Source organism: Globicephala melas, chromosome 18 (assembly GCF_963455315.2).
Source record: "Globicephala melas chromosome 18, mGloMel1.2, whole genome shotgun sequence".
In the NCBI taxonomy this organism is placed as follows: Eukaryota; Metazoa; Chordata; class Mammalia; order Artiodactyla; family Delphinidae; genus Globicephala; species Globicephala melas.
In genome coordinates, this window is record NC_083331.1 from 12,980,900 (window position 1) to 13,200,157 (window position 219,258).

General features: G+C 37.2%; 1 protein-coding gene across 2 annotated transcripts; it reads right to left on the reverse strand.

Moving 5' to 3' along the window:
• Positions 1–918: 918 nt before the first annotated feature.
• On the reverse strand, positions 919–162,283 carry TRPC4 (transient receptor potential cation channel subfamily C member 4). Of its 2 annotated transcripts, none has more exons than XM_060288122.1 (11): positions 162,051–162,283; positions 118,283–118,687; positions 87,719–88,237; positions 52,439–52,775; positions 34,926–35,065; positions 24,924–25,237; positions 17,983–18,178; positions 14,164–14,358; positions 3,579–3,620; positions 3,364–3,453; positions 919–1,889 (listed from the first exon to the last, which is right to left on the reverse strand). In XM_060288122.1, the coding sequence occupies exons 2-11, from the start codon at positions 118,658–118,660 to the stop codon at positions 1,167–1,169; spliced, it is 2,934 nt and encodes a 977-aa protein (XP_060144105.1). In that variant the 5' UTR covers positions 118,661–118,687; positions 162,051–162,283; the 3' UTR covers positions 919–1,166. The 2 variants fall into 2 exon arrangements, with proteins under 2 accessions (XP_060144105.1, XP_030738315.1); XM_030882455.3 differs by lacking the exon at positions 162,051–162,283 and adding an exon at positions 160,776–160,935.
• Between the last annotated feature and the right edge of the window lie 56,975 nt (positions 162,284–219,258).

Here is a 219,258-nt window from a genome sequence, read left to right on the forward strand (position 1 = left end):
TTATTTTCTTCCAATTTATTGTTATTTTCTAGAAATTTTGCCACATTTTTGAAATTCGCTTATTCACAAAGCCTCATATTTATACTGATTGGCAGGTGAATCTGAAAAAGGTCATAAAAAAACATTAAAATAAAAATTATTTTCTGACAAAATGCCATTAAAAATCATCAGTGGGCTTCTCTGGTGGCGCAGTGGTTGAGAATCTGCCTGCCAGTGCAGGGAGCACGGGTTCGAGCCCTGGTCCAGGAAGATCCCACATGCCGCAGAGCAACTGGGCCCGTGAGCCACAACTACTGAGCCTGCGCGTCTGGAGCCTGTGCTCCGCAACAAGAGAGGCCGCAATAGTGAAAGGCCCGCGCACCGCGATGAAGAGTGGCCCCCGCTTGCCGCAACTAGAGAAAGCCCTTGCACAGAAACGAAGACCCAACACAGCCAAAAAAATTAAAATGAATAAATTAATTTTAAAAATCATCAGTCATCAACATTTATTAAGACGAACATTTCCTTTACTTACTGAAAGGAAAAACTGGGCAACCTAAAACTCTAGAAATTATACCTGACTTTCATTTTAAAAGTCTGAGCTTGACTCTGAGAAGGAGGCTTGTTTGCTTAAACTGTGTATGATAATGTTTTACATGTTCTTAAAAAAAATTGGATAATATTTGTGTTTTAAAGCCAAATTGTAGGGCTAAGTGAAAAGTCCTTGCTGAGTAACCATCTCTAGAGACCCTAAAAAATTGTGAAAAGCGCTAATATTTCAGCTACATTTTTTTTGCATATAAAAATATCTATTATAGGAGTCAACTAGCACATATATTGAGTCACATTTGTTTTAATTGAAAAAGAGAGCTAAAAATTTCCTGTAAGTTATTGCAACAGTACAAGAATACAAGGTGCATTTATTTATTAACAAGAATACAAGGTGCATTTATTTATTAACAGCAACAACAACAAATTGTAAAACAAATTGTGAAAGCAAAAGCGGGCTACAAAACAAGGGTGTTTGATAGCCTTTGCCTTATTTAAACATGACATGTCAATAGGCCCCAGTTGATAAATGCTATAAAGTGTACGTTAGCATTGGCTCATTCACCTTTAAACATCCCCCACCCAGTGCACTATGGAAGATGTGTGTTATGGATGAGAAATGCTTCCTCTGTCAAGTATCACAATCTTGTGGTCACGTAATCTTCATGGGTGACCATGTCTGTGAGGTTTGCATCGTAGTCTACACTGCAGTCCTCTTCCTTTGCGTGTTTCTCCTTTGGTATGATTGGAACCGTGTCCTCTACCACCACCTTCTCCGACTTGAATGAACACACTCTCTTGCCAACCTGTAAACCCAGGGAATCCGTATTTCTTTCTCGATGATCTACTAATATACACTGTTCGCTGAGACCTGGGATGTTCAAGTCACCCCGGGAAGCTAACCCTCGAGATTCCAGTTGGATGTTTGTCTCTAGTGGTGCTTCAGCTTGTTGACGAGCCACCTCTTCTGAAACGGAGAAGATTTGGTTTGCATTTTGCTCGGCAGCGTGTTGTTTTGATCGTCTATGAAATAACCCGAAGTTTTTGATATCGGTCACAAAATTCACTTTTCTCTGCTTCTCCCTCGGTGGCTCCTGCACCACCAGGGCGGAGCCGTTGCTGATGGTGTGTCTTTCGGAGGCGATCGCTGCTGATCGTGGGTGAATCAGGGTGGTTAAGTCGAAGAGGCTAAAGTTCTTTTTCTTGTCCTTGCTACTACCTTCGTTATCACTCTTTTCATCCGAGTCTGCGGAGTTAGAAGAATCCTTCGTGCCCTGAGCAGATTGGACCGTAGAGAGTTTGCTTCCTCTTAGTAACCCCAGGACTTCAAAGCGGAAGCTAGAAATGTCTTGCTTCAGTTCCTAAGTGAAATGGAAAACGACGGAATTAGTCTGTGACCTAAACAAATAAACGTTAAGAATCATTATCTGCTCGTTTCATATATGGATCTGACACGTCTTCATTCATTTTTGAGAGCTAGGCGTCCACTCTGCTGTGGTTCTGTTTAGAATTGTCAGTTCTCTCAGGGGCACTTGTATCTATTTGTTATCTCCTAATTTCCCTATCAGAGTTCAGTAGTAATAGGAGACTTCCTACGGTTGATGTAAAAAGAAACAGGAAGAGTTTTCTTTCCCATCACTCTGGTGGAGTATGTTGGGTTTCTTTGGAACTACAGTTTCAAATTCTTTCTCTGCAAAATATTCATCTGCTTTCAAGTCATCTTACATTCTCTCAGGGACATTTTGCTGTCCAAGGGGATATCTAAAACAAAATAATTAAAGTGGAGTCTACCCTTCCAAGAGTTGGCAGTTAGTTTCAATTGTTTATTACCTTGGAGTTGATTTTATCCCAACCTCTGGGGATAAAAAAATCAGCCACTAAATCCTGGGAATTGATTCAGAGCACACAGCACTTCCTAGATTCATCCCTTTATCTTTTGGGGCAGCTGAATTCTCAGTCCTAACCTGCTGGTTGCCTTGTGGTGGCCTCCTGCCACCAGTGCATCTCCCAAAGCATCAGGAATCGTTTAACTCCAAAATTCAGAGGTGTGGCAGCAAAGAACGTTTTGGATCCTAGCCAACTTTCAATCTGTGCTTTAAGTTTTGCAGTTTATCTCTCTTCTTACCTAATGCTGCTTATATTTATTCTCTGTTAAGCCTGCTGTTTTTCTTTGTCAAAGGTCTCCTGTAGGGTTTTTTATTTGTTTGTTTTTGCCTATGAGATCTTATTGACTTTAGTCTTCCAAAATCTCTAGCAACTCATGCAGGCTAACAAAGGCATTTTTTATACACATGATTTGAGCAAATATATACTTCGTGTATTCTACCTTTCTTCTGTGATAGAATTGAAAAAACCAAAAACAACTCAGGGAGAAAAACTACTTTTATAAGCTACAGTTAAGCTCAGACCTTAAATTTTCTTTTACCAAAGCCGTGCCGAACACAAAGAAGGTTTTTGTTGTTGTTTTCAGAATGTTGGTTACTAAGTGTTTCAGGTTTAGAAATCAGACCGACATTTCCAAAAGTAAAGCTCACTCAGTAGAGTGTGGCTGGGATGAGCAATCAGAATGCCACAAGGCACTAGGATTTTCTTTGCCTCCAAATAAGTCCCCTCGATCTTTCAGATTGTCTGTTTGAAAGCAATGTACTTTGAAAAGAAATTTTACCGCTTTTTTTTTTAATATATAAATCAATAGGGCTTGAATTTAAAAATCAGAAGACAGACAGGCTTGCTCAGAACACGTGGCCCAGTTTCCAGCTCTGGTGTTAAACGTGCTGCACCTGGTTCCACGCTCTGCAGAATCTGCCTTTTGGCGACAAAGATGAAAGTGGTTACCTTAAAGTTCTCCTCAGTCAGACCTTCTTCAGTTTTGGCATCTCTAATCATTGCAGCCACGTATCGCTTTACCAGGTTCCTCATAACTTCCTGAGGCATTTGAACACAAGAGAATTGATATTCAGTGCATAAATGTGATTTTTCTTTTGAGTCAGTTCCAAAGAGGAGATTGTGCTTTATTTTAATGTAAGTGTCAAGATATAAGAATAACTTACTTGATATTGGTGATGTCTTCTTAAATTATCAGCAGCTCGCCTCTGAAAAGGGAAGGAACATTTACGTTTTTGGTTATAGTGATATTGTACCATTCTGTAAAATAATGCCTGGTTCTTTTAATCAAGAATATTATTTCCCTCATTTCTGCAAAGTGGGAATTTTACTGGACAACAGACAATAAATAGCTAGAGAGAGTGCTTCATATGAATCAAAAGAATGAATGAACCAAAACAACAAAGGGCAAGGTTATAATTCCTATGGCATTTAACATATAGAATAAGTTAATGATGATGGCAAGATTGTTCATTTAATATAAGTGATGAAGAATTAAGTAATCATACTTAGTATGTATCCCAAATCATTTTAAATGATCCTAAGAGACGCAGATGGGACATATCAAATACAAAATAAATGTCAAATAAAAATAATGATTTGATGGGTAAAAATCTAGCATTATAACAATATGAAGATCTTCATCAATAGCAAAATTAAGAATTTAACCATGATATAAAACATGTAATCAGAAACACTGTTAGTGAACTCCCCAACACTTATTTTCAAGCAGATGTACATTAAGAGGAGATTGCTGTTTTAATTAGATGGTTGAATTTAACAAAATAAAATAAAAGGTTCTGATCAAAGATAGGGTTCATTAGATTTTTTAAAAAATAAATGTGACTCTGAGCTATCATTTTGAAGAGATCAGAACGGTTTGGGAGCAGAGCTGGTGTTAGCAGAGAGCAATGATTATGGAGTGTAAAATGGAGAAAGATGTTTAAGGACTAGAAAATGTCCATTATAAATTGAGTTAAATAATAAATGACAAATGATATATTTGCAGATTTCACTAGTATTCTAAAGATACTAGAAAAAAAGCTATCATAATCCCAATTTTATGCATGTCGAATAAATATCAATATTGATTCTTAAGGAAGAAAACTAGCCAAAGTAATGTAAAATAAAAATACTTCTGTTACAAGGGAATGAATTTGGTAAATTGTGAGAAAGCAGAAGAGATAACATATCGGGCTTCCCTGGTGGCGCAGTGGTTGAGAGTCTGCCTGCCGATGCAGGGGACACGGGTTCTTGCCCCGGTCCGGAAGGATCCCACATGCCGCGGAGCGGCTGGGCCCGTGAGCCATGGGCGCTGAGCCTGTGCGTCCGGAGCCTGTGCTCCGCAACGGGAGAGGCCACAACAGTGAGAGGCCCGCGTACAGCAAAAAAAAAAAAAAAAAAAAAAAAAGAGATAACATATCTTGGGTTTAATTAAGTCTTTTGATCTTGTTCTTTACTAAATAATCATAAGCTGTTAAAATGGAATTTTGAAAAGGGCTGTGCATACATCACTGTGAAATGATATTAGACAAAAAAATCAAACAATTCAAAAGAAACTCTTTTTTTCTCTTTAGGGCAATAGGGGAAATTGGCCTTTTCACTGGCCATGAGAATGGATTTGTGTTTCATGACTATTAGTGACTTTTAGAAACAGATGAGACCATGCTTAACTTTCTAAAGGCCACTAATGATTGGAATACCATTCAGTATTACATGAATCTTAAGAAACAAATTTTCAAATGATTATGGTATTAATTAAAAGACTGGGAAATTTGAAACTTCATACAAAACTAGAACATCTTGAAAGAAATAGAGCATGGGAATTTTATGACTGGGCCACAAGATGGAGGTATGTGACTCCTGTTTAGACACAGATCAGCTGAAACCCGAGACAAAAGCACTTCTGGAAGGAAACAAGCCTTCCAGGTCTCCTTCCCTTTTTTTTAAGTGAACACAAATACAAAAGCAATCTGTACGCTAACTTCTTCAGCACTCTCAGTGTAAGTATTGTACAGGAGATCGTATTCCATGGTTTAAGTAAATAGAAACTCTGAATTTAATATAGAATTTAGTCGACTCAATTTTTATTATCTTGGGGTTCTATAGCATTTTGCTAGTTTAATCTGTAAAAAGCCAATAAAAACTAGTCAGCAGAGAGCAGTTTGAAATCATGAGTTAACTTTAAATTTCCTTAATGCAAAACTAAAACTAGGGATGACAAAATCAGAAAATTATGAGTAATAAGTGAAAATTATCATGATGCATTTTAGTATTAAAATGAGCACAAACTGTCTTCCCTTCAGTAGAACCTTACTCATACATGAACTTTAAAATTGTAATGCAAATATAAAAAGATCAAAGATCACACTTTAAAAACTAATTCCAGGTTTATTTTTCTAGGAAAAAAAATTTTTTAAGCAAAATAGTCTGCCAGAAGGAAAGAACATAGAAAAAGTTTACTATGATAACAGTAAAAGTTTATTCAATATCCATAGCCCAGGTTTAAGGCTAAGTTAATATAGTTAATTGTTTTTGACAACCAATTTGTTTACACAACTAGATGGTCATACTACAAAACGGTTTTCAGTATTGCGAGATTATATCAGCCAACCGAACTTCGCTATCCTAGGAAGAAAATAAGAATGGATGCAGTTAACCATCTTCTGAGTACTGAAAGCAAAAATGAATGCAATGAATTCACCAATGCTTATTGACCATTACTATCAGGGCTAACTGTGGCTTTTTTCTTACTTTCAGGGAGGTAATGTGGTGTGATGTTAAGAACACCTGGGATTGAAGGTGACTAAGCCTGAATGAGGAATTTATCTCTGAGACCCTCTCCCTTCCACATTTTTTATTTTGCAAGGTAAAGATAAACTCACTGAATGATTTTGAAGATTAAATGAGATAAGAGATTTAAGGCTTCTATTACTAACTGTTAGTTCCTGTCCTTTCTCCATTTTTTCCCTTTGTGATTAATATTATGATTTAACATACCTAAAAATATGTTTTAAAAAAATATTCTTGAATCACAAAACCTGTGGATAGTTTAACACATATTGGGATTGCCTCTGGAAAATAAAAGAATGTACTTAGGGGTAATTATCTTTGAGTGATTTGCATGGCATTTTATGCTTGAGAAGAACATTTTCTTTAGCTAGAGAGTTGGACGCGTTAGCCTAGGCAATAGAGATTTGTAAATAAGAAATTCATATTTAAGTGATAGGGTGAAGGGATGGTCCTGGTAAATATGGATAGATATAACACAAATTCTGTAGGCAGTTATTTTTGTTTTATTAAGACTTTATTATTTTTTAGAGCAATGCAAGATTCACAGCGAATTGTAGGGGATGGTACAGAAATTTCCCTTAAACCCCTGTCGCCACACACTCTTAGCTTCCCCCACTATCGACATCCCCAACCAGAGTGATGCATTTGTTACAACTGATGAACCTACAATGACACATCACTATCACCCAAAGTCCATAGTTACATTATGTTCACTCTTTGTGTTGTACATTTTATGGGTTCTGAATGGAAAGGAGGGGACAGTAAGAGTCCCAGGGGGACAGGGAATGTTGAGGGGAAACAGAGCTGGAGGCCTGCTGCTGGGGTGGGAGCATGACTAAGATTTCTAGCCTGGCTGCTGAGATGTTGGTGCTATTAGAAAAATAATAAAGAATTCAATTTGGGACATGCTGACAAAGGACGTTAAGGTGGAGATGCCACTGTTTATTTTATATTTGGGGGGAAGGTTAGGACTAAAGAAAAAGATTTGAGGATTATATGCATAGGTACAAGAGTGGATACAATCACAAATCCACATTTCTTGGCATTGCTAAAGGGAAACCATCATGAACAATAAAATCTTCAATAAATTGTGAATATATCTATTAGGAATGCATAAAATATTCCTTTCATTTTAAATTAGCTTTCTTAGGCTAATACTAAAATTAATTTAATTATCTAAATTCTCAGAATCTACCAAAGGTCAAGGAACACAAGATCGGGTTTCAAATATCAATACATGACGACTGACGTGTAGGCATTAAGAACAGACATGTTACTTATTAGAACAGAAGAGCTGGTCCAGTCTCATTGCCTCATTTATAAGCAAGGAAACCAAGGTCCCCACAGTTGAGTGAGTAACAAAAATACTACAATGTTCTAAAGGCAATGCCAGTCCTAGAATTCCAGGCTAGAATTTACTCTTTACTCCTTCTTTTTTGATCAAGTAGACACTAAGAGACATATAAGAACATCTGTTTTGCATCCTATGACTTTGCCTCTTTCTCCCAACACATCTTAGTTTGTGGGTCAGCATCCTTTCCAGACTGGATCCTCATTTATTTGAATAAAAATTAACCACAAAATGCATGGCATATGTTGTACTAGTTTCCTAGGGCTACCATGCAAAGTACCACAAAGTGCGTGGCTTAAAACAACAGAAATTTATTATCTCACACTTCTGGAGGCAGAAGTCTCGAATCAAGATGTTGGCAGTTCCATGTTCCCTCCGAGACTCACAGTAGAATCCTGCCTTTCCTCTTCCTAGCTTCTAGTGGTATCTTAATCTCTGATGCTCCTTGGTTTATGCCTGCACAATTCCAATATCTACTCCATCACCACATGACGTGCTTCCTGTGTTTCCAGGTCTTCAAATGTTCATGTCCTTATGAGGTCTCTCCTCCAGTAGGAGCTCATCTTAACAAATCACATCTGCAAAGACCCTGTTTCCAAATAAGGTCATATTCTGAGGTGCTGGGGATTTTGAGTTCAAAGTATCTTTATGGGGGAGACACAATTCAATCCGTAATATATGCACTCTTTGCCATAAACATAATGATCATTTTTGGCAACCGGTGACATCGTTAAATATTTATCATAGAGCTGCCACCAACAACACCTCTTTGTTGGGTAAAGATCAGCTGCACTTCAAAAGGATTTACTCTCATAAGGGAAAGCATTACATCTTATAACTCTCACTGGAAGTGACTAAGAACAGAATGGACCAATGTGTGTTTATAAAAGTAATATAATGACGGACAGTTCTTTAAAAAATACCTAAGTGGGTAAGAGGTATTTAATTTTTTCAAGCCATTCACATGTTAAACTTCAATTGATAAGTGATCTGCAATGACTAGGGGTTCTCTGTTTTTACTAAACAGTAACGAACGAGGTAGAATTATAGCATGATAGGCCTGGGTTAGGAATAAGGACTTTCCTGTGGATGAGTTCATGTTTACAGCGTTACTGAGAAATTTGTGGAATTGCGTTTGGCAGCTTTTTCTGAAATAACTTGGGTTGATTTTCTGTTATGTTTAAGAAAAATGAGCCACGTGACTGATCAGGGACCTTCCTTCCCTAACTTGATGTCTAGGAAAAATATTTTGGAGGAAGATGTGCACTTTAAGATGGCAGTTTTCTCCACGAATTACATCGGAAGTCTGGCTCGGTTCTTTGGCAGGGTGGCTTTGAACGCAGGTGCCCAGGGCACACCTGCCCACCACATTAGCAGATCTCTCTCTTTGCAGGTTCCTCCTGCTTTGTTAGGACAAGACAATGGCAGTATTTGGATCACAGAACTAATGATAAAGGAAATGACCAACTAGTGAGAAGCCTTGCTGCCCAGAGGTAACCTCTCATTTCAATAGAAGTGTCAGGTTGCTTTAGAGCAGGAAGGGTTTTGCAGCTATGAAAGAAAGGGCTCTGGGGAATCCATGGTGACATTTTGTCACTCTTTATCTCTCATTTTCCCGGGGTCCAATATGCGGAATGTCAGGCTTACTCCATGTAGCTCGTTCCCTGCAGTCAATTGTCAGTGCCGTTTTCTCTCATTTCCACTCTGGTTTTGGTCTATCACTGATTTTAAGCCCATGAATTATGCCTTTTATTCTCTGCTTTGCTCAGTGAATCCTTGAAAGGGGGCAGCTTGCTGTGCTCTTCTTTTAAAAAAAACAAGTAAAAAGGCAAGGGGCCATTTCAGGATGTGATCCCTCTGTAAAGATTGTAGTTTGGCTCATTTATAGATGAATCTATACATATTGTTCTCTATAAACATACTTTCTAAGCATATAAAAATAAATGATATAAGAAGCTGAAGGTTGCCTTGTCAAAGCAAGTATTCAGGATCTCACTCTGGAAATAGCAAGAAGAAATTTGTTCCTCTAGATTCCCACTTAGGAAAGAAAATTTAATTGAAAGTTCCATCAGCAAATCTTACAGCAATAAATTAGGGATTGAGAGGTACCCATGGATGGACACAGTCATATCTGTAAGATTTGTTGGTAGGCCTATGAAAAGACACATTTTGATAATTATAAAACATGAAGTCTGAAAGGCAAGTACTCTTAGCATTTTTTCTTTAGTATTGATAGGTGATGTTAATCCATTCACTGCTCCTAGTTCTCTTGCAGTGACTTAACTGAATGTATTTCTGTGGCAACTGGTCAGGCATGAGTATCCCATCTGTGACCCCAGGGTTGAGTGATGCTAAGGGGCCCTAATAGAGATGGTGTTTCGTGTTCCCCTCACTGTGTGCTCCAGAGAAAACAAGAAAGTGGAAAACATAAAACTAGAGGTTAAAACCATTTTTTTATGATTTTGTTAAAAGACCTAGTAGTTTTTTGGTTCAGTATATTGCCCATTAACTTTAGCATTCTATTTGGAAACCTGGTCTATGGCATTAAAAATGATTCATATTAATTAAACACTGGCAGGATCTTATTGCATTAACATCTTTTTACTTTAAATTATCTAGACCTCTTGGACAACAAGTACAAACATTGGCTTTTAGTTTAAAAAGCTGAGCTAGATACCAATGCTTTTTTTTAACAGGAATTTCTAATTAAAGTTACAGGCTGGAAGTGCTTGTTAAAATGGAAATTCCTGATGATTGTAAGACACACTAAAGTTTGAGAACGACTGTTTTAATACTGAGAAGAGTATTTGCTGATAACATGTGTTTAAATTCTACAAGTAATATAAAAAACCAGAAGGCTATAAAATGTTGCTTATTTTATGATTGTACTTTCAATATGCTGCCTCTTTGGTGGGATTTTCATGATTTCGCAGAAACAAGGCATCTCTCCATCATGGGCTTGCTCCGGCAATAAAAATATTGTTCAATAAAGCATTTCTGCTTCATTTCTGCCTTCTCCCATAAAGCATTCCAAAGGAAAACTTAATTTACCTGGAATTCCCAGTCACCCATAAAAGGAAGTCCAAAGTTTAAAAAAAAAAAAGTTAATGAGTTTTCAGAGCTAGTTGTATCAGTTATTATCCATAAATCACAAGATAAGATCACCAATGTTGGGCTCCCAGACTGTGGCCAATCAGTAACCCTGAGAGCACTGGCTTCAGCTTTGCAGGGAGGGATCAACAGGGTAACATTCAGGCAGGTGCTGGTGACAAGAGTATGTGAAGCACAAGTGGGAAGGTTTAGAGAAAATGCCTCCAAGAAGGTATAAACTCTACCTCCAGGTCAGCTTTAATTTTCTTCTTCACAAATGTGAAGCAAGTTGGAATGAGAGCAGAAGGTAGGCCAGCCCGTTAAATAAACAAGGGCTTTGGGATACAGGAATCTAAGAGGCAGCGGAAAACAGTGGTGGAATCTGCAAAAGCTGTTGAGAAAAATCAAAAGGTGGACACACAACATGGAGGGTATCGTTGCAAGGTCATCAGAGTTTTCAGGGAAACAAGAGAGGGCAATGAAACGCACATGGGATGGGGAAACAAAAGACCCGAGTTTTTCCCCAGCTCTGTCACCTAAAACACTGCACAAGTTAAACAAGCTCTTTTTTAAAGGAAATAGTTGAGCTAAATGATTTCTAAGGTGCCTTTGAAGTGTCATGGCGTCTTCTAAGCCGTGCCTTCGTTATACAAAGTGACTGCCAGTGGTACTTCAAAGTCACCTTTCAGTTAATGGATGTGTGTCTATCTCCTTGTCTTCATCTGTCTACACGATGAACTATCAGGTCGATTCACCAAATTGAAATGAATTCACAGCACTCACTTTTGGAATGATTTTCTCATTTAACTCCTCCATTAATATTACAAACTTCTTCTTAATTTACTTTTTATTTATCTTACATTTTTCTTTGCAAATAATACATACTATTTATTTCCATCTAAAACCTAAATGTATAAAACTCAAGTAAGGGTATGCATACCACAATATGTCCTTCTCATTCTGGAAATGCAGTCTAGGTAAAAGGTAAATGTACAGTGCTGAGTTTGATTAGGTTGGTGCTTTACCCAAGCCTCCACTTGGCAGAGAAGAGGCAGGATTGAGAGTAGGAAGAGAATGGAGAAGAGAGAGGTGACTCACAGTATTGATTTCGTTTGTCATAAATTCCCAAAGCATAAAAATATCCATTACCAAAGGTTAGTAAAATTTATATGGCTAGGGAAGAAGGAGTGATTTGAGGTCACAATTAATTGTGAATTACCTTTCTGTGCACCAGCTTGGATCAAAATATTCAAATTTAGAGACAGAGACATTAAAAAGAAACTTGTTTTTCTGACCAGGAATGTATAGAAAAGAAAGCTCTTTAAGTTATACCATTTACCCTTTGAATTACTGTTTTCATAGGAAAGCCCAAGTCAATGTTAAGCTCCTCTTTGCATGTAAGAAATGATGGTAATATACTCCTAAAAATATGTCAACAGTGGGAGGATTCTGGGGGACGGGAGAGAGAGTTGGAAGTCAAATTCTTAGAGTGGTCCTCCATTATTTTAGTGGCAGCACAGATGGCGCTCTTAAAATATTAGAGCAGGGCCCTATATTTTTTTTACAAGTTCCATGGCATCTTAAAACCCAAGATTCCTTCTGCTATTGCCTAAAATTAAAATATTAAAGACAAATTTCTTTTGCGCGTGGCTTTTATCTGGGTGCCCAGAAACTCTTTTTCAATTGAAATACTCCTATGAGAGAAAGCATAATAAGATAGTGCTAATAATTAGTATCTCTTCAAGGATTGACAAAATAAATTTCTTATGAATTTAAGAATAAGATGAGAGAAAGGAGAAGTATATTGTGATATGGAAGGGAGTAAGCCAGAGTTCAGCATCTCTGCATCTTTTCCCGTTTATCTCAAGGAAAACATGAATTAATTCTCACACCGTTCTCATGGCCTCTTGCCTATAACTATACGGTAATGTTAAATATGTCATGTAACATGTATTATAGTAAGATGTTCTCATATCTGTGTCCCCCACGTTAAAAACAATACCCTCAAGGATGGAAACCATGCCTTCGTATATCTCCTCCCACCTCTAATTCCTAGCTCAGCTCCTGGCATGTGGAAAATGTACAGTAATTGCTTATTAAACCCAAATCATTATATTTATTTTATGAACATATTTTTTTAATAAATTGAACTTATTTTTTAAGAGGAAAATAAGACACTTGGAGTACAATAATTTTTCTGTAAGGTCAGTGATAAACTCTATAAATTAGTATGAGGATTGCAAGGTAAGGCTTCACCATAATCTGACTTCCATTTCTAAGATCGGATAGACACCCAATTTCCAAGTTCATGGAGTGACGGTTTCTAGGAAAGAATATAACTGCCTCTCCTAACCACACTGTTTGCTATACTCCCTTGCCAGTCAATTTCTCTTTAGAATTAGAATTGTTACAGAGATGACAGGACAATCAATGCCACTTTCAGGAGAGAAAGCCCCATCTGATGCTGATAACAGTGCCTGGTGGGCAATGAAATTAATGAAAAAGAAGAATCACTAAGGGCATAACTAACAGTCATAAACTAAGTTAAATAAAACTAAAAATAATTAATTTTAATTAAATAACTGATATTACTTGATTCTAATATAAAGGCATATTAGAATACTTCCAAAGCAATTTCTCTGAGAAGGTCCAAGTGACTAATGAATGTTAGGGTATTAATTTCTAAAACATGAGAACTTTGAAAATTAGGAAATTGAGTGAGAAAGAAATGAAGAATGACAGGTCAGTGGTTTGGCTGGAGCAAAGCCTTAAATCCATGCCTTTTCTGTTGGAGTTGTTTGAACTCTTGCTTTCCAATATGAAAGAAATGTCCCAGGGAAGTATAATCTTCCAGTATAACAGGGGCATGGCTCTGAACAGTCCTAATAGTTTTTACAAACACAACTTCTTGGCATTTAGTATAACTGGGAGTTAGAAGCAAAATGTTGAACAATTGAACATATTCTGAAATCACTGCACTTGAATGTGGCACAGCATTTTCAAGTTATAATATTTGTTCAATCACTGAATTGAGAAATTTTTATCAAGCATTCTCCACTCTGTGCGGGGGCCTAGGTTAGGCGCTAAGAATGTGAGGTATCTGAAACAGATCCTTTCCCTTACAATCCAGAGACAGAAACAGACGATGAGTCAGTCATGCCACAGGTAACCTGAGGTTATAATTCTGAATAGAGCTAGAAATTAAGGTTCTAAGAGAGAATGTACTAGTTCTCCAAGCCTTGACTAGTGGGTTTGGAGAGGCGTATGTACAGTGTGGTTCCTATTAAAATAACAGTGACCGCCCTCAGTGGAGGAAATGGGTTTGTGAAACCATAGTTAACCATGGTTAAGCAGGCAGTTTCTTAGACACAGTAGCTGTGCAATAAATGTGCACCGGATGCACCCAGTGAGAACAAAAAGAATAAAATGCAAATGTATTCAATAAGGAATACAAACATACTCAAGCACACATTTTAAAAAACCAAACAAACAGTAATACCAACATGCTGTGTCCTTACCCCTATTGTTCCAAAACTTTCTGGCTTTCTTCTCATCTTTTTCTTGCACAGGTGTGTCCATATCCATTTGATCAGGTACCAGAGAGACTTGGGGCTTGGGATGACATTGAAGGGAGTAGGCAGGGTACCTCCTTCTTCAAAATAACTCATCCAAAGCTTGGTCCGAGCAAATTTCCATTCTATATCTGCATGGTCCTGAACAGGAAAACACGACAAGTGCTGACAGGTTTCTTAATTAATAAGGTGAGATAAACCTCACAGAGAGCCTGTAACCTGACTCTGAGTGGCTCTTGGAACGTTAATTAAATTGCCTGTAAAAACAACACTGACTCCCAGAGATGGTCACCTAAACTCAGACAGTGGCTTAGCCTGGAAAGGAGTCACAACTCTCTTGTCAGTTTTCATCCTTCCCACTTGCAGGAAACAGACATTTACAATAAATCCATGTTAAAGAGACTGCAGAGGTTAGTTATGACTTGAAGATGAATCTTCATTTACTGCACTGTAGGCTTACATCAGCTCAGTTTCATTAGATTCTGGCCACAAGCAGGGCTTTAGGTCTTACCAAAGGCCTTGAAACCCTGCCTAGGTAGGTGCTCATGGCTCATACTTCGGGCATTTCCAGTAAAAGTCTTACTTGATATGTTTCCATTTGAATAAACCTTGTCCACCTTTAGGCAACAGGCATAAACTCAGAGAGAAGTTCCTCTAAGAAATGTACAGTAGGGTATCTGACACAGCACTGAACCCTCACGTAACCTTGGCCAAATGGTACCAGGTGAGAGTATGGCTAGGGGTTGCCCTCTAATTATTTATTAATAATTCTGTGTTGTTTTAATCTCCTGGAAAAACTAAGGAACATTTGTGGCAATTAGATATGGGGCAGCCAGTCTCTTCTTAAATTAGCCACAAATCTTATTTAAGCAGAAAATCTGGGAAGTAGGAGGTGGTAGAAACCAGGCGTACATACAAATTCAAAATAGTTCATTTTAACCCATTAATATTATAAAAAAAACTCGAGTTTTAGAGTAGGAGAAATCAGAGTATACTTCATTCTAATCTTCCTAAATTGCTGTGTGCTGATGAGTGCATATGTTGTTTATACATTCTACTCTGAATAATCTGGATTTTAGTCTAGACGCTGGACAGCTCGTGCTTTCAACAGAAGTCACTGTATCTAGAAAATGCATGGTCTTCATTTTTGCTTAGCAAACGATCGATAGATGGACGTACAGAAGCTACAGCTTCCCCTTGTCTCTCCTCTCCCATTTCTACTTCCTTCCCTATCTTTCTTCCTAAACAAGCTTATAGATTCTGCATTAATGAAGGAAAGCAGATGTTTGCTGCCGCCACGGAGAATGGGACTGAGTAGAATTGGCTTCAGGTAATAAAAAGGCAGCCCCGCAGGTGAAGTGTTGGCCTGTGAGTAGCTTCTGCTCTTTCTCATTCTCAGGGAGTCACAAGTTGAGGATTATCCTGACCTCAGTATGTTCTCTTACTGCTGTCACAAAGCAGACTCTTCCTTTGGGATTCTGAAAGGGTCTATAACAACATCTACAGTGGTTAGAAAAAATGAAGGTGAAAAGTTCCCGGCTGGGGCTTCCCTGGTGGCGCAGTGGTTGAGAGTCCGCCTGCCGATGTAGGGGACACGGGTTCGTGCCCCGGTCCGGGAAGATCCCACATGCCGCAGAGCAGCTGGGCCCGTGAGCCATGGCCACTGAGCCTGCGCGTCCGGAGCCTGTGCTCCGCAGCGGGAGAGGCCACAGCAGTGAGAGGCCTGCGTACTGCAAAAAAAAAAAAAGGTTCCAGGCTGGTGATAACTATAATCACCTCTGCTACCCATCTTCTAACTCTTAGTTAATGTTTAAAGCTTAGCTTAGGTATTTCCTCTCTTAGGAGCCAGCCCCGACTCTCATCTATCTCAACTGTTTCCTCTCCCCAGCCCATGTTACAGTCTTTTCTGTGCTTTTATCACATTCTCCAATTCCTTTTCTCAATATTGAAATTATTTATTGAATTTTTGTCCATCCTATATTATTTTTTCTCGAGGGCAGGGACTTCGTTATTCTGGGTATCCCTAAAATCAAGCGTATGTCTGGCATATACTAGGTGCACAATAAATATTTGATCTATGAACAAAAGAGTGAGTGAGAAGAAGGCTTTGAACATGATCTGCATGATCGCTTTTGCCTTTCAACGGTTACATTTTCTTCTTCTTTCATGCTTTATCCTAGAGCTCTGAATTAAGGGTAGCAGGACAAAAAGAGAGGGACCTCAGGGCAAATTTTGCTATTGTGGCACAGGTGAAAATCAAATACTTGGCATGTTCATGCTCCAAGGAGGCATCACATGCAGGATGTTGGGGGAACACCTGTCTCAGGTGCTCAGTGCCTGCTCTCCTCTCAAGTAGCTTTAGAGTTTGGGCTAAACAAGAATAGAAATTTGAAGATCGTTCTCATTTCTACAAGTCACCTAGAAAGACACACCCCGCACAGGAGCAAAAAGAAAATATTACATGGTTCCTGACTAACGTTCTCTTCTTGATGAAATTGATACATTTAATGTTTTATAGGATCCAAATTGTATATACAATTTCTCTGTATATAGCTTGATAATTAGAGGCTTTCTAATATTTTTGGAAGGGTGGTCTGGAAAATAGAATCCACATTTAGCAAATGTGTTGACTAGAGGAACACAGAACTTCTGAAACAAATATACAATATATATTTATGGACTATCTAAAAAGTTTAAGATTTGTGAGATGCTTAAGTGAAGTTCCACAAATTCAGATATTCACCCGCAACTCCTAGGACCTAAGTATATTTAGTGGGAATACTCTAGTCTTGGAATCAGTAAATAAAAATCATTTCTTCTTATGTTTCATGCAGCTTTTCATCTGTGACAGGTGTCTTGCGTCCATAAAGACAGTATAATTAAAATTAGGAGTGCCGCTTCTCAAAATAACAATAATAACACCCCAGAGGATTAGCAATAGATCCAAAGATGCAATATAATTGCAGTTATTTATGGAGTAAATGGGCAGCCTGTAATTATTCTTATAAAAACTACTTGTCTAAAGTATACATAAGAAAGACTTAAGAAATGTATTTCATTCCAGTATGGGTTTGCTTTGTCACTGTTGCTAATGGCCATAGACACAGATCACTAGTAAGCAAGTTGAAGGGGATAAAGGACTTCGCCGTTCTTGTTCATTGCCATACTTCTAGTTCTTAGAACAGTACCTGGCAACAGAGTAAGCGCTTAATAAGAATTTATTGAACGAATGAATAAATAAGCTAAGTTGTTTGGATTCTAGAGTTTCAAATAAACACATATGGTACTGCATATTCTGCTACAGCATTCAGGATTACTCCTCTCTGACTTTTGTCTGGGCTTTAAGAAACTGAAAATCCTGTGCTTTTTCACTGTGACTCCTCTCTGGGCTAGCTCTTGTATCTTGCCAAGCTAGCATGAGTTTGCTTATATCAAGATTGTAGATTAGATGGTCAGAGACAATGTAAAACCCAAAGGGCACTGCATAGAGATGAGTTGCCTGTTCATAATCCATACCTCACCTACTGTCTGACATAGCCAATGACTGCCTGGTAGGATAGATTTAGTATAATCATCTGTAATATGAAAAAACTAAAATAGTATGTAGCCAAGTAGGGTAACAGTGCTTAGAAATACCAAATTAACCATTTATATTATAATTCTGATTCGTCTCATCAATAGCAATTATAGATTGTATTTCCTATGGTAATAGGATGGAGTATAGCTAGGAACGACACATTCTAGGGGGCAAGTTATTCAACTTACAGCAATAAGTTGGTAAGAATTATTCATCATAGCTATTAACATGTTAAGTAGGACAACCAGAGAGATGATGTTGTATGTCCCAAACATGGTGGCACCAACAAACTCGGTGAATTCATGCTGCGCTTTGACATTGGTCACGTATAAGTTGATGAGCCCAAATATTGACCAAAACAGGGACTGGAGTGTCTCAAATAACCTAGAATAAAGATAAAATGACATTAATGGCTACATTAATAGAACCATTATACAATAAGATAGAATGATAGAACATGATTACTATGAGGTTATAGTTGATTATTTAAAAATAAACTTAATTAAAAAAATTAAAGAAAATTGTTTCCTTATACTAGCACAAATGTGTACTTAATTTTCTCAAGAGCTTTGAAAACTATTTAGTTTCCTGGCCAGCGATGACAAATCGGACCCACAGCATGTTTTCGTATAGTCATTGAGTTAAGAATGGTTTTTACTTTTTCAAAGGGTCGGAAAAGTAAATCAAAAGAAGAGTGATATTTTGTGACATGTGAAAATTATATACATTCATATTTCAATGCACATAAAGTTTTATTGAAATACAACCATGCCAATTCATTTATACACTGTCTATGGTTTCTTTTGTGTTACAATGGCAGCAGTGAGTAGTTGCAACACAGAACATATGGCCCACAAAGCCTAAAATATTTACTACCTGTCCTTTTCATAACAAGTTTGCAAACCTGTGTCCCAGGGCACCGAGTGACAGTTAATAAATAATAAATCTGCAGGCTTAGTCTTTAAAAAATGTAAGTTCTTTTACCTGATTTTCCTTTTTGATTATAGAAGGATTAAAAATAATGTTATCTTTATGGATTTCCACATTTACAATTAAAATTGCACAGAGTGAATCCTGTATGATGACAAAATGTCTCAGAATGCTCAGATAATAAGATTTGCTATTTTTTATATATCAGGGAACATTTTCTTCATTACTTAACTTACTCCAAAAATGGAATAAGATGAAGAGTGTCTGAACCCAAATGAAGAATTGTTTCAGTAGGACCATTATAACACCTTAATGTAGTAAAAAGACAATGGAACTCTTATATTCTTTGAGAAATGGTTTAAAAAATACTGTATTTAGGGCTTCCCTGGTGGCGCAGTGGTTGAGAGTCCGCCTGCCGATGCAGGGGACGCGGGTTCGTGCCCCGGTCCGGGAAGATCCCACATGCCGCGGAGCGGCTGGGCCAGTGAGCCATGGCCTCTGAGCCTGCGCATCGAAAGCCTCTGCTCCGCAACGGGAGAGGCCACAACAGTGAGAAGCCCGCGTACCGCAAAAAAAAAAAAAAAAAAAAAAAAATACTGTATTTAAATTACGTTGTGAAAACAAAAGCAAAAAGTATCTTATACGTGGCATGACGACTAAGGAGGTGGGATTTCAGTGGTCAAGTGCCCCAAGGAGAGCAAATTCATATGAGGCCAGTGGACAGTGGTATGACCTGATGTGAAAAGATGAGCTTAAACTATCAGATTTCCTCTCTGTGAAAGTTTACCTTAGAAATATCAAGAGAATGAGGTAGTTGTTAAAAAGTACTGAAATGACAGGAGTTATGATGTAGAATTAGGATCACTGGAATTATGAGAAGCCAAAGGTTTGAGACAGCACAAGCTAAGAAACACAAGCTAAGAATAAATAAGCCAGATAATAAGTAAACCTTGAAGAGAATACACGTGGAGTAGCAAAGTCATGTTAATATCGGTTCTCAGAGGAGAAAAGTCCCAAGGTCCAGCTCTACATCAACTGCTGCTCTTCTCAAAGCCAGGTCTTGCTCTAGGCTCTGTCCTTGCTAAGATCAACCCTTGCTCAGAGAATCAAAGGGCTGGATTCTTGTACCAAACTCCTGTTACTTGAAACAATCCATGAATTTCTGATCAGTATGACAAGGAGAATCTAACTAAGGATGCCTTAATTGGTGTTCAGGATTTCTTTTCTTAAATTAATTGGTTTTTTTTAAGTAAGCCATTTCATATTTTTAATTGTATAATAAAATTTTGATTATAGAATATGAAATGTAATGGTTTTTTACTGAATTATTTTGCTAGGGCTGTTCAACTCTCAATGGGGCAAATTATCATAAAGGTTTCAACGTGATCAACCTCAATCAGACCTTGACTTGCCAGCAGGGATGTAGTTTGTGAAGAGTTCACCATATATTCTTAAAGGACAACCAGATGTCAGATTCTAACAATATCAGGGAAAGTTTAATATAATTCATTGGCCTCAGACAAAGGTCACTAGAAGGTATTCTTTGAAAACTTTCTCAGAAAAAAAGTAAATTTGACCCAAGGCCATGAGTTCTTTATTTTCAGTAGCTTTAGGGAGGAATTTCTAAGATTAATGACAGTGTCATTGGATTCAATGTGAAATGATTTTGTTCTTCCTTTCTAAATAGTGTATATTCTCACTGTGAATATACAAATATAATTCAACTGGTTTTTCCCTGACCTCAATAGCAGTTCAGAGAGAGAGTAGAAGTTACATGAGTGATATAATAAATTATATAAAATGTTGCCACATAAATCCCATAACAGTTACTTTTCTAAATGTTCAAATAAAAAAGTGATGTAGAGTAAATGGATTGTTATGGTTGAATAATTCTGATTTTCTTCTACCTAAATAAGAAATACTCATCATTAGGATATTAGCAGACCCTTTGGCAAAACATTTATTTGCATATTTAATTAAAATTTGAAAATAAGAAAATTCAAAACAAGATGACATTTTATGATTAACTCTGAATTTCATTCTTATTTTTATTTTCTTTTCATTTTTTCAGTTGAATGAATCAGAAGTAAGATTTTCAGAATAGTTCCACTTAACCAAAATATATTTACTTTTAGATGAATCAAGACCCTGTTATCAAGACACTGGTGTTTCTTAGCTAATTATTCTTTTATTACATGGCTTAAAAAATCAGTATGTTAATATTTCAAAGCCATTGTTTCTAAAACTGTTTTCATAATTATTGGTAACAACATTGCCCATAGATTAAAGGGCCGTTAGCATTAGCTGCATCACATTGTAGATTAACGTTATGTGGCAACTATTTTCCTAATTCTGTGGAAAGATAAGGACAGAGAGCTTTCCAGGATAATGGCACCCTTAATTAAATCACACTTTGCATAGAATCTTGGTTAAAGACTAAGACCTGGCAACTTCTACAGAGTTGCCATCCTAAAGATGTCTCTTGTTTCTTGAGGCTATTTTTCAATTTCTACTTTTAAAAATGAGCTTATTCCCCAGTTAAATACTTACAACTAGAGATAGAGAACAGGTAAAAAGGACTATTTCACAGTTGTGTTTTCCTCTATCCTTTGAGATGAAATCGATGAGGAAACATAAGTTAATACAAGAGATCTGACTGTTTTATTCTGAGTTTATAAGGAATTAAGAATATTAAAACAAAGTACGACTTCAGCTGGCCAGTTTCAATTATCAGAAATACAGCTCCAATCAACATAAAAGGCATTTTCTTAATGAGAAAATATCTATCACAAGGTCCATGCCTCTGTATTCATAAGAGAGCCCCTTACCCAGAGACTATTGGTTTAAAATTCTATGCAGAATAATTTCAGTGATTAAATATTTGGTTTCTTTTAGTAACATGTAGTTCTTTCCATGTCAAAGAGAAAACAACCTGGAAGCATTAAAGGGGCAGGAAGAAGTGTCCACTTGCTGGTGGGAAAATGCACAGAGAGACATAGAAGACAGATCACAGTCTGTTCCCACTGGGAGCTCACAGTCAGGAAGGGATCAGGAAGGCATCTTGGAAAAGGTACTTATCTGAGATAAGTTTTGGGACACAAAATCGAACTTTTCCAAGTGAGAGGGCAGAACAAGAGCATTCTGGGATGAGAGAAGAATAGGACATATTTAGGGATTGATAACCTATTAGAAAATGTTGAAGAAAAGTGTTATTGAGGAATGGAGAAAGATGAAGCTAAAAAAGCAAGCAAGGGGGGGATCATTGAAGGACCTGGTATGTCAAGCTAAGAAATTTGACTGTATCCAATAAGGAACGAGAAACCATTTAGGTATTTTAAATAGAGGAGTGTCAAGATTTTGGCTTAGAAAGATCATTCAGGCAACAGGATGGAAGACATCAAGGAAGGCAGGGACCAGGGGCAGAGGCCCTTAGATTTAGGCAGGGTCAGCGAGCAAGGGAGGATGGCCCCGAGACCATAAAGAGCCGTAGTAGACATTTATTGACTGACTGCATGTGGAGGGGGTGGCGGGAAAGAGGGATCTCGTATAAAACACAAGTTTTTGATTTAAGTATCTGAATGGGTTGTGGCAGCATTGACTAAGAAAGGGATTGGAGGAGGAGGAATTTAAAAAGTTGTGAAAGAGACTCTGATGAGCTTTCTCTGATTGGGTTTAAATGTTTAGGAGATTTGCATGGAGAGGCATTCGAAAGACAGTTGGACTTACAGATCTTGGGGAGAGAGGCCGATGCTAGTGATATAAATTGAATATAGGAGTCATCTCTTAGACATCTTGGATAGGGCCAAATCCATCAGGTGAGTTTTCACAGAGATATTGGAACAGGGTCAGAGGATAGTTACTAAGGCAGATCACTATTTAAAAGCAATCACTGAAATATAATTATTAGAGAACCATGAGAAAGATTAGAAAAGTAAGAGATAAAGTATTAAAACATAGTAATATTAAAAGTAAAGGAGGGCAAGATTTTAAAAATGAAGGTGTCAAACAGGGTCAAATTATACAGTTTAAATAGGATACAAAGAGATAAATGTCCATTGATAGTAGTGATATGGAGCCTCCAGCTATTTTCTAGAGCAACAACAAGGTATCTTGTTTAGGCTTCTTTTCAGGGTTGCTTGGATGAGAGGAAGGAGAGAGACAGGAGTAGCAGCCAATGAGAAACAGAGTTCAGAGTTTCAGCATACATTTGTGCCCAAACTGGAAGGAGTTATAGGGAGGAGCCATGTGAATACAGGTAAGGAAACACTAGATACTACTACTAATAAAAAGAAGTGCAGTGGATAACATTTTTTATCACACTATATGACAAGCACTGTATTAGGTTCTTTACATTAATTTTTTTTTAATTTTCATAGGGAAGACATGAGATGGGGTAATAAAAAGAAAAGGTTGAAATTTGTGGAAGTTACAGAGTTATAAAAAGAAGAAGATATAGTTATAACTGCAAGCAACAAGTCGTACTAGCAGTTACTCTTTGTGAGTAACTTTGAACAAAAATAATTTGTTGCTTGCAGGTTTACATTCCATTATCTGGAAGAGAATTCAAGTAGAACACCTGGTTTATTTGCACTGAATGATTTGGACCCATAATATTGGAGTGATATGCAGTTATCTGTTGCTTTTCATGGTAATAGAGAAAACCATTGGTAAGGATACACTAAAAGAATACATAATCCAAGCAATTCAACGTGTTTGCTTTTAGAATAAAATTTATATTAAATATTTTGCATCAGATTCTCTAGCCATATTCTTTTGAGACAGATGTTAAAATTAGCTCACAATATGTCAGCATTTACCACAAAACCAGTAACAGGACAAGGGGATTCCTGAGAATCTCACGCATCATAAATTAGGATGGGGTTAGATAGAACCTTGTTAACTACAGATGAATCATATGTCTGAGAAGGGGTTGGGGCTTCTGATATCAGAAGGCAAGTTCTGATATCAAAACTGAGACACAATCCAAGGCTATTCCTCATCAGGCTATTGCTGCAAGGGATTTCACTGAATCCCTCCTGAACTAGGTGAGAAAAGAGCATGAGGAAGATGACAAGGCTGGGTGAACTGGTCGGGCTGGAGAACTGCTCAAGTCCAGGAGAATAAAGGGGCTGGAGCAAGGGATAAAGTGGCAAGGAGAAGCTGGGATGACTTTTTGTTTTCTTTATGATTCACGGTTTGTATCAAATCGATTTCTGAATGGATTTGAGGCAGCTAAGGTTCCGATGAAAACTTACGTGCAAATAATCAGATGTTAAAGAAGTTAAATGGGGTTTTAAATACTGGGATCAAAGGGAAAACAGATACAGAATTGAGCCAACAAGATTATTTTAACCAAAAGTGATTTAGTTTACAGGACGTTATTGATTTCCTCCCTCTGGAGGAACAACTGTACTCTCTCAGATTTCATAAAGTTCTAGAAGGGCTGATGAATGGCCAGCTGACTTTCAGAGTCATCTACAGAATCACTATGTGTTCACATGTGGTTACTGTGGAGAGGAAAATCACCTCACTTCTTAATTCACCTGCCAATTCACTGTTTATCATAGTGGGAAGGAAATGGACACAGGCAAGTAGAGGGGTTTTCTATCAGAACTGTGTGAGCATGAAACACCGTGGCCATGAACCTGGGCTGTCGGCATGCCCGACTGTGAGAATTACCAGAGCTTGACACCGAACAAGACCTGATCCTCCTCAGCTGTAAGGGCACAGAGGGTTATATGTGCATCATAATCATGGCTTAGGTTAGCCTGAGGTCTCTATTTTGGACTATTTCTCCATGCTTAGATTTTTGCGTAGGGAACCCGAGAATAAAAGAGACATGTGAAGGAACTTTAGTATCTGGAAAACACCTAAGCAAAGATTGAAAAGCATTTGGATTTTCTTCCATGATTGGTTTTCCATATATTCTATCTCTTACTGTGCTTGTAAGCTATCACTAGGCACAAATTTCTTTCTATTCCACATTTTAAAACAGTATACATAAACTGTCTTTTATAGGAGGTCATTTAAAAAGAAAAGACCATTTTACTAAAACTTAAAATAAATGTACTGTATATTTCTGTTTTCCACACTAAGCACAATTTTTCTTTGCAACCACTTGTCGCAGTTCAAATTCAAAGTGTAATACCCTCTATATTCTGCCCAACGTTCCCAATAGAAAAAAAAGTCTGAGACTTACGTTGAAAATGCATTATTCTGCTTTTCACATCGTATGCCTTTGCAGCTTAACCCTTTCGTTTCTTCGTAATAGAAGTACAATTGATTTAGGCCGTTGGCAAATGCTAGCAACACAAGGCAGTAGATGAATAGAAACTTCAAAATGTCCAGGAGCATTCTTCCCAGAGATATTTGCAGAGGCCCCAGGTGAGAATTTGCAGTAAACAGTGAGATCAGTCGCAGGGAACTGAATATATTTGCAATAGCAAATAAAGCTTCAGCCACCAGCGTGGGATGCCACATGTCCCAAGACTCTCGTGGATTAAGAGCACTGTACTGGAGAGAAGAGAGACAAAGGGGAATAAAATATGAAACAAACACATACATATAAATATGTCAGTCTCGGGACAGGATGATTTTTCAGACAGCTTTGGCACCACGGCAGCCTACTGGCAGGAAGCTGATGTTCTCCATGATGGTGGCAGCAATTCTAATCTACAGAAAAATAAGAATTTCCTAAAGGAATTTATAATTGTTGAGCTTCAATCAAAGTGACCTCCCGGATCTGTCCTTGTCATTTGTAGTATTTGCTAACCTGTGAATTACATCTGTCCTTGATCTTTCCAATGGGACTTTTAAAAAAGAAAAGGAAAATGTTACATAGGAAAAGATAGACTGTTTTATCTTGGGAAAAAATGGTGATTTCATAATTAGAACAAAGAAAACTACATTTTAAAGGAAAACTGCTACATTTTGAACAAAATCAATGGCTTTGCTTACTATGTTCGACACACTTGCCTATTCTAGAGGAATGCATGCTGGATACAAATTACATATAAATGAATGGAAGTAGTGGTCTGTTGCCTTGGATATAGTAATGACTAACGTGGGTATGACAATTAATATTTTGTATCTGTTATATCCTAAATGTACATAAAACCTAAACTGGAAATCATCCTAGCAGTCAATGAATTGCTAATTTTTAATATTTCATGTGTAGAAAGTGTGATATTTGTCTGAACATTCCCTAATTAGATAAAATATGTGATTTGAGAAAAATATTTGCTACATTAAACTTTGACCAGCAATTATTTTAAAAGTATGATTTAATTAAAATGTCAACTTTGAACTATCTTGATACTGGGCTATATAAAGAGCACAGTGAAATTTATCCCTTGTAGTCTTGAGGTAAATCTGTACCCCTACAAGAAAAAAGGTCAAATACACTCTTTGAAATATTACATTGTGAACATCTATTATTACACCTGTATAAGAACTGAGCAAGTTAAATTCTCTTCTTCATATACATCACTAAAAATACATCTAGACAATTGCACTTTTTTCCTAATGATCATGTAGGGAAAAGAAATTTACTTCTGTATGAGTCTCTCAGAATATTTCCATTCTTTTTATATTGCATTTTATACCAAAGACCTTTACAAATGTTAATTAATTCTCTTGAAGCTAATAGATGGTATTTTTAAAATCTTCTTGGGGAGAAAATACATCACAAGCTCTTGATTTTGTTCAACACTCAGACTCCTGCTTGAGTGACAATTTAAAACAATCAAGTTTGAACTAGAAGGAAATTATTTTCTATTTTTGAATCCTCATAACCGTTCTTGAACATTCCCATGCGTAGCTTCAGCATAAAATAGCTAATGATTGAAGATACAGGAAAAATTTTTAATTTAAGATTTTTATTCATTATAATGAGTATCGGAGTGACAGGTTGTGGTATCAAACACCACCTAAATCTCTCCACTCCCCTCCCCCGGTATATTATGCCACCTTTTCCTTCAAAGATTACGATAACATTCACCTTCCTTTTTTCACTTCTCTTGAAAGACACACATATTTTAGTAGAGAGTATTTACCCTTCTGTTGATGGCTAATTACATATTTCTCCTCTCTGTCTGTCTCTTTCTCTCTTACTTAATATGGCTTAGGACCATAACTCAAAATGTACAAAACACTAAACAGTAAGCATTCTTAAGGATGTAATCGTTTTCTTGGAATTTCTCACCACATTTAACACAATGTCCTGCGTGTAACAGGTGCTCAAGAGACATTTTATCCCATCAAGTATTCATGCATAGTCCAGTGAGGATGACAGGGACAGCTAATTATAATAAAAATGCTCTAAGAGATTAACACAAACTGCTGTGGGAATAGAGAAGAGAAAGTGATACAGTCTGTCTGGGGCTGCTGGGGCCGGCAATGAATAGAGATTACATGTTGTTCAAGCTCTAAGGGTCCCTCGATGTTATTGAAGCTGGTGGAGATGCTGTTCCTTGTTCTACTTCTCATAGCCAGTTTGCGGCAGTTGGATGTAGAATCCATCGTCACGTGGTCACTGACCCCAGCTCTACTTTTGACTTACTAAACTTTAGAACCCTTCTTAGCACCTGCTCTCAGCTGGAACTTGCAAAATCGTAAGAGGAACATTTCCCATTTTACAAATCAGAGATGCTAGTTTCTGCCCCAGTATAATTACCCAAGACCGTTTCAGAGTCCAGCACATCTGGTAATTGTTGGGAAACAATGCTATGTGAATATGTTCACATCTATGCATGGCCGGGGCTTGCTGAGAAATATATTGTATTGGGGTTAAAGGATGTTTGAATGGCAAATGAGTCTTGGAAATTAAAGATAGAGACCTCCTGAGAGATTTAGAAATATCTCCCCTGGACCCACCTGCTTACAGTCTAAGGATAATAATTCTAAGGGGCCTTTGCCTCCCCAGAGAGAATTTGTTTTCTTTAGAAAGTTAAGGTCTTTCTCTTTTCTTCTCCAGGGGGAAGATGGGCAGCGGGCACAGCTGCACTATATAAGCTCTGAGATGCATCATTTCCCAGTTCCTCTCCTGTGGTACAAACTCATGGATGTGAAGGGCACATCTGGCTCTCATCGGTCGCCCTCTGGAGGCTTGGAGCACAGGGATCCAATGCCAAGATTCTCATGTAAGTAAATAATTTGTCTGTTCTCTGACCCAGAAACCTTGTTTCCTGTTAATCAATGGAGATATGAACCTTTAGAAATTATCTCTTGATTACACTCTTTTAACTTTACTTTTTAAATTTTCTTCTACCATTCACATCTATGTATATTTAGCTTAGGTTTTTAAATATAGGCATTATTTTACAAAAGGAATTCTAAAAATTCTTACATACCATACTGTTCTGTGAATTTGTAGAGAAAAATGGTAATTCTTCAGTGATTAAATGTATTTCCCACAGCTATCGTTAGAACTGAAAAGATTAACTCTAATTTTAAAGTTTTCTTTGGCTCTATTTTCTAAAAACTATTCGCAAAATCTATATTCATGTTTCATCTTTGCATGTTTGCCTCAAGCCATAGTGATGGTTCTTCTCAGTATCCTTTGCAGGCCCTTCTTCCTCACTTTCCCCTTAAACGTTGACTTTGCTTTTCAAACTCCTTCTCTTCTCATTCTGTCTATTCTCCCTGGATGTTGCCTGTGATTTCAACTGTCATTTACATGCTGGTGACTCCCGATTCCACATCTCCAGCCCAGAAATCGCACCTTTACAATCATAGTTTATATTCTCCTGCCTCTTGACTTCTCCTCTTAGAAATCTCACAGGTGTCTCCAACTCACAGGCCAGAATTGAAACGCATCATGTTTTCATCCTCAAGCTCCTTCTCAGTTTCTGCTTTCTCGTCTCAGTGAATGGCAGCCAATCACCCAAGGCAGCATTTGATTTGATCTGATAGTCTTCCAAACTTGCAGCCTCTAAAACTGAAATCTTAGATATGCTGCTCACTGCTCTACATTGGTATTCTCATTGTTAAAAAAGTTCCTCTATTTCCCACAGAAATTATTTTAATAGCCTCCCAACTCTTCTCCCTGCCTTGAACCTTGTCCCTACTTTCCTCTAGAATCATCTTTTAAAAGGGTCAATCAGATCATCTCACATATTGCTTAATGTTCTTCGATGACTGCAATGTCCTCGGGATGAAATTCCGATTTCCCAGCCTGTCACATGAAGCCTCGGGAATCTAGGTCTTGACTTTCTTTTGCAATTGACCTGCCACTTATACCCAATTAGGTACTTACTACTCTGGCTCAGACCTTTAGTGCTGGCAATTCCCCAGATTACCCTCACGTTCTCATCAAAATGCCTTTCTATGAATACTGGACCCTTCGTTTAGAATGGATTTAAATTCCAATCATTTTGATTCTTTGGCTATTATTCAGTTATGAAATATGTGTTGAGTGCCTACTCTGTATCAGGAGCTAACTTCAGGGCTCACAGTGGTAGTCAAACAAGACATAATTCATGCCATGCAGGTTTACAATATAGTGAAGAAGACAGACATTAAATAAGTAATGCCACTCTTTCCCTTGAGAAGTACTCTCAGACCACAGATGTGTAGACACCAGGATCCTGCTGACCAAAGCTGGTAGTTCCATGTTAGACAGAGGTCAAGAGCTATGTACACACCTATAGCCCTTCGAGGACCAGCAGTTCCTGCCCTCTTATTTCTCTCAAAAATCTGCTTTCTAGTATAAACCTACCATAGTTTGGCTTTGTCTTAAGCCTTCATTTCTATTTAGATTCTTTTTAAGAGACTTGGTCCTGTGCAGACCTATGAAATAGAATATTTACCATTGAATTACTTGTCAGATTTCCATGCAGGGAGCTTTGTCTAATGCATTTTTGGTACTGAACATCTAGTATAGTGTTTTATATATGATAGAAGCTCAAAAAGCATTCTAGGGTGAAGAATCATAGCCACATTCCAAAGCATGGTTGTTAGAAAACATGGATGATTTGCGGAAATGTGAGTATCTTAATATAGTTGGAATACGGAGGGTTTGGGAATAGTGATAACTCTAAAAGAAAGATGAAACCAGGTCATGAACCCCTTAGCAGGAGTGTTAGGAGAGGAAAATGGATTGCAGCGTAATATTGGATCATAAGCTCCTTGAATATAGGAAAAGTTCATCTTTGTATTCTCTGTAGTCCAATACACACTTATAAAAGTCAAGTAATCAATCAAAATGGGTAATAATTAATTTAATGCAAAATGAAAACATTTGTCATGCAGAATTAAATAGAAAATGTATGCTGGTTTTAATGTCTGATTTATAAGGTGAAAACCTTTCCCTTTCTATAAGTTGGTTAGATAATTAAGTAGTGAAAGACAATAGGAAGGCGTATGATTTTCTCCTGTGGTGGATGATACTAGATTAAATAACTTGGATTTAAATATCTACAGCTCTCTGTCATAAAACTAAAGAATGTTTAGAAAAGTTAAAAAAAAAAAAGAAAAGTTCATAATTTGGAGAGTTCACTACAGTTATAGCATCTGTGAAACGGAAACATTTGCCTTCTTTCTAACTGATAAGAAGAGGGATCAGTGAGATAAATACTTAGCACTATTTAGATGAATGGTGCTATGAAAAACTCCAGCAAGACTGTTAAAATAAACGATCTTATTCCTAATCATTGTGATTTTTGAAAATATTATTTATATTACACAGTGGTCGAGGCATAGGAATTTAATCATTTCTGCCAAATGGCTGAAGATAAATATGAAACAAGTTGTACATAGGGACAGGGACTGGGTAAATTTAGGAGAAAACCAGTCCTAATGAAGATAAGGTAACATTTTCTAAGTGTGCCCAGGCATCAAAAAGCTCTGAATTAACTAACATTTTATACATGGTGAGAAGAGGAAATGACTGACAAACCTTCCCCTTCAAAAAATTCACAGCAAATTAAAAAAAAAAAAAAGCTACAATCTCTGCGCTGTGAAATGCTAATGAATTGAGGCATTTAAGGCAGCGCCACAAAGCCTTGCACAGAAGGAGGACAGTACTGAAATCTCATGAACTTCTGTGCTGTCTTTGTACAATATAATGCTGTTGCATTTTAGTAAAAATTAAAAACTGAGTGCTTATATTAAGCTCTATTCTATGTGTTTATTAATGTAATCTTCACAAACATTCTCTGGGACTTGATTATTCCTGTCATTTTACAGGTAAGAAAGTTGAGGCATCAATTAAGTAACTTATCCCACATCACACTGGTGGGAAGTGGTATAGGCAGCAGTCATATGGATCATAGCCCAGACCATGGTTTTGGCTAGAACGACCCTTTTGTATGTTAAAAAAAAAAAAAAATCTCCTCCAGGTGGATGAATTGCAAAAGGATAAACCAAATAAGGAAGAATTGCCCTTCTGCCAGACCTATTCTAAGAGGTTTTCCCCCTGAAGACCAATTATGGAAGGGTTTCCCTCTTTGTGGGCTGACAGTTCTTTTGGTCTGGATCCATGGCTTGGCCAAAATCACCGAGGGTTAGATTTTTGCTACCATTTATGCACCTGCAGGCAGAGGATAGAACCTGGGCAATTGCAGTCGAGATCCCAGTTATAACTCCTTGGTCATCTTGCCTGATCCATGAGAAGTGAGCTATTTGCCGGGGAGAAGCATCGAGATGATTCCATCTACCTCATCCTTCATAATAACAAATCAACTACCTTGTGGATCTTACCTCCTAATTAAAATCTAAAGCTTCTCCTATATCCACTGCTCTACTTCAGACATTCATCATCATTTGACTCATCCTCTGCTTTTTAAACCTCATTAATCGTTCCTCTTTATTTATAGGGTCCAAATTCTGTAGCACGATTTGAAAAGTTCTTCCCATGCTCTTTCCGCCCCCATTTCCCTGGCTCATCCCTCTGAGATCTGACCTCCTTTACCCTCTCAGACTTTTGCACGTTTTGTCTCTTCTCCCTAGAATGCTCATGGACACGATAGGTGCCTACTCACTCTGTCCTCTGAATAGTTTCAGGACACTGCCAGCAAAATTTAGTTCCTTCCTTGATGCCAGCGTGGCCCCTGTTGTAGACTTTATCACACTGTACGGTCTTCATGTGCATTTCTCTTTCCTTTCTGAACTGCTTGGAGGCAGGGGCTATATCTCAGGCATCTTTGCATTCTCAGCAAACAGATGGAAAGCTGATTTCTTAGTGTGACCCCATAAATTCTTATTGCTTGATTCACATAATGACTGTTTGCCTTGTTTATAGCAGTCTATTTTTGTTCACAAATAAAGCACCTTTTCCTGAAATAGCAAGTTGTAAGTTATTAAAAATTAGCATAAAAATTGAATGATAGAACAAAAGAAGATGAAGATGGGTGAATCGGCAAATCAGCATATCACAGACTCCCAAAGTAGGTGCTCTTTTGACTATTATCATCATTTAACAGATGATACAGTTGAGGCCCACATTAAATAACTTGCCCCAAATCAGACAGATTGCAAGTGGTAAAGGCAGTCCTAATCCAGAGCTCAGACTCCTTTTCAACTAAAAAAAAAAAGCAAATGAAAAGACACAATAAAGACATTACAAAAGGCAAGTCCAGTGGACCAATAATATATGAAGAAGGAGGAAACAGCAGTAGAAGGGAAAGGAGAAAAACTAATCATGCACGCTTACTCTGTAACCAGCACTTTAAATGTATGCACTCATTTACTTCTCATACTAACCACATAAGGCAGAAATTGTTATTCTCCTTATTTTATAGGTGAGGCACAGAGAGTTGAAGAAACAGACCCAAGTTCACATAACTAGTAAGTGATAAAAGAAAACTGAGCCCAGGAAACCCAAGTTTAAAGTGCAGCCATTCAGGACTTCCCTGGTGACGCAGTGGTTACGAATCCGCCTGCCAATGCAGGGGACATGGGTTCAAGCCCTGGTCCGGGAAGATCCCACATGCACCAGAGCAGCTAAGCCCGTGCGCCACAACTACTGAGCCTGTGCTCTAGAGCCTGCGAGCCACAACTACTGAAGTCCATGTGCCTAGAGCCTGTGCTCCACAACAAGAGAGGCCACCACAACTAGAGAAAGCCCACACACCGCAAGGAAGACCCAACACAGCCAAAAATAATAAATAAATACATAAATAAATAACTTTATTTTAAAAAAAAAGTACAGCCATTCAAACACTACCCACGCAACTCAAGTTTTGGTCACACAAACTAATCATTCAGAAAGAACATTTCATCATCTATATTTACAATCCTAACTGAACGCCTATGGCCAAAGCACATAAACAAACTATGTATTTCCCGAACAGTCCATGCTATTTACATATTGTCATCAGAGGTAATTTCTGTCTACTTTTCTATCTCCCTTTTTCCCCGCTCTTTCTTTTCTTCTTCATCACTTGGGGTGGGTGAGTTGAATTTTTAACATAAATTTTCCCTTTGTGTAGTATAAAGAAAAATACAGGTGAAAAACTTACAACATTTTAAGAAAATTCAAATTCAGTATCTAAAACCATTAGGCCAAAAATCCACAAGTATCCATTAATTCATGTAACTGTACCCAGTATATACCAGAGGTTTTATATATATATATATATATATATAAAAAATATGTTTTATAAGTAAACACCATATAAATAAGACCTGTAAAAATATTATGTTTCTTAGTATAAATATTGTATGAGAGAGGATCCTTTTGGCATCAATCCCATGCTTCTCTGAGCTGCTGAATAGAATTTTACAGTCCAGGGCTATTCAAAGTGTCTTCCTTAGACCAGTTACATCAATATCACCTGATGAATTTGCAAGAAATGCAAATTTAGGCCCCTCCTTAATACTCCTGATTCCTGGGAATGGAGAAAAGGAATCTGTTTTAACAAGCTTTCCAAGTGATTCTTAGCACCTGAAAGTTTGAGAAGAACTGCTATAGTCATGTAATATTAGAATTTTATAAGTGCACAGGACCATAAAAAACAGATGTATTACTTTTTAGTAGAGAGATGTCCAAACCAACTTTATAGATATACTTAAAGATCATTACAGAAGAAAGAAGAATTGGAAGGATATGCATTTCAAAACAGATGTCCATCTCCTACACAGATGCAAAACCTCCTTGGTTAACACAAAACCTTCTGTCATCTTCAGAAGGTCTCAAGGCCATTCACCTTAATGCAGATAGGAAAAATTATCAAATCATGTTTCCATTCTTAAAACACGGCTTGCTTTCCATGAAAGTGGTAGAAAATGCTTTTTCTTAATGTTTATATGAGTGCTGGAGACATTTTAGTTGAACAATTCAGGAAACAACTTTGGGCAATTTTGACCCTGTTATAGCTGAAAATTGCAGGAGTCGACTTAGGACAAGACTACATGAATAAGAATTCACTTACATGTTAGCATTTCCTAGCTCAGCTCATTAGATGGCATGAATTATTCATGTACAATTCAATTAAACACTGTTTATTTTTTACTAATTCACTCATCATTTTGACACAAATTTTTTTAAAAAGGAAGAGAAAAGGAAAGAGGGGAAAAGAAAGGCAGGAAGGAGGAGGCAATAATATAATACTTTGGTTTGAAAAACATCCCCCAAAGTACAAAATAATCCCAATTGTCATTGCAGAACAAAAACATTTTATGTAAATTATGTGGTTTGGGATAAGATTGATGTTGTAAGAAATGCGGGGGAGTATGGGTGTGTGAGATTTCAGCACTGTCATATTGAATGGGGTGAGAAGAAAAAAATTATATTCTGTTCTAATTATATCAAACTATATTAGTTTAAACTGAAATAATAATTTCAGTGCTTTGAAAGAGTAATATTTTGATCTGTCTATGTAATTTTATCGGTTAGTTGTAACTGATAAAAATAGATTTTGGTTGCTGAAATTTGAACAGTGTTTGAGGTAGAATTTCATTAGAAATGGAAAGGATTAGAAACGAGAGCAGCTATTGTGAATCATTTCGAGGCATCATTCAATTTAGATGCAAGAAAATTGGGTGACAACTTCTATTTGGAAATCTATTAAAATTTGTTTTATGACTATAAACTGTGTATTATCTATGTCTTTTATTCCTATCTCTCAATAAAGTCATGAGATGATGAATTTCACATACAGATAATGCTCTAGGTAACATTATTAATAAAAATAATAGCAGTGAAAGGTATATCGATACTTGTCAGAACTTATGCTTTACCAATAACATAAACAATAGTTACCTTTACAAATGCAACGATTTTCAAGGAGATTGTTGCTAGATATAAGGAGTTCATCACAAAATCCATTAGATTCCACCAATCGTGGATGTAATCTTGAAGTCCACCATCCCACATTTGTTTAATTTCTCCCCATATAAAACCTGCAATTATAGAAAGATTCACATAAGTGTGATTTTTCAATGAAATCACTAAAAACAGAGGTCTATAATTAGGAATTAGAGAATCTTGGAGCTTCCAGAGACTACATAGTTACTCTAAATGCAACACCTATTTTTATAGGTAGTAATAATTGAGTCCCAGTCAGATTTGAAAACTTTCAGGACATTTAGCTAATTTGTAGAGAATTCTCTTGGGGCAGCTTCACTTTCTTTTATCCATTTGATAAATTGATAAGGTTGTGCAGTTTTGAATCAAACTATAATTCCTCTATACCTATATATCTTTCTCTGAAAAATATCATAACGTTTATTTGTAAACAGATACTTGAAGATATTTTTCCTCCCAAATCAAAATGACTCAAAGATTTATGAAAGAACAGTGTATCTAGTGAACATAACTGGCTTAATGCCTTTAAGCAGGGTACTTTGTGGTGTTTTTGTAAGCAATTAATACCTTCAGAGATCTGATTTCAGTTCTGGACAGAAGACGATTATAACATTCATACTTCAATAAAAGACCTTATATCTAGCAGTAGCTTTAAAGCTATATCCAGAGAAAATAAAAATCACTTTCCTTTATTATGGTCATGTTTTTAATAGGAAAGATTTTATTTTCAAATATTAGAAAGCACTTAAAAATATCACTGTATATCATTATTCTACTTCCATAATCGTATTAAATTTTTATAAATCTATTTTTACAGCCTAATGATGAGAAAGAAAGATATCAAAATATCTAGAATCAGGAAATATTAAAAGGATAAATATGATTTTAAAGCTATATTAAAGCAAGAAAACAACATGACTTTTAAGGTAATGATAGTTTGAAACATTGAATGTGGGTAGCACAGAGTTTCATATCTGTCCTACACTAAAAGCAAGAAAAAGTCATATAACTATAGAATTATGACTTTTCATGAATCCGTCAGAGAGGTGAGAAACCAAGGAGCCTATACTTCAAAGAAAAACAGGTTCCTGTAAAGAGAGTGACGAGGTGAGCATTAGCTCCCCTGTGGCAGAGTGCAGGGTAAGAAACACTGGCATCGGGCTTCCCTGGTGGCGCAGTGGTTGAGAGCCCACCTGCCGATGCAGGGGACACGGGTTCGCGCCCCGGTCCGGGAAGATCCCACATGCCGCAGAGCGGCTGGGCCCGTGAGCCATGGCCGCTGAGCCTGCGCGTCCGGAGCCTGTGCTCCGCAACGGGAGAGACCACAACAGTGAGAGGCCTGCGTACCGCAAAAAAAAAAAAAAAAAAGAAAAGAAAAGAAACACTGGCATCATACAAGAGAGAAGGACAATTTCAGAAAACCTTCTTAAACAAAATTCTAAAGGCTAAGTGTGAGCTAGTGTGAGAGGACAGAAGCCCTGGGAGACACAGGGGGGCATCCACTCACTAGTAAGCTCATCTCCATAGACCTCACCACTGCTCAAGAGGCTGATTCTGGGGGGAAGGCACAAAGCCCTACCCAAGCTCCTCACCCCTATGAAGCAGAACATGTTAGCCCTGTGGGAGAAGCAGAAAACAGTCCAGGGCCTAGAGTTTATACTAATATCCTTAGAGGCTTCCTACCACAGGAGGAAGGGCAGGAAACTCTCTTCGGCACATGACCTGCACAGTTTTACTGCCTTGAGAAGGAAGATTTGGATCACTGAGAAGCTCCACTCGTGATACCCAGGTGTAGTTTTACCTAAGTTTGACCCTAGACCTAGACAACAGACAAGCTTCCTGCCTCACATCACCAGGCTGACAAACACCGAGTAAGAAGCAGAAGCTGACAACTGGAGGAGTGGCAAACATATGGCTCAGAGGCAGAGGTGCTCAAGGAAGGCCAAAAGCTGTGGGTGGAGCAGGAATTCTGATAATAATCCTCTTCCCCACTTGTCTTAGTCTTAGTCTGTTCAGGCTGCTATAACAAAGCATCATAGATGAGTTGTTTTATAAACAACAGAAATTTACTTTTCATAGATCCGGAGGCTATAAGTCTAAGATCAGGGTATCAGGGTCAGGCTCTGGTGAGGGCCCTCTTTCATGTTGCAGACTGCTGACCTCTCTGTGGATCCTCACTTGGCAGAAAGAAAGCGAGCTAGCTCTCTGGTCTGTTCTTATAAGGGCACTAATCCCATTCTTGAGGGCTCCACACTCATGACCCAATTGCCTCCCAAAGGCTCCACCTCCAAAAACCATCACATTGTGAGTCAGGATTTCAGTGTGTGACTTTTGCGGGGGGGCAAAGACTTGTAGCCCATAACACCACTCTAAGCAGAAGTGTATGGTAGGCTGAAACTGATTGTAGCAACAATGAAACCCAAACCCAGCTCAGCTCCTGATTATATTGTGTCAAATTCCTGCACTAATGTTCTAGCAGAAGAGGTATGTCCATTTTCAAGCATAAATGCTATACACTTCTGTCTAGCCTTCTGCATAGGCAGAATAAATACCCTCACAAAATACACACATATGAGCACATGAACACCATGTTACATCATACTCAAACTGTTCAAAAAAAGATAAAGAAAAATTATTGAAGACATCACAGGGAGGGGGTGGGTGGAAATAAAAGACACGTTGCATACAAAGGAAGAAATATAGGACTGATATCAAACTGATTATCTGAAACCACGCAGGACAGACTGACATCATTAAAGTGCTGAAAAGAAAAAAAAGTCAATCCAGAATTCTATACACAGCACAAATATCTCTAATAAATGAAGGGTAGTGAAAAACTTTTTTCAGACAATCAAAAATTCAGACAGAGACCCATGCTACAAGAAATGCTAAAGGGATATTTTTTAGGCAGAACGTATATGATATTAAACAGAAATTTAGGTTTATAAAAAGAAATAAAAATCTCTATGCAGGAACTGTTAAAATGAAAATAAATATAAAATAGTTTTTCTTATTTCAAATTGCTCTAACAGATCATTGACTGCATAAAGCAAAAATAGCATATAGCAAAAATGTATTGTGGTTTATAACATGTATAACATATGTAAAGGTAAAACATATGACAACATTAGCACAGAAGGTGAGGAAGAGGAATTAGAAACATACTATCATAAGGTTCTTATACTACATGTAAAGCAAAATATTATTTGAAGTTTGACTGTGATAAATTAAATTTTACATTGTAAATCCTAGGGCTTTCTCTCAAAATATTTTTAAATGCATAAATAGCCACAAATGTAAATAAACACGGAGTTATAATAAATGATCCAAGAACAGGCAGAAAAAAAAGGGAAAAATACAGCAATAGATGGGGCAAATAGGAGAAACAATAGGGTAGATTTTAATTCTGTCAATATCAAAAATTACGTTGAATGAAAGGTAGGGTCTAAACACACTACTTAAAAGACAGAGATGTTCACATAGAATAAAGATGCAAAACATAACTATATGACGATTCATCGATAGGTTAAACATAAATGAATAACAACGTTACCATGAAATACTAATTCAAAAAAACTTAGATGGTTATATTAATGTAAGACTAGATATATTTCAGAAGAAGTGTTACTGGGTGTGTACAGGGATATAACATAGGATAAAAAGGTCAAATCACTCTGAAGACAGAACAGTCCTAAATATGAATGCAGCTAACAGAATAACCTGATAATGCAAGATGCCATAGAATTTAAATACAAATAGAGAAAGGTACAATTATAGTCTTTACTTTTCCTCTCTATAAGTAAATGAATCAGTAGGCAGAAGTTTAGTAAGAATATAGAAGTTCTGAACAACACTACCAACAGTCTGAAAATAGTAGAAGATGACACATATATATGGAATCTAAGAAAAAAAAAAAGGTCATGAAGAACCTAGGGGTAAGATGGGAATAAAGACACAGACCTACTAGAGAATGGACTTGAGGATGTGGGGAGGGGGAAGGGTAAGCTGAGACAAAGTGAGAGAGTGGCGTGGACATATATACATTACCAAAGGTAAAACAGATAGCTAGTGGGAAGCAGCCGCATAGCACAGGGAGATCAGCTCGGTCCTTTGTGACCACATAGAGGGGTGGGATAGGGAGGGTGAGAGGGAGAGAGACGCAAGAGGGAAGAGATATGGGAACATATGTATATGTGTGACTGATTCACTTTGTTATAAAGCAGAAACTAACACACCATTGTAAAGCAATTATACTCCAATAAAGATGTTAAAAAAAAAAAAAGAAAATAGCAGAAGACATTTTTTTGAAGTGCACATGGAACATTCACTAAGATAGACTATATAACTTCAACATATTTATACATGTTGAAATGTTTAAATGTTTACCATGACAACATAGCAAACAAAAAAATCAGTTATAAAAGGTACCTCAAAATCCCCAAATATTTTGCAATTAAATAATATGCTTCTGATAACCTTTGGTTAAAGAGAAATTAACAGAATAATTAGATAATATTTTGAAATGATTACAAATGAAAATACAACTGAAAGTTCTGTGATGCAGTTAACACAGTACTTAGAGTAGAATGCTTAATTAGAAAACAATAAGGGTCTCAAATCAGTGATCTCAGCTTCAACTGTGACATTGAAAAGAAGAGCAAATTAAACCCAAAACAAACAGAAGAAAGAAAATTTTAAAGCAGAAATCAATAAATTTTAAAATATAAAACTTGAGAAAAGTCAATGAAAACAGAATCTAATTCTCTGAAATGGTCACTAAAATTGATAAAAGTCTAGCTAGAATGGTCAAGAAAAAAAAAAAGAAGATATAAATGATCCATATCAGAAATGAAAGAAGGGACATAAATACAGATCTTACAGACTTCATAAGGATAAGTGATAAAATGAACTTGATACTCATAAATTTCACAACTTAAATAAATTGGACATTTTCCCGGAAAGACATAACCTTCCTAACTCACATAAGAGGAAATAGAATAACTTGAATTGTCCTATATTCATTAAAGAAAATGAATTCATAGTTAAAAACCTTCCAGCAAAGAAAAATTCAGGTCCAGTTCCTTCATGGTGATTCTACCAAACATTTAAGGAAAAAATAATGCCAGTGCTAATCAAACACTTACAAAATTACAAGAAAAAATGTTTAAAAAGTATGTATTTTTCTGATAAAAAGTCATACAAAAATAATACAAAGAAAACTACACGCTAATAACCCTTTGAATATGCATAAAATCCTCAACAGATATTAGTAAATTAAATACAGTAATATATAAACTTAATAATAAGTCATGACCAAATGCTGTTTTTCCCAGAAATGCAAGATTGTTTGAAAATTTAAGAATCAATCAATGTAATTTGTCACATCAACAGATATTTTGGGAAAAAAATCTTTTCATTAAATGCAATAAATCTTTTCAATAGATACAATAAATTCATTTGACCAAATTCAACATCCATTCATGACAAAAACTTTCAGCAAAGTAAGACTAGAAGGAAAATGTCTTGATTTGATAAAGGACATCTATAAAAATCTAAACTACCATCATACTTATTTTGTAAAGGGCCAGAAAATAAATAATTTAGGCTTTGCAATTAATGAATGAGTGTGGCTTTGTTATAATGAAACTATTTATAAAAACTGTCAAAGGGCCAGATTTGGCCTACTGGGCCACAGTTTGTCCTATATCTTGATTGTGGTGGTGCTATATGATTGTATGTGTTTGTCAACATTTTATATACCTGTGCCCTAGAAAAAAAAATTTAAAAGTAGTGGCAGCAAAAGTATAAAATAGTAAAAAATTTAAAAGTAGTGGCAGCAAAAATTATGAGAGATTTATGCTGGACAATGGAAATAGGGTTAGATTTAAAATAAAGAAATATAATAAAGTATCAATTGTAATATATTGCTGATAGATGTGCTTGAAAATTTGCACAATAGAACTCTGGAAGAAATAAAAGTATATTAGTCCATAATTATTTAGTGAAAACTAGCAATAGTTATTTAATATTATTAATAAAGTTTTATTTTAAAATTTTGTCACACTTAAATTAAGAACCCAGATGAGGACTGATTTCAGTTGAATTAAATATAGAGTGCATTTTAAAGTCTGCTGTAGACCACAGCTTTATTCTAGATTTGTTGTTATATCCAGCTTCCCCTTTGAAGTTTCTTTCATAAATAAATCTCTCTTGAGAACTCAGATAAAATTGGGCATATTTGGGGAGGTGATAATGATCACTGACTCCTTATTGAAGAAAGGAATATATAAGATCTGAATAAGATGTGATACACGCACTGATTTTATAGCTTGTGGGAAACTTACAATTTATATTATGCAATGAGGAAAAATGTTCGGTACTCATGGAAATACTCTCCTCTCACACATTCGTGGTGCTTTTTCCTACTGAGCCTGGGTACAGTCTCAGAATCCAGCACGCAACCACAACCTACATAAGAAATCTAAGGCCCCAAAAGGCCGTGTGACTAAAGCCAGTTAGTGGAGAAACCAGAACAGGATACCAGTCTCCTTAGGCAGTGCTCTTAGACAATATTTTCTTACTCCTGAGATCTCACAATGGAGCTTGTTTTGTTTTGCTTGAAACTTTGCCAATTCCCAGAGATGAGGCGATGTGAGCATTGCAATCGTTGATTGAACAAATGCATTCAAGTTCACTTTCATCAGAAGGCATAGTGATAATGTCAGGTGAGTGAATTGCCAGGCTCAGCTCAACTAGTAATCAGCTTTGTAATCTTAGCCAGTAGTCTCGTCCTTCTAGGTTTCAGTTATCTCACTTCAAAAAAAGAAAGGTTTGGATTATCACAGAATTCTATAGATAGAATCATACAAGAAGTATAATTCTACCTTAATGGTATAAATAAGCCAGACACTGATTCTTCCTGTTTGAATTATCAATATTCTATGAAACTCAGTCATCACAATAGCTGACATGAGAGATTAAAAACTTTTCTGTACCAGAGGGCACACACCAGCTTTGGTCTGCCCCAGAAAGCAGAAATTGGATCTATGATATGGAAGTTATAGAACGGAACCTTCTTGCCCAATGTAAGGGGGATTCTCTGGCAGAGTTGTCCCCGAACTGGAATGGATCACCGTTTGAGGTTACGATTCCAATGCAGAGCCTCGAATGTCTTTGATCAGTCATACTCCAGAGAAATTCTAGCAATGAGTGGAGACTTGTTCCACTGGACCTCTAAAGGTCATTCCAACTTTATGAATTTGTGATTCTGGTGTTTTCAAATTTTGTATGTATTTTAAAATGAAATATATTTAAAAATACCTATTAACCAACAAGAGGGTTTATATTTTATTTCCCTTTATAGATAAATTGTATCTCTTTTTTTGCTTCTACCCAACTGGAAAGCCAAATGGGATTATTAACAGTCACCAAAATACGGAACTTCAAATATTTTGTGGGTAATTATGTAAAAGAGTAAAGACACCAAAACTAACTGCTTTAGAGGGGAAGGAGGTATGAAGAAGCAGTTAGGAGCTCAGTAGAAAGCAGCATTTTAACCTGGAGCCCCTTAATATCTGAACAGACTCTGTTCCTATTAGACAGATTCAAGGACATGACACTTCAGTAGATGACCTCTAAGGTTTCTGAAGAAGAGTCAAAACAAAAACTCACAATTCGGATATATTACAGTTCCTTTGGAGTTCAAAGAATAGACATAAAATCTAACCTTCTGAATTATACAAAAATTATATTACTCCTGACTTTGGAAAGGCACAACTGTATGGAAAAAACAGAGATCCTGATGAAATTGAGGACTTAGCCCACTGTTTTTTCAACCTGAACTGTAAATGAGACTGGCAGTCAGTGCTGGTTGGCTAATGGGGTTTGGGATCTTTTGTTTTCAAAGCACCAGACTGTAGGATCACTTCCTACAGCTGTTTGGATCACTTCCTGTATCACCACATCCTTGTTTGATGACATTGATTTCTATTTGTTATGAGCACGTTAGTGAAATACCAAGTTTCCTCTATTCTGGCAATATTCACCGAAATTTTAGAAGAAACAAGCCTTTAGAAAAACTGGAAGGTGCTATTAACTGGCTGAAAAATGCATCCAGATAGTAAACTATTCGTGGTAACCAAAAAACGACTAAAGCAAACAAAGCTTGAGGGAGCTTCTGTCAGAAAATGTTTGTGCTGGTCCCACAATGGGAACATTTCAAAGTTATTCTCTGCTGTTTATAAACAGGTGACATGATTTCTCAGCGTGGTGGTGGAAGTCTAATTACAAGCATTGATCTAAGACTGCAGGGACCAACCACGGAAAGATCGCAGTACCAGTGAGTCAGAGAACTTCCTTTAAAACTATTTGTGGATGCCTGGAAGTCTGGGCTATTGTTTTCTACCTTTCCCGTAACAGTTTTCCCCAGGGCTATTCTGTTGCATCCCATCACGTGAAGCTGGCTGTGGGGGGCGGATGGAGCAGGCCGACCTCCGATGCTGCACTTAGCAGCCTCGATTTCACGTGAGAAACGTGTAGCTCTGCACACAGACCTCTCGCCTCTCCCTTCTTGCTGTCAGTATTTACACGAAGAGTAAATAACCCCAAGCAAAGAGCAAGTCAGCTTTTCACCTGCGACACCTCTAGGGCTTTTTACAGCAGCCCCAGAGCTAGTGGAGGGATCTGGCCTTGGAAGTCCCTTGACAGAACACTGAAATCCAGGCTGTGGCACCAATCAATGAAGATAAAGGCAACAAAAAAGAATTCTTCTTCGCTGGAGGGTTTTATTCCCTCCCCAAGTCAGGAAACAAAAAGGTAGTTTCTTGTCAAAATTCTGCTTTTGTACAAAAAGAAATCTAAATGCAGCTATTTTACTCAGTAGAGACTCACATGATGCCAGACCTATAAGAGGCACTAAGTTAAGGGGCGGCTGCTACGGTCTCAGCGTTATTCTTAAAACCCAAACAATAAAGAGCCTCGAGTATCCAGCTTCTGAAAAGAGCGTCCAGAAAACTGCAGCCCTTCCCGCTGGGGAGTCCTGAGGGGTGAGGACCATATCTGCTACCAGCCTCCTGCCACACTCTAACCCATGGGTTATACAGAGAGAACGCTGGGAAGAGGGGCCCAGAGAGCTGTGAGCTCAGGGCACTGCAGTTCGGGGCTAGCGACCTCACCAGCACCGCCACCTCCCTAGGTCAAGTGTAGGAGACTCCACGAAAATGCCTCACAAAGATGGGGGGTTTCTGCCAGGAGAAGCTGGCTCTTAACGCCTGCTGGGGCATCTTCCCGAGCACTTGGGCTGCTCGTCTCTCACTTGGCTTGCACTTCAGGGAAAACAAACCAACAGTGGGTCTTCCCCAGGCAGCTGGGGAGCTGGCAGCAGCCTGGCCCCTTGCCACCTGAGGTAGTAAGGTTTTGTGATCTCTTGGGGGAGCTAGTGCTTATCACGGGAAGAAGCCGGGCTTTAGCCGTCTCGTTCTCCTGCCCTTGCTAGGGTCACAGGACCCATAAAGGGGCCAACTGCTGGTTATGAGTTCCCAGGCTGGAAGATGTCAGGCAGAGCTGAAACTCGGATTCAGAGAACTATGTCGTGTGCAGGTACACAGGACCCTCTAAAGAACACTCGTGGACCCATCAGGAGAGTCAGAGGGTCAAGACCTGTCACATAGGCCACTCAGTATAAGCCAGAGATGCAGACAACCAACAAGGGAAGAGCTGTGACCAGGGTACCAAGGAGGTAAAGAAGACTTCTAACTTTTCCTGACATCCTTCTTGCCTGCAGAAACCAAGCAATGGGGAGAACAGAAAAAGTCTATGTCCCTCCTTCCATTCCAGTGTTGGGGTCGAAGGATGAGCAAAAAATGAATATTTCCGGGTCCTTTGATACACGTGTCAGGCCTTTGTGGGGAAGAGGAGAGCTTTCAACTGATGGTAAACTTCCTGTTTTAAACTGAACTGGGACTACTTTTTAATAACTCAAAATTTCAGGAAATTGATGATATCTACTAGACAGATAGTGAAGGGAAAGGGTATTTGGTGCAGGGTGGTTGGGAAGAGTGATTGGAAAAGGTTAAACCATTTCATGTTTAGATTCTAATGAGTCTCAATTCCTCAATAAAGCTGAAATCGGAACTAAATACGAAACCTGCATAAAATTTGGTTTCTAGAATTGTTTCTTAATCTTTAGTGTTTAAAGACCTCTGAACTTTCTGAATCAGTCAACCAAGGGGAGAATTCAAAATCTAAATTTTTCATAAAAAATTCACAGTGATTATGATTATAGTCAGCACACCACGTTTCAAGAAACGCTGACTTAAAGGGACAGTGAATAGTCAAATATGCTTAGTTTGAAGACATCTAAAAACCCTTAAATTACTACAGTTTTGATAGCATCAATTTAACATTTAGAGGAAAAAAATTAGGAATATACAATTAAGGAAGTACATGTTTTGAAACTGTGCCAAGGAACAATACGATGCTAGTTTTCGATTATGATGTAAAAAATGTAGAACTTTAGAATTCTAGCTCATCTGATTGCTTACGACATAAATGTAGTAACTTAAAAATCAAGTAAAATGTTTCTGTCAATGCAGTATTAGACTTTTTATAGGATTTCTGTTTAATTTAAAATTTTCCATGAGAACTAAGGCATTATATATTTATGTAGGTGGAGAAACAATGAATAAATATTCCTCAGGTCTTTTCTCAAGTCACCTTTTCAATGAGTGGCAGTAGTTGCTTAATAGATATTTTTGAATGAGTGATTATTAATTTTTCACTATGAAGATTACCACTTTCCACCTACTGTAAGCTTCTATTTTTGAAACAGTTATGTGCAAAAGAAATATAATTATCTCTTTACATTTCCTGAAGCCCTACTACACACACACATACATATACACACCAATGAAAGATTAAAAAATTAATGATATCCCTGGAAGCAAGGAAATTTACCTTTATGTCTTAGCAAGTGAACATGGAAACTAAAAGGGAAGCATCTCAAGGTCATGGCAAAGGACTTTATTCTTTCTTTCTTAGAATAGAAATTGCTTCTGTGAGTATTAGGGAACCATTTATAATGCATGTGTTTTAGAACAGAGACGGGTGGTGGAGATGAAGATGGAGGGTCCTGCTGATGTGATGCTGATGGCAACGCTAAGTTCGCTATATTAACAAGCATCACCTTCAATAGGAAATTATATCAAGTGTGTATCTCAAAGAGCGTTGCATCTTTAATAAATTAGAAACGTGGTCCACTCAAATTTGACCTTTGTAAAGACTTAAGTTGGTAAACAGAGGCAGAGAAAACAGGAAAGAAGTCTGTGGATGGAAACTTGAGTTCTTGGGCTGTTTTTGCCCCTTTAAATTCCATTTCTCACACTCCGAGGGCAGTATTTATGGAGGATAAAGGCTCTAGCTCTGGAGTTAGACTAACTGGAGTTTGAATCTAGTATCTACCATTTGTTAGCTCCTTGAACCTAGGAAAGTGATCTCACTTTTCTAAGCCTATTTCCTCTCTATTAAATGAGATACTAACATCATTTATTATAAGTAAAGTGGAGTTGACTATGAAGTTCAAATAAAAACACACATTTGAATCACTTAGCACAGTGCCAAATTTCTTAGTTTCTATTGTTATTACCACCATCACTACTATTACCATTATTGTTATTCTGAACTAACAGAAACCACTTCCAGCTTACCGCCAATCTTTTACTCTGACCCTCCCTCATTTCCTATGTACTCCTCTTTTCCTATCTTTTCTCCTCTTCCCTTGAACCATCAGAACCACGGTCGTCAAACATTCTCCCAAGGCCTGTAGATTTCACTTGTTGGTGCACCAAATTTGTATTGCATATATGACCTAAAAGACTTAATTTTCTCTCCACTAAAGAAGTCAATACTCTGTAATGGCTTATATGGGGAAAGAATCTAAAAAAGAGTGGGTATATGTATACGTATAACTGATTCACTTTTCTGTACATCTGAAACTAACACAACACTGTAAATCAACTGTACACCAATAAAAAGTATTAAAAAATAGAAAAGGAAGTCATTTGGTCAGCAATGGTATGTGCACACTGAACACTTTACAACTATATGAATACTTTGTTGTTTGAGATTTTACTGTGTTAGTCTTGATAAATCTTGGTAAAGATGACTTTAAAATTTCTTCCTCACAAATAAACAGGAAAATGAGAATTCTATGTCATGCTGCAATGATTATCTGGTTTTCTGGAAAATTAAAATATCCCTTTAAATTAATAAACGGATGTTCTGCAGCTGTGTTTCAGTTGTCTATATGTGTCTGCAGCTAGTTTGCTGAGGTGGTTAGAATACCTAGTCAAGGGAGAGAGTGGGGAAATCTATAGACTTGTTTCTTATAATTCTTAATTTGGGGGAAGACGGATAATTGAAGGGTGAGGCTGAAAGTACGAGTACCTGAAGCCATGTGATCTTAATGCCTTTTAGACAAAAGATGAAGAAATGGTAATAGGAAAGAAAGAATATATACAGGATTGTTTGTCCCTGAGTCTTTATCTAGATGTGAACGTGATCACCATTTTTTATTTTCCATTTGGCAGGCCTTGTTGAAATTTTCAGATTTGCTAATATCAACCCTTTAAAAGATAAAAATATAAAATAAATTATGAAAATGAGAGGCCAGTTTTGTTGCAGAAAAATTGTTAAATAAGTATGTATTATAGGCAAGACAGAATCTGGATCTTATGAGCAATTCTTAATTTATGCCTAGAAATTCACTGGAAGCTTTTTTTTTTTTTTTTTTTTTTTTTTTTTTGCGGTACTCGGGCCTCTCACTGTTGTGGCCTCTCCCATTGCGGAGCACAGGCTCCGGACGCGCAGGCTCAGCGGCCATGGCTCACGGGCCTAGCTGCTCCGGGGCATGTGGGATCTTCCCGTTCCGGGGCACGAACCCGCGTCCCCTGCATTGGCAGGCGGATTTCCAACCACTGCACCACCAGGGAAGCCCTAGAAGCTATTTTTAACAGATCTCATATCTCTTCCTCTGATATATCTTTTCCTCAGTTCACCATTCTCAGCATGCACAGATTTATATGCTATATAATTATGACATATTCTTAAGCACACACATAATATCAAGTCACTTCAGCAGCCATTCGGCAGTATTCTCATTGGGAACAAGGTATTTCCTGCTTTATTAATATGATAGCTTTCATTAACATTCTACTTCTTTTGTGGAAAATGTTATCAATTTCATATTCTTTTTGGTAAGTGATAACTTAAGTCTAATCTGGATGTTTCATATATATGCACACTTTTTTTTTTTTTGCAGGAGAAGAAGCTATGACACAAATTTAATTGTTACAGTTGAGTTATAATGGATTCTGTGGAAAAATCCAATCTAGTTTTGGGAAGGCTTTAAAAATTAGCATTCAAAAAAGTTTTTTTTTTCACATTTTACTCCACATTATCTCCAGAAACAAATGACATCTACTGGAGTTAAAACTTCTGCTTTAATTTAGATGAATTCTCATAATACGCATTCTACATATAACATGCTATATTTAGTTTGCATTTAAATTCTATATAAAAATGAGTTTCTCATATGAATATTATATTCATTTCATATCCTTAGTATTATATTGTTAAAATCAAACCTTTAATAAATTAAGAGCCTTGGGGTCATGACACAACAGAATACAGAAGCAGCCATGTCTCTGATCTGACCCCAGGCTTCTTTTAATCCATCACAGTCTTCCCGGTGATACTTTCTCTCTATTGAAATTGAAAAGCATAGCTCTGTTATCAGGCCATATGCATGCAGGATGAAACTGTTGTTTTACTTTTTACTCTAGTTCAAATGGGTAATTTGACAATCTGAGAAATATCCTGGTGTCTATCTGTCTAGAATCTACCTTTCTACTGACAGAGTTCTAACGGAATTATCTGTGATTAGTTTTCTCTGTTGCTTAAAACTGTATCTCTCAAGATGACCAGAATCATAATTTTTATCCCTTTATCAGGCTTTTAAATTTCTTTGCTTATATGCTAAATTCATCCTGACAGCAAACTTAGGTAAGACGATCTCTAGAGGTTATTTGATGGGAGAAAAGAAGGGTTGATAACCTTCAATCTGAAGGAAAAATAATTCGAAAAGCTTTGCTAGAGATGAGCTACAATTTATCAATCACACCACAGCGAAAGGATATAAGGACCACTGTAGATTCTCTTCTAAAGATATCAAACTCAATAGACTTCAATTTATATAGTCAAAAAGATGTTGAACTTCAACAGGAAAGACAGTGAAAATAACACAGAAACATTAGTCTCCACTGAACTAAATCACAAGGTATCTGGATCTGTCATGTTGTATAATCTTATTGCTGAAACACAGCAAAGTATATAACATGGAAATTCCCAAGCAAAAACCATACTTCTTCAGATAAAGGGATTGATTTGAGAGGATAAGCTTTAAAGTTAGAAAAATTTTCTATTCAAAAAAGTTGGAAATTTATGATATATAAAACAAGTAAAGCAAAAGTCTTTTTGCCAGGATAAACAAAATGAGAAGTATCAAAGTAATCATTTCCCTTAAACTACAGTATCATAGGTCTGGGAAAAATCTGAAAATGGAAGGAAAGGAAGTTTAGTAAAATGAAAAAATATTTCTTTACAGAACAAGCAACTCACAGAGGTGACATGAGATGAAAACCTAAGTCGGTTCAAGGAGACTTGAGAAAAACCCATGCGCAGAACTTCATTCAGTCACTGGGAACATTAACATGATGAGGGAAACACAAGCCACACACTTCTCCGTAAGTCGTGAAGTCTTGTTATTATAAACCTAGAGCCTTACAATGCAGGGACCATGAAATGTACAGTCACTCACTTTACCAAACAGCAGGACTGAGTGAGGCAATATAGAAGGTTCATTGATATAGTCAGCAAATGAGACCATGCTTTTTTTGCGTCTATCACACTTCTGGTAAAAGGTTAAAGGATTCCTACCCTGTTGTCTTTAGCCCTCTTCCCTCCACCCACTCCCTCTCCCCACCAACGAAAAGATCAATTTTCTCTGTGCCAATAATGATAGGTCCCCAGGACAGGATAACAGGACACAGTGGGACTGAAGAAGTTATCACTCTGAATCTTTCATCTTATTGATGAAAACACAGAAAATCCTGAGAGATTGTGTCCACCCATAATTTAATAGTCTCTCAGTGGTAGAACTTGGACATGTATTCAAATCCATTTTTCTTCTACAGCCAAATAACATGGAGAATACCCGTTATAATCATGACTCTAGCAAAGCACTTAGAACTCAGCCTTAGATACGAGGCACTCAGAACTCACCAGACTTGATGAATAATCTGTTTTGACAGATCTATTTGATATAGAAACATTCTTTTTCTCATGCTCTGTTATTTAAGCAAGATGATCATTCATGGGTATTTTTTAAATTGTAGAACATCTCTTTTCATCCTAAAGATTCCCATATAAATGAACTCCCTCTGCAGGATATCTTCAGGAAAGGTTGCCTTTAGCAGCTACTTCTTTTGGCTGGAACTATAGTTCTCATAATTAAATTTCTACCTTATTTAACCATTCAGCTGAAATTTGGATACGGTTTCTTCTAGCCAATTTTCACGGAAAATTATGTGACAAGTTTTGCATGTAGGAGGCAGCCAATGACTGTTTTACTTCTATGAATTATTCAAAGTTTGGAGCTTCTAATTTTCATATTATATACCACTTCTGATATTATATCACATATCTCATTGTTTGTTTATTATCCATTTCTTCCAGTAAAATTTAACCTTCATAAGGAGAAGAGATCTTTTCTTTTCTTTTTCTTTCTTTCCTTCCTTTCTTCCTTCCTTCCTTTCTTTTCCTTTCTTTCTTTCTTTCTTTCTTTCTCTTTCTTTCTTTTTCTTTCTTTTTCTTTCATTTTCTTTCTTCATTTTTTCTTTCTTTCTTCTTTTTTTAATTTTTGTTTCACTATTGCCCTGTACTGCCCTTAATCCATAGAAAGTACCCTACATATTTTCATTGACTATATAAAGAAAAGACTAGAAGTATTATATCTACTTATGCTGCATTATATCTATACCATTTTTCAAAGTGAAATGTTCTGTGTTTCACTTGGGCCACCAGGATTTTTAGACATTCAATATAAGTTACACACAATGGGAAATTTGACTTCCAAAAGCTTCCTTATGAATTGTTCCCAAGAAATTTTCTATGAAGAAAACTCAATAAAGAACAGGTTCCTATGGGGAGATATTTAATTTAAATGGATACAGGTAGGATAATTTTATATTTAATATCAATTGCTATGTCATAATTGTTTTATTCAAAAAGACATTTACAGACTATATAAACCATCCCAAGATCACACTTTACTTCAGATTGAGAATGTATCTTATTTTTTTTTTCAGATTGAGAATGTATCTTATTTTAACGTTCACTTGAGAAGGGTTTTTTTTAATTATTAGAAATATTTGTAAGACATCAAATCTTGTTCCTAAGCACTTTTCTTACTGTCAGTACTTACAGTATTTGTAATCTTTAAAAAGTGTATCTATCTCAGTTTCAGATACTGGTTTTTTTTCCCTGCCTTTTCCTCATTTTACAGTCTCTCCAGCCGTTTTGACAGTTAATCCAAACTGATCTTCTGAGATTATGAATCATTAAATTTGTCGCATATTTTCTAATTAGTAAGTGCTGAGATGGATATAATATCAGAGAGGTTTAAAATGATGAGCTAAATTGAGAAAACGTGATTTCTCAGCAAACCACCGTAGGATAGAAGGAAGAATACTTAAAATTTAAATTTTAACTATGACTTCAATAACAAGAGGAAAGGAAAACAAGGTTTTTACCAGCTACTCTGAGGTTTTCTACCTTACCATGATTTGCTGAAGATCTAAAACAAAATTTTTTTCTATGAAAAGAACAGAGAGAGATGGAGGATGTCCTACTGTTTAATTTCCTATTATTTTGCTTTACTATATAGTTTCAAAGATAAACTTAAATGAATTGATTTTAAAACATGGTTAGTTATTTTATGTACAGAATCACTAATTCTGCAGAGTAATTTGTACTTTTAGAAGGTGTATCTGTTAAGAAAATTAAAAAGATTATTTACATGTGGCTAATGAGACATGTTGAAAGGCTTCAGAAGACAAACATACTAAAAAAAAAGAAAAACCAAAACCCAGAAAATCATTCACGGGACCTGAAGTCATGAAAGTCTGGAATTCTAAAACCTAAAGTTAACGTTTTGTAGGCTGCATTTGGGGGCAGGTCCACCGCAGTCTGTGAAGTATTTATTTAGCTTTGAGGATTAAGACTTGGAGCTACAATGGTCAGAACCTGTTTTAAACATTCCTATGTCCCCAACTTTAATGAATATTCTTTTCTGAGCAACAAAATTCCATGGCAGCAACACGTTTGGATTATATTTTCTATAGTATCACATTTACCCAGGACCCATGGTAATATCATCCACTCGACGATGGTTGGTGGTGGACCTTGCCTGTTCAAGTCTGACCTGTCGATGTGCTGAGAGGCAAGCAGCAGCAGGAACAAAAAAGTCAAATAGGATGCTGTGTGGCAGATGAACTTGATAAATGGCTTTCGGATGAACAGTCCAAGGGGGCTTTTGGGAGCTATAAGGTAGCACACAGAGAAGACAGGAAAAAGAAGTCCTATTATGAAACACGTCACCATCTTCACGGCCCAGTGTCTTCTCCTCCAGCCGGGAAACTCATCGTACCAGCGAGATGCCAGCAGCTGTTGACAGTTGGGCTGAGCAACAAACTACAGGGAAAGGAAAGGAAAAGTGAGAGTCAGGGTTACACGCAGGGGCTCCAGCTCATCAACAGGAACACAGTGTTATCGTTCAAGTCACAAGTTCTGCCAAACATAAAATAATTTTATGTTTACACCATCATAAAGTGCTTTAAGCCATTCTGTGAACAAAGCTTATTTATTGAACATTTTATACCCACAGCAAAGTGCTGAGTGCTTAGCCAGACACAACAGGGGTCAAAATACTATGGCTGTACCTTAGGAAGCAAAGATAGAGCTGAGGACTAAGAATATCCATAGGATGTATTGATAACTGAACAGAGCTGTATACAAAGATATACACATATATGTGCATATATAAGAATTGTGATATATATATATAGGTATATGACATGAAGTAAAAAATGGTACTAGTGGTTATTTCTTGGTTTAGTGGTTATTTTCTGGTTAGGACATTATACTTTTTTCCCATTTTTATACTTGATGTATTTTTAGTATTTTCTATAATAATCACAACAGAAAAAGTAAATATATTTTTAATAGGGTTGAGGCAATAAGAAAATCATAACTGAAAGCATATTACATTACCAGGATGTAAATCATCATAGCTGAATTTGGTGGAAATAAAGCAAATACCTTACCTAAGTATAATCAATTACCACATACAAAACATTTCACAAACATGACAACATTTTTATCCTGCCAACATGTTTGAGATGTAGCATAGATCTTACTCTATTTTAAGGACGAAGATGGGGGGCGTATATGAGGGCTATAAATTTATTCAAGAAGATTACATATCTAGTAAATGATGAAATGTATGGCTATCTGGTCCAAGATTCTTTTTTTTCTGTACATGATCGTTCTCATTGACACTGACAGCTAAGCATTATATAAATTCAGAGGGAGTTTTCTCTTCCAGATGGAATGGTCCAAAAATGCTTCCCAGTGGGTCTGCACTCTGAAAGTGGAGATTTGTATAAGCAGAGAAGAGAGGGGAAGGCACGGCATGCAGGTGAGAAAGTGTAGAGTGTGTTTAAGGGATGCCCTATGGACACTTTGGACTGTAGTAGAAGCTTTAGTCCCTTGTTAAGGGACTCAAGAAAGTTCTGTTGGCATCAAAAATAGACCCACCCTAGAAGCAAACTGAACACCTGGGCCTTTCATGGGACTCTCCCTGCCCCAGTATTTCCTATTTTCCTTCTTCAGTCTTAGACTTTATGGATCTCCTTTAGGAGACCCTTACTTGACCCTTACTCTTTTCTGATGGGTACACAGAAAGTGGCTTGATGATCATAAACAAAAAGCTGTTTGAAAGTGAAAGGAGAGACAGGTGATTGATTAAAAGAGCAGTTCAATCGTTGAGGTGTGCAATCATATGGGCTGGATGTCAAATGAGTTCTCATGCAACTGTTTCTCTTCATTTTGTCTTAGATATTGTGTTCATCAAAAGATATAGTGGGCAAAGCCACATGTATAAACGGAATTAAATGTATAATAATAGGTTCAGCAAGTACAGCTAAAACAAGATAAAACTGCATTTCTTCAAGACTGGGATGATGGGGCTCTCCTATTTTGTAAGTAATTTATGAAAGTAAGCTTCAAGCTCCATAGTTAGTAAAGTTAAATTTTATAATCCAAAAAAAAGCTTTTCTTGACACATTCCTTGCCTATTATTTTGGTCAGAGTCAAGTGTTTGAAAGTCACAATAGAGCTTTTGATGATATATCTGTAGAGTACTGGGAAAGAGTGATACAGGTCATTAACAAGTTCTGTTCTCTTAGTTAGTTTCCCTCACGCCCACCCAACACACACACATAATCCTTCACATCAGCATTTTATACACAAAGCATAGTCTACCATCTTTTTGCTATTTTCTCATATAAAATATGTTCTACAGTTTTCTTCATTAGAATTTAGCACAAAGACCATAATAGAAGGGAATTAATGAAACCTATGAAAAATGCAAGATATAATGAACAGTTACTATAATCTCAGTAATTCTCACAGATTGAAGAAACACTATAAGGGACTAAGCGTGAACAACACATCTGACACATGCAGAAAAAAGTAAAAGAAAGGTATGTACTTTGTTCAACACGGTCTGGGTGAATTCTAGGACTAACATACTCTGCCCTTCTTAGCCCAAATCTCATTAGAGCATGAGACACCCCAGGGCAATTGAGCAAATAACTTTATTGGGAGCACTTAAGGTTTGCTTGGAAAAATATTTCCGTTGCCTAATACACAAATATAGACCGTGTTAAATTACCTAGAAGAAGCAAATCATTTAATCCTCATAGAACACCTGCCATGCCAAGCACTCGGTTAGCCTTAATTTTTTCTAACACTTTTTCTTAAAAGATCTTTTTCTTTTATTATTGGAAAGTATATATCTGTGCTTAGTAAATGAACAGCGTGCACAATTTTTTACCAAACACAGACACAGTGAGGTTTACGTAGAGGTAAAGAATAGAGGCAGGATACTATAAGAGCAGGAGTGGGGGAATGGGTGTGTTTAATACACAAGTTTCCCCAAATGTAGATATTATTTGGCTACAAATTTGTTCTAATCTTAGAATTGAAACAACCGCAAATGTATTCCTAAGAATCACTATAGATCTAAATATTCTCACAATGGTTTTACATCCTTCTTCTTCTAAACCTGTTTGCTGCATGTCTGCACCAGCATTCTCCAAATTGTAGCCCATTCATTAATAAATATTTCCATGAAAAAAACAGTTACCAAGTTAAAGATTAAAAAAATTAAAATTTTATATTACAAAAATTTTCACGGTGTTTAACTGTTAAAGTAGATTAAAACACTTCATTTCTCTCATGTGTCCCTTCCTTCCTTCTTTCCTCCTGTTCTTTGCTTCCTTCCTAGATGCTTCCTTCTTTGTACTTTGTTTTTTCTTTGTCCCTCCTCTTCCTGTCTTTCTTTCCTTCTCCCTGCCTCCTCGTCTCTTGGTTTCCTTGGATTATTTATAGAGACTACTCAGCTGTACGCCAACCTCCTTTGAAGGACCCCCTCAGAGGGGGCCACCCTATCTCTGTGACACTTGCCACTGGTCCATTCCAGCAAAGCCCTCTTCAGGTGGGCTCTCACGTTGCCTGCTGGGAGCCTAGAGGTCGCGCCTCCTCTGACCCATCTTTCTACTGCACAGGGAGTCACGGGACCCACCATCTTCTATACCATCCCAGGACTGCGGGAGGTGGGGTTTCTTTGAAACACACCGTGTTACAGCCCCTTCTCTCTCTGCAGTTGTTGGCCGATTCCTAAACAATTCCTGACATCACATTAAAATTCATATTAAAACATTATAAACATTCAAATTCACATTTGTGCCATGAAACTAGAAAGGACACTCTAAAAAAAGAAAGATTTCCTCTCTTTCAATAACCTTTAAAACATTTTTAAAAACCTAATTTCATGATTATTTATGAAACTGTTAGTCATGGAATTTTAAATACTGAAGAAACTGTGAAGATTACTGAATCTAATCTCATTTTTACAAATAAAGTGAATTCCAGTACCAATGATTTAAAAACAACTACTCAAAGTACTAAAACACCCCAAACCTAAAGAAAACAAAACATGATGAAGAGAAAGGAGATAAAGCTGAAAAGTGAAAACAAACAAACAAAAAACAAACCCAAACAACCAAGAAACCTCACTGCTACGTGGTGAGGAATTGAAATATTAATTGGATATGGACAAAATAAGATGAAGAGAATTCAAAAATTAATGGAACTCTGATAATTAAAATAACTATGGATTAGATTTCCTATTTGATTTTTCTTCATCTTTTTAGTTTTTCAATATATTTTTCTAGCTTAAAATTTTGTATCCAAGGTTCAGACTGTGGCCATATTCTCTAAACGAGCAGAATCTAGATTCTGGAAACAACCAACCTGGCACCTTAGTGCATCTTGACTAAGTCAGATAGTTACATGGGAGCTTCTATTGGCTGTTGGACGATTATAAAGAGAGTTGAAACTTTTGGGTTGAATGAATTAAAGTGATCTTCGTAAGGGCTTAAAAAGGACTGCAGATTCATATACATGCCAGTTTCCCCTGGGCCTTACTATTTACTCCTTAGAATTTCAAAAATAATCTATTTCCTTTGGGGTTTTATTTCCTCTGCCCAAGAATGTTTTTTGACAACTCATTTTGTAATGTGGATAACAAGGCTTAAGAATGATTTGTAGGCAGAAGAGCTTCAGGGAATTACTTTGTCCATAACTGAAAACCCTTTTTTCTTCTACTTCTACCCTTAAATCCCTTCATAGCTGCCAATGGCCTTTAACTGTCTGGGCCTTTCTCTGTTTCCTAGAGATAGCTCTAGTTGTGTTCCTAATTAAAACAGTTCTCCAGTCTCCTTGAGCATGGTCATACTGCATAACTAATCACTCACCTACTTCATTATTCAAAGCATCATTTTCATCCGGTGCTCCTTAGTTTGATTAAGACAATAGTATTGTGCATCATCTGTGAGTGGGGCAGTGGCTAGATAAGCGGGGAGAGGACCGAGATCTGTAAGAACCAGATATATCTGTCTTCTAGGATCTCAAAATCTGTGGCAGACTGATAATGTGACTGGGTAAATTAAATACAGAGCATTACGTGACTTGTTAGAAAAGAGGTAGAATGTGTAGGAGAAATTATGCCCAATATGAAATAATTAGGGAAGATTGAAGAAAGGAAGCAGAATTTTCTAGTTAAGCCTGAGATAACAAGTAGAATTTTGACAGGCACAGCTTGGTAGGTGGATGTGTTTTAATTCAGATTTAGAGAATATCATGTTAAAAACTTGAGGATGGAGATAAGCAAGTTCAGATGAGCAATCCCTTGTTCTAGAATGTTACATTCAATGGTGAATATGCTAGAGATGCAGTATAAAGGGATACTGCGGCCATATATCGGGATACAGATAAAAATGTTTACTGGCAATTTCTCAAGTCTAAGTCCTTGCTGCTCAGTGGAGGCCGAGGCTGGCAATACCGAGAGACAACTGTACAATCACTTATAGTCTTATATACAAATATATAATGTTTATTCACTTTCATTGAATTACAGAGTATTGCACTTATGCCAACTTTAATATATTTACATATTTTATAACCTAATTTTAATGAATATAATGTCACAGATGGGAGATTAGTTTAAAAAGATTTCTATAAGAAACTTACACTGAGAAGATAATAATTTAGGCATAGGGAATCCAATAAAATAGCTAGTTGACTAATTGAGTTTTTATCAGTGTCATTAAAAAGTTAATGAAGATTTAATCATATCTGACATGACATTGGCTAAGAAGCCTGAGATCAGTCAAGAAGACTGCTTGATAAACTTTAGGTTCTTTCCTCCACAGGATATTGGCCTACAATTCCCCTGGCTCTGTCAAGTCAAAGAATCTCCCATCCAGTCATCAAATCACATGATTATTTTCCTTGGACAGGCATGTGAAGTTCAGATTTGCAGAGTGGAATTCAAGGAATAACTCAAAGCACATTACTAGGGCACCACTTCTGATGTCTACATATCCAGAAGGGAAGATGACAACTAAACTCCATTTGACAGTGCTGGTGAGGCGGGGGCAGGATTAAACTTCTTAAATCATTTCTGGGCCTAAATTCAAAATTGGTTTGGCAACTGAGCTGGGATGATGAGTGGGCAATAACGGGAAGCAGAAAATGCAGAGACAAAGGAAATATGGTGGGAGGTGAAAAACCCAACATTGAATACATTAAACTATTGAACTTGGCAAACAAACAAAATGAGATTTTGGTAGTGGGAAGGCAGAGTCAATAGATACTGTTAGTTCCTTGAAAATCACAAAGGGCAGCAGTTGGTAGAAATTCCACATCTCTTCACCAATAACCCTCTTCAGGGTGCGCATGAAGAATTGTTTTAAACCATCATGGAAAAGAGATGAAAAACTGCCAGTCATTTCTAAGTGGCTACCTAGATGCTGTCTTAAAAATGAAGAGAGATGTGCAGGCAGACAATTATACAGTGTTTTTTTTTAACATCTTTATTGGAGTATAATTGCTTTACATTGTTGTGTTAGTTTCTGCTTTATAACAAAGTGAATCAGCCATACATATACATACATCCCCATATCACCTCCCTCTTGCATCCACCCTCCCTATCCCACCCCTCTAGCTGGTCACAAAGCACTGAGCTGATCTCCCTGTGCTATGTGGCTGCTTCCCACTAGCTAGCTATTTTACATTTGGTAGTGTATATATGCCAGTGCTACTCTCTCACTTTGTCCCTGCTTACCCTTCCCCTCCCTGTGTCCTCAAGTCCATTCTCTTTTGAAGGAACCACCATTTGACTGTGGAATCATGTAGGTGAGTAATAGGTGAGAATGGTAGATGGAAAACAGAGGACAGCCTGTTCCTGGTCCTGGCCAGCCCTCAATGGGCTGGTTTTCCAGTCTCTGACGACAGTTACTGCAAGAAGAGTGGCAGTTCAGAAAGCGTGGTCCCCTCTCAGTCTCCTGGAGGGAAGCCTACTGAGGACCAAACTCTGCTCTGTTATCTGCCATTAGGACAAGTACCCAAGAGAAACAAGAGGCACTACAGGAATGAATACCAGCTGCTCTTTTGAGATGAAAGGATACAGTCACTCTTCTTTCCCCTTTTCTATCCCTTTTCACATAATTTCAAGACCAACTATTTCTGAGAAAATTTTAAAAATAGACTAACCATGATATGTGTGGATAAGAATTTGGAGAAAATGGAACTTTCATACATCAGCCATCAAAATGTAAATGGTTGGACTTCCCTGGTGGCGCAGTGGTTAAGAATCCGCCTGCCAATGCAGGGGACATGGGTTCGAGCCCTGGTCGGGGAAGATCCCACCTGCTGTGGAGCCACGAAGCCCGTGAGCCACAACTACTGAGCTGGCGTGCCACAACTCCTGAAGCCCGCGAGCCTAGAGCCTGTGCTCTGCAACAAGAGAAGCCACCGCAATGAGAAGCCCACGCACTGCAAAGAAGAGTAGCCCCCGCTCACCACAACTAGAGGAAAGCCTGCACGCAGCAACGAAGACCCAACGCAGCCAAAAATAAATAAACAAACAAGCAAATAAATAAATAATTTAAAAAATGTAAATGGTCAACAACTTTGGAAAACAGTTTGCAGGATTTAAAAAAAAAACTTACACTTACCATATGATGGGCTTATTCCAATTCCAGGCATTTCTCCAAAAGAAAAGAAGGCATATTGCCATACAAATAGTCACATACAAGTGTCATAGTAGCTTTGTTTTTAATAGCTAAAAACAAGAATAATTCAAATTTCCATCCACCAGTGAATGGATAAACAAAATGTGGTATATCCAGGATGTAACGTACAACATGATAAATATAATTCACATGGCTGCACGTTATATATGAACATTGTTAAGAGAGTAAGTCCTAAGAGTTCTCATCACAAAAATCTTTTTTCTATCTCTCTAATTTGGTATTAATAGGAGATGATGGATGCTTGCTAAACGTACTGTGATCATCATTTCACGATGTACGTAAGTCAAGTTATTATGCTATGCACCTTAAATGTATACAGTGCTGTATGCCAATTATATCTCAATAAAACTGGAAGATACAAACATGGTATATCCATGCTATGGAGGATTATTCAGCAATGAGAAGGAAGGAACTATTGATGTTCACACATGGTTGAATCTCAAAATAATTATGCTGAATGCAAGAAGCTGGAGGCCAAAAGAGAATATGCTGTATGATTCCAGTGACGGAAGGCAGATCAGCAATTGCCTGAGAAGGGGTGAGGGGTGTGCAGAGAAAGATCACAGAAGGGCAAAAGGAAACTTACGGGGGTGACAGACACGTTTACTATTTTAATTGCGGTGTTTTCACAGCTGTACACATACTATAAAAAACGTGACACAGTATTCACTTTAAATACGTGCAATTTACTGTGTGTCAATGTTACCTCCATAAAGTGGTTCAAAAATGGCTGCCCCTGTTTTGCTGGTGCCAGAAAGCACATCCAGAATGATCCACCTCCAATCTGTTACCAGCCTTACCGAGCTGGCTTCTTTCTCTCGGATTCGTCTCATTCTAATTTCAATTCCACTACCATGAGATATTATCATAACATCAGATATCATTATTTCAGGCTGAAACTAGGAGGGAAAAAAAGGTCTACTTTCTGCCAAAGCCTATTAGCCTCTGAGTTCTTTCTCTAACTAACCTATGTACCATACCGCTGAGATGAAGGGCCTTGCAAACTGCAAATTTAACTGTCTCTTTCTCAACTAAAAGTCTGTACTGTCATCTCATAGTCTCCAGGAAAAAGTCCCCAGTTTACGTAAGGCATACCAGGCCCTGAGCTCCTTTACCACAAGACTCCTTTCCTCCACCCTTGCATATTTATACTACAGACACACAAACCCTTCAGGGTGCTCTGACCATGTCTGGACCTTTCTTACTGTTGTAGGGCTGCATGTGCGGATACTTTTGCCTGGAATCATCCATCTCCTATTTTCTCAGAGTAAATTCCTGAGTCTTCCAACTCAGCTTCTATTCATCTGATCACTCTTACAGTCAACTGTTCTTTTTCTCGGTACTGATATTGTCCCTTGAACATACACCTACAGTTGCACTTCTTCCCCTTATCTCCTGCATTTTAATCATGGGTTGGAGTGAGCTATTTGAGAAGGGTCTGCCATTTTTCATCACTTGATCCTTCGCACCAGTGCCTGGCCCTGAGATGTCAATGGATGTTTACTCAATTGAATTAATTGCTGAACATAGCTCAGGGCTTATGAATCCATTTAATTAGGCACTAACCACTCCTGTAAGTTCCACGGAAAAGCCTGGTTGACATTGTTACCCTCAACAATAAGAAGGGCACTTTATATTCTTGTGCTTATTTCCAGAAAATACATTAGCTGCCTCTCTTTCTTCTGAATATAATGTTAATTAGTCCAGGCAGCTTCCTAGGAAATCCATGGTGTTGCTTGAGTATAGGATGAGAAGGCTGCCTCAGTCTAGGTTAGAGGTCAGTACTTAGAAAATCTATTGAAAATCAAGTTGTTCTGAAAGTACATCTTTACAAGGAGTCCAGAGGCAGAGTATTTCAAGAAGTTTCCAAGGAAATATATTTCAGAGAAATGTAGTTCAATTCCATGAGAATCAGTGAAAGAGGGACGAGAACTTGAAGTGGCGAACATGGTCTTCAGGACTCTGTGATCCTCTTAACAGTGTTTTAAAAAAGATAATAATGGGATTCTTTTCTCTACCCTGCTCTTTTGTGCAATCAGAGGCATGCAGGTCTGATGTGTCTGATGAAAAATGTAAGAAAAAAAAGATAAACCAACCTCAAGGAACTCATTTCCTTGACTACAAAACCATTGGTGATGTCCAAACATTGGGAAGAAGTAGCAATGCTGGACTTCTATGCAAAAAAAACACTGACCTTAAAAATGCATACGGGGGCTTCCCTGGTGGCGCAGTGGTTGAGAGTCCGCCTGCCGATACAGGGGACACGGGTTCATGCCCCGGTCCGGGAAGATCCCACATGCTGCAGAGCGGCTGGGCCCGTGAGCCATGGCCGCTGAGCCTGCGCGTCCGGAGCCTGTGCTCCGCAATGGGAGAGGCCACAACAGTGGCCTGCGTACCGCAAAAAAAAAAGATGCATACGTACAAACTACAAATTTTTAAAAATCATTTTTAGTCTCTATATGGAGGATATTTACTGTTCACTACTCACAGAGAATTGAAACACTTTAAAAGTAGATTTAAAGTTTTATTCTCCTATGTCCTGAACATATATCAGACAACATCTATGGATAGGTTAAAGCAAATTGTGTATTTTGACTTGGAATTCTCCATACCCACTATCATTCTGTTCCACAAGGTAATTATATCCCCAAACTTCGTTTCATCAAGTTGTTAAGCTTCTGTAATACAATCTGTTTGTAAATTAGGGATTGCCTCTAAAAGATTTTCAGTAGTTATCTTTAAATATGACAAGATGTGAACATTTCCTACGCCTGCACCAGTATCCATTCCAACCTTCCCCCACTGCCCCATCCCACCACCCATGCTACCACAATGCGATTCAAGTGAGCCTACGATGGTCATCCAATAACTCTTGTCCTCCTGCTAACCTGGGATGCCCAAAATTGCATACCTCCTTTCCTAGCAGCAGAACCAAGACTGTCCCTCTAGTTCTATTTTTATTTATATATTCATAGCTATACTTAACTAGAAAGGGCCTGATTATGAGATGAAAAGAATTCATACAAATTGGCAGCGAATTGCATTCACCTTAATCTTTCATTTGCATTTAAGAAATAATAAAAGATAGTGAATGACAGAAATTTAGGTCCCAGAACTGAAGGAACCTTGCCTTTCTGGCCTGGTTTCTTCCCACCACGTGTCTTTGGTCTGAATCTTCTGACCTAACTGACCCTGGAGAGGAAGGGCAAGCAGTCAGCATGTCTTCAACCTTCAATGCTGGCGCCCTCTCTATCCTACAGTAGGGATTAGATTTCTTGGTTCAAACAGAGGAGAAGCTTCCAAACTTGTTAGTAAATAGAGTTACAATCTCAGCAAAAATAAAGATAAAGATAATTACACAGAATGCCTCTTGTTGTTGTTGTTGTTTTTTTGGTACCTAGACTTTCAGTCAAAAGAAATGAAAGCTATGAGGAGGTTTACAAATGCTCAAGAATTTCTTGCTAAATTCTTCCCTAGAGGTGGAAAGTCCATTTGATGGCAAGCAGAACCTATCTGCTTCATGTCATCTAGACATATTATTGCCAACTCTGAGTAACTATTTAACCACCTCCGAACGTTTATAATGCAATTTCTGGTGCATCATGAATATGAGGAAGGTAGTCAAAATGTTTACTTACATTTCTGTCAGGATAATTTTACTTTACCTAAAACATTGTTAAAAGCTGAAGACGGTTTGAATTCTTTTTCCTTTTACTAAATTCAGTAAGACCACGATACATATTCTGGACATTTCTGTAGGCACCTCATTCCCTAATCCCAAAAGAATTCAAAATCACAATAGGAATTCAAGAAGGGAATATTTTCATACCTATTCCCAGAATTTAAGAACAGTGAGTAAGGCTCTACAAAACATAATATTTAAATAAGACCTAATTTTCAGTACATCATTTATTTAGTTAGTTGAAAGTTAAAGTCCCCAAAAGTGACAAAGAAACTTCATTTTTCTCTCTCCATATAAATAAATGGCATCCAAGTAATCTCGGCCTTCTCAGTACACTGAAGATAGGTTTCTTATTTAGCAAAGCGCTAGAAAAACTTTTATGACCTAATTTCTTGGGATCGACATAGTCTCACTCTTTCATCTTCAGCATGATAATCTTCTGTTGTGTCTGTACAATTTACGAGTCTGCCCAGAGAAGGAAATGTCCTCCTCCAACTGGAGCGAAGTCCAAGGCAAAATTTTCCACCCCAGGACACTGTGGAGGCAGAAAACACCGGGCAGGGAATCATGGGGAGTCTCTTTTGAGACCGTTTTCCACAGTGTCACTGCAGTCTTGGCCTCAAAAGGTGGCTAGATGTTTAAAGATCGAGAATATTTTTGAGTTGGAGATCTGAAACATTCACTCATTATCTAAGAGGTGATAACATCTTCTGGTACTAAATGCCAGTGTCCAGACACTGCCCAGTACCCAGATTTGAAAGGAATTCAGAACATCACAAGGATCTGCCAATTACATTAGAGAGATGTCAAATACAAAAAGTAAATAAAGAAATAAACCCCCCCCCCAAAAAACAGATAGGCTTATCCTTGTGAAGAGTATGGAATTAATATTTAACAATAATATTATTGATAATAATCACTGTAGAATTACTATATAAGTGACAAAGGCAAAACTTTGTGAAGCAACTGAAGAGTGAAAAATTACATCCTCTTTCATCATTCATTTTTCCTCCTTTCACATAGATACTCAAGCTCCGGAAATCCTCTGTCCCAAACGCAACATCCTCCTTCAACCACTGCAATCACCACCCTGTCGTCTTCTTCTCTGGCCAGGATTCATTCTGAGAAAGCAGTCCAGGATCACCCTTCATAGTGGTGGGCTTTCTATATATATTTTTATATCAGTGTCAACTATAATACCTAATATAGTTAACTCCTTACATCCAATAGAAATTGGTATATTTATCTCTGTATACCTCCATACCAACTTGATACTATTTATTTCTGTATCTATAATGCTTTGCAGACTTTCTGGTACCAAGATGATTCTTGAGACATAGTTTTAGAATGAATGAGTAAATATATGAATGGCAACAGTAGAAAGATTGACTTTATCCACTGCTTTCAAAATTGTGTCTAGGTTATTTTATGGCTTTCATGCTGCTGTGTAGCATGGAAGGAGAGGCTGAGTCTAAACATATGGCTGAAGGCTAAAGAAAAAAGGGCAAACAATACAACCTTCCTTCTAAAGGAAGTCAAAGTCTATAGCACAGTATGTAACTGACTTTTCTACTCTGTCCTAAGAATTAGGAAGAAAATTATTTTCTCAGTAAATAAAAATGATCATGATATATGGAAAAGGAACGACTTACTTTAATTCTGTTACAAACTAATGACCGATTTCTAACTCTTGCTGGATTATGAGATTTCTACTCTCCTGGTTTATGTAAACATTGAGATAAGACACTGATCCCCGGCTCACGCATAAGACTTGTGCCTAAGTGTTGATTGTGACTGTATTTTAATAGGCAGTGCTTGAAGAATAAAGTTAATCAAAAAATGCACAAAACTTTTCTTTTTTGGCTACTGGTTTGAGTTTTAGAAGGAGCTTCTTATTTAAGTTTTTCAGATTTTGAGAAGATAAGTACTACCCCTACCACCAAGAAAAAAGTAGTTTATAAAATTTTCTCCTTCTGGGCTTCCCTGGTGACGCAGTGGTTGCGAGTCCGCCTGCCGATGCAGAGGACACGGGTTCGTGCCCCGGTCCGGGAAGATCCCACATGCCGCGGAGCAGCTAGGCCCGTGAGCCATGGCCGTTGAGCCTGCACGTTCGGAGCCTGTGCTCCGCAACAGGAGAGGCCACAACAGTGAGAGGCCCACATACTGCCAAAAAAAAAAAGAAATTTCTCCTTAATTTTCAACTATAGTAGAATTAATTTGATAGCTTTGGTGTGAAAACTATTTGTTTTTGCATCAAAGAGAAGGATACGCTTAGAAATATAAATACCAGATGATTATTTCCTAGCAAAATATACTATTCGGGGGCTTCCCTGGTGGCGCAGTGGTTGAGAGTCTGCCTGCCGATGCAGGGGACACGGGTTCGTGCCCTAGTCTGGGAAGATCCCACATGCCGCGCAGAGCGGCTGGGCCCGTGAGCCATGGCCGCTGAGCCTGCACGTCCGGAGCCTGTGCTCCGCAACAGGAGAGGCCACAACAGTGAGAGGCCCGCGTACCACAAAAAATATATATATATATATATACTAGTCGATGTATACATTCTGCTTACCAGTCATGTTATTTGTCCCATCTCCTGTTAGAAAAATCTTCAGCTGATGAGTAGCCTTCTTTATAGGGCTTGAAATCTGGGATGCATCTGACACTTGGATCCTACTTCAGTTTGGACAAACTACATTTCAGGTGCTTAACTGCCTCATGTAGCTAGTGGCTACGTACTGACAACAGAGGTCTAGTTTTTTCAAATTATAGACTAACAGATAGCTTTTGAAATTAAAAAAAAAAACAACAGAGGATCACTGAGTACTGAATGCAGAGAGCAGTAATCTTGTTGTTTCAGCAGCTCTTAATAAAAAGTCTATTCTAGAAGACAGTGACTGTACCTATTTCCCTGACAGACCTTCTCTCCAAAGGGCGACAAGCAGGTAGTCAACTGTATTTAATGATTTCTGCACATCTTCTCCCCCACCCCCCAGTGCTATGTGGTGCAGAGGATTTGCACTCCTCTCTCCTCTGTATAGTGTCTGTTCCTTGCAGTGCTAAAAAGGAATTGAATGATGCGGCTCAGTAAGATTTCAGAGTGGAGCACCCAGTCACAGACCTCTGTTCTGAGGATATACTTTGGAGGCAGACAACCCCGCCTAGGCAACGAGATGGCCCGACGGCTCCCACTCATTTCTCATGGGCACCCGATCAATAAGCAATCCACTGGTGTTCGTTGTTCCTATCTGAACACGTAAATAACACTGGGGTAGTCCAGCCTATCAGTCAGTGCCATCTTTGAAACGTCACATTTTTTATCAGGAAATCAGATTACTTTCCTCCTTGCTGAGATTATCTTTACGAGCATGGGTGGGCTGCTCAGTTTTGATTTGGGAGCACTTCCTCACTGGGTCGGCCTGGGAGAGGTCCTGCCAAAGGGACATTTGGGGACCCTAAGGGCCCTGGAGGAGGTAAGTCTAGAGATGGGTGACAGGCCAAAATGGATAAGATAGGGGCAAATTAACAGACATCTCAAATGTCCGGGATCTTATAACTGTAAATACCTGCCTTATTATTTATCTGCTTTTATTTCTCAAAGGAGAAAGAAATATGTGAGGTTTGTTTTGTAACATTTATGAGGCACAAGATTGAAAAAGTTGGATAAAAAGCAAATACACCGGTTCACATACACACACTCTGTGTCAGACATACCAAGATTTGTCTTTCTTAGAAAGTTAAGTGGAAGGTACTTCAAAAATCATCAAGCCTCACCTCTTGGCTTTACAACCAGGAAACTGAGGTCCAGGGAGGTCAGATGAATTTTCCAGAGCCACAAAACTAGTTAACGGCAGAGGCAAAGGTAGTTCCCTATCAGGTGTGGTGCTGACTGGAATGCAGGGTGAGGGGCAGTAGCTCAGGATTCAAGTCAACCCCCGAATGAAGTCAAAGTTGCAGATCTATAATCCCAGCTCAGTAGTTATAGACTTCGGATAGCGGCAGTGAGATGGTAGCGATCTACCATCACCTTCTGCCATTTTGCATTCTTTTATGTAGACAATGAAAGATATCAAGTCAATAATAGTGGTTTAAGCAAGTTCTAAAAATTGAATGAAATAAAACTAAGCGTTCGGTTCCAAAGTACCGACTTTGTGGTCAAGAGGACTTTTCATTTCTTTTTCTTAATCTTCTGAGTCCCTGGGATTGTTGCAGATGCCGTTTCTCATGCTCTAGATAACTAATAACCTTGAAAGAAAAAACATAATCCCTCCAAAGAGAAATGAGTATTTCCACTGCCTAGCCTCTTAAATCTTACTTGATGTTTTCTAAATGGAACTAAAAGAATTTCTCAAAGTTAAAGGATTGAGGGAGAAGAGTCATTTTATGTGGGATGAGATGTAGTAGTTTGGATGTATATAATCAGGGGGAATAAAAGAAGAGAAGCCAGACAGAAGAAAAAAAAAATCCTTGGGTGCTTTGTTTTGTAGTTTAGCTATTATCAAGCTTTCCAGACAGGGCAGAAATTCTAGAAGGTCAAGGAGGGCAATCACTTATTGATCCTAAGGGTAAAAGGGGTAATTTTCTCTGCTAAATGAGAGCTGTGCTCAGGAAGATGAGAAGATGAATGCAGTAACCAAGCAGTGACCACATTTAATAAGAATCTGTGCATCCCTCACTTCAATTTCAATACTTATATAGGAAGCGTCTGGGTTCATCCCTATGCATCCTTTTCCCTAGCTCCAAGGATTCAAGCAATCACTGAGAAGTACGACTGTTTTCCCTACGTGTCTATTTCTCACTCTCTCCTCTTACCACTTAGCCCAAGCTACCATCATGTCTTATCTGAAACACTTCAATTATTTTCCCCACTCTATTCTAAACATGGCATCTAAAGAGATCTTTTCAAACACACATTTAATCATGCCACTTCCCTGCTTAAAGCCTTTTAAAAACTTCTTGCCTCTTTTAAGATGAAAACACGTCCTTAACGAGGATATGGCTGTTCAGGTTGCTGCCCCACCACTCCACAGGGCTTTGCAAACTGCTCGCCCTATGGTTGTCTGTGCTCCGGTCCCTCTGGTGTCTCCATCCCCACAGAATTGTCCCAGATGATGCTTGCTTGGTCTGCAATTCTATCCATACCCCCAACCCCTGCCCACCCCACACCTGTACCTCTTTATCTCCCATTTCTCATTCAGTCTGTCTGGAACATCTAGACTAGTTCGGACTGCCTGCTGGTGTGGTTATATACCCACCAATATGCTCCTTCATTATACTTTTCAAAGACTGCCCTCATACACTTATTTGGGTAATTCTTTTTCATATCATTCTCTTCCACTAGACTACTTAGGGGTATGTAAGGGCCAGAACTATACTTGTCATACTCACCTCTGCATTTCCGATGCCTAACAATGCCTGGCCTGTGTAGGTGCACCAATAACGTTTGTTTAGTGGATGATAAATAACTACATGTATACATGCATAAATACATGAATGAAAGCAATGTGATTCTTATCTCTCCTCCCCTAAAATAGTTCTCAGTGTCCTAATGAATTTACAGGAGTCTCATGGCCTGAACGTGGAAGCTCTTGTCTATGCTTAACTTTCAGATTTGTCCACCATCTTCCTGGGACCTACACCTGAATATGGCTGGATGGTATAGTGTGAGCCACCTGACGTCAAAGCTGAGAGAGACATGCCATTTGCAGGCTAGACATGCATATCACCGGTGCCAATATACAGACCTATAAGGAAATCAACAAGGTAAATCCTTTTAGCTAGGGTTGAATAAGGAGCAAATGAATACAGAAATCTTTTGTTTCATAGATAATAATAATGTGGTACTATATTAAGTGTGTAGGCTCCAGAACCAGAAAGACCTGTCTTTAAAATGAAGATTATACAAATAGCGGCCATGTTTTTTGAAGAATAAAATGAAACAGAGTCTAAGAAGTGCTTATCATAGTACCAGGTGCAAAAATATGATTACTTCTTTCCTTTGTCTTCTCTTCCCTTACCTATGCACATGTCTGCATTGAGGCATTACACAGCTCAAAGCAATTTGCAAGTATTTCGGTATTCACTTGCAACTCTGCAAAGAGAGAAGTGAGTTTACTAAATTGGATCATGTGTTACTTACTCCAGGCATTGCATTTGACCTTATAATAAATTATTATTCACTGGATCATAACATCATAGGCAGTTCTGACACAAAAAACTCCTGAGAAATCTGCTGATTGAAATGTGATCTTGGTAATTATTCAGAATTGGCAAATATGAGAAACTGTCTATCTTTCTTCTCCTATAACTGTATATGGAGGTTTGACAGTGGCCGGAATTGAATTGTTGACTAGGAACTATCCTTGCCAACCTATGAACAACACAGCAAATGACTCAGAGGAACTGTGGGAATGTGCCTCGGCGTCCCGATCCTTCTCAGGAGCCAAGGTCAAGCCCTAGGCTTCCTATTAATTTTTTACATATAGGCTTATGGCGTGTTCTTAAGAACTTCTAGACTTGATAAACCTTTGCTGGAATTAAACATATTGTTTTTATATGTTTGTGTGTATTTTTAAGATTAAGAAGAACATGAAAACATTTTTTCTCTTTTAGCTGCAAATCAAAAGCAGAGAACAAATACTATGAAAAACAAATTTTAATTTTTTTTCCAAGAGAAAGTACCTTCTGTGTTTGCTGTGACTTCTTGTATAGTCTCCTAGATGAGGCAATTGCTTGGGCTATCATTTTACCCTAAAGGTCTACGGAGATTTTACATATTAAAAAAATATAAGAATTACAAGTAGGAAGATGAACAAGTTCATTAAAGAGTGGGTACTTCCTGATATGGGAGAAAAAGAACTGGAAAGAAGTTAAATTGGTGAATGTATTTGATTATGTTAGTAGTTTTCCTAAGGAGTGTAGAGATACATTTCTATGTTACTACTAAAAATTCCTAGCAAAGCCTCTAAGTTACTCAATTTAAACTAATTTTTCAATTAAACTTTGAATCCTAAAATTACAAATCCATTCTCTTCAAGCTATTCATTTAAATGTATACTTCTACTTCATACCAGCATTCTCCAAGCAAGGCTCTCTTTACCATACACTTGCCAACAAGGAATAGTTCGTGAACCATGCTTACAGTTCACTGGCTTTGAGTTTCCAGCCAAGTCTTATATAAGAAAACTTCAAAACTGATTTATTCTTTTTCAAAATAAAGTTGAACTCTGAACCTATATAGCGTGTTTAAAAAGTGATTAATATGAACTCTGAATCTATCTAGCATATCCAGGAAGTAGTTAATACTGTGTGTATGTGGTGGGACGTGTGTGTGGGGTTTACCCTGAGGACTTTAAAGACATTACTGGTGAAATATAAACTTTGATTCTTAAATATTTTTGACATGAAAAGTCAGATAAACAGATCTTAAAAAAACACAGTCTCTCTACTTAAGAGCTATTTTTAATTGTTACACATCTCAACAAGCATGCTATTTTTAAACTAGGAAGCTGGAAAAAAATTATTTTTAAATTGTCCTCTGTGAGTTTATTTTCCTCATAGCTGTTTCTCTTGGGTACATCTAAGTTTTGTGGGGGTTTTTAAAAATTATTTTTAGGTTCATATAGAAGACTACAGTAAGAGAGAATGGTAAAATATAGACTGAATAGACAGAATTTATGTTTATACACAGATGCACACTTTAACTCTGACATGGTGATGTATGGTAATGGTAAAATAATACATATAGGTGGGAAAAAATCAGAACTAGGCTGCTCAGTAGATAAAAGCTTATTTCTATGACAATATTTCATATTCACCATGTTTTTCAGGGAGCTATAAGAGAGAGACATAGGTTCCGGAACAATTTTCAAAATTGTTAGTAGAATTTCGTCCTCATCAGTGAATTATCATAATTTAGAGATTTAAGACAGTTTATACTGGAGTCTTTCACAAAAAAATGAACAGCTAATAGATGAAAGTGTCAGAAAATAGTTTTAGAACAGAGTACTACTTCTGTTTTACAAAGTATTTAAATATTTATTTTAAATACTATTGGTTCATTACTATTATGTTAAAAGATGGTAAAATAGTTCAGATTTAAGATGTTTCCCATCATAATGAAATATAAAGCAGTGTCACTAATATAAAGACTCACAAAGGCTTAAAGAAAGGGTTTCTAAACATATGATCAGTTGTCTTAAAAAATATGGTTAACATCTTGTATTTTGTTGGTATTCTTTTTTTCTGAGTTATTGTTTTCCAATAACATCATTGCAATAAGAGAAAGCCTAATGGGAAAGCAAATAATACATTCATTCAGATTAATTCAACAAATATGTTTAGCCATCTATCAGAATCTAGGTTGTATTCTAAACTCTAAGATTTTGCAATGAACACAAATGAAAAACGGTCTTGGTGTAGTTTCCGTTCTGTCAGAGGAAATAGGCAACAAAACAAACAAAACAAATGACACATAATACAGAAGTATGTGATATAGTTAATAAAATAGTAAGAACTTGGTTTTCAAACTCAGAGAGCACTGTAAAGATTTTGGCTATATTCAGAGTGAAATTGGAGAGCCACTGGAAAGTTTTAGATAGAGAACAGTGAGCAATGAAATTCCATGTCTGATGCTTCAGTTCAGAGGCAGGGACAGATCCGAGAGATATTATGAAGAAAAATTCAACAAAAGTTGGTTATTGGACATGAGGCATAATGGAGAGAAAACACTCATGTTTGTTATATTGATATTTATGAGTTAGTATAGGTTGCATTTAGGTAGCAATAAAGACTTAATTTTAGAAATTAACATTCTAGTTGACATTGTAGATGTTGTGAGTATGTTGGAACAGGGATGGAAAATATATTTTATCTTGCATGCCAACACAAGTTTATTAGTAATGGGGGCCTGGAACATATACTGAGCAGGAGTCTGAGACTAAATTAGAATTCAGAGGAAACATGTATCTTGTCCAATATCCCTAATAGCCATGGGTAAGTTTAAGTTCTGGTATGGCTGAAAATTTTCCTTATATACTGTTGTGAGCTAACCTGTGTTCAAGATGCTTAAGATTCATATGTTAAAATCCTAAACTGCAGTAACTCAAAATATGACTGTTTGGAGATAGTGTTTTCAAAGAAGTAATAAAGTTAAATGAGGTAAGAGGGGAGACCATGTGAAGACAGAGAGAGAAGACAGTCATCTACAAGCCAAGGAGAGAGGTCTCAAAAACACCCCAGTTTTGTTGACAGTTTGATCTCAGACTTCTAGCCTCCAGAGTTTGTGAGAAAATTAAGTTGTTTTTACCATCTGTAGTACATTGTTATGGCAGCCCTAGCAGACTAATACATAGACCAACCGTCTTGAAAATGAACTATAACTTTCATAAAATACCATGAAAAACTAGCCTACAGTTCTGAAAAATGAAAAAAAAATACAGACAGATTCTGGAAGAGTCAAAACTTGGAAGAAAGGACCAGGAAAGTGAAGTGGGTCTATCTGTCTATTATCTATCTATCTATCATCTATCTATCATCTATTTATCACCACTGTGGTATAATATGGAGTGGCAAAGACTTTGAACAAATCTGAATTATTCTAGCCTGAAGAAATAGATGACAGTGTCTAGGGCAACCAGAGCTGATGGAAATTGAAGAGCAAATTCCAGAAAGGAGAGAACCAGGGATTAGGATTCCTAAATTCTGTGTAGAACCCTGAACTATGCATGTGTAGGGCAGACTGCAGACTGCCTCACTAAAGTGGCTGGACGAAGAACTGACGTAAGATTTAAGGAAATTGGTTTCTAAATTAAAAAAAAAACAGTTAAATGATCATAACAGGATCTAGAGTCTTCACAATACAACTTTCACAATATCCAGGATACAGTGCAAGATTTCTCCATATAAAAAGAACCAAGGAAATGTGACCCATTCTCAAGAGAAAAGACCATCAGTGAAGGCTGACCCCTGGATAATTCACATGGCAAACTAGCAGACAAGGACTTTAGAGCACCTATTGTTAATCTGCTCCAGAAGGCAAAGAAATATATGGTCAAAATAAATAAAAACATAACTCTCAGCAGAGAAAGAGAAACTATATAAAAGCCAAGTGGAAAGCCTAGAGCTGAAAAATAAAATATCTAAAATTTAAAAATATTACTGAATGGACATTACAGTAAAATGGAGATGACAGAGGAAAGAGTAAGTCAATGTGATGAAAAATCAATAGAAATGATCCCATCTGAAGAAAGAAAAAGAAAAAAAATGAAAGGAATGAATACAACCTCAAGAATCTGTGGAACAATATCAAAAGGTATCATTGAAGCCTCAGAAGAATAAGAGAAAGAGGATGAGTCAGCAAAAGGATATTTGAAGATAACAGCCTACATTTTCCCCAAATTGGTGAAGGAAATCAATTTACAGATTTAAGAAGCTCAGAAAACCTCAAACAGGATAAAAATGGAGAAAACCATGCTAGGGTACATGATATTCAAATTTCTAAAAAGTAAAGAATAATAAGGCAATCTTAAAAGTTGCCTGAAAACAAAGGCACATTACATAGAGGGAAACAGCAATTAAAATTATTGCTGCCTTTTCATCAGAAATTATGGAGGCCAATAAAAAGCCTGAAAGAGAAAGGCAAAAACTGTCAATGCAGAAGTCTATAATCGGCAAAAACCTTCTTCAAGGATGAAGGAGAAACAAAGACATTTTCACATAAAAGAAAACCAGGAATATCAGTTGGTAAATATGCTAAAGAGAATTCTTCTGGTTGAAAGGAAATGATTCCACAGGAAAACTCAGATCGTCAGGAAGGAATGAAAAACATAAAAGGCAAATAGTCAGATAAAAAAACAAATTTGTTTCTGATGATTTAAACAATGTACATGCCAATATTTAAGGCAAAAATTAAAACACTGTCTTGTGAGGTTTGTAATGTATGGAATCTTTATGTAACTAGAGCATCAAGGTCAGTTGTATGGGGTAAATGAGCCTGTTCTGGGGCAAAGCTTCCACATTTTACATGAAATTATACAATATGAACTCTAAACAGATGGTGAAAAATTAAAGGCATTGTAGTAGACGTAAGAATGGCCCCCCAAAGATGTCCACATCCTCAGTCCCAGAACTTGTAAATATGTTATGTTCCACGGCAAGGACGATGGTTATTAAGATCGCTAATCAGCTAACCTTAAAATTGGGAAATTATCCGGGATTATCCAGGGGGGCCCAATGTAGTCAGAGGGTCTTTAAAAGATGAAAAGTGGGGGTAGAAGAGGAGGCCAGAGTGATGCTCATGGGGAGGACTAAACCTTTTGCTATTGCTGATCTTAGAGAGAGAAAAAGACGGTCATGAGCCACGGAATGTGGAAAGCCTCTAGAAGCTGGAAACGGCAAGGAAACTGAGTCTCAACTGGAGCTTCCAGAATGAATGAGGCTTGCCAATACTCAGTATTAGCCCATGAGACCTGTGTCAGATTTGACATATAGAACTGTACATAGACATCTGTGGTGTTTTGAGCTACTATACAAGCAGCAAGAGAAAACTAATAAAGGTATATATTGCGATTCTTAAAGCAGCCACTAAAACACAATGCAAGTATCTACCACGGATCTTAGGAGGAAAGAGGATTCCAGATACAAGCCATTCCTGGTAGAGAGAAAGCGGGTTCTGTTCTTGGCTTTGGGCTTGACAAGCTGAGCAATAAGGCTGTTATTTTCTCCTTCTCAAAGAAGTTGAATAATGTCACAGTATTAAGGCATTCAATCTTACGCATCATATTTATGGAGGCGTCCTCAAGCCCTGAGACAGTTATGACTATGTTTTCCAACACTTCTTTCTACCTGGAGTGGTTATTGGGTTGCTTAGTATGAAATTGATTAAAATAAATAAATATAAAAAGGCAGCTGAATCAACACTCTCCAGAACTGATAGCTGGAAGTCTCATCCTGAGGAGAGAGATTGCAAAACTATGTAAAGGGCAGATTTCTGCTATACTTTTATATAGGCCTAAATAGCTATTCATATCAGCATTTTTAAAAATCCTAAACTTACAACTAGATCATAGAGTACAGTAACTGAGGTTCATTCCAAAGCTCTGAATTATAAAGAAAAGTTTATGTTCTGTGAATTTTGTTTAAAAAAGAGATAATACATAACATTGTACATTTTCAGCCAATGATTCTCATATGAACTGATGATATTTTAAACAAAAAAAATGTTGCCACTTAAAATTCAACTATATGGAATGTTATTAGCATTATTTTTATATCTCTCCATTCTCCAGTATCCTTGGATAACAGACTTTCTTGCATATTCACTCATTGCCCTTTCCAAAATGGGTTGCCAAGATTTTCAGACACCCAAGACACACAGTCACCACACAGAAGCTAGATTACTGGCCTTATCTCAAAGCCAAGGCTGCTTATGTGTCCTGGGATATTGATTATTTTTCCTTAACAGAAAAAAGCTGCAAAACTCAAAACTCTGCCTCTGGAGCCAAAGACCCAGCCAGAGTTGTATTAGCAACTGGTGGTCCATGAAGAAATGATAAAACAGTAAACAGAAACAGAATGGAAAAACATGAGAAGGTACACAGGAAGGACAAAAAATAAAAAGGTTCAATACAACAATATCTCAGTTATATGTTAATAGCTGTTACAGCTTCCTGGCACCTAAACTGTAATCACACGATCAATGCTGTGTGTGTAATATTTTCAACAATGCTTGTTTGAACAGATAAAAGTCAATCTGTATAAGGAATAAAGATGGAAATTTATCAATATTATTAAAAGCATTTTATTTTATTAAAAATTCATTCTTTACTTAAAATAATTCAAAGCAAACTCATACAAAACAATTGTATTTTTGGTATGTTTGCCTAAATATTATTTAAGTAGTATCTCCCCTTCCCCACTCCCAAGGGAGCTGTCTACTGGTTTTGTCTCTCCTTGTAGAATTTACCAGTGTCATTAACATAGGGGGGCAATCAACAGAAATTACACACAAAGCTTTGTTACTTTCTTCTCACCAATGATCAAGTTACTGTGCCACACAAAATCCTTTAGAAGGACTACTAACAAGGTGTTATAAAAATGCATCGACTGGCAGAAAAAAACATTCGTTGAGCTCATATACCACATGCCGGCGCCATCACAGATGCTGACTGTAGCAAAAATAAAAGCACAGTTCTTGGCTTCAGGAGCTCACAGTCTTATGAAGGGGAAAGAAATGTAAAAAGGAAATTATAAAGTGGTAAATGTGCATGCTCCAGACATGGAAGAGGGAGTGCAAACCCAGCCTGAGAGAGCAAATGTGGGACCTTTCTGAAGCCGAGGCTTAACATCTTGAACAGGGAGTAGGATCTAGCCAGAGGTAATGGTTGTATTTCAAGGTAATAAAATAACAAGAAAGTTTACAGAGGTAACGTTCACAGATCACAGCACAGGAGAGGAAATAATAGCAATCTGGAATTGCTGAGCATACAGCAAAAGTCAGGAAGGGGTGAGAGATGAGTCTGGGCAGGAAGTCAGCACCCAGATATCATCTATCCTGTTGAGGAGACTGGGTTTTACTTTATGGGATCTACAAAGTAAGGGATAGAAAACCAGGTTACAGTTTTAAAATAACATAATAAAGCAGCATTATTCACAGTAGCCAAGAGGTGGAAACTGCCCAAATGTCCATCAATAGATTAATAGATAAACAGAATGTGGTATATACATACAGTGAAATATTATTCATACAATGTATATACAGTGTATATACACATACAGTGAAATACATGCAGGGATGAAATTTTGATACGTGCACAACATGGGTAAACTTGAAAATACTATGCAAGTGAAATAAGCCAGACACAAAAGGACAGAGAGTATATGATTCCACTTATATAAGGAATCTAGATTAGTCAAACTCATAGAGACAGAAAGCAGATGGTTGTTGCCAGGTGCAGGGGAGAGGGGTGAATGTGGACTTACTGCTTAATGGGTAAGAGTTTCAGTTTGGGAAGGTGAAAAAGCTTTGGAGATGGATGATGGTGATGGTTATACCACAATATGAATATACTTAAAAAATTAAAAATTTTACTGTGGGGAATGTTTACATATTAAAAATTCTGAAGTGTGGTGTGATTTTGGATGGAATGAGATTGGAGCCAAGGATGCAGGGAAACTGGGTGAGACACACTAGTCTAAGACTTCATTAAAGAGGGCAGGAGGAGTAAGGCTGGAAGGGAGGAAATAATTTGGGAAATAGTAGGGAATATAATGGGCAATAAGATGGGCAGGCTCTGGTGGTTTACAAGAACCTCAATGATCTACGCTCCAAAACTTACTGGTTCAAAACAACAATGTATATTCAATATTTCACAATTTTGTGCATGCCTTAGTCAGTTCAGGCTGTTCTAACAAAGTACTATAGACTGGTGGCTTAAACAAGAAACATTTACTTCTCACAGTTCTGGAGGCCAGAAAGCCTAAGATCAAGGTGCTACAGATTTGGTGTCTGGTGAGGGCCTGTCTTCTTGCTGTGTCCTCACATGGTAGTAAGAGGATTAGAGATGTCTCTGGGGTCTCTTGTATAAGGGCACTGATCCTTTTCATGAGGGCTCCATCCCCTTGACCTAATCACCTGCCAAACGCCCCACTTCCAAATATCATCATATTGGGGGTTAGGTGTCAACAGATGAATTTTAGGGGGACACAACATTCAGTCCATAACAGTGGAACAGGAATTTGGGCAGGACTCAGCTGGTTGATTCTTCTGTTTCACATGGCATCAATAGAAGTTACTCAGCAGTATCCAGCTAGAGGATGGTCTGGTGTGGGAGTGTAAAGAGGTCCAAGTTCACTTCTCTTGTAAGTCTTATCACTGGAGTGAAGGGTTGGAAGGCTGGGCTCAGGTGCGACAATCAGCAAGAGTGTGTACCCACGGCCTCTCCGGTGTGATGGCCTTTTTAGGACAGTCAGACTTCTCACACGGCACTTCAGCGCTGCCAGACAGCGTAAGTGGAAGCTGCAAGACTTCTTACAACCAAGCCTTGGATGTTACAGAAAGTCACTTCTCTTGCATTCTATTGGTTCAGGCAGGTAGCCAAGGCAGGCTCTGATCGAGGAAAAGGGTAATTAGATGGCATCTCTCAATTGAAGCCATCTTTAATCTACCACATCAAACTTTGGGAGGTGATGCATATAAAATAATCAAGGATGAGTCTCAGATTTCTAGCATAAGTAACTGGGAAGGCCTTATACTTGAACAGAGACAACAGAAGAAAGCCAGGCTTAAAGGGGAAGATAATGAGTTCATCTCTGGGAAACAGCAGTTTGAGAAAATAATAAAGATTATATGGATTTATGTATTTAAACCATGATTAAATTTCACAGATTTTAGGAAAGCCATGAGCCTTAGGATTGCTGATCCCTTTACAACCTATTCTTTGTCATTTTCTCTAATCTCAGCTCCTGCCACTCCTCTAATTTATGATCATTTATTTAGCACTCCTATGTCCTAAGCACTATTCCAAGCACTAGACTTTCACTGATAATGAAGTCAGACAAGATAACAGATATAGGTGAAGAAAGACAGATAAAAACAATTAAACACACAAATAAACAGAATCTTTTCGGGCTGTGATAAAGGCCATTGTAACAACATTGTGATGTAAAGGGAATGCCTGGGAATAAAGGGTGAAGGAAGAGGACAGTGATTAGGTGGGTATTCTGGGTGTTTGCTGGGAAGGTGATAATATGAACTGAGACCTGATACAGAAGCCATCCATGAGTGCCAGGCAGAGTGAAAGGCCAAAGCAGGGGCCACAGGGTGGGAATGAGGGCAGAAAGAATGAAGGGATTCTTTACAACTCCTTGAGGAAAACATAGGCAGAACACTCTTTGCCATAAATCACAGCAATATTTTTTTGGATGCATCTCCTAGAGTAATGGAAATAAAAGCAAAAATAAACAAATGGGATCTCATTAAACTTAAAAGCTTTTGTACAGCAAAGGAAACCATAAACAAAACAAAAAGACAATCTACAGAATGGGAGAAAATATTTCCAAACAGTGTGACCGACAAGGGCTTATTTCCAAAATATACAAACAGCTCATAACAGGTCAATGTCAAAAAAAAACAAACAAAAAAACAACCCAATCAAAAACGGGCAGAAGACCTAAACAGATATTTCTCCAAAGAAGACACACAGATGACCAAGAGGCACATGAAAAGATGCTCAACATCACTAATTATTGGAGAAATGCAAATCAAAACTATAATGAGGTATCACCTCACACCAGTCAGAATGGCCATCATTAAAAAGTTTACAAACAATAAATGCTGGAGAGGGTGTGGAAATAAGGGAACCCTCTTGCACTGTTGGTGGGAATGCAAACTGGTGCAGCCACTATGGGGAACAGTACGGAGGTTCCTCAAAAAACTAAAAATAGAGCTACCATATGATTCAGCAGTCACACTCCTGGGCATATATCAGACAAAACTATAGTTTGAAAAGACACATGCACCCCAATGTGCATAGCAGCAGTATTTACAATAGCCAGGACATGGAAGCAACCTAAATGTCCATTGACAGAGGAATGGATAAGAAGATGTGGTACATATATACAATGGAATACTACTCAGCCATAAAAAAGAATGAAATCATGCCATTTGCAGCAACATGGATGGACCTAGCGATGATCATACTGACTGAAGTAAGTCAGACCGAGACAGACAAATATCACGTGATATCACTTAGTGTGGAACCAAAAAACGTGACACAAATGAACTTATTTACAAAATAGAAACAGACCCACAGACATAAAAATCAAATTTATGGTTACTAAAGGGGAAGGGGGAAGGTATAAATCAGGAGTCTGGGATTAGCAGATTCACACTACTATATATAAAATAAACAATAAGAACCTACCATATAGCACAGGAAACTATATTTAATATCCTGTAATAACCTATAATGGAAAAGAATCTGAAAAAGCATATATAAAGAATACATATATAAAAGAATATATATGTATAACAGAATCACTTTGCTGTACCCCTGAAACTAACACAACATTATAAATCAACTATACTCCAATTTTTAAAAATGAATCAGATGGACCTTAATTTAAAAAAATAATAATGAAGGGATTCTCCATCCTCCATCCTGTTTTTTGCCTCCCTGCATCTGTACATGGTGTTTCTTCCCGTAATGACTTTTTGTAACTTCTCTGCCTGGATGACTCCTGGTTTTCCATGGAAACTCAATTAAGCCACTTTTTCTTCAGGAAGTCTCCCCTAAAACCTTCAGACCAAATTAGGAGGCATTTTCCTGGGCTCCAGGAAGGCAGCTCTGCCACAGCCTCTGTAACCCGCACTATGACAGTTGTGTTGACTTTTCTTCCATCCCTAATAATCTGGTAGTTGTTTGACGGTAAGGCATTTGTCTTTGATTTCAGCATCACCAGCAAGTAGCAAATAGTAAGGGCTCTTTTTTGTGTGTGTGTGGTACGCGGGCCTCTCACTGCTGTGGTCTCTCCCGTTGCGGAGCACAGGCTCCGGACGCGCAGGCTCAGCGGCCATGGCTCACGGGCCCAGCCACTCCGCGGCATGTGGGATCTTCCCGGACCGGGGCACGAACCCGTGTCCCCTGCATCGGCAGGCGGACTCTCAACCACTGCGCCACCAGGGAAGCCCTAAAGGCTCTCTTAAATAAGTGAGTGAAGGGGCTAATAAGGAAGGAGGACAGGGAGGGAAGGAGGAAAGAAAATGAGGAAAACATCGTAAATGAGGGAGGTAGCATGTAAAACGTTAGTGCAATCTAGCTACAAAGGAATTTTTAGCTTATAGTCAGCATTTTCTGCTTGATTAAGTACTGCAGTACACACACACACACACACGCACACACACGAACTTCATTGTATTACCTAAGCAAGAATAAAATTCTAGACTCTAGGACACTTCTGGAAGAAATCCAAACCTGGCCTAGGGCTTGCTGATTTCTCATTTTTCTGTCCTCTGTCTCTGGCGTAGAACGGACACCCTGCAAGCACATGTGGACTTGCACTTGGAGAGACAAAGAGCAGCTCTTGGCCAGAGCTCCTTAAGCCCATCCACTAGGTTCCTCATATGTTTACTTCATAGCAGCGGCCAACAAGATTTCCAGCTCCCCCCATGGCCTGATATTAGAGGAGAATGTGGCAAAGGACGAAAAGTTGTTCTGGGCTGCATGTTTCAAAGCCACCTGGGGAAAATCACTGAGCCCAGAGAATGCCATGGAGAAAAACAGCAATGGTGCCCCACATTTAAAACTGAAGTCGTGTTTTGGAATGAGGAAAAGCAGGCCTTCTTACAACATGCAGGGAGCTTGCAACGGGGCAGATGAAGGTAAAAACCATAAAGGAAACAGGTCTTAGTATCTTCGTATTTTTCTGTGGCAGCAGAGGGCATGCCACTGAGTACTCCCTAAAGCTGAAGGGGAAAAGGGAACAGAGTGTGACCCAAAGAATAAAAATATGACCTTATGGGATTGCTTTCCCAGTTCTATATTACCTAGAAGCAATCTGTAAACACACAGCTTCAGAATCACGAATCACCAAATTATAGCACAGGCATCATACATCCTAGAGGGTTTTACTGTATGTTTCTGTTTTCAAGAATTGAGACAAAAAACAACTAACCTTTATTGAGAAAAAATGTGAATATGCCTCATATGGTCGAAGAACAATGAGGGTAAGAGAAGTTTAAAAGCTCCCTCTTCTTCCCATGATTTATAAGGGATCTTGAGCAATACTTTATATTGTATCTCAAACCATTAGGTTTTGTTGAGAACAATTATGTTTCTGTTTCATAAAGTCCTAAAAGACAACCTATTGGGTTTTTGTATTTTCCAGGAAATATGTGGGTTGGGATAAGCTGTTAAATCCATAATTTCAAAAAGTGGTGACTCTTAATTTTGTTTCATGATGAGTGACAGAGAAGATATGAAACATTAAATAATGACTTAAATGAAAATAACCCTCAAATTTAAATGTTAATTTGGGGAAATCCCCTGGAGGTCCAGTGGTTAGGACTCCGCAGGGGGCACGGGTTCGATCCCTGGTCTTGGAACTAAGATCCTGCAAGATGCATGGCCCCCCAAAATGTGAATTTTTTGCAAAAGGAGCAAAAGAAATTGTTCTTCATCACTCACAAATGAAATGATCAGATCTGAATAATGAAAAAGAGCTGATATTGCTACCCTTGTTTGTCAATCATCATGGAGTCAGAAGCACCAGTTTTATACAAAAAATAATTCACTGGAGGACCAAGAGAAGGTTTCTAATTCACCATGAAATTTTTCAAACATACTATCATTAACCTAATGTTTTAAAAAAAATTTATATTACATTGGACTATAGTTGATTTACAATGTTGTGCTAGTTTCAGGTGTATAGCAAAGTGATTCAGTTATACATATACATACATCTATTCTTTTCAAATTCTTTTCCCATTAGGTTATTACAGAGTATTGAGCAGAGTTCCCTTTGCTATACACTAGGTCCTTGTTGGTTATCTATTTTAAATATAGTAGTGTATACATGTCAATCCCAAACTAACCTAATGTTTTTAGTTTATGTCTGCGGCAAATGAAGGCTACATTGGAAAGAGTTGTTTATCCTGCTGATGCAATGTATTTTTATTAGGTGAACAGAAGAATATACCTCTTTAAAAATAAATTCCTGAATCATTTCCTTTTTGAATTTATTAAAGCAGTATCAAATACAAGCTATGTTTTATATCTAACTTAAAGTTAAACATTGCTATTTTATGTTTTGGAAGATATACATTTATCACACTCTAATCAGTGCAGTTTAAAAGGTTGAAGTTATACCATGTTGTGGACATATACAATTTCATATTTAATTGTGGAAGAAACAGAAACAATCATTTTCAGATATGAATTAGAAAAAGTGGTTGCATGTCATTAATTAGCTGTAAAGAAACTCATGGGGATTGAATTCCAAGCTCTAAAATCCTAGTGTTAAATTAAATGCCTAATGACCTGTCATAGTTCCGTCAGCCAGGCTGACAAGTCCTGAACAGGCATTTGCTTCATCCATTATCCAGTGGCAGGTGCTGAAATGTTTGGTCCCCGGGAGGGGTCTGGGCTGAGGCCTTGGGGAGCCTTGATCGTCTTTTGCCTTTGCCTAGCAACAGCTGGTGTGGGCACTTGCTTGGAGGACAGAGGCAGGGCCCAGAAACTGGTCAATGAGTGTGCTCCGGAGAACAGAGGAAGAGGAAAGTAAGCTTAAGAAATGCTGGTTTTTATCCCTTTTACAAGTCTCTTAATTATTTACGTCACTCAGTGTAGCCTCATGTTTCAAAACCCTACCATATGTCTGGCATTTTTAATGAGCTCTGCTATGATAACAGTTCCTGATTCTGAGGTGTAGCATGTAGCAGTCAGGTTCAAAGGGCATACATAATCAACCACCTAAAATATATTTTAAAAATGCAAGGCAGGGCTTCCCTGGTGGCACAGTGGTTGAGAGTCTGCCTGCCGATGCAGGGGACACGGGTTCGTGCCCCGGTCTGGGAAGATCCCACATGCCGCGGAGCGGCTGGGCCCGTGAGCCATGGGCGCTGAGCCTGCGCGTCCGGAGCCTGTGCTCTGCAACGGGAGAGGCCACGACAGTGAGAGGCCCGCGTACCACAAAAAAAAAAAAAAAAGCAAGGCAGAAGGACAAATTAAAATCAAGTGTGTAGTTAGTATATAATCTAAGTTACTTTTTAAAGCTGATAATGGAAGAATTAGAGCATGGACAACCCTAGGGTCTGAGATAAAGTTTATACATTTTTGATGAGAATGTCTTTTTAATATAAACAGTTTAGCATAATGATTATAACAATAGACTGTAAGAGGATAAACTTAAAATTTTTCCTATTAATTAATTAATTTATTTTTAGCAGTGTGTATGTGTCATACCAAACTACCAATTCAAAAGTGCAGTTCAACCCACGAGGCCTAGATAAATATTCAGTACAAATATTAAAACATTTAATAATGAAGCTGCATTTGCTTCATAGCAAATGCACTTAGCTTTTTATACTGAGGGTCCATGAGGGGATAAGCAAAAACAATGATAATATCAGTAATAACTAAATATAATAGATAGCTCCTCTTCTGGACAAATATGCCAGGAAGTATGCCTAGATCTGGACTTGTATTGTCATGCTTCATCTTAACTACTGACCTATGAAGTAGGCAGTATTTTCCTATTTTAAAGGTGAGAAAACAAAAACTTAAAGGATAATTGGTCTAACATCACATACCTGATTAGGAGCAGAAAAGAGGATTATATCCATTTCACAGGCTTCATGTGTTTCATAGGATATTTTATTTCAATGATACAGAGATGAGTTACTGGATACCAACAAAAAGACATCTTTCCAATAGTTCTTAGATGGCCAGGAATTTACCTGAAAGAAGGTGTGGCTGCAGTATGCACCCTTGGATGGAAAGTTTTTATCAGTTCTAATGCATGCAATTACTTGTAAGTTTCTTTCTTTTTTTTTTTTCTTTGTGTATGATCCTTTTAATGTGTTGCTAGATTCCATTTGCTAGTATTTTGTTGAGGATTTTTGCATCTATATTCATCAGTGATATTGGTCTGTAATTTTCTTTTTTTGTAGTATCTTTGTCTGGTTTTGGTATCAGGGTGATGGTGGCCTCATAGAATGAGTTTGGGAGTGTTCCTTCCTCTGCAATTTTTTGGAAGAATTTGAGAAGGATGGGTGTTAGCTCTTCTCTAAATGTTTGATAGAATTCACCTGTGAAGCCATCTGGTCCTGGGCTTTTGTTTGTTGGAAGATTTTTCATCACAGTTTCAATTTCATTACTTGTGATTCGTCTGTTCATATTTTCTATTTCTTCCTGGCTCAGTCTTGGAAGGTTATACCTTTCTAAGAATTTGTCCATTTCTTCCAGGTTGTCCGTTTTATTGGCATAGAGTTGCTTGTAGTAATCTCTCATGATCCTTTGTATTTCAGCAGTGTCAGTTGTTACTTCTCCTTTTTCATTTCTAATTCTATTGATTTCTGTCTTCTCCCTTTTTTTCTTGATGAGTCTGGCTAATGGTTTATCAATTTTGTTTATCTTCTCAAAGAACCAGCTTTTAATTGTATTGATCTTTGCTATTGTTTTCTTTGTTTCTATTTCACTTATTTCTTCTCTGATCTTTATGATTTCTTTCCTTCTGCTAACTTTGGGTTTTGTCTGTTCTTTCTCTAGTTCCTTCAGGTGTAAGGTTAGATTTTTTATTTGAAATTTTTCTTGTTTCTTGAGGTAGGCTTATATAGCTATAAACTTCCCTCTTAGAACTGCTTTTGCTGCATTCCATAGGTTTTGGATTGTCGTGTTTTCATTGTCATTTGTCTCTAGGTATTCTTTGATTTCCTCTTTGATTTCTTCAGTGATCTCTTGGTTATTTAGTAACATATTGTTTAGCCTCCATATGTTTGTGTGTTTTACATTTTTTCCCCTGTAGTTCATTTCTAATCTCATAGCGTTGTGGTCAGAAAAGATGCTTGATGTGATTTCAATTTTCTTAAATTTACTGAGGCTTGATTTGTGACCCAAGATGTGATCTATCCTGGAGAATGTTCCATGTGCACTTGAGAAGAAAGTGTAATCTGCTGTTTTTTGGATGGAATGTCCTATAAATATCAATTAAATCTATCTGGTGTATTTGTAAGTTTCATATTTAGTATTTTACAATCTTTAATCATGTGAAATTTTTCATCAATTTCTTCTAGTTGCATATTAAAATTATTCTAGTCCCTTAAAAAAAAAGAGCCCTGAGTCTTAAACACAATACCCTAAAAAAATGCGTTGATACTAGTACATGTGATTTTAGAATCAGTGGGAATGCACAGGAATGAAGCTGTCTCCTTTGTTGTTCAGGGAAAAGATTGTTAATTACTTTTAGGCTCCCATGACAACTGGCCAAAGAACTACAGGAAAAACTCAAAGAAGCAAATTCAGGTATCTTCAATCTTAAGTATTTAGTAAGTAGCAATAGATAAAGCAGCCAGTGCTAATGTAGAATATTTAGGGCCAAGTTAAAAAAAAAATGAATACATTTTTTTCAGAAGTTTCTTTTTCTCTTTCTTTTTCATCTTATATTACATACATAGTTTCTTCCAACTTTTGTTCTAGAACAATTACTATAATTCACCAATGAAAAGAAAACCAATATTTTCTGGAGGTAGAAGTAAATAGATTTTTGAGAACTTACTCAAAATCAGTGATGGAAACAACAATTACACTAGGTGATAAATGTAATAGATCTGAATTTTCCTTATTTAATGTTCAAATCCATGGAAATCTAATGAAAAATGTATTACTCTTCTGCAATTTGCAATTGACTTCTTAACTTCTCATTCCCGACAAATCAAGAAACTAAGCCAGAGATGAAGGAAGTTTTAGTATTTTCATCTGCTGTTGGACTAAAGGCTTTCCTTTATTAATAACTTCTAATAATGTATTTTATTAGGATCATACCTTATAATTTACTAAGAGCCTTCACACACATCCACTCATTTTACACTTCCTACACATCTGTGAGTAAAATATTTTATATGTATAAAGAAATATATATATAAAATCAAATATAAAGTCCCTTAAGCAGATGAGAAAACCGAAACTCAAAGAGATCTGTGTGACCCTCTGAAGTAGCAAAACTTATAAATGGCAGAACCAGAACTCTTAGTGCAGATTCTAAAATTCATTAGTTTTACCATCACGCACCATGAACTGTGTACATTTTAACACAGATGTCAAAAACCATCACTAATTATTAACCTACTTACCGCCCCTCTTCAATGTGTTTCATCATCCGTAATCTGGCAAACAAGAAATATCATCCACTTACAGTTAAACAGAAAATGCTTTAAACCCCCAACCTAATTTTGGGGTACCAATTTCCCTCACTGCCATTTAAATTCTGTGGCATTTTGATGGATAAAGTCTGGCAAAACTCACCTCTTTCTGACGGTACTTAATGGCCAATTTGAGTCTCGCGAGATCATTTCCACTTTGTTCTTCTAGGAGACTGTTGTCATCGCGGTAATTAAGAATGATTTCCAGCTCGCGGGAACTTCTTGTCTGATCCAGTAGGTCCTTAGCAAATTGTTTGCACTGTCGTGACAGCTCCTCATACTCTGACTTGAATTCATTTTCCACCTTACTCAGTTCCTGGAGCTCCCAACTTAACTGAAAGGCTGTGAGAAAAGGGTCTTCACTGGACAGGGCGATGAGAGAGGGGCTGGCCAGGGCCTTGTAGATGTTGAGTCTGGAGCGGGAGTGGCGGAGACTGTCCACATCCGAGCTGGACACGCATTCGACGCAGTTACAGCGGACCTCGTGGGGTCTGGGCACCGAGACGCCTTTCTGAACCAAAAGTTTTATTATCTCGTAATTATTTGTATGGGCTGCCAAAATGATGGGTGTAATGTCCGGAGTGAATTCAGAGAACTGCTTATCAAGGAGTATGGGAGGCACCTAGAAAAAAGATAGCAGAGTTCGTGAGTAGTAACGCATTTGCTCAAGCCTGTGAATTTAAACAACACGCTATAGCAATGTTGAACAAGATTCATAAGTCTTTTGTCAGGTTTTTGGTTTTTTTGCAGGAGAGTTAGGGCTTTTTTCCCCTCAAAAGACAATAGAAAATTAAACAAAAACTAGCTCTGCAATAGAATGACACATTATTCTTTGTTCAATCCGAATTGTGACATTTCATGATATCTTAAACTCAGTGCCTATGGAAACTCTTTGATAAAAGACTTTCTTGCTCCCAACTTATTTTCTGGCTGACAATCTTTGCTTTTCTTCCCCAGTGATATGGGCTCCATAAATAATAAGAAAGATGCTACAAAATAGTTAATGATTTGTTTTAAACCCAAGATCTTCCTCTGCAATAGAAGGTTTTAAATTCTTCAGTCAGGTTCTTGCTTGTTTGTTTGTGTTTTATCTTCTGCAGTCCTAAGATCCACCCTGCGATTACAGGTGGCAGGGGAACGCAAGAGTCCTAGCCCCTCTGCTTTCTGTTTTCATCCATTCCTTTATGGTATATTTTCCAGATGACAAGAGGTGCCCCATTCTAACATCGCTGTTATTAGAAATAAATGCTTCCTGTGGAAGAACCTTAAAAACATTATGCTAAGTGAAAGAAGCCAGTCACGAAAGATCACATATTGTATGATTCCATTTTTATAAAATATGCAAAATCAAATCTGTATACGGAGAAAGTAGTGATTGCCTAGGCTTGGGGGTAATGGAAGGGATGGGAGGTGACTGCTAAAGGACACAAAGTTTCTTTTGAGGGTGATAAAAATGTTCTAATATTGTAGTTATGGTTGCACAACCCTGTGAATATACTAAAAATCACCGAATAGTATACTTTCAGTGGGTGAATGTCATGGTATGTGAACTATATCGCAATAAAGCTATTAAAAAAGAAAAAAATAAGAAAGAAATGCTTCCCAATGAATCAGGTCACCAATGCGCTTATGAACAATTTCCTTTGGGTTATACTCTAGGAATGGTAATGACAAAAATAATTTAATAGGCACTATTTAGTAGGCCTAAAGCACATCCACCCTCACTATTCATTATTCACACTTTAGAGACATGGTCTCTCGGTGAGTAAGTGGGAAGCCTGCTGTTTGAACCTAGGTCCATCTGTCTGACACCCAGGCCTGTACGTACTGCACTACACCCTGCTGCTTTACAATTTTTGGTTTAGTATTTCTTCCTGCTGGTGCAAAGCATAGAGGCCTCTGTGAAAATAAATGCTACCTAAGGACAAGTTAAATAGGCATGGCAGAAAAAGTGATGACACGTCACATTAAAATATGCTGCTGGTCAAATATGATTAAAACCACAGAAGGATCAAAAGAAACAACTATGTAGAGAAAAACGAAAGTCATAGGAAACTTCAGTAGCACTACTTTTAAGTAGAGGTGTTATCTTTATATGAGAATAATTAAACTCAAATGCTTTTAATTCATCTGGCCATTTTGAATATCCATTTATTTCATAAGACACACACACACTATATATATATACATATTTTTAAGATATTCAGTATTTTATTTAATTTTTTAGAAGACAATTTATGTATTTCCCCCACCCCTTCCTTTAAGTTAGTGTGACAATTTTCCATAATAAACGACTTAAAGGAAGCTTTGGTCAAGAATGGAATGAAATAGCAAAACAAAACTCAAAAAAACCCCAAATCACTACTGCTTTTTAAAAAACCCCATCACTTTCACCAGTTATATTCAAACAAAACACATAAACTGTATATACTTAACAGACAGCAGTCTGCTGGGACTCTGACAGGTCAGCCTAGCAGGCACACGTGATTGTTTATCCAGGTCCCAGAGGGCAAGTAAGCATTGCATTGAAAAATAACAATAAAACAAAAACACTTAAACAATTGCCTGTTATTGAGTGCTAATTACACACCTGAATCAAGTATTACATGGAGTCTGAAAACCGGGGGTTTTCTTGTTCTTCCATCACTTCTAAGTTTAGTAATTGGCATTCTTCTGTATGTACAACTTTGCTCTCTTCTCCTCTTAATTATTGAGTATTAATAATGAACCCATGGATTCTTCCTTTATTTTATTCAATATATTTTGATTCATTGCAATAATTATTCATTTTGAACTTGTTATTGAGGTATAGCATACATACATACAGTAAAATGCACAGAGATCAGTGTACATCTTGAAACCTTTTTTAAAACGTGAACACACCTGTGTGACAAGACACAGACAAAAATCTAGATGAGGACTTCCCTGGTAGCGCAGTGGTTAAGAATCTGCATGCCAATGCAGGGGACACGGGTTTGAGCTCTGGTCTGGGAAGATCCCACATGCTCCAGAGCAACTGAGCCCGTGCACCACAACTACTCAGCCCACATGCCACAACTACTGAAGCCTGCGTGCCTAGAGCCAGTGGTCCACAACAAGAGAAGCCATCGCAATAAGAAGCCCATGCACCACAACAAAGGGTAGCCCCCGCTTGCTGCAACTAGAGAAAGCCCACGTGCAGCAACGTAGACCCAATGCAGCCAAAAATAAAATAAATAAATTTATAAAAAATAAATCTAGAAGAGTACCTGCACCCCAGGGACCTCCCTCTTGTCACCTCCCAGTCATTCCATTTTGTAATCACAAATCTAACTGCTGTCACCACAGATTACTTTCACATACTTTTTAACTTTATATAAACAAATTAAAGTATGTACTTTTTATGTCTAGCTTTCTCCATTCCACATTAGCTCTTTGAAATATATTCATATTGTTAGTAGCAATCGTTTTTGTTACTTCAATTCTGCATAATATTCCGGTTTATGAATATAGCACAATTTATTTTTCTATTCTATTCTATTTTCCATTCTATTTTTGATGATATTTCTGTGGTTTCCAGTCTGTGGCTATTCAGAATATTGCCCCTATGCACATTTTTGTCCATGTCTGTTGGTCTTGTATCTAGCAATGGAATTTCTGGGTCAAACAATTTTCTGAAGCAGTGATACCAATTTTCATGCCCACCACAAATTATACTTGGTATTCCCAGTTATTTATCTATCAATCTATCTATCCATCTATTTATTTACACCACTCAACTTGTTAAGCAATCATTTTGAATTGGATTATTCATTATTTATTATCAGGGCTGGGTATTGAATTTGTCTAAGGCCTTTTATACTTCTCTGAGGATAATCATAATTATTCTCCTTAGTCCTAAAAATATGGTGCGTGTGCACACAAGCCCACACACCTGCATACACACACACACAGTATAATACTATGCAAATGGTTTTAGCATAAAAAATTAGTAAATTCCCTAAGGAGAATATGAATAAAGCAAAAGGGAAATGAATTTAGAGAAGACGTTATTTTTACTTGGTAGAATTAGAAAAGGATTTTAGGAGGAATTTAAACTTAAGATTGGTTGGAACTAACAATGTAGAAAAGTTACGGAAAAATGACAACAAGAAGAAAATAAAAAAGATGGATTCATAGCAAATACTTTCCTTAGAGTATGGGATAAATCATATAGAGATAAATAATCATAAAATGCTTCAGTGTAGATCAGGGCAAAATGAGGGAAGGTTTTGAATCGCATTATTTTGTAGACATTGGTGGAATCATACAAGAATTGAACCAGTAGAGTAATGGAATAACTCCGAAGTATTAACATCACGCTAGCATATTTTGATTCTTGAATTAAGAGGCAGATGGGTAGAGGCAGATAACGGAGCCTGGTAATGAGTGCAGTCTGAATTAGGGTTGTAGCAAAGGAAAAGGAGAGGCTGTGCATATGACCCATCAAGCGATGCTGGGGGTGTGAGAGAGAACAAGCATGGAATAGAACAATTCGAAGCAAAGAGATCAGAAAATAAGAGAGGTCTAGTCCAGATGCCCGGAGATACCTTCCAGTTCAGATTTCACTTTCTTTAATGTCTACTTTTCTGGGAGGGAAAGCTGGTCAACAGAACTAAACAATTCAGAGTTCCGTTACAGAATGGCCATGTGCTAATGGCAAAATCTTGCCCTGAAAGGGGACTTTCAGAGAAGTCCTGAATCAAATAAGGGCCAATGACCTTTCCCCCTCTTCGGTCTGTTAGCTGGCTATGAATAACAACTGATAAAAGGCCACTTCTTACTGACTTCATTGGAAAGATGAGAGTGCCACCTACACGACCTCTTGCCTTGGAAGATGGTGACATTGAAGACAGGAAGAGGGCAGCAAGCTGAGAGACTGCTGTGCTGAGCTCCCGCAGCTGAGAAATTTATCTGTTGAGTAGCCACTTTGCTATCTACTAAATACTCAGAAATTTAAAGAAGTCTAAAATATAAGGCATTTGATCTCAGAAGCATTTAGGAAATGCAGAAAATGGGCTTGCTCCCTCTTTTTCATGCTTCATTCACCAGTCTATTTTCTGTCTCCATCCCGTGCTTCGCTTTATTCAATATCTTCAATATGCAACTCTCCCTCTTTCCTTCTGTGGTGCCAGCGTTACAAGTGAAAAGCATATTTTTCTTTTTTCTTTCTTTTTTTTTTTTTTGCGGTACGCGGGCCTCTCACTGCTGTGGCCTCTCCCGTTGCGGAGCACAGGCTCCGGATGCGCAGGCTCAGCGGCCATGGCTCACGGGCCCAGCCGCTCCACGGCACGTGCGATCTTCCCGGACCGGGGCACGAACCCGTATCCCCTGCATCGGCAGGCGGACTCTCAACCACTGCACCACCAGGGAAGCTCGAAAAGCATATTTTTCTAGCATTAAAATAAATAGGTCACTAGAAGTGCTTGGTAGCTATTACCTAAAAATAGTTTTGATAGAAATATTGTATTTTTCCAAATTTTTCAAATTTGCCATTTGGCATATTTAAGGATAGATATAAAGATCATGAGGATAACCCTGTAGATAAAAATCACACTATGCTTGACTTATTTTAGCTGAAGTAAACTCTACAGACATAAAAACACTACTCCCAGGCAAACATACATGCATGAAAATGTATACTCAACATTACTCGTAAACAAACAACACACTCCACCGTTTAACAAATTCCAACTGATTGAATTATACAGTTGACCCAGTAATCTACAACTAAGTAGAAGCAGTTAAAAGAGGATCTGGAAACCAAATTCATGTCCCTGTTTCTTATGTTGCGTAGCTGGAAGTTTGCTCTGGCTTTTCTTCTAAGATTTATGAATGAGTATTTGTTCAACGTCTTTTTCTCAGCCTTATCATAACAGTAGTTACATTATTAACTGAATCATTTTCATGTCACACAGCATTCACAATGACTGACCTACACATAAGCTAATTAACACCCATTAATCAGTTTAAGTGATTAACTATTAACCCATAAACTGCTAGCTTTTCTCAAATTCAACCAAATGCTTTACCTTGAAATCACTCGGCACCAGTCTGAGGCATATGTGACATCTTACCCAAATATAGAAATGTCTCTTTGTGACTAACATATACATTTTTGAACTATTAATCCTGAAGTATACATTTCTAGAAGAGAAATTCATCCTGGAGTGACATTCAACCAATTTAAAAGAATTCATTCCCTTGCATTCAGCATTTATTAAACTGGGTTGTATAAACTGAGTAAAAGAAATTTACTTATATAATATTATTTGATGTATCCTAAATTATTAAGACTAAACAGATCCATATTCTAATCTGGCTGTTCTCAATTAGTTATATTATCTTGTGAAAGTCCCTTAATATTTCTGTTATATGAAAGAGGTTATGAAATTTCTATGACTCAAAAACTATTTTTATACTCCAGTTGATAGCACAGTAAGTGAAAATTTATGAGAATTTTTTTTCAAGTACTTCAATAAAAATTTGTTAATATCTTCAGTTTCATCTCGCTTTTTAACTTTGTTTTTATATAATGTATTGAAACCTACATTTTTTGAAACTCAGGATTATGAATATCAAATTTACCTCTCTCAATCACCCAGACTACCTTCTAATTCAAACCAACATAAGGGAGTTTCAACTTAGAGTTATAGTTAAAACAATTTAACATCAGTTATTTAGAACTTGAAATTTTCATAAATATGCATATACACACACATACATATATACTCATACATGAACGTTTACAAAAATCCAAAACATGGGGAAAATACAATATTATGTTCTGAATTAGGAAGACCTGATATTAGGAAGACCTAATATCTTAATTATGTCGACTGTCTCAAAATAAATATGTGCATTTTATTCAGAATCTTTTTTACTTACGTTGTTTTGTTTATAACTTTATAAAACTATTGTATTAGTTAATATGGAGGAATACATAACCAAGTGTTTCAAAAATTATGATATGAAGGCTATGATCCAAGAAAATATAGCAAGAAATACGGGATCAGTTGAACAGAATTTTGACCAGAATTACTTCTTCTTTTTTTAAAAAAAATTAATTAATTTATTTATTTTTGGCTGCTTTGGGTCTTCGTTGCTGCACGTGGGCTTTCTCTAGTTACAGCGAGCGGGGACTACTCTTCGTTTTGGTGCGCGGGCTTCTCACTGTGGTGGCTTCTCTTGTTGTGGAGCACAGGCTCAGTAGTTATGGTGCACAGGCTTAGTTGCTCCGCAGCATGTGGGATCTTCCCCGACCAGGGCTCGAACCCATGTCCCCTGTATTGGCAGGCAGATTCTTAACCACTGTGCCACCAGGGAAGTCCCCAGAATTACTTCTTATTTTATATGGGAACTTGATATGCGAAAAAAAATTTCTATTCAATTGGAAATAGTGGTTCATTTATTGAAACAATTTTCTACCCCAAACAAACAAACTTAGTGCATATCTCATTTCATAACAATAAATTTGAGATGGAGTAAATATTTAAATGTAAAAACAGAAAGCAACACAAGTTCAGAAAAACAATTTTAAAAAATAGTTCTATAGCCCAAGGGTTGGGGAGAACTCTTAAAGCAAGATTGGAAACACAGAATATGGAAAACTACATATTTGGTTTTACAGTTCTCAAGTAGAATGACCCAAGATTTTCACAGAAGAAAATCAAAACAAAACGAATGAACAAACATAACAAAACAGAAACAGAGTCACAGATACCAGAAGTATGAACAAGTGGTTCGCCAGAGGCGAGAGGGTCAGGGCTGAGTGAAATTGGTGAGGGAAATTGAGAGGCACAAATATAATATACGTTAAGAAATAAATGAATCACGGGGATGAAATGCACAGCATGGGGAACACAGTCAATAATAATGTAGTAGCTTTGTACGGTGACAGATGGTAACTAGACTTATCATGGTCATCAGTTTATAATGTTAGAAACATCCGTCACTATGTTGTGAACCAAGAACTAACATAAGGTTGTAGGTCTATACTTAAAAACAAACAAACAAACAAAACCCAACAACAAACCTATGGAAAAAGAGATCAGATTTATTGTTACCAGAGGTAGGGGTTAGAGGGAGGGGGAAATAGATTAAGGCAGTCAAAAGGTACAACCTTCCAGTTACAAGATAAATAAGTACTAGCGATGTAATGTACAACATGATTAATATAATTGTCACTGTTGCATGTTATATATGAAAGTTGTTAAGAGAGCAAATCCTAAGAACTGTCATCGCAAGGAACAATATTTTCTTCTTTTATTTTGTGTCTGTATGAGATGATGGACTGTGATCATCATTTCACGATTATGTAAGTCAAATAATTATGCTAAACGTTATCATAAATGTATACAGTGCTGTATGTCAATTTTATCTCAATAAAACTGGAAGAAAAAAAGGTCAGAAACATGAATGATCTTTCTCATTAATAGACAGGGAAAGAAAATATAAAATAATAATGAACTACAATTATTTTGCCAAATTTAAGGAGCTGATGCATCCACATTCATCAAAAGCAAGAGGAATGCAAATTATAACAGCCTTGCTGGAACGTTTCTGGCACTTACATAAATTCTAAGCACCATAGTCTTAGTTAGGGAACCCTCCCTACAGAAAATCAGGCACCTTGAGACTATGTATTTATATCATCATTGTTTGACATGATAGAAACTTGGGTATCGCCTGAATGTTTTTCGAAAGAGAAAAGTTGAACAAATTGTGGAATATCTCTACATGAAATATTATGATGCTATTGAGTATTTGAACTTGAATGCATGCTGTAGGTATCAATTTGGAGGGTTGCCCCTGAGGTCTCATTTTGCCCTGTTGGAGAGTTGTGGCATAGTTATTTACATAAAGGCTCCTTATTTTAGGTTCTTTAAACATTAGTTAACTTTATATCAGAGACTCTGCTTGGTATTACCTAATTATATCTTAACTACTTTATTGGATACACAAAGACCTCTATAATCATGTCCCACCCTGTGTATTCAAATCTAAATTGTACTCCACCCTGACAGGCATCCCATGGCCCAATCATTTCAGTGTCAAACTTTCCATTCATAGTTTTCTTGTTGACTTCTGCCTATTCCCTCCCACTTATCAAATTCTACCAAACCTTCAAGACCCAACTCAAACCTTATGATTTCTATGATGCCCTTTAGTAAAACTGAACTGTTATTAACCCGGCATTTTTTTCTTTAAATGGAGGCAGGAGAAAGGGAAGGTGCTGTTATTAGCTTTTTACAAGAAGAGATAAATATCAATTTTTTAAAAGAGGAGTTTGTAAAAAAACTAAAATAAAATAGAAAGACGAGTTTGTGGGAAAAGTGAAGAATGAGAGTGCAGATTATACAATTGATGATTCTCTTATCTCCTTTAAGTGCGCTCATACAAACTATTTATAATAACTTTACTCAAGCTTTGGTCAGTGATACATCCAGTATATAAATATAAATAATGTAACATTAATAACTATTTCTACTCTCTTAAAGTTAATATTCATTTTAAATTGCATTGATTATATATTTTTATGGTAAGCCTATTTCAAGTCTACTTTGAATTAAAAATACCAGCAAATAGATATAGTTTGTATTGATTTAAATAGGTGTCGGACACACATAGTGAATATACTTCTACAATAACTTGGGTAACAGATTTATTTTAGAACTGTGAAGCACACTTGAACCAAATGAACAAGGATCTGGCAAAAATCATTTCAACTCAGTGACACTGTTAATACAAATATGCCTGGAGTCTGATTACAGTGACACAAGTAACAACTAAGACGTATGAAGCACTTATCATGTGCCATGCCCCGTGCTAGGAGCTTTTCATGCCACATCTTAATCTTCAAAATCATTTTTGGAAATAGGTGTTACTGTAATCCTCTTTTGACAAATAGAATAGGCCTTAGAGAATTGCAATAGTTTGCCCATGGTCACACAGAAATCCATGCAGCTTGACTCCTGGGTATAAATTCTTCTTCAATAAACTATATGTCTTGTAAGTAAGGCAGCTGTGAGGTCCTGGAAATAGCTCAGGCATCAGGAGTGAGCATTCCATCCTGCCTCAACCATTTTCAGTTGTGTGAGAATGACAAAGCCAGTTAACTTCTCCACATTTCCAGTTTACCATTTTGAAATCTGGACATTCATTCAAGATATTTCTCCTTGTGGAATAAGAACTGGAGAAATATATATCAAAGGCTTCTCAAAGTTAATACACACAGGGCTGCAGTGAAGATTTCATGTTGCAGGGCAACATGAAAGCATGTGGTATCTACAAATCACTAAATAACAGGAAGGGACTAGTGTTATGTGACAAGCCAGAGATTGTTAGGAGAAAGCATAAAACAGTCTTGTTCAGTTTTGCCAGATTGATTTGTTTCTCCTCACATAAACACAGCCCCAATTACAGTGCTTGATTCATCTGAAAAGTAGGACAATTATTTCCTGGTGGGCCAGTTTCGTCAGTGTAGATGTCAAAGCTTGGAACATGTACTTTTCATGACTGAAAATTTAAACTGTGTATCTCCTAAAATGGCATAGACTCTGTTGTATACTGCTATAGATATACCATAAATAATAGCTATTAAATATCATTTGCATCTTGGATAAAGAACTGGAGAAATCTATTTCGACTCCTAGGGCGACATCAAACAAATAGCAACTTTAAATCACCACCAGCTTTGGCTAGGTTTAATCACTAAAATAATGAGAGGATTGCTATCACTGACTCCCAGATTGTTTAGTTCACAGACATCACTTTTATTTTTAAAACTCTCTCTCTCTTTATATCTGTTACATTGAAGGAAAATCTATTAAATGATATCCAAGTGAAATCTTTTATTGGTAGAGAACGTAGCTCAACGGGCCAAGTGTATACTTAATTGTATAAGAATTACACAAATTCTGATCAGAGATTCTAATCTTAGTTTCACTTGACAGTGTTTATCACGGTCCCTTTTTTTTGAAAGTCACCAGTCCTTTGACTTCCATAACTGGGTAGTGTATTGACTCAAATCCTGGCTGTCCCACTAATGGTTTGTAGCTTTGGAAACATTATTTAACCCCCTAAACTTCAATTTTCTCATCTATAAAATGGAGATTATTGTAGTCGTTACCTCATAGGGTTTTTTTAAGGATTCAAAAAGAAATACAGAATAATAATTAATATGAAAGTGTTTTGTATCAGTACATAATGTTTGATAAAACAAAATCTAGTGTAATTACTATAATTATCTTCATCAGTATCATCATCATTTTCTCTGGTTGCTTTTTCTCAGTCTCACTCACTGGGGACCCTTCTCCTATTCATCCCTTGAACACTGTTTCTTTAGGGATCAAACTTAAGCCCAGTGTTCTTCTCATTCGGCATATATGTACTCCCTGAAGGTTGGCTGTTTTCATGTTAATGATAGTCTATATGTGTCAATATTTATTCTTCCAGCCTCCAGCTATTCAGTAATACTTTGGGGCACCCATTTTATTCCAGTCACTCTTCAAAGTTTGGGGAATACAGCAGTGAACAGAACAGACAAAATCCTCACCTTTATTCTAATTGCATTCTAGAAAGAGGGGGGAGGGAAAGACACAACATGAATGAACAAGTGGATGCATAAATCAATGAATGAAGAAATCTCAAACAGTAAAGGCCATGGAGAAAAGTACAGTGGAGTAAGAGGAAATAAAGTGTGTCAGAGGCAAGAAGAGGCTACCGCCCTATGTAGGGTGACAGGGAAGTCTTACTACTATGAAGACATTCGAATAGAAGGCTGAGGAAATTTAGAGAGCAAGCTAAGCTTACATCTAAGGGCAGAGCATTCCTGGAAGAGAGAGCAGCAAGTGCGAAGACCCTGAAGCATGAGTATAATTAGAGTATTTGGCCAATTTAATGGAAGGATAGTTTTCTAGATTAATGGTTCATGCCATGACTTGCATAAACTTTCTAATTATTTATAATACTATGTAGATTACATTTTGGTTTTATGTAGACAAATTAGCTGAATATGTTTTTCATTTCTTCTAGTCTTTATATCTTTTATTTTTACTTCTTTTTTGGTTATTCAAAATAGAACCTCCAGTAGAGTGTTGTATGGAAGATCAATATTGAGAATCTTTATTTTGTTATTGAGAGTAACATGAATGTTTTTAATATTTCACTATTCAGAATAATATAAGATGTAGGCTTTGGGTAGACTCAATCAAGTTAAGGAAAGTTTTTTGTCTATTTCCTTCTTGGTTTGCTTAGTTGTTTGTTTGTTTTTTTTCTTAACATGCAAGGATAAACATTTTATCAAACGCTTTATTTTTTTGGTGTCTAGTGAGATAATCATGCATTTCCTTCTCCTTTACCTGTCAAAGTAGCGAATTACATTAATAGATTTTTCTAATAATTGCTTTAGATTTTGCATTGAATTTTTGATGGACCATAATTTTCCTTTCTCACACTGTCCTCTTCTGATTTTGATGCCAAGGCTGTATCAGTTTCATAAAATTAGAAATGTTTGTGAAAGATTGGAATAATATGTTCCTTGAATGGTAGATCTCACCTGCTTTTCTTCATTGTTATTTAAAAATATATTTATTTACCTTTTTTTAATCAATCATATTTATTTCAAATATTTTCCATGTTTTAGGTTTTATGCAAATTTTTATTATGAAGATTGTTAATGTTATTTTCACCTCAACAAATTTATCAGTCTTTCTTTCCCCTAATATTGCTCTGTGTAGCCCAGACATTCATTCATGAAAATAGGTCACCAATCTTTGAGAATGAAAGCCATGTGTATAGGGTTTTGTATAAGCTAAATATCTGCTTTACTTTTAAGCTGAGACAGTCTTGTCCACATGAAAACCCCTAACCCTTGCTAAAGAGATTTAGTATTTGCATCATATTTAAATTAATTATAATGCTATTTATTTAATCCATATGGAATTCAGTTGTTATTTGACATTTATTTATCCCATGATAGATTTTAAAACTTTAAAATATTATTGTGATGATTGTGCAATATTTCAATTAAAAATACACTGTAATTTACTTAATCACCTCCATTTTGAATACATGAAAGAGTGGTTAAATATGAATACCCTTTTCTTTGGTTTTGCTTTTGCTAAACATCGCTAAGTTGCTTTTCCAAAAGGATTTAGTTCCAACAAAAATAAAGGGTGCTAGTTTCACTATATAGATGAGGCATAAAATTCAGAAGATTGCATAATTGCCTTATTGTCCTTTGTTGATTTATCAGTCAGCATTAAATAGAATTATTTTTATTAATTTTTGTCTTATGTTTTATGAATTCCTTTCTCAATTTTTGATTTTATGATTTTATTTTAAACACACAAAGGAACACACACTGTTAAATTATTATAGAGATAATTTTGAAATAAAACAGATCTTTCAGAGGTTAAAAATCACACCAAGGTAAACCTTCATTTTTTCTGTTTTATATTTTTCTTCATAGATTTGTTTAAACTGTGCTGCACATGATTAATGTAGATTTACATGAATGAATAAAAGTTGATATAATTATGTCAAGTCCTGTGACTTGAGGTTCCAATCAAGGCTCCATGGAGTAAGAGATCTTATCTTATGTTAAATTTAAACAAATATTATCAAGCTTGCCTGTAATTTTCAAGTGCCCTGAGACTCTTAGGACGATAGGAAATATAGCACTAGATTTTGTCTGCCAAATTGAATGGAGCATGTGTGGCAGGAATATAGGGACAAAAGACATGAATCCTCACATCTTAATGCACTCTGATTGAAGAACACTCAAAATATGGGGAATGTGGAAGTATAGGAACAAGGTCTCATCAATCCAGTACAGCAAAATTCCATTGCATGTTGTTGTTAGTACTTCAATTTCTTTAAAACATCTAGACTTCAAGTGGAAAACTCACTCTAAGAGCTTTTATCTGTCACAGCACCTATTAAACAGAGAAGATATAAGAATAATTTCATATGGATGCTTTTCTGGCAGTGAGACATGCAGCAGAATTACATTGATAGTGTATCCTAATGGAAAAACATGCTGATCCCAAAGGCCGTGAATGAGGAGATGCAAATTGAAAATATGGAACTAGCAGTTGAGGCTAAGAAGATATTAGAGGCTACAAGTTAGTAAGGCTGTGCTGGGTAGTATTCTGAATGTCTGGCTATTATGAAGTGGGTGTGAGGTTGGATCGGTTACCTTGAAAGGAGCAGAGGAGATAAAGCTGAGTTGTCAGGTGACCTTGGCTCATCCACTGACTATCAGTGTGGCCTCCAGCACCTCATTCACCAGCTTCACTTTTAGCGATAACAGCATTGCCTGTTTACCCACAGAATCAAGCCACCTTAATAGGATGAAAGAACTTTGACAGAGTTGGAGTGATTCATAAATGTAAGGAGGAGAAAGTACCCTTTACTTTTATGATATTAAAAATGAAAACACAGACAATTATTACAATTGTGGCTTTTATTTCTATTAATAATGGGAAATCAAATTTAAGAATACTAAATAAAATTTTAGATTTCATTTATGAACCCTAAAAGAATGGGCCTATTGAATGGGTATAAGATTCCTAAATTTTATATCCCTTTCATTAATTACTATAATGGTAACAACACTGTATTTATGCCTAACCTGCCCATAGATTTAATAACTTCTTTCTCGTTCACTGCCTTTTCCTGTTGTGATGTGCAGGTGCATTACGATCTTTTTTTTTTTTTTTTTTTTGCGGTACGCGGGCCTCTCACTGTTGTGGCCTCTCCCGTTGCGGAGCACAGGCTCCGGACGCGCAGGCTCAGCGGCCATGGCTCACGGGCCCAGCCACTCCGCGGCCTGTGGGATCTTCCCAGACTGGGGCACGAACCCGTGTCCCCTGCATCGGCAGGCGTACTCTCAACCACTGCGCCACCAGGGAGGCCCCACATTACAATCTTTAAGACAAGCATTGACTTTTTCCTATTACAAAAGTTATATACCCTTATTGCCTAAAGATTTTTAAAATATCAAAAGTACAAAAGGAAAAGCAAAATTCCCCGTAAATCCCACTACCCAGAGATATACATTGTCTTTCTCTCACCCAGATATACATGCTTTCTCTTTCTCTCTCTCTCTCTTTCTCAATATCTACAAAATTGGCAGCGTGCTTTATATTTTTTTACCAGTTGCAGGCTTTTGTGGAAATACTGCAGTTACTTCAAGGAAGTCTGCATGCTCCACGTGGAACTTTAACTTTTTAAGATGAGGTGAGGCTTCTCAGAACACAATACTTCACTTACCATCATAACACAGCATCGTGGTGAAATAGAGACCCAACTTCAAGAACCATATATTCCCAGAACAGTTTATAATGGAGGTATTAATAATTTTGTTTTCATTCTGAGTATGATCTAAATCAGAAGTGCTACCTTGACGTTTGATTTTATCTTTCCAGATTGTTCCTTGCCTGCTTTATTTTCATGAGTGATGATGGGGGTTTTTAATCTGTCATGTTCATCCATCTATTCAGCAAACTGTTACTTAACACCTAGAATGTGTGTAGTATTATGTAGCCAGGAGAAGAAAAGAGGACTAACATGTTATTTGGTGTGAAGAGTAAAATCTGCCTAAGGAATAGGCTGGCATTCATAAGTTTGAGAAGAAAATGAACTACAAAGACCATCACAGTATAACAGGGTGAAAAAGATTTTGTTTCTTAAAGACCCAAAATACAACAACCATGGCTAATTAAAGTTTTTACATTTATATATTAGTAATCACATGAGGGAAAAATTAAAGGTAAAAAGGCTTCATTAAGAAGAATGAAATAATGCCATTTGCAGCAACATGGATGGACTTGGCGATAATCATATTAAGTGAAGTAAGTCAGACAGAGGAAGACAAATATCATATGATACCGCTTATATGCAGAATCTTAAAAAAATGATACAAATGAACTCACTTACAAAACAGAAACAGACTCACAGACTTAGAGAACTTACTTAATGAATACCGGGGGGTGGGGGGAAGGAGGGGGGAGGGATAGATTGGGAGTTTGGGATTGACTTGTACACACTGCTATATTTAAAATAGATAACCAACAAGGACGTACTGTGTAGCACAGGGACCTCTACTCAATATTCTGTAATAACCTAAATGGGAAAAGAATTTGAAAAAGAATAGATTTGTATAACTGAATCACTTTGCTATACACCTGAAACTAACACAACACTGTTAACCAACTATACTCCAATATAAAATAAAAATTTAAAAAAAAGAAGAAAAAGAAGAATTAGGAAGTTAATGCAAATGAGGATAATAGTATGATCCATCACTGTAACACAGTGTGTTATGTTGGTAAGTATCAAAGAAAGGCAAGGACACAAAAACAGTCTTTCAGGATAAAAACGTAGCTCTGAAACTAAGGAGGACTACGGAAATAACTTGTTTCACAAAACTTATCTTCTGAGATTGCATAAAAATAACTGAACTAATGCTTGGAAAAATTCGAGGATATGACAGTGTGAAACTAATGAAAAAAGACAGGTGCTAAGTCATGTCAGCCCCATAGCTGGACTTTCTCGGCAAAAGTAAAGTGATAGGCACTCAGTCCTCTGAATGGAATAATGGCTTTCCTCCGTCCACAGATAAGGAAAATATTACCTAGATTTTTGACTGGGGGCTGAGAAATACACATGTGAAGGGAAAGAATCATGTTTTTTTTTTCTTTCCTCCATTGAGTTTCTTTAGCTGTGAACTTGAATCTTGAGCTACAACAATGAAAGACTTCAGCAATTTACAAGTTGTGTAGCAACCAGCTAAGAGACTTCTTAACCTCCACTTTAGTGTGTCAAAAATATTTACCAGGATAGGTGGAGTGGCAACACGCTACTAGAAGAAGAAAACTTTGGGGATTAATTCCTTATCTCTCATGCCTCAGATAAAATATTCAGAAAAAGCTAAGTCCCAGGGAAAATCAAAACAGACTCTGACTACAGCGCTAGTTATAGAATGAAAAATGACTTTCCCTGCCTCTTAAATTTTTGGATCAGATTTGTAAAGAATGGAATGTATCAGCATTATAGTGATCCCAAGATATTATTTTTGTCATTTTGCTATAGAATTAAGTAAAGAAGAAATCCAAAGAAGTATATCATGGTGGTTCATAAATTTTTGTTTACTTTTTCTTGGTAACATTTCATCTGAATTAGGTGACCTGTAAAAGATGCATTTGTACCAGGTAAAAATGGATAAATTTCATGGAAACTCGTGATGTTTACGGTGCCTTACAAAACCTCTGCTAATATGGTGGTGTGCGAAACTGTAATCTAATGAAATTAAAGGAAAATAATATAAAGTGGATGACTATTATTTCTGAGTTCATGCCAGATGTTTAAACTAATACTAATGTATTTTAAAAGGCCTCAAATATTCACCAGGTGGCAGTCTTTTCCTTAAGTGTGGTTAAAACAAATGATCTGCTTTACCTCATCTTTATTAAAAGAAATGTGACTTAGGGCAGGAGATGTTTTGCTTTTTTTCTCATAATGTTGCATTGAAATGACCTGTTTCTTCTGAACACATACTCCCTAGATTATACTTAAGGGAACCTGTTTATTCTTCCTTGAGATCATCTCTGATCATCCTCTTTTATCATGATTTTTCTTTTTCTTTCTCTGTATTCAGAATGAAACTACATTGTATCAATGATTAACAACATGTTTAGATTATATGTATTTAGACTTCACTGTAGTCTTAGAAGCCTGGTCAATTTCCACTCTCCTAACTTCTCCACATGTCTGAGGTCACAGACAAGCTTCCTGGCTCCATCCAACCTCTCATCATTCACAATCCTCCTGACCATTATGCAGATATTTGGGATGCCTTGCCTTTGAGATTTCATCACCAGAATTCAGCAAGTTTGCCTCCTGTGGCCTGCATCAGTGTATTTGAAATCTAATCACGACAACTTAGAATCATGATGCAAATGTCAATCTTTAGACATTGATCAAATTAGCATAGTTGGTTCTGAAATGAATGAATGATGATAATGATAATAATAACAACAACACGAAATCAAATGTAAATACACTAGGCGTTCACTTTACATGAAGTATTTCAAATTTCTAATTCTCATCAGAACTGTGAGAAGTAGCCATTACCGTTTTCCGTTTTGAGTTAAATAATCACCACTGGGTCATGCAGATAGTAAGGGGTGGAGCTAAGACTTGGATTCCTATCTGTCTGATTCCAAACCTAATCTTTTTCCACCAGGAAACATTTCCTGTTACCCAAAACTAAACCTTGAAACATTTATTTATATCTGTATTCTTTCCTTGTGCTACAAAATGTTTAAGGCTGGAATTAAAGTAATGTTTATGGTAAATATTTCTATTTGATTCTAGGCAAAAAAAGTGAATTTTAATCTTGGCTCAAGAATGAATAATCTCAGTAATCTTTGGCAAGTTTCCTGAACTTCTCTAAATTTCACTTTCTTCATATCTCTAAGGTAATGGTTCCAGGAGTCTGTGTGTGGGGCGGGGGGTGGGTAGCGAAGCAGGAGGAGGGGGGAAGGGGGAGAGGGATGTAGGGTCAGTATGATATCAAACTGCTCTCTGATTTCACAAAGTTAAACTTGAGGTTTTGCTTTTAAGTTGAGAGAACCAGGCAGTGTAGACTTGGGTTAAGGAGAACATGGTATAGTAACGTAAAAGTCATCCAAAATAGGTGCTAGAACATATGATTTAATGAACACCACCTGCAAGTCAAACATTAAGTTTAGGCTGAAAAGCACTAAATAGAATATACTTGAAATGTCTTTCCTAAAGCTGGTACTTTAAGGCTCGACCAAAATAATCAAAGGCCCCTCAGATGTTAAAAAAGATTAATGGGCTCTGATAATCTAGGATAAAGTATGCAAGAGAAGTATGTTTAGCAACATTTAATATATATTTAATTTACCAAATAAATTTTTTTTAATTTTAAGCATTTCATTGCTAAAGCTAATAGTTATATGTGTGCAAAGCAAATATATTTCATACTGATTCCATTTAGGGTGAAGTGTGTGCTTTATATGTATTATTCTGTACAAAAATTCTTCTCATAGGTCAACATATTACACTTTCCCAAATCTACTGAATACTTTTTATACACTTCTATCATTTCACAGAAATATGATGGTACTGGTCTCTTTCTTTTACTGATGTTAAGTTTCTTGAATTTTTGTGTCTTGTATAATCTAATATGGATAATTCTTAGACATTAAGCACTAGTCCCCTATTCCCACAAAAATATTAATGTAAATACAAATGGAAAATCAATATAGTATAAAAAGCAAAATGGATGAGTATACATTTTATATATTGTTACTTTTATTTATCTTGAAGTTGCAATTGATTGCTAGATTAGATTCCTTGAGGTCAAGTCCACTATGTGATCATATTTGAACACTATCTTGGTCACAGTAGGCAACCAAGGAAATGTTAAAGATAGTAGAATAAAGAGAAGAAATGAGAAAACACATGATTCCTTTACTGACGATTTGTTCGCCCAAACCATTCTCTAGGAGACTTCTGTCTCTTCATCTTGAGTTGTTCTCCTTGCTGCTCTGCTCCAGTGGACTTGAAGGAGCAGAAGCCAGTGATTCTATACTAAGAATAACATAGTGTTTCTAAATTTGCTCGGTCTGTCAATGTGGATGATGACATAAATAACCAGTTTCTCCAAGATAAATGCACCTGTCCCTAAATACATAAAGATATGTATATAGATAGAGACACGTATTCTTCTCTGATTTAAGAATAATATATGTTCATTGTAGAGATTTTAGGAAGGACAGAAGAGCACAAGAAAGAAAAGCATGCACTCTATCCCGATACCCAGATCACTAATGGTAACATTTTACCATGCGTTTGTGACAGGCCTCCAATGGCGTCTAATGACCTTCACCTCCTGGTATTCATGCCCTTCCATACTGAATCAGGCTGATCGGTGTGAGCATGAAAATCATTTGAAAGTGAAAAAAAAGAGAATAATATAGTGATTCGATATTGCCCGTGCTTGGCACAGATAGTAAACACTGTATGTGTGTTTGCCCCAGATAACCTTTAGAATCTCTTCCAAACCTAAGAAACTACCTATGATTTTAAGAAAAGCAGCTCGATTTTCCATTATTTTTATTATGAAGGGGGGTGTGTGCTTGCACAAGCCTGTGTGCGTGCATACGTGTGTGTGTAGACATATTTGTGTGTATCTGTGTGTGCATATGTGCATGTGTGTCCCTCGGTATCTGCAGGGGATTGGTTCCAGGGCCCCTGCCCTGGATTCCAAAATCCAAGGATGCTCAAGTCCGTTATATAAAATGGCAGAGTATTTGCATATAACCTATGCACATCCTCCTATATACTTTAAATCATCTCTAGATGACTTTTAATACCTAATATAATGTAAATGCTATGTAAATAGTTGTAAATACAATGTAAATTCTATGTAAATAGTTGCCAGTGCAAGGCAACTATTTAAGTTTTGCTTTTGGGAACTTTCTGGAATTTGTGGGGGGGGATATTTTCCATCTGCCATCGGATAAATCCAAGGATGATGCAGAACCCACAGATACGGAGGGTGTACACACACACACACACACACACACACACACACACCTGTTGGTATTGTGAGGCTGACAAAGTAGAGGAAAGTGATACATATTTACATACTTTCAACCTAATATTCTAAGAGGTGTGAAGAGGTGTATAGGATATGATGGTCGCAAAGAGAGATGTTTAATTTGATCAGGGCTTCATAACTGATCTCACACATAAGTAGGAAAAGGATTTGTGTTGTCTGCAAAATAGTCTTCTCCAGTCTGGAAGGGTGGGTCTATCTCTGCAGAGTCTCAGCCGTCAGGTCCTCTCTGTTCCTCAACCTCTGTGTCAGACCCAACCACAGGACAATATTGAAATGCACATGGCTTGACCTGTAATCACCTCCCTCTTCCTAGCATTTTCTCAATGTGCCACCAGCGTGTCCTTATCGCTGCCAATTGTTTCCTACAAGAATCTAGGAGAAATCGAGGGACTCAGATAACCAGTTTTGTTAAATGAGTCAGAGTAGCACTGGCATATATACACTACCAAATGTGAAATAGCTAGCTAGTGGGAAGCAGCCGCATAGCACAGGGAGATCAGCTCGGTGCTTTGTGACCACCTAGAGGGGTGGGATAGGGAGGGTGGGAGGGAGGGAGACGCAAGAGGGAAGAGATGTGGGAACATATGTGTATGTATAACTGATTCACTTTGTTATACAGCAGAAACTAACACAACATTGTAAAGCAATTATACTCCAATAAAGATGTTAAATTAAAAAAATAAAATAAATAAAAATAAAGTTTCACATATCTGAAAAAACAAAAAAAGTACTAAAAGGTTTGGTCAGTAGCCTCCGGCTGAAGGAATTTCAGGATGATCCCCGGGAGTCAAGGACCTGGAGAGATCTTTCTGTGCTGCTCTAGGACCAAGTTTTACTCCTAGGAGGCGGCATGTTCTGAAGGGCTGAGAGTGCCAGACATCTCATGGCCAAAGTAACCAGGCAGTTTGACAAAGGAAGAGTAAAGTCCATGAAAACAGAGAAGCCTACACTCAAATCTCCCTTGGGCAAGTTATTCAATTTTTCTGAGCTTCAATTTCCTTACCTATAACGGTTCAGTGTAACTGGGAGGAATCCATTAAATAAATGTGAAAATACATACCGGGCAGTCAAAAAAAACCAAGTTTGTTGTATTCCCTACTCATGTACTCATGCATTACTCCTCATTTAAACCCTATTGTTTAATAACGACTGCTTCAACAATTGTTGAAGATTCTAAAGCTGGTTTTAAAGTCAGCAAGTATGCAGTCTGCAATTGTTTGTAGAGTCCACATTGGTTGCTGGAGGGGAGAAAACAGTTTAAATCCTTAGTTAGTGATGGTGGCTTTGGGTAAGTTAACTTTTTATTTTTTTAATGGCTATAATAAAGAACTTATTACAAAAATTGTTATGAGGTTTAAATGAGATAACAATGTAGAATGGTCTTAAGAGAATGCCTGGCACACTATAATGCTCAATTATTATAAACAATTTTTATTACTATCCCTTGACCTACCGCCACTATGGTAACATCTAATAGAAATTTACAATGCACCTCAACCTATTTACTTTTTCAAATTATGTATTGTTTTTGAGGAAAATTACAATATACTACTAGTTGAGGATTCTCTGATATTTTGGACAGTGGGAAATTCACATAGTATAAGGTCTGAATAAATGCATAATTATTTCTAATTTATACTTTATTCATCAAGATATTATTGTACTAAAAATTCACATTTTTACCTGACGGTACCAGTAGTGCTTAAAAATTAAGCCTGTATCTCCAAATCAAACAAATCTATATACTTTTCCCTGGGAGAGTCCAGAAACTGAAAAGAAGTGTTGCAATTAGGTTACACATGTGACGGGGATGAAGATTGTTCAGACTTAAACCCACCCTACTCATCCATCATCATCTCACTTAAGGGAAGAGAGGTTATGTATCCATTTGGTAAATTTGTAATTATGAATTTCTCTTACCCTCCCCAAACTACCCACTCTTTCTGGGTGGGTTTGAGCATTCTCTGAGAAGGCTAGATTCTATAAATCAGCTCTTACATGCTCAAAACTCACAGTTTAGAATTACTGTCAAGTGTTTCTAATACCTGATTCAAATATTAGAGACTTGGAATACTGATATATCTAGACATTACTTGAACCAGAAAATTATTGCATAAAGAATAAATTGTGGTAATAAAAATGACAATATTCTTTCTTCCTAAATGCTTGAAAATTGGTTCTTGAAAAGACCATTTAAAATTCTACATTACTTCAATCCTCACTTTCTTGTGTTTCAGATATTAAAGCAATAAAAACTTTACTCACTTTATATCTAATCAGAGCAGAAATAAATATAATAGGTTGAAAGGACATTTTAAAAACAGTTTTGAGACATTCTAATCATAATATGTATTTTTTTAATTCCTGATTATATTAACACCTTATCTATTCAATGAATTACAATTGTTGAATGACATCATTTTTCCTCAATGATTAATTTTTAAATTATTACAATTAATGAAGTTCAATTGATATACTGCTTACTAAGACATCAAGTTATTATTTTTAGATTTAATCACAACATTTATAATGGATTGGGGGGTATTTAATAAAAATGACCCCTGAAAATCTTTTCACCAAAGCTCACATTTGAAAGGCTAGTTTCCGTCTCTCTTATTCTAACATAAACTCACTCTTCACACCAGCAGTAACACTTCACAATGCATTTGCTTTGAGGAACTTTTAGCCTTTTCAATGCACATATGTATTTTTAATTAAATTGAATTGAATACGTACGTGTAAAATACTCAAATGACATCAAGGTGGAGGGATTTGCATTTACTGAGGTCTTTTGATGTCAGTCACATTAGTGTGTTAACTATCCAATCTTTAAAACAACTTGGCAAGCAGGGACTCTCATCCCCCTCTTACTTATGAGAAAGTTGGGGCTCAAAAGGCTCAAATAATTTTCCTGAGATTATAAACTAGGATTTATAGCCACATCTTTCTCGACTCTTTTCCCTATATCTCACTCCTTCCCTGTCCACAAACAGAGAATAAGGGCCCTGTCTTGTATTTTCTTATTGTGGCATGGAAATGCCTCAATGCATGGAGCTCTAATGCTTGAGATTGTTTTTTGTACTTTTTTTCACTTGAGTTTCAAAAGGAGCTAAAAGATTTTTGCTCTTGTCGGTTCCAAACATATTTAATGATGATGATGATTACTTTTACTTTCATAATAAGTGTGATATGCTGAGAGAAAAGAACATGGTTCAGGAGAATTACTTGTCTATAATTTGCTGGTCTTCAAGAAGAAAAAAATGTCAGTGTGTATTATTTTATGAGTCAGAATGACCTGTTATCTTAATCCACTTCATCATATTAACAGTGTAACATAGTCTGTCTTTTAAAAATTCTTCCATTTAGGGCAGAATTATTCAGATCTCTCGTGATTGCCAATTGCCAATTGACTAAAGGCAATCTAGGCTCTATGTTGTAATAGCATTTAAATTCCCTGCTGTGGAATAATAAGACTCAATTTAATTTTTAGACTTTCAAAGTACTTTTTAATAAAAATTACTTTATACTGATTTCTACTTTACATTATACAGATCATATTTGGGGATAATTTTCAGCTTTTTCATATTAATGGTGGATTTAGACAATATTATAAACATCTTTCCTATTGATATTTTACATCCAGATATAAAGAAAGTATAATTGATGATTTATCTAGCTATGTCTCACAATAGGATAAGTATTTTGGGGGGAGAACATTTTTAATACTTTACTATAATTCTCTCTTGCTCTTGCTTTTACTCGCATACTCTCTGAATTTTGATAGTAACCAAGATTATGGTTATTATACATTTATTTAGTTTCAATTACTGTCAATATCCAGGATGTAAAAAAAGCAAATAGAAAGGGGTAACCTCAAGTGTTTAACTACTGAGGAAGCTGAAATGTTTTCATTCTGCAAGGGGCAGCTCCAAAGACTAGAACAGATGGGCTGTCTTAGCAGATACGACATTTAATAGGGACCATTTGAAGTTCATGGGACTGCAGAAGGTAAATTACTTGTTCTGAAGTCCAGTGAGGAAAATCAGATGAATGTAAGAGATGAAAGTAAACTTTATCTCTGCCCACTAGCCAGGGATATATTTATTAGCACCATATCAACTAAAAACTGCCCTTTATTTTTAGTCAGCAAGGTATATATATATATATATATATACGTGTGTGTGTGTGTGTTTTGTTTTTGTTTTGTTTTTGTTTTTGTTTTTGTTTTTGTGGTACGCAGGCCTCTCACTGCTGTGGCCTCTCACTGCTGTGGCCTCTCCCGTTGCGGAGCACAGGCTCCGGATGCGCAAGCTCAGCGGCCGTGGCTCACGGGCCCAGCCGCTCCACGGCATGTGGGATCTTCCCAGACTGGGGCACAAACCTGTGTCCCCTGCATCGGCAGGCGGACTCTCAACCACCGCATCACCAGGGAAGCCCAGCAGGGTATATTTTGATTTGGATATACATTTGCATTAACTTGCTAAAGCCAATCTCCTATTTCACCCTTTGATTTCCTGATCACATAATAGGTACTGTTTCTAAAGTCACAAATTGCATTAGAACATCTACAGAAATTAGTTTTTACATCCCCTATGTGCACTGAGATGGAAAGAAAAAGGGTAAACAGTTAAATTCTACTTTGCTCTCCCTGAACAGGGTTTCTATTTCCAGTGAGTGCATTTTTCAAATGAAAATGAAGTCATACGTCAAAAAGGTAAATTGCCAGGGCTGGACTTCTTTCCAGTGTTTATTGTATTATTCATATATCTGTTTGTCAATAGGAAGGCAGAGAATATGGCATAAAACAGTAATAACAGTATATTAAGTTATTACATGTCACCTTATAAAACACTTTTACAGAATTTTAACACCACCAGACATTAAGAAGCAAGTAAATTAATTCTATGATTCCAATTAAGAGCCAAGAAAACCAAGGCTCAGAATGATTTTCAGAGGCTTGTCCTGTTAGCAAGTGTGGAACAGGGCTAGAAGTCAGCATTTCTGTTACTCAACTCTGTTCTTCCCTGGCATTTCATAGCTTCTAATGACTTAGTATCTATTGAGCCACTAAATTATAAATGGCATCATAGTGTTCAAGACAGAGACACAGCCTAAATATGTACCTCTAGAGGCTCTTTTAAATTTATATAACCCATATCTTAAATTAGCATTATTAACTAATCAGCTAGAGCCAGACAGTGTGGTGGTTATCTTCTGACTCTTGAGTTCCAGCACTGGTATTTCCTGGTTTTGTGATCTGGGACGTGTCACTTACACCTTTTTGTACCTTCATTTCCTCATCTATAAATGGGGAGAACAAAAGCACCAAACTTCACAGGATAATGTGAAGATTAAATGAGATAATGCAAAAAAAATTCTTATCACAATTATTGGCATGGTGACAAGCTCAATGAATGTTCATCATTCAGACTATCTCCAGGTTGGTTGCTAGCTATTAATTTATAGATTCTTTTGCTTAGGTTAAACCCTAAAGGCCACTGGGTCCATGGTTCCTTGCCCTCTTTTGTAAAATGAAGTGACTGGATTAGATGGTCTCCAAGATCCCTCAAAATTTTAAAATCTGGTACTCTTTTTAGCAGAATTTTCAACCCAAAAATTTCTTCAATTGAAATACTCTAGGATCTTAACTGTTGAACTGATAAGTAATGTTTAGCAAAGTATTTTTCCCAAAGAAGGGAAAATGTAATAAATATATTAGTGAAGTTGGGAAATTCTCATACATTAAATATCACTTACTCATTCATATTTAAGCTAATTATTTGAAATCTCCTTAAAGTAAGGTTAGCATGGTAGAGTCCAGCACACCTAACACAAGGTAGACAACTATAGGTATTCTGTAACTGTCAACATCTTCTAAGTCACTGGCTCTTAAAGTGTTGTCTCTAGACCAGAAGCATTAGTATTGAATATCACCTGGGTACTTGTCAGAAACACAAGTTCCAGTGACCCATTCCAGACCCGCTGTATCAGAGACTCTTGGGGTGGGATCCAGCAAACTACGTTTTAACAAGTCCTCCCAGAAATTTTGATGATACTGAAGACTTAGTACTACGGTCTGAGTGAAGAGTGAAAAAGAAAGTTCTTTTTCTGCTAAACATTTACCGAAGCAGCTAAAACTGAAATTGAATCTGGCCTTAGAAGATATCAAAGAGAAAGGTCTGCTAGAAATAATTACAAGTCAAGTAACCAATCAACTGACTGAGAAAAGGGGCGAAGAAGCCACTGTCGGTTATTCCCTGTAGAGAAATAAGGTACTAAGAAGGTTAAAGAAAAGTTTAATAAATCATCAGAGAGTATCAGAGTAATGATTGTAGCAAGAGAGCAGCCCCAGTAAGATGTTCCATCTTCCTGCCTAGTGTGGAGAACTACAGGTTCTCCATGCTGTCTACTACATGAAAGAAATAAAGTATTACTCTTTCTATTTTTTACAGTAAAAATGAAAATAAAACACTAAGAACTGAAAACCCTGGTTTATGAAGAAGTACATTAAATAGGGAAGGAAATACTTAATGATCTATGCCCATCTATTTATCTGACAAAACCTAAATATTTTCATTAGATCCTGCACTGAGAAAAGTTTTTGACATACTAGCAATCATAATCATTTAAACAAGATACGATGGAAAGGATAGACAATCAATGTCAGGGTGATAGGAAGACAGGTGATTTTATGTGTTTCAATGTCTTCCCTATCATCTGTGTATCAATCCCAGACCCCTTTCTTAAGTCCAAAATTTCTAATTATCTCCTAGATGTTAATGTCAATAAATCGAAAACTGAGTATATCCAAGCAGGTCTCATAAACCCTACTTATAATCTCTATCTCAGTTAACGGAATTAACTTTCCCCAGTTATAAACCTTAAAACATAATATTTTGTATTGACCAAGTCCGGTCAATTTAATTTCATAATTACCCAAGGATTTATTTCTCTTTTATCTTTTCCGTGACCATCTTTATTCATATTCCCATGATATTCTTCCTGTTTCTCTTCACAACTAGACTCTAGAAAACAGGAATAATGTCTTCTCCCCAGTGCCGGGGCTAAGACCTGACACAGTAAGCATATGCAAATTGTAAATTGTTCCCTGGTGAATGTACTGGAAGAGTAAACAGTTAATCTGAACTCCCAAGCCCCCATGATTTCAGGAGGCCATCACACATTGCATCCTTCTTCAGGAGAAAGAAATCAATTTGTGACAAATTTGTAAAAGAAGACTGTATTTCCTGATCCACATCTGTCACATTTTAAGTTCTAAGTAAGTGTTCTAATCCTCAGATTTGTATGTTTTTTTTATATTAGATCCTCTTCCTTGACTCATCTTAAGACAAGTTATGTTTATCTTGTCCTCTTGGATATTAGTGTTCTCAGGTTTTAACACTCGGCTTCAGTGACCTCAACAAAATGAATGGTAATGTGTTCCAGGGTCTTTGGGGGAAGCCCATGAGACTGGAAATTAGGCAAAAATAGTAAACACAAAATGGCTTTCAATGATCATAAGAATCATCTAAGGAATTACAATTTATGAGAGAAAAAATTCCTGTCAAGAATTTATTTGTTACCTACCAGACACTGGCTTATGGAAACTGTTATTCCAAACAAGGTTGGCCATACTTAGGAGATGCATTATCTATGTAGATCACAGATAAACAGCCAGGCTCTCATGGGGTTTGTCTGCCTTTCCTCCCCCCAACAAGCCCTGAGGACTTCTTTTATGGGCTATACTGTATACATTTCATGACCTAACAACCTCACTTTTATTGTACAAGATACCAGGCACTCTGAGGTAGACTGGAGTTGCTCTTTCCAAATTAGAAAGTTCAAACCAAAAGATGCAATGTTTTGTTGATTCTCAGTGCCTTCGCTGAAGAGGAATTCTAGAATGTGCAAATAGAAAAGGAAAATTCTTGGCTTACAAACCGATACAAGAGAAATCTTCCAGAAACACATGGCCTGGGATATTTCAGACTCCTGGCAGATTGCAAACCTTTACTGCCTTTTATTAATAATCAGGGTTCAGATCAAGTGCCTCTAAGAAGCCAGGACCCACTTGTCAGACTAGACTTTAGCTCAGAAGTTGAACATCTTCCAACAAACAATCTCATAATAGCAGATATCTTCTCCAGACACCAAATTACTTTGGCCAGCACAAATGTCATTTACTAAAGAGACACTGAAATGTTTGGTCACTCTTCTCTAGACAGTAGAATTAAGAAGGTTATACAGTAATAAACAGAGAAAACACAATTGCAATTTTGTTCTATTGACTTGTTGCAACCTCAAATGATCTAGGCCCACAGTCCCAACATCTGTCTTATGGTTGCCCTTATAGATATGAAACAACAGCGTGTACGAGATAAGATCATTGTTATTAGGAAATGCAAATACTTTAGGGGTATGATTGTGGAAGGAGTTTCAAAATCACGAGGGGCCTGGGAATGTAGAGCCTGAACTTACACAGATAAAAACACACTCTTACTCATTCCTGTCTACGTGTCCTGCGTTCCTCTAGTGGTGGAAAACTGTGATATAACATAACATATGCCTTCAGATATTACCATTACCTATCCACCTCTGTCAAGGTTAGTACAAGTTTGAAAGGATACATGAAAGAAGCTAATCCTTCTATCAGGAAAGTTTTACCAATATGATGGGAAGGTATCCCAAACAACTGGATATGAGAACAAAAAGCTAGTAAAGCAACAAGCAAAGAACTATTGTCATCGTGGAGTGTTGTTTTATCAAAGTTTGGGCTCAGGTAAGGGAAAGGGGTGCATGGTGGTGAGACATAAGAATGGGCCATACAACACAAACTTCCGGGGAGACTTTTTCAGGAGACACCCAGCCATGAAGTTCTTCTCCTAATTATGGTGGGGATTCTGATCAAAGTCCTCCAGTAAAGCAAAGAGAATAGTAGCTACAGCAGAGCTTGCTTTAAAGGAATGTAACATCTCTAAGAGTCCATCATTTGCAGAAATTGTTTGCGCCTTATCAAATAGAACAGAAATTGCTAGAGCTGTAATAACACACATTTTTATAAGATTTTACTTTAAAGGACAGATTTGAGCCAATGAAGTACATGCATTGTCTCTGCAGTTAGTCAGTGAGACTTGATGCAGGGAAGTGAAGAGTTCAGTGTGAAAGGATAAAGGATCAGAGAGACGATTCAGATACAGGGCAGTAACAAAGGGAAGGATCTAGATGGACAAATGGGAAAAATAGAAAATAAGGAAAAAATAGATTCCTTATTCATTTATGTCAACGATTTCTCCACTTCCTTGGTGGTAAAAAAAAAAAAATAGGGAGATAGGAATAAAACCACATTGTATTTATAATTGTGTGCCATTTTGTTTTATTTTCTACCTGTGATGTTAAGATACAGCTACATTTTGCCATTAGTAAATTTGATATAGTTAAGCCTACAGTCAGAGTTCAGTTACTTTTTAGTAATCTTTTTTTTCCTGCTTTTAAAAAATTTAAGTCTCAATTTAAAAGAATCTATTGGAGTTTGCTAAAGAACAATATCAGAATTATATGTACGACTCACTTCTGCAATAACATGCAGAATTCCAGAACAGGCAAGCAGGTTAAAAAGGAAACTAGCAAAAGAATTCAGCCTGTCACTGTAGAACGTCAGAAAATGACGCACGAGAGGAGAAACACCCACACGTACACAGTAGCCCCCCGAAAACATTATTGACCATTAGATAGAAACGTTTCCAATGTATGGGAAGCCACCACAGGCTACTTTGTTTTGCTTTGGTTCTCACTAAAGTCTGATTAGCCGGGGTAGGGGGTGCAGGGGGCGGTGACTTTTGGAGAGTATAAAATGTGTACTTAGCGTGGTTTTGTGTCGTAATAGTTCTGATTTCAAGGCTAACATTTCTTAGTATTTGGGGAGAATATGACCATCCACAGAAACCTTCTGCAAGTAAAATAAACTAAAGCTAGTATTTTTGCACGTACCTGTTTTTCTCCACTGGGCTTCTTGTGGTTCAGTAACAGCTCTACAGCTCCGACAACTTCTTTCCTGATGGCGTGTAATAGAGCATCTCCAACATAGACGTTACAGCTTAAGAGTAGTTCTATGAGCTCCAAGTTCTCATTTTCGATTGCAATGAGGAGAGCAGTTCTTCCAAGTGGATCGACACAATTAATATTGATTTTAAAATAAATCTCAGCTTCCTCTAGGGATTTCTTGACACTTGCATAATCTCCCTTTTCCACAGCGTTCAAGTAGGCTTTCTCGGAGGGTGAGAGCTCTGATTCTGCTCGGACTATCCTGAGAGGGATGCGGTCTCTGTAGGGGGCATTAACATTTCTTTTGTAATAGAACTGAGCCATGTTTCATGCCATGCTATTTCTTGGTCTCTGAAAGTGCAAACAAAAACCAACACACACAAGGATTAGTATTAGCACACTTTTGAATGATTACGGATCGCATTTAACAACTCACAGTGAGGCCAATAACAACGATGAAACCGTAATTATTAAGTGAGAAGTTATGTTCCCTTTAAACAATGGAAATAGGCAATAATTATTCAGTTATCTAGAAACACAGGTTTCAAAGTTCTTACTTAAGAAGAAAGAGAGGCCAGTATTTGGCAAGTTACTTAAAAAGTGACGTCTGTCAGAGGTTGCACCTGTAATTTTTAAAAATTATTTACCAAATTTATCATAAATATATATTGTTTTTAACGGAGAACCTTGAAAGTCAAAGGCTGTATTTCTGGGGTCCCCAAACTGGACCAGGGATTTTCAAGAATGTCAGTCACTGTCAGTTTTGCTCATCATGGAGATGCTGTTGAGATTACGGAGTATCAATATCTGGGCAAAATGTTTTTCACTTTCATTTCTAGTTTTAATGTTTGTAAGAACTGACGTTAAAGTTACTGTGAGTTACTAATATTAATGTCAATAAAATATCATACTGAGCCCGATGAGCATAATTTTATTTTTTTCCTCTTGTAAGTAAATTCATTGAGGAAGAAAGAATGTGTACCAATGGTATTAATTATCAAGATGAGTCTAGGCAATTTAATTTCCAACAGCAGCATGTAGAAAAGGATTAAATATATGGTTTATTATGAAAATGCTATTTTCTTAATTCTCTTACCTCTGTATCATGAAACAATAAACCACAAGGCAGGAATACATTTATTGTAAAATGTAATATTATTTTGAAGTTACAGTAAATATACTGTCGAAGATCAGGAAATTATTTCAAATAAATAAGAGATTATCATCTTAAAATAGATTAATAAAAAAGTCTGATGTCGCTAAAAGTTATACTGATTTGGTAATCATCTTAGAGGTACAAACTTACTGAAAAATGTATTCTGTTTTGAATATAATTTCTTTACTGCTGTTAGGTCCTGATTCCATACTTACGGTCTGAACTATTTTATTATTCTATGTCATTTATATTCAACCCACGTTTATATACATACATTCACTACATCAAATTAAAATGAATGGGGTATTCTAAGTACCTGAACATGCATATTCATCTTAATTGATCTTTTCAGACCTAATCATTTTATAAGTAACTTAACCAGATTTGAATAATGCTTTAACTGTAGCTTGAACATGCATTGCATTGACAAATGTGATTATATTTAATGTCATGTTCTCAATTTGGGAAAGTATGCATTGTTTGTATGCTACCTCAATTTAACAGTAATTTCAGTTATCAAATAGTTAAGTTTTATTTTTTGATGTCCAGATTATGCATCATGAGTTCTCAAATATCTAGGTTCAGGATCTAATACACAAAACTGCAATTCCATAATTTCTTCCTTTCTGGCATATTTGATTCAGCACTTTATTAAGGCCTCTTCATAGACTAAGCAAAAAGTGGTAATCCAATAATCCAGAATATTTTTCTCAAATATTTCACATTTTGTTAGTCTTGGTGTTTTAAATGTATAATGACCAACTATACAGCATGATCTAAATTTATTTTTATAATTGCAGACAAAGTGTGTTATAAGTTCTTTAAATAGCAATATTACCTTTTCAGAGGAACATAAAAATTAATACTGGTGTTCAGATATATTAATTTTAGACATGCAAATTGCTTACTTGAAGCTTGACTATAATTTCAGTATTTAGACAATGCATTAACTGACTAGAATAACGGGAACAAAATTATATTATCAGACAACAAAGACAATTTAATAGTCCTCCAGTATAACCAAAACTTCAAAAATCAACATCATTATTATGTTACATTATCTCTTTTTAATTTTCTGATCCCAAATGGCCCATATATGCATCAGTGGTAACATTAAGATATTTGCCTTAGGAAGGCAACTGTCACCCGCTTCCCCAGCACAACTTTTCTATCCATGTCAGCATCCATGAAAGTGTGCGGGATCAAAGTTGTGGTTTTCACATGGCAATTTTATCCAGACTATAGTGTAAATCTTCATAATGATAATAACCACCACTTATATTCTATTTCAGCAGTATACATTCTCTATTACCTCACTTTGTCCTTACCCATGGCTCTTGGAAAAATACATTAATTTTCATTTTCTAGAGTTGAATCCAAGGTTTCCCACCAACAATATTTTTGCTTAAGACTAGTGTTTCATTGTAGCTTACCCAAAATACAGGTTAAAATGAAAGTATGAACATACATACACATCCACAGTATCAGAAATTCATGTGAATTATGGCTCAGTCAGGATTAGGAATCAGCTTAGAGGATGGAAAAACTGTATTTCATTTTATTTCATTTACTTTGTTTTATTAATGATGGTATCATATAAAATGTTAGACAGCAAACAGCATTTGACTTCTCATTTTCAGAGTACAAGATGTTGGTGACAACGAAGGGATTGGAGCACAACATAGCAGATACTGGAGAATTTGTGCGAGAGGAGGGGACAGATAATGAGAAGTTAGACTTACTAAAATCTATTTCATTTAATCCAGATAACTACCATAAATGTAAACTACGTAAGTTTCAAAAAGAGTAATATGACATTGAGAGAAAGATATATTCTATTCAACGTTGTGTTTAAGATGTGAATTGGGCATGAGACTTTCCATTAGATAACCTGTCTCTCCATCTATAAAGTGAGGAGAAACAACAACGATGAAGGAATGGGTGAGGAGAATCAAAGAGTTAGTGCTGAGAAAGACCTTTTATCTGCTGTCCTCTTTTAACATCTTGAATTTGATAAAAAAAAAAAACACACACACAAGAATTCATGTTTGGGAGCCTACGTGGATTTGAAATATACTTAAAATGTAAATGCATAAAGTAAATAAAATTTACTTTATGTATTTATTTACTTTATGTACTTATTTACTTTATGTAAATACATAAAGTAAATAAAATTTAAATATTTACAGTGGAATAGTAAAACATAGAGAAAGAGAGAGAGAGGGGAAGAGAAAGAAGGTGGAGCAACTCTGATTGATGGCTAAAAACTTAAGAAAGTCAGGAAGAGTATATAATTTTTCAGTACATCCACTTGTCCTTCTGGATTACCTGGTGCAGTGATACTAACAGAAGGACAAAAATCAAGTTTAACAATTGAAAACTGTGATACACGGATGTAATTGCAAGGAGAAGCTGCCGATAAAGCCGACGGCTCCTGAGCTGACACTCTTATCAGCAACAACGGAATTGCTACTGGATAGAACGTCTGCAAAAAAAACAGGGGTCTCACTGAAGCAAATATCTTGACCTCAAATGTGGAAATAAAAGCGTGTTTCTGACCCTGCACTTTCAGAATAAACTTTCTGGAGGAAAAAGATATTTTTTCCCCCATAAATTACAGAGGTGAACAAATCCTTTGATTTCAATGCCCCCTTTATGACACATAAGCCAGAAGTAATATGGCTGCTTCATCAAGTTATGTTTCAAAGACTCGGAAGAGCTATGGGATGTGATGAAGAAAAACTCAAATCCCGCGACATGAATTCTCAATTAACCCAACATTTATTTTCCCTAAATATGTTTGGGACTTAAGAAACAAAACTGCGGGAGAGCTTCACCTTGACATCAATCCCAAGAGAAATTTTTTAAAAATTGTCCCTAGATATGAAAACCACAATCATCTAAACGACATGAAGATATGCAGGAAAACAAAAGTTCCAGATATTTATAGGGTCTGAAGGCATATTCCCTAAGGGATAAATTTAGCTGTGTGGTGCAAAGAACAGTGAACTTGAATTCCGAAGAACACAAAGGAAAGAAAATAGAAATCTCCACTCTTGAGTATGCATTATTAAAAGTAAAATAAAATTTCCCCAAACAACGTTGTTTTTTCTTTTTGCTTTTTATTCCCTAACTACCAAAAGATACATTTCATACACATGTGATCTTATGACACAGTGAGAAATAAAGACTCTCATTTTTTGTTAGGAAACTATGGCACATATCTAAGTTGTATTTGTATTTTTTTCTGAAATCTGATATAAAATAACAATTTCGCAGATAACTTATTCACACTCAATCCAATTCGGATTTTTTTCTTGCTACTGGTATAGTATATTATCTCAATAATCTTTGATATAATGCGTACTCCACCTAAAAGCATAATGCTCTCATTTTGGCTATCATTCCTAACTCCAGGCTTTTTCTTCATCATCTTTCACGTGGCTACACCAATATCCTTCTAATAATCTCACCGATGTTATCCTTTCATCCTCCCTGTTTAGTCTCCACAATGCCACGTGCCTAATATTTCTAAAATGTAAAGCTGATTCAATCACTCTCTCACTTTTAATCCTTAAATGACTGAGAACCGTTCACAGGAAAAACACTAACCTATTATGGAATACGGGACCTCCATGGCCTGGCTTCTAAATGCCTTCTTAGATATATCTACCAAGGCAGTTCCTGGAAAACCTTATTTTACACTGACAAGAATCCCAAACCACTTGGCCACTACCGTTTTAAGCATTTCCTCACACTTTTCTTTACAAGAGGAAAATTGTTCCTCCCCTGAGTCTCTGGCAACTCTTGCCAAGTTTTAAAAACCTTCTGTGAAGTATCATAGCCTCTGAGGATTTTTCTTCTCCTCCTCTTAAGGCAGAGTTAATGGCCTTTTTTATGCATCTTCGTAAACCCTGTGGACCTCTTAGCTTTAGAACATTTTTTTTTTTTTACTGTATAAAAGATTGTGACTTATACAATATTGCATCCCCAATGCTAAGCAGGTAGTTAGTGCCCCAAATTTGTTGATGAATCAATGAATTAATGACTATACTTTCAGAGTTATTCCTCTCTCATTTTGGGTAAAGGAATAAATTTAATAGGGTAAAATTGCTTCAGTCAGGTGCCAAAAAATGGTTTAGCACTTGTAGGCCCGTTGAAGGCAACAGTGCATAACCGGACATCCAGCCAACAGTCACGAAGCTACTGAATACCCCGGGGAAAAGGCTTTCATTTTCTACCTAGTTTTCTTCTCTAACTATCTTATCCCCAAGGTTTTTTAACTGTAATGTGTAAATCAACACACCTATAGCTCTCCGCTCTAGAATACACTTCCTATCACTACTACCTAAATCATCAGAAAGGCATGAGATTTTGGTCAGTTGGCTGATACTTCCAGGGAAATGAGAGCACAGAGGAAAAAAGTACAAGACAGCCAAGGCTAGCAAAATGAATGTCTTATAATGGGAGAAACAGAGTTAATATACCTGTAAACAGGAGACTAAAATACGTGTATAAATATCTACAAAATTATAAAGAGAATATGAGAAAATCTGAGGAATAAGAAATCATCAAGGATAAGTAATTGGAGATACTGGTAGAATGACCATGGAATGAATCAGTAAACTGAAAGTTCAGATCATGAAATTCTCCCAGTTAGGAAAAAGTAAAAGTGAAGAGAAAAAGAATGTATGTATAAGAGCCAAAATCTATAAAATAGTAATTGAATGAAGAGAAAATAAAACAATGGACGGCAGGACATATTTTTAGTATTAATGACCAAGAATTTTCATAATTATAAACGATATAAGACCTCCCATGGAAAGAATCCATAGTACCACATAAGATATATAAGAATAACTCCTTCATAGATTAAAAAAAAATTATAAAGGAAGAGAAAAAAATATCCCCTATGAGAATATCCCCTACCACATACATCATAAGGAATAGCTGTGACAACATTAGTTTTTGTTCTAGAAAAACTTTGCCCAGGGAAGATAAGACTGTGAAACCAATAAATAACTCAGGATTTCACTATTCCCATCAAGAAATTCCTGCATATAAGTTTATCTGAGATAATATCCTGCTCACCTGGGCAAACAGCTTCCTTATCAAACACTATACTTATCAAGACTCTCTCCAGAACCCTTACTTGGCCAAATCTACCAATCCTAAATTAGTATGTCACAAATATTGCCCAATATCAATCATTCTCCTATCTTGAAATATCCACCTTAAACTCCTTGTACCCAGGGCAGAAAACCCTACAGATATTCTCCCCAGCTGTCCCCTTTGGTGGCACTACACAGCTGTATCAATGTGATGTTCTCCCTACTGCTGGGAGTTATAAAGAACTTATCCTTGCTTTACTGGGAAACTATGATAATGTTTTGGGAGTCTGATACATAAAAAGAATAAAGAATCAGATTAACATCAGACCTCTTAACAGCAAATTTGGAGGTTAGAATGTAATGAGGTTTTGACTGAAAAGTAGAAAATGATAAACCCCCACCAAACAGAATTTTGAATCTAGAATTTCATATTTATTAAAAGTATTTAAATACAGGGAGGAATAAAATTAGTCTCATGCATACAGCCTCAGAAGACTGCTCACATGAAGACCATATTTGATCATAGGATGACACTACAATATACAGAAAGTATAGATATAAAGAGAAAGATTTCTATGGTTTAAATAGTTGAGTTTTTGTCTGTTTTGCTCACTGATCTATGTACGAGGCTTAGAAAAGGGTCTAGTATGTAAAAAGTACACAATAAATATTTACTGAATGAATAAAGTATCTACTGAACATCTGTATGTCAAATGTGTATGTTAAGCATTGGCAATACACTGAAGCTGGGATCCTTGCACTCACGGAGCTTAGGATCCATTGGACAGGACCCACAAAAAATTTAAAAAGCAAAGGAACCCACAGCAAAATTACCGTTTTTAAGGGCTACAATGGAAACAAATGATGAGAAGGGGTGGAGAGAGATGGAGATCTACCTTAGGTAGGGGGCTCAGGGGTTACCTCTCTATGACATGAAAGATGACAAAAAGCCAGCTAAGTGAAATTAAAAAGTGCAGAGAAGACCATTATGTTAAAACGATCTGAAAGTGAGAAAACAGTGAAGCGGGAGGGGCAGGATGCATTCTAGGATGTAAAACAGGGACAGCATGTCTGGAGTGTTGTGAGCAAGGGAGAGAGTGGAAGAAATGGCTTCTGTAGCCAGGAAATGCAGTGCGAGGATCTGGGAATGTATTCAAAACATAATAAGCAATTCTTGAAGGGCTTTGAGCTGAGGACGTACATAATCCAATTTCTGTTTTTCTTTGTTTGTTTTGGGGCTTTTTTGGGCCGCACTGCACAGCATGTGGGATCTTAGTTCCCCGACCAGGGATGGAACACAGGCCCCCTGCAGTGAAAGTGTGCAGTCTTAACCACTGGACCACCAGGAAAGTCCCTCCAATTTCTGTTTTTAATGGTCATTTAGGCTGCTGATTGATTTGGAAATGCGTAAGAGTGAAAACTAAGACCATCTGCCAATAAACCAAGTGAATGCCGTCAAGAGTTTATATCACGAAGGAGGAAACATTAACCCTTAGGATTAAGAATGCAAGACCCAGACTCTGATGGTGGTATGTTTGTGGAGATTTAAATGTCTGCTCATATTTTATTGAGTTTATTAATATTTTATTAGTGCTCTGATTGAATATATTTCAAGTACTCTCATTCTAATCCTTTCCCATATCCCTATTTTTTCATACCTTCATAGAATGTGAAGATTTTAAGGGATACATATATCATTTTATAACAAGAATGTGTGCACACATATTGCTGTTACTACATCAGAAACACTTTTACTTCTTTCATTGTGTCAAAGATGTCACTACTTGTGGACAGTGAAAGCATAAGTTGTCATAAAGGAAGCAATATTAAGAAGAAATGTGGGGGAAAAGCAATACATGTTGCAGATAAGCAGTTTACAAGATGAGACAAAAGAAAGACAAAATAACCTAATTTCAAAAATGAAATATTCAACAGCAAAATTTATTCAAAAGTCACCCAGAACAACCAGATCCTGCAGTCCATAGCTGACCTTTAATTTCTGACATTGTGTGTGGGCACGTGTGTGTATGTATGAATGGTAACTACGGTAATGGTGAGTCTTTTGAGAAAAACAAAAAGGAACAAATCTTGTAGTGATAGCAAAAGTAATATAAAAATGCTTAAATTTGTATGCACATATGGAATATTTGATAAATATATGACGCCAAAATAAAAAAAAAATACCCATTAGATTATTGCAGAGGTAAGGATACCATGTTAGATGTTATTGCTGTTGGTCGTGGTGGGGTGTGTGTGTGTGTGTGTGTGTGTGTGTGTGTGTGTGTGTGTGTGTGTGTGTGTGTGTGAGAGAGAGAGAGAGAGACACGGAGAAGTAATGGAACACATATTTCATAGTAGCGTATCAAACAAGAAGCATGAAAAATCAGAGCAGGAAATGGAATAACAATAAACAATGTTGAGACAGTTGGTTAGAAGTTTTGGAAATAATTATTTAGTAACACCATAAGAGTGATTCAAAGTATATTTAAAAGTTAAATATTGAAGCAAAGTGATAGGAAAATGTCAGACCATGAAGAAGAATCATGCTATGTATATACAGAATGCAAAAAATCTTAGTATGAAAACAATGTACAAAATTAAGAGGCAAAACAACTAGGAAAATTATTCAAAATAAATATGACTGAGAAGAGGTTATTAAATAGAAAAGAAAAATCACTAAGATTCAAAGAATAAAAAGAACAGCCTCCTGGGAGAAAAGGAAATATAACTGGAAAATATCATTTGAAAATGCATTCTACTTTACTGACCTCTAAAACTGTGAAGTCTACCAATACGATAAAAGACATTGCATGTCAAATGTGATCACGTTACATACAAAAGAATAACCGGTACCAGAAAAGATGCAGTGAAAATACTTCTATTGTTAATTGTTAGTGATAGTTTAAAGTGAAAAGGAATTAGAAATATGTGTATCACCCTTTTGAAAGGTTCAAGCCCTTTACCCCACGAATATCTCTCCCAGGAATCAACCCTGGAGGTGTATTTCATAAAGCAGGCAATGATGTATGCACAAAAGGAAAAATAACTCTTACATAGGAAAAATAACTCTTAACATATTGTCAGAAAAAACTGGAGAGACTTAAAAACCAATAATTGTAAGCTAGTCAATTAAGAGCTAAATATCTATTTAATTAAAAAGTGCACCACTATTAAAATAATATGTATTAAAAGTTAATATTATGCAGAATGATCATATTATGATACGTGCTAATCATGGATAAAATTTTGAACACAGTAAAATTAATGTCTACAACAATGATAAAACCTGTAAGAAGGAGGTAACTATGCTTATAATTAAGAAAGGTTACCTATGGGTAATTGGTGATTTCTGTTCTTGCCTAAATGTTCTAAGTTTTGATAAGGAGAACACAGTATATGTTACTAAAAACAAAAACAAAACAAAACAAAAAAACCTCTTAATCACAAAGTAGAAGTTTACTTTATAAAAGGAACAATCAGCTGTTCTTGATAATTAGCAGAAGTCTCATGCTTAAAAGGTATTTGACTTGTGTTTCATGACTGCAAATACTAGAATAAAGACTAATAGGTAGAGATTATAATGAAAAAGCTTTCTTCTCAACTAAAGAGTGATCTATTAATGGTAATATTTGTTGTCAAAGATTAAATGTGTTTCTCAGAGGTTAGTAAACTCCCTGTTGCTGACAGTATTCAAGCATGCAAGAGACAACTCAAAAGGGAAAATATACTGGAGAGAGAATTCAAGAACTAGACAGATGACAAAGTGGATAATCTTTAATGACTGTAGTGATTAGACTCTGATCCTGTTTGTCTCTGCTTTTGTCATTGTCTCTGCCAATAAGCCACGTGACTTTAGACACATTACTTTGTCATTCTTTCTATTCCTCTATTAAACTTATAATCATCTTCATGTTTTCATAAAGCTCTATAATTTTTGACTTAATTTTTATAAATACAACGTTATTTGTATTCTGCTTTGATACATGACTTTTGCTCTTGCTTATAGACTGGGTATCTCCTCATTATACACAAATGAGTTTTCCAAGGAAACTGTTTCCAAACTTATTAGTTGTTTAGATAAACACAACTGTATGAAGTCATTTCAAATCTACTTATTTTATAACTACAAAGATAAATTCGCTTTCTGAAGATAACGCAGTTTTTAGAATTTTACATCGTAGTCTTAATTCTAAGTATTTATTATGAAGTTAATTTGGTTATTTTTGTTTCTAAAAAGTACTATTTTATTATTAAAACTAAAATATATTTTGTGTTTGGGTAGTGAAGATATACAGGTTTACCGTCATGCTAGGGTTAGACAGAATGTTTTTATTAGGGGTATAATTTTTAAAATTCGCACGTGTATCTTTATTTGTTATACCTGTAAATACGACAGTCTACATTAGTTTTTTTCTTCAAAATGGTAGTTATTATATGACATTCATTTCTCATATAGCCTTTATCTGAGACATTTGGAGGAAATATAAAAGTAGAAAACAGTGTTCCCTGTACTTATTGATTGTATAATTTGCTTTATTTAGCATTACCAAGAGAGCTCTTAGCATTTGGGGGGACAAAACTAGACTCCCCTGCAACCACTGATACATAGTTCCTAAAATTTTTTTATGTTTAGAGGTTTAAGCCATGAATGCTTCCCAATCCATTGTTCTCTGTATTCCTAAAACAACCTGTCCTGATACAAAAAGGAAAAGATAGGTTGTTTTGTTTTGTTTCCCCATTTTCAGTTACTGAAGATAGCGTGGTAAGCCTCTTATTAAGGTCCCAAGTTGTAAATCCTGAAGCTGATTTATTTATACTAGTCCACTGCAATTTCAGGCAAGGGGTCACTTTTGGTTAAGCAATGTCCCCTCCTCTATCTGAAGGCCCATTCTTTTTTTTTTTTTTTAAGGTTTTTTTTTTTTGATGTGGACCATTTTTAAAGTCTTTGTTGAATTTGTTACAATATTGCTTCTGTTTTATGTTTTGGTTTTTTGGCCGCGAGGCATGTGGGATCTTAGCTCCCGACCAGGGATCGAACCCACACACACACACCCTCTCCACAACCACCCCCCCCACCCTGCCCCGCAATGGAAGGCAAAGTCTTAACCACGGGACCACCAGGGAAGTTCCTGAAGGCACAACCTTTAAAGGAAAGTGTATAGAGTGAGTGCGGGTGGCAGAGGGTGACCTGATCTACCAACTTGATCCTGAAGACAAACTAGTTGACTGGGGTACATCAGTTTCACATCTGCTCGGTGTCCACTGGAAATCCTTACTCCTTCATATGTGGGTTCCATTATTCAAAAAAAGATTTATTGAGGCTAATTCTGTATCACACCAGGACTATTTTGAGGGCTGAAGATAAGAAGTCAAACAAAACACAATCCCACTGGGTGAATTTTATGGCACATAATTATATCTCAATATAGCCGTTAAAAAAACAGCAAGAAATCCCTGACCTCAGGGAAGACACTATCTAGTAGAGGAGTTTTGTTGATAATCAATAATAAACACCACGTGGCAAGGTCTCCAGTACAGATTTATAAACTGTTTCTTGGGGATTCCAAAGAGAAAGCAGTTAGTTGTACCTGTGGGGAAAGAAATGCTTGTTAATGGAGCTCTGTGTAAGTAAATATTTAACTATGAGTAGGTGTCTCCCCAGTGACCACTGGAAGCAAGGAATTCCAGGAGGAGGAAGCAGTTTTTCAAAGGAATGGGGATGAGAAAGAGCTCCCCCATTCTATGCTAGTTTCTCTTCCTAGAATAACTGTTATTGTTCATAAGTATCCAGACGTTTACACAATGTCTCTCCTATTATGCCTTTTAGAATTTTGGTTATCCCAGTTTTGTTCTAAATTACTTAGTGACCTTTATTATTCCCTACCAAATACTGAACTTGTTAGTGATTGTATAAATTGGGGCTTTTGAAAGAACTATACAAAGTCACAGGAAAGATACATTTCTGTGGCTCAGAAAAAAATTTAAACTTCTGCAAGGACAGGCAGCCACTTAGTGTTGCATCCGGAAGATGCTGCAAAATGCTGATGGTTTCAGTAAGTAGTCAGGGTCAGACATGGTAAACACCTTCAGGATAAATTCTATTCCACATTCCCAACCAATTTTTGGTCTAGGCAGGTGGGATGAGAGTCCTATTAGATTAGGGCTGTTGCTTAATGAGGCTGGTCCCGCCATGTCCCTAGGAATTTTGTTCTTACCTTACTGCTTAGATCTGCAAAGACTGAGTCTACTTTAAAACTCAGTCCCTTGTAACAACAAAAACACTGTTACAACCAAAACAACAACACTTACAGAACACTTAATCCATGCCAGGCACTGTCCTAAATTTTACATGTATGAACTCAATCCTCAGGAAACCTGCCTGGATTAAGCACAATTGATCAGTGACCCTTGGGATGGATAGTGAGATACCTAACTTGACAAGGTCACAAGGGCTTGAGACATGTGTTCCCTACTCTATGTCCAATTTTCTTCATCCCATATTACACATTTTGCGTTTCTCTCTGTTAATGAAATGGCCATTCAGTTTCCCAGTGACTGGGTTTTTATCATGTTCCCTAATTTTCCAGTGATGCCTTACCTGTGTAGTTGGTCTAATTCTGAACCTCAGATTCCTCATCACTGGCTCTCAGAAAGTCCTCTGAGTCCTTACCAGCACTGTTGGACCTCCCCTAAACATTGGTCCCTCAGATCTTAGGCTTCATTGCAAACCGAGTCTTAGCAGCCCTATTAACCTATCCTCAAGATAACGGAGGCCTATTTGTCACTCCTCCATTGGCTCTTCTCCTGTTTGGAGAATATTTCCAGGCTCATAGATGCCTGCTAAAAAGACCCCTGGCAAGTCATAGTAACCTCATCTCCCCCTTCCCATTCTCCAGTCATAGCATCTCAAATAATCTGGTTCAATTCACTATGAATGCAGCTAGAAAAAGAGAATATAATTTAGTCCTTTGCTCATGTGAGATGTAGCAATTAGTAAATAATTAAGTGTGGGTTTCACTCCCAATATTAAATTAAACCCAGAATGTTAAAGCTCAGTAGAACTGTGCTGCAAGGCGACTCTCACTTTCTTTGCTGTTTCTGGAGAGTAATTCAGACTGAATAACAACCTAAAAGCACTATACAAAATATCATAAATATCATAAAAGGCAATCTCTTCCTTTTGTCTTGAACTTTTAAATCTTTCACTCAATCTTTTCATGTCCTTTCAATTTACCGAGTTTATTTCTATGCTGAACTCAAACATCAATTATGCAAATCAAAAACAAATTAGTTTTTTTAAAACTCAACTGCTCAGAATACTCTTCATAAAAGTTCATTATGCACAAGGAATTCAGCATTTCTTTTTTTTTTTTTTTTTTTTCCGGTATGCGGGCCTCTCACTGTCGCGGCCTCTCCCATTGCGGAGCACAGGCTCCGGACGCACAGGCTCAGCAGCCATGGCTCACGGGCCCAGCCACTCCGCGGCATGTGGGATCTTCCCAGACCGGGGCACAAACCCGTGTCCCCTGCATCCGCAGGCGGACTCTCAACCACTGCGCCACCAGGGAAGCCCAATAATCAGTTTTGTTTTGTCAAATAAGTGAATGAATTAAGATCGTGCGCTTGAGCTATTTACAAGAGCAGATGGAGATTAAGTACGCTTAGAATTTTTGTTAGCAACCTCTAGACAAAGAAGAGAGTGTCCCAAATCAGAACTGCGTGGAACACTAAAGTGGGTAAACAAATGATGATAAACAGGTTGTCGAAAGCAGAATCTGCACCTTACCAGAAACATTACATTTTGTCACATTTATCAAAGGCCTCCCCTGAGTTTTTACTTAAAGGTAATTGAATGTTAAAAACCAGGACATACTCTATGTTTTTATAAGTTTTTGTGTATAAAATATGCTGGTTAGCTATATAATAAACCCATGCATTTCTTTTCCATGTTATGAACATAATGATTCTCAACTCACCTTAAAAAAATCTTTTAAAGAAGCACAGGAATCTCCTTCAAGCTATATAGGGTGACCCCTATTAGAAAACTGTCGCAGCCCAGTATGGACCAAATGCACAAGTAGTTTCTCTTACAAAATCATATCTAACAAAGGCCTTTGCATCTAAGGAAACTGCGTATTATAGGAGCACATAGGAGAGAGACTAATTTTTTCCTGTGTGAAGCTTAAAGAACTTCATAGAATAGGAATGAGTGCCATCTTGACAAATAAGAAATGTGGGGAAGATATTCTAGATATATGAAAATTGCTCTGCCATTTTATTTGAAGTAAATGATTCTCTTGCATTTATGCGTCAATAAATATGTATCGTATAGTTAGTAGGTGACACGTATAATATGCTGAGAAAACTGCAGTAAGTGAATAAGGCAGATATGGCCACAGTTTTCATGGAACTTGTATTTCACGATGGGGAGACAGAAACAAATTTAACAAATTATCATGAAGATCATCCGGAAGTGCAGACAAATAAAATTGGTGACGTGATACCGAGGGCCCACGTGGCTACTTTAGTTCCATTACTGCGTTAGGGGAAGTTTGTTGGAATCCGAATGACCAAAGGAGTGAGCTTGGGAAGGCTAAAGAAAATGACAACATCAGCAGAAGGAGGAAGAGGGGGCCAAGGCTAGAAGGCTAGAAGAAAGTTGGTTGTTCACTCTGGAGCACTGGGAGAAAGAAGTGAAATGATTGCAGAGGTCATTACAAAGGCCATCAAGATATACCTCTCAGTAATACTGCAGTTCAGGATCTCCTAGCTAATCGAGTACGGCTCCTAAGGACTACAATCCAGAGGCCACACAATCATGTGCACATGCAGAACTGTCTGGAAGGTGAAATCTACATAGTAAGATTCTTGATGGTCCAGATGTTTAAGAAGCCCTTTTTGTATTAGGAAGTAGGAATTATACTGGATGAGGGAATGGATTAGAAACTTCCAGAGAAAGAGCGCAGTAAAGAAAGGTGACACTCACTGGGTGCTTAGCATGTTCTAGGTACTCTGCCACGTGCTTTATATACACTATCTCATTTAATTCTTACAACTCCAAGAGGAAGTAACTTTATTATATGTACTTTATAGATGATAAAACTGAAACTCTGAGAGATTAAGATATTTCCCTATGATTGATACTGAGCAGGGCCCTGTGGGACTCCTGGGCACAAAGCCGGTCTGTGTCCCCCATTTCTTTGATCACAGGAAATAGCTTTCATTCAGCCTCCATGACCTTCCCTGAGTTCCAACGGACAGATTCAAGCAGTTGTTAATTAGGGAAGAGAGGGGATGTCAGATCAGGGAGGGAAAAAACAGTCAAGAGAAACAATAATGCAGCCCTGGGGCAAGGTCCTGCTTCCCATTCAACCAATACACACACCGTCTTTGAGCTGTTTTGCAGATACTGAAACCCCCTCCAGGTGAGGAAGTTAACGATTAATGACTATGCTGCCCACAAGCATGTAGACCCCAGACCAGTGGGAACCTGAAGGCTGATGATGCTGATTCCTGCTACCTCGCCAGCAACCCATCAGAAGCATTTGCTGATTGTGCCCTCTTTAAATGGTTCCTATAAAACCTCTCACTAGCCCCTCCAAGTTGGAAAACAAAGTTTTTCAAGGCGGGAGCCCACTGTGGCTCCCTTTGCCTGGCAAAGTAATAAAGCTATCCTTTTCTACTTCACTCAAAACTCTGTCTCTGAGATTCAGTTTGGCACCAGTGTACAGAGAAGCTGAGCGTCCAGATCATACAACTAGTAAGTGGCAGAATTGAGGTATAAACCCAAGCAGTCTGGCTCCAGATCACACACTCTTTATTCCTGCACTGTGTTGGCATTTCAATACAAATTGAAAAGAACTCTAAAGAGTGGATATCAGTTCTCATTAAAAGAAAAAAGAAGTTATGACTGGTTTATAAAGGGTCATTACTTTCATTGAGAAATAATTTTAACTAAAAAGATTTCTATTGTATTTTATAGGTTGAAAGATTTTTACATGTCTTCAAATTTCACTTTGTGAATCTATAATAACAATAAAATGTTTGAGTATTTTAAGAAGTAAATAAAAAATTATCCAGATTACACTAATTTGAAAAGAACTATAATAGGCAAAGTGAATAACAATTGCAGATAGAATTCTAGTAAAAGACATAATGCTTTACTCTTTCAAAGTGTTTTCACCTATATGAATCTTCCTAACAATCCCAGGAGGAAGTGTATTTTGAGGTGAGGAAACAGGTATGGGAGTAATGTGTCCAAGTGATTTCACACAAAGAGACACATAAAAGATAATGAAAATATTTCCACAAGGACATGTCTTAACAACTAAGAACTGTATTAATAAACTATAGATGAGAAATTATAGACATGATTCTTTCATAAAATGCTTTGACAGTCTCAGACTGTTGGTATTTTGCTTTTACATGGCATAGGTTACTATAAATATATCATAAAAAGATCACAGAATTTCAAATCTGCAAGGTAACACATTGGTCTGCTTCTCCAACCCCCTTAGATCGTTCTGTCTGTGAAAGAATTCAGATTCCTACTACAGTTCCTACTGAAAATGGTTCATGCTATTTTTATTATATGAGGTAATGAATCCTACTGAGGAGTACTTCTTGTTCTATAAGCAGGAAGCATTGTCTCTCGGTTGTGCATAACTTATTATTATGAATTCTTGCAATGCAAATAGGCTATAGGCAACCCATTTCCATCGATGGCAAATTACATGTCCACTCATACAATAAAGTAAACATATCTTTACTGCTGCTACCATGTTGTATATACACTTTTTGTATATACCCTTTTTCTTTACTGAGAAGTAAAGCCTTCACTGGAGGATTCTTGAGTTAGTACCTTCTCTTCCCTCAAACATAAATCCATGCTGTTCATTTCCATCTGCCGTAAGGATGGCTACAAGTAGAATGCCTCCAATAGACACAAGGTTCTAGGGCCTGGCTGGAGAGAGATTCTTCTCTCAACAGTATGTGACCCTTAGGTTTTGTTCTTTTGTAAGGTATGTTTTGCACCATTTTGGAAGATTACGCCTTTTTTTTAAAGCTGGGATTCTGGATAATAGTAAAGTCGTCTGGGTATTACCAAATACATCCCAAATTCTGAAACCTATGACTTAAAATTTGCTGTCATGAGACTTGCATTTTATGTTTTACAACGAACATCGTGATAAGTCAGAAGAGCCAACCCAATGTCAACCAAAATGCCCTAAGAATGAAATCTTTCAGTAAGTCCCTGTGAGTAGCGTTCTTCTTGATGTCCTTCAAGGAGAGAAATTCCATTCTCTAAACACTGTCTCATTGAGAAATAAAAACATTTTTTCTTGAGATCAAGGTAAATGCATCCTTAAGTAAAATTGAAAAGAATCAGAAGTGTCACGGAAACAAGAGTAGAATAAGAAGATGATAAACCAGAGAAAGAGTAAATTCATAGCATAACGTTGGGAAAATGGAAGGGAAGTTTGATAGAAAGAATGAAGCCTTGATTGAGCTTGACAAGTTCAGTTATAAGCCTAGAGGACATTTGTCTGGACAAAAGACTTTCTAAATAGGAAAACATGGAAAGATTCTGGAGTAGGTACCAGAGAAGTCCACCATACAATGTTGCTAGTATTTAAGAATGTCAAACAACTAAGAATATTGCAACTCAGAGGTGTCAAATATCCTTTCCCTCCACCTTCATCTTTGATAACATTGCATTGTTGTCAGTAGGAATATGGGCAGTATGATCCCCATATGCTAACTTCAATTTTAATACAAATCAAAAGATGGTCTCTTGATATTACTGTACACAACAAGGTGATTATTGAGTTTAATTAAAGACAAAAGGAAAAAACAAGATAAGTCTGGGAGGTTTGTTACTGTTATTATTCCCCAGGCATCTACTAGTATCTCGTCAAACCTTAATGGATACCAGAGAAGCTCAGATACACAGCTGCAACCATATATACTGGGCATTTAGGATACAAACAATGAATAATTCCTTGGACAACTGCAATGACACCCACGTAGCTGAAAAATTCTTCTCTCTGTTTCTATTAACTTCTCAAGCCAATGCACATGACCTATGAATGCTTTTCCTGTGTGGTCTTTAGAACCAAAGTGAGAGGTCAGCAGAATGATTATAACCGTTGCTCTTCCCAGTTGTACCTGATTAACAAGGGAGATGGGGAGGAAAGAATATGTCCTCTTACCAGTATTGCGTCTAAGCACAAACCTTTGTGTCTTCCTTTCACACCAGCAGGCTCTGGCCGCGTGGCCTGCAGACCCTCACATTGCACCCTGGGAGCCTCTCCTGACTCTGGAGCACCAGGACTTGCCAAGGCACTATTCTTATTCTTCAAGAGTACTGGAATTGGGGCTTCCCTGGTGGCGCAGTGGTTGAGAGTCCGCCTGCCGATGCAGGGGACACGGGTTCGTGCCCTGGTCCGGGAAGATCCCACATGCCGTGGAGCGGCTGGGCCCGTGAGCCATGGCCACTGAACCTGCGCGTCCGGAGCCTGTGCTCCGCAATGGGAGAGGCCACAACAGTGAGAGGCCCGCGTACCGCAAAAAAAAAAAAAAAGAGTACTGGAATTGGAAGTCTCTATTCCCAAAGAACTGTCTAATCAAAACTCCAACCATAGTAATGTCCATGAAAGAAACTGCTTAATCAGTTTATAGAAAAAATGATTTCTCGGGCACCTTATACATTCAGATGCTCTATGAAAAAACTGCAATTATTATATGTGCCAACTTCTTTCTCTGCCCTTTCTTTTTTTTTTGCGGTATGCGGGCCTCTCACTGTTGTGGCCTCTCCCGTTGCAGAGCACAGGCTCCAGACGCGCAGACTCAGCGGCCATGGCTCACGGGCCCAGCCGCCCCACGGCATAGTGGGATCCCCCCGGATCGGGGCACGAACCCGTGTCCCCTGCATTGGCAGGTGGACTCTCAACCACTGCGCCACCAGGGAAGCCCTGCCTTTTCTTTATACTTGATGAAGACTTCAAACTGAGTCAAACACTCTCTCTCCCTCCATCTCCCCTTTATATACAGAATTTGTCAAATTGCTACAATAATTCTTCTCACCTCAAACCCTTCCTTCCTGATTGCCATTAAAGCTCTTATCATCTCTATAGGCACAGAAGAGCTACTGATTCTTATAAAACATTCCATTTGAGCATTCAGACTGGAAACTGATCAAAAACAAAAAGATCCCTAAAATATGGGTGCTTAAAAGTGTCATACTCACTTTTCAGCCTCTGTCAGCAAAATAAGAATAATGATGATGATGACGACGGTGATGATGGTAGTATTGTTGTTTAATTATTTGAAAATCAAGAATTCCATTTAATACACCTGAGTAATAATCATAATCTTAAATTCTAATATCTTTTTTAAGAAAAACAAGTAGGCAATATAAAACAATGTGAAACATTGCAAACTAATTGAGGATACTTGGGTTCTTTCCCCTCTCTCACACCCATTCATGGAAAAGGCTCTGTTCTGGACCAACTATAAAGTACAAAGGGACTAAATTAACTTATGCTAACCCAACAGATGTCCACTGCAATGCCACCTCCAAAGAGAAACAAACAGAAAACTCTTTTCATCCTTCCAAATCGAGTCATGAGCACTATACTATTGCTCTCATTTGTGTCAATTCTGTTTCTGAAATAAATGACAATCTGTTTTAAAGGAGAAAAAACCACCTAGCCTACGGTGACTAATGAAAGGCTTAAAAAGCCCTTTGAAACAATAATTTGAGATCTTCAATTAAATGATATAAATTTAAGTTTGCAAATTGTTGATCTGCCAATGCAATTTTTACTTATTTTCAAAAGAAAACTGACACCATTTTGGTCATAGGAGGTGTCTGATTCTCTGATTACAGACTCCTTTCAGTCTGACAGGTGCTAAATGGTCTTGCTCCTCTCACATCTGTTTCTTTTCTTCTTCTACTACTTATTTAGAAGAACATTTCTAAGATTCTGCTCTCTTTTTTAATAATACAAAGGAAGAAATGAATATAACTAGGAAGGAAAAAACATTCTATGAGTTCAAAGCTATGCTTCCCAATTATTATCTCAGTGTTATGTTTTAGAGGTTCACTGAAACACCTAAAGTCTATGACCCTTTAAAATGTCTTCAATGAAACTAGAATGGAAATGAAAACGTTGGCAGGCCTGTCTCAGAAAATTACTTTTTTGTGTCATTGGGAGGGGTGGAGATGGTACATAGTATAATGGCTAACAAAAAAAAAAGAGGGATGTCCCACATTAACAGTTACATAACTCGAGAGAACTCATTATAATTGTAACTAAGAGTTTGGGGAAAATATTTTGGTGGCAGTGATGTACCACCCAGATCCCTCTTCAGTTAAGGCTTTATTGAATCAACTGTTGCCAACGTGGACAGGAGACAGCTTTCAGCTGCCAGCCCCTTCATCTCACCCAAGGTCACACCTGCTGGGGTGGCATCACAGCAAATGATTAATGGATGCAGGAGTAGAAAGTCCAGTCACCGTGTCTGGGTCAGGTAAATCTGGAGTCAGGTTAGCCTCTGAGCACCCTATGGGATCAGCTGAGGTTACCCTTGAGTTTGCACCACAACTCAACTTGATGCTTTTGCCAGTTCTGCTTCCTTTCCTTCTCTTCCACTCTGTAATAAATATCTAGTAGGCCCTAACTTCCATTTCAGAGTATGTGTAACAGAGAGCTCAGCCTGCCACAGCCATCCAGGCTAGATGGGGTTCACACATCATAGCAATAAGACTCTCAAAAAGATAATCTATTCTAGAGGGTTCCTTGGTTTTGTTTCTGTGGGGTTTTTTTTAAGTTTTTAAAGAGAAATTATCTGTTGTTTTGAATACTTTAAGTCAGGTTTGCTCTTAATTGGTTTTGACTATTTTATATGTTTTTATGTAAGGAAAGCTGCTACTTAAAAAATCAAAACTTTGCCCATTGAGTTTGCCTGTGAAGATGAAGTATGTTACTGATAGTGGGTCAAAAATTATCAAGCCATTTGAGGAAATCCTTTTCTATAAACCCGAACCCTAAACGCTGTCACACTGAAATAGATTATTTTTCTCATCCGTTCCTAATTAAATTCTAGGATGGATGAGAATGTGGTCTCATCACATTTCCTGTGTTAAGATTTTTGCCTCTGAGCCCTCTCTGTGACACAGTTCCTGTCACAGCATCTTTAGATGAGTACACAGTGACTGGGAATACACATTTACTTCTCCACATCCGGATGAATCCTGGATGAATCCTACTCTCTGATTTTTTTTCTTATATGTCCTATCTATTTATTGCTGCTGGAATAAAAACAAAGCAAAACCAAAAATACATGGGAATGTCAGTCACCATGAAATCCATTTTCTAATGACTGTTACCTTCTTTCTCAAAGTTGTTAGTTGACACTTTTGTTTCAGTTGGCTGACTTCTACTCTCTTTGGTGACTCTCAGAAGCTTTCAATTTTCCCTCATGCCTCCTACAAATTATTGCTTTTTCCTTCTCAGGAAGCAGCTGTGCCTTCTATTTCACTGTAAAATATGGTCTATGACTGTCCCATGTCCTCCATCCATAGCCATCCCTCTCCCTAGTATTAGAGGCTTGAGATGTTCCTCTCTGTTAAATGCAAAATGGTTCTGTGTTCTTGTCCAAAATTTTGTTACAGTATTTACCGCTGCATCTTTGTGATGGTGTGCAAACACGATGGGTTTCTTATTCTTGCAAACTCTGTTCCTCCTCTTTCCTCTACCTCTTACTAGATATTGATAACACCCAAGGGGTTACATAACAAGGATGATGGTATGCAGCCAGTGACTGCAGCAGAATTCACTGGACAGTTTGACATGACAGTGACAAGGAAGCCAAAAACAAGTGGAAGATAACTTAAATGTTTGTAGCCTACTTGCAGACTGGTTTTTTGAATCAACACACGAGACGGCTGGCATTCAGATGTGCAGCGTATTCTTATGCGTAATTCCCAGGACATTAATTTGTACACAGGAGTGATATTATTAGGGTAAATAGAAATATCCTCCAATGTTTAATTATATCTTTCTCAAACACTGCTACTTTATACTTAATAATGAATTATTTGCACCAAACTTGGTATTGATCACATAGGAATGCTACGTACAACGTTGAGATGAGAACCACTGATCCAGACCAGTAGTTCTCAGCGTGTGATTAGCAGCATAGATGTCACCTGGGAACTTGTTAGAGATGCAAATTTCATGCTGTACCTCAAAACACACTGAACCAGAAAGTCCAGAACATAAGGCGGCAATCTGATGTACATACCCTAAAGGTTGACAACCACTGATCTAGATGCTAGAACAATATTGTTAAAGAAAACACTGAATTGCAAAGTCACAGTGGCAGGGTTAAAGTTGGGCCTAGAATATCTTTTTCCTAACTAAGTGATCTTGGGTGGCACAGTCTAGATAAATACTGTCTTGCATGCAGTCATTAATCAAATATATGTCGGTTGAATGACATAACTCAGATGATTCATTATTTCTTTTTTTCTTGTAACTAACATTTTTGAATTTTCATCTACTTGAAAAGAGAAAGTAGCAAACATTCGGTTGTATTCAATTGACATTTTCTTTGCCCAAACGCAAATCAGTATATAGACAATAAACAATATATACTTTTCTATGTGTAGACATTTTAAGTATATCTTTAGTCTTATGGAGACGGAAGCACTGAGGGGAAGTTAACAATATACACACCAATATTCATATTCTAGACTTGCACATACTTGCTACAAGGCCCTGAGACTTAAAACCTGAATGCCCTCATCCATGATTATAATTATAAAAACACTCTCTACAGAAGAAGAAACAGAGGCTTAAATTCAATAAATAACATATCCAAAGTGACACAGATAGTGACAGAGCTGAAATGGAAACCTGGTAAGTGTGATACCATGCTCGTAGCCACTGTCTGTTATGACCCTAATAGAACTTATCTCATAAATTAAATAAGGTAATATGCAGAAAGATTTTGATATCTTTAACTACTAGTAGTATTAGTATCATTGTTATTACTCCTAGGCCCACATGAAGAAGTCCCAAGGATTTCCACTAACTGGTTGCCTTGATATACTATAGCTCTGCATACCCGCTCCTGGAGCTATTACATACTTTCTTTTCCTCTGCTTTCCCCATTCAGAGAAGTCCTTGCCCCGCTACAAAACGATGGAAAGGAATATAGCAGAAGACATTATTTCCTGGCCTCTAAAACTATAATCACATCTCTCTCCATCTCTCTCTTTTAAACTTAGATAATATCATTAGGGTCAATGGCATTGTTTGTTTTATAATGCAGGCATATCAGGGCATCTCTAACTATTAGAGCACAATTTCAATGAAAAAGTTACTATCACTCGACTTAGAAACAACCTGTGAGCTTCAATGCAATTTTCATAATTAACTTTCAGTAATAAATTACGAGCTGTGATCCTGCCACTTAATGAAAGATTATTATGCTCCTGGCACTGTGATATATTCATTTTATATATCTTACCAACTGCACCGTTAGCTAGGTATTTTTATCCTCAGTTTGTAGATGAGATGCCTGAGGATTAAAAATATTAAGTGATTTCTACAAGGTTATCCAGCTAGTGAATGTGAGGGTCAGGACTTAAACTGGGGTCTATATAACATCAAATCTGAGGCTTTTAATCACTTCCTCCCAAGCAACTGGGGTGGTTTAGCAAAATTCAAACGGCACACCCTGTGAAAGAGTGTCGTCACTCTAATATTTTTCTCAAATGCTTTTAACCATAACGTTCCATCAACTAGAAGATTCCATCTGCCTTGGGTAATTTACTGTAAAAACACTCAGATTTGAGCCTGAAATACGATCTTTTTGTTAGTCAGCTCATCAACAATCAATTTTCAGACACAAATTTTACCTAAAGCAGAAGTTTTGCAAACAGAAAGTAATATGCATTTCCTTGTGTTTCGATGTTTTTGTTTTACTCTACAACTTTGTTGACAGGCTATGTCAGTGAAAGTACCAGGAAGATAAATCAAATCAAACAGAGGTTGATTCCAGAAGGAGCCACATCAATTATTTAATTCTGCCTTTTCATTGTTACTGTTGTCAGGTATCTGGCACTACAGGAAAAAATATTTCCAGCCATTTCAGACAATGGGCCTTAGAAAGAGGCAATGCTGCAAACGAAGAGGATTATTAAACATGAGAAATCTCTAATGCAAACATTATTCAAAGAAGACAAATGTTTATTTTAAAATATTTGTGTGTTTCCTCAAAAAAATGGAACTACCATACGATCCAGCATTCCCACTTGTGGGTATGTATTCCAAGGAAATGAAAAAAGGATATCAGAGAGATGTCCACATGCCCATGTTCATTGCAGCATTATTCACAATAGCAAAGATATGGAAACAACCCAAGTATCCATCAATGCATGAATGGATAAAGAAGATACACACACACACACACACACACACACACACACACACACACACACACACACACACACTAGAATACTATTCAGCCATGAGAAAGAAGGAAATCCTGCCATTTGTGACAACATGAATGTGCCTTGAGGGGATTAGGCTAAGTGAAATAAGCCAGACAGAAAAAGACAAATACTGTATGGTCTCACTTATCTGTGGAATCTTAAAAAAAAGTCAAAGTCATAGAAATAGAAAGAAGAAAAGTGGTTGATAAGGGCTGGGATGTGTGGGTAGGGAAACTAGTGAGAGGTTGCTTAAAGGGTACAAACTTTCAGCTATGAGAGGAATAAGATCTGAAGATCTAAGGTATAACATGGCGGCGATAGTTGATAAAACTGTATTGTATAGATGAAATCTGCTAAGAGAGTAGAACCTAAATGTTCTCACTAAAAAGAAAAAAGGAAGATAAATATGTGAGGTGGTGGATTGTTAACTAGATGCGGGAATCCTTCCACAACGTATACATGTATCAAATCACCACAACGTGTATTTTAAATATCTTACAGTTTCATTTGTCAGTTATACCTCAACAAAGTTGAAAACATATTTAGACAGTTGCAAGGATGAATCTGATTGCTACCTGAAAGTTAATCATTACAAGGATTAACTTCGCAAGAAAAATATTTTAATGTGATTCTTCAGACACTTTTCTACTGGTGTCCTGCTAAGAATGATAAGGACCTCCTTCACATACACCATCCCTTCCCATCCTTCCATATCTTCCCCCAATGTTGGTAATCATTTTAATATTAGGTTGAATCATATGAAGTAGTCATTTTGTATTAAAAAGTCATCACATATAGGCAGTTTCATATGATTCAAACTATTTTATATTTTAGAAATAATATTTATAAATCTATATTTCATAAATAATATTCATACATTTAAGTACTGTTTGTAAATAATAATATTCATAAATTTATATTTAATGTTCTGTTTTCATTTTAACTTTCACCTCCTGACTTCAGTGAGCTATAAATTTAATTATACATTTTCAACTTTGTAACATTTCCAGTAGGTTCTGTCACCAAAGTTGGCCCTCCATCTTTTGTCAAAGTTTGATTCTATGGTTGAAAACCATTAAGATTCATTTGCATTATAATAACTATATGAATATCATTCATTACAGAGTTGAGTATTGGCCTGGGAATCTGTTTTTTTTGTTTGTTTGTTTTTTGCTACTCAAGTAATTAATTCATCTTGAATCTGGAATTCAAGACAGACTCACCTAATTCTAATCACCATAAAAGCAAAAATTTTATATCAGTGGCTCGAGATGATACATTGTAAATACTTTTGGAATGATGCAAAATAAAATGAAAAATAGTTCAAATTGAGCTTAATTGTATATAAGGACAGGTGATTTACAGATGATCATAATAAGCACATGTGCATTTAATCAAAAATATACAAGAAAAATTTTATATTATGCTACACCTGTATGTCAACAGAATAAGAATGGCCCAGGAGTGAGCAGACGGATGGGGACAGTATGACTGAGATACCCATTTACACGACACTATAACAAGAAGCAAGAAAAGAAGGCAATAAGCTGGTTTTCTTTGCTGTGAGGATTTGAGTAAATCACTTGTTTTCTCTATGCTTTATTTTTTTCCTTTTTAAAAAGAAAAGTGCTATAAAAGGAACAAAATGATACACTGGATTTCATCAAACTTAAAACTTTCACTCTGCAAATGATTCGTTTAAGAGATGAAACGACAAGCCACAGACGTGAAGAAAATACTTGCAAACCACATCAGCTAAATGACTAGAACATAGATATTTAAAGTACTCTCAAATCTCAACCTTGAAAAACAAAACAAGAACAAAACACATTAGATAATGCACAAAAGACATAAAGAGACACTCCATGGAAGATTATATACAGATGCAAATAAGCACATATAATTATGTCTGATATTAGCCATTGGAGAAATGCAAATTAATGCCACAATGACTTATCACTACTAGAAGAATGGCTGAATTTTAGGATAAAAAAATAGTAATGGCACTGAAGTACAGATGTCACCTTATCCTACGTTCCCACATCCTTTTGCGGTTAAGGATGTGGAGAAACTGGATCATTCATACATTGCTGCTAAGCGTGCACAATGGTACAGTCACTCAGAAAGATAGTTTAGCAGTTTCTTAAAAAAATAAACATTCAACTAGCATATGACTCAATAATTACACTCTGGGCATGTATCCCAGATAAATGAAGACTTATGTTCACACAAAAAACTGTACACAAATGTTTATAGCAGTGTTGTTGGTTATGGTAACAATGTGAAAATAATCCAGATGTTAAGTAGAGTGTGGTTTATCCACACTATGGGCTACCACTCATCAATAAAAAGGAAAAAAACTATTGATACACACAATACAATGCATCTCAAGAGCATTAATACTGAGTGAAAGAAGCCGATCTCCAAAGGTCATACAAAGGTGTATGATTTCAGTTATCTTACATTCTCAAAATGACAAAAATACAGAGATGCAAAACAAATTAATGGTTTCTAGTGGTTAGAGATGGTGTCTATCAAAGAAGCACACAGACACACACAAGTTAAAATATAAATCAAGAGGCAGACCTTGGAACAGTCCTGTTTAAAATAGACTTGAAAAGGAAAAACAGATAAAGATTTGGTGAGTCTTATTAAAATTGAGATTGATAAAGATGGACTAGAACTAAAAAGGAAGGAATAAGGACACTGTTTCCTCAGACATTGTACAATTGGATTTAAATCCAGTCCCTAAAAAATTAATACTTTAGCAAGTGTTATAAAACCTGAAAAGGCTTGGAAACGTGATGTCATACATGCTAAGACTGATAAACAGAAAACTAGAGACTGTTCAGTAATTCATGTGGGTACACTGAATTTCAAACTTTCATTATATTATAGCATAATTGCTAAGAAACTATGTTGTGGAATTTGTCAGGTTTGGGTTTAATTCAGGGCCATACTACATAATAATTGTGTGACCTGGAAAAGCTGTTTAATCCACCTAAGCCTTTATTTTCCTCATCTGTAAAATGGGGATGATGATAGTTGTCCTGAGGCTAATAATATAAGGCAGGCAAACCAATCAGCCTAGGGCCTGCCATAGCCTACTCACTCACTAAATGTGAACTGATGTTACTTTGCTATTATTTTCAGAAAAAAAGTTGGAAAACTTCATTCTAGCCACTATCAGAGCACCTTAAACTTCCCGTACTCCCAGAATCATTAAAAGCCATCTAGTTATTTAGCACGATAATTGTGTATTTGGGGAACTGCAGTGTGACTTTAAGCTCCAGTGCGATACCACAAAGCAAGAGACTAGAAGATTTCAAGAAAAATTGTATTAGGCATGTCGCTCTTCACAGAACACTTCAGAAAATTGAACCCGTATGGTTAAAGTCTGAGCAACTTCACGGCTCAAAGAGGATTTCAGTCCTGAGGGTTTGTAATTATGCAGTTACAGAATTGTGTCTCAAAATTGATATTTATTAAAAATATATATATTTACAGTATAAATTTTTTTGGCCATCAAAAAACTTCAATAGAAAAATCTTTAATACACAAACTGCCATCATGACAGCATCCTTGGAGCGTAATGGCAGACAGAGATAGCAGAAAAGGAGGCTGGGGGAGACAGGAATATAGGAAAGGGAGAGGTATTCAGGTTCCTGAATCCTACCTTTGTCCACACCATTCTTGTTTGTAAGAGCACTTGGTCTTACTACAGGGCATGTCAAATCATACAGAGATGGATGGCACTTGAGGTCTTCACCAAGAAGACCAGAAGTAGACCCCTCCAATTTTACACCCCACCTCCCATTCCATAATCTATGTAAATGCAGATCCAGTTAGGAGACAACTGACCTTGAAGTCCTTATTCAAGAAAGCCTTCAGGTCTGTGAGCAGGTGCTCTTGGTCATTAGTACTAATAAGAGAAAAGTGGCATGATGGCTTTCTGGCAAGTCTACATGGTATGTAGAGAAAAAGAAGGTAGTACTCAGGTCACAAAGGATTAAGGTCTAAAGTATCTGCTTTTTTACAGGTCTGTGGAGTAGAAATGAAGTGGTCCTCTGGGTTGGGTTTGAGAGATCCCAAACATCTTCTCTTTCCTCAAGGACTGTCTTAGATAAAGGTTATAACCCCAAAGTTCTCCAGATGACACCCCAGAACTTTGGGGGAAGGCTGATTACCTTCCTCCAGATATATCAAGAGACTGACTGAAGTCCCATCACAGCCCACTGCATGGGCCTGGATTCCCACAGTCAGATGAAATCTATGGGCTTCCTGGGCAGAGGATTGGGTGTGCAGCTACGGAGGCTCAGGTACTGGATAGGAAGGTAGCCCAGTGGGCAAGCGAGCTCAGCAGTCCTCCAGCTTGTGCATTTGTTGTCCCAGCCAATATGAAAACTGTGTTTCATCCATACCGTGAAATACTACTAAGGAATGAAAAGGAACAAGCTATTGATAAACACAACTACTTGGATGAATCTAGGGTTGGTGGCTAAGAGGTTCCACTGGAATGAAAGTCCAGCTTTAGGGTGGGTTCTCCTGAAGCTCAGAGATGGTCTACTTGTTGTTGACCATGAGATGAACTCCTTTCCATGGTGGTAGATGTGGTGTTCAGGACCATGGTCACAACCATGGCATCAGACTGTGGGCTGAGGGACAGGTTAGGAATGTCAGATCAAAAAACAAATATGCATCTCACTTCTGGGACAGGACCAAACAGGTTAAATAGAATTTAATCTAACCCCTCACTCTCTTCTGAGCAAACATAATGGTCCTTTAGCCAGACCCTCCTCTAAGGTCTCATCCTACTTAAAGCCATTTATTAACCTGGAAGGGGCTGTGGAAAGAACTTAAGGTTCGTCATTCCTGGAAGGTTCATACTGACAACCTAACAGTCACTTGTCAGTCTGGAGCTGAGACCACGCTGTGTTTGGACTTAATGATGGATCTGTACAGTCTATATTGGGAAGATGGCATCTTCCTCATCCATTTCTGAATCCCTTTTGCACAGAATAAAACTACAATGTATATTTTTTCAAAAAAGACAATAGTGCACATCTCAGGGTAAACAAGGTCTGATTTGGATCATATGAACACAACTAGCAGATATATTAATCAAATGCTGAATGATACTGATGAAAAATTCAGATATAACATCTCATAGGTAGGTTCGGGTGACGTCTTAAGTTACATGAACTGGTTACTATAATGTTGGGCACATCTGCAGAACACCATTAAGGAAACATTTCAGGCCTTAGGCAATTTTAGCAATAACAGTTATAACTAACACAAACAGCAGTGAGCGATGACACTTTCCCAACCTTGTATAATGGATTTCGAATGGAGAAATGAAGATTACTCAGAAAACCACAAGCCTGAAAAAAAATCTCACCTCAGTGACAGAGGTCATATTGCTACTGCATCATATTGCCTCTACTTTTTGTTCAGTTAATAGTGTCTCTGTTATTCAATAAGAAAGAGCTACTGGTTGGAACTTAATTACAATTGATTTGAGCCACATTAATACGGTTTTATTTAGAATTTATTATTTTATACAAAATAACTTTAAAATGATGTTTAAAATGGTTGTTCTAATGTCACAGACTTGGTCATTTTGCAAGAATAAGGTTACTCCTGAGCTAATAAAAAAAAGCAGGTTAAACGTTCCAGAACTCCTTTGCAGTTGCTATATTCATCTCTCTGTGGGTATAATTATGTATCTATACTATACCATATAAGTATAATTTCTTTCTTTTAAACATTTTGACTCAATTTTTCGGCATTAAATTCAAAATATAAAAGAAGTACTTGTGTTTCTGACTATGATAGAATGGCATGTAGTGGACTAACATTCCTTCTGATAACATTTAGAAAAGCTGGGTAAATATGAACAAACAAGCAAATAAACAAATCTCTGTCTAAAGAAAAGTTCCAATTATCATACTAAGTAAAGCAAGTCAGAGAAAGACAAATATCATATGATATCACTTATATGTGGACTCTAAAAAAAGGATACAAATGAACTTATTTACAAAACAGAAACAGACTCACAGACTTAGAAAACAAACTTATGGTTACCAAAGGGGAAAGTTGGGCAGGGAGGGACAAATTAGGAGGTTGGGATTAACATATACACACTGCTACATATAAGATAGAGAATCAATAAGGACCTAGTGAATAGCACAAGGAACTCTACTCAGTACTCTGTAATAACCTATATTGGAAAAGAATCTAAAAAAGAATGGATATATGTATATGTATAACTGAATCACTTTGCTGTTTACCTGAAACTAACACAGCATTGTAAATCAACTGCACTCCAATATAAAATAATTTTTTTTAAAAAAATCAACTTAAAAAAAAAAAAAGAGTCACAGAGCTGACTAGGACTTCAGAAGCCAATATCTCAGTTAGGGAGAAACCACAGAGAGATGACCTGACCTTCTACAAACCACATTTCCCCTCAATGCTTCTGCCAAGGCAAATACAAGTTTCTCATGTCCTGGTAAGAAGAGAGACAGATGGAAGTGAGTCTCACACTCAGCAGCAATTTTCTCAAAGCATTTGTTAAAATCTTAAGCTTTGCAGGAAAATAAGTAAGACACTTATCAGAAAGCTGCTGAAATTTAGAGTATTCATCAATCTCGCAAAAATGCAGAGGAAAAATGCATATTCAGGAACCTTCAAGGAGAAGTGATCTATTAAATAGCCAAGGTTCTCAGACCCTGGGGTCTTATAACATATCAACGGGGTCAACCAGGGGTTTATGGGCTTGCAAAGTCTGAAATTAGCCTCTCATCAGCTTAGGTTCTGGTTGGATTAAGATGTTTACTCCCATTTTATCTGCCTTGCAGAGGATAGATAAAGCTATTAAAAATATCCAGATTACAGCACAGAGAGCAAAAATGTGTGGAAATACATTAAAAGAAGAATTAAAAGAATACTAGATATGTGACACAGACTAAAAAGGAAAAAAAATGTGTAACTGGGGGTGTTAAGGGGAAAAAAGGTAGGTGCAAAACTACCTCTGAAGAGATAATGACCAAGAATTTTCCAAAACTGATAGCAAGCCATACTTAAGAAATGTTCCAAGCGCCAAGCAGCAGAAATCCAAAGAGATCACTTCGGTACATGATTGTAAAACTATTGAAAACGAAAGACTAAAAGAAAACATAAAGGCAACCAAAAACAAAGAACGCGTTGCCTTCAAAGGAGCCACAATCAAACTGATGGCTGACGTTTCAGCAGAAATGACAGAAGTCAAAAGTCAATTGAGTGGCATAAGGTACTGGAAGAAAATAATTTTTACTCTAGAATACGATAACCAATGGAAATAGCTTTAAAAGGGAGATCAAATAAAAACATTTTCAATCAAACAAAAACTGAGAAAAATTTTTGCCAACATACTGACACTAAACATGCTGAAGAAGACGCTTGGTTGCCCACAGAGGCGTGGCGGTGCTACAAAGAACAGAGGGCATATAAAGACAGCAGGTGTAGCATCTGCAATTATAAAAATAAAAAGGAAAACCAAAATTAAAAACTAAAACAGGTTTATAATTGTTCTTGAAAAAAATTAAATCTATCCAGCTCAGCCCACCCCTCCACCAAATGCATGTATGTCAGCGTGTATAAAATTTTATTTTTTAAAAGATCAATATACTGTCCCTCAAGTTTATTTCCACTTTCTTCTGTGATAAGAAAGAAAGACGACTATAGCTCATCAATAGTCAGGTAAACGTTTTGCATTGGTTGGTCTTACACATATATGTCAAATAATTGGCAAACACTTTCAAAGTACTGCTGTGAATTTTAAGAAAATAAACTGAAAGTATTTGCTGCATGAATTAAAATTAAAGGGTTAAACTCTTTTTAAAATGAATGAGTAGTTATGATTAATAAATCAGTAGTATATCTTAAGTATTTTGTTATTTCAGGCAAGACATTTAAAATATTCATATAGATCTTTATAGTGAATTCGTATAATATTTATCCTTATGATTATGGTCAGCATTTATTTTAGTGTAAAACACAAAAATGGTCAGAAATCCCAGCACCATCATGTAATGACTTTCCCCTCATAATGGAGCAGAGCATATAACTGACCATTTTCCTTAAACACAATAGTTTAATCGTGCCCCTTGTATACCAAGAAAGAATGTAACAATGCGAAATTTCCTTTCTTAAAATCCTTTGCTTAAGCCCTTCTTGATATGAAATTTTCTTAAATATATTAGAAAGAAACTTTTATCTCTAACCTAAAGAAAAGAAACTAACAAGAGTATTTTATCAGAAGTCATGATTCATTAGAGGTTGCAATGAAATTTCACCATGAACACAGAACCTTACCACAATTTTATAAATCTTCAGAGAAATAAATGTTCATCATACTTGCCATCTACATACGGAAGTACCCTGATCTGGTAGAGGCAGCAGGGAATGTTGGTTCCTATATGGCCATTTCTCTGTCATCAGCCTCCAGTCTATGAGGGAGCAGCCTTAAACACAGGACCAATTAGACAATTGAAGATGCCCATCTGTAGATATGAGGACGGAGTGCAAGCAGTAGATATTATTGAATGCTGCACTGGAAGTGAACCAAAGGGTGTATGAAACCCTTTGAGCAGTCACTGTCTTTGTTATACCTGTACATCCATTTTATTATGATTCAAATCAAAACAAATTCCGGCAGACTCTGAAACACTCCTAAAAGCTATTGAATACCGATGCATTCTATGAGCAGAGGTTATCCTTAATCACATTAAATAATTGACACATTATATATTTTTATAGATGAGAAGATCTTGACTCATAAGATAGTAGTTCAGTTTTCAAATAACTCTTTAAATAAACTGAAACGAATCAAGGTTATATGGTTCAAATATACCTAAGTTATTCAACAGTGGATCATTTCAAATACTCAATTTGTTGGAAAAAAAAGTGGTAATTTTAATATCTAATTGTTCCCAATATTTCAATGATATCAATGTAATAACCAGTAAGAAAATATTTAAGAAGATTAGAAAGTTAGGTTTTAAATTCTGGTTTTAGTGATTCACTGTTAAGTACAACTGACAAAAGCAGTTTTTGTTCTTCAGGTTAGATTTTTTGATATTTTATATGTTGGGAAAAATTCTTTATCATAAGCACTATTATAATGAAATGATTTTTCATTAAGGCTTCTTTTATTCATGAAAGGGCAAAATTACTTTCTGGTTCACTCTGTTCCACGAATGTGCTGGAGTGCTAAATGAAATATACGGTTCACTTCTCTAAGTAGTTTGCACGTTACAAATCAGAATGTTAAGCTGTGAGGTTAAAATGAACCAGATAAGCAAAGAAGTCTTTTCCTTCTGCCAACATTTTCTTTTTATACAGCACATACAGAGAGACATATTTTTTTTTTAGATACAAAGCTATTTAATATCCTACAGAGCAATAATAACCCGAATATTTGAGTGTTCTTTAAAAATATTTTTTTCTCTTTAATTGCAGAGGCTATTAGAGGCTTAGAGACAGGCACTCTGATTATTTCACATGATAACTCTCAGACAAAAAAAATTTCTGGTAGAGTGGATAGTCCTAGGGATGTACTCCCCCAAACATGATTCTAAAAACATGAATGTAGCTCAGTGTAGCTCCCTTTTTGTTCCCAATATTTAAGACCATGAGGTAGCTGGCCTATTTCGAGGCCTTCAATACATGCTCAGCTGTAGACAGAAGAGCTTCCTAGAAACACTAACAGTGGATACTGAGAACTCTTAGATGATTCTAGGATAGTTTCATCCGTCTAAGAATATCTTGAGCCAAAGTTTTTCATGTACCAAGGCAAAGGGATAGGGGGGTGAGGATCCAAGTCAAGATATCCCTAGCTCTAAAACTGGCTTCTTCTCTTAGGTTTGCTTCATTGGTTCAAAGGACCATTGGGCAGCATGTGGCTGTATCACCATAAATCCATCAAGACTTTGGAAAACACTTTATCTCCTAAAATACATCACCTTTGAATGGTAATTCAGTAATATCTATATATAAAAGGAAAGCACCATCTTTAACAGTGTCAATAATACTATTTAAATTTAGCATAAATTTCTGGTTGGAAACTCTAAGCCCCACCCTTACAGAAAACAACTGGAAGCAAGGAAGATGCGTTGGATTTCTTCCAACATGACCTGATGTTATTTTTTTTTTAATTCCAAATATAGACTATATTTATTTTAGCATGACTTGTTATTTTCCTAATAAGTTTTCTATTTCCATGAGAAGAGATCAGGTGACAATAGAACAGCAAAACATCTACAAGATAACAGGGGACACTAGAACATGTTAAGAGGCTTATGAGAATCCTTTTTGGAAATCTTAAACCAAAAGGTAGTATGTGCCTCTCTGTATGCTCAGCATCTAGTAGAGTGATTGCCATGCATTAAATAAGTCCTTCATGAAGCATTCTATATGTGTGTATATGTATCATATATGTATATAGTATTTTAAAAAATCATTTGGTAAGATTTGAGCATTTGCTTAAAAAAAGACTTTTGAATTAGATGAACTTCCAAGCCATTCATTACATACCTAACCTTTCTACAGGGACACTAATACATTGGCAAAAAACTTCTTTTGTCTTTTATAGGCTACTTTACCCTCTTTGCTAACAATTTTTATCTCCCTGTCTCTGATAATTACTCTGTAAGCATCATCTTAAGAACTCATCCCCAGGAGCAGTCTCCCACTCTGTATCATTCTGTACTACTTATATAGCATTATATATAGCTATATGTACAGGCTTACATATATATACATATACAGTCCATACAGATGGAGATATATATAATTTATGCTTAATTAATGAATTTAAATGCAGGTTTTAAGGGCTGGTATATGTTTAAATGCATATATATATATACATATATATATATATATATTTCTACAGTTAAACGAATCCCAACATTGCTTGTCAAACTACAACTATCACAGAAGAGAATTCATTTAAAGTGTAGCCTTCAATGTGATCTTCAGCTCATACAGCCTAAAGATTTTCTGTAAAGGGATCTTTACATAAAACGATACCCATGCTTCACAAACAGTAAGGATGACTATATATAAAGCATGATGGATTCTCCATCCTTCACTCAGTGTACACTATGCACCACGCCTGTCCTTTCATCCTTCTATCCTATTTGGGGGGATTCATATTGGTACGTGACCAGTTCCTTGAAGGTACAGCATATTAAAATACACAGGCTGAGCATAGCAGCTGACAATAATCGCCTATGCATTCATTGATTCCATTCACCCATTCAAAAAGCATATGTTGAACACTAATTATCTTAATTCTGTGAAATTGAAAATTACGATCCCATGAGCTATGAACTATGATCCTGGTATGCACAGGGTACTAGCTTACGCAATTGTGTTGTTTCTCCACTATCATTTAGAGGTAAAATATATTAAAAGTGTAGCAGAGTACCTGAACACTGTTCATACACTTTCATTTGTAAGAATTTTACTCTTAATTAAGTAGAATAAAAAGACTAAAAATACACCAACCACCCTCCAAAAAATAATAGCTCATGCCACCCACAGTTGGACATCATATACTGTCAAGGTTTTGACATGAATTTTTAGCTTAATTTACCAAATCTAATCACACCAAAGAAGTCTCTGACTTTTAGTTCAGTAGGTATTCCTGAGAAATACTTGTTTTGTCCTCTTTCAACTCTAATCACACTTCTCATGGTGTAATAGAACTTAAACTCCCTCCTAAGAATTTCAGCACAGCACCACTTAAACTAAAGCACATTAATAATATAATTGGTTATATAAATCCTGTGAAAATGAGCATTATAGTTGACTGAAAGTTATGTCCATTGAATAATGGACATAAAAGTTGACTGAAATTTATGTCCATTGAATAATGGCGGGTTATGTTTATAACATAGGAAGTAATATGGTACTCACTATATCACATAAGTGCAAAGTTATCATTCTAATGGCTTCATTAGTTAAATAAATATGCTCACAATTATATGCTCGCAATGGAATTATAAAACTGAAATAAATTAAGTGTGCTTAATTGCAAAAGCGTAATATTTTTGACAGTCAAAGTCACTTAAAAACTCACACATTGGGCTTCCCTGGTGGCACAGTGGTTGAGAGTCCGCCTGCCGATGCAGGGGACACGGGTTCGTGCCCTGGTCCGGGAAGATCCCACATGCCGTGGAGCGGCTGGGCCCGTGAGCCATGGCCGCCGAGCCTGCGCATCCGGAGCTTGTGCTCCGCAACGGGAGAGGCCACAACAGTGAGAGGTCCGCGTAGCGCAAGAAAAAACCTCACACATTTTTTGACCATTCTCTGGGTTTCTTAAAGGAGTTTACTGTCTAGTTCAGGAGATATACCTCTACCCATCTGCAAGGCAGAATATAACAAGGGTTTTGCTTGTGTTTATACGCGCGACACCTGGAGACATAAAGGAAACTTTCAAGGAGACAGTGATATTGAGCTAGGTTTTGGTGCCTGGAGAACATTTTGACAGGAAGCAATAAGGGAAAAGTTATTCTGTACAGAGGGAGCTTTGCCAGCAAATGCAAAGATGAAGATCTAATTTGTGCGTCACTCGTCTATTTATTCAATTATTCATTTACTAATATTCAAACAATATCTACTGAATGGATATCACTTCAGTGCTAACTTTTGCAATGGTATGATATATATTCAAAAAAGTTATTTCCTCCATTTTTGACATCAACAGGTTTTTGGATTTAAGCACATTGGTTTTAAATTCAGGTGTAGGTTTAAAGAAAAAAAAAACCCATGGCAAGTTTGTTAAAATGTGCCACCAGCTGACAGATATCTTCTGGGATGCATGAAAGAGCACTCCCCTCATTAAATACCAAGGGACATGCAAAATAATTAGGAACTTAAAACGAAAACAAAACAAACACTTGTCTAGAAATTTCATATAACACTAATAAGATGCAATATAAACCTGTCTTAACATGACTGTGTTTTGTACAAAGACATTTTATCAACAGCCTGAAGATGTTCTAAAGTTTTGAATGACAATTTTTTATTTAGAAATTATAATCTCATGACTATTTAAAAATTTATTACCTTGAATGCTATCCATGAAAATAAGCCTTTTTTTCTTTCCACATATGTTACATTTAGATTTGAGAGTAAGAAAGGAAATAATTTTAAGAAACTAGCTTGAGCTGAGTAGCTCATCTCCTGCTCTGCTTCAAAACCCATGGAGCTTTAGTTAAGAGTATTGTTTCAAATTCTAGCCTCATAATGGGGTCTAGCCTCATAATTATGTCCCAGTGTTATAACATTTGAAAAATTCAAGCAATAAATGGCTGCAAGAATACAATGACTTTATGGATCTTGTTAAAAGATTACTAATTTTATTTTGGAGACCATAAGAATCAAGGAAAAAGAGTATTGGCTTTAGAATCAAGTAGACATGGGTTCAAATCCTGACTCTACCATAAAGCAGCTTTGTGGTTTTTTTTTTTCTTAGTAATTTAGTCTTTTCAGATTTGTTAAAAGGTAGTAATAATACCTTAGTGAAGATGTGAAGATAAATGTGAGAAAAAATATTTTTTTCTAAGTTTCTAGCATAGCTCTTGGCATACCTTAAGTACCCATAAATAATGGCCCCCTCTCTTCTTCCTCCTTTCCTTTTTTCATAATAGTTCCTGTTTTCCTGTCTTAAGTAAAATTTACTCTTGATAATATTTGTTCAAGGAATGACTTATGGTAACTTTTTCAACATATTTCAAAAACATAGCAAACTACAGGCAGAGTGTAACGAATGCATATCTGATTCATTACATTTCACTTGCCATTTCTCAAAAAGAATGCAGTGTGCTAGATAAAGCCATCAAAGCATGTTTTTAAATTAACATTTTACTTAACATTTTCTAATTTTATGAATAAAACTGTGCCCATGTGTCATCTGTTGCTTCTCAAGAAGCCGTTACTCAGTGACACTGCAAAACATTTTTATAAGGATTGACAAAACATATACTAATATTAATGGGATATCCGTTAAAAGAAAATATCAAGTACTGAAACTATTGTCTCTCTTTTATAACCTGTTTAAGTGAAACTGAACTTTCAGAGGGATGACTGAGATTTTTAAAAAATTTAAGTATATCTACATTTACTGAATAGTTCATGGAACAATGTAGTTTTAAATTGATACATTTCCAATGCATGTGTCTTTAATTTTCAGTTTCACAAATGAAGAGCTTCTTCTCCTAAATGTATTTTTTCATCGTACAGTATTTTGGTAGTACTAATGTTTTCAGAGATCAGGTCTTTATTTGTACTGATTAAAAAGATACAGCTATGATATTACATCCCTGATCAAAATATTCTCAAATCTCTTAAAATATTAAGGTCTCAATGCATCTTGGAGGATTAGAACTAGAAAACATAAGGAGAGGAAAGATAGTTCTAAAGCAGTTTTTCATCACAACTAGACAGAAGCAAATGTCCAATTTAAGTTGGGTTGAATTAACAAGTTTTAATGTTTATTTGGTATGAGTATGTGTTGTGCGGCATGATGAAGCATAAATGAGGTGAAAAGATAAGGTTTTTGTTTTGAGCTGTCTCTTCATCTTTTTTTTTGCGGTACGCAGGCCTCTCACTGTCGCGGCCTCTCCCGTTGCGGAGCACAGGCTCCGGACGCGCAGGCTCAGCGGCCATGGCTCACGGGCCCAGCCGCTCCCTGGCATGTGGGATCTTCCTGGACCGGGGCACGAACCCGCGTCCCCTGCATCGGCAGGCGGACTCTCAACCACTGCGCCACCAGGGAAGCCCCATCATTTTTAATAAGAACCAAAATGCTTATGGTAGGTTTTCCATAGATATTAAAGAGGTGAGTAACACGAGTTTCAGTTTGGCCCAGACAATACAACGTGGGAGGAAAAGATGCACATTAGAATCTGATCTCATAAAATGTTCAGCAATTATGATTTTGAAAAAAAGAAAAGTTAATAGTTTATTATATTTCCCTTCATCTAGCTTGTTTTTAAAAATAAACCAAGCACATTTTCATAAGAAAATATTCAGTCCACAGTTTTACTTTCCTAGCTAGTGTTTAGCATTTCTTCTATATCTTTATTTACAAAATCCTTTATCTCTTGGAGCACTGATATTCACAATATTAACTACTGAACAAAAGCGTGCATGTCTTTATTTTTGTTCCAATATATGAATTAATTAGAAAAGGCAGATTGTCAGTTTTCAGTTGCTAAATATAATGTTGATAATCTGAATTGCCATAAATTATCCTGACAATTAAACATGCAGGCATAAAACTATGACAATATTTTCTACAATATATTTGTGAAAGTATTTTCAATTCAGTGGGGTTAATCAGTGCATCCCTAGAGGTTATTATTATACTTCAATAGAAATTTATCACATTTATAATAGGGTTTAAGTTTAAAAGTTTAAAATGTATGTACTGAACATGATATTCAAATTCCCCTAATCAGAAAGAATAAAAGCAATGTCTGGTATTTCCTACTTATATAAAGTATGCGTTAATAAAGTTTATCTTATGTGGAAAGTTATTTGCTCTCTTACCATTTTAATAATCAAAGTGGCCATAAAATTTATATAGAACTTTAATTTTCTCAAGGTTTTCTCTTTGCATTTTGAACTTGACTTTATAGGAATAACTGCCACAGAAAAACAAATAATGTAAAAATTACAAAATGTTAAAACTTATAAGTAATGGAAAATTTATTCCACCTCTTATATCTGTGAGAATGACCATTAAGCAAGTAAATTGAAACTTACTTTTCAAAAACCAAGATTTTCAGAGTTAATATTTGACAGGATTTACTAAAGATACATGTTTCTTTTACCTGTTGAGCTGAGATAAATTATGCTTTGATGAATGCCCATGTTCCTTTAAGCTCTTAACTAAGTGGAAGAACTTTTCTAAATTTGCAATTACAAATCTTCTTGCTATGCCTTAAACTGTCTGCCTACCTAAATAAATATTCATTCACTCAATGAATATTAAGTACATCTTATGTATCAATTTAATTAACCTGTTAGTACTTCTCTTTGTGTGTAACCTTCTTGGCACTTCACTCCACAACGGCAAGCTTAGCAGGGTAGCTGAGCTCTGATCAGCTCTACTGAAAGAGTCTCCAGCTCTGTGGTCTCATTCATGAACAATGAAAGTGCTTGCTTGCTTTCTACCTGTACTAACCGTCCATTAATTCAAGGCATTTGCATAAAATACTTTGATAAAGCCAATTTAACTTCTACCGACATACTGATTTGCATTAACTGCATTAATTTATAAATATAGTTTTTAAAGTGCTTCTTTAGCAATATCTTACTAAATTTTGATTCTAATATTCGAACTGCTAGTTATCCCTTTATCTTATTGATTCTTTGCCTTCCATACTTAAAAGAGATGTGTTTCTTGGTCTACTGTCCGGGTGAACAGAAGTAGGTATTACAAATCTAAGTATAAATAGCCAACCATAACACAGTGATGACGATTTCAATGTTTTAACATATCCACCCACTCTTACTCTCCCTAATTCAGAATTAAAAAAAAAACACACAACAAACTCTAGCTACCCTTTTCTCTTAAAGAATTTGTAATATGTTTTGTGCAGCAATTACTGTAACAGGAAATCCAGAAAGTATATGAGAACGGAATTTTTTTTTCAGTGTTACAAGTATGTTTTAAATTTCCTTTTAATAAAACAAGTAAACCTTGCTTCTGTCTCCCCCTGCTCCTTTGGCTTGGTGCTTACTCAGAGTAAGCGACCTGCTGCATTTGTCCCCTGTGGATATTAACCACGAAGGGCCACCCTAAGAAACCATGTGAACAGGATTACACCATAGTGGATACAGCATGGTGAATACAGACAAGACACGGAGCTCCCTTGTCTCAATCTCTCCCAACCGTCCATCCTCTTCCAGTAGTCTCTAGTTACCTCATCACAAAAGGCAGCTGAGTTCTCAGCTAGAACAACAAGTTGTGCAGCAAATCTCAGTGATTCAGCCAAGTAGCAAACAGGGTCATTGGCTTAGTTGGAATTTCAGTTGCCAAGCAAACTAGGAATCCCTAGCCTGGGTCCAGCGACACGGATAAGTGTTTCTGTTTTTTGATAGAGAATGAAAATGACGCAGAGTATAATTGATCGACAGGATATTGATCACTATCCTTTCTTCATTACCCCAGTTTAGGTACCAGAATCTAAGGGCTCACTTATATACGCCCAGGGGCCACCAAGATCTCCATTTTCCCTAAATGCATAAAAGGCTAAAAACAGCCTTCTTTCCCAGCTCCATATCGTGGCTGCTGCTGCTTTGAGTACCATATAAGTCACACTGGGGGTTCACTCTTTGCCCTCTCCCCTGCTTTAAAGCCGGCTGCGGTGAAAGGCTGAGAACTCCAGCTCAGCCTGGGTCCATCACAGAAAGCTTCACGGACCCAGTCCCAAGCCTTAAAGAGAAACCGTGCAGCCGGAGCCTCTTGAACTCGTAACCCCCCAGGGATGTCCGCCTCCCAAGAGAGAGCCGGCTTCCCAGGCAGCTTGAGAAACTTAACCGAGATCCCAGAAAGCAGGCGAGGTATAGCTCGGGTCAAATGGAGCTCTGAGGCGACACCCTCTTTACCTGCAAAGTTGTAATCTTCTGGCTGAAGAGGGATCGAGTCAAGGTCGGCGGCGCGGGTGCTTTGCCGGGTGAGAGCACGCCCGGCAAATTCCAACGGGATTTCCTTAGTCTCCGCCGAGTTTTGGAGCATTCCAAGGAAAACGCACGAAGCTGGAGCCCACGCAGCTGGCACCGAACTGGGCGGAGTGAGGATGCTCTGAGAGTGATGCCATGGGAGGCGGGGGAGGGGAGGCCCTGGAGGGGGAGGTGAGCTCCGGGGGAGGAGAACCTCGCCCACCCTCGCCCTTACGGACCCCTCCGGATAAAGTTAGCGTTCCCACGGCTGTCAGCCGATTAACCCAGAGGAAGGCACCCCTCCCTCCATCTCCGGCGGCTGCCTGACTCGGGGTCCGCACAGACCGGGCTCGGAGGGGACCACTCGTGAAGATGCGCGTCCCACGCACCGCTCTGCCTGGCGGTGGATGGGACCCGCGCGAGGCCAGGACCCCGGCTCGGCTGTCCAGGAATACCCTCCGCCTCCCGGGGCCAAATGTTTGGGGTGAACGAAGTGTTTGGGGGCAGGCGAGCTCACCACAAACCAGCGGTCATCCAGCCCTGCCGGTGGCCAGAACCCACCCAGTGATCCTGGAGGCGAGCCAGACACACCTCCAGGCTCCGGGCGAGCTCTGCAGGCTGCCCGACTCCAGTTCGCGTCAGGACCCGGCTTCTGAGCACCCTGCTCCCACCCTAGTAAACAAGCACCCGGGTGGCAGGTCGCCTGACTTGAAAAAGTAACCGCCACCCTCACCCCGTAACTCTCAAAGCTTCTCTCACTCTGGCTCTTCTGGGGTCCCGGCACCCGCTCTCCCGTCCTCAAGGTGTCAGACTTCCCCTGCAAGAGCAGGCGTCTGCGGCTTGCTACTAGTGTCAACAATGGAGACAGTCGCAATGAATAAATAACGAGGCAGCGTTCCACCCACCCTCATCCAGCTCTGTCTTTGCAACAGGCATAGGAAATCAGTAAGTTTCCAAATATCAACTAAAACCCCAAACGCGCACCAGCCTAGGAGCGCGAAGTTCGGTGGCTTCAGGTGGAATGTATTGAGAGACAGAGACAGAGAGAGAGAGAGAGGGAGGGAGGGAGGGAGAGAGAGAGAGATGGATGCTCCCATCAGCGTACTGAGATTTCAGGATAAAAGTTATCTTTTGGCAATCACTTTAATGGTCACATCTGAGAATAAGATCCAAGTGTTTAGAGGAAAAACATATATATCGGCAAAGTTGGCAATAACTTACTTGCTTGCCACTGCGACGCGGTGATTCCCAGCTTGTCACTCACGGAGGCTTTGTTGGTCACAACCCAGGGACTGGAGAGTCCATTTGTAAAATAGAGAGTGGAGTCCACGCGGAATCTTAGCTAGCGATTAGCGATTACCCGTCTTGACACCCTCGGGTTCTACTTGATTCGTTTTATCTTCCAAAAGCCCTGGGGTGAGCTGCTGGTCGCCCGTTGCGTCCCAGCAGATGCCTGCTCCAGCTTCGCGCTTGTGCAACAGATGAGTGGCAACCCTTTCTCCCTGTCCCAGCCACACACGTCGTTACACCTTCTGGGAATCAGTGCTCTGGCGACTGCTGGGAGGACCAGTTTCTTCCCAAGAAATGTTCCCCCAAGGGAGTCAAGAATAGGTGGCAAGCAAGACCCCTACGCAGACTCCAAAGTGCAACATTAGAGAATTTCCTTCTTGGCTTTTATATTTTCCTTCTAAGTTCAAAAGAGTTGAGGGGGTTTTTGCTTGTTTGTTTTCTTTTTCTTTTTGAGTATTTACATGAGTAAAGAGGATATTGCTAGAGATCACCCCCTGGGGTGATGTGCATGCTGCTTTTTATAAAAAATCACTTTGCTTATTTCTAAACTTTTCTTTCTCTCTAGCTTACGGCTCTTCTCATGGGTTTCTCTCAAGCCCAGGCTTGACCCCTGTTGTAAATTTCTAGGTCATCTACAAATACTGAGGTACACAGAAGCAAACGTGGTTCCTATAATATCTCTCCAGAAAATAATTAAAGGCACAAACAACAAAGGGATTCCTTTCTTTCCTCAAATCTCTCTCTTTTCACTTCTTTACCACAAAAGTACTTTAACATTTTTAAACAGTTTGTAAAATGTTTTATGTTAAACAATGGCAATTATGAAATATGCAGGAACACATGTATCTGTAGACATGGTAATGAACTTTATAATAAATACAAATCTACTTTCTGCCTAACAAGGGAGGGGGAGGACAGCATATATGAAAATCTATTTTATGCAATGGAGCAGTAAATATTTTTGTATTTTTTCATGAAACAACTTATATTCCCATTAATTATCAGTAATTAAAATGTTTTAATGCCTAAGAAACAAAAGTGAAGCTGACGTTTATTAAGGTAATGTTTTGTCTCAGCCTGATAAACAAAAGCCTACATATTTAAGTGTGTGTCTTTTAAAATAAACCCGTAACAGAATTCCACATACTAAGATGAGTGTATGCCTTTGTAATACATTTAAAAATACATGCAAAAGAAAGTGGACCACTGATGACACATACCCATTAAAGGCTGAGAACTTTACTTTGCAACCTTAGCTTCTGTAATGCCTGCTCCTGCCTCTCTCAGGATATGTTCTTTATAACAAATGCCATCTCTGTCATGATGTTGGTGAGATGCATTTTGTCAACTTCCCTAATTTGGCAGTTTTTCCATAAAAAATGTGCCTGTGAATGTACCATAAATACAAAACAGAAAGGAACAGAGAGGGCAGCCATCTGAGTAGGCTGTGTTTCCATGGGAAGAGGAATGTTCTATTGATCCCTGAGCCTCATTTGCAACGCTTTCATGTGCTTATTGATGGCTGACCTCATGCCACCTACTAAAATGATTAACGACTACAAGAAAGTTATTTGAAATCTATTTAAATAACACTAAACTGGTATATTACAGTCATTAACAATAGAAGGACAATTCGCTTTTGTTTAAATTTTAAAATACAAACGGGACATCATTCCACAAACTGGCATTCCACTTAAAATGCAATTCACTGAACTCACAGAAATTTACAATAAAAGGTTATATGGTTACTTGAAATTTCTTTTGAGTACCTTAGTCAGAAAAACAAGAACGTACTCATTTTGAAATTAGCAAGAGATAAGTGAGTGACCTCAGAAATGATACCAGTGAAACTATTCTCTACAATGCCTATTTATTCATAGCTAAAGTGTATCATGGAACTGGAATTACAATTGTTTCAGGAACTTTCAACTTCTTTCTAAAAATTATTCTTCCACTTTGGAGTTGATTAGTAACATGCGAAGAACTTTCTTCCAAAGCTGCTGTATCTCGGACTTAAAGGCAATCACAAAGAGAGGTTATTGGAAGAGGTATTTGGAAAATTTATTTTTTTACATGTGTCACTAACAGGATTTTATGTGATATACATATATATGTGATTTTATATATATATAATACTCTCTATATAATGATGCCATCATCATCATCATTACATGATAATCGCCTTTACTTGCTTACCTTAGGCAAATCTGGGAAATAAGTTAGCATTGTCTTTGAAGCCCAAGTGACCTTCCTGCCTATGTGACCAGGAGTCTCAATGATTTGGCACTAGGCTCACCCAAGGCCCTTCACTGAAGGGTCTGATCAGTTTGCCTAGTAGACTGTAACCCCTGCTCCAGGTTTTTGCATCCTCCAGTTGTAACTAGGCTTTGATCCAACCGGCATAGACCATGCTATCATCATAACTGTTTACCCGCCTTTAAAAAAAAGTTATTTTCTATGTTTCCTTCAAAAACATTCATTTTAATGGATTACTATACATTTGCATGAAATACTTAAGTAGTTCTCAAGTCTGGAAAGTATGGTTTGTTTTTATAGTATTATTCCTTATTCTGAGACTTTGATGAAAGCCTTTGTACACATACTTCTCTCTACACATCCGCTTACGTCCTCAGAGTAGATTTTTAGAAATAGAGCCATGGTATCAAAATGCAGGAATATCTTAAAGCTCATGATAGATGTTATACATGATTTATTGAGCCCTCATCGACACGGGGTTTAGGTAGTCTTTTTTTTTTCCTCTTTTCTTTCTGTATTTTTGCTAACTTCCTGGTTTTTAAAAATGACACCTCAATGTAATGAGTTGTATTATTAGACAATGTGAATTTCTATATATTATGCTTTTCTATTTGTTTCTTTTCTTGTGAGTTAATATATCTTTTTAATACTTGTAGGGAGGATTTTTCCCCATTTGATTTGTAACAGTTTACCACATGTATAGTAGATATTTCTCGGTTTTACTTATTGCTAACATCTTGGATAACGTTATATTTTAAAAACGGTTTAATTCTTATATACTTTTTTTTTAACATCTTTATTGGAGTATAATTGCTTTACAATGGTGTGTTAGTTTCTGCTTTATAACAAAGTGAATCAGTTATACATATACATATGTTCCCATATCTCTTCCCTCTTGCGTCTCCCTCCCTCCCACCCTAACTATCCCACCCCTCTAGGTGGTCACAAAGCACCGAGGTGATCTCCCTGTGCTATGTGGCTGCTTCCCACTAGCTATCTATTTTACATTTGGTAGTGTATATATGTCCATGACACTCTCTAACTTTGTCACAGCTTAGCCTTCTCCCTCCCCATATCCTCAAGTCCATTCTCTAGTAGGTCTGTGTCTTTATTCCTGTCTTACCCCTAGGTTCTTCATGACATTTTTTTTTCTTAAATTCCATATATATGTGTTAGCATACGGTATTTGTCTTTCTCTTTCTGACTTACTTCACTCTGTGACAGACTCTAGGTCCATCCACCTCACTGCAAATAACTCAGTTTTGTTTCTTTTTATGGCTGAGTAATATTCCATTGTATATACGTGCCACATCTTCTTTATCCATTCATCCGATGATGGACACTTAGGTTGTTTCCACCTCCTGGCTATTGTAAACAGAGCTGCAATGAACATTGTGGTACATGACTCTTTTTGAATTATGGTTTTCTCAGGGTGTATGCCCAGTAGTGGGATTGCTGGGTCATATGGTAGTACTATTTGTAGTTTTTTAAGGAACTTCCATACTGTTCTCCATAGTGGCTGTACCAATTCACATTCCCACCAGCAGTGCAGGAGGGTTCCCTTTTCTCCACACCCTCTCCAGCATTTATTGTTTCTAGATTTTTTGATGATGGCCATTCTGACCGGTGTGAGATGATATCTCATTGCAGTTTTGATTTGCATTTCTCTAATGATTAATGATGTTGAGCATTCTTTCATGTGTTTGTTGGCAGTCTGCATATCTTCTTTGGAGAAATGTCTATTTAGGTCTTCTGCCCATTTTTGGATTGGGTTGTTTGTTTTTTTGATATTGAGCTGCATGAGCTGCTTGTAAATTTTGGAGATTAATCCTTTGTCAGTTGCTTCATTGGCAAATATTTTCTCCCATTCTGAGGGTTGTCTTTTCATCTTGTTTATGGTTTCCTTTGCTGTGCAAAAGCTTTGAAGTTTCATTAGGTCCCATTTGTTTATTTTTGTTTTTATTTCCATTTCTCTAGGAGGTAGGTCAAAAAGAATCTTGCTGTGATTTATGTCATAGAGTGTTCTGCCTATGTTTTCCTCTAAGAGTTTGATAATGTCTGGTCTTACATTTAGGTCTTTAATCCATTTTGAGTTTATTTTTGTGTATGGTGTTAGGGAGTGTTCTAATCTCATACTTTTACACGTACCTGTCTAGTTTTCCCAGCACCACTTATTGAAGAGGCTGTCCTTTCTCCACTGTATATTCCTGCCTCCTTTATCAAAGATAAGGTGACCATATGTGCGTGAGTTTATCTCTGGGCTTTCTATCCTGTTCCATTGATCTATATTTCTGTTTTTGTGCCAGTCCCACACTGTCTTGATTACTGTAGCTTTGTAGTATAGTCTGAAGTCAGGGAGCCTGATTCCTCCAGCTCTGTTTTTCATTCTCAAGATTGCTTTGGCTATTCGGGGTCTTTTGTGTTTCCTAATTCTTATATAATTTTAACTGTCACATTTTTTCCTGAATAATTTCTTTTAGTACTTTAATATTCCTAAAGCCTTTTCCCTTCCCATGTTCACTGATTTTTTGAACATTTTTAGAAATAATTTTATTGTTTATGGAGCTGCTTAGTCATTAATTTTATGGACTCTAGACTCATGCTGCCTATGTTTGAAATCCTAGTCCCAACATTCATTCAACAAATATTTATGGAGTCTGTATTAAGGGTGAAGCACTGTGCTAGGTGCTTAGCATACATCTGTGAATGAAACAGATAAGATCATGCCCATGCAGAACTTATACTTTAGGGAAGACAAACAAAAAATAATAAGTATATTAAATAAATTATATGTGATATTAGAGATGGATTAAAAGAGTGAAATATGGGGATTACAAGTGCTGGTGGGGGCAGATGGTGATGGTGGGTCACAATTTTAGACATGTTGTCAGGATAGCCTTCATTATTATGGAGACCTTTGAGCAAAGACTTGAAGGTTGGAGAGCTGGCTATGGGGATTCACTGGGGAGCAGTCTTCAGGTAGAGGAGTAGCCTGATCTGATTTACATTGTAAGGGATTATTCTGGCTGCTTCAGTGAGAATAGACTGTAGAAAAACAAGGGTGGGAGCAAGGAGACCACTTAGGAGACGAAATAAACTAGGAAATAGGGTGTGGACCATCTTAGATCCACTCGCATTTTCCAAAATGCTTGTGTGCAGGATGTAAGAAGAGTTAAGCATGGCTATGAGATTTTTGACTTGAGTAACTAGATGACTCTAAGTAAATAATGTTCTGAGATGGAGACGATAGAGGATGGTATATGTCATTTTTTTATAAAGAAGATTAGGAATTTGCTTGTGGACATGTTAAGTCTGAGATGGCTATTGGAACAGATAAGCTGTGTGACCTTGGACAGTGTTACTTAACCTCTCTCCATGCTGGTTTTCTTACCTGTGGAAGAGTGAAATCATTGTTCCTACCTCATAGGAACTTGTTATGAGGACCAAAACATTTTTATATGTAAAGCACTTATGACAATTATCAACACAGTGTAGACAATATGTAGATTTTGTCTATTCATTTTATTACATTGAATTCTAACATATATGGGAATTATTTTAGTATGCATTATTTAGTGAAGATCTAATGTTTCTCTTTGACAAAATAGGGAACCAGAACTATTTACTATAACTGGCAATGCATGAACGACTTCTTTCTTTCCACACTGATTGATAATGTCACCTTTATTATAAACCAGATTCTTTTGCCAATGCCTCTTTCTGAGCTATCTACTCTTCTACTGATACCTCCACTTTTATGATTTAGCCCCAAATTTCCTTTTTTCTCATTCCCTATCCTTTTTGGAGTTGGTCAATTACTAAATACCACAGGATGGTGTTGGTTAGCTCCTCCATCAGTTCCCAATGTCTAGATGGGTACGGCCAGTGAAAGCCATAATTGTCCGGATGACATGAACTAATACTAATACCTGTAAAATGATAGTAACAGGGATGAGCACATATACAGGCTCAATAATTGTTAACTGATGTCAGCATTATCAGTACCCATCAATGAATGAGGCTCTGCTGCCCCTAAGATGGAATAATTGTTTACCCTCCTACCCTCAGCCAAGCACTCCATCACATATGGTACGTAGCAGATTCCCATCCCAAGTGCACTACTTATCCCAGAACTTCTGTGTTTTCCACCCTAACCTGGAAACATTTTCACAGCATACAGTTCACCTTCATTAACTACTCTTGTAACAGAGAAGAACAAACCTGACTCCATATTGGATCTATTCCTTTAGCTCTAACCCTTGTGCTCTGTTGCCTGTCTCAGTCATGCTGGCTCTGCACGTTTTTGAAAGGATGTTGCCCATAGCCTGAAATATACATGATAGCCCATTCTCAAGGCTCTGCCTCCCAGTCTTGATCTTTAAAGTTACAACACCTTCCCATTCATATAGAGATGAAAATTACATAACAGAAAACAATCTGTGTCTTGTTAGAGGTTTACAGGAACATTGTGACAGCTGCAGGAACAAAGGATTCCAGCACCAGGAAGTTTGCAGCAGCCAGCCACATTCCCTCCTTTTTAGTATAAAAGAAGCTTGAATTCTAACTCGAGTAAGATGGTTCTTTGGGACACCAGTGCACCATCTTCTCAGTCTGCTGGCTTTTTGAATAAAGTCACTAGTTATTTCTTGCCCCAAAACATCATCTCTTGATTTATTGACCTGTTGAGCTTTGAGCAGTAAGTGCTTGGACCCGGTAACCTCTCTTCCACAAATTCTTGCTTAATTATGTTCTGGAGGTTGAAGTCCTTTCCTAGATCTAGAACAAGTATGTACCATTGGGGAAACTGAGAGAGATATTTTGGCTGCCTCAAGAAACAGAAGGAGTAGACTTGCAGATTCCCACTTTCCTAATGGTTACTAAAGTACAGCAATACACATAACACACACTAATTTTCAAAAAGGAAGGAGATAATGAGACCTGGCTAAAGGACCTTCCTCCTGATTTCAGCAGGAGAGCTTTGCACAATTCCTAAAGCAAAGCACTGCTGCATCATCAATTTTGTTGTACAATTCATGTTCTGTTCCATGATTTTTTAATTTAGTAGAAATCTTTCTACACTCTGGTGACAGAGCAACAATTAGTCCTACATAAGATCAACATTGTTATGAAATCTCTTCTCTGAGACATGAATTTTGGGAAAGTTAACAGAAGTTGTAAAAGAGCTGCTAGCAGATGCTATTTCAAGCCTGAACATTTAACCTGGTCTTTTATTTTATTTTTTAACATCTTTATTGGAGTATAATTGCTTCACAGTGGTGTGTTAGTTTCTGCATTATAACAAAGTGAATCAGCTATACATATACATATATCCCCATATCTCCTCCCTCTTGCGTCTCCCTCCCACCCTCCCTATCCCACCCCTCTAGGCGGTCAAAAGCACAGAGCTGATCTCCCTGTGCTATGCAGCTGCTTCCCACTAGCTATCTACCTTACATTTGGAGGTGTATATATGTCCATGCCACTCTCTCACTTCGTCCCAGCTTACCCTTTCCCCTCCCAGTGTCCTCAAGGCCATTCTCTGCATCTGAATCTTTATTCCTGTCCTGCCCCTGGGTTCTTCAAAACCAATTTTATTTTCAGAATCCATATATATGCATTAGCCTACGGTATTTGTTTTTCTCTTTCTGACTTACTTCACTCTGTAGGACAGACTCTAGTTCCATCCTCCTCACTACAAATAATTCATTTTGTTTCTTTTTATGGCTGAGTAATATTCCATTGTATATATGTGCCACATCTTCTTTATCCATTCATCTGTCTATGGACACTTAGGTTGCTTCCATGTCCTGGTTATTGTAAACAGAGCTGCAATGAACATTGTGGTACATGACTCTTTTTGAATTATGGTTTTCTCAGGGTGTATGCCCAGTAGTGGGATTGCTGGGTTGTATGGTAGTTCTATTTTTAGCTTTTTAAGGAACTTCCATACTGTTCTCCATAGTGGCTGTATCAATTTACATTCCCACCAACAGTGCAAGAGGGTTCCCTTTTCTCCACACCCTCTCCAGCATTTATTGTTTGTAGTATTTTTATGATGACCATTATGACTGGTATGAGGTGATACCTCATTGTAGTTTTGATTTCCATGATTAGTGATGCTGAACATTCTTTCATGTGTTTGTTGGCAGTCTGCATATCTTCTTTGGAGAAATGTCTATTTAGGTCTTCTGCCCATTTTTGGATTGGGTTGTTTGTTTTTTTGATATTGAGCTGCATGAGCTGCTTGTAAATTTTGGAGATTAATCCTTTGTCAGTTGCTTCATTGGCAAATATTTTCTCCCATTCTGAGGGTTGTCTTTTCATCTTGTTTATGGTTTCCTTTGCTGTGCAAAAGCTTTGAAGTTTCATTAGGTCCCATCTGTTTATTTTTCTTTTTATTTCCATTTCTCTAGGAGGTGGGTCAAAAAGGATCTTGCTGTGATTTATGTCATGGAGTGTTCTGCCTATGTTTTCCCCTAAGACTTTGATAGTGTCTGGTCTTACATTTAGGTCTTTAATCCATTTTGAGTTTATTTTTGTGTATGGTGTTAGGGAGTGTTCTAAGTTCATTCTTTTACATGTGGCTGTCCAGTTTTCCCAGCACCACTTATTGAAGAGGCTGTCTTTTCTCCATTGTATATTCTTGCTTCCTTTATCAAAGATAAGGTGACCATATGTGCTTGGGTTTATCTCTGGGCTTTCCTGTTCCATTGGTCTATATTTCTGTTTTTGTGCGAGTACCATACTGTCTTGATTACTGCAGGTTTGTATTATAGTCTGAAGTCTGGGAGCCTGATTCTTCCAGCTCCATTTTTCTTTCTCAAGATTGCTTTGTCTATTCGGGGTCTTTTGTGTTTCCATACAAATTGTGAAATTTTTTGTTCTAGTTCTGTGACAAATACCATTGGTTGTTTGATAGGGATTGCATTGAATCTGTAGATTGCTTTGGGTAGTATAATCATTTTCACAGTGTTGATATTTCCAATCCAAGAACATGGTATATCTCTCCATCGGTTTGTATCATCTTTAATTTCTTTCATCAGTGTCTTATAATTTTCTGCGTACAGGTCTTTTGTCCCCTTAGGTAGGTTTATTCCTAGTTATTTTATTCTTTTTGTTGCAATGGTAAACGGGAGTGTTTCCTTAATTTCTCTTTCAGATTTTTCATCATTAGTGTATAGGAATGCAAGAGATTTCTGTGCATTAATTTTGTATCCTGCTACTTTACCAAATTCATTGATTAGCTCTAGTAGTTTTCTGGTAGCAACTTTAGGATTTTCTATGTATAGTATCATGTCATCTGCAAACAGTCGCACGTTTAGTTCTTGTTTTCCAATTTGGATTCCTTTTATTTCTTCTTCTTCTCTGATTGCTGTGGCTAAAACTTCCAAAACTATGTTGAATAATAGTGGTAAGAGTGGACAACCTTGTGTTGTTCCTGATCTTAGAGGAAATGATTTCCTTTTTTCACCATGGAGAATGATGTTGGCTGTGGGTTTGTCATATATGGTCTTTATTTTGTTGAGATAAGTTCCCTCTATACCTACTTTCTTGAGAGTTTTTATCAAAATCGGTGTTGAATTTTGTCCAAAGCTTTTTCTGCATCTATAGAGATGATCATATGGTTTTTTTCCTTCAATTTGTTAATATGTTTTATCACATTGATTGATTTGTGTATATGGAAAAATCCTTGCATTCCTGGGATAAACCCCACTTGATCATGGTGTATGATCTTTTTAATTGTTGTTGGATAGTGTTTGCTAGTATTTTGTTGAGGATGTTTGCATCTATGTTCATCAGTGATTTGGCCTGTAGTTTTCTTTCTTTGTGACATCATTGTCTGGTTTTGGTATCAGGATGATGGTGGCCTCATAGAATGAGTTTAGGAGCGTTCCTCCCTCTGCTATATTTTGGAAGAGTTTGAGAAGGATAGGTGTTAGCTCTTCTCTAAATGTTTGATAGAATTCACCCGTGAAGCCATCTGGTCCTGGGCTTTTGTTTGTTGGAAGATTTTTAATCACAGTCTCAATTTCAGTGTTGGTGATTGGTCTGTTTACATTTTCTATTTTTTCCTGGTTCAGTCTTGGTAGCTTGTGCTTTTCTAAGAATTTGTCCATTTCTTCCAGGTTGTCCATTTTATTGGCATATAGTTGCTTATAGTAATCTCTCACGATCCTTTGTATTTCTGCAGTGTCAGTTGTTACTTCTCCTTTTTCATTTCTAATTCTATTCGAGTCTTCTCCCTTTTTTTCTTGATGAGTCTGGCTAATGGTTTATCAATTTTGTTTATCTTCTCAAAGAACCAGTTTTTAGTTTTATTGATCTTTGCTATCATTTCCTTCATTTCTTTTTCATTTATTTCTGATCTGCTCTTTATGATTTCTTTCCTTTTGCTAACTTTCGGGCATTTTTGTTCTTCTTTCTCTAATTGCTTCAGGTGTAAGGTTAGGTTGTTTATTTGAAATGTTTCTTGTTTCTTGAGGTAGGATTGTATTGCTGTAAACTTCTCTCTTGGAACTGCTTTTGCTGCATCCCATAGGTTTTGGGTCATCGTGTTCTTTGGCATTTGTTTCTAGGTATTTTTTGATTTCCTCTTTGATTTCTTTAGTGATCTCTTGGTTACTTAGTAGTGTATTGTTTAGCCTCCATGTAATTGTATTTTTTACCGATTTTTTCCTGTAATTGATATCTAGTCTCATAGCGTTGTGGCCTGAAAAGATACTTGATGCCATTTCAATTTTCTTAAATTTACCAAGGCTTTATTTGTGACCCAAGATATGTTCTCTCCAGGAGAATGTTCCATGAGCACTTGAGAAGAAATGAATTCTGTTGTTTTTGGATGGAATGTCCTATAAATATCAATTAAGTCCATCTTGTTTTATGTATCATTTTAAGCTTGTGTCTCCTTATTTATTTTCATTTTGGATGATCTGTCCCCTGGTGAAATTAGGTTGTTAAAGTCCCCTACTATGATTGTGTTACTGTTGATTTCCCCTTTTATGGCTGTTAGCATTTGCCTTATGTATTGAGGTGCCCCTATGTTGGGTGCATAAATATCTACAATTGTTATTTCTTCTTCTTGGATTGATCCCTTGATCATTATGTAGTGTCCTTCTTTGTCTCTTGTAATAGTCTCCATTTTAAAGTCTATTTTGATAGACTATATGAGAGTTGCTACTCCAGCTTTCTTTTGATTTCCATTTGCATGGAATATATTTTTCCATCCCCTCACTTTCAGTCTGTATGTGTCCCTAGTTCCTAAGTGGGTCTCTTGTAGACAGCATATATGTGGGTCTTGTTTTTGTATCCATTTAGCCAGTCTATGTCTTTTGGTTGGAGCATTTAATACATTTACATTTAAGGTAGTTACCGATATGTAAGTTCCTATTGCCATTTTCTTAATTGTTTTGGGTTTGTTATTGTAGACCTTTTCCTTCTCTTGTGTTTCCTGCCTAGAGAAGTTCCTTAAGCATTTGTTGTAAAGCTTGTTTGGTGGTGCTGAATTCTCTTAGCTTTGCTTGTCTGTAAATGTTTTAATTTCTCCATCTATCCTGAATCAGATCCTTGCTGTGTAGAGTAATCTTGGTTGTAGGTTTCTCTCCTTCATCACTTGAAATATGTCCTGCCACTCCCTTCTGGATTGCAGAGTTTCTGCTGAAAGATCAGCTGTTAACCTTATGGGGATTCCCTTGTAAGTTATTTGTTGTTTTTCCCTTGCTGCTTTTAATATTTGTTCTTTGTATTTAATTTTTGATAGTTTGATTAATATGTGTCTTGGTGTGTTTCTCCTTGGATTTATCCTGTATGGGACTCTCTGTGCTTCCTGGACTTGATTGACTGTTTTCTTTTCCATATTAAGGAAGTTTTCAACTATAATCTCTTCAAATATTTTCTCAGTCCCTTGCTTTTGCTCTTCTCCTTCCGGGACCCCTATAATTCGAATGTTGGTGCATTTAATTTTGTCCCAGAGGTCTCTGAGACTGTCCTCAATTCTTTTCATTCTTTTTTGTTTATTCTGCTCTGTGGTAGTTATTTCCACTATTTTATCTTCCAGGTCACTTATCCATTCTGCCTCAGTTATTCTGCTATTGATTCCTTCTAGAGAATTTTTAATTTCATTTACTGTGTTGTTCATCATTGTTTGTTTGCTCTGCAGTTCTTCTAGGTCTTTGTTAAATGTTTCTTGTATTTCTCCATTCTATTTCCATGATTTTGGATCATCTTTACTATCATTACTCTGAATTCTTTTTCAGGTAGACTGCCTATTTCTTCTTCATTTGTTTGGTCTGATGGGTTTTTACCTTGCTCCTTCATCTGCTGTCTGTTTCTCTGTCTTCTCATTTTGCTTAACTTACTGTGTTTGGGGTCTCCTTTTTGCAGGCTGCAGGTTCGTACTTCCCATTGTTTTTGGTGTCTGCCCCTAGGGGCTAAGTTTGGTTTGGTGGGTTGTGTAGGCCCTCTGATGGAGGTGACTGGTGACTGTGTTCTGGTGGATGAGGCTGGATCTTATTTTTCTGGTGGGCAGGACCATGTCCGGTGGTGTGTTTTGGGGTGTCTGTGACCTTATTATGACTTTAGGCAGCCTCTCTGCTAATGTGTTGGGTTGTGTTCCTGTCTTGCTAGTTGTTTGGCATGGGGTGTCCAGCACTGTAGCTTGCTGGTTGTTGGGTGGAGTTGGGTCTTAACATTGAGATGGAGATCTCTGGGAGAGCTTTCACCGTTTGATATTACATGGAGCCTGGAGGTCAGAGCACAAAGGCCAGAGCACAAAGACCCTGTCAGCCACACGGCTCAGAAGAAAAGGGAGAAAAAAAGGAAGAAAGGAGAAAAATAAATTAATTAAATAATTAAAAGTTATTAATATTAATTTTTTTAATTATTAAAAATAAAAAAATTGAAAAGTAATTTAAAAAAAGAAAAATAAATAAAGAAAGAAGAGAGCAAACAGTCCAAAAAACAAATCTACCAATGATAACAAGCACTAAAAACTATATATAAAAAAAAAAGATGGACTGACAGAGCCCTAGGACAAATGGTAAAAGCAAAGCTATACAGACAAAAATCACACAAAGAAGCATACACATACACACTCATAAAAAGAGAAAAAGGAAAAAATATATACTATATATATTTTAAAAAAAAAGAAAGGAAGAGAGCAACCAAGTCAATAAACAAACCTACCAACGATAATAAACTCTAAATACTAAACTAAGATAAACATAAGACCAGAAACAACTTAGATGCAGAGAGCAGATCCCAAGTCTACAATTGCTCCCAAAGTCCACCTCCTCAATTTGGGATGATTCCTTATCTATTCAGGTATTCCACCCATGCAGGTTACATCAAGTTGATTGTGGAGATTTAATCTGCTGCTCCTGAGGCTGCTGGGAGAGATTTCCCTTTCTCTTTGTTGTTCGAGCAGCTCCCGGGGTTCAGCTTTGGATCTGGACCTGCCTCTGCGTGTAGGTCGCCTGAGGGTGTCTGTTCCCCACCCAGACAGGACGGGGTTAAAGGAGCAGCTGATTCGGTGGCTCTGGCTCACTCAGGCCAGGGAGATGGAGGGGTACGGATGCGGGGCAAGCCTGTGGCGGCAGAGGCCGGCGTGACTTTGCAAGAGCCTGAGGTGCACCGTGCGTTCTCCTGGGGAAGTTGTCCCTGGATCCCGGGACCCTGGCAGTGGCGGGCTGCACAGGCTGCCCGGAAGGGGGGTGTGGATAGTGACCTGTGCTCGTACACAGGCTTCTTGGTGGCGGCAGCAGCAGCCTTAGCGTCTCATGCCCGTCTCTGGGCTCCGCGTTGATAGCCGTGGCTCACGCCCATCTCTCGAGCTCATTTAGGCGGTGCTCTTAATCCCCTCTTCTCGTGCCCCCAAAACAATGGTCTCTTGCCTCTTAGGCAGTTCCAGACTTTTTCCTGGACTCCCTCCCAGCTAGCTGTGGCGCACTAGCCCCCTTCAGGCTGTGTTCACGCGGCCAACCCCAGTCCTCTCCCTGGGATCTGACCTCCAAAGCCAGAGCCTCAGCTCCCAGCCCCCGCCCGCCCCGGCGGGTGAGCAGACAAGCCTCTCGGGCTAGTGAGGGCTGGTCAGCACCGATCCTCTGTGTGGGAATCTCTCCGCTTTGCCCTCCACACCCCTGTGGCTGCGCTCTCCTCCGTGGCTCCGAAGCTTCCCCCCCACGGCACCCCCAGTGAAGGGCCTTCCTAGTGTGTGGAAACCTTTCCTCCTTCACAGCTCCCTCCTACTTGTGCAGGTCCCGTCCCTATTCTTTTGTCTCTGTTTATTCTTTTTTCTTTTGCCCTACCCAGGTACGTGGGGAGCTTCTTGCCTTTCGGGAGGTCTGAGGTCTTCTGCCAGCATTCAGTAGGTGTTCTGTAGGAGTTGTTCCACATGTAGATGTATTTCTGATGTATTTGTGGGGAGGAAGGTGATCTCCACGTCTTACTCCTCTGCCATCTTGAAGGTCTTCCCTTACCTAGTCTTTTAAATCAGACCATTTATGAAAAGAAAAGAGCATCCTGTCTTTGGTTAGAGACCCTTCTCCTTACCATTGTGTGTCTTGGTTTATTTGAGTCTTTACTGTTTTTTATAAGGATCATAAGTTTCTGAGAAAATAACTGAATGTTAAATGGAATGGCTCTTATCTTTCTTACAGTATCAAATGAAATAATACGTCAGGAAACAATACTTAAGTTATGGGTTATGCCTAACTCATAGCAGGAACCCAATTACTGCTGTGTCAGCCTTTAGTTTCTATATAATTGATTAAAAATACATAAACTGGGGACTTGCCTGGTGGCACAGTGGTTAAGAATCTGCCTGCCAATGCAGGGGACATGGATTCGATCCCTTGTCCTGGAAGACCCCACATGCCACGGAGCAACTAACCCTTGTGTCACAACTACTGAGCCCGTGAGCCACAACTACTGAAGCCCGCATGCCTAGAGCCTGTGCTCCACAACAAGAGAAGCCACTGCACTGAGAAGCCCGCACACTGCAACGAAGAGTAGCCCCTGCTCGCCGCAACTAGAGAAAGCCCGCAAGCAGCAACGAAGACCCAATGCAGCCAAAAATAAATAAATTTAAGAAAAAAAGAATACATGAACTGATCAAATTACTTTTAAAAGTAGGTGAAATGGCCAATTAAGTGGACAAGGACACGTATTCTACAGCCAGACTGCCTAGGTTTGAATTTGAGCTTTGCCACGTACTCTTTGTATGGCTTTGGGCATACCACCTACCCTCTCAGCCTCAGGGTTTTGTTCCTAAAGTGGGAAATATAATATTACCTCTGCTGTAGGACTCATATAGAAATCTGTGTAAACAAATGTAAAATAATGAATGTAAATTGCTTCCAGTACCTACCATTGTAAGTGTTGTATGTTGCTTTATTTTTTACTTTACATAGAAGTATGTTTGTATTCTGACTTTTCACAAATGGTGAAGCTATTTCCTAAAATGTTAATAAAAATGTGGTCTATTCAAGAAAGTTAAGACTTATTTTGATGGAATTCTTGCAATATATCAGTGCAGAGCAAAGTAGCGTAGAGGTTTGCAATTCATCAGTGAATTCAAGCAGAGAAAAGAGTAAATTCAAGGACCTCAGAGCTGCAAGAGCAATTCAGTTCTGGACTGTCTAGATTGTCTATCCTTCCAACGATGCTGGAAAAGCTGGGTCCTGCTTTGTAGGAAATAGGGCCAAACCAGGCGAAATTATGTCATAGAATAAATTCTGAGTTCCTAACTCAAAAAATAGCTTTGAGGTTTCAGCACACAGATATACATTTGTCCTCAAAAGAAACTTGGGTATCTTATCTTTTATGAGTTCTTTATGATACGAAGTTTTAAATTACTTCATGTTCTTTTCACGTATTGGATATTGTATGGTGTCTGAATACATGGGCTTTAGAGTCAGAATATCTGAGTTCAAATCCTGCCTTTACCCCTTTCTAACAAAGTGACCTTAGGCAAGAATAACTTAACCATTCTGCGACTCCAGTTCCTTATTTGGCAAATGAACATGAGTATTTGCTTTCTGTGGTTGTTATGATCATTAAATGTGGTGGCATTTATAAAGCACAAAGTAAGACTTCAATAAATGTAGTAAATTTTATTCCTTCTTTTCAATTCCTGAAACTTGTTTTAAGAGCTTCTAAGAAGAACAATACACAGAACACAATATGTAAGCACTAAAACTATAGTTTTCATGTGAGCACAAATTATTTTTAACTGAAGGAAACCTGTGAAAGTGTAATCAGCTCTACTTATGAAATGGACACAAATATTTCTCTGTAGCATAAGATAAAGATATGGAATTTAATTGTTCACAGTGCTCAAAAGCAGTCACGAGAGATTTGTCATTAAAGCCAACATCGGTATCTTGTTGGTAATTTATGTATCAACCCTGCTTCCCTAATGGATTCTGGGTATTCCAATTTGTTTTATTCTTTCTGATCCCAAAGCAAAGGCATTCCTTGTTAACAATTATATATGCCATCAAAAAAGTACATCCTTTTCTTAACATACCAATCATGGCACAAATTTCTCTGTTTTTTCATTCTTGAAGGAGCTCAAATTTCTTTTGTTGAGTTACTCATGACCCTGTATGATTTCACCCGTTTGTAGAGTGATCAGCTCATCCTAGTTTTCACAAGACATTCTTGATTTTAGCACTGAAAGTCGTGTCCCCACGGAAACTCCTCAGCCCTAGGCCAGTCAGGACAGTTGGGCAACTTACTTCTTTGATGACAATCCCAACCTAGAATAACTTCTTTTGCTTCTAAATTTTTATGTAATATGTTTAGCATGTTACATTCATTTGGTACTTCCAGAGTTTACATTTTGTCATATGTAAAGGGTTTTACTACCTCAGTAAATTTTAATTTCTTGAGGAGGCAACACCATATATATGAATCATACATGTGCATTGAAGCCAGTGTACCTGAATTCAAATACTGCTGGCTGTATCAGGTTGAGAGTTTTAATTAATTGTTCTTTAAATATGAAGTTTTCTTATCAACATCTATTGTACCAGGTATGATTCTCAGTCTACAAACTCAACTGAGGAAAATAAAGTTTAAAAAATTATTATAAGACCAAAATAATATACAGAATCAAATATATGGGAAATCTAAATACAAAGTAAAGCCCTATTTTTCTCTATAACAAGTTTGAAAAAATTGATTTGGTCCATTAGAATATAAAACATGCAGATAATGTGGAAAAATATCTACCTATATTTAATTTATTAATTTATCTGTCAATACATTTAAAATTATGTTGTAGGAAATAAAGATATTTAGAAATATTGCTTTTCTCTGTTCTCATATTTGATGAAACAATTTAATCGAGATTCTTCACCTGCAACTTCAAAATAAATTTCCTAGTCACCATTAGAACCATTATTCAAGGTATCTAACAGTTTTATAGAAAACCTTATTTTCATTTCCATTTAAACACTTGGAGATATGCTGCCCTTTTTAGATGTATCGTGCACTCTGTGAGTGATGTTGTCACCGGAAGCTTTATCTTATGCCTCAAGAATCCATTCACATAACATTAGAACATTTTTTTTTCATCTCTTATACATATACTGCTGATCGCCACAAAACAGACAAATAAAACATGTAATGCTTTTAATAACATAAGACTAATTTACAATACTATTGAACACAAATTATGAGCACATATTCCTAGAAATAATTACCACATGTGTATTGTATTTTTTTGACTTCTTTTTTTAATGATGACTCTTTCACGAGTTAGCTCTAAGCATCCAAGACTGGCATTGACTGAGGTTCTTTGAGATTAGTTTGCGTCTCCTAGATATTACTTTTTATTTCATTCATCAGAATGAAATTATGACTCCCAATCCCACCACTGCATAACATGAAAAGCTACTTAAGGACTCTGAGAAGGTTATTGTTCCTTTTCTGGGTTATTAATCGAAGTATACAAACGCAAATAAAACAAAGATTCAATTGGACTACATGATACACGTAGTTGTGCTGACAGCTGTGTTAAATGCTAAGGTAGCTGTTTTCTGGTGGTAGTCTTGGTTATTCTTATCGCACCCACCTTCATATTTCATTTAGGAGAAGATAAAGTAGTTATTAGTTGCTGCTAAGGACAAAATACATAAAGATGGAGAGAGGGAGAGAAGACAAAGGGGGGCTGGCAGAGGGAGAGTGTGAGGGAGGAAAAGACCTGGTCTTTAGATATCCTAGAAATAGTTCACTTATCCCTAGTGTGTCAAGCTCTCTGATGTTCTTTAAGAACGTAATAAATAAAAAAATATATACTCCCATTTTCACGGAATGGATGCATTTTATTATTCTATGACCACGCAGTGATGGTTTCAGATCAGTGGTGTCATTTTTCTGCCGGAGGTCCTTTGAGTTAAATTCAAATTAGCTGCTGTAAGCATGGCCTCTGCCATGTCTCGTGTCACAGCCTGAAGCCAGCAGTGAAGTGCTTGTGGTCGTGATATAAGTGTTTGATATAGTGGAATATAACAAAGCACCTCAGCTTCTCTAGAAAAGGAAATGTTATGTTGAGGTTTTTTTGCTTGTTTCTTTTGGAGTATCTTTTCCATTTATGAGAGTTTTGCTGGTTCTGTTTGGAAGGGGGTGGAGTGTGTGTTTGAATAGCCAAAAGAGTTGTTCTTCAAAAGGAGAGGCTGGGTCCTTCTCCAGATGGACTTAACCCTCCCCACTAGTTATGCATTAGCATGTAATGATTATTTTTATTGTTGAAATATTTTAAATTTCAGGAAAATTGTTGACCTTCTAAACAATATAAGTACTTTTTAGAGAACTACAAAAATATATTTGTAAAGATAATATGACCTTATTTCTATAAAGTCAGTTGGCATGGACAAAGTTTGGTTTATGCCACATATGGTAAACCTGTGTGGCCTCGGCCATGTTTGCTAAATTTGACAAACCTCAGGTTTCTCATCTGCAACTTGGAAGTAATAGTATCTTGCATGATAATCTCACCAAATTTTGATTACGTAAGTGAAACATTCTTACAAAATATGTAGAACGATATCATAATTATCCATCTACCCTACACTGAAGTAATTTTACAACTTATTTAGGCACATGAATTTTTTTACTTACTGTTCCAAATGTTATTTCAAGATTATTAACCATATGTAGTAGAACTAGTTTCAGAGGCTTTTATAATAAAGTTCTATGTATAGGAAAAAGCTAGTTTTTTAGATGGAGTACCTTTTACTTTCACAGTGTTACTATTTAAATCTTATTCATGAAAGAAAGAGGAAGCAGCTGATTTGTATTCAAGGATCTATGGTAAATAAAGATTTAGAAAGAACAATTTAATGAATTCTGTGATGGAAGGGAGTGGATGATTAAAATAATAATAGTTTATGTAGAGCTCAATGCAACAGAGCTGTGAAATAAAGAGAAGACAGTAAGCACCTATTACCTGGAGCCTTCCTGTTTCTCATGTGGAAATCATATGTGCTTCCTTGGGCCACAGACTGCAGTAGGAAAAGATGAGGCTAAATTGATAGTCTGGAAGACGAAAAGCAGCACACTACCTGAGCAGCTCCAACTAGCACAACCATATGTAAATGTGACATTAGTGTCAAGCATACCAGCTGTGCTGTGTGATCTCTGGGTTATTAATGACTGTGCATGGGGCATGTAACTCGTACTCTGAACCAAATTCCAGAATTCCTTTCTTCTGTTTTGATGACTTTCAATGTCTCTTCCCAGTGTGATCTAAAACGTCTTCTTTTCTCAACTCTGAGCTGCCATTTTGCAAATAAAATTAAAATAAATAAATACTATCAAAATGCATTTGATATTTAGAAGTTGTTAAGATGTCATACATAATGCTTTCAATTGTCTTTTCTCCCACTAGAATTGCAAGTTTTAAGGAGTTCTTTGGAAATATATGTATATGTATGATATCAGTCAAGCAAAATGTTAAAATGTTCTTGCAGGTAGAAACTGGTAAAGAACAGCCTTATAAATTGAAAGTAATACCAGGAAAAGAGAGAGAACTGTTTAATCATTTAGCACAAGTTATACTCCAAAAGGCAAAAAACTGGTCAAGAGAAAGTGAATTCAGTTTTAAGAATTAAAGTCATTTCGATTCAAGCAATACACAATTTTATTTTAAAATTCTTTGACACGGTTTGTAAAGGGACACTATTTGGAATACACAAATTTGCTTCTCCCACCACCATCAAATCACTGTTACAAATGCTTTAACAGAGACATATTGACTTTATAGAGTAATGCATGCAAGCAGCAAACAATTCAATGATATGAATTTGCTTATTTGCAAAATTACATTTTCTCTGATTAATTTGCTGATTCCCATGTATGCTAAATATGATCTGTCTGACTTTTGTATCAGCCTGGTGATTCGTAGTAAGTGTATGAGCTTATCCTGAAGCAGGAATTGCTGTTCTATTCACTTTAAGAAAATAGTAGCCTTACATTCCTTATACAATCTGTACACTTTTATTGTTTTCCAAAAACACTTTGTTCCATGTCTTTTTCCTTCCTTTTTAGCATGAAAGGTATCAAATGATAAAACATAGCAAAACGGTGTTCTTTCTAGCTTCTTTAACATAAAGTTTTGTTCCCTCTAAGAATTCAGATAATTATAAAGATTTCTCTTGGAATCTGCACTTACCCTTTGAGAGATGTCTGTCATATCATCCGTAATGGCACAGACTATGTGTTAATTATTTCTTAGCCAGAATAAATCACGAGATCTTAAAGTACTTCAGATGTCACAGTAGGAAGAAAAGGGTAGATTGACACTTGGCAAGCAGAAAACAATGTATCCAGAGAGAGGAAAAAGGACAGAGGGTACAACGGGACTGGTGACATAAATGGCGAAGAGAAATGGCTAGTACAGTCATTATGAAAACCTTTTAAATGGAAAGGCATAGGTTTTTCCCATTCACCCACTCCTACTCTTGCACATACTGCAATTAACCAAATGCTCTCTTTTTAAAGGTGGAATTTCTACCTGGCAAATAACTTTTACACTCTGGACGTAGGTTTTAGAATGTAAAGGAAAAGCTAGACCCAGTGCTGAAAAGATTTTCTCATTTAGTTTCAGCAAAATAGTTTTTTTCCCTAGAGTAGGATACTATTCAATACATTTTCTTTTACTGTATTTTCTAGATAATTGTTATAAATTTGGTTCAGTGAAAACCAAGAACAGTGTTTGTTGGGCTTAGGAAGCCATAACTAATAATCATTTTTAAAGAACAGAAATTCTGTCTTCAGCTCTGGTGATTGAATTAAAATGAAGGGCTAAAGGCAGCTGTCCGTTTCTGCTTTCTAAACTTGTTATCTCTTTTTACAGTGCAAGGTACTCTTCCCTCTCCCAAGCTTTATAAACTCACACGAAACCCACCACTATAGACACAGAGAAGGGCATGCATGTATCCCCTGGCCTTAATGGTTGAACAAAGGGATGGGCTCTTGACCCAGGATGGGCAAATTATTTCCTGGAATTTACATGTAATGAAAAGTGACTCTTCCTGTCTTCTGAAGCTTCTGGGATAAGATCGTTTAAGTTTAGAGGTGCTGACAGCCATACCTCTCACTTTGTGGAGAAAACAATGACTCTTCAGCCTGGTCTCCATAACCTCAGTAGAAGAGATTGAGGACAGCATTACGGAGAAGAGATAGAGAAACAGGAAGATGTATAACGACAGAGAGAAAGATGAATACAGAGAAAAAGAGATCTAGAGGCAGCAAATGAGTTTCTGGATCCAGTTTAGCCTGAGAGGAGCTCTATATGTCCCCATCCTTTTTAGGTGATTCAGTGCATTTCCCTTTTATTGGTTGATTTATCTGAGTTTTGTTTTCTGTTAAACCAGTTTGAGTTGGGGTCCTGTCACTTAAAAAAGTAAAGTGCTGATTAACCAAAGGACAAAGGCGTAGTAATAGAAAAAGTGTAAGGACTTGAAAACCCATTAGAATATCAGTTCCACCACTTTTTCACTGTGATTTGTGGGAAAATCTGTCTCTCTTAATGTCATCCATTTATTAGTAAAATGGAGATACTAAACTTTGTCTCATAGACTTTCTGGGGAAATCAAAAGTGATTTGAAAGAGGAAAGGACTAACTCATCATTCTAAACTGAACTGAAAAGTCTACCCAGATCTTTATGTCAGAAAACTGAGCTGGAAAAGGAGGTGCAGTAGAGAGCAAAGAAAGAGTGGATCGATTGTGAAGTGCTGTTGGCTATCTCAGTGAAGATGCTTCATGGCATGGCGTCACTGGCACTTTTGGGAATGGATACGCTTTGTAATAGGAAGCCCTCTTGCCCAGAGTAACTATTTCTGCAAGTTTCCTACAGAAATGGAGCCTGTTTCCTCTCGAATTATCCTATACTCTTTTTTTTTCCCTTAATCTTTTCCAGCCTTTTAAATCAACAAAATGGGGGTGACCTATTTTCAATAACTTTATTGGTTTTTTTTGCAGGCTTTGTAGCTCTTTATGTTCTTTAAGAAAATGAGCACTTGAAATCCATTTTAAGGCTCTTAAGAAAGGGTGACTTTTCCTTTCATTTTGCTTTGTATTTTGATCCATACCATTTGGTGACATTTAACGTAGAATATAAAAAATTTCTTCTATTTTATTTAGAAAGGGCTTTTATTTGGTTACTGTTACTAATGCTTCTAGAAGGCTCAATACCCAAAGTAAATGAAGTGGGTGGATATTTGCCATGTGTTTCTGGATATAAGCAATAAACCAATTACTCTATTTTATGAACCTAGAGAAAGTGATGCCAGTGACACATACGAATGGCATTTCACCTGTTGTATTATTTCATCGTTAATGGTTTAACGATGGCAATAAAGCAGGATGCTGGGTGATCACACTGTTTCCTCCAAGTTGCCTGTGCCTCAGCTTGGCTATCTTTCCTGTTCATCTGCTCTCACACTTCGGAGAAGAGGTGACAGTTTTGCTTTTTCAGTCCGATTGTGTGGGAACAGCAAGAGGAGTAGAAGCAGGGGGGTGGAACAAGGTTGCTAATGGCTATACCTCCATCAGATTTGATTGTTTTTCCTCTTTTCAGCATTTCCTTTTTAGCACCCTCTGTAAGTCCTGAGGTACAATATCAATAGGTACAATGTAAAACAAAATGCGATTAATAAGGAGGCATGCTAAGATGATCCTCAGAGTGCATTTCTAAAATGAAACATTCTAGATGAGGTCTTGATGGGATTATTTCACATCGCATCACTTTCTCTACTGCTACTTGTTTGTGAAGCCTTTACAGAAGGAGAAGTTAATCAGAAAAGCAAGAAACTTCTAAAAGCTAGAAAGGCAGAATTTTGGTGAATCAGAAAATGTCTGCATTTGGGTAATAGCAAATGAATTTTCTATACTCCAAAGTGAGTTACTTGTTGAATAAAATACTGGCTAAGGAAAGATTTCCATAGGCAAAAAATGTGCCCCAAAAGTCACAATAAAATGTTGAAATGTGTGTTTGTAGCTTATATTCAATAACTAAAACTGGAAATCTATCAATAGCAAGTGAGTATGGATTTGTTTTCCGTATGCTTTAAATAAATCTTTTTTTTTTTTTTTTTTTTTTGCAGTACGCGGGCCTCTCACTGTTGTGGCCTCTCCCGTTGCGGAGCACAGGCTCCGGACGCGCAGGCTCAGCGGCCATGGCTCACGGGCCCAGCCGCTCCGCGGCATGTGGGATCTTCCCGGACCAGGGCACGAACCCGCGTCCCCTGCATCGGCAGGCGGACTCTCAACCACTGCGCCACCAGGGAAGTCCTAAATACAATCTTTATGTTGCTAATTCTTCTATAGTATATTTCAGTGATGATGATGATGATTTACCTAATAGTATAACTAGTTAAATTATCTTAGTTTTAAGTTTCTTGTTTTAGAGAGTATTATTTCCTATTTTTATCCCTTAGTATCAAGCACTGAATACATAGAAAAACTTAAATAGAGCTCAAGGAGAACAAAAAATATGAATAATTTTGATGAGGAAACTAAAACATAGAGAAGAGTTAAGTGTCTCAAAATCACATAACTTGTTTGTGATAAAATATGGACTCTTAATATCTAATCATGTGCTTATAATCGAAAATTTTCGATAAACAATGCTAATTTCCATGGTCTTTATAGCTGGAGGAAAAAAATACCTCCCTCTCCTGTGGCTTGTTGAATAATCTAGGTAGTCGGATTTATGCAAACACATTCCAGTTCTAGAATACTAAGAAAAGTCATTTTTATAAAAATGATATTTATTTCAGATGAGAAACATGTGAGTTACACTTCTGGGAAAGCTTTCCCAACTCAGCAGCTTCAGCCCTTCCCAGCGTAAGGCCCTGCTCTTCTATAGAAGGCTCAGTGGGATTTATCAATGTTTACTATTTTGCACATGTTGTATACATATTATCTACCAATATTGTAAACCAAGACTAGCCCTGCAGGATGAATATTTCCATTCCCACTTTGCAGACAGGACAACAGAGGCTCAGAGAACCCAGGGGACGGTTTGGGGTCACAGAGCAGCCCAGTGGAACCACTCAGTGCCTAATGCAGATTTTCTGATCCCAAAGCTCCGTTCCTCTGAGCTGCTTCCACAGAGAAGAGTGAATCTCAACTCTGCCCACTTCTTACGCACTTGAGGTGCATAAAAAAAAAAGGACTCCTGAGAAGACCCCACCTACAACTGATTAAACTGGAATCTCTGTTGGTGAAACCTGGGCACAAAACCTCGACAGGTGATGCTAGTGTGCACCCAGGTGTGCGAACCTTTGTTCTAGAAGATAAACAGGAGAAGCATTTGTTCATGAAGGGGAAAGAGCCATAAGAGCAGTTTCTCATTGCCATAGAGTTCTTAGGGTGGCCTATGATTTATCATCCAAATCAGGGTGCATTAGAGAGTGTAATGAGAGGACTATTAATAAAAAGCAGGGACAACAAAAATAAACCAGGTCTGTCCTGGGCTAATGGATCAGTATTTCAGTCTCTCTCTGAGTCCCAGCGCATTGCAGTCCAATGGCAATGATTGCTTTATTTAACTCTGCCTATTATGACATGTCGCATAAAGGATACCCATAGTATTTGAAAGACAAATACGTTCGAGTCATTTTTGCCTCTCTATTTAATAGAATACCACTCATTTTCTCCCTTAAAATAATTGGTAACATTCTATGAGGTGGAGGAAAAAATAGTCATTATTTTCCAAAGCCAAGAGCTTAAATAATATTTCCATTGTGAAAAAGCTTTCTAGACAGGTGCTATCTAAATGCCCTAATGAACTGCTCTATTTAGTAGCCTATGCCATTTATTCTGAGAATTTTCAGAATTATCTTCCCATCTACTTTTTAGATCTGGGTTTTTAGCTGAATTAAATGGACATAAGGATACTTAATGTATTTTATATAGCAAAATAATTACATTTACACTAAAAAATATATAGGGGTGGTTTTGTGTAAATAACAATCCTAGGCAAAGTCCATAGGAAATAAGGTGACATATTTTTGACGGATAACGAACTCATCCTTGTCATCCAAAGCAGCGGGCCATAGCTGATCTCCATGTCTCTAAACAGCAATTCCAAAGGAACATGCACTGCAGTAGTGTCACCAATATAATTGTCTTGAGATTATCTAAATCACCATAAGTAAGCTTTATAACTGGAAATATTTGGCAAACTATTTATTTTGAATAAAAACATTAGAAGATTTAAATAGCAAGGATTTATTGTGCACTAATGTACACTTAAAAGAAGCCCTGGGGTAGTCACTCATCTGAGCCTTTTTTAATCTTCCAGCTTATAATTTATACTGCTAAATTAACGTAGGAGCCAATGAGCTTTTCCTATACGCTACAGAGGATAATAGATCATAGAGGCCTTCCGGAGTATATAGCTCTATAAAAAGCTCTGAAAAATACATTTAACTCAAATCTCTTTCCAATCATAAAAGTTGATTAATTCTTGATTGAAAACATAACTCTATACAAAGTAATGCTAAGTAAATTGTATTTTGTTCAGCACATTCCATGAGAGTTCTACCCAGGTTTATTAAACAGTAAAAAACACCAACATTTTTCTAGGTAGTTATTTCATATAATTATATTGTAGTAGACTATTCACGACACTGATGGGTATATATTAGAGAAAGATCATACGATAAATGATAAAAATACTTATTTAAGAAGAGAAATATAAATTATCCATGCACATTCTATGTTTAGAGTAGAAACTAAGAAATAATTTAAACACGTATAGTTCTGGTCCCTCTTTGATTTATGCTTTTGTCTTTCCTTTGCCTTCTCAATGGCCCCTGCAGTTTCTGAATGGTTAGCGCTCTCTTACTCTTGGGAGAATAATATGCTTCATTTATCTCCACCAAGCAGATGTCTCCCAAATCTGTACTTCAACACCTCTTTCTCGCCACTGTCCCTCCTTTGAGCTATAATTTCATATTCCCAAGTGAAACTCTCACTGAAATTTCCCTTGCTAATATCCAACAGTGAACCTACAAATGAATCCATCATAAAAGTTAGAGATAAACACAGTCTTTGATGCTCTTGTCCAGTAGTTTACACGATGCTCAATTTCCTTTTGTAGAATCCTCACTATTTTGCATGGACTTCTTAACCTCACAGCCTCATATTTTTAGCTCCCCCCCCCCCGCCCCTGGGCCATGTTTTCTTCCCTACAGACACATCCTAGAAACATGCTCCTAGAGCATGCATGGGTGGGGGTGGGGTCATTCTAGTTAATTCCCTGTGATGACACCCTTGACTTCACTGATCATGGTAATTATGTCTCCACTGTAGTTGTCCTCTTCTGTTCCTCTGCTGGAAAAATTGCTATCTCCTTAACAACAGCAGCAAGGACATGCTTTTCTCTGCCTCAGTTCCAAAATTTAATTTCCCATGAATCACTGAAAGAGAAGTAAGACATTGCTTAGGTTTAGAAACTTGCAGTTGGACTGCGGAAATGATGATCAACCTACTTTCTTTGCCCTACTTCTATATGGTGTGTGAAAAGCTGTCAGATGTTTTTTCCCTTAAGAAATAAGGGCTACCATATTCCAATTGATCTAAATGTTATTTTAAACCAGTTTTTATTTTATTCTTCTGAGTAATTTAATGAAAAGAAAGAAATCTAGCCATGTCCTAGTGGGGTTAAAAAATAAAGTGGAAAAGCAGAATAAGGCAACCACCCACTGTGGGCAGGGGAGAGAGTTTTATAAGATTATTCAATCTTAAGCTTTTTAGAGAGCCTAGTGTGCCATTATCAAGTCACATAAAGGAGTCTATTAAGACAAAAATCCAAGCTGTACCGCTGAATACTCCATGTGCTTATAACACGTGACACCGCGTGAACATTATATAGTTAGATAATAAAACCCCATTCTGCTACACCTCAAGGGGTAGCAAGCCAAGTAACCATTTCTGCAGAGGCAGAAAGACTTTCATATATGACTTAACTTGGAAGTTATACTTCTCCAGAACAAAGGGCTGTTTATGTAACTTCACCTCCACTGCACAGAAATAAGGGGGGTATACCTGGGTAGTAAACCATGGCAGCAAGAAATGTGTACTTAAAAGAGACAGAAATCCCTAGATTTCCAGAAATACTTCAATTTGTCCAGTATCCAGTTAAGAATGTGGGTAGCCAAAGCTGTATACATAGTTGATGAAGATGTTAATACAATAATTAACTGCATACCTCTCTGCAACCTTTGACAGAGTGCACACTTCATTCAGGCCATTCTTGTTCACCACAACATATATACCAAGAATTTATCATAGTAACTAATACATACTAGGGACTAAATAAATAATTTTAAGGAGATACTGAGAACTTTCTACAAATAAAGTCCTGATTGAAAAAAGGGTAACATTTGGTATGGATGATACAGAAGATGACTAGCTGATAACATAGAGGTGACACGGAAAAAATGACAGCAGTCTCTTATATAGTGCCTATATGCCAGTTGAGAATATGTATGTAAAGTTATTCCATTCTATAATAGGTATTATTATATGTGAGAGAAAATTAAAGGCATAAAAAGTAAAAATGAGAAGGGAACACGTTTTAGCTTGCATAGGATGTGAATGTTGTACAAGGGACAACCAGAAGATAAGAAAATAACTTTAAAAAAGAGAGAATTCAGTGAATCAGTAAGGTACACAACTGATATGCAGTAATTAATAGCTTTCATATATGAAATAACATCTGTGTAGAACATAACAGTGAAAGATAAGACCCCGTTTGGAATACTAACAACAAGGATGAAATATCTAGGGATAAAATTAAAAGTGAATTAGAAAAGCCTTTCAGAAGAAAGTAAAGATATTAAAGAGGGAAAAATAAGAAGCTACGTAAGTACTTTTTGAAATATGCATAAAGAAACGCTGAAAGACTGCATGATAAACTCTCCGAGAACACATAAGAGCTAAGGGCAGGTTTTACATGTATATGAGTTGTGGGCAGTGTGGGAACTTGAACCATGGGGTCAAAGATGGGAGGAAGAGTTTATTTCTCTTTATATACTTTTTGGTCTTTGAATCTACGAGAGGATCACCCATTCTCAACCTAAGAAATAAGTTTAACGAAATCATGAGCATCTGTTTTATCTTAATAGAACAAAACTCTCAATATACATATCAGCTAGCAAGTGCCCCAAATTCACTGCCAATCAATCTTATACTCTTTTACATGCATATGCTATAACGAATATTTTAGGTGATGGCAATAATTTTCTATAATGAGTAGACAACAGATAGATCACTCGCTAAATTTTGTAGGAATGTGGACTTGCAAATAATTCTCAGTGCAGTGAATCTAGTGCAAATTCACTTCTTATCATGAGATGAAGCAAAATGAGGAATTTCAAGAAACAGTGAAATTATCTGATGATCAATTTTAGGGTCTTGCTTTAGAAAGATTATTTTTTTAAAAGCCTTTCAGAGGATTTCAGCAGGAATCTGTAAATATGTCTCTATATCTTTCCTGACATCAACTGGGCAATACTGAGTATACTAACTTCTTTAGGAGTGGCCATTACATGCTCAGAATCAGAGAAATGCACTAACTGCTAAACATGTTTTTGACTAGAGTTTGCACAGAAATGATGAAATAGCTCCCACCAGGAAACAACCCAGGGGGATAAGGCTCACAATGCAAATCCTCTGGTACCCAGGGAGGAAGTGGGTGTTTGGGGATCTTCAGGGCACTTAGTGAGACTTACAATCTGGTCACGCTCTTCTTAAAGAGGAGCAGGGTGGATGGTAGCCTCCTGGAGAGAGAGCCATCTCTCCTCGACCCATTTTAAGGAGGCGGACCATGGTGTTTCCACGTGAATGAGTTTTTCATCTAATTAGGTGACTTTCACACAATGAGGTTACTCTTTATTAGGTCTAGAAAACACATTTATTGCTTTAAAAATTCACCTTCTAGATGAAATTAGCATTGAATGTAAGAACAAACATTTCGGATAGAATTAAGACAGCAATGGAATTGTTATATAATTTTTCTCCAATGAACTGAAGGCCTTCATCAATTTTGTACAAAATTGAAACAAAATCTATGACATGTGGAGGAATATAATAAATTCTAAGAGCTGTAAAGCACAGAATTTCAAAAATTCAGAATGTTGAACTCTTTTGAGATTACCATGTTCAAATGATTCCTTATATTTATTTGTTAGAAAATTGTTATAACATCTAATCAGCTGAAGAACAACACATACTTTGGTGACACAGAAGGTTAATGTAAGAGTTGGGAGCATGAACCCTGGAGTTAGACAGCCTGGGTTTCGATGCCTGCTCTGTTACCTCCTCACCTGTTGAACCTCTCTGTGCCTAGCCTTCCTCATCTGCAAAATGGGGATTATAACTGGGTCTTTCTCATAGGGTTGTTGTGAGTATTCAATGAGTCTTTTTATGATTAAGAAATAATTTTTGTCTCAAGTGATCATATGGTTACCTGGCAAATTTGAGACATAATAACAGAGAAGATATTAGAGAGATGTAATTTAACATAGAAAATTCGAGAGGCAGCCAAGCACAGGGCTGTCATTGAGATGTGCTTGTGTTTGAATCCGAGTTGCTATGCTTGCTAGATAAGTGCTTTTTAGCAATTTACTTAACCTTGGTGTGACTAGGTTTCCTCGTTTGCAATTCATTTGCAAAATGCATCTGCAGTAGCTACCTCATCACGTTCTTGAGAGAATTTAATGTACTGATAAATGAATGAGTGCTTGAAATCGTCTCTGGTACATAGACTAGCTTAAATAAGTATTAATAACACTTATTACAGTCCATCTCTTATACTGATACAATTGATCATTCAGTTAGTCATTTTTTCTATCTTAAAAATCAATGTAGATTACCATTTAGTAGTGATCAAGGTGAATGAAATAAAAAGAGTATGATTATAACATAAAGCTCTGTTCCAAACTGTGGTGTACGTGGCAGAGAGGTGTGCAAGTTGATACACTGACCTACGGGAAGAAGCCATTAGAATAGGAATTCTATCGAATAAGAAAGTAAAGTTTCAATAATATTTAATATATATCTTGAATATAGTGGATGTAAAAGGATGTCAGGCCTCAAGAAGATTTTATAGACTGGTGTGGAAGTTTAGGAAATTTAGAAATAACAGACATAAAAGAATAACCCAATCTACTAGAATGGACTGAATAGTCAGCACCTTTGATTTCTAGAGCAGTTCTGCCATTTCTTTACTCTGTCATTCTAGGGCAGTGGGACGAAAGGTTGTCCCAGGAGGTAACTTGTTAGAAATGCAGATTCTGGAGCCCATCTCAGACCTACCAGAGCAGAAATTCTGAAAGTTAAGCATTCTAGTTTAACAAGCCTTCTAGGTGATCCTGAGGCATGCTGAAGTTTAAATTTTGGCCCCAAATTGTTTCCATCACTATTTTAGTTTCATTACGTGTTGATAAAATGTCTTAATCAGAAACTGTCATCTTAAACAATAGCTCCAGCAATTCATATTTAGCATTTCTACTCTGTCTAAAGCACCTTATGGAATGTAAGGCATGTAAATTGATTGCTATCCAACAATCACAGGTTTTTGTCATCTAAATAATTGTTTCTGAGTAAAAGGTTGCTTGCAAGGCTCTTTGAGAGAAAATGTAGGAAATTTGAGAAATAAGATTTCAACATTTTAAGGGATTATTTAAAAAATCATACTAGAATCAAATAATTTGACTTTTGCATTGCTTAGCTCAAGGATGGATAATTTTCTCCAGAAGTATTTTAAAATTTTTATTACTGTGCAAACGAAAAGTGTGTAAGAAGCTAACATGGATGCAAATCATTCAATTGATTGATTTCAGACAAATTATGTCTAAGCAATATACACAGGCAGTTCTCACTCTGCATCTGCTTATGTGGGACCAGAAAATTACTCCGGATGCTGACACCCTGCATGAGAAAATAGAAAGACTAGTCAAAGAAAAAGAAGATATAAAATAGGGACAAATGGAAATTTTAGAACTGAAAAATGCAGTAGCTGCAACTTAAAAGGTTGACTTCACCAGCAGAAAGTAAGGGCCAGAGGAAAGAATCGGTAAACTTGCTCTCAGTAGAAAAATAGAAATTACCCCATCTGAACAACAGAGAAAATATAGAGCAAAAATGAACAGTATCAGGGACCTGTGACATACATAAAGATCTAACGTTTGTGTTGTCTGAGTCCCAGAAGGAAAAAAGGAAGAGGGTGGGGTTTTGAGTTCACTTGAAAATATAACAGCTAAAAATTTCCCAAATTTGGCCAAAGAAATAAACTAAAAATTCAAGAAGTTGAGCAAATCCCAAACAGGATAAACCCTAAGTAATTCCATTAATATCTATGAAGTATACATGCCAAACCCTCCTTACGGTATAAAGGCTATGAAGATGGATAAAGCAAGGACACTGCCCTACAGTGATAGTTTCCAGTCTTCTTAGGTGTATAGAAATGTAAGTATATCACTTTAATCAATCTGATAATTGTTATGGTGAATGTTTGTGCAGTTTGCCACGGGACACCAGAAGGAGGAAACTTGGTTGAGAGGACTCTTAAGCTGATTCTCGAAGTATGAGCGCACCCAAAAGAAAGGGCCTCAGGAAGGGAGTGTGAGAGGGATTTACTGACAAAATAAGAAGCATTGAACAAAGACATAAAGCCCTGAAACAATGTGGTGCAAGTATATTTTTGATATTACAAACTGCAACTTATAAAGTGTATCGTGGGAGATAAGACTAGAGAGATGGTGTGCTAGACCCAATGTCGGCATTGGAAGATTTTAAATTAAGTAATGATAGTTGTTCTCTCTGAGGAATTTAGTAAGATGCTGGTAATCTCACCACTGTGTAACGTGAAGAGTAGGAAAGGACTGTCATTCTTCTCCAAAGCATCTTCATGACCAGCCTTAGCTGGCCACAGTAATCAATGTTTTGGATCAAGACATTAAATGTCCTTGACAAAATGTAAATTTTTATGGAAATGGTAACATAATAATTCACTATCTATCATTAATATTAGGGTCCTCCTTTACCTTCTTGATTATCACCTGTACTATATAAACATCCTATGGAAGCATCCTGTAAGCAAGCTTTGCTGTAGGAAAAAACAGGGTATTGGGATAATATTGGGGCATCTGAGTAGAAATTAATATCGAAGAAGACGTTCTGGGAGAACAGGATGCCTAAATCCAAATATATACCTTTATAAAAATTTAGATATAATTGGCATATAACAGTATATTAGTTCCAGGGGTACAACATAATGATTTTTTGATATTTGTATGTGTTATTAAATGATCACCACAGTAAGTCCAGTTAACATCCACCACCACACATAGTTACAGATTTTTTTTCTTGTGATGCAAATATTTAGATCTACTCTCTTATCAACTTTAAAATATTCAATACAGTATTATTAGCTGTAGTCACCATGCTGTACATTACATCACCATGACTTATTTATTATATAACTGGAAATTTGTACCTTTTGGCCCCCTTCACCCACTTTGCCCACCCCCTGTCCCTTGCCTCTGGCAACCACCAATCCATTCTCTCTATCTTAAAGAGTTTGGTTTTTTGTTTTGCTGTTTGTTTCTTAAACTCCACATATAAGTGAGATCATAGGGTATTTGTCTTTCTCTGTCTGACTTATCTCACCTAGCATAATGCCCATCCATATTGTTGTAAATGACAAGATTTCTCTCTTTTTATGGCTGAATAAGATTCCATTATATAATGTACACTGAAATTTCTTCATCCAGTCATCTAATGATGGACACTTATGTTGCTTCCATGTCTTGGCTACTGTAAATAATGCTGCAGTGAACATGGGGGTGCAGATGTCTTTTCTGATTAGAGTTTTCATTTCCTTCAGATAAATGTCCACAAGTAGAATTGCTGATCATATGGTAGTTCGATTTTTAATTTTTTGAGGAACGTTCGTGCTGTTTTCCATATAATTGCTGCACCAATTTATATTCCCACCAACAGTGCATAACTGTTCCTTTTCCTGTACATCCTCTCCAATATTTGCTGTTTCTTATCTTTTTGATAATATTTGATAATAGCCATTCTGAGAGGTGTGATATCTCCTTATAGTTTTGATTTGCATTTTCTTGGTAACAGATGATGTTGAGCACATTTTTACTGTTGCCCATCTGTATGTCTTCTTTGGGAAAATGTCTATTAAGGTCCTCTGCCCATTTTTTTAGGTTTTTTTTTTTTTTTTTTTTTTTTTTGCTATTGAGTTGTATGAGCTCTTTATATATTTTGGATATTAACACCTTATCAGATATATGATATATTTTCTCCCATTTGGTACCTTTACATGGTTTAGTTTAAATATGGGTTCAATAGGTCAGAACAAGTAAATAAGTTAGCACTGATTTTAATTTATGAAGCCTGCAAAATAAAACCCTTTTGGGAGAAGGAATAATGAGTAGTTTGCTCCTTTTTTCTCAATGATTGCATTCTATTCCAAGCCACCAGTTCTGGTCTTTGTTACTGAGCCTAGGAAATCTTCAGGTCTCTGAACTCTGCTCTTTCCCAGACTCCAGAAGAACAGGTTAATAAGGTAGCTGAGACCAAATCATCAATTAGCAATTCATTGCAGGACATCTAGTTCACAGGACCTTAGAATCCCACCTCTGAGTTCAGGAGACACTAGCAATTACATCTGCAGGCATAGCCTCTCAGCACATAGCCCCGAAATTCAATTAAATCAAGATTTTGAGCTCTAGCTGTAACATTTAAGTTACTGCCGTACATCTGGTGTCCATCCAGGAGCTCAAACAAAAAGGAAGTCGCAGCTGACATTATTGATATTGGATCAAACAAATAGTCTATTGTTTTAGGGGGAAAAAAACCCTAAATTAAACAGTGAGCCCTTGAAATATCACAGATTAAGCATGGACAGCAGCATCAAAAGAAATTTGCTCATTTCTGGGAAGAAACAGTGATAAAAAGTAAACCAAAATGAAAAAGATACACAGGCAATACACACAGAAATCTGTACTTCTTCATAAAAGAAATTATAAAGAACATTTGCTTGATTTATACTTCAATAAGAAAGAAAATTAATAGCATTTTAAAAAGTTATATGGAAAACCTCACACCTATTCACGGTCCTGTGTGTGCAGGTGGCTAAAAATTCCTTCTACGAATATTTATTGAGTATTTTTTTTAATAGATTGATTGATTGATTTTTGGCTGTGTTGGGTCTTCGTTGCTGCGCGCAGGCTTTCTCTAGTTGCGGCGAGTGGGGGCTACTCTTCCTTGCTGTGCGCAGGCTTCTCACTGCAGTAGCTTCTCTTGTTGTGGAGCACAGGCTCTAGGTGAGCGGGCTTCAGTAGTTGTGTCACACAGGCTCAGCAGTTGTGGCTCGCCGGCTCTAGAGCACAGGCTTCAGTAGTTGTGGTGTACAGGCTTAGCTGCTCTGCAGCATGTGGGATCTTCCCGGACCAGGGCTCGAACCCGTGTCTCCTGCTTTGGCAGGTGGACTCTTAACCACTGTGCCACCAGGGAAGCCCTTATTGAGTATTTAACTTCATATCAGGCACTATTCTAGCACCAGCATTGCATGTTGAACACGTCAGGTAAGATCCTTGCCTTCATTCAACTTACTTTCTTATTGGGATGGACAGAAATATGAAGATGAACCTAGGCTTTAAATTATTTTTGAAATTATGAGCGCTATGGAGAAAATCACTATAGGAAGTGAAACTGGGGGTTAGTGAGGTGGGTAGAAAACTACTTTGGATGGTGGTCTGAAAAGACCTCCTCGAGGCGGTGAATTTCATCCTGTATAATGAGTAGGGAATAGGCACTGCACTCCAGGAAGAGGAAGAATGAGAATAAACGCTGTGAGCCAGGAAAAATATTGGAACATTTGAGGGAAAGAAAGGAAAGCAGGGCATCTTGAGTACAATGCATGAGGAAAAGAGAAGTAAGAGACATCAAAGTCAAAGACAGGTCAGGGGGCAGTCCCCCTCAGGCTAGGCATCTGTTATGACTTACAGTTCAGTTTAAAATGGTGCAATAATAGTTTATCCCACTGCTACTTAAAAAAGAGGGAGATGGCTAGGTCAGCTCTTGGCTGGACCTCATATTACAAGACATTTCTGGAGTTGACAGCTGCCTTCTGCAGTGTGGTTGGCATCATAAAGCAGGTGTCAGAAGCAAGGTGTTGGGATGAACAAGAGAGGATGATTTTTGTGGGTTAATCCACTCTTTTTTATCTTTTTCTGAGACATGTTTACAATATCTCTTTGGACCGAGAAGCAGGGAAATTTCTGATTATGGAAGCATAAGATTTTGTGCTTTAGCATAAGAGTTTACTAAGATTTTGTGTAACAAGAATGTTTCCTTCTAAACATTGGATATAATTTCCATGGGCTAGTGCAGTTGTATTATGTGATTCCTGATTCCTATTAACTCTCATAGTTTACGATCATTTGAAACCTGGTTCTGGAAGTAGCAGGACTGAGGCAAGGAATGGTGACAATCTGAATGTATCTAGAATCAGTTAAGACTTCAGATTTTGGGAATAACAAAAGTTCTCAACAGCTTGGTAGAAGAATGCAACAAGATAATGGATGATAAGCAGATGGAAGGTCTAGAGAGGCACCGAGCTTCCAAAAATCCTGTGTTTAAGGAAAAAATACCTATTCATGGAATCTCGGATTCCATGTCAGAATTCCAACATCTAGAAGAACTGAAAGAGGAAGGACTCATTGGCAAAGGGATTTGGGAGAAATATCATGATGCAAGTGCGCTCTGGACTCTTGACCAAATGGAAACTTTGAATGAAGCATCCTGGTTCAGACTATAGTTGACTCAGAGAACAAGCATAGCAGCCTTCTTTGGGTCTTTCAAAACTTTGGACATCAGCTGGAAAGATCATTCCACTGAAAAGAGAGATTTGATTCATTGTGAACTCGCCTTAATGATAAGTGCAGAGAAATAAACACCGAGAATTTTTTTTCAGGTTTATGATACAGGTGGAGTGACTGTGACATACTGTTGCTAGACATAGAAAAACAGGAAAATGTTATATGTATGGGCTTAACCTCATTTTTAAAATACAGCTTTAAAAATTTGGTATCATCAAATATAATGGCTAGGCTCTCAATAATATTACTCAACAAGAATGAAAGCAAACATGAAAATTCTCAATCATAAAGCTCAAGAGAAGCATATGGTATCCTCTGGGTTGCCTCTTCTGGTGCAGAACCACATAAGCTGGGGCAACGGTAATCCAGGGCTCTGTGTTCTCAGTGTTCTGCACCCAAGGCAGAGCCCCCATTTCACAAAGTGGAAGAAAAGAACCCCCAGTTCTTAACTGCACTACTCTTCACTACCACATCCTACTCTTCCTAATGCCCTACCTCCATTCAACACCTCCATTCAACATTTACAACTCATTTAGAATGTCCTGAGCAGGGCATTGGGCCAAGGTCACTCAGAGACATTTAATAGGGACACTGCTTGAAAAGTGGTCATGGCCCATTGGATGAACTTGCCCTATGAAATGAGAATGGTAGGAGGGCTATTGTGTTGATTTTCATCCAGTGCCTCTGTGTGCCCATGACAATCTGTTTTTCAGAGAAACTTATTTCATGGCTTTTTTTTTTCTGTCCTCTGGTGAGACAGATTAGGGTCCAAAAGGTGAAGAAAATTGCGAAGAAGCCGATCAGACACTGAGTGCAGCCTGACAAGCCAGTGGAGCAAAGTGGGGCAGCCTAGAGACGATAAACATAGGAAAGTCTGGGACTTGCTAACTGTTGCCTAATCAGAATGCCAAAGCCTCTGCCATGCCTCTGGCCCTTTTGTTTTTTTAACTTTCGGGCCAAGCCTAATTTGCCTTTTGGAATAACACATTAGCAGGCTTAGAACATTACACCACACAGCACATGTGGATGGTATGGGGAGAAAACAAACAGAATCCAAAAAGGACTAAATCATTTCTAACTCAGAAAAGAAAGAATGCAGACCACCAACACTGAATAATTGCATCTCACTATAAATAGCACATTCACTGAGAAGGCAAATCAGCCGGGCAATGGCTGAAGGATGTCTTCAGAGTGTTTGCTTGGTTTCTTTTTGGGAAATAGATTCTTTGACTGCAGTAGCTGGTGAATTAAATGAAGTTCTGACTGCACAGACATCTAACACAAACCAAAGAGATTTCTTGGTTTATCTTATTCGTTTGGTGCAGAAAATCAAGTTCAACTAGAACAGTAACACTTTTATCCAGAAGGGTTTTATTAAAAACATTGCCCATTATAAAATTGGCCACATAGTGGAAAGTAAGAAAAAAAGGAATATTTTAATTTATGCGTGGAGAAGCCCTCAGGTTTACATTCTCGGTCTACCAAACTGTAGATTTAATACAAAAAATTTAGAACAGTGTTTTCCGTCTTACAGCTGCTTAGGAATAATTAGATATTAGAAGAGGGAAACTGGAGAGCTTTTGGGGAGAGATACTGAGAGTTATAGCCAACAGGCCAGGCTCTAATCTCCTGTAATATTTGACTTCAAATTCGGTTAAATCTGTGTCCTCCCTACCAGGTTCCAAGCTTGCAAGGCAGAGATTCACTCTTTTTTGTTGTTGCTGTTAGAGATTCACTCTTATTCAGTGCTGAATCCACAGTTTTAACAACACTGCCTAAAACATATTAGCTGTAATAAATAAATGAATAATATTCTAAGACATTTCCAGTGAAGAAAATAACGTTTGGGGGGTAAAGCTACACGTTGTCACCTTTCCTTGGTATTCTAGAGTCAGCATCAGCAGGAAAAGACACGTCTGAGTCCAAATGGGGCAGAACGCCAGCTTCTTAGCTTGGGGGCCGGATTAGAAACCTGGCATTATAGTCATTAGAGCGACACAAATATTCTGCTTCTTCTCCAGCCAGGAGTATGACAGACTTGCACTTTCTCACTTCCTTTTAAGGTATGATTGTTTTCACCAATGAAATGTGAACAGAAATGCCATGCTACATTTCTGAGGGCCTGTGCACAATTGTTCATGTTTCCTGCCGTGGTCATTTTGGAAGTATGGATCAAGTTGGAACCTCCATCAGCCAAGGTCCCTGAGTGACCAGGGAGATGAGAGCCTTCCAACCCCCATAAACAAATATTTTCAAAAGTTATTGCCTGCTTTCAATTCTACTTATTTTTTCCAAAATTAAACATGAATGGGAAATCAGTTAAAACAGCATAGAAAAGCCAACAAATGGCATGCTATCGTATAAGACTAGGTCCACCCCCACAATCTCTCTGGATAACAGCTAGAGTGCTTATTTATCAGTTTGGATGGTTGGTTAGACTGCCAAAAGGAACTCTGACTTTCTGTACTTAGATCCATTTTATGTCCAGTTTCACAACTTGTCTTACACTTTCTTATAATTACTGTCACAAACCTTAAACCGCAGTGTATTGGTGAAGTTCCTAGGGAGTATTCTATAACTAATAAATATAAAAATACTTTACATATAAAACATTATGAGAATAAAAATGCTTGTAATATACCAACATCAGATATTCTTGTAAAATGAGACAAGCTATAGGATTTAATAATCTTATACTTTATCCTTAGGATATTCTGCAAAACAGACAGGCATAAAGGAGTATAAATATAATTACAAATTAAAACATCTATTTAAAATATCTATAGTAATAAAACAATAATTTAAGGACTTGTTCTTCAACATGAATAATCCAGTTCTAAATAATTGATATAATTGTGTGTTTCAGATAGCCTTGGGAAAGTGATGGGGTTTAGGATTTTGACTTCACGTGCAGCTGATTTGGAAGAAATGCATCCAGATACCTCTTTTCTACTTTTTCTCTTTTTCCTAAACTAAATTCCCAGGAACTCTAATACTAATATTCTTAGTAACAAAAATCATAGTAACAACAATACATGTACACCTTCTAACACACAATGTCAACAACAGTAAAATTCCTTTTTATTTTGAACTTCATATGACTACAGTTCAACTCATTTATGTCCCACGACAACCGGATGAGGTAGGAGCTACTATTATTTTTATTTTTATTTTTGCGGTACGTGGGCCTCTCACTGCTGTGGCCTCTCCCGCTGTGGAGCACAGGCTCCGGACGCGCAGGCTCAGCGGCCATGGCTCACGGGCCCAGCAGCTCCGCAGCACGTGGGATCTTCCCGGACCGGGGCATGAACCTGCGTCCCCTGCATTGGCAGGCGGACTCTCAACCACTGCGCCACCAGGGAAGCCCCTATTATTTGTATTTTTAATGATAAGAAACTGGGTGAAAAAGAGTGTCCTGTGTGATGCCCTTGGAGCGTCATACATTTGCTCTGTCTTTTTGACTTTCCCTACACCTGCTACGCCAGCTCCAGATGACCTGCCACCACACACTGGAACAGAGAAATGCAGGACCTACAATTTGGGCCAAGACACCTATGTTGTAATTCATGCTCTACAGGTACCAGCTATCCTTATTCTAAAATGGGGAAAAATCAATACAATAGGGTCTTTATGAGAATTGAATGAGATTATATATGTTAGCCACTTAGCTTAGTGCCTGCCACATAGCAAATTCTCAATAAATTGTATCAACTATTATAAATTCTTGCTTCTCAGCCACTAAAAATATTTAGGCTATGAAAAACTCTGCCAATTGACCCACCAGAAATGACTGCTATGTAATTACAATGTACTTTGAGTTCATCTTCTGTGTACTCTTTAAGCTTTTGCCAAAGCAATATTTCAAATGTTATTTATCCTGAAGCCTGTACTAGACACACTCAGAGTCTGCCACAAAAGTGCAAAGTCATACAGCATGGATTTCTTCATCCATAACACAGATATTAATTGAGTTTCTGAGAAGTCAGTATGGGGTAGATATTAAGAGCTCAGGTTTTGGAGCCAGATTCCCCAGTTCTAACTCCAGCTCTGCCACTCTTTGTATCTTAGTTTTCTCATTTCTAAAGTAATGCTCATAATTTCTAATTAATACGTTTGTTTTGAGCCTTGAATTCATTAATATATGGAAAGTGTTTTGAACAGTGCCTGACATACAATAAGCGTTATATAAGTTTTTTTAAAATTGAAGTATAGTTAATTTACAAAATTATATTAGTTTCAGTTGTATAACAAGTTTTGCTAAATGAGTTAATCAAAGCTATTAGATATCGACGATGAGCTTGTTAGCTACAGCTCAGGATTCAGAGAAAAAATGTTGTGATCCATATATAACATCTTCTCTCAAAGAACTTTAGAGTCTTTGGGGAGTTACAGATGCAAACACAACTAGAAAACCAGGTGGTAAGTAAAATAGAAGATGTACAAAATAGTGCAAGAAGAGAGTCTAGTGTACTTCAGTGATAGAGCAGTTAGGGTAGAGATGAATATGATTTCCATTTTATGGGAGAGAAATCAAAAAGAAAGATGAACTGGTCATGCAGCTACTGAATGTTAGCAGAAACACGAACCTAAACTTCTAACTTTGGACCCCAAGGTTTCCACTACATCATTCTCTTTCTATTTTCCCTACATTATTCCTTTTCTCACTCACACATTTTTCTACCTAACAAGCCAGGGGAAAATAGTGGAAGAGAATCTTCTTATCTTTCCACCAAAGGAACCAACCTATTTATATTTGCAGCCATACGTTGCAGTCACAATTCACACTCCTGCGTAAGGTCAGCACCTCAATTTGGGGAGTTGACCCCCTTTTCTCTCAACTACTCAATTATTTCACTCCTGAAATTCTTCCCTTTCTCCCCTGCACTATTGTTTTCTCATTTTTAAATTGTTTCTGCTGTCATACTAACATGAGGTAAAATCCCATCCCCTCCAGCTTCTGTCCTATTTTTCTGCCTCATTTTATAGCCAAATTTCTGGGATTAATTTATAGTCACTGCCCTATTTCATCACCTCCTCTTCTCTCTTGAGCCCATTACAATTAGACCACTTTCCCACCACTTCAACGAAACTGCTTGTTAAGGTCATTTATGAGCTCTAGATGACCAAATCCAAGAGTTATTTCCCAGTTTTTATCTCATGCAACACAGTTGGAGAAATGGATAAATATTAATAAATGAAGAATTGAAAGCCCTAGAGGCTCCCAGAGAAATCTGTTGATCATAGAAGCCCGAGTTTATGAAACTTTATGACCAAGAAGAACACCCACTTGATGAAGTCTTACTGCATCTCAAAAGGAGAATTTAGAAAAGGGTACTCCTAAGATTTGAGACTGGGTTTTAGTCATAGGGTCTTTGTAGAGTGGAAATTGGTTAAGTGTGGCATAGATATGGAAGGTCAGAATTTGTAAACTGAGTTTCGAGGGGGGCAGGAGGGTGGGGAAAGAAAGTGGTCTTATCTTTGGAATATAGGAGCCATTCAGAGTTTATCTCTGGTCTTGTCTTGGAAAACATAAATCTCAAAGAGCTGCTCTTCAAATTTCTGAGCTTAGACAGTTTTGTTGCATGCTATGTCAATACTTTGGTACAGGTTATCTGTGTTGAGAATCACAGTATAGTTTTTTTTTTTTGCAAGAAGGGGCTTTTATTCCATCTCAAAAGACTTCTTAGCCCTTTCATATCTAAGGGACCTGGAACATTTGGTCTGGCTACTCAGTTACTTCGACAGCCCTTTAAGAATGTTTTGATTCTCATCCTGACCCTTAAACTCACTTATAAGCATGCCTATCTATATATTTCCGCTTCTAAGAATCAATATTTTTAGTTGGATTTTCAAGCATATGTCTTCATTTCCTTGTACAGTGCCTCTTCAATGATATAAATAGCCTCCCATCTGAAGTGGAAGCATTGCCATGGCCTGAATTAATGATCGTGGCTCTAATGGTTACAGGCTTTCTCTCCTGGAACATCCCTAAAATCAGCCTCCTGGAACATCCCTAAAATCCTAAAAGTAACAAAAAAGCCACCGAGAGTGGAAGCAAACAATGTTCTATGGTTTGTATAATTTACCCCATAGGAAAGACTTAGACCAAGGGATGATTCTATCACTTCAATTATCTTATTTTCTATTCCACAGAAGTGTAGAAGCTAAAGGTTAGAAATGATGGGCAGTCCTGTTATGTACTGGTACTCAGTTAGCAGTGAGTAGGTATCACTGAATATCTACCAGTAGAGAAAGACAGAAGAAAGAAAGAAAAAAAATCTAAAAGACTAATAAAACACATTTGCTTTTCCAATATGCATTACATATCTTATGACTCCTGATAAGACCACGTATCATGTAATTTAATATTTTTTTGATGATTCAGTTATCATTATTATCAACTATTTTAATTATTATATTACAATGCACAAAAGCTCTCAGAATCTGGCTAAAGTTGTTTTATCTTATCCCAAATAAGTACTTTTCAAAGGTCTCACTGTATTGTGAGACAGCATAATAACAAACAAAAGTCCTGGAAATATGGAATGAATTGTAGAAAGATTTTAATAGAAATGAATATAATTTTACAACAGACAGTATCAGGGCTTCAAGAATTATGCGTTGATTACCTGGAGAATTTTCTTGGGATTAAGACTTCATCTGCCCATGGTGCCAGAGAGCTGACTGCCTGCTCTACCTGAGCATTTGAATGCATAACGCAGAAAAAACCAAGAATGTTGTACTGGGTTACCAGCATGTACTGTGATCCATCTTGGACAAGAGCCAGTAGGGCTGTTATCATCTTCCAGTAGTTAGAACATCATTACACAGTTTCTACAAATAGTTAGCTTTCATTCTGATGCAATTTTAACTGTAGCATTTGCCATAATAAGCTATGTAGGCTAAGAATACTGTCAACAAAAGTGTTAATCAGATGATTATTGTAACCAGTGTATTTGAGATTTTTTAAAGCTGTTCTGCAGCTTAACAAGCATGTGTCTGGCATGACCTTTCTCTGCCAGTGGCAAGTTGTATTCACTGAAGGACAGTAAACATGAAAGGAGAAACTACACATCTTGGTGCTTTAACTTTTGCTATAGCTGTGCTTTGTTTAAAGCTTATAGATTTATGCAGCTGCTTCATGGTATCCTTTCCCTCCGTACCTGATGGGAAATATTGATATTTTGAGTTAAAGAAGATGATCAACTTTCCTTTTCAACATTTCATAAGCATGCCCTTAGAGCAGTTGCCTGTACTATCTTTGCTCATGTTATTTCCTAACTTATTATTAATACAAATTTTGCAAACATGGTATTGAACTTATACTTTTCTGTGGTAACCTTTTATTCTTATCTATAATAGAATTTTGATTGTATATTACTTTGATTCTTCACATGTTTGTAATTTATCAAGCAGCCATTACCTGTAATTATAAGCCAATATATTTTTATCATCTGACATGGTGGAATATTTCCAAGAATTGGCCTGATCCTCTCCACTAATATCCCTTCAGAAGTACAAACTCGGACAAAATGGCACTGATTCAAAATGCTAAACATCCTTGTGCGTTGTAAACTTGATCGGATTAGAAATTAACTTGCAATCCAATAGTAAATTAGGCACTTCAAGAGAAACATTAATGAAATGAAACCAATAATTTGGTTTTATACTGTATATTAAAGCAGTGATCTACTTAAGAAACTCTTAGGACAGGAAAATATATTATATCTGTGAAAATATGAGTCTACAGTCCTGTTTATATGCAATTACAAAATGGGCTACTTTGAAGTCAGCTTTTATTTTTTCTGAGCAAAATTAACAGTCATTCTCTGTAGAATCAATTGGACAAAGCTGTAGTATACCCAACTCAGCATTTACGATTACAAAGTAAATGATCCAGCTTCAGGCATGGTAGTTAGATTAAAAAATAAATGTCATATATTAAGGTAAAATCTAACTGGGAAGGCTGACTACTGCCTGAAGGTAGATTTTATCTAAGTATTTCAATATACATTACAAGTATTAAATACATTTTCTTCGAATTCACATAAGCTATGGATTAAGAAAGCTCTATATACAGCCAGAAAGTAAACCCTGGAAAGTATGCCAAAAACCTAGAAGAAATCAAGGGGTAAAAATGTAAATCAAAGAGCAGACCTAAAAGGAGGTAGTGTACAGTGTCTTGCCTTGTTTTCTCTTCATAGAAACTCGTGTCAGCTTCATGTGGGAGACGTAGCCCAGGCCCAATGCCTTGTGCTTGACACTTGGCTTCAGAGTCAGTAAATAAAACTGTCTTCCAACTTCCCTCAGTTTGCCTGACTTTAAATATCTCAACCATCCCACTATAAAAAGTCACAAAACCAATTGTAAGGAGAAAGAACACATCATACAAAGGCACCTTGAATCCCTTCACTACTCTCCATCCCCACTGCTCTCCTAGCATCAAAGTCTTTATTTAATCCTACGTCTAAACAGCTATCTCTGGTGCAAATGAACACTTGCAGTGTTGATTCCAAGATACTGTAAGATCCTGAAGAGGTTTTAGATCTCTCCAAAGGTAGTCACTTTTGTAAAACACATTGTATGCAGCTCCCTTTTAAAATACAGTTTTATACAGAACCCCATTATATAAACGAGAAAAAAAAGCAGATATTCCATGGTAGAATCCCAGGTGTCAGCCTTAGAGGAACTGCTGGGTTCCCTAAACTATGTGAAACCCTTCAGGAGTACAATGGAGGGGATGTGATGTAGCAATTAGGAGGACAGACTAAGGAGTTAGATTGTCTGGTTTGGAATCTGAGCCCTGCCATTTTCTAACCGTGTGAGGCCACTTAGGCTACTTAACTTCTCTATGTCTTGGTTTCCTCATCTGTAATTTAGAGTTATGAGAATTAAGTGAGTTAACATTTGTAAAGTATTTAGAGTACAGCAAGTCCCCTACATACGAACCTTCAAGTTGCGAACTTTCAAAGATGCATTCCATCAGCGTCAGGTGTGAGTGAAATTGCAGCTTGCCCTCTATCCCCTATTGCTGACGATCCTTCAGCTCTACCATCTCCCACCTCCTCTCCCTCCTTCAGTCAGTAACTCTTCTTGCCTGTTCACTGGATGCCAGCTGTTGTACTGTACTACTGTACTTTTCAAGGTACTGTGAGATTTAAAATGTTTTCTTTATTTGTTGTGTTTGTTTACTTTTTATGTATTATTTGTGTGAAAAGTATTATAAACCTATTACAGTACAGTACTGTATAGCTGATTGTGTTAGTTGGGTACCTAGGCTAACTTTGTTGGACTTAATGAACAAATTGGACTTAACAAATGTGCTTTCAGAACGGAACTTGTTCGTATGTAGGGAGACTTACTGTAGTCATATAACAGTGTTTGTCTAAAAAAAAGTCTTCCTTAATTTATTCATTTTAATGTTCTTTGAAATGAAGAGTAAGAACATGTACTATTATAGGACAAGGTTTTATTGCCCAGGATATTATACTTCCTAGCCAGATTATTCCTCTGAAATCTACTATCCATTTGTTGGTCTTATCCTAGAGAAATCAACCACCACGGTGATTCCAGACCTGAACCTGTATGTTTTATGTATATTCCTGGGTAATCCCAGGTGGGCTATGCCATTCTACAATACATTCATTTTTGAAGATTAATGAGAATTTTGAAAAAAAACTATAAAAATAATTATTTCTAATTTAGAATCATTTTCTCAATCTGCTCTTCTCTGGCTTTCTCTACATATTAACATAATTAACACATAGACTACTATAGAGTTAATAATATCTCTCAAAAATATCCCAAGGCATTTTCAATGGCCTCCAGCAATCATTGTGCAATTTTCACTCAGTCTGAAGCAGAGGTCAGCCAACCAACAGTCCTTTACCAACCAAGCTGTGTTTTCTACTTGTATATCTGGAGTTTGAATGAAGCCATCAAAAATCAGCCAGGATTAACATTTAGGAAGTAATCCTAGTACTAGTTTTCATTAGATTTTTTGTGTTTTGTTTTGTTTTTGTGATGATTTATAAGCCATTTATTTAGACCTAATATTAAACAGCCAGGTATGACAGGAGAGATGAAGGATGACGATGCCCATCCCACTGAAATGTCTGCTTGTGCACCTAATTGTCTGTTGCACGCTGCACATTCCCTTACTCCTAGCTGACGACTTTGGCTATTTAGGGTCTGTCATTCTCTGGCTTGCAATGTAGATTTTTAATTTTGACAAATGTACAGCTGATAGTAGGGCATAAAGCTTCTGACATAGGAGAGAGAAATAGGGCATTTAATAGCATTTATTTCTGGGGGAAATTACAAGAATTTGCATTGAACTGAAGAAAATGACTGCAAAAGAGGGAAAGCACACTGTGTTACAGAGAGCAAAAAGCACATTCTGTCCTGGTACATTCATTACCCACTGGGTTCAAACGGAACACAGCTCTTTCTCCGGAGCCACCTCCGTGATTAGGGCTCTAAAGGATGGTGTCACGGTAAAATAAAAAGCTGGTTGGGAAAACTGCTAGTTGGTAGAATGCGTGTTTGAAGTTTTACAGCAGACACTGGGCTTGCATAATACCATCATTGCCTGTGACTACATCTGCATGTGTCTAGTTAGAAAAGGTCATTTAATTGCTGAGTCTTCTCAAGAAAAAGAAAAAACCTGGCTAAAAGAATAAGATGGATAAATGGCTAAAATAATGCCAACAGCTATTCAACACTACATGCTTTCAGTTACTTTCATATTACATTCTTGGCTCAAAGCAAACATTTCCCTTTCTTCTGCATTTTGCATGTTGGAAATGTGCAAACAGGAAAACAAACAAAATACTACAGTGAGAAACTAGTTTTTAAATTCTTATTTATGAGATAATGGTTATTTTTCTGATTACAAAAATGATATCTGTTCATTGTATAGTACATGGAAAAAAGGAAAGTGATCATAAGGAAATAAAAATAACCATTAATCTACTGCTAATATTTTAAGCAGATTCTTTTTCCTGTGTGTGTGTGTGTGTGTGTGTGTGTGTTCATGCATGCGTGTGCGTGTGTGTGTGTATCTGTTGGGAGGATATGAGAGTTAATATTTCTATACCCTTTCATTTTACTTAAACTATACCATATAACTTCCCCACATCATACACATATATGTTATATATATTATATTAATATATATTATATGTATGGACACCATGATTTATTTATTTAAACTTTTTACAATTATGGACATTTACATTGAAAGTTTTTTAAAGTATTATGATGAATATTGATGCACAAGTATCTTGTACATAAGTTATTTCTCTAAGATAAATTCCCAGAAGTGTGAATGCACTATCAAAGTGAATGAAGATTTATGTCTCTCAATAACTTGATACCACTTTCCAGATATGTTGATCAGTTTATACTAATACCAACAATGTATGCCACAAGTTTCATTCACCATGTCAGCCAAATATTATTATTAAATATATATGTATTCATATTTATGATAAATACATATTTGCCAATTTCAACGAACAAAAACCCAATATCATCCTGTTTTAACTGGCATTTGCTTTATATCCTTATCTTTATCTCTTGGATTTACGTAACTTGAAGAATGGAACAATCACAGACAGCCTTGCATGAGACAGAGTCCCATGGAATCTATCTTGGTACATGGACGATGTTCAGTAACCACAATTGACTATGACATAAGGTTGCCGGACTAGCGATGCACCTGACATACAGTGGTGACGCTGCCTGACTTTGAAGGTGACCAAGCTCAACTGAACGTGCTTCCGTTCACACAAGAATTCTATTCTGAAAACTTGTAAAGTGATTGTATGTTTCTTAATCAAGTCACATATCAAGTATCTCAAAGTAGTGCCCAAAGTAAATGAACTTAGAAATGAATCGTTTAAAAGTATTTCAGGTAAATCCAACACATAAACTTAAGTGTTATACACAAATCATCTAGTGTGAGCCTTACAAAAACATTAGGACCAACCCTTTGAGGATGGCATTTTTCTTAGTTCATTGTAGGATGAGGAAACTGAGGCTTATGAAAATGAATGGGAAGATGATAAGGAAACATCTTCTATAAGTAAGTAACTTGCCCATAGCACACAGCTACTGGGTACTGGCTAATGTGTTCTCTCTCTCATAAATATGCATATCTATATATATATGTGTATATACTCATACATACATATTCATATATATGTATATGCACATACACATCACACGTATATACACAATACATATACATACACATATATGTTAATTAAATATGTGTACAAATATATGTATACATATGAATTAAGTTTTTAATGAGTTCCAAAGTGTACGTGTGTGTTAGTGTTGTATGTTTGTATATATTTTATAATATATAATTATAATATATAATATATGTAATATAATATATATATACAAATATACATTCAGAGCCTCAGAAATGTTCCTGCATTCACTAATGACTAGCTAGGATAAAGAAGATTCCCTGCTTTTTGAGTCTGTTCAGTTATCTGTGACTCATCTTCAAGATGAACTTTCTTGCCCTTCATTAATCGAGTATAAATACATACATACAGGTGAGAGAAATACATACAGATGAGAGAAAGTCTGTCCTGGTGTCTCCTTGCACGTGGAAGAGTACGTCAGGCGGATATCTATGCAGAGCGTCTGTTCAGTTCAGTTACCGTCAGCAGATCCAGACAATTCTATTTGCATAATGAACTCTCTGAGCTGTCTTTAAAACCTCTGCCAGCAAAAATTAGAGAATAATCACCTAAGGATTATTGCTATGTCTCATTCAGTGAGCTCTCAGATGCTGTCTGCTCTGAGCTGAATTGCTGACCCCTAATATGAGTGTTCATGGTTTTCTAAGAGATCTAATGTGCAGTGAACTTTAGTTATCTCGTTGACATGGAGAATGGGTGGCAGGAAGTCAAGCCAGGCTAAGTGGGTAAAAAAAAAGGGGTCTCCACATTAATTATAGGTGAAACAGGCAAGAAATTGAATTGAAATGTTCAATCAATATTTATTGAGTACCCAATATAGAAAAATTTGGCCATATCATTCTAGAAAGGAAAAATTACCCAAGAGTGACTGAAAATTCCCCTTTTCACTGCTATTAGAACTCCCTTCACCATGTAAACTCATAATCTCAAAGGTCATTTGAGTAAGGTAGATAATGAGACATATTTAAAGGTAAATAAAAGCCATTGTTTAAAAGATATCTCAAATTATAATAAAAGTAATGTATATATATATAAATGCAAACATAATAGCTATAAAATGAAAAGTCAGAACTTTTCATTGTGAGAGAAAACTTCCTTGACTGTTTCTTTTTTAATACTCCTAGTTGTAAATTCAATAACTCTAAGTAATGTATATAAACCATTAATTCTTGATTTATAACTTTTTATGTATACTTATTTATTATCTAGTATGAAAAATACTTTACTCACACTATCCCCTCCAGCCATCCCTCCTCCCAAAATCTTTTTAACTATGAATGGTTGTTTGAGTCTGTTATTGTCTGTAAATTTAAAAATAACCTTAACATTTTTTTTTATAGGTTCAGGAACTTTAGGTAGTATCTCAATTTCCTCCTGTATAAGAAGAAACAAGTCTATCCAATTCTATCTATTTCTTCCTTCCCTACACACCATCATCCAGCTGTACCCCTACTTTAATGTATGCAGAATTTATAGCACATACAATTTTTTTATATTTAAAAATATTTTCATGCTTTGTCTATAGTAGCGTTTCAAAGTTCAGAAGCAATTTTGCCACCTTATCTGAAGGGACATTTAGCAGTGACTGGAGACATTTGAGATTGTCACAACTGGAGTGTTAAAGGCATCTAGTGGGTAGAGGCCAGGGATCTGTTAAACATCCTACAATGAACAGGACAGCCTCCTACAGCAAACAACTTACCTGGCCCAAACGTGAAGAGTGCAGAGTTTGAGAAACCATGGGCTCTCTAGGGTTATTCAGGAAAAGTGAAATCCTCAAGGGATAATTTTTAAAATATCATGCAGGAGAATCCATTGAAGAGCCAGGTAGCAGGTTCTGTGTTGTTCAAAGAAGAAACTTGAAAGCACCGAGGCTGAATGGCGTCCATTTTCTTAAATTTCATCACTCAGTAGAAATCATGCCACATCACTTACTAATTGGATCATGATTTTTGTTCATTTTTGTTATTCTTGGAATTTCTAATTGTTCATTTTAATCTCATGGAAGAAAGAAGTATATGCTGGGTTTTTTATTTTTTTAATTTAATTTTTTTATTTTTAAAAATTTGTACATCTTTATTAGAGTATAAGTCCTTTACAATGGTGTGTTAGTTTCTGCTTTATAACAAAGTGAATCAGTTATACATATGTTCCCATCTCTTCCCTCTTGCGTCTCCCTCCCTCCCACCCTCCCTATCCTACCCTTCTAGGTGGTCACAAAGCACTGAGCTGATCTCCCTGTGCTATGTGGCTGCTTCCCACGAGCTATCTACCTTACGTTTGGTACTGTATATATGTCCATGCCTCTCTCTCGCTTTGTCACAGCTCACCCTTCCCCCTCCCCATATCCTCAAGTCCATTCTCTAGTAGGTCTGTGTCTTTATTCCTGTCTTACCCCTAGGTTCTTCATGACATATTTTTTTTTCTTAAATTCCATATATATGTGTTAGCATACGGTATTTGTCTTTCTCTTTTTGACTTACTTCACTCTGTATGACAGACTCTAGGTCTATCCACCTCATTACAAATAGCTCAATTTCGTTTCTTTTTGTGGCTGAGTAATATCTCATTGTATATATGTGCCACATCTTTATCCATTCATCCGATGATGGACACTTAGGTTGTTTCCATCTCCTGGCTATTGTAAATAGAGCTGCAATGAACATTTTGGTACATGACTCTTTTTGAATTATGGTTTTCTCAGGGTATATGCCCAGTAGTGGGATTGCTGGGTCATATGGTAGTTCTCTTTGTAGTTTTTTAAGGAACCTCCATACTATTCTCCATAGTGGCTGAACCAATTCACATTCCCACCAGCAGTGCAAGAGTGTTCCCTTTTCTCCACACCCTCTCCAGCATTTATTGTTTCTAGATTTTTTGACGATGGCCATTCTGACTGGTGTGAGATGATATCTCATTGTAGTTTTGATTTGCATTTCTCTAATGATTAATGATGCTGAGCATTCTTTCATGTGTTTGTTGGCAATCTGTATATCTTCTTTGCAGAAATGTCTATTTAGGTCTTCTGCCCATTTTGGATTGGGTTGTTTGTTTTTTGTTATTGAGCTGCATGAGCTGTTTGTTGGAAGATTTTTAATCACAGTTTCAATTTCAGTGCTTGTGATTGGTCTGTTCATATTTTCTATTTCTTCCTGATTCAGTCTTGGCAGGTTGTGCATTTCTAAGAATTTGTCCATTTCTTCCAGGTTGTCCATTTTATTGGCATAGAGTTGCTTGTAGTAATCTCTCATGATCTTTTGTATTTCTGCAGTGTCAGTTATTACTTCTCCTTTTTCATTTCTAATTCTATTGATTTGAGTCTTCTCCATTTTTTTCTTGATGAGTCTGGCTAATGGTTTATCAATTTTGTTTATCTTCTCACAGAACCAGCTTGTAGTTTTATTGATCTTTGCTGTCATTTCCTTCATTTCTTTTTCATTTATTTCTGACCTGATTTTTATGATTTCTTTCCTTCTGCTAACTTTGGGGTTTTTTTGTTCTTCTTTCTCCAATTGCTTTAGGTGCAAGGTTAGGTTGTTTATTCGAGATGTTTCCTGTTTCTTAAGGTAGGATTGTATTGCTATAAACTTCCCTCTTAGAACTGCTTTTGCTGCATCCCATAGGTTTTGGGTCGTCGTGTCTCCATTGTCATTTGTTTCTAGGTATCTTTTAATTTCCTCTTTGATTTCTTCAGTTATCACTTCGTTATTAACTAGTGTATTATTTAGCCTCCATGTGTTTGTATTTTTTACAGATCTTTTCCTGTAATTGGTATCTAGTCTCATAGTGTTGCGGTCAGAAAAGATACTTGATACAATTTCAATTTTCTAAAATTTACCAAGGCTTGATTTGTGACCCAAGATATGATCTATCCTGGAAAATGTTCTATGAGCACTTCAGAAAAATGTGTATTCTGTTGTTTTTGGATGGAATGTCCTATAAATATCAATTAAGTCCATCTTTTTAATGTATCATTTAAAGCTTGTGTTTCCTTATTTATATTCATTTTGGATGATCTGTCCATTGGTGAAAGTGGGGTGTTAAAATCCCTTACTATGAATGTGTTCCTGTTGATTTCCCCTTTTATGGCTGTTAGTATTTGCCTTATGTATTGAGGTGCTCCTATGTTGGGTGCATAAATATTAACAATTGTTAGATCTTCTTCTTGGGTCGATCCCTTGATCATTATGTAGTGTCCTTCTTTGTCTCTTCTAATAGTTTTTATTTTAAAATCTATTTTGTCTGATATGAGAATTGCTACTCCAGCTTTCTTTTGGTTTCCATTTGCATGGAATATCTTTTTCCATCCCCTTACTTTCAGTCTGTATGTGTCTCTGGGTCTGAAGTGGGTCTCTTGTAGACAGCATATATATGGGTCTTGTTTTTGTATCCATTCAGCCAATCTGTGTCTTTTGGTGGGAGCATTTATTCCATTTACATTTAAGGTAATTATCGATATGTATGTTCCTATTCCCATTTTCTTAATTGTTTTGGGTTCATTATTGTAGGTCTTTTCTTTCTCTTGTGTTTCTTGCCTAGAGAAGTTCCTTTAGCATTTGTTGTAAAGCTGGTTTGGTGGTGCTGAACTCTCTCAGCTTTTGCTTGTCTGTAAAGGTTTTAATTTCTCCATCAAATCTGAATGAGATCCTTGCTGGGTAGAGTAATCTTGATTGCCGGTTTTTCTCCTTCATCACTTTAAGTATGTCCTGCCAGTCCCTTCTGGCTTGCAGAGCTTCTGCTGAAAAATCAGCTGTTAACCTTATGGGGATTCCCTTGTGTGTTATTTATTGTTTTTCCCTTGCTGCTTTTAATATGTTTTCTTTGTATTTAACTTTTGACAGTTTGATTAGTATGTGTCTTGGCATATTTCTCCTTGGATTTATCCTGTATGGGACTCTCTGTGCTTCCTGGACTTGATTAACTATTTCCTTTCCCATATTAGGGAAGTTTTCAACTATAATCTCTTCAAATATTTTCTGTCCCTTTCTTTTTCTCTTCTTTCTGGAACCCCTATAATTCGAATGTTGGTGCATTTAATGTTGTCCCACAGGTCTCTGAGACTGTCCTCAGTTCTTTTCATTCTTTTTTCTTTATTCTGCTCTGCAGTAGTTATTTCCACTATTTTATCTTCCAGGTCACTTATCCGTTCTTCTGCCTCAGTTATTCTGCTATTGATCCCATCTAGAGTATTTTTAATTTCATTTATTGTGTTGTTCATCATCGTTTGTTTCATCTTTAGTTCGTCTATATCCTTGTTAAATGTTTCTTGCATTTTGTCTATTCTATTTCCAAGATTTTGGATCATCTTTACTATCATTATTCTGAATTCTTTTTCAGGTAGACTGCCTATTTCCTGTTCATTTGTTAGGTCTGGTGGGTTTTTATCTTGCTCCTTCATCTGCTGTGTGTTTTTCTGTCTTCTCATTTTGTTTATCTTACTATTTTTGAGGTCTCCTTTTTGCAGGCTGCAGGTTCGTAGTTCCCGTTGTGTTTGGTGTCTGTCTCCAGTGGGTGAGGTTTGTTCAGTGGGTTGTGTAGGCTTCCTGGTGGAGGGGACTAGTGCCTGTGTTCTGGTGGATGAGGCTGGATCTTGTCTTTCTGGTGGGCAGGTCCACGTCTTGTGGTGTGTTTTGGGGTATCTGTGGACTTATTATGATTTTAGGCAGCCTCTCTGCTAATGGGTGGGGTTGTGTTCCTGGCTTGCTAGTTGTTTGGCATAGGGTGTCCAGCACTGTAGCTTGCTTGTCGTTGAGTGAAGCTGGGTGTTGGTGTTGAGATGGAGATCTCTGGGAGATTTTTGCCATTTGATATTATGTAGAGCTGGGAGGTCTCTTGTGGACCAGTGTCCTGAAGTTGGCTCTCCCACCTCAGAGGCACAGCACTGACTCCTGGCTGCAGCACCAAGAGCCTTTCATCCACACGGCTCAGAATAAAAGGGAGAAAAAGTAGAAAGAAAGAATTAGTAGAAGTAGAAAGAAAGAAAGAAAGAAGGGAGGGAGGGAGGGAGGAAGGAAGGAAGGAGGGAAGGAAGGAAAAAAGAAAGAAGATAAAGTAAAATAAAATAAAGATAAAATATAATAAAGTTATTAAAATAAAAAAATAATTATTAAGAGAAAAAGAATTTAAAAAACAAACAAAAAACAGACGGATAGAACCCTAGGACAAATGGTGGAAGCAAAGCTATAAAGACAAAATCTCACACAGAAGCATACACATACACACTCACAAAAAGAAGAAAAGGGGAAAAAAATCATAAATCTTGCTCCCAAAATCCACCTCCTCAATTTGGGATGATTCGTAGTCTATTCAGGTATTCCACAGATGCAGAGTACATCAAGTTGATTGTGGAGCTTTAATCCGCTGCTTCTGAGGCTGCTGGGAGAGATTTCCCTTTCTCTTCTTTGTTCTCACAGCTCCCGGGGCTCAGCTTTGGATCTGGCCCCGCCTCTGCGTGTAGGTTGCCAGAGGGCGTCTGTTCTTCGCTCAGACAGGACAGGGTTAAAGGAGCAGCTGATTCGGGTCTCTGGCTCACTCAGGCCGGGGGGGGAGGGAGGGGCACGTAGTGCGGGGCGGGCCTGCGGCGGCAGAGGCCGGCGTGACGTTGCACCAGCCTGAGGCGCGCTGTGCGTTCTCCCGGGGAAGTTGTCCCTGGATCCCGGGACCCTGGCAGTGGCGGGCTGCACAGGCTCCCCAGAAGGGGGTGACCTGTGCTCGCACACAGGCTTCTTGGTGGCGGCAGCAGCAGCCTTAGCGTCTCATGCCCGTCTCTGGGGTCCGCGCTTTTAGCCGCGGCCTGCGCCCGTCTCTGGAGCTCCTTTAAGCAGCGCTCTTAATCCCCTCTCCTCGCGCACCAGGAAACAAAGAGGGAAGAAAAAGTCTGTTGCCTCTTCGATAAGTCCAGACTTTTCCCCGGACTCCCTCCTGGTCCGACCGAAGCCTGAGCCTCAGCTCCCAGCCCCGCCCGCCCCGGCGGGTGACCAGACAAGCCTCTCGGCCTGGTGAGTGCCGGTCGGCACCGATCCTCCGTGCGGGAATCTCTCCACTTTGCCCTCTGCACCCCTGTTGCTGTGCTCTCCTCCGAGTCTCCGAAGCTTTCCCCCACAGCTCCCTCCCACTGGTTCCGGCCCCGTCCCTATCCTTTTGTCTCTGTTTATTCTTTTTTCTTTTGCCCTACCCAGGTACTTGCGGAGTTTCTTGCCTTTTGGGAGGTCTGAGGTCTTCTGTCAGCGTTCAGTAGGTGTTCTGTAGGAGTTGTTCCACGTGTAGATGTATTTCTGCTGTATCTGTGGGGAGGAAGGTGATCTCCGCATCTTACTCTTCCGCCATCTTCCCCTCGTCCCTGGGTTTTTTATTATATAACTAGGATTATGCAGCTTCTTGATAAAAGGTCAGTATTAGACAAGCTGTTTCTTATGACTTGTGCATAGCTGTCATTCAGGGAATTTTTTTCTGTCTCTCATGCCCCTCCCCAATCTTTCTTAGATTTGATATCTTCATATCTTAGATTCCTTTTTAATTTTGCTGATATATATCCTCATGTAATTATATCAATAAAGAAGTAGGAGAGGTAGAAAGGTTTAAATACCTTCATACTCGATGGATTAGCAAGCTACAGAATCCCAGTTTCAAAACCACTGATCTCAAAACTTCTCGAATATTATTGCATTGTCATCAAGTATCTTGTGATCCTGACAAGAAGTTTCATGTCCGTCTCATTCCCATTCCTTTGGGGATACTCCCCCTTCAAAACTTCTGGAATTTCTCGTACGTCTTATTTGTACTTGTTAAGTTAGTATTGGCTGCAGCTGAAAAATGCAAGGTTAAATTAAACTAAAAAGGTGTTTATATGTTTCACATAAAAAAATTATGAAGATAGCTCTTCTGGGGTTGATTTGAGGGTTTTCAGCAAGCTCTTCTGGGATCCTCTAGGCTGTATTCTTTTTTATTGAAATATAGTTGATTTACAATATTGTATTAGTTTCAGGTGTATAGCATAGTGACTCTTTTTTTTTTTTTTTTTTTGCAGATTATATTCCGTTGTAGGTTTTTACAAGATATTGGGTATAATTCCCTGTGCTATACAGTAAACCTTTGTTGCTTATGTATTTTGTGTATAGTACTTTGTATCTGTTGTCTATACTGTGCTCTTACGGTTGCAGATTAACTGCAGCAATTTAAGATGGTGACCTCCTGAGCATGTATCTTGCAGAAAGCATCAAGGACTTTTCCTCCTCTCC

What these genes read in the sequence shown, in the direction of transcription:
- TRPC4 (XM_060288122.1), bottom strand. Translation starts at nt 118,660, where the DNA reads ATGGCTCAGTTCTATTACAAAAGAAATGTTAATGCCCCCTACAGAGAC. An exon ending in TTAAGTACCGTCAGAAAGAG is followed by an intron (nt 52,776 to 87,718) that starts GTGAGTTTTGCC and finishes CTTTCCCTGTAG; the next exon opens with TTTGTTGCTCAGCCCAACTG. An exon ending in ATTCTTACCAACTTATTGCT is followed by an intron (nt 14,359 to 17,982) that starts GTAAGTTGAATA and finishes TTTCCTGTTCAG; the next exon opens with GACCATGCAGATATAGAATG.